At 42.4% G+C, this 288,358-nt stretch overlaps 1 protein-coding gene and 1 pseudogene across 2 annotated transcripts; both read left to right on the plus strand.

The window, feature by feature from the left end:
* Positions 1-3,359: 3,359 nt before the first annotated feature.
* On the plus strand, positions 3,360-191,440 carry Bckdhb (branched chain keto acid dehydrogenase E1 subunit beta). 2 transcript variants are annotated; one of them, XM_032909458.1, is made up of 12 exons: positions 3,360-3,578; positions 4,167-4,208; positions 14,212-14,289; positions 15,607-15,675; positions 49,264-49,397; positions 49,620-49,775; positions 52,171-52,279; positions 70,722-70,819; positions 73,005-73,115; positions 134,596-134,682; positions 189,563-189,711; positions 191,160-191,440. In XM_032909458.1, the coding sequence occupies exons 1-11, from the start codon at positions 3,389-3,391 to the stop codon at positions 189,701-189,703; spliced, it is 1,215 nt and encodes a 404-aa protein (XP_032765349.1). In that variant the 5' UTR covers positions 3,360-3,388; the 3' UTR covers positions 189,704-189,711; positions 191,160-191,440. The 2 variants fall into 2 exon arrangements, with proteins under 2 accessions (XP_032765349.1, XP_032765350.1); XM_032909459.1 differs by lacking the exon at positions 4,167-4,208.
* A 56,233-nt stretch (positions 191,441-247,673) lies between these two features.
* Positions 247,674-247,824, plus strand: LOC116908428 (annotated as a pseudogene).
* The last annotated feature ends 40,534 nt before the right edge of the window (positions 247,825-288,358 follow it).

Below are 288,358 nucleotides of genomic sequence, written 5' to 3' on the forward strand. Positions count from 1 at the left end.
ACTCTCTCTCTATATATATATATAGTGTGTGTGTGTGCATGTGTGTGTGTGCCTGTGTGCGTGTGTGCGTGTGTGCCTGTGTAAGAAGGCTCTAATATTAGCAAGGAATGGACTTGCTAGTGAGGACAAGAAGGGAAGGCAGAGTGAAGCTCCCTTCTTTCATGCCCTTTATATGGGATTCCTACAGAAGGTGTGGCCCAGATTAGAGGTGGATTTTCCTGCCTCAAAAATGTCTGGATTAAAGGTCTGTCTTCTCACCTCAAAGATCTGGTTTAGAAGTGTATCTTTCCATTCAGTGAGTTTTTGTTTGTTTTTCTTTTTCTTTTTTTCCCCTGAGGCAGGGTTTCTCTGTGTGGCCCTGGCTGTCCTGGGAACTTGCTCTGTAGACCAGGTTGGCCTTGAACTCACATAAGCAAAAATCACTCACTTTTGGTGACCCCAGCCACCTTCGGTTTTTCATTAATCCCAGATGTAGTCAGGTTGACGACCGAGCCGCCATAGCCTGTCTCGTCTTCTGTTTGTGCTCAGCTTGCTTTGGTTGCTGAGTAGGATTCTATCGCCCGAAAGCACCAGTTTACTAAATCCTCACCGACTGATGCTCATGTTGCTTGCTTCCGAGATCGGCAAGCACGAACAAAGCTGGTATAGTATTTTGCGCGAAGCCTGGCATAGTGCCCAGGCCTATAAGAACTCGAGAGTCAGAGGCTGAAGAACCTGAATTCAATCTTTGGCTACCTGCTGAATTCCGGGCCAGCCTGGGCTACAGAAGTTCCTGTCTACAAAAGAAAACGAAAGAAATATTGGTGTGTGACCACAGATTACACTGTAAGAGCACACGCAATTCTATAAGAATCTACAGAACTGTCTCCCGGGGTGGCTGTGCTACTTTGCTTCTCGATGAGCCATATCTTTGTGTTAGTTTGGTTTCTATCACTGTCACAAAACGCCATTACCAAAAGCACCTTGTGGAAGAAAGTGCGTACTGTAGCGTAATAGCTTGTACCCCATCATCCAGGAAGTAGCTGGCTCCTACTGGCTTTCTTAGCCTGCCTTCTTACAGAGCAGGACCCCTCACCCAAGGGTAGCACAGCCCACGGTGTTCTGGGCCCAGTGACACCAATCATTAATCAAGAAAAAGTCCCACAGACATGTGTACAGTCTAATATAAGAGAAACATTTTTCTCAGTTGAAGTTACCTTTTCCCACAAGACCCTGATTGCTTGTGTCAAACTCACAAAAGGTCTAATCAGGACAAGCAATTGTCTGCCCATTAAAGTTTTCTTTTTGTTGCATTTTATTTATTTAATTTGTGTGTGTGTGTGTGTGTGTGTGTGTGTGTGTGTGTGTTCACCTGTGCATATATACAAGCCATGGCATCCTGTGGAGGTCAGAGGGCAACTTTCAGGAGTCAGTTCTAGTCTACCATGTCATCTTTAGGTATTGAACCCAGGTTATCGGAGTTAGCAGCAAGCTCCTTTATCCTTTCAGCCATACCCTCGTCCTTTCTGCTCAGTTTTCATCGACTAATTTGTATTTTTAAAACATTGAGTTTAAAGAGAGTGTGTATATACACAATAAATCCTGTTGCAAATCCATTATTAACCGCCAAATGTCTCCGAGTTTCTCAGTTCTGGATGTCACACTTGCATGCTTCCTGGCCACACGACAGCAACATTTTACTGTTCTGTATGGCATGTTAGTGTGAGGGTAGTGATACTCCTTTCAGTCAATCTGCAAAGAAAGTATTACCTTTCTCCGTATGGTTGCTGGGGCCCAAGAGGGACGACTCTCAGCAGGAGGAGACTGAACAGGAAGTGATGCTTCTCGAGAGGAAACGGTGCAAGAATCTGAAGAAAACAGCGACTCTGACGTCTGCTGGCTCCGTCTTCACAGGGGTTAGTCAGACCCCCACGTTGAAATGGCTCAGACAAAGAGGATAACACATCTGCAGCATGCTAAGGTGTCTTGCAGAACCCAGGACTGTGCCATCAGAAATTCCAAATGTAGTCAGTTTCATCTTTTTTTTTTTTTTTAAATAAAGATTATAAAATTATGGAAAAATTCCAATTTTTGCACTTCCCAGAGGTATTTAAAGATAGCCTGACTCCCTGAATAGAGTCTTCGGTTTCCCAAGATGAAGTTCAATGCAATGTGACTGGGGATGCGGACAGGCTCTCAGCCTAGGAACTAGGAACATTTCTTTCCTCGCCTCGGAAGGTACTTCAGTTTTTCATGCTATCCCATGAGCCTTTGTACCCATCTCATCTGTTTTGGAAGACTATGGTTCTCTGTATGTTCTTGGTGACTTCTAATCCTCTGGGTGCAGGTCAGCCGTACCTCTGGAAGCATTTTTGACCTTCAAGAGCTTGTTTCTCTTCAGGCTGTTCTAAGTCTCTTATCACGTTTGACCGTGTCACTGTCTAAGCTGTCTCCTTCGTGTGCCTTTTTGAACATTTAAAATTCCATTTCTACTCTTTCCCGGGGCTTCTTAGCTAAACCAAAACTGTAAGAGGTCACACATGCTACAGGAGGAAAGCTCCTCCCTGTCTCCTTCCCCTCCATTCTCTCAGTCTGTCACATACTTCCTCCACTCTGGTATCCTTCCTTCCCCTAGAATCTAGACACACTTTCTTTTTTTGTCTCCGTTGTGTTCTATTTTGAGGGCTATCTTTCAACTCACGGCTAAGGAGGATATATACTTTTAAACACTTAAATACTTTAAAATAAAACATTTAAAGTTGATTACTTTAAATCTAAATCAGTCATTTAACTTTTGCATGTTTCTAAGTTACACAGAGTAAGACCATCAGGTAATTTTTGCTGCACCACAAGAATTCCTAGTGGGTTTGAAGGCTAAAATCTCTACTTACCATTTTATTTTATATGATCTAAATCAGGAAAAACAAAACCAATTTAAAAATATAAATATATTAATTATTTCAAAATAAGAGTGAAGGCTTTTCCAGGATTGTAGGGTCCACCCCCCCCCATCAATGCTTGTCATTTTAATTGTTAACCATTACCATACTGCACTCACAGACTATGAGAAACATAGGAAGTATAGTTTTAAAACAAAAACGCTACTGAAAAGGACACCGCAAAAATGACATAGATAAGAACACAGTCAGTCGCGCTGTGAAACCGCAAGTCGTGCAGCAGATTTTGGGGTGTATTCACACCCAGGAACCTCATTTGAGACTGCAGGGTCCTTGGTATGGCTTCCGTCTGCGCCGGCCGCCAGGTCCTAGCGTCTCCGTCCCCGCACCACCTTCCACCTCCGATTGGTCTTTTTCACGGACCCGCCCCTCCAGACCGCCCAATGGGGAGGCCGCGTCTCAGCTCCGCCCTCCCTGCCGGCAGCGTGGGCTGCGGTGCCTGAGAACCCGGGATGGCGGCGGTGGCTGCGCGCGCCGGTGGGCTGCTGCGGCTCGGGGCTGCAGGAGCGGAGCGGCGGCGGCGCGGATTGCGCTGCGCTGCGCTGGTGCAAGGCTTCTTGCAACCCGCTGGCGATGACGCGTCCCAGAAGCGGCGGGTGGCCCACTTCACTTTCCAGCCGGACCCAGAGTCCCTTCAGTATGGTGAGATTTGGCGATCTTGCCGCATCCCTGTCTTGTCCTAGACTCTAGACTATAATCTAGAACCTCTCTGGTTCAGGTCGGTTTGTGGTCCTGTTACTCTTCCTTGGTGACTCTTCCCTTCAGCTGCAGCCCCTGGGAACTTCAAGATAGGTGAGAGGGCACTGTCTTCTGCGAGGGCCTGAGGGTATAGAAGAGTTGTCCGAAGAGTGCCCCTCTTTCCCCTGAGTGCTCTCCCTGCTCTCCCTGCTCTCCCTTATCAGATCTTAGGTGTTAGCTTGTCCTAGACTGAGTCACTAACTTGAGGCAGATGTCTGTAAAATCCTTGCCTTTTTATTTTCATCTGGGCAGAAAGTGTAAACCTAGGGAGTAAATACTAGAATCTGATTTTCTCAAGGTCACGAAACAGGTTCTGCCTAAAGATGGGAAAGAATCCAGACTTCTAATTGAGCCCAGTACAGAGTTCCTGCTGGGCCCTGTTGTCACTTGGCCAAGCTGGACTCCATAGAGGTGGTAGGAAAGAGTGGAAGGGCAAGGGGCAGTGTGTCACCTTTGCTACTCTCTGTTCCTCCTGCAAGTTTTTTTTTGCAGTCGCCTGCCATCCTAGGTCTATCTGCAGAATATCAGGAGAAAGTAAGGACAATCTATTCTGTTTTCCTGTCTAATAAATTCTCCTTCGCCGGGGCTGGCATTTTCTTTGGAAGCCCGTCTTTACCTGTGAACAATAATTGAATATTTATGGAAAGCTTGCTACTGGCGAAATTTACACTCCTCATCTCATTTAGTTCATAGGACAAGATTTAATTTCATGTGAGGTAGGTCGTGTTTTAATGTTTGCTTTGCAGTTAGATAACCTGAAGCCTCGGAGCAGATTTTTCAACAGTACACAGGACCTAAGTTCATGACACATAGCTACAAGGGTTAGAATCTAGTAAGCCGCCGGACTTCAGACTTGCCACTCCATGCAAGGCAATGAGAGGCCTTTAGAAATAACTTAAATACGGGGGTTCCCCAGTTTTGTGAAATAGTCCTATTAGAAAGACAAACAACAGTTCATTTTTCCCTCCCAGCCTTCAAGACTGTTTTCACAGCAAGGAAACTGTGGCCTAGTCACGGAGAAATAGAGCGTAGGTCTTCCCACAGTTGTGAAATTACTGAAATCCGAGTGATGTCATGGCTCTAGGTTGTTACTATAGAAACGGTACAAGCATAGTACAGATAAAAGGCGGAGTTTAGAAAAAGTAAAAACGTGATTGTGCCACTCACTCTGGTGAGTGCTGCTAAACCTTTCGAGGTTTGTCCTTCCAGCTCACTGTATTTTCCGCAATTGTGGTTTTAACACAAGTCCAATTTGCATCATTTAGAGAAAAAATGTGGGGGCAGGAGAGATGGCTCAGTGGTTAAGAGCACCGACTGCTCTTCCTGAGGTCCTGAGTTCAATTCCCAGTAACCACATGGTGGCTCACAACCATCTGTAATGGGATCTGATGCCCTCTTCTGGTGTGTCTGAAGACAGCTACAGTGTACTCACATATAATAAATAAATAAAATATTTAAAAAAAAAAGAAAAAAATGTAATGCTGTAGAGTTTTGACAACCTGTAGAATTCAGTAGTGAGAGTCAGGGTTGAGTTTGGTCTTGTCCCCATCCCCTGAAACTTAGAAGTCCTCACTTCTGCAAGCCTCACTCAGGCTCAGGGAGTAGCACTATTAGGAGGTACGACCCTGTTAGATGAAGAAGACTCTTAGCAACAAAATCTTCCATATTTCTACTAAGGTAGCCCATGAAGCCCCACTCAAAGGGTAGCACTCAAAGTTCCAAGATCCACATTCTGCCAAAAAAAAGCTTGGTCAGATCTATCACAGTAATACCTTTGGTCCTTGGTACCAACTTCTCTCTTAGTTAGACACCATGACCAAGGCAACTCTTAATAAGGACAACATTTAATTGGGGCTGGCTTACAGGTTCAGAGGTTCAGTCCATTATCAAGGTGGGAACATGGCAGCATCCAAGAAGGCACGGTGCAGGAGGTCCTGAGAGTTCTACATCTTCATCTGAAGGCTATTAGCAGAATACTGGCTTCCTGGTACTTCCTGATGGGGTTATTAAAGCCCATGCCCACAAAGACACACCTACTCCAACAAGGCCACACCTCCATATAGTGCCATTCCCTGGGCCAAGCGTATGTAAACCGTCACAGGGACTAAAGGTATGTACTGTGGGCATGACTGCATCCCAGCCATATCATGTTGTAATCCAGAGCATGTCTGCATTCTAACAGGATCACATAGACCCAGAAGGTCTTTGGATGTGATCCCATGCCAGAACAGCCATGTTGCTGGATTAAAATTCCTCTACACCTTCCCATTTATGTTACAGTCCCATAAACAACAGTTTGAATATCCTTGTGAGGGTCCGTTGATGCAATCATCCTTCATAACTACAATCCCGATCATCTGCCCTTCAGCAAATTTTTTTTTTTCATCCGTTCTTTCCAGTCTGCCTGTCTGATGAACATCTGTCCTTTTTCAGCTACTCTGTTGAGCTGTCCCCATGGGGTTTGGGGGAGGTCGCGTCAACTTTCTGTATGCTTGCATTGCTGTCTTTCTGCCTCTCCTCCTTCCATGAGTCCTGCCTTTTTTTTTTTTTTTTTTTTTTTTTTGGTTCTTTTTTCGGAGCTGGGGACTGAACCCAGGGCCTTGCTTTGAGTCCTGCCTTTTGTGTAGAAGTTTCTCTTACTCAGATAGGACCTTTGTCAATCTTGATGGAGCCCATCGTCTTTCATCACCCATGGGAATATAGACAAAACCTCTTTCCCAGTACAACACATTTCCTGAATTCCATTCTGATGTCAAAACATCTTTAAAGTATACAGGTTGATCTAATTCAGTAGTTCTATAATCTAGTGTCTTCCAGCAGATGTTGTTCCTGTCTCATTGGCATTCAAAAAATTTAAAGTTAATAAAGCATTATCCAGTATACTTCTGGGAGTTCTTACTCCCCGTCTCTGTTTATTAAGCATCTCCTGTAAGGTATGATTAGATTGTTCTATAACTGCTTGACCTATTGAATTGTGTGGTATACCTGTAATATGTTTTATGCTTTAATATGTAAATGATCATTTTAATGGAAGTATATGTGGAGGCTTTTCAGCCTTAATTCCTAAGGGTATCTGCATAATAGCCATCATTTCCAACAAGTGTACAGTTACAGAATCGGCCTTTTCAGAACTCAAAGCAGAAGCCCATTGAAATGTACGTACCAATGGTATAATGTACAGATTTTAGTTTCCCGAATTCTACAAAGTGGAAGACATCCATATGTCAAATTTCATTTCTTTGGGTATGCATAGGGTAACTTCCAGCAGGTACTGGAACTTGGCTATGCAAAGAACAAGTAGGACTCCTTTTTCTTTTTCGTTTAATAAAGAATTTCTTTGGCTTGCTGCTCTTTAGCACATTTTTCTTATTAATAATTGGTCAGTCTCGTCATTTCTCTGTGTCAGTGGAACAGGCGATCCATATGAGGTTGAATATGGGTGGCATGTAATAGATTATTTCTGTCTCGAGTTGTCTGTTTCAGCCGTGTGAATAATAATGTTAACTAAATTATTAGGAATAAGTTCAGCTCTATGCAGTACAACTCTCTCTGCATATTATAAGACTGCAATTATATTGATAGGTTCAGAAAAATCCAATAATACCCTAAGAATTGTATATAGCTCTGATATTTGAACCAGAGCATATGGGCTTTGAATTACTTATATTTCCCAACTTATAGCCTACCATTTTTCATTTATTTCCGTCAGTATAAAATGTAGGAACTTCAGAAACGGGCGTCCCTTTTACTGTAAGGGGGAGAATACATGTTCATTCTTTTTATGACTTGGAGTTGCTTGGTTTTCAGAAATTGTTGTTAATTCCTCCCAATAATTGCTATAAGCTCTTGGCCAATCTTCATTAATTACCCGTAACGAGGCGATTTCCAGCATGAGTATAATGTGCTATTGTTTATTGTGGGTCTGTTCCTGATACTTGACAAAGTCTTGTTCTAACTTTCAAGGTTAGACCAGAAACCTTTTCAATATGTTTTTAGCTTTTTACTCTGTTTATGTGCTAAGGAGAACCATTCTAAAATATTGTCTTCTCTCTGCATCATGAGTCCATAATGAGAATACTTGAAGGCAAGTTTGGGATCCAGGCAGTCCACATGTGTGTCCTGCACTTTTGCTCTGCCTGAGTCAACTCTTTCTCTACTTCTGGTGTTAATTGTCTAGGAATGTTTAAGTTTGAATCAGACTTGTAACGTTTGAAACAAATTACTCAGCTCTTGAGTACTTAGTCCTGTAGTAGGCTATGACCAGTTAATATTGCCCAATAGTTTTTGCAAGCCATTAATAGTTTAGTTTGTAGCCGATCTCTTCTGAGCTGTATCTGTTGTGGTTGAATCTTTCGTTGGCTTAATTTAAATCCTGGGTCGTTGATTGAGTCTCCTCTATATATTTTTTTTTTTTTTTTAGGAGCAATCTGTAAACCCCAAATAGGTAAAATATTTTTTGTTCTATTAAACATTCGTTCTAGAGAGAATGAATTTGCACCAGAATTGGCCAACGAGATATCATTTATAATAGTGATTATAGATTGAGGAAATTGTTTATGAATTATTTCTGTGGCTGTTGTACAAAATAGAGTTGGATTATTCAACATTCCTTGAGGAAGAACTTTCTGTTGGTATGTTTTCAAAGGTGGAGGATAGTTTTAAGTCGGTACTGTAAAGGCAAATTTTTCTCTATCTTGCTCTTGAAAGGGAATGAAGGAGTTTTTAAAACTGGTTCTTCCTCTTCCTCCCCCTCCCCCCTCCCCTCCCCCTCCCCCTACTCCTCCTCTTCCTCCTCCTCCATCTTTTTGGTAATAGAGAAGATAAGGGGATTCCAGTCTGTAATGGACTCATAGGTTTGATCACTTTATTCCCAGCCCTTAGGTCAGTCAACGTCTTTGAATGTCCAGATTTATTTTAAATGACAAACAGAAAGATTCCAAGGACTTATAGACTGTTTTATGTGTTAAGCTTCCAGCTGCTATTGTACCTGCTGCTCAAGTGCCTGTATTTTTTTCCCCCATTCAAAGTCCATTGCTCTAACTGACATATTCTTGTCAGCTAACCATTTTAAAGGTAGGGCCGTTAGTTTCCCAGTACCTCCAGAACGTCTCGTGAGATCAACTGGAGCTTCTCTGCCCTTTTGTGCCTGGCTCCTTGTGGTTATTGCCAGAGTAGTGTTGCCTTCTGTAGCACGTATCAGATACCCAATACCTAGCTGAGTTTTCTCTAGTTGTTCTGTGGATTGCTGACAGGAGTTATCTGGTTCATGTTGTTGGTTATCTGAGTATGAGTGAATCTCCTTGGGAGTTTCCCATTGGCAAGGGATTACCTCACATATCTTTTGCTGATTTGCATTAGTTAGTCCAATTAGACCCTTACCACACCTTCTACAAATCCTGGAAGGCTGAGGCCTTCTGGGGCAGTCTCTAGGAATGCCTTGTCTACAGTTCCTTTTCAGAAGTCCTTTTCTCTCCTATGGTCAGAACAACAGACATTTTGAAGTTTAGGATTATTGGCCATTGCTTTTTCAATTACATAATCATTAGGGTCAGGATGAGCAATAGTTCTAATCCATTATCCATGGGTGCTGATCAAACTTTTAAAGGTGTAAGAACTTTTTTACACTCTGCATTTGCATTTCAGACGTTAAAGTTTCAAGTCATACCCATCTTGCATCTGGATCTGATATTGCTCTGTTTATAGCAGACATTAATCTATGTAAGAAATCAGTAGAAGTCTTTCTAGGCCTTTTCGTAATCTTTGTGAATGACACAGACCTTTCCCCTTGTTCCTCCACTTTATCACAGCCTCTTAACTAAAGTACATTGTGTAACTATAGACTCATCAAATTGCATCTGCTTTTGTAAGTCAGCGTGTGACGTTCACCTAACAATTGATCTTTCATGATATTAACACCTTTAGCCCAATTACGGTTTTCCATAATTGCAGCTTCTTTTTTGGGTCACCATGTCAGCCATTGTAATTGAGAACTAGCTCCTAGTATAGCCATTGCTAAATTTTTCCAGACTGGTTGTTAATTTTGTGAATTTTCAGCATTTTCTGGCCTTATGTGTGCACTGCCTACATTACAGAGAGTTACACATTACACCCCGGCCTCTTTTTGTTCCAAGGTCTTGTAATTGTGCACATGTGTGAGCTTGTTAACTAATCCATTCCACACATTCTTACTTCTTTCTGGATCACAGACTGCTCGATGCTCTGGATATGGACATGGCCCTGTCCTCCTGGAATTTGAAGTCTGGACAGAAAATAGCAACCACGAGTATAATTAAGCCAACACTTACTGCAGCAAATGACCCTCGAGTAATGTTCCACTGCTAAGAAAGGATAAGACAGATAGATCAGTCACAGCTCTAAGATGTTTAGCCAAGGTTTTAGAAAAGTGCCCAGAGGTGTGAGAGGGACCTTCTGGCTGGAGGGGTTTATGTGTATAGGTTCTGCTTACATAATGGAACTAAGAGATGACTCAGTGGTGAATTTTCAGGCCAGTGATGTAATGGGACAGTTCAGGTGGGCAGAGATGGGACTTAGCAGGGCCTTGTGGGTGTGCATGGAGTGGGGATTATTCCAGTATGATCTGTGTAGGACTTTCTCTAAGGAGTCATGATGTGGTTTGCTTTGTAGGACCCTGGCAGCTCTGGAACTCTGTTGACCAGCTGGCACTGAACTCAGAGATCTACCTGCTTCTGCCTACCCAGTGCTGGGATTAAAGAGCTGGCTGTGGCAGGGGATTGCCTATACTCCCTGCCTTAGTGAGGGTTTTCCTGCTGTGAACAGATACTATGACCAATGCAAGTCTGATAAAGGATAACATTTAATTGGGGCTGGCTTACAAATTCAGTCCATTATCCTCAAGGTGGGAGCATGGCAGTGCCAGGCAGGCATGGTGCAAGAGGAGCCAAGAGTTCTACCTCTTCGTCTGAAAGCTGCTAGTGGAAGACTGACTTCCAGGCAGCTAAGGTGGGGGGCTCAAGCCCACGCCCACAGTGACACACCTGCTCAAACAAGGCCACACCTCCCTAATAGTGCCACTCCCTGGGGCAAGCATATACAAGTCATCACACTCCCATTTCTGGAGGTTGGAACAAGAAGACTATGCAGCTAGTCAGTCTAGCCAATAAGCTCTCAGTTCAGTGAAGGACCCTAAAAAACAAGGTGGATTTGGGTCTGTTCGCACATGCCTTCATTTCTAGCACTTGAAGGCCGAGTAAGGTGGATCACTGTGAGTTCGAGGCCATGTGGTGAATTCCAGACCAGCCCGGGCCACATGGTGTCAAAAAGACAAATGAAAACAAAACAAACAAAACCAAAGACAAACAAACAAACAAACAAAAAAAGCAATAAAGGAAGACATCAGATTTTTTTAATTTCTTTTTTTTTAAATTGCAATTTTTATTTACATTTTAAATGTTATCCCATTTTTTTCAGGTTCCTCTTCCCCTCCAGAAATCTGTCTCCCTTTCCTCCTCCCTGCCTTCTATGAGGGTGCTCCCTCACCCACCCACCTACCCCCTGCCCCCCCCCCCCCCGCCCTGATATCCCCCTGCCCTGGGACTTCTGGCTTTTATAGCCAGGCACACTTGGATTTATAGAGTCTTTTTTTTTTTTTTTTTTTCTATTTTTCGGAGCTGGGGGACCGAACCCAGGGCCTTTCGCTCACTAGGCAAGCGCTCTACCGCTGAGCTAAATCCCCAACCCCTAGAGTCTTTTACTTTATTTTGTTCTTGTTGTTTTTTTTGCTGGTGATTGAGGTCAAGCAGGCATGCTGGACATGCTGTCTGTCACTGAGCTGTAAGCAAGCCCTTTCATTTATGTTATAGTACAAACCGTGTGTGTATACATGTGTGCTTGTATGTGAGTCCTATCGTCCCCCCCACCCCCCATGTGTGTCTGGTTTTGGATTCTCAAATCTTAAGTTGTGGGTAGTTATTTAGCGCATGTTTTAATGGGAATCAGAGAAGGCCAAGAGTACATAGCAGGCAAATAGAGGGCGAATCTGGAAGAACAGAGTGTTTGGAGACCGAGGCAGGGCCATCTTAAGTTCAAGGCTAGCTACATACTGAGACTATAACATAAAGTTGTGACTGCGAGTAAAATGTTTTCTTCTATACCATCTGCATAGGCTCCAGCTTTAAAAAGAATTGAAGGGAGATGTCACTGTATAAGAATTGTCATTTATAAACTTGGGATAGTACTAAAGAGTACTCCAGCCCTAAACTTTGCAATGTTTGGCAAAGATATCCACTAGTGAGAATATAATTTGTGAGCTGACGCAGAAACATAAGTAACTCGTAAATTGTTTTCCATAAGGCGAGGCAATTTTTTACAGTGTCAAGAAGACATTCTCGGGAGCTCCTTATACAGCCTAGGATGGCCTTGCACTCACAGTCCTCCTGCCTCAGTGTTGGACGATTTTACTCCTTTTCTGTAAAGGCTTGCTGAGCAGCAGGGGGATGCTATCAACCAGAGAGCTGGAGGCGGAGCTCAGAGGTGGAGCAGTAGGGTAGCATATGGGTTTGGTCCCTAGTTCTGGGAAAAGAAAAGGTCTTGTGGGGACATTGGCTATTAAATGGTCAGCAAAACTGAAATGAAAACGAGATTAGCTCTTAAGGTGTTCTTGTTCTCCCTAGGCTCTTAACTATAAAAACCCTAATAAGCAGAAATATTATTTTATTACATGTATGAAGTAGGAGAGAACATGTTATTCTTGTTAGGAAAAATGTTTATCCTAAACGGTTATGTTTTGTCAGCCGTCAACTTGACACAGCCTAGGGGAATTGCTTCAATCAGATTGGCCTGAGGGCAGCCTGAGGGGGTATTTTCTTGATTGTTAACTGTGGAAGGTTGACTAGGAGGACCTGGCTTGTATAAGGAAGTCAGAGAGCAAGCTATTAAGCAGCTTCGACATGCTGAGAGAATGATACTGAATGAATGAGTTCCTTTGTTCAAATCTAACTTATTTATTTTTATGTGCATTGATGGTCCTTCTGAACATGTGTCTGTGTAGGGGTGTCAGATCCCCTGGAATAGGAGTTCCAGACAGTTGTGAGCCACCATGTGGGTGCTGGGAATTGAACCTGAGTCCTCTGGAAGAACAGCAGTGCTTTTAACCGCTGAGTCATCTCCCCAGCCCCTGAATGAGTTCTTATTGTCTCCAGAAACAAGAGTATAAACAGGGCATTATTCTGGATGCAGAGGGAAGGAAGCAGGGTGTTCTGACAGGGCACTGTCAAGGCCTGAAGCTTGGGCACGCATCAGTAGTGAAGCAATCAGAGATACCTGAGGTCAAGCAGAATGCCAGAGGTCAGGCTGAGAGAGCAGTGGAAGGTTTGAAGATGGTGGAGTCTGGTGGGGTAACAAAGAAGAGGAAAAGGTGAGTGACCAGCACCTCGTGGTCAGGTTCGAAGCCAACAGCAGGAGCTGTTAGGACCCATGCTGGCTGTTAGACCTTGACTGTGCCTTGCATTAGTTCACATTAAAGAGCATGGAAGTTAGAGGGACAGTGGCTAGAGTGGGAGCAGGAGTTGGCAGTAGATAATGTGCCAAGGTAAGGCCTGGACTGTTTACCAGAAGTTTCATGTGAAGCCTGTCTGTGCTCTGAATGCTGCTGGAGAGGAGTTGGCCTAAAGTTCTGGTGACTGTGGGCCTGGGCCAGCCTGAGTTTGTTCAAAGCTCCAAAATCATACATATTCTTAATTTGCTACATGAGGAGTTCTGTCCAAAAAAGCTTTTGATGAACTTGAGAGGGTCATGAACAAACCTGGATCTAACCGTAGACAGCTAGTTTTCCCTCTGCATTTAGGGATTGCAAATATATTCTTTGAACATCATTTTTCGGTAATATTTGGTGAGAATGTTGCCTTTGGCAGAGTCTTCCAGTACACCGTTGGTTTATGAGACACCATCTTAAGTTCTTTCTCTGTATTGCCTCATATATTCCTTCCCAAAGACTTTACAGAGACAGGCATTGACATTTTAAGCAGTAGGAGAATAGGAAGGACTGACTTGATATGTTTACGGAAGAGACCGTATTATTCTCCCAGCACCAATGGTTGGTCCTGCACACCAGAGTTTATCTTTGGCCTTCCTTACTGCTTCATGGGCTATGGTCTTTCGGTACTGTCACCGGTTCAAACATAGGCACTGGCCATGTGTGTTCTTTATGCCTTTGGTTCATAACACCTGTCTAGGGTGCTCTCTTCCAACACTGCCTGGCTCCCCTCACTCCTTTTCTACCGGAAGTTGTAGCTTTTGTCTACAGACCCTTCACCATTTGGTTGTTTCTCTCTATTTGCTTACTTTTCTAGACGTTGTTTAGCAACTTAGGGCTTACTTCATCCACCCCCCTCTGGAGGCTTCCTGCATGTGCATCTTTTATAGATCTGGGATCTCTGCAAATCATTTGGTAAATTCCTGTGATTTCATTTTGTTTTGAAAACCCTGTTATAACAACTGTTAAGGAATTGGTCATTTTTTCCGCACAGGTTTTGATACAATATAACTTTACTTTTCACAGGGCAAACTCAGAAAATGAACCTCTTCCAGTCAATAACAAGTGCCTTGGATAACTCATTGGCCAAAGACCCTACTGCAGGTAAACTTAATGCATGTGTGTGGCCTTGTTCCTTCCAGAACTGGACACCTGAGCAGATCATCAAAGCAAAAGGATCCTCTTGCAGTATTAACACACGCTTATCGGACTCATTTCTGATCATCGTGTATATCTTTGCTAACTTGCCCTTCACATTACATGTGGCCCCTTATTATATGTTGCTTTCTCACTGACACCGACTGGCTACTCCCATTAGCTTAGCGTATAGGAAAGACCAGGAAATACTGCTTTGCGTAGATATTTAAATACAGCATAAAGATTAGATTTGTATATGTTTTGGTTGTTTTTACACTGAACTTGTTAATATTTTCTAAAATAATAATTTTAGTATTTCTGTTTTTAAAATCATCTTTTAAGGTGCCATCAGAGCAGTGGAATTTACTATGGCACTGTCACACATAGGTGTCATAGTTTGTAATGATGCGTTTCCCTTGCTTACTTAGCTTGTCCCCATTCTTCTTTCAATGTCAAATTTTATTCCTCTCTTTCTCCTCCTGTTCCTTCCCTTAAGGTCTGTTTCAGTCCTCTCATGATCACAGCTCTGGTTGCACAAGCACACATGTGTTCTATATATGAGAGAAAGCAGGCGGTATTTATTTTATCTTTCTGAGTCTGGTTTATTTTAACCAATGTAATGATTTCTGGTCCCACCCATTTTCCGGCCAGTGTCATAATTTCATTTTTCCCTGTGGCTGAAAAAAAATTTGCTAGTGTATGCATAGCACATCTTTGGAACAATGTCATAAGTAATTTAATTTTTAGAATTCATTTTGTTTTTAGTTATGTATATGTTATACGTGGGTATGTGCATTTGAGTGCAGGTACCCATGGAGGCTAGGGGTGCTTGAGCTGTCAGATTGCTCTGGAGCTAGAGTTCCAGGACGTCGTTAGCCACTTTCCGTGAGTGCTGGGAATCTAACGTGGTTCCTTTGCAAGTTACACTCTTAGCCTAACTGCTGAATGTCTTGGTCTTGCTGAGTTCTTAAAGCTTGTTTGGCTTTGTATACACATACATAATTACGTGTGTGTGTGTGTGTGTGTGTGTGTGTATACACACACACACATATATATATATATTATACATACACAAGATTATATGTATATATTTACCCATATGTATGATTTATGCAAACAGGTGTATATATGTATATGTGTATATGTGTATGCCACTTTTGTATTACACAGATATGAGTATGTATGTGTATGCATAATTTCGAATCTAAGTGTTTAAGTTCCTTATTTCTCATGACTTACTATTTGGGGATTACTAAATATATTCTTTGAACAATCATTTTTCAGTAATATTTGGTGAGGACGTTGCCTTTGGTGGAGTCTTCCGATGTACTGTTGGCTTACGAGACAAATATGGTAAGTTATTAGCTATGTAAACAGCATTTAGTAGAATATTTACTCAAGGGTCTTGAAAATACAAGATACGTCTGTGCCATTGCTGTATTATTGTTTGTTTGGGTTCCTTTTATTTTGGCAACATCCTGCCGAGTTCTATGGCCCAGGTTTCTCCAAACCTGTTCTAGCTGGAATCTTCTAACGTAGTGTACTCTACATGTATCACAAATTGCAAAACGCCAGAATAGTTCACAACATACAACATGGATCTACCCAGGGACCTCTTCCTCTTGTCACTCGCTATAGTCAAGCTGAGTTCTGTTGTCTCTGACTCAAGATTCTGCCCATCGGTCTGTGTTAGTAAGAGTGGATATTTTGTTGCTGTTGGTGGTTGTGGTGGTTTGACTAGGCTTGGCCCAGGGAGTGGCACTGTTAGGAGGTGTGACCTTGTTGGAGGGAGTGTGCCACTGTAGGGGTGGGCTCTGAGACCTTCCTGATGCCTGGGAGACAGTCAGTCCTCTCCTGGCTGCAGTTATATCAAGATGTAGAGCTCTCTTCTCCAGCACATGTCTGCCTGGATGCCGCTGTGCTTCCCATCTGATGATAATGGACTGAACCAATGAACCTGTTAAGCCAACCCTAATTAAATATTGTCCTTTGTAAGAGTTGCCTTGGTCATGGTGTCTCTTTATGGCAATGAAAACCTTAATTAAGACATTGGTTTTAATTACTTTCTATTAACAGCATACACGGTTGTGGAGATCTGGCCAGTCCGTAGGGAAGCTCAGGCAAGAGTCCTATGGTTCAGTCTTGAAGCCACACTTAGTTTCCTTTGGGAAACCTCAGACTTAAAACCTGGGGATGACCAGAAAAAGCCTACTGTGTGCTGTGAAGTGTTCTCTGCTTAGAGGACTTAGAGCCTGTAGCCCCTCCTACGAGTCTTTGCTCACAGCTAACCCGTGTCTCTTGCAAGGCACAGACCTCCTTTCTACATGCCGATTGCATTGTCCTTTCACTCAGAGGTAGAGCCATCCGAGCTTGCGTTGGTTCTGACGAAGCTCACCCCTCTGACTTGCTAATGAATGTGTTTCTACCCTTCCTGTTACTGGTGCCTTTTCAGTGCCCCATGCTTCATTTCTTCATTCCCTCTTGCCTAATCTCAGAGAGAGCAAGGCAGGTACATTCAGGCTTAGGAGAAGGATGTTCTCAGTCATCTGCCAGTGGCCTCTGCCCCAGAATGCTCAGGTATGTTCTGAATGGGCAGCAGGGGCGGTTAAGAGCTTTAACAAAATTACTGTTTCCCTATTGCACCATCCCTGAGGTTCGGGGTATGGAGTTCCATGTGGTGTACCGAGAACAATCAGCATGTTCTTCCTGATAAGAGGATTCCAACGCTCCTGGCTATGTGTTCTGTCAGCCTTTGAGAGGCGGAGGAAGTTGGTTAAAGCTGTCTTCTGTACTCTTAGAAACTCTTAGACTGACTCTTAGAAACTTTAAATCTTTAGGAAAAAAAAACCTTTTATATGTTTGATTTTAGGGAGATGAGTGTACATTGTATACCTATTTCAGGAAGCTAGGAAAACAGAGGAGAGAGAAAACACTGCTCAGGTATCCAGAGATAATCACCGGGCACATCTGAATATTTCACCTCTGGAGCATGTCTGAATAGGTTTATACATATTAATATTTAAAGGGCAGAGTCATGCTTTTTACAACTTGGTATTTTCTCTGTGTGGTGCAGCTGCACGCTGAGGGCAGTCCCTTTCCCACTGATTCAGTGATGTATTTAAGCTGGGGAGAGTTTTCCTGGTTCTTCTCACAAGGTTACACGGGTGATTCTTTACCGAATCTTTTCTGCCTGGGGCGTTTTATTCATATTTTCTCCTGTTGACGTCCTAGCAACTTGTGACTTTCTTCCTCTAATTAATACCTCTACCCTGAGCTCGAGAGCCATAGATTCACTCTTCTACCCCAAATCGTCACCTCAGAGTCCCACAGTTGTTGACTGTCAGCTTTTACCGACCTATGAAGATCTGTCTGCGAGATTTGCGATTTGAGGACCTTAAAGAACAGGGCAGACTACAGTCTAATGCCATAGACGATTTTACTTCGGTTGCAGTGTACTTTTATACATGAATGTAACGAAGAAAGCAATGATCTAAGGAAGGATGTGTGAGGTCAGAAAATCATGATCAGAAAACGTGTAAACAAACACCAGTAAGCACATAACTAGATATTAAGGGAGCAGCCATTCCCCAGAACTTTCTCAGGACAGACATTGAATCACAGTTGCCTGGTGCGTACTATAGATTATGCGTGGGAAGCATGAAAGTGTGGCAGAGTCCACACCCAGAGTCAGGGTCTTTCATCTGCACATCTTTAGCTTGAGCTTCGTGTCAGACTAACCCATAGCACCAGGGTGAAAAGGCGCTGTGGGGGTCTGCGCTCGAATCTCAAAAGATCTGAATCCGATGGAGATGGAAAGTTAAGTTACTGCTCTGTGACCACGTTCTGTTTTCAGAACTGAAGGGTAATGTGGATGCTGGAGAGAATATGTATGAAAATAGGTTTTCCTTACACTTACAGAAATATTTCTGGTTCATGGCACGAAAAAGAAAAAAGAAAGGGCAGAAACAAAACCATAAAGCTCAAATAAATACTCTGCTCTTCTGAGTGTACTCCAGGAATTTTTTGGTTTCACATAAACATTTATTACCATTATTTTAAAGTTAAAATAATTTATATAAACTAAAAATATTGTAATACTCTAGTTGAAGACGATGTTTTTTTATGATGAGCTGACTGTTAGTTCTCAACAGCTGGACACAAGCTAGAGTCATCTGAGAAGAGTCAGCCTTGACTGAGAAATGCCCCTGTCATTTCCTCCACGGTCTGTGCCTCAGTTCCTGCCTCCTGGTTCTCGCCTTGAGTCCCTGCCCTGACTTCCCTTTATGCAGACATTCAGCTATAAGGTGAAACAACCCGGTCGCTACTTTTGGTCACAGTGTTTTATCATAGCAATAGAAAGCAGACCAAGATACCCAGGCTTCCTGTTCTGGGAAGCCTTGTGTGTATGGTGCAGGAAGGCTCATGGCCAGTAGGTGGCAGCCTGTGCTTTTCGATGAGAGCTGAGCCTTGTACTGGTGTGGAGCTGTGGCCAAGCGTTTTGCATCAGTCAGGAGGTAAAGACAGAAGTTTTGCAGGTTTACTGAAGTTGTATTGGAAAGCTGCACACTGCTTCGTAATACTGTGAAAGGGCCGTGTGATTAGAGGCCACGCCGAACCGTAAGCTACAGGGTTGTTTTGATGATGGTCAGGATGAATGGAAATTTAAAAGCATCAAACTGTTTCTCTTTGCCTTCCCTGTCCTTTGATAGAACAAACTGAGTGCCTTGGAAATGAAAAGCAATAGAATGATATGTCCCTAGCAACTCGTTGTGTACTAAATGGCAGCTTTAAATGCGGTGGGCGCTGAGGTCTGTCAGAGCAGCATCGGATGGAGTTAGCACACCTCCAGGGAAGCAGGAGTGGAGAGAGTGGTCTACGTCCCTTGGTTTGAGGGAAGGTGTACTCCTCTGTTGACGGTCACTTGTGTATTCGACAGTCTCCCTTGACCCTGTGCGCAAGGTGTGCATCTTCCATGTGACTGCCGTATCTATTCATAATTTTTTTCCTTTAAAAATCTGTTTGTTAAGGTGGCACACAAAATAACAGGTTTCTTATTGGCAGCATTTTCACACACACCTAGTTTTGGAGGATGCTGTCCCCACCTTGGCTGGCCTCCCATTTCCCTGTCCTTGTTCCTGCTTGAACCTTCCCCCACCAGAATCCTCACTTCTGCTTTTATACCCATGTCTTCTATTACACTCCCCACCCATCCAGAACCCCCCCCACCCCCCCATGGCCCACTTTCCAGTTCTCTGGCCTCTACCCAAAGCCCCTCCTACATAAACACAAACAACTCCTAAAGCTACAATCTGCACAGTACTCTGCACTGCTATAAACATTGCTGGGCTGTGCTTCTGCGCTTTGGCCCACTCATTGCAGGAAACTTAGGTGAGAAAGAGAACTTGAAGCAGTCTCTTGCCCGGCCGGACATCTGCCTTTTCTCAGGCACCGGGGATTTTCCATTACTGCATTCATTCCTTTGTACATGTGTGGCTGCCATGGCCGCTCGGGAGAGCTAATATAACCACTTAGCTGCTCTCTTCTTTAAACACCATTGGAACCGTATACCCAGACACTTTAGGACGTAGAAGTTGGGAGGGAGAAGGAGGACAATCATGAGGAGAGAGAGAAAGTTCATCTGCGTGCGATGTGCCTGTTTGTGAGTTGACTTTTGGCCTCTGTCCTCACTGGTAGGGTGGAGACGGAAGGCCAGGAGACCCCACGGACTATTCTCCACACTTTCAAGCAATCCTTTCTGCTTTCTTCTGGTCCCCCTCATGCATTGCTCCCTGAATGACCTTAGGCACTGTTGGATATTATTTTAAGAAGCGACTTTTTCGGATTAGTTTCAAACCTGAGGGGCATATGCATAGTTTTTTGACAGGTCTCACATGTTTTTCTGAATAATGACATTAATATTGTCTGTCAACGTAGCAAATGGCCCCCTGCGCTCCATTCCTGCTGCCGAAAGGCTCGTCTGACTGATAGCTTTGCTTTTGGACTTAGTTAGTGTCAGCCCTGCACTAGGACATCGGTTGGTGAGATGAGGGTTTGGTGTCTAGAAAACTGAAGCTTGTTTTTTGCTAAGGAAAACACCTTATAAAAATACAAATTCTCTGGAGAAATGGAATATATGATTTGTTTGTCCTATTGAGCTGTGCGTGTGTTTTATTAATTTCTTACCTTTTTGGTTCATTTGGTGGAATTACCCTCAGAAATGAGATGAAATCTTGCTAATCTATGCTTCATTTATATTGACTTTCTTATTTGCTTTGTTGATTTTTTTAAAAATCAATTTTTATTACAAATGATCACGTTAGAATCTACTAAAATTCAAGTTGTCAGAAGTGGCCACCGTATTTTAATTTCTCAAAGGTTAAGTGAGTATTCTCTTAACGGTACTTCTGAACAATGGTTCAACAGACAGCATTTAATAAGATGAGCTAGTTAATGTTTTATAAGGTATCAGAGTTGGAGAGAAAAGGCTGTGTGTATCCCAGAGATTCTTGGCTCAGCAGTACTGAGGCTGAGAAGCCTTGATCTGTCTGTTCATCTCTCACAGAAAGCCACAGAAATGGAAGTTCTGAGAGGCGAGCCATCCTGAGTGCCCAGCGGCAAGCAGACCAGCAGTTCCTTTCTGTCTTTTTTTTTTTTTTGGTTCTTTTTTTTTTTCGGAGCTGGGGACCGAACCCAGGGCCTTGTGCTTCCTAGGCAAGCGCTCTACCGCTGAGCTAAATCCCCAACCCCCAGCAGTTCCTTTCTATAAAGAAGTTAAAAATGTAAAGAGTTTTTAGCCCAGGGTAATGAGTGTTACATGCCTTTAATCCTAGAAGGCAGAGTTGAGGCAGGCAGATCTTTATGAGTTTGAGGCCAGCCTGGTATACATCATAAGTTTGAGGTCAGCCAAGGCTGTACAGTGAGATACCCCCGCCCCCACCCCTAGCTCATGGGTAAGAGAGAAAAACATATAAAGAGTACTGAAGCTAGAGGACTTATATGTATGGATGTCAGCGTAGTTGACAGAGTGCTTGCCTAACATGCAGGAAGCCCTGTATTCAATCCCCAGAATTTGACAAACCCACCCTGGCACAGGAGACAGAGGCAGTAGGGTCAAGAGTTTAAAGCCACTCGATGAATATGAGGCCAACCTGGTATAGATGGGCTCATGAGTTCCTGTCTCAAAACAAACCCAAAGAGAACGGAAAGAAGAAAGAAAGAGAGAAAGGAAGAAAGAGTAAGAAAAGAAAGGAATTCTAATTTAGCAAAGCTTAAAGTTTTTGAATTGTCTGTGGCGTGAGGGACAGCTAACAGAAGTTCATCTTAAAACGTCTGAGAACTCTGTGCTTTTCTCCCAAACAGGTTCTCCTGGTGCATTAAGCCATTTTGCTGGCAGCTGGTATTTTCACTGTTTTTCCCTCCTAATTGATTAAACACCAAATGTTAGAGCCGCAGACAGGTGTTCCTTTTGACATTTTAAGCATCACTCAGAATATGATGCCCTTAAGCCAGTTTTCCTCAGCCTTGTTTGACGGTGGCAGGGTTTCAAACCTTTGCAGTGTGAGTGAACAGGAGCTCGGGAGCGACACTGAGATCCGCATGACCAGGTAGAGGTTGCCCATAGCACAACACTGACTCAGATCTTGGCCATTTAGGAGTAGAAGAGCGAGGCTTTGCATTTTATGGAAAGACGGATGTTAAATGGTAAAGGTCTCTTACATTTTCAGGTATGACATGCCTTGGCTGTGACGTTGTCACAGGTTCCTTGAGGGATGGGTTTGCGATACTAAGCTCCCAGACCTGGACCCCGGGCCTCCGCATGTCTTTCTTGATGATGATACCGTTAGTGGATGGGAGTATTGTTTGCTACTTTGTATGCTCTACGTATTTTTGATTCTTTCACTTTTTAAAAAACTTTATGTATTCAGAGTTGTTTAACTCAAGTACAGTCTTTGGTGTAAAACCTTTCTAATTTACTGTCCGCTTTAGTCGTAGATCCCTGGGGAGCATGTGTGTTTCCTTCAGCGAACAGTAAATACAAGGCTTTAAACCTTAGATAAAGCTGCGGGTAGAGCTTAGTGTTAGCGTTCACCTGGGAAGAGTGAGGTCCTGGGATAAAATCTCAGCACCACAGACAAACAGGAACGAACGAATACAGACAGCACAAATACATTGGTTTCTTTCCCTCCTTTTCTCTTCGGTTTTTAAAACGGGGTCTCAAACTCACGCTCCTGACTCTGCCTCCTGAGTGCTGGGATTAAAGACTTGCCCCTCCGTGCCTGGCGATATTTTAAGAGAGATTTAACATAAAGTAACACTCACCAAAAGGACAAATTCTATTCATCTTAGAAAGAGTTTAGAGCCACCAGGTTGAATGCCCCATGACTGCCTGCAATTCCTGGGTATGGCTGACCTGTGAGTGAGGAGCGGAGAGTGGTGGTCTTAACTGCTCTTCCGTATTTTGCACTTTATTTCAGCTGCAGTAATTCTATAGCTACAGCCACAACCGCCCTTCTGGAAGGAACTCCCATTTAGAAATGGGAATAGGATCATTTTAAGATACTTGTAGTTTGTGAATTTAACACATTAAAACAAAACAAGACAAAACGAAACGAAACAAAACAGCAGTGAGGAGGTCAGAGGTGGCCCAGTGGGTAAGGGCACTTGCTGCTCTCTTTCCCAGGACCCAAGTTTGGTTGCCAGCGCCGATGTTGGATGGCTCACAACTGCTTGTAACTCAAGCTCCAGGGAATCTGATGTCCTCTTCTGGCCTGTGAGGATACTCACGCACATCTGGAAACACACATTTAAGATCTTTTTAAGTACATTTTTGGTTTATTCTTCCCCCTTTTGATGTTCACGCCATGATCCTGGCCACGCTCGGGAGAGAGTTCCACACTCACTTTCTGTGCCTCCCCCATTTAACCGTTCACAGTTGTTTTCGTGTATCCTGTCGTCATCATCTTCCTCCTTTTCAAAGAAAAACCATGGGTGTTGAGGAATTAAAAACAGACTTGTGGTTGCTGCCGACTTGGAGATTCAGAGACCAGCTTAGAAGGGGTCAGGCTAATTACAAAAATAGACTCTCCCTCCCCCACCAAGATAGCATTGTGGACTCCTCAGCTTTAATTACTCAGGTTTCTTTGGGGATTACCAATTTAATGATTTATTAAATTTCTTAAAATTTAGACTTTTGGATGATGAGGGTGAGGAGGCTGGATACAACTATTTTCCCTGTGGAATGGTTCAGATCTATGAATGCCTGGATTCTCCCATCCCCTTTTGTTCAACTTGAAACAAACTGCATCTGATGAGTTCTTGAAAGGATTTTTTTTTTCCCTGTAGAAGCCATATGCACGACAACTGCAGCCACCTTGGGGCAGCTTGACACGAAGCTGATATTGTCACTTCCCAAGTCACTTCAGGAATCGTAATGTACAGGCTGCTATAGTCTACAGGGAGGCATGTTCTCTGCCTCTAATCCTAACTTGGAATTTCATTGCTTGGTGCGTGTAATACAGCTCTAAGATCACATAGTAATAGTTATTAAATTCACTAGGAAAAAGTCGTTCTCTACCCAGACTAGGCGTAGCCAGTAAAAACAAGTCTTGCATGGAGGGGACAGACAGCGTGGATGTCATTTGCCAGGTATTTGCTGAGTGAGACTCCTTTGTGAGAGCCATAGAACTTTGGAGAGCATTGGCTTTGTTTTCTGTTCCCGTTTAAATAGATGGGGTTTCTCTCTTGCTTTGATTGGCAGGGTTGATGAAGATCAGTTAGGTAAAGGTTGGCAAATGTCACGAGCTGAGAAGTCACTTGGGAAGCTTGCTGGACCGAGAGTTTTCAGTTTCCTGGTGAGCAGCTACACCCAAAGGCTGCATTAGCCATGCAGTGCGTGACCTTCTCTGTGGCACCCGGCCACCCCTTCCCACAGGTCCTCTGGCCCCCAGCCAGAAGCAGTGGCGTCCGGCCAGCCATAAATTAGCCAAAGGATTCTTATTCTGTAGTTTGGCTCCTGGAAGCACAAGTGTCTTTAGTAATAAGGAATTTCTGTTCATTTTTCTGGGCAGGCTGCTCACTTAACCCACCTCCTCCTTTCTGGTCTTTGTTAGTGGGGAGTCCAGTAGAAACAAAGGAGAAACTTGTTTCTCAGCCAGAAGGGAAGACACCCCCGCACCACCAGGACTGGACTCCACATTGGACAAGGTCTCTTCTATATTGAATTTTAGCGTTTGTTTTAGAAGAAGTGGGAGTTCATCAAGTTCAGGAGGAAACTTTAAATCACCGTAGGAACATCTTAGTTCTCTAATTAAAACAAGAAAGGGAGCATGGGGCATGCCACCAATCCCCCGTGCTTACTCAAATCGAAATTGAACAATAGGATGGCTTGTCTGTTTCTGTCTTCCTCTTTTCTTTGTCTCTTTGTCTCCCTCCCTTTCTTCCTCCTCCTTTTTCCCCCTTCCTTTCACAGGGTCCCAGGTGGTCTCAATCTTGTAATCCTCCTGCCTCAGTCTCCTCAGTGTTGGGATTACAGGTGTGCACATTTTATTGGTATACTTTGCTTGTGTTCAATAAATATTCAGTGGAGTTTCTGCCTAAGGAGTACTTTAATCATTCTGTCCATATATAACAATGAATATCATAGTCCTTTGCGTCCTTGATGGCTATAGGGTGTGACTATGTAAAAAGAGAACCGCTTGCTATTACTGTCTTAGCTGTGTTCTCTTTAATGGCGTCCTTCACCACACAGGATGCTGAAGGTAAATTCAGAGGGATCCCATCTGTTGGCAGACTCTGACCTACATATCCTGTCCTGATTGCTCCCAGAGACTCCTCGGCAAATCTAGAACCGAATAATTTCAATGCTTGGTTGCTCTTCCGTTCTCACCGGTTATCTTGATTGGCTGTGTGGGCAGCAGATGTTTCTTCTTAGAGCGGGGAGTAGAAGGAGGAGGCGGCTCACTACACAGCGCTAGCCACCATTGGAGTTAAAGATGCTAGCAAAGTCAAACCCGTCCCCAGGTCTTCCAGCCTAAGGATGCTTACTTCCCAGTCTTCGTCTACAAAGGAACAAAGAGCCAAGTCAGACTGCACGGCTCCCTCTTTGAAATTGCCTTCAGAACACAGTGCCACGGTGCTGGTTATGGTGTCTACCTTCCGTTGTACCTGAAAGGTCCAGGGAAGCATGGATCACAGGACAGAATTCTTGGCACTGGGGTCTGTTTCCCATGTGGCTTCCATAGGGTGGACGGTTTGATGCAGCACGATTTACCTGCTCAGTTTTATTTGCAGATCTCCTTCTGGTTTAGTGGTGTCTCTTTAGGCAGTTAATTTCTGCTGAACTGCGAAGGGATGAGGCTCAATAGTTAGGACGCGATGTGATCTCTTCTTTCCAGACCACAGGGAGTCCCCCCTTCTCTGTTGAGTCTCTCTTATGAAGGCTTTAGCAGTTGCCTGGTGTCTTGCCTTGCCTCCCTCTTCTTGACTTTCACCAGACTACTGTCCATTTTCTAGGAAAGAAGGGAGAAGAGAAGATGTTTTTGATAGGGTAATGACACAGGCAACCAAGGTCCCTGCCTTGGATAAAATTGAATTTTCAGGAATGCTTGAGGGGGATTTGTGGCTTCCATAATTCTCCTGTATCACCTTTTGCGTAGTCAGATCTCAGGGAAAACAACAGGCCCGCTGTGGACTTGCAAGTTCAATGCACGACCTCTTTTGTTTCTGGCAGGAGCTAGCTTCCCGAGCCTCTGCTATATAGCTATTTTGGAACCCTTGCTGCCTGGCAACTCTGTCTTTTGTTTATTTGGGTCTGTTTTATAGTATCTGAAGAACTGGAAGGTTGCCACTCAAAATATCTTTGGTTTCCTTCACGCGTGTGATATGATCGTTGAGCTGTTGACCAGAAGTTATGAAGAAATAACAAGGCAGAGATGGGTAACACTTGCAGTAGAGAAGGGCTGTCATGCATTGGTCCCATTGGTGCCTTGATTAGCGGTCATGAGACATAGACAGTTGACCGTGCAGGGTTTTCTAACAGGCAGGGATAATATGGCCGAACTAGGTCTAGGCTAACACAGTGGAGTTGCCTTCCTGGTTTAAGGATCGGTTCATGAGGATCTAGAGTTTGTTGGTGGTGCCATCCAAGGAAAGTCAACGCCTTATGCTTGCAGTGTTCATAAGTGGCTAAATGTCCAGGACAGATCCTCACAGAAGCTCCAGTCTTGCTGAGTGCTGCTCCCTACTTTTGCCCACATTCAGCATCACTGACGCCTAGCATCACTCAGAGATGCTCAGTTCCTTGAAGGAGTAGGATGTGGTATTGCAGTTTTAAGGGGTCCTTAGGTAATTCACATAGGTAGCCAAGACTGAGAACTGATGCCCTAGAAGGCACCAAAATGTTAAGACGTTATTTCTTCATTTAAGCAAATCAGAGTGTACTGAATAAACCAACACTATGCTACATAGGGAGTAAAGTTTTTAAGTATGAAGTAACAATATAAAACCACACAGGAAATGCCAAGAAACTTCGTTTCCTTTCTTTAGGACAGAATTTAAACAAAAGAGGGTGAGTGAAGTTATGTGAAGTTTAAACTGTGCACCAAGAGTCTTGATAGCAAATGGCACTGGAGACCTTTGTAGAAAGACACTACTAATATGAAATCGGTTTTCTCACTCCCTCTAAAGGCCACTAAAATGTAATGGTCTTCCTTTGCAAAGGAGTTATGGTGGATATGAATGGTGGGACCAGGGACAGCCTTGGCAAAACTGTTAGAAGTTCAAAAGTAAAAGGCCTTGTAGAATGGGAAAATGGGATCTACAGTGGCTAGCCAGTTCATACAATTACCAAAATTCTGGACATGGCAGTACCAGAGACGTTTGGAAACAGGGCAAAGGGGAGGCAATGGAATAAGGTGGATAGGTGGAAAGTCTTTTGAGGAAGCTCTCAGACGTCAGCTTGCCTGTACCATCTGGTAGAATCTATACATACAATTCCATCTTGGGCTGGAGAGATGGCTCAGTGGTTAAGAGCACTGACTGCTCTTCCAGAGGTCCTGAGTTCAATTCCCAGCAACCATATGGTGGCTCACAACCATCTGTAATGGGACCCAATGCCCTCTGCTGGTGTGTCTGAAGACAGCGACAGTGTACTACTCATATATGTAAAATCAATACTTCTTTAAAAAAAAAAAAGGGAAGGAAATGTGCACAGAGACAAAGGGTTGACTATGGAAGATGTCCTGTGTGTTTTGTGGTTAGATGGGCAGCCAGGGGTTCAGAGTTCTGGCATGTAGAGGTACAGGAGAGAGAATATTGGAGGCAGCTAGACATTATGCTCCTATGCTCAAGTACTTGCTACCTTAATATGAGAATATGGACCCTATGGGGACAAGATAAGGACAGTGTCTTAATATGAGAATATGAGAAGCCCATGTTTAATCCATAGCCTTCTTCAGGGAAGAGCATACCAGTTGGTTATCCAGTATTGAGAGGTCAGCCCTGAAAACATGCATACAAGTCTGAGTTAGTGTCTGACTTTGGCTACAGCATGGGGCGGGAGGGGGTGCGGCGGGGGGCACTGAGAAGAGAGGCAGGGCAGCCAGGGGTGAGGGGACTTGAACTTGGGCCAGGGATTTGAACTCGGAAGGTTTTTGAGGACCCAGATTGTAGGAACCTAGTCTCCAGGACATCTAACTTGTAGATCTGAGGTGATATGGAGAATTTTTATTTCTGGAAAGTGCAGCTGTTGTGACTCCTGTTTGAGAAGTGTGAGTCTTTGGCCCTGTTGGGAAGACAGCAGGGAAGGATGAAGATGGAGTCGGTCAGGGTAAACTGATAGGAATTGTGAGTTCAGGGAAATGGGGAGGATGAGGCTGGGAAAATAGTGAGGGGTGAAATAATAAATGGAGGGTAGGCTGAGACATTTCCGTTGAGCCCACCAGAGGTCACTGATGACTGGCTGACCCAAATGAAGGCAGTTTTTAATGGAAAAGTATGGTCAGAAATAGGCTAGAGTACTAAGGCTTCAAGACGCTATGACTAAGTCCTCTCATGTCATGGAAGATGAATGGAGCTTTCTTTAATCTCAGAACACTGGGTCAGAGTCTGTATCCTGGTTTGCTTTAGCTGTGTGTCGGATTTGGAACTGACTGGGCTCATGCTTAAACAACAGTCTTCCTCAGGGATGAGCCTATCAATTATCAATATCTAATAGCAAGTAGTCAGCCCTGAAAACATACATACAAGTAACATGTTATAGACCGAGAGCTGTGTGTATGTATTTAGGGGGGGAAAAAGTAACCACACACGCACACATGTGTACATACAGTTACCAAAGGAAGAGTTCATGAGTTACAAGAGATCATGGAAGGGTATAAGGGTTTGGAGAGAAGAAAGGGGAAGGGTTTGTGTGATGGAATTATATTATTATTTTATATTATTATCCCAAAAAGAAAAAAACCTAAAGTCCACACTCCCCAAATGTCTCTGACACTTAAAGAAATGTCTCTATTCTCTTCTTCAAGTGACATCCCTTTTTTTCTATTGCTGGCTGTCTGGGGACCAACATGGAAGCCTTTCTGCTGTGTTTAATTCTAGATAGTGACCTCTAAGATCTACCTGACTCTCAGAGCCTGCATAGATCTTCAGAATGATTCCAGGCCTCGGACCATGAGAAATCTTATTTTCACCTTCCTAATTTAGTTCATCAGTGAGGTTAATTTTCCCCAAGTACAGCTTTGGTCAACATTTCCTTCTTTAAAATTTCCCCCTGCCCAATCCCCACCCCGAGTCTATCAATGATGTGTTCTTAGCTAACATTAGAGTCTAAAGCAATATGGCTTCAGCTTCAAGCTTTAGACTTTCATTCCACTCCAACCCTCAAGGCCTTAATTGCATCCAGTCTTCCTGTCTGCTTTCTCGGAGCCTCTGCCTCAGATCCAACCTGTTTCAAGACCCTGCCCCATGGCCTTTGACACCTCTAAATAACCCTCCCAAACGGTCTCTTCTAGCTGTATCTAACATGGTTTTTATGAGTCAGTCTGCCTGTTTCTTACCCATACCGTTTGCCTTCACGTCCCACAGTGCCCACAACAGTCAGACACAAGCAGTGATTGAATGAATGGCAGAATGGAAAGCCAGTTGTCGTGACTTAGTGCAGATAAAGGAAATAAAGTCCCGATCTAGCAGATAGAGCATGTTCTGTGTTGGGAGTAACTTCTGATGGACGGGGGGTGGGGGTGGGGGGTTGGCGGACCTCTGAGTACATGCAGTGAATCGGCTTTGCCATTTCTCTCCATTGCTTAGGACTATTTTCAAACCCAGGTCCTAGGTTTTGATTGTGCCCTGGATAATTACTTGAGCCGATGGCCATCATTAACATTAACAAGGCCTCACTGTGTTATTCTGTTTTTGACAAGCTTCAGCATTGCTTGGATGTGTGAATATATGAATATGTGGGCAAAGCTAACACACAGTAACATACATGTTATCTGAAATAAAAACGGGGAAAATATGTTTCCCACCCAGTGGAGTAAAGCATTTGCTAGTTTGATTAATGACTTCTCTTGCCCAGTTTCTGCTTTTTTTTTTTGATAACATCTATGGGTTCTTTTCTTTCGACTGTTATTTTAATTTTATATATATGAATGTTTTGTCTCTGTGTATGTCTGTGTACTCCACATGTATCTGGTGACCTTGGAGGTCAGAAGAAGGCATCAGATCCTCTGAGACTGGAGTTACAGATAGCTGTGAACTTCCATGTGGTCACTGGGAGTTGAACCTGGGTCCTCAGGAAGGATGTCCAGTGCTCTGAACCTCTGAGTCATCTGTCCAGCCCCTGTCGATGTTTTTCTGATTCTATAGTTATCTGCTCACTGGAATATAAAACAGAAAAGTGCTCTCTGCAAGCAATTAGGCTGTAGGAATGGGCTGTAGGATTTGTTGGCTGTAATTGATTTTAGGGGAAAAAAATATCTGGAGCTAGCTTAGGAAATGATGATGTGCTAAGCTATAAAAATTAGAAAACACTTCAGATTTGGAGAAAGAATAATTTATATTGTTTAAAACTATTTTTTTTCCCCTCTTTGGCCAAACATCAGTTCTTCGGGGACATTTTTACACTGTGCTGTCTTGGGGCTATATTAAAGATCATAATTATGGAATAAATTGTGTTTAATTTTGCTCACATGTTTGCCTTGAGTTTGTCCCCATCAGTGAAACCGACAGATCTTTTTTAAAAAATGGCCAATGATATTTGAAGAGCATTGTTTATTTTCTGTTTAAAATGGATTCTTCATTTTCTTGTGCTTTATTTTATTAATAGCTCTTCAGTTTGGATGTAGAATTGGTTTGCTGTCAACCTTCTCCTGTTTACAAAGGGGGAAAAGCTCATTTATTTTTTATACTTCCGTGTCCTGTTCCCTTCGCTTCGGAGAAAAGGGCAGCATCCTATTTAGATAGGGAAGTTTAGGCTATTTTTAAAGCAAGGCAGGTTAATGGAAATTGACAGCTTGGTAATGTCCTTCTTGGTGAATGACGCACACGGGTTTCAGATGCTGCTGCCTGGCTGTTTTCCCTTAACAGTCAAGAATCAGCTGGAGGAATTTGTGTGCGTGGAGCTTTGCTGTTGACGTAGGTACTGGGTACAGATACATTTTCGGAAACATCTCATTTCCATATAAATGAAGGGAGAGTAAAAAGAAAAATGAAGTTGGTTTGCCCTTACATTCCAGCTGCTATCACAGGGATGATACAAATCTGTCTTTGGTGTTTATGGAAAGATGGGTTTGGTTTAGTTAGCCACCGTGAAACAGCCACAGTTCATTCAGAAATACCTTCCCATCCTTTCCTGGAACCTATTTATCAGAATCGGCTATGCGTACATTTATTTGAAAAATTAACGTTTCCAGGGTGAATTTCTCTAATTTCCAATGTTAGCCCCAACCCCCACAGTCCTTACGCTAGGGATAGGACCCAGGGCCTTGTGTAAGGGAGGGGAGATAGAACATTACCAGTGAGATACTTCCCTAGGCCTTGTGAATACATTTGAGTTAAGTGCACCGGGGAAGTTCACATTATCCCACCATTAAACGTATCCATTTGGTCTTAGTAAAAGACACAGTAGCCAAGCTTGAGCCGTGTCTTAGTGGTAGAATGTGTGTTTAGCAGGCTCTAGTCTTGTCTCCACTTCAGCAAAAAGACAAAAGAGCTCTCTCCAGTTTCCTCTTCCTGTCTCTTTCCATTGGTTTGACTGAAGCAAGTCATCTTGACTGAAATGAAATTTTGTGTTTTTTCTTTTCAAGTTTCTGAAGCTTAAAAGGTTGTAATAGTCTGAATTCTCTGAAACCCAGGCCATTACATTAGCCTGAAGTTTTTCTCCTCAGAGTCATTCACAATGCTACGATCTCATCAAAAAACGAGAACGTCACCTCCTTTCGTCACAATCAGTTCATGCACAGAAGCAAAGTTCCAGCCTACAACGCAGTCGGAGTGAGCCCTAGCAGTTGATGGAGCCTCTGTGGGATCACAGGCTGCATCAGAACCATTGCTGGAGAATTCCTGAAGTTGATCAGGGCCCTGGCATGCCAGCCTCGCCTTCATGCTGTTCCCATGTGGACCACCTCAGCATAATGTTTTTACTCAAGTGTGTGGCAAGCAGCGTGTCGCTCAGCCATTAGACATTAGGTTGCTCAAGTGCCTTGAGGCACAGAAAGGGACCTAGCCTAACGGGACCTGCCTGTCTGCCAGGATCTCTGCTCTTTCTCCTGTGCTCAGGGGGCTCTGTGTACCTCTCTTTCAGCTCTTGGCTTGTGTGGTGCCCAGGTTTTTGCAGACACACGGTAGCGGCATCAATCACTGATCGTCTTTAATTCTGAGTTGCTTTTCACTCCTCATGCTTGTCCTCCATCTTGCTTTTACACACATTCATTCATGGCTGAGCCTCTCGCTTACAGCCCCACTCTGACAGTGCTTGCCCACATGATATCCGGACGAAGGTGACAGGCAGCCTCCTTATAACCCAGTCCTATCAATGGGACAATGTTAGATTCTGCTCCTGTGACTCAGCCTTCGGGAAATGAGCTTGAAAGGAGGGGAGGCTCATTTTGGCCTTGTTTATGGTGCCTTTGGGCCTACGGTGGTATGAGGACATGGAGCCAAGGAGAAACGGTCATCTCAATGTCACGGTGTCTGGGAAGTAAAGTGTGAGAGAAAAGGGCTAGCCCAGTGCTTCTCTACCTTCCTAATGCTGTGACCCTTTAATACAGTTCCTCATGTTGTGGTGCTCCCCAAGTCTAAAATTATTTTTGTTGCTACTCCATAACTAGAATTACGTGATTTGTGTTACATAATGGAAATATCTGTGCTTTTCCCACGACAGGGTTGTTTGACCTTCAAAGGGGTTGTGACCCACAGGTTGAAAAACCGTGGGCTAGAGTCTTAAGGTTCCTCCCTTGCAGGGTATACCCCTAGTCACCCAGCCTCCTTCTAACAGGCCCCACCTCCTAAAGACTCTAGTGCACCAGTGTTAGTGTCAGAGTCTTCCGGAGGCGGCTTCTCGGCTAAGCAGGATTTGTGACTCTAGGTTTAGATGCTTTTCCGTGTTGTTGTGGGTTTCCTTTGAGCGCGTCTCATTGATGCCTCCGGTGCCACAGACATGAGGTTGAACTTTGTCACAGCTGGGGACAGGCAGCATGTAGTCAGTGCTGATTGGCCTTTTCCAGCCGAGGTCTGGGGCCCTTCAGGACTGTGTGCCCCAATACTTCTCAGTGTCAGAGAAGCCTCAGCTCCACACGCCTCTTCACTAGGCTACCCCACAGTTCTACATCGTTTCTCACATTTTCTCTCCCCAGTGCCTAGATGACAGTGCTCCACTTGCTGTGGCTTGCTTTTTTTCCCCTTAGATCACCCCATCCATTCTTCTTTATCCTAACTTATGGATGGGAAAATTGAAGCATGGTGCAAGATCACTTGGCCGAGAAGTTGTTAGAGCCATATTTAAACCCCCGCCACATTCTGACTCTGAAGGTCCCCGTAACTGTATGCGCTTTTTTTGTCCCATCTGAGTTCTGAATAATGATATGGAGACTTAATTTTACTTAAAATGGTTTTGGCCTTAGCCTTGGCTTGTTCCCAACTCGCTTGAAACTCATTTATCCTGTTTATACTAATCTAAGTTCTGCTTCATGGCTGGTTACCTCTCCTCAGTTTTATGTCCACGTCTGACTTCCTCCCTGCCTGACTCCTTCTCAGAGTTCCTCTCTCTGCCAGGTGTCCCACCTTGCTATCCTGCCTTTTGCTTTGGCCATGGGCCTTTTATTTTATTATAGAAAGTGCCTCATCTAGGTAAGGAAGGACAGAGACACATCTTCACACAGGTACAAAACATCACTCAGCATGTTCCGCTTTGAACTGCTGTACTAAGCCTGATTTTAGGCAGGAAATGTTGAATGCAGCTCAACTTTCTCCGATTATCACTGCATTATAATTTCTGTTATTTGCTAAATTATGCACGTGTTAGGGTGGGTGGAGATTTCAGAGACTCTGAACCTGAAGTTGTTTCTGTACCAGTCTGTCTTCTCCCCAACCCCTTTGTTTTCTGGTTTTGAGAAAGGAAACTAAGTCCTTCCAAGTGCTAGGCAAGCACTGTACCATTAAGCTGTATCCCCAACCCTACCATTTTGTATTCTGAGTTAGGGTCTCACAACGTTGCCCAGGTTGGCCCTGAACTTCCTCAGTAGCTTAGGCAGGCCCTGAACTCTCTATCCTCCTGTCTCAGCCCAAGGTCTTAGATGTGATCTACTATGCCCAGCCCACCTTTGCCCCCATGAAAGCAGGTTGTATAAAAATATCCTGATACTTTACAACCATGGCATCTTAATTCTGGCCAAAGGAGAGGTAGGTGTGTGTCCATCTCTGGAACACAGCTGCTAACATTTCTGCAGGATTACCAGCACTGCAGTCTTGTGCACTCACTATTAAATCAAGCCTTTTTGGAAAGGTTGTTTAAAACATGCTCTCATTAAGGGTTTCCTTGACCATTTTAAACATTGTTTTGTGTTTGAAGACTCTTTGTGTTTTATTTTATTGTTGGTAACTAGGCCACATACTGTAAAAGTTTAAATGAACTGTCTGTTTGCTTGAACTTTTTGGAGAGACATCTGAGAGAGTTTTAGGACATTGCTCACAGAGACCTATGACATTTGGAGTCAGTGTTTAAAAACTATTTTGTATCTGTAGCTGTAGCCAGATAATTAGGGTCTAATTTGATAGGTTTTAAGCACTTATGAGTTGAGTAGCTTGCAACAGGAAATTTAGGGACAGCATTTTTGTGGTTGAGGGGATCAGGCACGGGGTGGACTCTGGGCAAGTGATATGTCAGTGAATTTGTTTGTACCTGAAGAACCTGGGACTGGTAGGTAGGCCGACTTAGATCTAGGATTCTGTAACTTGTTCTTTTGCTCCCTTTGCATGCCCAGTTGTAACATTTACAGCTCATTGCATCGTTTCACTGATCCTCTACCTGCCTTCTTTCTTGCGACAACACATTTGAATCTTCAGGAATCCTCGTAAGTGTAATCATGAATTTTTAATCTTTTTTTTTTTCCTCCCTTACTGTGATTAACGTAAATAGACAAAACCCCAAACAAACCAGAGAGACTAACTGTGGAATTAGACCTGAATCTACATTGTTGCCAAGTGTAATTTGTACACATTTTACTACTGATTTGAGTATGTGGCATGTAAGCACATTGTGGGCATGTAAGTATCCTCTTTTGCACTCCATTTGTCCTAAATACCGTTCTATGTACTAGAAAAAGGTTGGGTAAGTTTTTAACTATATGCTTCAGTGACTGTGTGGTCTTTGTTGTTCTTGGAATGTTTTGTTTTTCCAGGGAGGGTTTCTCTGTGCAGGCTTGGCTGCCCTAGAACTCACTTTGTAGACCACGCTGACCTCAAACTCACTGAGTTCTGCCTGCCTCTGTCTCCTGAACGCTAAGAGTAAAGGCGAGAGCCACCAACACCTAGCAACTGTGGTCTTTTTGTTGTCCCATCTCCCATAATTTAAATTAAATATTTCATGTGTGTATTACTCCCTTAATTTCCCACTTAGGCATTCAGCTGAACTCCTGTCTGCCTTGTTGCCATATCTGTTTGTTTTAGGACTTGGTGGGATGTGGGCATCTATTATGTGAGTTCCACAGACACGGTTGTCTTAATCTCCAGTACCTGGTGTACAGAAGCCTGTTGTTCATTTACCCAGTATCAGATAACTGCTAAGCTTAAGGCGTTGTACTCCATTCCATTTCCAAAGGTTGACGGGATGGAGTCTGTGTTGTCAGTAGAAAAGCTTATGGCTTTCTTTCCTTGTCATTCATTGGAATTGATTTGAATTGATTTGGGCCTTTCTGGTTTACAGCGCTGTTGTGTGCACAGCTAGAATTACAGACTTCTTTATCTCAAAGGGACATTTGTGTTTTTGTACATGTCCTGAGCATATACATTTGCCCCTGTTTGACTGAATTTCCCCTTACAGTGGCAGACTTGTCCGAGTGGTGTGGATAAGATGTGGACTCTCCAGCACAAGGCTCACAGTCATTTGCAGCGATGGCTTCCCGGAAGTTTGTGTTTTGAAGGCTTGTGATCTTAGCATAAATACAAGTGAACTTCCTACACTTTGAGCCATGGAACTTGGCACGTTCTAGGTTGGCAAAAACAATGTTGTCACCCGTTGAAAGCAGAGTGGGGCAGTGGGAGATGGCCAGGCACGGTGTAGGACCCATGGCATCCACAGCCAGCTCCATGAGATGTGCAGTCCGAGTGACTTCTGAGTTGACCCCAACTGTCCCCTGATAAGATTCCGCAGTGTGTGTGGGTTGCCACCCATGGCCTCAGGCTGGACGAGTTGCTGTTGCTGGAACAGTCCTCAGAGGAAGGGCTGACAATTGATGCTTCCCACTTAGCAGCCAAAGGAACACAGCGGGAGAGCTTCATCTGGGAGTCCTAGTGAGCACCCTGGTACCGACTACGGAACCTCCATGGTTGCTTGTTCCTCTTCTCTTCTTCATTTCTAGGACTGGGTAATGAGCAGCTCTCGGAGAAAGCCAACACCCCATTCCCCCTTATTAGTTTTCATGGGTGTTGCTGTCACTGACGTTTAATAATGAAGAGGCTGGGAGTCTTTGTTACCTGGGGCTTTTTGTCTAGAGCAGCTTTTGAAGATAATTAATATCTTTTTTCTTTTTCCTTAAATAATACCCAGCACCCTGAGAAGTGTTCCAGTTGGAAGATAAATTATATGGTCACATCCCATTTATTTTAGAATGAAAAAAAATTCTTTAAGAATATTGCATTTTCTGTTTTTAATATTAGGAAAAAGAACATTTAATTCATGGTTGCAGAATGATCTAGATTAGTTTTGCATTGGCCTTAGGCCACCCTGAGAAATGCTTTTCCTCCTTATCAAAGCTTTGGAGGACAAATGTAAAACCAAGAAAAAATCAAGTCACAACATATTCCAGAAAGTCTGTGACAAAGATGATAAAGATACCACATTCCTTTTCTTATTGTTAAGATTGTGCCTATGTGGGAGCTGGAGAGATGGCTTCGTAGTTCTCAGTGCTTACTGCTCTTGCAGAGGACCTTAGTTTGGGTCCCAGTAACCATGTCAGGTGGGCGGCTCACAATCACCAATAACTTCAGCTCCAATTATCTGTCAGCCTCTTCTGGCTTTTTCAGGTGACTACATTCCTGTGCACCACCCCCTTTCAACACCAACACCACATTCTGTACATAATTAAAAATAAATCAAGCATTTAAAAAATTGTATCTGTAATGACTCCTAGTTCTCCGATTTGTTTTATGCCTTAGTCACATATATTCAGGTCTTCCCTCCCACAAGTGCCCTGGAACAGATGGTGCTTAAGTTGTCTGTTGTGGTGGTTTGAATGAAAATGATTCCTGGAGGCCCACAGGCAGTCTTAGATGGTGTGGCATTGATGGAAGAAGTGTGTCCCTAAGGTGGGTTTTGGGGTCTCAGATGTTCAAGCCAGGCCCAGTGTCTCACTTTCTTCCTGCTGCCTTCTAATCTCTGATCCTTCTCTAGCACCATGCCTGCCTGGATGCTGCCATGCTCCTGCCATGGTGGTAATGGACTGAACCTCTGAACTTGTAAGCCAGTCCCAATTAAACGTTGTCCTTATAACAGTTGTCATGGTCGTGGTGTCTCTTCACAGCATTGGAAACCATAACTAAGCTCTTCTTTGAAAGGATGTTTTGGTCTACTGAAATCTGGATACTGAGGATAGAGAAGCTGCTTAGAGAGGGCTAGTTCTAGTTCTGCATTTTCAGAAAATTTTATGGGAAAAGACAATTTTAATTTTATCTCAGGTGGCTTCAAGAACTCACAGGGGCACTTTGTTTCAAAGTAAACTCTAAAATTAAGGGCGGGTTCTGAAAACTGAGTAGGAACAGAGGAGAGTGAGGGTTCACTGAGTTCTGATTCCCCGGAGGTGATTGACCAGCGGTCATCATGGTCCTTTTCTTTCTCTAGCTGTTTCTTCTTTGCGCAGTGTTTTGTGTGTTGGGTTGAGGACAGGGTTCACTGTGGAACTCAGCTTTGACCCTCTCTACCCTTCAGCAGCAGACATCAACTGCTGGTTTTATTTTGATGTTTGGCATTGGATAGATTGATGTCTTTATGACAGTGCCCTACTGGGAAGGCAGAGCTTCCGAGTCCTGTGTCTCTTACAAAGGAATACTATCAGGAAGGGGTGCTGTGACCTGATGTATGGTTTTCCATGAATGTGAAGTCAATGGGACAGTGGGGAGCTGATATTCCATGTGATTTATTTTCCTTCTTTCTTCCTTCCTTCCATTCTTCCTTCCTTCCTTTCTTTCTTTCTTTCTTTCCTTCTTTCTTTCTTTCTTTCTTTCTTTCTTTCCTTCTTTCTTTCTTTCTTTCTTTCTTTCTTTCCTTCCTTCCTTCCTTCCTTCCTTCCTTCCTTCCTTCCTTCCTTTCTTCTTTCTTTCTGAGACTGTGAAGTTATACAAGGATGTAGTCTGAAATGTAAGGAGACATGGCCAAATGTAAATCATGTGGCATTGTGATGGTTTGTATATGCTTGGGCCAGAGAGTGGCACTAGTAGAGGGTGTAGCCTTGTTGGAGTAAGTGTGTCATTGTGGGCATGGGCTATAAGACCCTCATTCTAGCTGCCTGGAGGTGAGTCTTCCACTAGCAGCCTTCAGATGAAGATGTAGAACTCTCAGCTCTGTCTACACTATGCTTGCCGTGCTCCCACCTTGATGATAATAGACTGAACTTCTGAACCTGTAAGCCAGTCCCAAATATATGTTGTCCTTTATAAGACTTGCCATGGTCATGGTGTCTGTTCACAGCAGTAAAACCCTACCTAAGACAGGCATGGACATTTCCCTCTTTTACTCTAGTTTTCTGTAGCTATGTTTTTATCTGAAATGTCAATTGCTTTTTTTTTTTTTTTAACTGTATTTTAAGTTTTTGGTTTTGGAGATCAAACATCATAGATGGGTGTCCTCCACTTGAGCTACCCTACCCCAATTGCCCTAAGTGTTAATTTGATTTACATGTGAAGAAGTACGTGTAATGTTTCCTTTTTTTTCCTGACCCAGTTAAAGATGGTGAGTGCTGGGGCTGTTTCAGGGGAGGTATGGTTTTCCTTCATCTGAAGTAACATATCTAAAGTAAATAATTATATCCATGACAATGTGGTATATAGGACTATCATGTGACTCTCCCTGAGCCTCAGAGGCTTGGAAAGATAACGGTTTCAACTCATCCCACATACTAGCTATCAGTCAGATGAATAGATCCCACGTTTCAGAGATCAGCAGTTCTGGTGCTTGCTAAGCCACACAGAGGACAGCTGTGTGAGACTTTTACATTACCACATGTACACTGCCTAGGAGTAACGAACTCAAAGGAACTTGGTTCTAGGTTTCAAAAGGCTGAAGTAAGTTGTTGTTGCAGAACCTAGGGCAGGCTTATGAGGCGGTTCAGCAGTTAAGAACACTGATCAGGGCTTGGTTCCTAGCCACCCACATCGGGCACTCAGAATTGATTTTAATTCCCATTCCAGAGGGCCCGATGCCCTCTTCAGGTCTCTGAGGGCACCTGCACTCACTTGTGCAGACACACACAGACATACACAAAATATACAAACAAGAAAAATGATAAATCTTAAAAAAATGGGATAAGCTAATAAAGTGTACTTCTAAAGGCAAGTGTAGCCCCTGTTACCTAATTTATCTTTTAAAAACAAACATCTATTAACTGGTTGCCATGTGTGTTGAACAATAAGCATGTGTGGTGAACCCTTGTCATTTGCTGGCCCTGACCAGTCCTTGCTGAGGGCGACTTCTACTGTCACTCTCCATCGTCTCTCCCCAACATCCCGGTCTCTTCATTTCTTATTTGTTTTCCTTCTGGCTCCCCTGCTCGTCACGTTCAGATGACGCTCATTCTTCTTCCCACTGGTGGCAGTATATTCTCTCTAAAATCTCATTTTGAAGCATCCCCAAATCTTGAACTTCTCCAGCTCCCTGATCCTAGGACTGCCACTCCAGCAATCTTTTGATTTTCTTTTAATTATTATTTCTTTTGAAATAAGTAATACTTTCTTCATCATTTCAGAATTTCATGCACTGTATTTTGATCATATCCATTCCCTCCCCTGCCATCTTCTCTCCACTCATCCGACTTTGTATTTTCTTTTTCTTTTCTTTTTTTTTTTTATGTCCATGGAGTCTGATATATGCTCCCCAAATATCCTTGAGTGTGAAGCCTGGCTTGGACATGGGTGACCTCTTAGAGGCCACACCCTTAAAGAAAACAGACTCACCCTTTCACAGAAGCCATCGCTTGCCAGTGGTTCCTCCGCCAGGGGTGGGACTTTTTTGCCCTCTCCGTGCTGAGACTTCATCGGCTCTTGTAGATTGTAAACATCTTCTGTTACAGGCTGGAAAGATGGCTTGGTGGTCAAGCGGACTGACTGCTTTCCCAGAGAACACAGACTTGATTTCCAGTACCCACAAGGCAGCTTATAACCATTGCGCCTCTAATTCCCAATGATCTGATACCTTCTCTGGCCTTTGAAAGCACCAGGCATGCACATAGCGCACAGACATATATGCAGGCAAAATGCCCATACATATAATAAACGTAAATATTTAAAAAATGGTGTGTGGGTGTTTCACGAGCATCTGTGTACATCACATGTGAGCCTGGTCCCAGTGGGAACCAGAAGAGGGAGTTGAATTACCTGCAATTAGTGTTATAGACAGTTGTGAGCCAGCATGTGGGTGCTGGGAATTGGACTTGGGTCATCTGGGAGAATTCTTACCACTGAGCCACCTACCAAGTCCTGCATAACTGGTTCTTAAAGCCACAAGTCTCCCCTCTCTTGTTTCTGTCTTCTCTGATGTTCTGTCTTCTTTTTTATCCTCATCTTGAATTCTATACAATTCTGCTTGTTGGGATCCAGTTCTAGCTAAATCTACCTTGCTGTCTAAATCCTAAGGTCATGGAGCTGGGTGCCACTGTTGAAAAACAAGCCATTACATCCAGTTTGGGCTCAAGGCTGGTGGTGATCTTCAAGGACCACCCTTGCTGCCTAACTCCGGGTGTGTTCTATTCTGTTTCATTCTTTCTTCTCCTCAATACTGCCTTCCTCCTCTTCCCTCGGCTAATAATCTGTTTTGTGGGTGTGAGAACACTTGTTTAGTATACATGAGGCCCTTAGTTTGATTCTTAGTACCAAAAAAGAGAGCCGGGTCTAGTTTAGGATTTTACTTAGAAGATAAGGAGGTGCCACTTATCTTCTTGATAAGAGAACTTGGGCAGGCCCTTCTCTCCTTGCTGATTGCGTCCCTGTGTGGGCCTCAGTGCTTGTGTGCTTCCTTTCATTCTGGCTTGAGGGATGCCAGGGTACCGTTGAGCCTTCCCTGTCACCTGAGTCATGGTCCAAGTTATTCTCTATGTCTTTCATTTTTCCTTGGACCACTGTCCCTTTCTCTGCCGATCATTTCTGTTAACCCGAAAATTTGTTATTTCTTCTACCTTAAGTTGTTTTGGAGACAGGCTCTCATGTTGTGGCTCTGGCTGGCCTGGAGCTCCCTGTGTAGACTAGGCTGGGTGTTAAGAGTCAGTCTGTGAGTAGTTCCTGTCTCCAGGCTCCTGTCCTGACCTCCTACAGTGATGAACTGTTACCTGGAATCAGTCAGAGGAGATAAGCCCTTTCCTCCCATGGTTTTGATCACGGTGCTGCTTTGGTTATCCTGTTTCATCACAGCAATACAAACCCTAACTAAGACACCAGCCACTGCTTCTGTCCATTTCTTTACTCACTTTGCCCCCTACACTCACTCAGTAATTATATCCCATCTTATGTCTTTAATATGTAAGGTTACTTATGCCAAATACTTCTAACTTCTATTCGACAGTCCTATGATACTCTACCTGAGTGCCCAACGCACGGCATTCATTTTCGAAACAAACCTTTGTGTTTCATCTCCAGAAGCCTTTATGTAGCGTTGTATCTATTTTTCCTTCCTCGGCCTCACTTATTGGCTGTGGTGTCTCTAATGTTACTCAGGCCCAAGGCTCTGAGTATCCTTTGTGTGTCTTTGACTCAGACTGCGGATCCTTTCATCAGTGAATCCTTTGACTCAAGTTTTAGAACTCATCCAGGCCTTCCTGTTCTGCCCACCTTCTTTCTCTGCTGTTCCCAGTCTTGCCTCTCACTTTAGTGTCACGGTATGCTGCAGTCCATCTTGCAGTGACTTCCTTTGCTGTTTACAGACTACTCACTGAATGCCAACCAGAAAGATAGCTATGAAATGACACTCAGGGTGGCCCGGCTTTGCTCTGTCATTTCCTGTTTATCCCACTGCCTTCTGACTCATCCTCAGGAAAAGGGTTCACGAGGCCGTGCTGGATGGTTAGTGCTGGGAACCAGACCTGTACTCACCTTGGGGATGGGCCTCAGGGCTTGCCTGTGGGGATTATCTTGATTGTGGTAATGAATTAATGTGGGCAAATGGTATTCATTTTGGATGGGACACTGTAAGTCCTCAGAACCCTGGCCTCTGTAAGTTGAGAGTGAGCCCAACGTTACCATGTAGTTCTCATTCTCTGCTTCTTAATCATGAGTAGAATGTGACCCATTCCATTCCCTCAGGTTCCTTCTGCTGTGACTTCCCGCCGTGATGGACTATAGCCTGGGATTGTGAGCAATAATAAACCGTCTCCCTCTTATGTTGCATTTGTTAGAGTATTTGATTACACCAATAGGGAAAGAAACCAAGACGGAGGGCCTCGGAGGCCCTGCCTGCTCCACGCTGCTCTGCAGCCTCTCCCTTATGTTGTGGCTTTAACTCTGCCACAGTTTTGTGTTCAGATCCCTGGTTCTTCCTCGTACCCTTTCTCTGATAGGCAGAAGCGATTTCTTCAAGGTCTTTCCTCTCTCAGCCCCTGTGTTAGTTCATCTTGCACTAGCATGACCTAGACAGAGAGATGCGCTGTCGCTCATGGTTCCAGAGGGCTCGGCCTGTGATTGCTTGGGCTCAGGTGAGTCAGAGATTGTCATGGCGGGAGCTGGTGGAGGAGCATGGCGCTTCACATCTTAGCAGATGGGAAGCAGAGAGAAGGGTCAGGCCACTATTAAGCTTCCTCTTTTCATCCCTTCTGTCTGAGACCCCAGCCCTTGGGATGCTCCCATGCCGTGGTTAGTGCATCTAGAAGTTTGCCTCTGTCTACTTGATGCTGGTAATGCAGTCGGGTTGACAGTGAAGATTAACTATGGCTGTCAACGTTAGTTCCAACTCCCTATTATCCGCTCCCTTCTTGGCTGTCCCGCACAACACTCAGGGCTATAAACAGACCGCATATCTACTTAATTGTTCTTTATTGTAGTTTCTATTGTCTGTATAAGCCTCACCCATGAGGCAGGGACATGAGTTTTTTGTTTACCTAGTACTAGTTAGGTTTGGTCTCTAGAATCATAGGAAGAGGAAACCTTAGTTGAGAAAATGCCTCCATGAGATTGGCCTGATGGTAATTGTGTGCGTGTGCGTGTCTGTGTCCGTGTGTCTGGGTCCTTGAGTAATGTGTTGGGAAAGTCTGGGCAAGTGCTGTTAAGTTGCTTAAAAACAGCAGACAGAGCAAGCCAGAGAGAACATCCCAGTAAACAGAGTTCCTTATTGGCCTTTGCTTCAGTTCCTGCCTTGAGCTCCCTTCCTGACTTCCCTTCAAGGTGGACTGTGATCCGGGCATGTAAACCAAGTAAATCCTTTCCTCCCCAGGATGCTTTTGGTCATGGTGTTTTTAATTAGAGCATAAAAACCAAGCTATGACAACCCTAACGTGTAGAAAAGTGTTAATGTAATGTTCAGTGTTTTGTGATCAGCAGTGGAATAAATGTGTGAATGAGTTTAGCCTGCTTTGTCGTGGTTCTTCTGTTGCAGATAAGAATAGAGCCTTATGTAATTCAGTCCTTTAGGAAGACAGCAGCTATCTTGGTCTGTCTGCTTCACAGCGCCCTTGCTGCGTGCAATGGTTCATCTCTGGATATTACATCCATGGGCTTTGCATTGGGTTAACTGCACTGTAGGGGAGAGGAAGTCATCAATATTGTGTATCTTATTAGTGCCTACACCACCAGTCAAGATTAGGCAGAATACTGAAAGATTTTTAACCTTTCGATTACATGGAGGCTCTTTCTCTTGGAGCATTTTAAAGCGTCCTTTGTTAAACTGCTTCCTCTAAAGTAAGAATTCTGGGAAATTCACCTTTCTACCTTCTAGTGGCTAAGAAAGCTGTACTTTCTTTACCAGATGAAAAACACCTACCTGTATCCTAGGAACTTGAAGCTGCAAGGAGCAAATTGGTGCCGCTGCCTGGGTGGTTAAGAAGGCTCCGACTTGCTGGATTTGGCTTCTACTTCAGGCAGCTGGGATTTGTGTTCGCTACCACTCAAGCAATAGAGTCTTTTTTTCCCCCCCAAATTATCCAGGTATTTTCAGTGGAGTAGGGCATTGATAAGATGTAGAGGTTACGCGCTCAGAAGACAGTCGCAGATTATGATGACTGTGAATCACTCTTTTAAATTTCTGCAGCTGCCTTTAAGAGTTACAAAGTACAGGATGTGTCTAGTCGGCATTTCCAGCACCTGCCCTGTTTGTGGCTCATAATCAGAGGGAATGACTGAGCCGAAAGTGCATTCTGCATACCAAGATGAACTGATATCCTGGGTTATAGGAACAGAGTCTGAATACCAACCAGGTCTGTGCCTGAATGTTTGGGTTCCTGATCAGATTTCTGAAATTGGATTTTTGTCATAAAATGTTGTCAGTAGCTGAGAAGCAGTGGAATTTTAACTGAGAGTTGAGTAGTGTGTTAATGAAATGTGCGCTGTGGTTTGAAGGCAGAGGCTGCATGGGGGAGGGGTGTCTATCAAGCTCCTCCTGCCCCCGATACTCCCATTTTTGCCTATTCCATTTCGGTCCACATCCTTGACAGGACTTTTCATTGTCTTATTTGTTTGGTTTACAAATACTATATTAAGAATTTTTGCACCTGTTTATTCACTGAGGATATTGAACTATAATTTTATCTTCTTTTTTCTTTTTTTGAACCTTTATCTGGGAGTGGTAGCAAGGTGATACAGAGTTTCCTAGCATTCCTTTCTTTTCTATTTTATGTAGTCATTTAAGAGGGACTGCTGTTGATTCTTCTTTAAAGATGTGGTAGAATTGTGCAGTGAATCTGGTTGGCCCTGGACCAGTTTCAGTTAGGAAGTTTGTGTGTGTGCACATGTGTGTTTGCAGGTGTATATGTATGGAGGCCAGAGGACAGCCTTGCATGCCAGTTCTTAGGCCTTGTTCACCTTGCTTTAATGATCTCATTGAAGTGTGTATTCATATCCTCTTCTAGGTCCTTGAACATACTCATAATTGGTGTTCTGAAGTTCTTGTTTTGTGCTTCCGCTAAGTTGCTTTTCTCAGGGCCTATTGCAATAGGATTTCTGGTTTCTGGGGGAGACATATTGTCTTGGTTGTGCATGTTGTGTTTTTGAGCTGAGATCGAGAATCTGGAGTTATGATGGTTGTGGTATTTCTTAGTATAGAAGTCTGGTCTTGCCTATGTTGGGTGGGTGTTTAATTCTTTGGTTGTTATTGCCCCAGTCTGGTCCTAACCGAATGTGGCAGCTGTGGGTTCTTGGTAGAGTACAGTTAGTGTGGAGGTTGGTTAGAAGGAGTGACTGTATCCTAGTTAAGTGTGGTGGCTGTGGGCTCCCTGGTAGGGAGTGGTGCTGAATCTCACAGCTAAGCATGCAGTTATGGGTCCCTAGTAGAGAGACCTTGTTCTGTGGATTGATGGGGAGTCACAAAGGCCTAGAGATGGCCTGGAAGGAATGACTGAAAAGGAAGGCAGTTAAAAGGAGAGCAACCCTAATTCTGCAGCAGGAGAGTAAGTCTCAGGGGATGGAGGTTTGCTGAGAAGAGGGGAAGGAGGGCACGTGTAGCATACCTGAGCCCCATCTTAGTGTGGCAGCTGTGGGTTTCCTGGTAGAGAACTGTCTTGTAGATCAGAAGGACTCGTAAAGAAATGGAGGTAGGCTAGAAGAAATGGATGAAAAGGGGTGAGGTAAAGGTCTAGGGGACCCTAGATCCACACCAAGAGACCAAGTCGCAGAGGGATGGAGGTCCATGGTTTGCTCTTTAAAAAATGTAGGTTTTGGGGCTTCGACTCAGGTTCTCGCATTCGTTTCAGTCTTGCTGCTTGTCATAGATACATTAGATGCATTTAAACGATGCCATCATTTATAGGTGTATTAGATGTATTTAAACGATGCCACCTTGGTAGGTCATATGCTTTTAGAGATTCATTCATTTCTTTTATATTTTCCAATTTAAGGAGATATGATTTTTGTTTGTTTGTTTTGTTTTCAGACAGGGTCTCAATTCATAACTCTAGCTGGCCTGAGACTTGCTGTGTAGGCCATATTGGCCTTGAGCTCACAAAGATCTGCTCCACCTCCTTTATGCTGGCATCAAAGCTTTCTGTGACCATGCCTAGCCAATGGGCTGTGTTAAGGTTGGTCAGACTTTTCTGAATTTCCTTGGCATGTGCCATAGTTTCTACCCTTTTTTGGGTTGGTTTATTTAAGGATATGGCTACTTTATTTACATTATCCAAGAACCAACTCTTGGTTCTTTGATTCCTCTTTTTTCTCTTTCTTTCATTTTATTAATTTCTGTCTTTCTACTGATTTTTTTCTTGTTTTTGGTTTCTCAGGGACATCATTTAGTTATCTGAGATTTCTCTGATTTTTTTTTTTTTTTTTGGTAGACACTTGTAGCTAGAAGGTTCTACCCTTGGAACTGATTTCTTGATTTAATTGTATCCCATAGGTTTGATCTGTTGTGTTTTCCATTTTATTAACTTCTAGGGAGTTTTGGATTTCCCTCTTACTTCCTTTGGTGACCTACTCATCATTCAATAGTGTTCCTTAAACTCCATGAAGTTGCCCTAACTTAAAGAGACTAGGATTCCATACTCTTGATTTCTCTTTAGTGGGTACAGGAGAAATTTCTGCTGAGCTCTTTAACTCCCAGAGGTTATTTTCTAATGAGTGTTTAGTAGAGGGCTGTACAGGCCCAGGCGTCAGTGATAACATGCTGGTCTGTGCCAGAATGGGACATACTTTCTTGTTAAGGGACACATCCGCCTCAGGTTCTGCTCTTTGACACCCATTAGTTAAGTCTGTCTGCATTCTGGTGGTCTCTGAATGAGAGTGGAGAGTCCCTTGGGGTAAGCCTCCTGACTGTGATCATTTGCTCCGTGTCTCTTTCAAGGTTCAGGTGTTCAGTCAATGCCCACTTTTAGCTTTCCAGTGCCTCTAAACCTGATCACTTCTCGTCTGGAATTTTAAGTAGAGGAGGGTTAGTTTGTAAGAAGCAACTGCAGTCTACTTCAGTAGTTCAACAAGTGCAGACACAGAGTTCAGTTACTCAATTCAAACACTTTTCTCATTTCTAGTTTTTTTCACTTTTGAGCTATGTATTGTAGAGATGCATTTAGTAAGCCATCTAACAGTCATCTAGCACAAACTTTACCTCTCCGTTTTCTCCTCTCCTCCTTCCTTTTCCTTTCCTTCTGTGGCTGTGATTGAACCACGTGAGGCAGAAAGGTTTTGCTTTGGCTCACAGCTCAGCGGACTGTCTGGTGTAGTGGGGAAGACATGGCGGTAGGCGGAGAAGGTGCCGTGCCAGGAGTTGGGGTGTGGGCGGAGGAGGAGGTGACTGGTCAGGTTGCATCGAAACTCAAGTAGAGAGAAACTAGGAAGTGGGGACGGACTTCACAGCCTTAAAGCTTGTCATCAGTAACCTGTTTCCTTCAGAAAGGCTCCGCCTCCTAAAGGTTTCACATTCTTCACTAGCTCCGGTGGGAGTGGGGTCGGGTGATGGTGTTTAAACATATGAGCCTATACTGGATATTTTACAATAAACAACAATAAAATAATCAGCTTGCTTTCTCAGTCCCTCCCCCCCAACCCCCTCACCCTCCCCGACCCTCCCCCCTCCCCCTCCCCCCCCCTCTTTTCCCCTCCCTCCCCTCCCTTCCACTGAGCTACCACTGAGCTCTACAGGTCCAAATATAGATTTCCTTGTTGTTACTAATTCCTAGTATAATCCCACCATGGCCAGAAAACAAACTCAGAATGGTTCTTATAAATAATTTTTGTTATTGGATATATTTCTTTATTTACATTTCAAATGTTATTCCCTTTCCTGGTTTCCTGTCCATAAGTCCCCTATCCCCTCCCCCTCCCCCATAAGGATGTTCCCCTCCATCCATCCCCCTCCCCGACATTCCCCTGCACTGGGGGTCCAACCTTGGCAGGACCAAGGGCCTGCCACTGGTGCCCTTACTAGACTATTCATTGCTATCTATGAGGTTGGAGCCCTGGGTCAGTCCATGTATAGTCTTTGGGTAGTGGCTTAGTCCCTGGAAGCTCTGGTTGGTTGGCATTGTAAAATAATTTTAATGAGTTTGTAATTTGACCATTTCAGATATATGTGCATAGTGCATTCTACTTACTCTCCCCTCGCCTTTCTCTCGGCTTCCTCCCACCACTTCTCCCAACAAGTCTCTTTCCCACATTCAAGTCTTCTGTTTTGAGGCATGCTGGATTCGATTTTACTCTCTACACAGTCGCTGAGATAGGTCGATAGCCCAGCCTATGGTTGGCCCATCCCTGTTAGTATTAGTATTCCTGGAGTGAGTGCTGTAGGTGACATACTGTGTGTGTCAGTTAAGTCACATATTTATTGTGTTATATGAATATTTTTAAAGCCCCTTTCTTTTGGGGATGGTAGTTTTTTCTGTTGCTGCCCAGATAGTATCTCAAAAGATCCCGTGCTGACTTATGCACTCGCCTGTGTTCTAACTTAGTTACGGCAGTCATTCCGTTCTGCTGGGCACTCATTGGCGCATGCATGTCTTCTGAAGTCTTTGTGAGGCCCACCCTTTGACAGTACGAATGGTGCCTTACCGTCTCTGGCAGTGTCTTCCTCTTGATGTCTGCTGTTGGTCGAGTGATGTCAACTTCCTTCTGTGTAGTTTACGCTTTACACTTTTCCCTTCAGATACCTGGGTTTTGCCTTTCAGACAGTCTCAGTGTGGCAGTCTTTCTTCACTTGGTTTGTGTAGGTTTCTTATGTTTAATTATTTAATATAGTTATGTACTGAAAGCAGCTGTTTTGCTGTTTACTATTTCCTCTACCTGTCCCATTTTTCTTCATCACACTTATTTTCAGACGCATATTGCATCGCTTTAATTTGCGGCATTTCTTTCGTTTGGTATTTATATTCCTATTTTATTTATTTAATCTTTTTTTTAAAGGAAAAGACAGAGTATTTAACACCCCGTTGTGTGAACAAGGAATTGTTGGGTTTGGCATTGGAATCGCGGTCACTGGTGCTACAGCTATTGCGGAAATCCAGTTTGCCGACTATATTTTCCCTGCCTTTGATCAGGTAGGTTGCCTGATGCTTTGCTGGGAAGGGTATCTCTTCCGGTCAGCCCCCAGTGTTCAGACGCCGGCCCCTCCCACTCAGCCCCGCCCCGCCTTATCAATCATTGTCTGTGCTCTGCAGTTTGCATTTTATAGTGGGAATGCATTTGAAGACCCAGGTCATGCTTTTGGGGCATGCATTAGGCAGGAAAGAGTCACGGTGGCATGTCCCTTTTCTCTGCAGATTGTCAACGAAGCCGCCAAGTATCGCTACCGTTCTGGCGATCTTTTCAACTGTGGGAGCCTCACCATCCGGGCCCCTTGGGGTTGTGTGGGCCATGGGGCTCTTTACCATTCTCAGAGTCCTGAAGCCTTTTTTGCCCATTGCCCAGGAATCAAGGTACCCTTGTTTACTTTCTTTATTTGATCATTATTAGTTGTGTCCACCGTTGCTCATGCTGTCAGTATTAACCAACAGGGGGACTTTGGAATTGATATCAACTTAACTATATTTGAGACAGGGAGGTTAGCATTTCTTTTTAAATTAACTTGCTGATGCCCAGTTTTCTAGAATGTTCCTCCTGAAGCAGCACTGGCGTGATGTTGGCATTAATTAACTGCATAGGTGCTGAAGAGTATGCCATTCTCCCAGAGTTCTAGTTTCTTCTTTCAAATGGGTTTTCCTCGTTTAGGTGATTTTGAGGTACCTTTAATAAAACTTGTTTTATTACTTCAAAGTCGTGTTTGCTTTTAGAGCAGTTTTCAGTTTCTGAGCAACTGGAGAGAAGGCTGTTATCTAGATATGAATCTTCTGTTCTAGAATAAAGTAGCATTGCTCAGTCCATTTGCAAGAGTCTCCTGTTTGAAACTGGCACTTGTAATAGCTTTTAAGTTTTTTTGGATGTCACAAACATTTTGAGTGTTTTGTCTCTTGATAGTCACCAAACAGCTTTCCAGGGAATCACAGAAACGCACAGATGTTTAGCAGAGAGGCATGCTTGCTTTTGACAACACACAGACCAGTTGTAAAAATGTTTACATTTTTTCCCTTTTTTTTTCTCTGCTGGATCAGAAGAATAAGGGTTGTCTCAGTGGAACGGAGTCTGTATGCTTTTCTGATACAAGCCAGCAGGGGTAGTTTGGGACAAGAGCCGCTTTGAGGCAACACTTGTTTTTGAGTTTGGGCTGGATGTTAATCATATTTAGCGTTTGTACCATATCCTAGAGTTTTAAACAACAGAACTTTTCGTCTTCTGTTGTATTTTCTATTTTTTATTTTTAAACTTGAAACACACACACATGCACGCATGCACGCACACACACACATACTTACTCTAAAAGGGTAATAAAAATAACTCTTATGAAGAAAGCAAGGGCTGGAGATCTGGCTTAGTGGTTAAGAAGATTGGAGTTGGACCCCAGCACCCATGGGGTGACTTACAACCGTTTGTGTAACTCAAATTCTAGGGTGTCTGATACCTCCTGGCCTCTGTAGACACTGCACACTGTGGTATAAAGACATATATACAAGCACAACACTCATGTACAGAAAATGAAAATAAATTTTATGGCAGGGCAGTGGTGGTACACACCTTTAGTCCCAGTGCTTGGGAGGCAGAGGCAGGTGGATCTCCATGAGTTTGAGACCAGCCTGGCCTACAGGGAGACTTCCAAGTTCTAGGACAGCCAAGGCTACATAGAGAAACCCTGTTGGGAAAAACAAAAACAACAACAACAAAACAAAAACAGAAAGAAAGGAAGAAAGACAGACACACTAACGAATAGAAGCATGAAGGCATTGTGTTAGATATGGTTAGTAGAGAGATTTATGCTTTTTTATTTTTAAACAAAATTCTTTTAATACAAATAACACAATTCCTTCAAGGCAGTAAGATTAAAAGTGTGAGGTCAGCCTGGTCTACCTAGTATGGCTTTCTCTGAAGCAGATCAAGGGCTGGGGGTGTCGCTCAGTGTAGAGCCCGTGCCTAGTATGTGCAAGCTAAGGACTTCCAGATCCACAAACCAAACCAAACATAAACAAAAACCACAATAATGTGTTTGAAATCCAAAGGTAGTTTGCTTCAAGGAGTCTTCTGTGATCTTCGTAGGAGGTTCATGCTTATTCTAATAATCCTTCCAATCTCAAGTTTGTTCTTATTTATTTTACAATCATGAGAATTTAGATGCGAGTTTGTGATTTGACGGCCAAGAGTGTAGTCTCCAGTTTGTATCTGGAGAGAGTAAGAATCTCTGTCCTAGCTGGCTGTGTGACCCTGGGCAGTGCCTTTACCTCTCTGTATGCTCCAGTCTCTATCTCTAAGTGGACCAAGAGTAGTAGCTGCTTCCTGAGGTCCCTGTGAAGGAGAAATGAAGTGACCCACACAGTGCTTCGACAAGTTATCTCATGCACTCCCCCTGTCAACCGTCCTCCTCCTCGTTCCTAGAGGTCTTGGAGCCCTTTCCTATCCACCGGAGATGTGGAATGGCCATGCTTCTCTCTACTCTGTGCAATGGGATGCTGCAATTCGTAGGACACAGAGTTCAGTGTGTTGCTTTTTCACTTAGGAATGCAGGTTGCGTTTGCCCGTTAGCACGAAGGGATTGCAGCACTGTACATTGGTGAGCGGTAGCTGCCTGTCAGTTTAGAAATGCTTATCTGAGGGGCAAGGTGTACATTTTATATTAAATACAAATACCCATTCTCTAGTTGAATTAGTTACACCCGACTGCTTAACTATCAACCTTAGGAGTGGATTTAATGGGATGTGTTTTATTAAAATTGTTTGTTTTTACAGGTGGTTATACCCAGAAGCCCTTTCCAGGCCAAGGGACTTCTGTTGTCATGCATAGAAGATAAAAATCCATGTATATTTTTTGAACCTAAGATACTTTACCGGGCAGCAGGTAAAGATTCCTTGTATTTTCTCTTTGTGATTATCCTTACATTCTTTTACATAGTTATTTTTTTAAAAACCTTTCTCCCCTAACCTTGAATTCCATTTTCCTTATAGATTGAGTTCTGTGATACTTCATTTTGTCCTCAGATGTAAACATTAGGGAAAAACCCATCTAGTTAGATTTTGACTGCAGGATGTAAAATGTTAACGAGAATACATGGTCATGCTTAGCTCTGTCTGGTTCTGTGGGTTGGAGGAGAAAGCGAAGTTCTTGTTGGACTTCATGGCATTGAAAGTCTGCTTTAGGTAAGTGACCCCAGGCCCTCTAGGCTGGGCTCTGGTGAGGCAGGTACTGTTAACGGTGTGCTGTGGTACCGGGCTCCCCTGGGGGTCTGTCGGCACTACACCAAGACGCCTGGTTGCCTTTTCTTTAGCTCACAATCCCAAGTCCATAAACACACATCTGTGACTGCTTATTGCTCAGCTGTAATGGAAAATTTAAATATCAAATGATTTATTCTATCTAAAGTGTATCCTCCCACACCCTGAATTCAAGAACATTACTCTGGCAAATCACTTTTGAACATTTAAATCTGAAGCCACATGTTTTTGTTATGATGTAATTTCTATACAGGAAAACACACAACTATTGGGTTCAGTTTGATGGGTTTCTGACAGCCACATACATCCACGTAGCCACTGCACAAAACGAGGTGCAGGACATTTCTTCGCTCCTGCAAGCCTTCCCCCCTTCTTTTCTTCCTGCCCTTCTCTTCTCTCAGCTCTAAGCCTAGTTGCTTTCCGATTGCGATTAGGTTAGCTGCTCCTGTTTATTTTAGATTAGCTGGGCTTTGTGGGAATGGAGTCTCCCGTTTATTGTTCGTCTTCCTTTGCCCAATCTAGTGTCACAGAGATTCATCCGTGTTGTCACCTGCGTCTAGTTTATCTGTATTGCTGTGTCACAGCCTGTTGTGGGAAGACTCACTGCTCATTATTATTGCAGTCGTGATAATTCTGCACAGTCGTGCACAATGTTAGGGCATTACTCAGAGCGAACATGCCTGTCAGTCGTTGGAGTAGTTGTTCGTCATTGTTACCGAGTATTTCCGTTATTGTAAGAAAAACTGTTTCTACTAAGGAAAGGAGGTTACTTCTCTCTTCGGCAAACTTCTGACCTTTAAATATTATAAATATATCACACTTCCACTTCTAGTACCTGACTGCTAGGGGTTAAATAGGAAGTACATCTCGGTTATAAAGAAAAAAGTACTTAAAAATCTAAGGCATGTATAGTTCTGTGGTGTAAGTGTTACCTTAAGTTTGTGTGCGCTCACTACATTGGTGGGAGGCTCACGCACCGGGCTTCTCTGTCACTTTATCCACTGAGGTTTTGAAAACCGACTTGTACTGCTAGCAGAGAGAGATTTCCCCAGATCTGAAGTAGTATTGCCTCCATAGCTCTTGGATAGTATTTTTTTGAATTAAAATTATAGATTTTATTTTTTATAGATGTGTTCTTTTTTTTCTTTATTAACTTGAGTATTTCTTATTTACATTTCGAATGTTATTCCCTTTCCCAGTTTCCGGGCCAACATCCCCCTAACCCCCCCTCCCCTTCTATATGGGTTTTCCTCCCCATCCTCCCCCATTACCGCCGCCCCCCCCAACAATCACGTTCACTGGGGGTTCAGTCTTAGCAGGACCCAGGGCTTCCCCTTCCACTGGTGCTCTTACTAGGATATTCATTGCTACCTATGAGGTTGGAGCCCAGGGTCAGTCCATGTATAGTCTTTGGGTAGCGGCTTAGTCCCTGGAAGCTCTGGTTGGTTGGCATTGTTGTTCATATAGGGTCTCGAGCCCCTTTAAGCTCTTCCAGTCCTTTCTCTGATTTCTTGGATAGTATTTTAAGGATTTCTTTAGGAACTTAAAATGTCAGTAACCTAAAAAAAAAAAAAATTACCCGTTATCCTTCAATGTATATTGCATGTGTGTGTGTTTGTGTATAATCAGAATATATACTTTCAGTCTATGTGTGAGTGTCTACACTGTATCATCTCAGTCTGTACTGTGTATCTTTGGAAGCATATGTTTCCTGACAGTGAAGCTGTCATTTATTTGATTACATTGGTTTACTTTGTATGTCTGTTCTCTTATGCGGTGTTCAGAGATCTCTGTCTTAGCCCTGTAAGAGAGCTTGTGTTGTATCTAACACAAGTGGAACCGCAGTGAACAGGACATAATTTTATTACTGCAGAGAGTTGTGGATAAAGTGTTGAGAATTGAGGAGAATCAGAGGTTTTCGGTGAACTTGAGGTGCACAGTTGTAGAGGGCTGCGGGGTCCTGCGCCCCGGGGATGGTGCCGGTTTCCGCCTTCCGCTCCTTGTGAGGGCAGGTCCGGTTTCCGTCTTCCGCTCAATGAGCAAAACAAGTCATTGAGAAAAACAAGCCCTTATTTGGCTGTTCCTGCTTGGCCTGGTCGCTTCCGTGTAGTACAACCTATCCGCTGTCCCACGTGGCTTGCTAGGATTGGCTAGTGCTAGCTACTTAAGTGTGGTGCAGGGATTTTCCGGGTCAGAAGATTGTATCAAGGTTCCTGAGTAAAGCTGTTTGAAGAAGATCTTCGCTGGTCGGTCGTGTCTTCCTTGCCGGTCGAGGTTGGGCGCGACAAAGTGGTGGCAGCCGTGACGGGGAAGGAGATCAGAACCGTGGGGAAGAAGATCAGAACTTCTCACAGTCAGGGCAGCGCTGGAAAAGTTCCCAAGGTAAGTTGGGACGATGAGGACCGGAAACTATGCTATAAAGTTTCAGGGTAGGAAGCAAGAAAGTTCGCAGTAGTAGCGAACCGAAGGTAAAGTTCAAGGTAGTATCGAACTGAAGGTAAAGTTCAGGTAGTAGTGAACCGAAGGTAGAAATAGGCAGCCTTGTAGTTGATGGACTTTTTCATCTTCCTTATTTTGTGGCTGCTTCTAAACCTCTTTTTTAATTTGGGAATCATTTTTGCCTATTGCTGTGATGGGAAATTCACAATCCCACCCGATTTTTCTGGCTCTTCAGGAGCTGTTTGAATCAAGAAGGTTAAAGATAAAAAGGAGCACCATAGAGAGGTTTCTGAGTGAATGTAAAGCCATTGCACCCTGGTTCACAGTCTCAGGTAATCTTTCTGTTGCTTGTTGGGACAAGCTAGGTGAAGACTTAGACTTTGCACGGTCCCAAGGAACCTTAAAACCAGGAGTTCGCCAAGTTTGGCATGCCTAGTGCGTTGTTGCTTGGAGGATCAGAGGTGCTGTCAGGAAGTGTTAGAAAAGGGACGGCAGCTCTTGAAATGCTCCAGGAAGGAAGATGGGGAAAAGCAAGGAAGTACGGAAGAAACAGATACGGAAAGATCAGATACAGACAGAGAGACGGAGGGACGGATACTGAGGATGAGTTACAGGAATTAATAGGACAAGTGAAAAGACAGACTTTAAAGGCAAAGCATAGGGGATGGGGAAGTAAGTGTAAAATGGAGGGTGAACCCCCTGGACGACACCCATCTGCTCCTCCTCCATTTAATCCTGTAGAAGGAGGGAGTAGAAGCCAGGGGCATACCTTCTGCCCAGAAGTGTGGAAGGCAGTCCGCACAGAACTACATATGGCCTATCCTGTTTATGTGGATGCTAATCAACAAAGGTATCATGAGCCTTTAGACTTTAAGGTGATCAAGTCCCTGGCGGAATCAGTTAGGACATATGGTATTAGGGCCTCATTTACCGTAGCTCAGGTTGAGACCTTACACAGATTTTGCATGACTCCTAGTGATTGGACTAACCTTGCTCAGGCCTGTCTTAGTCCGGGACAGTATTTGGACTGGAAAGCTTTTCTTATAGAGTTTGCTAATGAACAGGCTGCCGCTAACTTGGCAGCAGGGGGAGGCCAGGCTGCCTGGGATAGAGATATGCTGCTGGGTCAGGGACGCTTTGCCAATGCTCAGACAGGGTATCCAGGACAGGTTTACCAGCAGATTAATGAAGTTGCAACAAAGGCATGGAAATCCTTACCTAATAAGGGAGAAGTGAGTGGAAACCTCACCAAGATCCTTCAGGGACCTATGGAGCCATTCTCTGACTTTGTAGCCCGATTAGTGGAAGCAGCGGGGAGAGTCTTTGGAAACCCCGATACTGCTATGCCCCTGATTAAACAGTTGGTCTATGAACAGTGCACAAAGGAATGTCGAGCCGCTATCACTCCTTACAAGAACAAGGGACTTGAGGCTTGGATGAAGGTCTGTAGAGAAATAGGGGGACCTTTGACTAATGCTGGACTTGCAGCTGCGGTTCTGCAGATGACGCAGAGAAAAGAAAGAAGCTCAGGAGTGTGTTTTAAGTGTGGTAAACCGGGTCACCTAAAAAGGCAATGTCCAGAAAGGAGAAATCTAGTCAGTACAGGAAGTGGCCAACGCCCAAGGCAACCAGGGCTGTGCCCCAAGTGCAAAAGGGGAACCATTGGGCTAATGAGTGCTCGGCAAAAAGACATCAATGGGCAGCCTCTTAGCTCAGGTTTTGGTGGAGCATGTCCAAAAAAACGGACAGCGGGGCCCAAGACCCCAGGGCCCACAAATATATGGGGCAGTCGAGAATCAGGATGTAGAACAGAGTCACAGAGATGGCCGTCTCTTCGCCATCCGAGGGGCCAAGGAGAGCCACTAAGGGCTCTGCAGGACTGGATCTCCGCTCCACCACCAGACTCGTACTAACTCCTCGGATGGGGGTCCAGTTGATAGAAACTGATTTTAAAGGACCTCTTGAGCCTGGCACAGTAGGATTACTTATAGGAGATCATCTACAGCTTTAAAAAGGACTGCATGTCCATCCAGGAGTTATTGACCCAGATTATACGGGGTAGTCAAGATCATGGTAGAATCACCAAAAGGGATTACTGCCATTTCCCTGGGGACAGAGTAGCCCAACTATTACTTTTACCTAGCCTTCATGAAGGGTTTGCAGCCCAGTCTAGAGAGGGAGAGAAGGGTTTAGGTTCTACAGGCTCCGACCTTACATTTTTAGCCTTGGTCTAGACCAACGCCCAGTAATGGAGCTAAGGGTAGATGGAAAAAAAGATCCTAGGATTGTTGGATACAGGGGCCGATAGAAGTATAATAGCTCAAAAAGAGTGGCCCTCTGGATGGCCAGTACAGGCCTCATCTCAAACATTGCAAGGTCTCGGTTATGCAAGAGCTCCTGATATGAGTGCAAGACACCTGAGTTGGAGAGATCAGGAAGGGCATTCAGGAGTTATGCAACCCTATGTGTTGGATCTACCCATTTCCCTTTGGGGGAGAGATTTGCTGAAAGAAATGGGTTTCAAATTGACCAATGAATATTCTGATACTTCACAAAAGATTATGAAAATATGGGTTATTTTCCTGGTAAAGGAATAGGGAAAGGATTAGCCCTGCAGGGTAGGATTAGCCCTATAACTGCCCAACAGAGAGAAAGGAATCAGAACCTGGGTTTTCCTAGGGGGCTGAGGAAGGCATTCCCATTACCTGGAAGACAGAGGATCCGGTGTGGATTCCTCAGTGGCCACTTTCCTCTGAGAAGCTTGCATGAGTTAAAGCCCTGGTAGATGAACAGCTGGCTATGAAGCATATAAAACCATCAGTGTCACCTTGGAATACCCCAATATTTGTGGTTAAAAAGAAGTCAGGAAAATGGAGACTGTTGCATGATTTACGAGTTATTAATCAGCAGATGCAAATTATGGGCCCAGTGCAACGCGGGCTTCCTCTTTTATCCTCTCTGCCAGCCTGTTGGCCTGTTGTAGTGATTGATATAAAAGATTGCTTTTTCTCCATACCTCTTTGTCCAAGGGATAGTGAAAGATTTGCTTTTACTGTTCCATCATGCAATCATGAAGGACCTGATCAAAGATATGAGTGGGTGGTTTTACCACAGGGTATGGCCAATAGCCCTACTATGTGTCAACTGTTTGTGGGCAACGCCATCGCCCCATTAAGACAAAAGTTTCCCGCACTGAGATGCGTCCATTTTATGGATGATATCCTTTTAACTGCAAAGAATGAAGAGATTTTAGATTTAGCATATGGAAATTTAATTAAATTACTAGAAGGTAAAAGGATTGATTATTGCCCTGAAAAGGTACAAAAGGGTGATCTTATAAATTATTTAGGAGCAAAAAGTAAGCCCTTATATCATTATCCCCAAAAAGGTTGAATTAAGGAAAGATGATCTTAAGACTCTTAATGATTTTCAAAAATTATTGGGAGATATTAATTGGGTTAGATGTTATTTAAAATTACCAAATTATGAATTAAAACCATTGTATAATACCTTAGTTGGGAATTCGGCCTTGGATTCTCCTAGACAATTGACAGATGAAGCAAGGGAGGCTTTAAAGAAGGTTGAAAAAGGATTACAAGGTGCAATGTTGCATCGACGGGAGGAAGGTGCAGACATTGTGCTATGCATTCTAGCCACCTACATGCAGCCCACAGGATTGTTGTGGCAGGATGGCCCTTTGCTTTGGGTTTATCCCAGAGCTTCTCCAGCTAGATCAGTAGAGTATTATCCTACAGCAGTTGCACGATTAGCCCTGAATGGGATCCAACAGTGCATACAATATTTTGGTGTTTCCCCAACCTCGATCATAGTGCCCTATACAGGTCAGCAGATGAAGATCTTGTGTGGCACTGTGGATGATTGGGCTATATTACGCTGTGGATTCCATGGAGAGATAGATAATCATTATCCAAAACACCCTTTGCTATCCTTCTTTAAGGAACATCCTGTGATCTTTCCTAAGGTTACCTCCAGTGTTCCTATACAGGGGGCGCCAAACATTTTTACAGATGGATCCAAAAATGGCTGTGGAGCCTATATGATCGACCATCAAGAGCCAATTTTGTGTCAATATCAACCCGGCTCTCCACAAGTTATTGAACTCAAGATTGTGCTAGAAGTGTTTAAAAATTGTTCTTTTGCCTTTAATTTGCTCTCTGATTCGTCATATGTTGTTAATGCAGTTAAGATGTTAGAAGTGGCTGGCCCTATTAAAATTAGCAGCACGGTATGCCAGCTGCTGAGGGAACTTCAGGAATTGATTTGGGAAAGAGGTTATAAGTTTTTTGTCCAACATATTAGAGCTCATACAGGTTTGCCTGGTCCTCTCAGTGAGGGAAATGATCTTGTGGATAGATGTACCCGAATGGAGTTTATCTTCTTAAACTCATCATTGGATCAAGCCCGACAATTTCATCAACAATTTCATGTGCCTACCAAAACCTTACAGCAGAAGTTTCATCTTTCTCGAGCAGATGCTCGACAGATAGTTTTAGGATGTCAACAGTGTATCACTTTTCACCATCCCCCTAGTGTAGGAGTTAATCCTAGGGGCCTACTACCCCTAAAGATTTGGCAAATGGATGTAACTCACATATCTGGATTTGGGACTCTAAAATACATTCATGTTTCTGTGGATACTTGTTCAGGTGCCATTCATGCTACTCCTATGAGTGGGGAAAAGGCACGCAATGTTATTGGACACTGCCTAGAAGCCTGGGCTGCTTGGGGAAAGCCTCAACACTTAAAAACTGATAATGGTCCAGCATACACTGCCCAATCTTTCAAATCCTTTTGTAAACAGATGGATGTACAGTTGAGCCATGGCCTGCCTTATAATCCCCAAGGACAAGGTATTGTTGAGCGAGCTCATCGTACATTAAAGGAATGCCTAATTAAACAAAAAGGGGGAATAGGCCATGGTAGAACCCCCAAGGAACAGATATCCTTGGCCCTTTTTACTCTCAATTTTTTAATTTTGGATGATGATGGCCTTTCTGCCGCTGACCGACATCAACGTCGGGCAGGCACGTTGAAAGGCTATGCGAAATGGAAAGATGTGATCACTGGCTTATGGCATGGGCCAGATCCCGTTCTGGCGTGGGCGAGAGGGTCTGTTTGTGTGTTTCCTCAGGACCGGCAAGATCCGTTGTGGGTCCCTGAAAGATTGACCAGGAGGTGCAACAAGAATGAAGATCCTGCTGTTGCTGACACTTCTTGGTGTGACCCAAGTGCTGGTCCAAGCGGAGCCCTGGTGGGGGATACTATCGGTGTTCCCGAGACCCATGCCGATACGTCATGACCATTAAGCCCACTCCGTTAATTTGTCTAAACAGTTGTTAAGTTATCTTTTGGGTAATTGGACTGGAGAATTCGAATTTTTAAAGCATCAGCTACGTGTAGCCATCGTGACCGTGAATTCCACACGTGCGGATGCTGGACTGGCTTCGGGATTGTCATCTTGGATTGCTGCTGCTGTGAATCATCTAGGGAGTGGGCGGGTATGGGAGCCCTAGCTGGACTCTTGCTGCTGGTCTCCCTAGTGAGCCTGTGGTGTTTGTGCAGGATGAGGTTCGTACAGAGGCGGCATGCGGCCATGGTCGTGCAGGCATTTGCAGTCATTGAGGCAGGACAGTCCCCCCCAGGCGTGGCTCACAGTCATATAAGATATATAGCCACCCTTACTTTACTGGGCCCCTGTTTCCCCTGGCATATTCCATCGTCCCTGAGCATATCGAGTGACCCTACTCAGTGACGGGCAACTTCCCTTCTCACCTAAGACATGGAGCCTTGAGGACGACAAGGTAATCCTATGACGGGTACACAAAGGGACGATCCTAAGACAGGGGGGGGTCGCCGCGCTCAGTATATGCCAGTGTCGCCTGGGTGCCAATAAAACAAAAAGGGGGAACTGTAGAGGGCTGCGGGGTCCTGCGCCCCGGGGATGGTGCCGGTTTCCGCCTTCCGCTCCTTGTGAGGGCAGGTCCGGTTTCCGTCTTCCGCTCAATGAGCAAAACAAGTCATTGAGAAAAACAAGCCCTTATTTGGCTGTTCCTGCTTGGCCTGGTCGCTTCCGTGTAGTACAACCTATCCGCTGTCCCCACGTGGCTTGCTAGGATTGGCTAGTGCTAGCTACTTAAGTGTGGTGCAGGGATTTTCCGGGGTCAGAAGATTGTATCAAGGTTCCTGAGTAAAGCTGTTTGAAGAAGATCTTCGCTGGTCGGTCGTGTCTTCCTTGCCGGTCGAGGTTGGGCGCGACACACAGTTGCCTTTGAATTTGTTGGCATGTTTTCTGTGATGGATAAGCTGTGCTGTTCACGACACTGGGCCCAGAAGAGTTTTCTGATTTCCTTTCCAGATTGAATTTGAACATTGAACGTATATGTGTCCTTACTGCCCGTAAGTTATCTTCTTGACCAGTTATGCCCCGTGATAGGGTGGTGCTTTCTGCCTCTGCGTAAAGTCTAGGATCGTGAGCCACTGCACCTTGTACCAAGTTTGCCTATTACAGCTCCGTAGCCATCTATAGTTTATATACAGAATAAACATAGCAAAAGTTCCCCTTCCACCCCCTTTACTCTCCTCTCCCCCTTAGCCCAACTTCTGTGGATTTTTATTTGTATAGGTGACTAGGTGGACTATATTTGCTGACATATAAAACATAAAAAACGATTTCCTATACTTGCTTTGTGAAACATTTTTCTATAAGTGTACAAAAATCTATAAATACATATCTGTATACTCAAATAATAAATAAACTGCAAGTTTTCTATAAGTAACTGTTCCTTAAAATGTATTTCTATTAATTCTTTGGGAATTTCATATACTGTATTTTGTTCACATTCACCCCCATTCCTACCCACCCCCAACTTTGTGACCCTCTTCCCCTTAAATACTCATCGGGTCCAATTGGCAATGCTTCTATATTCCTGGGTGTGGCGATACGTACTGTACTGTGGTGGGCATACCTTGGACCACACCCTTAAGGAAAATGGAATCTTCTTCACTAGAAGCCACCAACCACAACTAATTCTTCAGTTAAGGGCGGGGCCTCTTGACACATGCCCCCATCTTGCCACATATTTGGATATATTTTTGTCAGTTAACATAGATGAAGCTGATTTTTACTTCATAAAATATATATCCAGCTTAACATTGAATTACTTCTAAATTCTGACTGTTTTAAACAGTATTGAAGAAAACATCTGTTTATGCACATTTAAATATGTAGGAGAAGGAAATGTTTGTATTAAAATGTATCTGTACAAAAATCAAGTAATACTCTGTATACTTAAGTACTAAAGATCAAGCTATAAATATTCTACAAATAGCTTTTAAAATAGGTCTATTAATTATAAATGAATTGATACATTAATAAAAATTATTCTGTATATTAGAAGCTCACAAAACTGGTATTAAGTCCTGTACCGCTTTCTCTAATCCCCATGTAGCTTTTGGTTGTACTGTGGTAATACATGGAGCTCGAAGTCAAGATCATCTTTTCGATTTTTCCAGGGGCCAGTACCTATTGCCTGCTCATGTACGAATATACAAACTGATCCTGGTCCCTACCTAATAGGCAGCCACAATCGAGAAAGCTTGAGACAGCTGGTGTGGTGGCTCTCGCCTGCAATCCCAACATTTGGGAAACTGAGGAAGGAGGGTTGCTGTGAGTTCAAGGCCAGCCAGGGATATAGGGATACATAGGAAGACCTTCAACAAAACAAAACAAAACAAAACAACCTAATTAACAAGCCAAACAAAAGCTCTAGAAACACCAGAAAACTACTCTTGAAGATGAGGTCTAAATGGTTGAGGTGATGTGAAAATGTCCAGAAATGCAGGAGTCAAACCTGCTGTACCTCATGATGGAGATAACCCGAGTCTCTAGCGGCAACTGTTTAATTCCTTCTTGCATGCATTCACAAGTGATGTTCCACTCATCAAACCTGTGCTTTGTGGGGCAGCATGGATAGCCATGGCTGTAACTGTAAGTGACTGGGAACTGTGCTGTGAATGTGGAAGAGTTTTAGGGATAGCCTAACCCAGTTTATTATGCCCGTGTTTTGTTTTTGTATGTGTGTGTGCGTGCATGAGCTTGTGTGTGCCCTGAGCTTGCAGAGGCCAGCCGAAGGTCTCCTGGAAGTGGAGTTACAGACAGTTATCAGCTGCTGATGTGTGTGGAGAGACACAGTCAAGTCCACTGAGAGCGTCTGGTCACTGAGCCATCCCTCTAGCTCCTATTTTTTTTTTTTAAATAAAACCATAATTGCTTAAAATGAAAAATTCTGAAAAGATGCATCAAATTATTGGTGCTTTTTTGCTTATTAGCTTAACAAAACAGTGACCCATTTTAAGTTGGGAATAACAATTTTTTATTGTTTGCTCCTCAATTCTTGTGCTAAGTGATATTTTCCTCTTCCCAGTTCTCTACTGCTGGTGTGTAGTGACTGTGACTTAATGTTTAATTATTTTCCTCATGTGACATTCATATGTTATTTAGCTATAGAAAAATGTATTTGAGAATACAATTCACTTTTAAATATTTTATTATCCCTTTGAGAATTTCATATGTTGTATTTTGATCATATTCATCCCTCCCCCAGCCTCTCCCCATTTCATATTCAATCAACTTTGTGTCTTTTGTTTTTAAATCCTCAAGCCTCATGGGTGTTGCCTCTACATTGTTAGGGTGGGACCATCCACTGGAGCGTGTGAGACCTGCTGGAGCCACACCCTTAAAGATAACTCTCTTGTTGAGCATCTCTAAATTATCAGTAGAGCCTCAGCTGTGGGTGGGGCTCCAGACCCTTTTCTCCTCTCCGTACTGGGATTTTCACTGATTTGAGCTTGCATAGGTCACAACCATTGTGAGTTCATTTTGCAGCTCTTCTACTGTGTCTGGAAAACATGGTTTCCTTTCAGCCTCCACCTCTGGAGGCTCTTAGTTTTTCAGCACCCCGAGACTTGGCGGTAAGGGAGTGTGATAGAGGGGTCCAATTTAGGCCTGAGCCCTCTGCATTTAGTTATTCTTTGCATCTTGATTAGTTGTGAAATTATTTTAATCACCGCCTGTAGGCTTATATTTTTCAAAACCAACTTTAATAAGGGTTCTCAAATGCTTCAACCTTCCTTGTAGCCCACTGACCAAAGATAAGGGGGGAGACGGCTAATCGGACAAGGGGCACACGGACCTGTTTAGAAGTGGTTCTGTAGGGGAAATTCCAGTCTTCCTTGTCAGCAGTCTAGTCCACTAGCAAAACACCAAACATGAGTCAGCAGCAGTGGCTTGATCCAGAAGAAACTACAAGACTGAGCATCGGCACAAGCACCCGGAAGCAACAAGAAGCAACCAGAACACCACCGGAAGTTCTTTGGTACACTTCTCTCTTCGGAGTCACAATAAACGAAGATTGGTGAAGAAAGCAAGGAGAACCAACGTCAGAGCGTCGTCAGCAAAGACCAGCAAGGTGAAACCCAAGGAATACCAGCAAGACAAACCAATGCCCAGTGTTGTCTACTGTCTGTCGGGTTATATCTATACTCTTTCTGAATGTCACCATTGTGTCCTCCCAAGCGTCTGTTCCAGCAAAATATCACATGCCATTTCACCAGGCAGCTTCCAGAAAAACACCATCGCGTCTGTTCTCAGCCAAACATCCTCTCCTGCTCTACTTCAGCCAAACATCCTCTCATAAGATAACTTCCAGAGAAACATCACATGACACACCTGAGTCTTCAATGAAACCAGAAATTCACACTTCAACCATTGATTGCAAAAAGAAGCTTCTTTCATGAGGTTTGAGAGATGCTATAACAAGACATCCTTAGGAGTTGGTTTAATACTGTAATCATAGTAATCATATTAATCAGAGTAGGTCCTCCTCTAGGGTCTATGTCTTGCCCAGCAACTGGTTCTTGGCTCTGATAACAGTGCCACATATGGGTTCCATCTTGGGGAACAGGCCTTATTTCTAATGAGAAAGTGGTTGGTTACTCCCGGGCCACTTGTGCCACTGCTGCACCAGTCAGCCTGTCTGGATGAGTTACTTTCTCCAGTAGCACGCATAGCAACTTCCTTGTGAAAACTAGCCAGTGAGGATTAAACTTCCAGGTCAGTACCTGCTTGGTTTCTCCATGTTTTATGGCACAAATATGTGATCTACTCAGCAATAGGGTCTTGCCCTCAGTTCAGGAGGGTAACTCAGAACCAGTGGGAATGACCTGTAAAACTTGAGAGTCTGTAGGACCTAATTGGCCAACGACTCTGATAGAGTTAACCCATTCCTGATGTTGGGTTTTGATTAGTTAGCTTGTGGTGTCTAGTAGAAAGATAGTTGTCCTAGAAAAGTGTAACTACATTTAAACTGTTTTTATATATGAAATGTTTATATTTTAGGAGCTTCTGCAATAGTTTAATGTCCTCTCAGAAAGTCTTTAGCGTTAGTCATCTATCTCTTTTTCTTTAGTTTTCTCTTCCAAACCCCATTCCATTTAACTCTTCTTGTTCCTTTATTTACCCTTACCTGTTATATTGCTGTATTCCTCCCCCCTCCTTCCCAATGACCCCTTACTGCTCTCTATGTGGTACATTTACACAAGGGAATATTATCCAACCATTAAGAAAACTGGAATTCATAAGTAAATGGATGCGAACAACCATTCCATGGGAGGTAACCCGGATGCAGAACTATAAACCTCATGTGTTTTCTCTCACTTGTGGATGGTAGCTTTGAATCTTCATGTGTGTGTCTCATTTGGAATATCCACAGAATTCCACGGTTTTAAAGAAGGACAGTCGTTAGTACAATTGGTTTGGTAACACGGTTGCCAACCTAGAAATGTAACGTACTGCTGATTACATGGGAAAATTACTCTGAGAGAAACTGAGACGGTGAAAGAGGCTGTGGACGTGGTTAAAGTTCGTACACCCTGTATCAGTCCCCTGAAAGCTTTTCTTCGTCATGTCAAACAAGACTGCAGGATGTAACGAGGTTAATTGCAAGTCTTGCAAAAAGTAGGTAGATGTTCTGTTGTGCCACTACTGCCTTTGCCATGCATGCTTGGCGGCCATCTTAGGAAGCTTTCTAATTTGTCTCATGCAGAAAAGCTGGAGATGTAGGGGTGATTATTCAATTAAGTGATTATTAAAAGTGATTTCAGTAGCTCCTCCTCCTCCTTCTCCTCCTTCCTCCCTCTCTCTCTCAGTGTGTGTGTATACATGTGACTCAGTTAAATACTTGTGTTAGAACAAGTAGGAACTGAGTTCAATCACCCGAACCCATGTAAAAATGCTGTGCATGAATGGTGTTTGCTTGTTTTTCCAATCATGGGGAGTCAGGGACAGGAGGAATCCTGGGGCCCACTGGCCAGTCAAGTGTACTTGGTGAGCTCCAGACCAATGAGAGACCCTGACTCAAAGGAGGTGTATCATGTTTTGGAAGATGACTCCTCAGGGTTGTGTTCTGTCTTCCACATACGTATTCACACATGCACATGTGTCCATACTACACACATGAATACACGTGCACAAGTGATAGCAGGTGCATTTAAGTTGAAAAAGGTGTAGATTTTTCCAGAGTAACATTGCCATTGAATTAGAAACAGTAGGTTCTTTAGTGACAATGGTAAGAATACATGGCCTTCTGATGATGATCATGCTTAAAGATGCTTACTACCTTAAAATGATTATATGAAAAAGTATCTGCATGAGAAGTCTTCTGGTCACATGCAGGATACTCATGGATTCTGTACTTGTAGTATTTGTTCAGATGGCTTTTAATTTCTAGGCAGGTCTCAAGGGAATTATTGTCTGGCGTGCTTAGATGTGAGCTTTGTATCTTCCTGTCTTTGCAGTTAAGTTTGTCCAGGATACAAAGAGATCACACAGTATTGAGTTGGCTCTGCTCCACCAACAGGTGCCTTGCTTACCAATAGCTTTACTTGCATTATTTGTACTAACATTTTAAAAAGGGAATATTAATCCCTAGCACCTCTATGAGATATAGAACATACAACAAATGGCCCTGTGGGTAAGAGTAATTCTTCTTAGAAGGGGAATGTCCTGTGTAGCCTTAAGGATGGGGCCAGTGAAGTTTTGTAGATTGTAATGCTGTCTTCTTCCACAGAACAAAAAAGGTGTCTGTTGTGATTAAGATAATGTGTCCTCGTGTCCCTGTGATAGTTCCATAGTCCCAGGTGGGATCCTGGGACACAGAAGTAATATAATACTTTATTTGAGACTACCAAACTAGATGCAGAGATAATGCTGGACCCCAGCTTCTGTTTGTCCCTCCCCCTTTCCCATGGGACTGACAGGCAAGACAGGCTGTTTTCAGGATGCAATGCAGACATTAAATATATTTAATAGACACCATAGGCTAACATTCCAGAAAATGCACAGTACTTTAAGTACAGGGACATTTATGTCTTGTCAGAGCATCAGGTATAATAAAGCTCTACCCATGTTTCAGATTTGTGGGGAAACTCATTCTTGGAGTTCCATGTGTGGGGAAGGGTCGATGATCCTTATTTATCTGTAATGGTCATTGTGTACCTCAAGGGGAATTTGCAGCATGAAGATGGTTAATTACTTGCACACGATTAATTAATATAGGAAATCAGAAGGCATTGGCAAGTTCTTTCAAGGGATGGGGGATGATAACTTACAGGTTTCAGTATTTGTCTCATCTGAAGTATCGTAAGTCTGGTTTCTTAGATGCTGTGTACACTTGCGACACACTTCCATGCTTTCTGTTTCCTCTCGGGTTTCTCTCTCTCTCTCTCTCTCTCTCTCTCTCTCTCTCTCTCTCTCTCTTCTTCTTCTTCTTCTTCTTCTTCTTCTTCTTCTTCTTCTTCTCCTCCTCCTCCTCCTCCTCCTCCTCCTCCTCCTCCCCCCCTTCCCTATCTCCTCCCCCCCCTTTCTTCTTCTTCAATATAGGTTTTCTTTGTGTAGTCCTGGCTGTCCTGGGGCTAGCTCTCTAGACCAGAATCTTTCTTTATTGTCTCCCATGCCAACCACCTCTGTCTCCAAGACTTCCCCCACTTGTGCCATACTTGGTGAGACCTCTTTGATTTCCAAAAGTAGGCTGTTACCTCCTAGATCCCCAGATGCCTGGTGATACGTTTTACTTGTGGCTTAGATATATTGGATTCTTAGTCACTGTTCACTGGCTATATTATACATAGTGTATATATTATTTTTGCATTTTGTTTCATGCAAATAGCCGTTTAAGATGGCTTATTAGAAAATTTGGAGAAGAGTATGGGAAATGAAATGAGCTACTTGGAAATGAAGTATATCCATGCCGTGAGTCTGTAAGGGAACACGTGCTAGACATGCAGATGTGTTCTCATGTGCAAGCAAGTGCCGAGCTCAGAGGTTTACAATATTTGTTTATAAGACCCCTCCTGCCCAGTATCCGTGTCCCCATTAGGCTCACTCAGTTGTAGCGCCATCGCCGTGGATCTGGTGCTGAGGATTTCCCTGTGCACCGCTCACTAGGATGTGAGTGTGACCAGCCTGGAGGAGAGGGGAGCGGATACACCTGGTGTGCATTCTCCGAGCATATGTGACGCTCCGCAGCTCCTGCTGCCGGCGACCCTACTCCTGCTGCTGCCGGCGTCCCTACTCCTGCTGCCTGCTCCTTTTCAGGAAGCACATAGCACACAGGCGCTTGCAAATTGGAAATAACCTTCTGGAATATGTTATCACTTAAGCCAGTGTAACTGCAGAGTACCTGTGGATTTTCACTGGCTCGGCCGGCTTGGCTCATTGACAGATGAGCATCTTCAAGTTGCACTCTTACTTTCAAGTGCTAAGATTAAGCCGATGCAAAGCGGAGAAGAACCCTGAAGAGATCTGTGGCCTTCAGCATGGCTCTGGGGACTGACCTGACTGGGCAGAATGAAGAACTGTCTCACACACAGACACAAAGTACAAGAAGACTGGGATCGGGTGGTTGGAGATCTTGAATGGAGAAACTGCAGCACCCTGAAGCAAAGCCTATTTAGTGTACACAGGTGAACGGGAAGCCAGGGTTTTTATGTATGGCTGAATAAGGAGTCAGGTTTAGCTAATTTTGGTCGGATTAGTCTACACACGGGAGTAGTCTTCAGGCTGTAAACATGGGGGCAGGGGCTAGAAAATAGAAAGTGGACATTTTCTGTGTGGACTGTCAGCATTCACACTTGGACTACTGGAAGGCTTTGCCATCTCTCAGCCTTACCTGGGGAAGGCTCAACACTCCCCTGTGGCTGAGACCTTGGGTCTTGACCTTTACCCAGGACTTCACTTGCCCTCTAGAGAGGGGTTTATGGCCCCCCAGTTTGGTCTTAATATCCCTTTTCCTGAATCACATTTTCTGTATGATGTAAAAAAAAAAAAAAAAAAAGGGAGAAGAAGAGAGAATAAAGCATTGTTTGCCATGCTGTTCCTTAATTGCTAAAATAATGAGGCCGTTTTGTTCTGGGTAATTTATTTAAGACAATAAGGCAGTCATTGCTGGTAATTTTTCAAAGAAGATGTGCCAAGATGCCAAGCCATCATGCTAGTGTGCCAACCTCAGAGTCCTTATTCCAGGGCTGTGCTAGTCACCAGCTGACAATTGATTTACAAGACAGGAAGACAGGGTTCTTGCCTGTCCCTCGCTGACTCACAAGCAGAATAGAATGTGTGCTGGTTTCCTGTCCTTTCTTCTGGCCTGTGAGCTTGCAGCTAGAGCATGAAGTCATGGCAGGGGGCCAGGGTGCTATCTTGGCCAGGTGTCCTCAGTTTGGTCCTGACGATGGTTAAAGCCTAGTAGAATTTAGTCCCTTGGTCAAAGTGTCTCTGTGTCTGTCCATTTTTCCATCTGTCGGTCACTATGCTTCATCGATGCAAAGTACAAAAATGAAACACAATAAACTTAATCTTACTATGTGTTTCCCCTGTGTTTCAAATGTTCACGTATTTCCTATTTGAAAGAAAATGGTCTGAGAACTTAAGAACTTTGAACAGTAACATAGGGTTTTGGCAAATTTGTTAGTAATTTTTGAGCTTCCTTTAAAATGAACTTTGAAATGATTTTGTCACAGTGTATGTTCACGGAGTGGGAGGACAACATTATCCAGTGGCTTTTCTTCTTCCCCCTCCTTTATGTGGGTTCTTGGAATTGAACTCAGGTCTCCCAGCTTGTGCTGCAAGAACTTTCACATGCTGAACCGTTTCCCTGGGCCCGAATTTATAAACACTTTAACAATAACAGTTTTAAATCTGTGCAGTGCAGAGAATTCCACCCACTATGGTCCATTTCCCTTGGCCATCATCTTGCCATTGAACGCTCAGTTCTTAGGCTTCGCCAATTCTGATGAGTTCGGTTGGACTAAAACATGCACCATTAAGATTTATTCAGTTTCTGACTGTGGTGTTTCATGTTTCAGATGATATATTTCAAATGCTGCATATATTTATCTGGGCCGTGATGTCCTGGAGCTATATAATAAAATTTATATTTTTGCATGAAGCGTTCAACAATGAGACCCTGTCACAGTGAGATTTCTTACATTCGTTAAGACACAAGTGTCATTCGAGAACATTGATTAACTTTTGTTTTTCTCTCTCATGTGTTTAGTGGAACAGGTCCCAGTAGAACCCTACAAGATCCCCTTGTCTCAGGCAGAAGTCATCCAGGAGGGCAGCGATGTGACTCTGGTTGCCTGGGGCACTCAGGTCTGTAACCTGCTGAGGCCACACTGCCTGGGAAACTCTTGTTTGTCTTTCTGCTGTGTTCTTTATGTCTCAGACGGTCTCTTTGTGTTAATGATATTCATCCTCACCACCAACTTTGTTAAGGCGAACTGACAGATTAGAAATGATTTGAGGTGGATAGCGTGATGATTTCATATATATATATGTGTGTGTATATATCTATATATATATATAGATATATATGTATATATCTATACATACACACACACACACATATATATATATATATATAATTAAATGATGACCCCAATCAAGCTCATCAATACTTTACCATTGCAGTGCACATGTGCATGTGTGTATGCAGAGTGAGGAGATATATGGTCTTCTCTGAGCAAATTTTAAGTAAGTGATTCAACTTCTTTTTAAAAACAGGGTTTTATTTATCTTTAGTTTTGATTAATTTTCTGCTTTGACATTTATTCTCTCTCTCTCTCTCTCTCTCTCACACACACACACACACACACACACACACATACACACACACACACACACACACTGTACTCTGGTTACTTTCATCTCTAACCCTCTCTCCCTCTCTCTTCTCTTTTATCTTTATCTGCCCCTCCTTTATGCTCGTCAGTCTGTTCCTAGCTTTATGACTTGTGACCCAGTTAGTTTAACCACAGGGATATCTGTGTGAGCAGTGGAACTATCCATTGGAGCCTAGTTGGGGTGACTAATCTGAAGGCAGTGAATCCCCCTCCTTCCTGCAAACCTTTCAGTAGTAATATTTCCACAGTGTGTGTGATGCCACGTCCCTAAACTCTTCCTCCATTCATGGCAGACCACTGCTAGGCCCATTCATGTGAAGACCAAGTGCAGCCATTCATAGCTGTTCTAAGTTCTTCGTTTCAATGTGAGTGTCTTGCCAAGAAGATGGTGATTTTACAGTCTTCTCCCATCTTCCAGCTCTTTCTGACAATTTCTACGTTGCCCCTGAGCCTCAGGTGGAATGTTTTACTTCAGGCCGAGGACGCATCTGTTACTTATCCTCTGCACCGTGTTCAGCCGGGACTACCATTAGAGTCTTATTGATGCTCGGGTCAGGTCTTGAACTTGCTAAGCAGCTGATGAAGCTGATGATGCCATAGAACTTCTGTTCCTCCTGCCTGGACCTCCCAAGTGCTGGAATTACAGGCTTTTGCCACTGTGCCCGGTTTACAAACAACACAGTTTTATTAGTTTGTTCCCTGTGCTGCACTCTCCTCCCTTGGCACTTACTCATTTTGTGACTGGAGGTACCTGTTTAGTCCTACTGAGTGTTAAGTGGGGATACACAGCTGTGTCCATTAGGAACAACTTTGTAGCTCATATTGCACATCTGTGTTACATGCTACACTGAATCGTTCTCATCCTACCCTTTGCTCTCTCACAAGTGCTTTGCTGCCCGTGTGGACCATCTGTCCTATGATCCTGTGACAGAATTAAGTATCTTAAGTGATCCATCTCTTTTCTAGGGATAGTTTCATCGGATTTCCCTCGGCACTAACAACAGGGCTTGGTGTCATAGTGTTCTCTCTCTCTCTCTCTCCCTCTCTCTCTGTGTGTGTCTGTCTGTCTGTCTGCCTCTGAGCTGGCTGTCAGCCATCATGTATGATGCTAAGGATTGAATCCAGGTCATCTGCAAGAGCGGCACGTTTTCTTAACCACTGAGCCATCTCTCCACTTCCTCTCCTAGTTATTAGACACAGCACTTAATTCTTACTTGGGTGTGGGTTCTTGCTACTTTGTCTATGAAACCTTTTGGTCTTTAGCCTTTGGGATTACTGACTTTTTCTTTCTTTTTAGTTTCTTTAGCTGTTTCATGTTTAGAACTTGTTCAGCCCCTCCCCCTTTTCTTTAAGTGTTGGTGGTGAGTGGGTTCTCTCTCTGTGTATGCTCTGTAGTCATCCTGCCTTTTTCTCTGCCCCTGTTTGCCTTCTGAGCTTTTGGAATGAATATTTCTCCTGGCATTTTTTTTTCTATCAGATTTCTAGACTTTTGTCTTTGATTGTTTTTGTGACTTCTTGATCGACACTAATGCCCTCTCCCTGCCGATCAGTTCTCCAACTGCAGACAGTATCCTTATGAATGATGCTGACATTCAACTGGTCTTTCCGCTCCAAACTGCTCTAGTCATTCTCTCTGTATTTCCTCTCATTTTCAGGTTCATGTCATCCGGGAGGTGGCTTCCATGGCTCAAGAAAAGCTTGGAGTGTCTTGTGAAGTCATTGATCTGCGGACCATTGTGCCTTGGGATGTGGATACAGTTTGTAAGGTATAAGTCTGTAACTGATGCATCACTGTTTCCCTAAGGCCTTCTGTCACCTTTCTTGGATATTTGAAAAGAACCATTTTGAAATTGTGAGTTGCATGAGCATTTCACACTGATTTAAAGTTTTAAATCTGTGATGTGAGTGATGTAGGTGCTGTAGCTTGATGGTCAAACAACCAGATCCCTTTAGACTGTTTTTGCCCTCACATGGTTTTCTCAGCTTAAAACATCCCAGTGTTGTCCTTGCAGGCAACTCACATTGGCTTCTGAGGGAAGCAGTGGTATAAAGAGAGGGGGTCAGGACCACTGAAGTCTCCCGTGCAGCTAACTTCTCACTGGTTACATTCAGCTAACTTGGTTTGATTTATTGAGGTAAATGGTTTGGCTGCGGTTTTGAAAGTCATTTTCTCTGTAATCAACCACATTATTATTTAGGAAATTACTCTAGTTATATCAGATTGATCCTGTGGAGCCCAGACTGAATGTTTTGCTGTGGGAATCTGGCTACTCTGAATTATAGTTTCTGACCTGATATTTAGATTGGATTGCCGATGCCTTTATTACTGAGTAAATCCACGGAGTTGTCTTTGAAGAATAGAGCTGAGTTTATAACCCATCTTACACATTGACTTCTGCGTAGTTTATAGAGTGTCAGTTCTTACATCAGTTCCCAAGGGAAAGTCAGATCTTCTGTTGTGTGATGATCTCATCTACTAAAATCTAGATAATAATTACAGGTATTTCTGTCTCTCTCTTTTCTTTATTTGTTGCTAATAGCAAGTAAATCCTAAGATTTGGAGTATTTTATGATTACTATTTTTAAAATTTAAAAATATTATTAGTTCTTTTGAGAATTTCATTTAATGTCTCTTGATCCTATTCACCCCCAACCCTTCCTAGATTCAGTCCCTTTCTGTACCCACCCAACCTGTGTCCTTTCTTTGTAATTGCTTTTTAGATTCTTTGTTATTATAATGTAATTGCATCATTTCCCCTCTCTCATTCTTCCCTTCCAATCTTTATAACCCTCCTTTCTTTCAAATTTATGACCTCTTTTTCATTAATTATTGTTACATACATATACATATGTATATCCATATGTAGTCCTACATATATAAATACGACCTCCTCAGTCTGTATAATGGACGTATATGTATGTTTCAATTTATATGCTCTTCCCCGGGGAAGATGATTTCTACTGCTCTTGGCATTACTTGCTTGCCTATACTTCTCTGCCGTAGGTTGAAGCCTCTGGCCCTCCCCACCATCCTCACCAGGATGTCTGCTGTCCTTGTGCGGCTCATATTTGGTCATTTGGACCGTCATGTTGGTGAGATTTATAGGTGTAGCTTCTGACGCTCCTGCGAGCTTTTCCAGCCTTCTGTACACACTTCTACAGCCTGCCCGAGTCTTAGGTGTGGGGGCTGTTTTTTAGCTGCCTCCACTGAAACTCGGCTCCACAACTCTGCATTTTGATTGGCTGTGGTTTTCTGTTATGCTCCCCAGCTGTTGCAAAGAGAAACTTTCTTCATGATGAGTAAGGACTCCATTTATCTCTATGTGTAAGAACAGTGTTTATAACATGGTTAGGGATTGTGCTGACTCAGTGAGGTGGTGGTTGCCGGTTCTCCTCCAAGATCATGACTTTACGAGTCCTGGGCTGTTGGTGAGGTTTCCAGTTCCAGCCGTGACTTTCTTCATGGTGAGTGGCCTTAAGTCTAGTTAGAATTGCTGGTGGTTATTGCCAAGATCTGGGAGCCCGTCCTGCACCGTTAGGGTCATTGCTCTAAGCCTGTTGTCGTGGTGCACGGACATCACAACTGTGCAAATCGTTGGTTGCTTCCCTGCATTGGAAGATCGAGTGGTGCCTCCTGGTACCATCAAAGCTAGCCTTCATGGAGGAGGCATCATCTCCAGCTTGGGCCTCTGGACCCTGTTCCTGAAGTTCATGGTGTCTTAGCAATAGAGACTTATCTTCCACCTTTGTGGGGCCACTAAAGGCAACTGGAATGCTCTGCAATGCGTTAGGAGTCTCTTGGGCAATCACTGACTCAGAAGAGGGCTTCTCGTGTCTGGTACTGGTCTTTGTTAGAGGGTTTGGATCTTGGAAGGAGTATTGTCCGCACAGATGAGAAATTTCATTTAAGCTCCATCTGTATTTATACATAGACTTATCTGTATGCAGTTTATTTTATTTTATTTTTTGGTTGTTAATAGTATGATCCCGTATGATTTTTTCTGGCTTCACTTCTCCTATGAAGACCTCACAGCAAAGCCGTGTGGGCCTAGGGTTTTCTTTACATATGGAAATGCACAGATCATGACAGTGAAGGTTTTCTAAGTCCTTATTTATTCATTTTAAACAATTTTTGTTCTTATAGAAATTTTATCCAGATTTTATTCATAAAACTGTTAGGCTGTTTATATTTAATCTGTTTATATTTACTTAATTGCCTCTATGTGGATGTGCATCCATCATCTACTGTCTGTTTTCTGCGGACCCCAGCTGTCTTTTGTACATACTTCATTCATTCTTTTGGGTTGACCAGCTATTTGTAATTTACAGTTTTTACTAGCTTGCTAGAGCTTCAGCCTTTTCTATTATTTCACTCACTACACTAGAGGTTATAACACACACCCTGGTCATTGTCACAAACATGTCATAATTCACTTATAATCTCAAAAGTAGACAGTAGAGTTGTCATAAATTAAAACTCTCCCTTAGTCATACGGGTTTATTTGATGCACTCCAGTGTTGTGATTCCCTAGGCAACATGCAAAACTCTGCTGTGCACCCAGACGACATTCACTCCTGCACATACATATCCATGTATGCACGCACGCACGCACGCACACACTTACGTTCACACACATACTCTAACTCATACACACACACACACACACACACACACACACACACACACTCTTTATATTCTTTCCCTTGCATATATATTTAACTCACATGCATGCACATATGCTCAGGCAAATACATGTACATTCTATCTCACACATGCATGTGTATACTAATAGATACATTCATATATATAGTCACACACACACACTACTACACTAATACATACAGTCACATATATAGTCATACACATGCACACAGATATAGTCACACACATATACACACACAAATACACACACATACACTCATTCAAATATACACACATACATGCATATAAACACATCACTTATAAAAACAGAACATACTCATTCACATATATAAACACAATCATTCATATAATACATTCAGAAACTTATCTATATATACATTCACACATACATTTTCTTACACACACACACACACACACACACACACACACACACACACACACACACACACACAATCTGCAGGACTTAGGAAAAAATAAATAGAAATCTTCAACTCTCCCAGAGTCACTTTCCTATGCACTCTGCTGAGGAGTGCCTTGCATGTAGCATTTGCCCTTCTAATGATATTTTCTGATTAAGAATTCCAAAAGGTGCATATGTGTGTTAAGCCATAGTGAATGAAACTGAGCAATCCAATTTTGTCCTCTGACAAAGCACAGCTACTAAAATGACTACCTTTGGATATCTATAAAAATTCATAATGATGAGGAAAAGCTTAACCTGAATTAAGCAAAACAAAACAAAACAAAAAGAAGGCTTTTATTTTTAGTATGCTTATACTATGGTTATAGGGCAGTTTTTTTTTTTTTTTCTTCAAATCATTTCTAGGATCCTGAGTGATTGTCTCTCAGGGTAAGAAGATCACTTGCTGTTCTTACAGAGGACCCAAGTTTGGTTTGCAGCACCTAATGGTCACTCAAAATCTGACGGTGACTCCAATTACAGTGGATTGGATTCCCTCTTCTGGCCTCAGTGGATAACAGGCACACGCATACACACACACACACACACACACACACACACACACAACACTCACAAAATAAAAATAAGTAAGTCATCTCTAATTTCCCAGGGGAAAAGGTTAAGTATCAAAACGTTTCCCTTTTGGTATCATGAAAGGAAAACAAGAATTGTACCAAGATAAGCAATGAAGAGAGTCACAAAGAGACCCAGAGCCATCCAGGAGTGCAAAGCTGGCTTCCACTGTCCAGCTGAGGACCATCGGCCAGAGTCCGCAAGATGAAGGAAGTAGCCAAAACAGAACCAACTCGAGGAGGCCAACAAGCCAGAGGCCTCGATCAGTAGAAAACTCTGGCCTTGTCTTTTATCTTCCTGAGGTGAATGGAACTTTCAGCACAGCGGCTCAACAATCTAGGATCACACACAGATGCAGCTAGTACATCCAATAAAGGAAGGAAAACCCAAGTTGATGGAAATACCAATATTCCTCCTTTCTTCCTCTGGCTGTCTCTTTGATCTCATGATACTAATTTGGTACGTTATTATATTTGTGTTTTGCCCTAAGGGGCTACAATGTAGATGGCATAAATACAGTTAAGTAAAATTCTAAAAATAATATACCTGATTACATATCGGAACACAGGCCACTCCTCCCACCACATCAGGACTACACCTCGTATCTCTAAGCTGAAATACCACCATCCACACTGAAAATACAAGTGGGAAAGCAAGGGTAGATGTGGTTTAGCTAGGTTTTGACCAGCTATACAAGGATCTAAGATCCTGTTAAAAGTACTTATAACCAAGTCAAGTGTTTAACTGACATCGGCCAGGCCCACAAAGCCCTTACTAGTCTCAGATCTGCTAAATCGTAACGCAGTTTTCTTCCGAGAGTACCTTATCCCACCCTTTTATGGCAGTATATTTGCAGATTATTTTCATGTGACTTGCCTAAGAAGTAGTCTGTAAAAGCTATGGGAACACCAGCTTTGGGAGAACCTACAATTATTCTGTTATTGGACACAGTACTAAGGTGACCCATAGTGACTTATTATTGTACTTATAGATTAATGCATTTCTCAAGCCTCGTAGAGAAGTTTTTATTTACAGTAGGAACAATGAACACAGGGGGTCATCATTGGCCAAGATTTAGAGAGTAAGAGATGACAGGATGCTCAGCACTAAATGGAAGATAGATATGCACTCCCTGCTCCCCATTGCAGAAAGGAGGGCAGAAATAGTGTAAGGGCCAGAGAGTGCCTACAAAGAAACAGTGTCTGGACACAGCAGGCCAGTTGTACGTAGGTTTGTTTCCAAGGGTTGTGACAGACTGCACAAGACCTGTGCAAGACCAAGCCAGTACAAATCCAAAATGGAGAGGGGAGTTGAACGTGAAGTTCCTGCTAGGGTTGCTGGCAGGTGTTAGAGAGAGGGAGGGAGAGTCCCTTTTCTCTAACAGTGTGGCTCCTGGTAAGTTGACTGTGCTCCAGTGGAAGGCCACACAACCAAGCATATTTGGGTAGCGCAAACTGGTTCTGACGGGTTTAAAAAAATTCCTTTCTGTGCTTAGTTTTTAGGTTTTCATTTTAATTTTAATTTTCATGTCGACCTCACTGTGCGTTTTTGCTTAGATATGCTTGAGAACCCAATGGTCATACTTTGTAACCGAGACACGTGCGTTGGTCAAAGAAGACTGGTCTATGGTATTTCCTCGTAAGTCAGAAGCCCATGTTTTACCATTCAGACCTTGTTCTAGCAGGCTGCGCCTTGGCTGCGTTTTCTCCTCTCATTTCCTGGTCTGCACTGCTGGTGTGCCACTGCCATGGGATTGTTTTAGCTGGAGCATATCCTAGTAGTTGTTTCCCTTTCATAGGCTTGCCTTCCCATGCCCGAGAGGATTGGCTTCTATTCTTCATAAGCTCCTTGTGTGTTGAATCAGTGCTTTTCTCCTTGGAGAACTGTCTAGTACAAAATAGTGTCACAGCTCCCTTTGCTACCCCATCCCCACCCCAAAGCAATGTGTCCTGGCTGGTTTTGTGTGTCAACTCAACACAGGCATTAGTCGTCATGGAGAAAGGAACCTCAGTTGAGGAAATGCCTCCATGTGATCCAGATATAAGGTGTTTATTCAATTAGTGGTCAAGGTGGGGAGGGCCCTGCCCATTGTGGGTGGTGCCATCTCTGGGCCTGTGGACCTGGGTTCTGTAACAAGTCAGGCCGAGCAGGCCAGCAGAAGAGAGCTGGTAAGCAGCACCCTTCCATGGCCTCTGTATCAGCTCCTGCCTCCAGGTCGTAGTCCTGCTTGAGTTCCTTCCCTGACTTCCTCTAATGATGGACTGTGAGCTGGCAGGGTAACCCAGATAAACCCTTACCTCCCCAGCGTGCCTTCTCGTCATGGTGTTTTGTCATAGTAATAGGAACCCTGTCTAAGACACAATGTTTTATTTTTTCTTAAGATTTTTTAAAAAAATTAACAAAATTGCAAAAGAATATAGATTTTATTTTCTCCGTTCTGCCTCCCTTTCTTTAGCACCCTCTTTCCCTGCCCATGTTGTTAAGTATCGTTGCGAGGCTGCCTCTTGCTTTCTGCATGTGGGCGTGGTTGGTCGGTGGCTTCAGGTCAGGGGCTTCTGCAGCTGTGTGTGTCTTGGAGCTTGGTGATCACAGGAGTCGAGCCACGTGAAGTAATTCATCTGTGGCAGAGAGCATAACTTAAATCAGTCGTCCCTGGTTTCATACCATTTCCCCCTCATTTCTAGACAGCGATTTCTTTTCTTTCCGTAAAATACTCTACCTGGACATTGCCTAAAGGCCAGACAGGTGATGGCTGCCAGGGTAGGGTAGGGAAGGGAGAGTTTGGGAGCGGAGAGATCTTAGTAAGACAAAGGGAGGCTGCGGGTCGCTGTGCACACATCGCAAAGGACCAAGGTTGCTGAGCCTTCCCGTTTCTACCTAGGTCGGTAGAGGGAAACAAAGCTTGTGAAGGCTTGTCAACTTAACCTTGACTCTGCTACCTTTAAAAACATCGTTTTCACTGGGCTGGTTTAGATCACCTTTGATGCCATTTTCAAAATTAAGGTTGATGCCAAGAGCAGATTTGTAGTTGAATTTTGGGGCTTTGTACCTCATAGCTGTGCTCTGTATTCACGGGAAACTGAAGGCTTTCCTCCCAAGAGTCCCTGGAGACAAGCCCTGCTCATTGGTTTTTATGCATTAAAAGAAATGGCATTTTGGACTGGAGTAGTTCAGTGACCGAAGGCTGCATACTTTGCTTGAGGCCATGGGTGTGCACCAGAGGGAATAAGGTATCGAGAGACAGGGAGAGAGTGGGGCAGAGAAAGGGTAAAAGCTAGAGAGGGTGCAGAGAGAGAAGAAGGGAAGATGGTAGCATTGAGAATGACCATGGTCACAGAATCTTCCTGAGGTGGAAGGGGGTTGATTAGTAACTGACCATAGCCACTAGAGGCCTCTCTCAGGCAGGGTTTCCTGTTGAAGATTATGAGGTTTCCATAGTGGTAGCTGGCTTTGTCATCGCAAATTACGTACATTTTACATCACAGTTCTGAGTAAATGCTCTGTCAATAGGCGTAGTCTAGGGTATGTGTTATGCTTGCAGCCTAAGTGATTTATTAATGTGTAGATTAGTGGATAGATACTCAGTTAGATCGAAGTCAGCTACTTGGAAATCTCGTCTCTAAAAGTCCTCGAGTAAAAGTTGTAGTCAAAGAGTTACTGGGTGAAATGCTGTGTCTTCAAACACAAAGATATTTAGTTTTACAGTTATAATTGACTCAAGGTGTTCTCTTTAACTTGTGAGTGGTTTATTCTCATCATCAACCTCAAGGCAAGCCATTTTAGACTGTTGAAAAAAAATGTAATAGAAAAGCTACTGTGGAAGCGAATATGGAAAAGCTAATTGAATACATGATTTTAGACTTATCTGTCTGGAAGGAATTTGATGTTTTTCTCTAGGAGCAGGGAGACTGAATCTCATGTTTATTTGAAGCTGCTTGTTTGACTTTGCAGAGCGGTTGATCAGGGCTGCCTGGCCCTGTGTGACAGAGAGTATTTTCCGGTCTGGAACAGGAAAGAGATGGTAGACTGGGGCTTATTTTCAGGTTATCTTTCCTGTGTTGTTTGCTTGTTTTTGCCATGGTTCTGTCCAGTTCATTGAGGTACTGAAGGGAGCAGGGTTCACCTTCTTGTCTGCTATCTTGTAGTATGGCTGCTTCACTCAGTGCTCTACCGTGGCCCTGTGGCCAGCCATGTATTCTTAGGGCCCTAGAGGCAGGGACTTTGTTCATTTGCTAGATTGCACTAGCCACGAAGAGTGTCTAAAAATGATTTTATTTCTCTGTCTATTTAGTGTGTGCATGTGTATGAGAGTATATCTGTGTGAGTGCATGAGAGTACAATTTGTGTCTGGTACTAGGAGTTGAACTCAGGCCATTAGGCTTGACTGCAAGTGACTTTATGCAGAGCCATCTTACGGGCCTCTGTGAAGTGCATAGCATAGTAGTTAACTACTGATCTCACTGAATTTAAACTAGCTGGTGGTATTTGCTCTTTCAATGAAAGAAAGTACAGGAACTCATACTTCCTAGAGGGAATTGAATGTTGCTTCTGCCACTCGGTCTGTTTTGGTCTTTTGGTCTGGATTTAGAGGTATTTAAGATAAAAACTCTAGGCTTCAAACGAATTTTGTGTAATATATTCTGTATCGTAGGATGTAGCAGCCCAGTTCGTGGTGAGAGATAAGTGGAAATGGTTAAAAGTCCACATACCTTCCCCTAATCCTCCTGCTTATTCTCAGCAGTTCTAAGTTGACACCAGTGTCTATTTTACAGGGAGGAAATTGAGTTTGGAGACGGTGGGGTGGGAGGTGAGATGGGATGGCTGATGGCTCAGGAGGGGCCAGCTGCCTCTCTGACAGCTGGATTTTGACTCTAGCCCTCACTTTCCTCACCCAGCATACAGCTTCCCAAGTAAAGAGTGAGCAGATGTTTGACATAGTTCTGAGACGCAGTGAGTGAGTGATCTGTGTGCACCTGGAGCCTATAGCAGCCATTGGCAGAAGAAGTAGATCAATGCAGAGCCCAGAGCTTTTCCTTGGTGTCCGTTTCATGCTGGGCTCTCCCCCACTTCTGATTTAACCCTTTCTGTTATGGTGGCTGCTGAGAATTCGCATTAGTTGTTTTAGGGAGAAGGAAATTGAGTCTCCGGAAGACTAGGGACTTCTGAGTCACTCAGTTAGGAAATGTTTCCCTTGTAACCCATCCCCAGGCCTGGCGCTCTCCTAGAGTGCGGATGCTCATGTCAGAATACGTTTACAATGAAAGTGTTTTATGCTTTGGAAGTTATCACTTGAGAGTTTTCCTGATGCTGCTGACTTTCAGCTTAGAGCATATTTTGTAAGATGTCTAGGCGTTTCCCCTATATTTACACACTTGCATTCTTCTAAAATATGTGACAGAAATACTGCATCTACGCAGTTAACTCAAACTAACATTCTCTTTTATTTGATTTATTTTATTTCTTTTTACATGGGCCTGCAGAGAGGAAAATTATACAACTCAACTTTTCTGTTTCTAATCTTTAGTATATTTTGCCAGTGCTCATTTACATATTTAAATTGTGTGAGTTTGACTCAGGAGTTTCATTTTGTTGTTGCCATTCTGAGTAGCAACAGAAAGAAAGGGATTCACCACCTCATCTTATGTGTTCTTGGAAAGAAATCTACTACTTCATGCGATAGTGATGGGAGGTTGCCTCCCTGTGTTCTTGAAAAGAGACCTGTCACTCCATAGTGACAGGTGGTGACAGAAGGGAATCGGCCTGTGTTCTTAGTAAGGGATCTACCATGGCTGTGACAGTGATAGCTGGTGGGCTCCCGTGTCTTTCATTTGACATTTTAGGTGTAATGAAAGACACCCAAATAAAAAAAATAAATAATTATGGTGTGTGTGTGTGTGTGTGTGTGTGTGTGTGTGTGTGTGTGTGTATGAAAAAGCACATTCCATGGTCAGAGGTCAGCCTTGTGGAATTGGTTTTCTCCTGCATTTATGCAAGTTCTGGCACTAACTCAGGTCTCTAGGCTTGCAGAGCAAGTGCCTTTTTGAGGTGGAGGCATCTGCTGGGCCCAAGAAATCTAAATGTGAGCTCTCGTTCTTACCTTAGATGGCCATTTAGCTGGACCTGCACTTACATGCAGTAAGTAGCACTTCAGCTGCTACGGGGAAGGCTTTTCTCACCCTTTCCTGTTATAATGTGACCCCACCTTTTCAGCATCTGTGACGATTTAACTTGGATAGTTATGAAACTGTCCGAAAAGGCTTTTTAAAAATTTACATTCATTCATTTACTTATTTCTCAAATACCTTGTCATCAGGTGACCATCGTCAGGCACAGATAGTCAGCCTTTCCAGGCACATGCACCCCTCTGCACATTTGTTCCCAGACATTTCTTTCTGAAACTTGGCTTCTCTCAGTTTTTTATTCTTTTAATGTATTGCTTTTTAATGTTTTATGTATTTTTGATGATATATTACGCCCTGGTTGGATATTTTTGTTAGCCTCACGTAAGCTAGAGTTATCTGGGAAGAGGAGCCTCAGTTGAGAAAGTCTCCATCAGAGTAGCTCCTAGGGAAGCCTGGGTTGCTTTTGGTCATGATGTTTATCACTGCATTAGAAACCCTACCTAGGACATCATAACTGGATCATTGTTGTTCCTTGTTCCTTTCTTCAGTGTGGCTGAGGAAGTGAATAGAAAAATGAAAGCTATACACTGGCACAAAATATACTCAACAGTGGAGGTTTTAATGCAAGGCCCTGTTTTCTGTCCCTGTCCTGGCTCTCTGAACACAGCCACCTTTAACCTGATCTCTTTTTGCTCTTCTCATGGCTATGTCAGATATGCTGGGTACCTCTTCCTAGTGTGACATAATGAAGGATTCCTGAAAACTCCTGGATTTCCTATGTTCACTAGAAATAACGTGTGTGTGTGTGTGTGTGTGTGTGTGTGTGTGTGTGTGTGTGTTGGGACAACAGCAAAGCAAAGCTAGGTTGGGCGAGCCCAGTTGTGGCCTGTTGTTATGCAGGGGTAAATCGCATTGGATTGGGGAAGCTGTGTAATAAATAAACAGTTCTCAAATGGAGCTGAGTGGTTTCAGATAGGTGGGCTGGAGCCAAGCAGCAGGGTGGATGGCACTGCTGCTGGGGCCCTGAGTCAGCACTCTGGCTCTGTGTGGCTTTTGACTCTGCTTCACAGTGGCGCAACCTTAATGTGTTGGGGCGAACCCTGGGGCCAACATGGCCTTTGTTAGTTGTTGCCCCTCCGAGCCTCTGAAAAGCACTTTAGATGAGCATTCCTCCTGCAGAGCCCTTCACCCCTGTGGCTCATGCTGAGGAAGGCTAGATGGTCAGAGCATGGGCGATGTCTTCATCTTGACTGGGATGGAGACTGGGACACGTAGTTTCCTTTAGAGCTCTTTAGCTTTGAAGGTGTTTGATTAATAATCAGGGAGCTGGTAAAAGTTGGAAAGAGTGTGAAGTTTCTCAAGGGTACTTGAGCATGTTTGCTCCTAGAAACATACACTGACATATGATGTGTGTTTGCCCAGGCCTGTGCCATGTCTTGATTTGTCCGATTTTAAACTTTTATTCCCCTCCATGGTATATAGTTGCCTTTTTGTTGTTGTTGCTGCCGTGAGCAGATTTCTGATGGAAACAACTCATTCCTTCATGGTTTGAAGGGATGCAGCCCGTCATGAGGAGGAAAGCGTGGCAATAGGTTGCTCCGTGGCAGTGAAAGCCAGAGGCAGTGAAAGCCAGAGGCCACTTGCTCACATCTCAGTGGATCAGAGAGCAGTGGGAAGGAGCACAGAGAGCAATAGGAGGGAACACAGAGCAATAGGAGGGAACACAGAGCAATAGGAGGGAACACAGAGCAATAGGAGGGAACACAGAGCAATAGGAGGGAACACAGAGCAATACAAAGAGAGCAATGGGGAGGGAGCACAGAGAGCAATGGGAGGGAGCACAGAGAGCAATGGGGAGGGAGCACAGAGAGCAATGGGAGGGAGCACAGAGAGCAATGGGAGGGAGCACAGAGAGCAATGGGAGGGAGCACAGAGAGCAATGGGAGGGAGCACAGAGAGCAATGGGAGGGAGCACAGAGAGCAGTGGGAGGGAGCACAGAGAGCAATGGGAGGGAGCACAGAGAGCAATGGGAGGGAGCACAGAGAGCAATGGGGAGGGAGCACAGAGAGCAGTGGGAGGGAGCACAGAGAGCAGTGGGAGGGAGCACAGAGAGCAGTGGGAGGGAGCACAGAGAGCAAATGGGAGGGAGCAGTGGGAGGGAGCACAGAGGGCAATGGGGGGCACAGAGAGCAATGGGAGGGGAGCACAGAGGCAGTGGGAGGGAGCACAGAGGCAATGGGAGGGAGCACAGAGAGCAATGGGAGGGAGCACAGAGAGCAGTGGGAGGGAGCACAGAGAGCAATGAAGGGAGCACAGAGAGCAATGGAAGGGAGCACAGAGAGCAATGGGAGGGGACAGTGGGAGGAGCAATGGGAGGGGCACAGAGCAATGGGAGGGAGCACAGAGGCAGTGGGAGGGGCACAGAGAGCAGTGGGAGGGAGCACAGAGAGCAATGGGAGGGAGCACAGAGAGCAATGGGAGGGAGCACAGAGAGCAATGGAGGGAGCATAGAGAGCAGTGGGAGGGAGCACAGAGAGCAATGAAGGGAGCACAGAGAGCAATGGGGGGGGGCACAGAGAGCAGTGGGAGGGAGCACAGAGAGCATGGGAGGGAGCACAGAGAGCAGTGGGAGGGAGCACAGAGAGCAATGGGAGGGAGCACAGAGAGCAATGGGAGGGAGCACAGAGAGCAGTGGGAGGGAGCACAGAGAGCAATGGGAGGGGAGCACAGAGAGCAGGGGGAGGGAGCACAGAGAGCAATGGGAGGGAGCACAGAGAGCAGTGGGAGGGAGCACAGAGAGCAATGGGAGGGAGCACAGAGAGCAATGGAGGGGAGCACAGAGGAGCAGTGGGAGGGGAGGGGCACAGAGCAGTGGGAGGGGCACAGAGAGCAATGGAGGGAGCACAGAGAGCAATGGGAGGGAGCACAGAGGGCAATGGAGGGAGCACAGATAGCAGTTGGAGGGAGCACAGAGAGCAATGGGAGGGAGCACAGAGAGCAATGAAGGGGAGCACAGAGAGCAATGGGAGGGGGAGCACAGAGAGCAATGGGAGGGAGCACAGAGGCAGTGGGAGGGGAGCACAGCAATGGGAGAGCAATGGGAGGGAGCACAGAGAGCAGTGGGAGGGAGCACAGAGAGCAATGGGAGGGAGCACAGAGTGGGAGGGAGCATAGACAGTGGGAGGGAGCACAGTGGGAGGGAGCACAGAGAGCAATGGGAGGGAGCACAGAGAGCAATGGAGGGAGCACAGAGAGCAATGGGAGGGAGCACAGAGAGCAATGGGAGGGAGCACAGAGAGCAATGGGAGGGAGCACAGAGAGCAATGGGAGGGAGCACAGAGAGCAATGGGAGGGAGCACAGAGAGCAAGGGAGGGAGCATAGAGAGCAATGGGAGGGAGCACAGAGGCAATGGGAGGGAGCACAGAGGCAGTGGGAGGGAGCACAGAGAGCAATGGGAGGGAGCACAGAGAGCAATGGAGGGAGCATAGAGAGCAGTGGGAGGGAGCACAGAGCAGTGGGAGGGAGCACAGAGAGCAATGAAGGGAGCACAGAGAGCAATGGGAGGGAGCACAGAGAGCAATGCGGAGGGAGCACAGGGGCGCAACTTGCTTTCCCCTTTCATTCAGTCTGGACTCTGGTTATGGGATGGTGTCTCAAGCCTCTGACATTCGTAGCAGATCTTCCATTCACTTAATTCTCTCTAGAAAAACACTGGAAGGTTTACCTCTGCAGTCCCCTACTGTGTTTCTCAGTCCTGCCAAGCTGAAGTGGACCACAGTGCCAGTTCAACATGCCGCAGTCCCTGCTGACATCACAGTCTTTCCTGAGCATGTTCTTCTACTGAATACCTTTTGGTTTTAAATTCTTTGTTTCAGATGATATGTCCTGTATCACTAGATTTCAGTAGTCCCCCCCACCATCCCCATGCCCTTACCCTTTTCTGCTTGTGACAGAGTCTTAGTCCGAGGCCTAGGCTAGCCCAGAACGCAGGGCTTCCCGAGTGCAGAGATGGCATTCTCAACATCTCTTGGTCTCTCATTATGTCAGAAGATGGTGCCAGTGCTCTGCTGGACTCCATCTCTCTTCACTCCCTCTTCCTGTTTTCTGCCCACTGTTTGCTTTTGCACTGAGAGACTGGTAACACTGTGTCCTGTTTCCTAATCCCAGGGATTGCCTCTCCTATGCTTTATGTACGTATGGTTTATAAGCTGGAGACCCAGGAGCTGCTTAGATACCGTGATAATGTAAATAGTCTTCACCACTGAGATGGACCCTGTGGTGCCAGAGGCCAATAGAGAATGTTACTGTTAGGAGGCGGGGCACTGTTGGAGGAAGTGCGTCACTGAGGGTGGCTTTGACATTTCAAGTGCTTAAGCCAACCCCAGTGTTATTCTCTCTTCCTGCTGCCTGCCAATCCACATGCAGAGCTCTGAGCTACCTCTCCAGCACCGTGTCTGCTTGGTGCGGCCATAATCCTCTGAAGTGCGGGCCAGCCCCAGTTCAGTGCTTCCCTTTATACAAGTTGCCATGGTCATGGTCTCTGCACAGCTAAGGAGACCCTCACTGTGGCAGGCCCCTAAAAGATGCTCTTGCCTAACCAGTCACATGGCTAGCGTTGCATAGAGCATGCTGAATGTCCGTTCTTACCATTCAGCTGATACTTCATATGTGAGCCATTGTATTCATTTAGCTCCTTTGGGTTTTAGGAGAGTGTTTGAGTATTTGACGGGGTGAATGTGGGTATATATGGACTTTGGAGAGTGGGAAGGCATTTTCAGGGTAAATGAAAATTATTCCTAGTTCTGTCAATGCCTCATTTATATGGAGAGGCATTCCAGGAATCTCAGGTACTTGCTGGGTTCGTTGCTGGTTGGGTGGGGAGAAGAGGAAGTTTGTAGGTCTGCCAAGGACTATTCGACCTTCCCCAGGTAGAGGGTGTGGAGAGTTGGGATCTGCAGACAAGGTCAGAGAAGGGAAGCCCTGCTGGTAAAGGGAGTCTTTCATTTAGCTCAGAGAAGCTGTCCTGTCATGGTAGACAGTGACCTTAACTAGTAGGGTTTCCCCAGATTCAGCAACCAAATCCTTCACTGTGTTCTCTTCCTAGGGCATCGGATGATTATGAAATTTAACTTTTCATAAAGGCATGCTTTAAAAATTACATGTTCTCTTCTTGTTTTTTGTTTTGGTTGGCGTTGGTTTTCCTGGGTAGCTTACTGATGTGTTTTCCATGGTCTTTCCCCTAGGGGAAAATGTTCTGGTTTGTGCTTGGGGGAGCCAGTGCTTAGGGGTGATAGATGAAAAGTTCTTCCTCACTCAGGAGGGTCTGCCTGATATGCAGATGGAATGGTCTTCATTTAGCAGGGTAACGTTACCTTTGTCAACAATCTGAGTCTCCATCAGAAATTGGCTTCTTTGGGTTATCTCTGGAGTCAGGCCTTTAGTAGGGAAGAGTGGAGCAATTGATACAACTGTTCTCTTAAGTCTTGTTATTTTCATTCTCAGCTAAACTTTCTCTTTCTTTGGTGGGGGGAAGGTTTCTGGCTGTGTGGTCCCAGCTGGTCTTGTGCTGTCCTCCTGTCTTAGGCTCTCAACTTTTGGAATTCAGGCCACCCTACTTGGTTCCAAGTCTTTTTAAAATTAAATATAACTTTGACCGACCCATCAAACATAACATCTGTCCAGATGAATGAGGTAATATTCTCAGTTTTTGTACCTACCTTCTACATCTGCAGATGAGCTTGCCCCCAGCAACATGAGCTTCCTCTACTCCAGCTTCTCCCTGTCTGGGGAACTGAGTTTCCTCTGCTCCTGTTTATGGTTTCATGATTGCCTCAGTCTCTCGGAGTGTGAGGGTCACCCCTCCCCCCCACTGTCAAGGTTCCACCTGGCCTGTTCCCTCCTTTCCTGTCAAAGGCATGCACGTTGTCACCCTGAGCTGGGAGGGAGGCCTGTATGTTTTCTCATTTCTTAGCCTGAAACTTGACGGTTTGTGTAGTTTGGTCTGTGTCTGTTCTTCCCAGCATCTGATTCATCCGAGTCTTTTTGTCCCAGACATTTTATCTTGGTATTGCACTCTTCGAGTAAGTCAGACTTTGTACCCTCTAATATTAAGCTTATATTATTGTCTTACATATCTGGAACTGGAAAGCTCAGGCTTCAATTAATAGAATTCTTATAGAAAATGAAAAAATTAACTTTTTACATAAGCTTATTGAAAAAAATCAGAAATTCCTAACGCAGTTTTTTTTTTTTTTTTAAAGCAGAGAATTTGCTGTAACGCTGACTTACAACAAACACTCTATTGTATTCTTTATAAATACCTACAATTTGGAGTTAATGATAGGTAACAAGGGAAAGGTATTTGTCTCAAGCACTGAGTCCTTTGCTGGGAGCGTTTCAAGTTTAGGGAGCAGGGTCTTAGAACACCAGTCACCTGCAAGCTTATTTAGTATTGTGTCAGCAGTATTGTGTAGAAGTTGAGTGCTTGTTTTTCTTTGGTCTTTTAAAAGGCTCCTTAAGAACTGCATTGCAGATCTTTTAAATTTCTTTTCTTTAAAATTAATATTTATTTACTTATTTCTAGTTTGGGTTTACTTTCTCCCTTGATTTCCTTGACTCCTGCCCCTCCCCCACCTTACATAGTCATGTAAGCCTATCCACTCCCCTCCATTTCCTGTCACATGCGTCCTACTAACCTCCTTCCTCCTGAAGCCTCATTTCTGCTTCTCATGGCCTCCAGAGGCAGACTCTTAATGTAAAACTCCAGACTACATAGAATTCGGAAATACTTCATAGAAGTTTTGAAAGAGCGAACCCCAAAACGGGGAGCCGCGTCTCTCGCTCCGATCACGGGGTGGGGTGCCCCCAGGAATCACCAGTAGCCATTCTTGATGTAAAAGCATGAGGTACCTTTATTAACGAGATCCCAGGTCTTAGCGGGATCCCGGGTCGACACGTATCTCACACAGGAGACAGAGGTATCGACCCCGAGCCTCCAAACTCGGGGGTTTATATAGGGGAGGTTAGGGGCATTCGCGCGGTTACACATGATTGGTCAATTTAAAAGGTGCACAGTTACTTTCGGTGTGAAATGACATCAGCAAGGAGTACGTGCTCTCTAGCAGCTCGGCAGGCAGGTAGGGTGGCTCATCGCACTCAGGGGGGTGAAGGAAGGGGAGGGGGTGGCTACAGATGATCAATGTCCTTGGGGCTGATAGCTGGTTTGGCAAGTCCTATCTCTGGCTCTCCCTCAGGCATGTCCGGCCCTGCACATCCGGACTCTGACAATGAGCAACCTTTATGAAACTCTAGTTCTGCACATCCGGACTCTGACAAAGAGTAACCTTTTTAAAACTCTAGTTCTACATTCCCCACTTCTTTTTTTTTTGTTAATAGTTCTAATCTTAGAACGTCAACTCAGCTTCATCTAGCATAACAGCTTGGTATTGTTGTCTTAACATGAGGATTCTAATCTGGACACCATCTAAACCTACACACCAAGGTCATGACTAGCTTTTAGAACTTCTAAACTTATACAGACTGTGATCCCTGAGGCACAGTCCCAAGAAGTGTTAAGAGTACTAACATATGCAATGTTACATCATTTGTAATGGAAATCAAGCCTATCCCACACCTATCTTGATAGAACCCAGGACAAACATGACTGAATTTCCCTCTAGGTCCCAGCTCTCAGCCCCAACAGCTAGTACATGGCTGGTGAGGGCTGAGAATTGACAGCTGTCAGGGTGGTCAGCAGCACCAGGTACAGTCCTTTCCAGGCTCGAATGTCTGGGCTCAGTGTAGCTGTAATCTCCGACCTGGAACTGATGGGATGTCTCAGGGGTCTCCGGGGCATAGGCTGCTGTCAGCTGTGAGCAGATTTGTTTCTGTATCACCTGTAGGTCTTTTAGCCTGGCACACAAATCATTATTACTATGACATGTTGGTTCAGTAACATCATCTAATACAGTCAGGGGGGCTGAGTCCCCATATAAGATCTCAAAGGGGGTAAGGCTGAATCTGGAAGGGGTATTTCTTGCTCTGAAGAGAGCAAGAGGGAAGGAGTGTCACCCAGTCTGCGCCAGTCTCCATGGTCAATTTAATTTGGTCAGGGTCTCTTTTAGAGTTTTATTTACTCTACCTGTCCTGAACTTTGAGGTCTGTAAACACAATGTAATTTCCAATCGACCTCTAAATACTTGGCCACACCCTGGCTTACCTTGGCAACAAAAGTAGGGCCGTTGTCTGACCAGATTACCTTGGGCATTCCAGACCTGGGGAAGATTTCTTCCAGTATCTTCTTGATGATTGCAGAGGCTGTCTCTCGTTTGGTGAGGAAAGCTTCTATCTGTTCCTGGAAAGGTATCTACAAGCACTAGGAAATACTTGATCATATTTTTCTGGTTTTATCTCAGTGAAGTTCACTTCGACTTTTCACTAAACTCTCTAGGTCTCTTTGCCCTGTTTGCTTGCTAAGCATTCACTTATTGACATACCTTTTACTTTCTATGTCTCTCTGGCTAAAATCTTTTTTTTTTTTTTTTTTTTTTTTTTTTTTTTTTTGGAGCTGGGGACCCGAACCCAGGGCCTGCGCTTCCCTAGATAAGCGCTCTACCGCTGAGCTAAATCCCCAGCCCTAACTGGCTAAAATCTTGAAGTCTACTACATACACCTTAACTATTTGGACAAACTTTTTATCTAAGTGTGTCCATATCTGTATTTGGCAAAGTGAGTCTTTTCTTTGTTCTCTGGGGAGTATAGCTTTCCCCTCAAGTGTGCCATTGTCCTTTATCTTTTAAGCAATTTGGGCCTTTTCTAAGTGAGGCCATCCCTTAGTCTGATCCTAGTTCTCAGTGGCTGTCTCTTGCAGGCCTGCAACCAGGATAGGCTCCTGCATAGCCATTTCCCGAGCCACTTTATCTGCTTTGTTACTGTCCAATGCCACTGAATCTCTTCCCTCCTGATATCCTGAGCAATGAATAGTACTCACAGTTGTTGGCTTCACCAGGGCATCCAAGAGATGGTAAAGGCATCTGCAGTGCTGATGTGCTGGGAGGGTAGAAGTTCAGCCATCCCAGATGACGTCGTGTTGTCCACCATGGCAGCACCCACTTGTCTCTGACCTTCATTCATGAAGAGAACTGTTCCCGTCTGTGACAAGGTCCTCGGCTTTCAGCAGTGGTCAATCAGCCAGTCGCAGAGGTCTTTCCTCCACCCATGGGCTTCTGCCAGTGCTTGACACTCGTGCTGTGGTGGCTCCAGGTCCGGACTGGGCAGCAAGGTGACCAGATTGTCCCCACCCGGTGGAGAATCTAGTCCATGGCAGCTGACCAGTGGTCCCATCTTTTGGGACACTCTATTCAAAGGCAAACATCAGCCACTCTATCACAGTTTAAGTCCTGGATTGGGTGATAATTGTTAGTGCCCGGCTGGCAGGAGTGATATGTTCCAAGCAGAACAGCGCTAAGCCATTCATCTCCCAGCATCAGGTACTGGTGCACTGAGACAGGTCTTAAGCTCCACATACACAGTCTGTAGATATGTATACACGTGGCCTCACCCAGCCATTTTAGCCCACGCAAGCCAATTTGGAGAGCAATTTTCTCATGAGCAAGGGATAGGGGCAGTCAGGGATGACCATGAACTAGTGGGTGGGTTACCCGGCCCACGCCAAGGTCCACTGTTCTTCGGGTAGTCCATAAGTATTGTTCGTTGCCAGTAGCCCCTTGCACTCAAGGTCTTTGGATATTGGCCCACTGGGGGGCATAGGAGCACAGAGCATTGGGTCCCTGTATCCACACTTCCCTTCTATCTCTGTACATAGCCAGCACTCTAGGACCAAGAAGCTCTCCAGTGGCCCCTCTTGTTCTTTCTTGGGCAGTCACTGACCCGGTGTCCTTTTTCTTTGCATTAGGCACACTGATCTTTAGCCAGGAATTCTCTTCTGTTGCCAGGTACTATCTTCCTAGGTTCTCTAACTACTGTGGCCAGTATATGTTCCTCTCTCATCTTTTATCTCTCTTTAGCTCTCTAACTTCTTCTTCTTTTTGTCTCTTTTCTTCCCTAGCTTTCTGCTCTTTTTACCTTCTTTCTCTTTTAACCTTACTTTCTCTGTAACTTATACTAACTCTCAGCAACTTAACTTAACCCTTCAAGTTTCTGTAACATTCTCTTCATATCCTTTCCTTATCTTGGCCAGATTGGTGGGGCACTTTCCAGCCCCTCAGAGACCCACCCTTGGAGCCTGGCGGCAGACCTGGAGCACTCCCTACCTTCAGGCGTCTGAAGAGAGCAGGCAGAAGTGAGGGCCTTCTATCCGTGTCTGGAACATTTTTTCTAGCCTCTAGTAGGATTCCGTCTTTCCTCCGTGGTAAAGAAGACCTGTAACAGTTACTAACAAGCATCTCAAGAGAATCTTGAGAATAGAAGAGGGCAAACAGCATTTAGTCGCACAGCTAGACCAGGAGGCCTTCTTGGACAAAAAGTCATTGTACAAATAAGCACAAGCTTTGTCTATGAAACGGAAAGGTGAGCAGAGAGGCAGCAGATCTGTTATCGACTATTTCTCTAGACTTAGATTTTTCCCTCACGGAGTATCAGCTCCATGGCTTTGCCTCTCAAGAGAACCAGCCTCCAAATGACACTAGGCTTCTAGTAACAGCTAATAACAAAAGGATGGAGAGATGGTTAGAACCTGGGTGCTTGATGCCAGGTGGCTGATAAAAACCAGTTCACCTGGGGCTATCAGGACCTCAGTAGCAGCCCTTTTACCAAACTGTCTCACTGGGTTTAAAGGCCCATGGAAAAGAAAACATTAATCCTGACCTTGGCCACCGCCTGATAAGGCAGGCTCCCTTAAGGAACTTCTCTAAATGAGCGCTCTCCTGCTGTGAGCAAATGTCAGAAATTCCTTTCTTGTTCTTGTTTTCCTTATAGCCCCACCTAGCTCTCAGCCTTTTCAGATAGTTCCTCCTGTAACATTTCTAACACAGCCTATCCCTTTTTTTTTTTTTTTTTTTTATATCCTGTTGACAGCATTTCTGATCTTTTAGGCAGCTACGCACTAAGTTGTCAAACCGGCTGAAACTCCGCCTTTAAGATTCCTGACCCCCAAGCAAAATTTAAAACTTCCCCAACTCATCACCGCTGGCTGCGAGCACAAGCACAGATAAAACACTGTTTTAAAGATTAACTTTGGCTATCAACCAACACACCGCCACTAGAGCGGGGTCCATAAGATTAAGTTTCTTACTCACAAAGCATTAAGGGGACCAAGTAAAACTCTTCGACGAACAAAGCAAACAGTTTCATGATTTCAAACACAGTCGTCGGTTCAAGATTTTAAACACGGTCGTCAGTCCAAATTCAAACACGAAACAAAAGTCAAAAAGACACTGGACAATAAACAGAAAACAATCCAGACAACCAAGACCAAGACAAAGCATCCTATAACCAATTTCCACAGATGCCTGGTACCTTCAGTACCTGGCCCAAACTGCAGCTTAACCTTAGCTGCTTCTGGGATACCAAACACAGAAACAGAATACAGACAACAGACACTAACACATCTAAGCACACTTGTCCGTGCCTATACTTAAATAGGCAGCCGAACGCGACCTCCAAAGTCAAGTCACAGTCAGATCTTTTTGACTGCTAGTTGCCGGGTCCTCCCGACAAAGGCTGGCTCGCTGGAACGCCTCTCACTCGTCCCCAGAGCCTGCGCGATTGGGGCGCCCCCCAAGCGCTTTCTAAAAAGGAAAAAGAAAGAAAAAGACTATCGGAGTAGGAATCCTTCATCTACTCACAGGCGCCTTTTCGGGGTGGGGAACCTCTTCCACCCGTGCACAGGGCAGGAATCCTTCTTCTGCCCAGACAGTGCACTCTCAAGCTAGCTTTCTACGGGGTGGGAATCTTTCTTCCACCCGTGCACAGGGCAGGAATCCTTCTTCTGCCCAGACAGTGCACTAAGACTCTCGTGCACAGGGCAGGAATCCTTCATCTGCCCAGACAGTGCACTAAGACCTTAAACCGGTACCAAAAAACACAGACTACAGGACTTAATTCACACACACTCACACACAGCGGCCGCTTTCCAGCACTCACACTAACGTACCTCCGTTTCAGGGAAGTGTTTTCTTTTTTTATTTCTCAGTGTAAATCAGTTTCATCCAAAAAGAGACATTAGATCATTTGGAGCTGTAAGAAAGCAAAAAAAAACAAACAAACAAACAAACAAACAAACAAAAAAAACCCCAAAACAAACAAACAAACAAACAAAAAAACCAAAGAAAAAATGAAATAAAACCAATTGTCTTTTGTAGTCGTGTGACCTCTTTATTAACGGGAGGAAGTTGCTGGTAGATTCTTCAACTATTAGGAATAGTGACCCAATAAGTCTTTTTTCTTTCTAAAATTATGTGAAGTAAGGAAAAACTTATTAGCTTCTAAAAACAGAAGTGCTATGGTTCAATATTATATAGAAAAATAAAAAGTACAGATAATATATGAAGCCCTCCATTTACGTTTTATTTTACATAGTTTCTCTATATTTGTAGTTTAATGCTTACTTAACTTTTTTTTTTGTTTACTTGTATGTTTTATTATTCCCTAAACACAATCAGTAACGAGTTATTTTTCCAGTCTTGTAGGTAGATCCCCCCACTAGCCATGTGGCACAGAACTTTTTCAGGGACACCTCTGTCATCTGTTCATTTAGTTTTCCTCTTTTCTGTCAGCCTCCCTAGTTGAAAGCAGTGCCACCTCTGGGACCAATGACTCTTTTTTTTCTCACTTGAGCTGGTGTGGTGTGGTTTCTCTTGCCTCCCTGTCTGTCCTCTTGCTCTTTTGAAGACGGTCCTGCTCCCCAGGGGTAAGCAACTGAATGATCTCGTGTGCCCCACACATGTTAAATTCTCACACAGAGTGATTATAGGCAGGGCCTAGTTAAGTCATAAGGGTGGACTTCTCATGGTGGATTAGCACCTTTATTAAAGGGCCCCAGGGAGCTCCCTGTTTTTCTACCATGTCAAGCTAGGAAATGACAGTGTGGAACCAGAATAGGGCTCTCCCCCACACCTTGAAGCAGCTCTCCAAACTATGGGTAATAAATTACTTGTGCTTTTAAATTATTTTCATTATTTTATAGGCCCGGTCTTAGTATGTAGTCCTGGCTGTCCTGGAACTCCCAGAGATCTGTTTGCCTCTGCTTCGTGATGGCTATAGTTAGCAAGGTGTGCCACCATGCCCACCTGAACTGACTAATTAGTTGCATTTTTCCTGTAGTTCCAATCTGTTCAGTGTTTGGGGTGAATGTCAGGAGAGAATGTAAAATCTATGATGTGCTTGCCCTTCTGTTGTCTGATGTCTCTTGTCATTGTCTGTCTTTTCTCTATGCACAGGGAAGAGTTCAGCTCTGTCAGCCCGCCTCCCCCCATCCCCAGGGCAGCATTCTTTCTTATAAAAATGTCTAGTCACAGCTGTGGTCAGAGCCAAGGCTGCAGATAACCGGCTTGTTTTATGCAGGTGTCCTCTCTCTCTTTGCAGTTCCCTGCCTTGCGTCCTTAGCCGTCTCCTTGCTAGCTGTTACTCATTCCTCAATCTAAAGCGCACCTTGCTGTTTTTTTTCTGTGTGGTAGATAGAGCTTAACCACATTTAAAAAAAAAAAAAAAAGGTTCCCATTCTTTCTGGACGGAGCTGAGATCAGGCGAGTCTTGGAAACCGCAGCTGACAGGTTTTCCCCTCTGGGGACCTTCTCCTGAGTGGCTTCTCATTGCCTTCCAGCCTGCATTCAGCCTGACAGCCCACGGTTCCTCCAGGGTCCTTGCATCCAGCTCTCTGGGAGCAGGTTTCAGTGTGTCATGGTATCTGATCTCCTCCATTTCGTTTCTCCTACCCTGTGCCTCGTCTCCGTGACCGTCACACCTAGCATGGGCAGCAGTGTGCCGTGCATGTGAGTACGCGTGTTTGTTGGGTTTTTGAGACAGGCTCGCTGTGTGTCGTTCCGGCTGGTCTGGAGCCAACCACATAGACTAGGATGACTTGAATTAAGGTGATTCTTCTGCCTCTGTACCTGAGTGCTGGGATTGTAAGGAGTGTGACACCACAGCCAGCTCAAAACTTGGTTTCTTCTCCCTCGATGTTTAAACTTTCTGTTTATCCAGAGATCAGGTTTCTTGGGGTCTCTGTGTTCTAGCAGTTGTAAAGAATCATGAAGAAAGTAGGAAACAAGCTTTGTAGGCACTTTGAAGAAGTTGTGGTTAAAGCCCTTGTGTAAGAGCACACACTCCTGTAGGAGGGAGGCATCCCCACCCCTTTCCACCAGCGCTTGCTGTCTGTGGTATCTTAGCCGACTTCTGTGCTTGGTGCCCACCTTTGATGAAAGCTACGTATAAGGAGATGAGGGAACATTCTGCTGACAACAGGAGGGTGTTGTAACGACCCAGAGCTGATGTATTGATGGCTGATGATGTTAGGTGATGGAGTGAGACTCTGGGGAAAGACCATGTATGAAAAGGATGTCAACATCTTTAATTGTTTTAAAACCACAGCAGTTTATCTTCATTTAACGTAGAACCAAAGCAGACACCTACTGTGCTCCCATGGCTATACTTGCTCGCCTTGAAGAGGTTCAATTCCCTCCTGTGAGGTGGGCATGAGTCCTTAATGGTATGGGAGGGGTGAAGGGTCAAGTTGTATAATTCAGCCCCCCACAGTGTTACATGAATAGGTTTTTCTGGATTCCTGTCGGGTACTAGTTGCTTCTAATCATTACTTTCCCTTTGGTTACAACAGTCTTAATGATGTCATTAACTGATAACTGTTTGGGTATTTCTTATTAGTTTCTAATTTCTTGCATCAGATTTAGAAAGTAATAAAATTACTCTTTCCCTTGGCTCTTTGGCCCCCACCATTTGATGTTTGAGAATTTCGTACTTACATATAATATAATGTCTTGATCAAATCTACCTGCATTCCTTCTTTATTTCCTCCCTTTTCAGCCCTGCCCTTTCCTCCTAACTAAATGTGCTGTGATTTTAAAGCCACTTAGTGACATGGCTATGTGTACGAGCAGAGCACAGGGCTATCCCTGGGGCATGAGTAGCCACTCAGGACATAACCATGAGGAAAATAGATTTCCCCCAGTAGCCAACAATTGACAGTAGTTCTTTGGCATTATATATTTTTCTTTCCTTTCCTTTCCTTTCCTTTCCTTTCCTTTCCTTTCCTTTCCTTTCCTTTCCTTTCCTTTCCTTTCCCCTTCCTTCCTTCCTTCCTTCCTTCCTTCCTTCCTTCCTTCCTTCCTTCCTTCCTTCCTTTCTGTATTTTTTTCTTTTAGTTACAGAGTTGCTGAAGTTTTAGCTGGACCAGCGCTCTGTGTGTTGTTATTTCTCATACAATTTTATATTAATCCCTCTTAGCATGTTCCAAACTTTTCTTTCGTTACACTGCTGGGGAGGGACGAGAGGGAGGTTAGCCCTTCACTCTGTGCCGATTGAGATATTGAGGTGTGACAGATGGGCTGTCTCAGTCTCGGGCCTTACAAGTTCCTGTGCTGGGCCATGGGATGGAGTTTCTTGGTGTGAATCACTGGAGACACACTTCTGTGTCTCAGTTAACTTCTTCCAGGGGAGCTTGGCTTGTAGAACCGAAGGGCGGAGGGCGATTGACTAATCTGCTAAATAGCCTTTTATCTTCACGTCTAGTTTCTCATTAGTATTTCTGAGCAGAAGGGTGGCTGGTTGGGAATGCGGGTTTGTGTTTTTAATTAGTCTCTCTAGGGATGATGAGAGGCTTATTTTGAAGAACGGAATTTTAAGGAAGCCTGACAACCCTACTTTCCATGTGACTGAAAAATGTTGGCAGCCGAGGAAGGTTTCACAACTGCAATTTCAAGCCAGCCTTTCCCATGGCTTTGCTCATGTTGGGGCTGAGATGCATGAGTGACCTGCACTTCTGCCTCCAGGCCCCAGCAGTCTGGAGCCTCTGTAGAGGGCCTGGCGTTCATGGGCTCTCGTGCTTCCTCCTCTTTAGTAGTTCAAAGGGCTCTCGTGGGGTTTGCTCTCCTATCCTGTGTACTAGAACGCTGGCTCAACTCTTTCCTTTGTCTGTGCATTTAATCAGGCTGCAGACATGGGGTTGTATGACACCTTATTATCTGTATAAGAAATACTTGTTTTTCGTGCTGTACACCACCATAAAAATCAGAATGCTACCTTATTACCACGGAGAGTCAGGGAGATAGGCTGTTTGGCTCAGGATTGTTTTGGAGAATAAGGAACTGTAGCTACAGTGCCCTGAAGTATGATATCCTGACAAATGGCCTTTGAGCTGTGCATCTTGCCTGTTCCCATAAAACGAGGCAGCCAGTTCCTTTTCCTGCAGTTACGGCTGTTAGAGGGTTTTTTTTCTTTCAAATATGTGTGTGTGTGTGTGTGTGTGTGTGTGTGTGTGTGTGTGTGTGTGAGAGAGAGAGAGAGAGAGAGAGAGAGAGAGAGAGAGAGAGAGAGAGAGTTTCATTTTGTTGTTGTTGAGTTGAAAGGTGTCTTCTCACCTCTTTCTTCTTAGAAGGCTTTGTTTCTATGCGGCTTCCACGCAAATATGTACACCACTTCCAGACCCCCTAGTTATTGTCTTTGTGTCCTTTGCGTAGCCACCAACCCCCATTATCTGCATTTTTACTTTCCTTTCTGTGGCTTCAGTTACTCATAGTCTGAAATTATTAAGTGGAAAATTCCAGAAATTATCCATCTAAATTGTGCACCATTCTGAGTAACATGGAGAAATTGTACACTGTCCCTCTTCTGTCCCACCTGGGACGTGACTCCCACTCTCCCCAGCTTATTTATGCCAGAGGTGCCATACCCACCTTTTGGTCCCTCCGTAGTGGTCCTGATGATTAGCTGTGCTCACTAGGCCATCTTGCAGTGCTTAACCTAAGGGAGGGAAGGGGGGTGAGAGTGCAGATGAGGTGCTGGTGCTCACAACATGCAGGATGGGGATAACTGAGTGCTGTGCAGCGGCGTGTTGGGCGGCATGTTGGAAAAATGACAGTGTGTGTAGAATTCACGTTTAGAGTCTTTCCGGGGCTCTATATGCCCTATCTCCTGAAGGTGGGCCGTCTCCTGAGTGAGGCAGTCCACCGTAGTGGCCATTCCGTTCCGCTGTTAGGTATGTGTCTGTTCCCAGAACACCCTCTCAGTGTCCACTGGCTCTTTTCAGTGGAGGTGACTTTGAAAGCGATGTGACCTGACTAGCTGAAGGCTTCTCAGGACAGTGTGTGTATCTGGTGACCTGAGCTCTATCTTGACCTGGAAGGAGATTGGTACTTTGTATACTGTTACTTTGGAGTACCCTGAAAAGGCAGTGAGTTTCTTTGATGGTGGCTGCATTAAAACCCTTGCGCTGAGGTTTATGGGTATTATTGACACAGAGCAGTAAAAATGTGTTATTTTTTTGCAAAAACACCTCAAATGGTATTAGTTTTAATATATATTTTGAGTGTGGTTTGTATGATTCTTGGGGTGGGCGGGTAGGTGGGTATGGCATTGTGTGCCTTGGTTGTATGCAGAGATTGAAGGACAACTTTATAGAGTTCTTTTTCTCCTCTCATATGGGTTCCAGGATCAAATTTGGGTGACCAGGCTTGCTCAACAAGCACTTTCCCCCTGAGCTATCTTACAGGTTTTATTTTAGCTACTTATGTAGTACTAGTCATAAGATATGGGGTAAATGACAGCATCCACCTCTACGATACACCCGAGGAAATCTCCTTCTAGAAGGGTACTTTTGTTTTCTGGTCAATCAGTAAATAAACATATTTTGTATCTGTGGAAAACAGTCTTTTATCAAAAATTTTATTTCTCTCCCCCACCCACCATATCAAATAGCAGCTGTCATTTCTTTTACGTTGGTCCGCATTATTCACTTCTACATATGGCCAGCATTTGGGGCAACACACCTGTGTGGCTACAGACTTTGAAGGGGTTCTTACGTAGTGTTGCATCTGTGACCTCCTTTCACTCCTCGTTATTGGGTAATCAGCCAAGCTTCGTTAGATGTTCTCAGATACGCACCCATAGCCCTCCTGGGAAAAGACTGTTCTTTCAATCCTAAAATCTAGCTTTCGGAATGTATCTTTACTTCACTGTCAGCTTGGTGCCGTGTACAGGACAGCCTTCCTTAAAGTGCAGCCATAAGAATTTTTGTGTTGTCTGTTTTAGGACAAAGGTATCTGTTAGAACAGTGTATGTAATATATAGAGTGCGACTCTACTGAGATGTTTAGTCCAATAGTATATGGCTTAGAAAGATAATTTGATGAGAAGTTTCTTGTGTTATGAGGCAAGTATGTTAGAAAACCAGAATCGCTCAAGTAAATTGTGGTCTGTAACGGCTTCACCCTTGGGGAAGGGAGACTATTTGGAACTTCCATGGCTATTAATCTTGATAGAGCACACTCATGGTGCCCTTGGAAGCCTCTCCTTGTCTTATTAAGGGAAGGCTCCCTAAGTGGGGTCAATCTGCATTCCTTTTGGCCCCACTAATCAGAATAAAGATGGAGGATTGGCTGTACAGTGGATTGGGTCTTTTGACAAGTAAGTCTGGGATGTGAGTCATGACTGTTCCCCATTTCTTCATTTTTACTGCTTGTCTTCCCAAACTTCCTCACCAGAAATACACAGTGAGACCTTGAGTTTGCTTGGATCGCTGAAAGTGTTTGGAGAAGGGGTGAGAAAGGTTTCCAGCTGGAGCTGCCATTTTCCCCTGCCTGCAACAGACTCCTGCCAAACCGGAGGATAACCTGATATGTTCCTTCTCTCATCTGCTACCCCAAGCACCCTCCTCCGGCTTTTGTAGGCCCCCGGGATACAAGGCAGGCTTTGGTGAGCACATGTAGCTTTGGGGCATGGAGAGCAATAGGACCGCTGGCCTTGCCATTTCCTCTGGTTGCTGGATGACCTTGAGCTAGTGAATCATCCTCTTCCCCATTTTCTTTTCCACGTTCTAACTAAGACTTTCTCCTCTCTCTAATATTAGCAAGTGAAAATTCATGACCGTTAGGACAACATAAAAGACTTTCTTCAGTGAGTTAACAGCTCTTATGATACATCAGTTACTATAGGAGTCTTTCTCTTATCAATGGGATGTATTCCATTCCTCCAGGGGATGCTTTTTTGATGCCTCAGAGATGACTGAAGCCAATAGTTACCATGCTTTTTCCTGTACAACATAATTGTGAAAAAGCAAATTTATAGATTAGGAGTCATAAGAAATTAAAAACAGTAACTAATAAATAGAATACTTGCAACGATATCTTATGATGAAGGCTAGAGCTGAATGGTTTCTCCTGAAGGAACCGATTGTTGTGTCTTCTCCCTGGTCCTGATGGGAGGTGAGAGGATGTCTTTGTGCTAAGAGGGAGTGGGGAGAATGGCCGCGCTGTTGTGAAATGGCATTAGGGTACCTTTGACCTTCTGACTTGTCCATTAACCACGGATAAATGAAACTGTCGCAAGCAGAAACACGGAGAAGGGGGTGGATTGCTATATAGATAGAACGACTTTTTGGATTACTAAAGTAAATTAAAGAAAATGTGCCAAATGCATTCAATATGTATTCCAGATGGTCTATGTTAAATAAAAGATGTAAGTCGCGTTGGATTTGTATAAATCATTTCAGTCTCTTTTGGGGGAAAGCAGTTATTATGTTGTCCATGTAAGTTGTATTGTAGTCTTTGAGAACTTCAGAGGACACCGAACGATTGTTTAGTCGCTTGAACCCTTAAACTCCCTTTGGGAGGTCTGGTTCATTCATGTGGACTCTCCAAAATAATCTAATTAACCACATTTTTAAATTGCATCACAATTATTTCATCTTCTTTTTACTTAACGTTGCAATTTTTTTCAAAGAAAGTGGCAGATAAATTATGGTTGCCCAGGAAAGTGTTTGGGTTCCAGTTCATGCAAATCCAACTTCAGTTTTGTATTTCAGAAGTCTTCAGTGTCCCTCAGCTCCAGGAAGCTTGGCATTCCCATTCTACTTGGGCCCCACGGAAGTGTGGAGTTTACTCACCTGTGCTGTGATCTGAAGTTTTACAAGTCGTTCTCAGTTGTGTGACCACCTTACAAGGAACACCTTACATAAACACCTTACAAGGAACCTTTTCTTTGTGGATCTGTAAGCGTTAATGCTGGTGGTAACCGCAGAGCTGGAACCTAATGGGAGAAATTTTGGGAATTGCTTGGCATCTATTGATGGTGGAACTGAATCCTTTCTAGGAGGGAGTCCTGCAAGGAACTCACTGGAGTTCCCTTTTATTCATGTGCAAAAGAAATCCACTGAGGGAGTCAGCAGCATCCCTGTGTTGTGGGATGAGAGAGCAGAGGCTTTTTCCAACCACCATATGTGGTGACTAGATTCTTTGGAATGACATTGGGGTACTCTCTGAGCAAACAGCAAAAGCCTTCCAAATAACATATAATAAATAAAGTATGTAAGACATTTCCCCAGCCAGATGTAATGTTCAATAGTAGAGAAATAAATTTACAGTGCCCTCCCACAGGAAACTTTGTAAATGCTAGCTGGACCAAGAAGGCAGTCATGCTGTTAGAACTGCAGGCTCCTTTTCCTGCTTCCAGGTGAGGATACACCCCATTGAAATTCTGCCTGTGTGATCTGTGGGATTTCTTAGAAGATGCGTGGACGAAACCTCAGAACTTCAGTGAACTCGGTTTGAACTGGTACTGGATTTTCGTTTCCAATATTCAAAAGGCAGAGTGTGTAAGTAGGTGTGGCTCATTTCCCCGAATGTTAGTAACCGATGTGATTTCTTTTTGCTGTAACTGATCTAATTTTGGTATATTAGATTATCATTTACATGGTGTAGAGAGAAATCCACTCCTGGCAGGATTCTCGAAGGTGGCAGTCTAACCATATCCCTTAGGGCCTTCCCAGGCACCAAAAACAAGTTCAGAATTTCCAGGAGGAGAGCTTTTGGGGCAGGCATAGGGCAGTGGGAGGACGTATTTCATTCTTGTTTCGTACAGTGCTGTCAGGTTGGCTTTAGTTTACCCGAGCCTCCAGCTCTGCAGCTTTTGTGTCTCAGCTGTGGGCAAGCCTCCACTGCCCTCTCCAACACGCCGAGCTGTGTGCCCAGGTGAGCGTGCATAGAAACCTGAGGGTGACTCCTGGCTCGCCTGTGGCCACCCTGAGCACTCTGAAGGTTTCAGAACGTTGTTTCTCTTTCTCCTACGTGGAAGTAAACAAAACAAATCCAGCTAAACAAACAACAACAACAACACCAGAGACTTAGAGTGTGAGGGCCGTACATCAATCTCCAAGTTCCTAGATGGAACTAGCCTGGAAGTCTGTCTCCAGGGAATCCTGGTACCTGCACAGGTACAGAATGGAAAATACCCTTCCACTGCCCTAGCCTGCCCCAAAAGCTCTCCTCCTGGAAATTCTGAACTTGTTTTTGGTGCCTGGGAAGGCCCTAAGGGACATGGTTAGACTGCCACCTTCGAGAATCCTGCCAGGAGTGGATTTCTCTCTACACCATGTAAATGATAATCTAATATACCAAAATTAGATCAGTTACAGCCAGGCTGGGTACCAGAGTTTATAGACAACATCCTATCATAATAGGATGCCTTGAAGGCATTCTTGTTAAAACTGCGTTTTCTTTATGCTTATTCCCGTGATAGGTATTCAATGAGAACCTTCTCAGACAGGTGCTTCAGAAATCCAGGGCTCAGCAGGGAACAGAGAGTATTTTGCACTCCTGGTTCTTAGATTGTATTTGGGGAGACAATAAGTAGGTATAATGATGTTTGTAGTCAGGTAATGCTGTGAAGCGAAAGGAAGAGCTTGAAGAGCAGGCGGAGTGCTAGCGGCTGATCGGGAATGCTGCCCTCAGATGGTGTTTTGCAGTGAGCTTTTGACTTGAGAAGGAAGCCGTGTAAATAAACATGAGCAGCGTGAGCAGCATGCCCAGGACCAGAAGCAGGACTGTGCCCAGCTTATGGGGGAATGCACGAAGTTGGTTTTGTTGTACTAGAGTGAACAAAGACTGTTGACCTTTGGGGTCATGGAAGAAATCTGTATGTCAGCTCTCACTGCTATAATTTAATTAATTTTAGCAGCACTATTGTTTAGGGATAAAATGCTAGTTAATGATTTGGAATGAATATGGAATGAAAAACAGGATTATTCATGTATTAAAGGGTGAGATTATGTTCTTGCGGAAACCTAGGAGTCTTTCACTACTGTTTGAGCTGTGGGGTGGTAGGGATTTGTCCACCACCTACTGAGGTAGCTGATATGGGGGAATTCTTTGATTCTAGGAGTTGGAGACCAGCCTGCTCCACATGGCAAAAACTCTCTGAGAAACACACATGAAAAAAAAAAAAAACAGCAAGTTTTTCTATATCATGGTATGTACAAAATCAATAGCTTTTTTTTTTTTTTTTTTTTTTTAATACTAGTGATAAGTAGCCAGGAAGGGAAAATGCCCCCCCCCAAGCCTAATTCATTATGGGAAGAAATAAAAATATTTCAGAATAAATTTTATGAGAATAGTAGTAGATATATGAAAAACTGAATAAAGTCCCATGGGAGGCCATCAAATTAGGCTCAAATATTCTTTGTTCTGGATGGGAAAGCAGCGTCACATAAACACCATTTCCTGCAACCCCATAGTGAACCCTCAAGGAGCTTTTAATTTTTTTTAGCTGCCTAAGCTTTGAAACTTTGCATAAAAGAAGAAATAAAGGAAATAAGAAAAGAAGTAGCCAAGGTAGAAAGATTTCCTATTAAATGAAATTGAAATTCAGTGTAATGCCTTATAAACCGTCTGTGGTTAGAAACTGATTTGCATATTGGGGGATTAGCAAGTTTGGCTCTAAGGGCACGATACAGACACTGCAGCCACGCGTGTAGACATGTGGTCTTTGTCTGACGACTCAACTCTGCCTTTCCAGCTCAACAGCAGTGATCGAGTGTTTGTGAATAGAAGGTCCACAACTGTTTCTGGTAGTTCCTGGTGGAGATGTTAAGACAGTGCTGAGAAGGGGCCCGTGCTTCACATGTCAGAGGTGATATTTTAAATCGTTTGGGTAGATAATTTATTTAATAAATGGTGCTGGAAAACATACATTAATCTGAAGACAAAACAATTTCCCCTTCACTCCATGTGACAGCATCCCCAGTTCACATAAACACCATCAAACAACAAAGTAATAGAAGAATTAAGGAACAGTTTTTCTAACCCAGAGCCTGAGAGATTTTTTAAAAACAAGGCTGAGATCGTAAAAGCTATAAAGACAGACAGAAGTATTCGACTATGTAAAAAGTGAAAGTTTTCTTATGGCAAGTTACTCTAAACAAAGAAATAAAATGGCAGGCAGTAAAAAAGTCTTTACTGGACATAGGACAGGGAAAAAGGGGGTAGGCTCCCCAGCATTGGCTGTGTATCTTCTTCGTCTGAGTCAGTAGAAGCAGAGCAAAGTTACTGACAAAGAAAGCAAGTGGGCGATTAGTTCAGATTATGCGCAGTATCACTGGAAACTGTATCCTTTAAGGGAGGTGGGTCATTGGTACCCCCTCATGGGGTATTTAGGGTGGGGCTGGTTATATAATGCAAATGAAGAATAAGGATGTGCTCGGCTCTCAGTATCTATTCAGTAAAATGGTACGTTTTCTTTTAGCCTGTAGAACATAAAAGTGTTAGTGTAAGATTGCCATGGAACGTAGTTTTGTAAATAACTGGAAACAAAGGGAATGAGCTGTCAGTGGGGAGATGGTATCCTCTAAGGAATTTCATGCAGTTATTAAAATAATGAGCTTAAGTTATTACGTGCATGTACAGTGCTAGGCATAGAACTCAGGGCCTCACATCTGTCAGTCAAATGACATACCACTGACCCACAGCCTGAGACCCAGTGAGTGACTTATATCCAGAGGTTTAAAACAGTGCCATTGATAGCTGACTAGAAGAAAAATAAACTTTAGGAAAGTGAAGGTATTATTTTTAGTTTTATAAAATGTCAGGAATTTTTAGAAATGTTTGTACTTACTGCTAAGATACTTGATCCATCCCACTCAGAAACACTGTCTTGATAAAACAGTACAAAGACTAGCTCACTGCCTTCTCCCCATACACCTTGGCATATCAACCTCTCTCCCTCTCCTCTCTTTCTTTGTGTCTATCTGTGTGTCTGTCTGCCTGCCTGCGTCTGTGTCATTTATATCCATTCTCCTTTAGCTCGGTCTCATCATGGTATCCGACCTTTTTACCCCGGTTAATCTGTCAAATGCTGTGTGGGAACTACAGAGAGATTTGCTGTGGACACGCTGTTACTGGTGTCTCTATTTTCTCTTGCACCTTTGCTCTGGTCCCATCACCGCTCTAGTCCCATCACTTCCTTGTGCCTTCATATCTAACACACGGAATCTCCCCCCCCCCTTCTTTCTATCTCTGCTTCTAATTAGGACAGCAGGAACGGTAACCATCCTGTGAACACATAAAGATAAGTTGGGTCCCTCCACCGGTCATGGTGATGTCATAGTTCTACTGAGCAACCAGCCAGGATTAAAACACTCGTTTCTCATAGCTAGGAAACACATAGTGGTTCTGTAGTAGACCCACCTACATATTGATCCTGGATGTTTGGTCAGCAGTAACTTTGCAGAGGTCTATTAGTGCATCAAGGAATTTACTCTAAGTTTGGTTTCAGCAGTAAGGCTTTCATTTTCTCTCACAGAAATCCATTTTTCTATATTTGTAATATAGTTATATTGTTTTGTTTATGCATGTGTCTTTGCATTTCTTTGCTGTTGCAAAAATAATGGAGGTGGGAAAAATACTTGTTTTTGCACGTGGAGAGGTCACTGTGCCCATGGTGGTGGAGTATCTGTGGTGGGAGGGTGTGGAATATACAGCTCGTCTCAGAGACGAGATAGGATCGTAAGAGAATGAACGTAGATGGAGATAAGTCCAAACGCCCAGAGACACTATGATCTCAGATCCGCAGAGGACACTGAGACACGCTCTGTAATAGAACACACAGGACAGTGTGAACTGCTGGGAGAACAGTAAGGGGGCACCGGAGGAGGGGTTATCTGAGCTGTGTGATGCTTGCTGGGTCTCCATGGAAAAGAGTGGAGAACTGAGCAACTGATAACAACACCAGAGTCACTGGCAAATTTAAATGGAAATTTACAGGTCCAAACCCAGGGTGTGTAAGAAAAAATGAGAGGAGAGAAATAATTGAAACCACAAATAGAAAATTACCAAAGAGTTTTGTAGCAGAGAGAAGTCAGGAGGATGTGGTAGGGTCTAGAAATAGGGGGCAGAGAATGGTGGGGTTCGTTTCCTATGAAAAGGCACACTGCAGCATGATCCGAATGGAGTGAGAGGACAGTTGTGATTAATTTGCACATCTGCACTCCTAATTCATCCTGCTAATATAACATTAAATGAATATTCCAAAATGTGTGATTTCCCCATTAACGTAAGTTAAGATGCTTTTCATATTTCTGCATTTTGCACAGTGTTTCTGGGACTGTCCTTGCACGGGCTTCTCTATGCAGTAACTGCCTGGGAAATGCCTTGGGCAAGCAGCCTCCGCGTTGCGTTCTGCTCTGTGGCCGTGCCTGTGCGTCTGCCTCATGTGTGAAATGACATGGCATCCTATCGGGTTCAGATATGCCCTCCTGTAATTGTTAATGAGCTTGCACATCTTTTCTAACCATACAGAGCATTCTTGTGCTGCTTCTGGAAATTTCTTTCCTTCTTCCAAATGGGGGGAAATAAACAAATTCTTATCATGATTGTAGTATAATATTGTATCGTCTGGATAACAATATATGAGTTATGTGTAGTGATAGTATTACATTCTTAGCTTAAGTCTGTATTTTTATTCTTTTAGTGACATCTTTAGATACATAGTACTTTTAAATTTTGCTATGACCAGATTTACTCATTTTTTTTCACTTAAAAATATTTTCTTTATTTTGAAATTTTGCTTATCACAAGATTATAGAGATAGTCTTGTATTTTGGGGACCGTTTTAAAGTTTTGCTATTCAGACCAAGTCTTTAATTACTTCTAATCTTTTTATTTTATGTATGAGTTCAAAGGTTAGTTTGACAAGCTTTTTCTATCTCACTCATACACATACACACAGGGTTGGGGGGGTGAGAGAGAGAGAGAGGAGACAGAGACAGACAGACAGACAGACAGACAGACAGACAGGCCACACACACACACACACACAGAGAGAGAGAGAGAGAGAGAGAGAGAGAGAGAGAGAGAGAGAGAGAGAGATGATAGAGCATGAACCCAGCTATTTTATTTACTCGATTGTCCAGGGAACATGAAGCCTTGGCAATGTTAGCTCTTCATTGTTATAAATGCTGTATCCCTTCAGTTTGTCAAACCTTGTATTCTTCTCTTCTGTATAAAATTTCACTACAAACCTTTTGCTCATGGTTGGCTAGATTTATTCCCAGATACCTTAGAGATTTAATTGCTCTGATGAACGTAATTTTTCCCCTCGGTTATTCTTTCTTTTCCTATTGCTGATCCAGAGGAACATTATTTATCATTAAATCCCGAGCTATCTGAAGCTGGGTGGATTAGTAATGGAAAAGGCAGTTTGCCCTAGCATAGTCCTAGATGGAGAGACCACGGTGAGGGCTGCAGAGCGCTTTGGTCAAACCAAACTCAGGCTGCTTCACACTACTGAGGCTGCTCCTCCAACTTGGTGACTGAGTGACCCGAGGAAAACAGAAAGAAGGCATCAAGTGGATGGAAATCTCTTGTTCCTCGCATAAGAGGAAGGGTTGAAGTAGGTGACTGAAGTTCATCGGGGGACTAGTTTTCTAGCTAATTGGTTTTAAGAACTGCAGTTCTTGGAGCTAGCTCAGGGATATATACAAAGCAGGGCTCGTTATAGTGAATAGAATTGGAAGAGGCATGTAGCCTGCATGGTAGGACAGCCAGATCTCAGCTCTTTTCCAGCCTGGCTTCAGCCAGCTCTCAGGTCTTCATCAGACCAGCTTTCATGAATGTGCACTTTTGTTCTATTCCCTATCTGCTATTGACTAGCATCATGATTGATTACCCTGTCATAAGCTCTGGTCTGTGTCTGTGCCACATGACCTATCTCCAGTGGGCAGTTCCCCTTATATCGGAGCATTGGGGCCTGAGAGCCACCTCTCAGCTACAGACTACTTGGCTAGTGTGGCTGGAATCATGTTTCTAAGTTTGGACAACTGGAGAAAATTGGGTCAAATGGACAAAGCAATAGGTCTGGTACTCTGAGACCCAGCTAGAGGTGCAAGGACAGGAGGGGAATAGTACTGCGCATGCTCACTCCCAGGGAGGGGGCTCATACTGAGCATGCTCACTCCCAGGGAGGGGGGATCATACTGAGCATGCTTACTCCCAGGTAAAGTATTTTAGGCTTTATTTCATCACCAACACAAAGGCTGAAATATCAGTGGACATAAACCCAAAAGGGGTCTGTCTCAGTCAGGGAAGCAGGGCAAAAGCAGGGAGCCTTGTGCTTCCTTACAGTCTTCGTTCTTTGATGAGGCAAAAGCAAACTAGAGTATAAGCTGACTCAGGGTGGCTAGAACATGTTACATGAACGGGCAGAAGAGGGCTGAATTAGGTGTTTGACAATAGTGCAGAAGTAATGAAAAAAGTTTTCAAGTACCTGTATATTTTAAGAGGCTCGCTTTAAGTGTGCTTTGATATAAGAATTACGTTAATGTTTGCTTCTTTCAAGAAAGAATTCATATGAAGAGAAATGAATAGCTCCTTTTGAGGGAGGGGCATCTTTGACACTAAGAAGCTGTAAGCCTAATTATGAGCAAAGTATCTAAGAAAATACCCTATGATGCCTGCTTTATAAACCCAAGTCTATAAAAGTTTGATAGCAGAAGCTACTGGCTTGTTATGTTTGGGAAACTCTGACTGGGAAGCATGTGTTATGTATTAATGTGTGGGAAGGGCTGAGGGGTCTGATGACAGATGGAAGTGGAGGGCTGGAGGGGACAGGAGATGGATGGGCACAGGCAGGCTGTGTGTGCGCTTGTGCGTGTGCGTGTGCGTGTGCGTGTGCGTGTGTGTGTGTGTGTGCGCGCGCGCGCGCGCGCGAGCTTGTGCTTGTGTGTGTGTGTGTGTCCTGAATCACAAAACAGCATAGCTAGATGTATGTGTAGTAGAAATAATAACTAGGCAATGAAGGGTTTCAAAAACATTCATTATAAAATTAAATTTCTTTTTGATGTAATATCCCATAGAGATTCTTCGACGGGCTGCTCATAAATCAAATCTTGAAGGGCTCCAGTGTAACAATAAGAAGGAAAATAGCCTTGTTAAAATTACTGTTAAAGGACTTCGGCATAAGATTGTTTTCATTTTGGTTATTTCATTATTACATAAACAGGGAACAGAATTGTCTTTGTTCTAGGATGAATGGGTAACAGGCGTTTGCATGCTTTGTACTGTGAATGCACGCATGCACTGTAATTGTAGCAGATAAGGCCCTTTAACAGCTTATGGAAAGAATTAGTTTCTTCTCTATCAAAAGCTAGCCTACGGAATCTGACAAAGGTCATTATATTGTAATGATTTTTTGGCCTGAGAAAATAATGATATCTTGGAATAAGCAAAGCAATGTGACAGCAGAAGAAAGATACCCCCAACACAATAGACAAATTATTTAAACAAAAGATGTAGTGTTCCTTTAATTGGATTCCCATGGCATACTGGTTGAAAATGTCCTGACCAAACACTGTATCTATGAGAAAGGAATTTTGGGTTTCTGGGTCATGCATTTTATGGTGTGGATTCCGTTTGATTCGGAAAACTTCTATCGGCCATCTTAGTCTTAGCTCTTCTGTTCTACTGTTTTAATGTATATTGAGTGTTTAGGACATTGTTTGCCAGTTTGGCTTAGAAAATCCCCTGGGTTAGAACTAGGGGTGAAAGCTACTCATGATCCCGGTGGAGCAAACAGTAACTTTATCATTTTCTGATGATGCCAGGAAAATATTTATTCTGAGAAGAATGGGGAAAGAGAAAGCTTGAACAAACAGCCACCCTAGTTTTCTGGAGTAACCCCCCTCTTTTGTAGGGACATTAAAAGGAATTCTTTCCAAGTTCAGGAAGCAGGAAGTGAGCAAAGCCATGGGCGGGACACATTCACTGGGGGCTCACAGAGCTTCCTTTATCCTGGTCCTGACCTTGCATGTGTCCAGAGCCTGTTAGACTGTAACCTGGGGAACTGTGGGCTGGTAGGTAGTGTAAGGTATCTGGAGTTTCAGATGTGTGCAAATACGGCTTTGTCAGTGCAGTGGGTGTATAGAAAGAAGTGGTCTACCCAGTCTGCGCCCACTGGGCCTGTGTGGCTTTGCATGCCAGCCCATCTGGGCCTCGGCTTCCCTCTTTGTGTCCTTCCATGTTGCTCTGCCGATAGCTGGGGTCTCCGGGTGAGACAAAACCATAACAGGGCCTTGTGTTACAATGGCCCAGTGCTGTCCATGCAGCAGCTCCCCCTCTCATCACCGCAGCAGCAACAAAAGCCTCATAGGCCTCCCTTGAGGTGGGGATTGGGGTGGAAGCTGTTTTTGGATCTCACTGATGTCCATGGAGCCTGCAAGACGAGGAAGAGTTCTTTAGTCATGTAGCCCTGGTATTTCCGTTCCTCAACTGCTGTTGTATTCTGTCTGCTCAGACAGGCTCCCAGTCATTTCAGAAGCTGGCTACAAGCCTCCAACATTTGTAGAGAACCCCTCATTGTGTTACCACCTTACCTCTGTCCACCCCGTCCTCTGCTGGGATACACGAATGTATGCCTCAGAGGCCACCTTACCTCTGTCCACCCCATCCACCCCGTCCTCTGCTGGGATACACGAGTGTATGCCTCAGAGGCCACCTTACCTCTCTCCACCCCTCCTCTGTGGGATACACGTGTGTAGGCCTCAGAGGCCACCTTACCTCTGTCCACCCCGTCCTCTGCTGGGATACACGTGTGTACACCTCAGAGGCCACCTGTCACCCCGTCCTCTGTCCACCCCCGTCCTCTGTGGGGATACGTGGTATGCAGGGGCCTCAGAGGCCACCCACCTCTGTCCACCCCTCCTCTGTGGGATACATGTGTGTAGGCCTCAGAGGCCACCTTCCCTCTGTCCCCCCCCCCTCTGTGGGATACACGTGTGTAGGCCTCAGAGGCCACCTTACCTCTGTCCACCCCTCCTCTGTGGGATACACGTGTGTACGCCTCATAGGCCACCTTACCTCTGTCCACCCCTCTTCTGTGGGGTACACGTGTGTAGGACTCATAGGACACCTTCCACCCCTCCTCTGTGGGATACACGTGTGTACGCCTCAGAGGACACCTTACCTCTGTCCACCCCGTCCTCTGTGGGATACACGTGTGTACGCCTCAGAGGCCACCTTACCTCTGTCCACCCCGTCCTCTGTGGGATACACGTGTGTACGCCTCAGAGGACACCTTACCTCTGTCCACCCCTCCTCTGTGGGATACACGTGTGTACGCCTCAGAGGCCACCTTACCTCTGTCCACCCCGTCCTCTGTGGGATACACGTGTGTAGGCCTCAGAGGCCACCTTACCTCTGTCCACCCCGTCCTCTGTGGGATACATGTGTGTACGCCTCAGAGGCCACCTTACCTCTGTCCACCCCGTCCTCTGTGGGATACACGTGTGTAGGCCTCAGAGGCCACCTTACCTCTGTCCACCCCGTCCTCTGTGGGATACACGTGTGTACACCTCAGAGGACACCTTACCTCTGTCCACCCCTCCTCTGTGGGATACACGTGTGTACACCTCAGAGGCCACCTTCCTCTGTCCACCCCTCCTCTGTGGGATGCGTGTGTAGGCCCTCAGAGGACACCCCCTCTGTCACCCCTCCTCTGTGGGATGGGGTGTGTGCAGAGGCCTCAGAGCCCCTTTACCTCTGTCCACCCCTCCTCTGTGGGATACACGTGTGTACGCCTCAGAGGACACCTTACCTCTGTCCACCCCGTCCTCTGTGGGATACACGTGTGTAGGCCTCAGAGGCCACCTTACCTCTGTCCACCCCCTCCTCTGTGGGATACACGTGTGTAGGCCTCAGAGGACACAGGCTCAGCAAGTTTAACCATTTGATTCTCAGACTTTTCTACCAGGCAGCCCAACTTATCTCTCGGAGCCAGGGGAATGACTCGACTATTATGTTCTTGTCCTACTTTATGATAAGTGGCCGTTTAAACATTCAACTCTGTGTGTTCTGAACCACCAGCCTTTGGGCTATTGAAGCAAAACCATTTCTCTATTTTTGAGATAAAGTATTGGGTTCAAGACCTTGTTCCTGCTGATCCCACGCTTTAAGTCTTACTTGAAAAGAGAGAACTGAACAGGGGCAGCGAGCTTAGCAGTCTCTGCCTCCTTCTGAAGTTGCCTGGACTTTGGTGGATAATGATTAGGCTAGCAAGAAAGAAAAGTCAACACATAACTAATAGTTTACAAACTGGAGCTTGTTCAGTCCTGTATCCTGCACTTGTTCCACGCCTGAACACTGTGGTGATGAGTCAAGCTGACTTCTGCCCTTATTTATGAATAGAATTAGCAGTTTTTCAAAGATATATTACAGGTAAGCAAATGATGGATTCGATGACTAAACTCTTCTAGGTTCTGCTTCTTCCGAGTCATCTGAATGTCTTTAAATTGATTTAAATTCTGCACTCTTATCTTTAAGACGGGCCTAGGAACCCATGATACAATGTCTTGTCTGTACCTTTGGAAACTCAACAGCACAGTGTCACGGTGTCATCAGCCAGCCACATTCTGTTATCAGAGACTCGTGGTGACATGAGATGGCTCTTGTACTGGCCCACATTCAGTCCTGAAGTAGCTTCTTTTTGGGGCAGCACCACATGCCTAGCTGGGTGATGGCCGTATTGGTGGGAGTCTTGTTGGGTGAGGAGAAGAGAAACACTTTTTGTCAGGGCCTTTCCAAGCTCTCTGCTATCTACTATTTGGGGGGATAGCTGGCACTCAGTTGCTATGGAAACCCTCTTATCTCTTATGAGTGAGTGCCGGTGTCATTCCTCAGAAGTGAGAAGACCTGCTTCCTAGAGGTGAAGGATGCCTCAAATGAAGCTGTGACCTGCGGCTCACTGCAGTGAGGCCTGCACACACTGTGACCTGCAGCTCACTGCGGCGAGGCCTGCACACACTGTGACCTGTGGCTCACTGCAGTGAGGCCTGCACACACTGTGACCTGAGGCTCACTGCGGTGAGGCCTGCACACACTGTGACCTGTGGCTCACTGCAGTGAGGCCTGCACACACTGTGACCTGCGGCTCTGTTGCAGTGAGGCCTGCACACACTGTGACCTGCGGCTCACTGCAGCGAGGCCTGCACACACTGTGACCTGCGGCTCACTGCAGCGAGGCCTGCACACACTGTGACCTGCGGCTCACTGCAGCGAGGCCTGCACACACTGTGACCTGCGGCTCACTGCAGCGAGGCCTGCACACACTGTGACCTGCGGCTCACTGCAGCGAGGCCTGCACACACTGTGACCTGCGGCTCACTGCAGCGAGGCCTGCACACACTGTGACCTGCAGCTCACTGCAGCGAGGCCTGCACACACTGTGACCTGCAGCTCACTGCAGTGAGGCCTGCACACACTGTGACCTGCACACACTGTGACCTGCAGCTCACTGCAGCGAGGCCTGCACACACTGTGACCTGCAGCTCACTGCAGTGAGGCCTGCACACACTGTGACCTGCGGCTCACTGCAGCGAGGCCTGCACACTCTGTGACCTGCGGCTCACTGCGGCGAGGCCTGCACACACTGTGACCTGCGGCTCACTGCGGCGAGGCCTGGACACACTGTGACCTGCAGCTCACTGCGGTGAGGCCTGCACACACTGTGACCTGTGGCTCTGTTGCTTAGAATTTGTTCTTCTTTATAAATTGGCCTGAAAAAAATTAATTTTCTCAATATTGAATGTTTCACTCGAGTGTCAACTATAAGCAAAATGTGTCATTGCTGGATCTGTCCGGACTGAGTAGAGATGCCCAGGTTGAGCACAGCGAGGACAGGTACAAGAACGGAAGAGAAGGAAGAGGACGTCTCTGTTGAGTCATCTCTGACTTGTCCGAGCTGTCCTGTAAAAGGCTGTCCTGTTTGGATGCAGGAGTTAATGTTTAAAAGTGCTCTGATGGCTTTGAGGTATTCGTGTGTTTAATATATCTGTGAGCTGTGCAGAAATTATACTTTTTAAAATTAATGAGGACCATGGCGCTCTCTGCACGTTTAGCCAGGCAGTGCTTTTCTATGGGGGGGGGGTGCCCTGTGCATCGAGGGATGTTTAGGTAAACCCCGTTTCTGTTCTCTGAGGCCGTTGCCACCCCAGTGTGTGAGCTTCCCTTTGCAGTTGCCTCACTCTCCTCCCCCAAATGGCGGCCACTCCAAAGGTCTCAAAACATTTCCAAGTGTCCTGTGGGCTTACCACATGCACCACTGGAACGTGTTCTTCTCTGTTAGCAGTTTTGTTGCAGAAACATGCAGTTATGTCTGTGATTAGCCCAGTGTGCATTTAGGGAGCAGCTTGGTCATCCTGGAGGATGAGTTGAACAAGTTGGGAAGGCTTCATTTTGGTTACCCACTGTGGCACAATAGCCCTGATAAACGGCAGTGAGCGCTTCTTGCTTTTCTATATATCTATCTCGGGTATGAATAGAATGAGGAGAGTGGGAGATGGTGTTCCAAATAGTGAAATAGCATGTGGTCAGGACTCAGCCAGTTCAAAGGAATTGCTGTCAGTTCTTTACATGTCAAATCTACTACGGGAGCCCATCCAGAAGTTACCTGATAGGACTCTTGGGGTATAAGTAGGAGGGCGTGTTTCAAGTGACATTCACATGAACCCTGAAGTAGGAGTGGGGAGGCCCAAAGTTTGAACCCTAAGAGCTAGTGCTGTATATTTTTAAACCCGCCTTCTTGGTTACGGTTCATGGAGAAACGGAATATAAGAAGGTAGCCTAACTAGCCCCCTGCTGTGAAAGCTAAATTAGCTTAGTGCTCTAACCTCCTTAAGCTCTCATGGATTATTTATAAGTTGTGGTACCCAGTGTGCTCATTGTTCTGAAGTGCTACTGACATCACTTTGTCAGTGGCTCAGTCCTGTCAGTTCTGATCCATGACCCACACCTGAGGTACTCCATGGTGCCGAGTGGGCTCTCAGGGGGAGTCCAGATCTCGTTTCAGCCTGACTATAGCTCCTTCTGTCACTGTCTTTCTCCTCACCCTTCCTCTGCCTGTATTCTCAACACTGCCTTCAAGAACTCCAGCCAGGGACTGAGGCGGTGGTTTGCACCCCTTCTCGTGGATGGATCTTTAAATCCAACAGTTATCCCCAAAGCTCATAAAGCGGCGATGCCGACGTTTTATATGCCCAATAACACTGTGGCTGCAGTCGCAGCTCCAGTTTCAGTCTGAGTCACATGGGGGAAAGAATGAGGCAAATTTGAGCCTTTGCTGTGTGTATTCAGTTGCCACAGAGATGGCCGTGCTCATGTGCTCAAATCTGGATCGTGGCTTGATTGTTAGACATGGCATGGGGAAAGGAGAAAAGAAAGAACAATGGAGTTTTTTTATTTTTATTTTTTTTAAATCCCAAAGACAGGCAGGATCTTGACTGGAGACTGGGGGAGATGGAGGCCTCTGTGAATTTTCACTGTGGTGCTTTGATCGGAATGACTAAGGTCCCACTGGAACCGGAATCCCCATTTTCTTCACTTAATGCAGAACTAAGTTTGGGTTCCTGTAGACTTAGACAGCACAGAGGCAATGGACCAAGCATGGCGTGCCTTGTGTGAATTAGTCCCACAAGGATCTGTGTGGGGCGGGAGCTTGAGCATGTCCAGCTGGACCTACTGACTCCATGACGGTTCTGTGGTGGTTCCTTACTCTCTCTAGTCCCCATGCCTGGCTGTAAAGCCCACTCAGTAAGAAAGACTACTTAATACTATAACCACGGAAAGCCGTTCTTAACAGTTTAAATGCCGAGTCTGTATTACTGTTTTCTTATTTGCTCTAGAATTATGTAAGACTTATTCTTCTGGCTGTTCTGGGTGTGTGTGTGTGTATGTAATTTAGGATTCCTTTCTTGTTTTCATTGCTAAATAGTGTCCTTACTTGAATCAATTAACTCTGTAGACTCTGGAATTTGTGTATTAAAAACTTTTGAACTGGAAGATCTTTTATATTAGTTATTTTAAAATCTCTGTGATGAAGTATCTGTCATTACTGACGTGGGGAGGGGGCTTTTCGTTGGCTCACACTTTCAGAGGGCTCAGCATTCCTAGCATCAGGAATGTGAGCAGAGGCCCCTCTGATCATCACAGAACAGAAAGCAGAATAGCTGGACCAGGGTTCTGTGTGTAAGCTTCAAAGCCCTGCTTGGCAGTGACACTTACAACTGCCAGCCAGGCCCCACCTCTAAAAGCTCCTACAGCCTTTCAAAACAGTGCCACCGGCTGAGAAAGGAGTCTTCAAAACATAGCCTCTGGGGATATTTCGGATTTCAGCCCTAACATCTTCTATTTTCAAAGCTATAGGCATTGCGTTTCATTTTCCTATTTGGGAACTTTGTGTCTTTTTGTGAAAAATGAGTACTTGAAGAGAAGCTTGAATCCGGGCTTGCTGAACAGTGTTGGGAACGCAAACCTTTCCACAAGTCTTAGGGTTTTTCTCATGAGCACTTGTACATGGAGGGACTAAGTTAACTGAGGGCTTCCAATTCAGTTCTGTCTTAGAGACTCCTGATTGAGTTTAGGAGAGAGTATAGGCTAATGTAAGCTTATGTACAGGGGTGTGTGAGAAAGTTAAAACTCTGTTAAGATATGATTTTTAACCAGTGTGCTCTTTTTGCCAAATAATCTTTTCTCAAAAGGAGTATGAATGCCATGTTCTTTCTGTGCTTAGATTTTCCTTCTCTCGCCATATACGTTCATTGTGTCAAGCAAGAGTATTATACATAATTAAGAGAGAACAACGTTTCCTCCAGGCCAGGAGTTTCAGTTCTCATTATATTCTCTGATCTCATGAGGAACTGGCCTTATTCTTTGAAAGATCACCCCATTCTTGCTTGTATTTCTGTTTGTGTATGAGTAAAACAGTTACTGTACATGTGTGTGTGTGTGTGTGTGTGTGTGTGTGTGTGTGTGTGTGTACAGGGTGGTGCATGCTGCAGCGAGCATGTGTAGGTCAGAGGAGGAACTGCAGGAGTTTATTCTCCCTTTCCCCATATGGGCCCTGAGGATTGAACTCAGGTCATCAGGCTTGGTGGCAAGTGCTTTTGCCTTTAAAGCCATCTTTGTGGCTGTATGTATAAGATAATGTTTTCACTATACTTCATTCATTTGTGTGTGTGTGTGTGTGTGTGTGTGTGTGTGTGTGTGTGTGCGCGCGCGCACGTGGGGATAGGGGGGTGTCAGGGAGCACATTTAAAAAAAAGATTTATTTGAATATTTTTAATTGTGTATACCTGAGTGTGAGTAGAGTCCAGGTGCCCGCAGAGGCCAGGAGAGGTCATTGGATACCCTGATCCTGAAGTTTCAGGTTTGGGTTACCGACTTGGGTTCTGGGACCGGGACTTGTGTCCTGTGTAAGAGCGCACTTGCTCTTAACCACTGAGCGTCCCTCCAGCTTCGGCACACATTTAAAAGTCAGTTGTCACAGAGCATTATTAAACCTCAATGTCGCAAGCAAAACATACTTTTAACAAGCTATTTACAACACTGTGGTTGAGTTAGTATCTTGTTAGAATACTGTCGTTGGAAAAGGCAGTGGGGATTTTATCTTTCAAATATTTAAAACCTAAAAGGAAACAGAATACAAATTAACATGGCATAAAAAATTCAGCTTTATGCTAATATTAAAGCAAGCATCATAGAGTGTTCACTGTAGGCACCAAGGTAGGAGCTGCGTGCAGTACCTCAGAGTTAAACACCCGTCAGAACTAGTAGGTGACGGCGCCCTCTATCCGTTGATAAAATACTGCAGCTTGGAAAAGTTAAGTTCACATGACCGCTCAATTGAGGACAGAAGTTAGGCTTGAACCCAGGCTGCCCAATTCCATGCTGAAGCTGCACTTTGAGTAACCAGAATTTCTGTATTATAGCCCTGGCATTTATTGCTTCTTGGAAATTTAAGCACAGTTACTGCTGAGGTCACTTAGATTATTTTTATGATTATTCATTTGATGATTAAGCCTGTACCATAACCTGAACAAGACTAAGGAAGGTTCTGAAAAGTATCTTAATTCTCCACTCTGTGGTGAGTCTCTCGTAATACCACATCATCATCATCATCATCATCATCATCATCATCATCATCATCATCATCATTGTAGCTGTTTTAAACACATTTTTTCTAAACTTAAGTTTTTAGATTAATTAGAAAGCTAGAAAAATGTAAGCTTGTGTTTAAAAGCATCAGATGAACTAAAGAGAAAGCCGTGTTCTTGCATCAAAGGAGGACAATGGATGCAGTACTGAATGAAGGTGATTACTTATTTTTCACAAGAGTATTTAAGTATCTTTTTCGTTTGTTTGTTTCCTATTGGACTTACTTGGGTGTTTGTATGTGTGCATGGATGTGTGCATGAGAGGAACACTTATGGGAGTCAGTTCTCTCCTTCCTCTATGTGGGTCCGGGGGATCAAACTCAGGCAGGTTTGGTGGTGGGCACCTTTACCCTCTAAGCATCTCTCTGGTCAGTATTTTAAATAATCTGTGTATAATGTTTCAATGTAGAAACGTTATGAATTATTCACTAGGTGTAAAACTGGAGTAAGAATAAATACTCTTTTAAAAATTTAATAAGACTTTTAAATGGTATTTTCACGCTTAAACTACAGTCAGTTAGGCAGGCTGATGCGTGACACCCCTCATAGCCTATTACACTTGCTCCTTCCTTTTACCAGCATCATCATTGTCATGGCAACCATCACCCTCACCATCCTTTCCCTTAGGACATCTGCATGAGAAATCTAATTGTAAGCAGCAGAAGCGGCCAAGTTAAGCATAGAACCAGTCTCTTTGGGAGAATATTTGTGGGTTTTACTTGGAGAAGCGCATCGGAGGGCTTGTACGGGTTAGGTTTTTATATTCATTTCTGCCACTATTATGTATTACAGGCACTTACTTGGGCACCAACTCTTCTAATGCCCTCAAACATACTGTCAAACATGTTCCCACTGACTTTGTGCCTTACTGGATTTTGCTAATAGTGCATTGTACTGTCACAGTCTACAGTATGGGAAAGAAATAAGGGCAGTAATTTTCCGTGGAGACCATAGCATACTCATCGATGATTTTTCTAGCACACTCTTAAAGGTAGGCTTAGTGACTCTTCCATGGAAGTTGTTTCCTTTGTTTCCATTGGTACTGTCTTTCCTGTTTTTCAGTTTTTCTGTTAAAAACAAACCAAACAACAAAACTATTTTGGGATTAAGTCCTCAAGTATTCTTATTTCTAAAAATATAAAGGATGAAATTTGAGTCACCACTGACCCATTAGCACCAGCAGTCCCAATATCATAATGTCATTGCACAGCATGGGGCCCTCTGAAAACACAAGCAGTGTACATGCTACAGGATCACAAAAACAGAAGTTTTGTATGTGTCTCATGCGGGGCTTCAGGAGCACAACGTGGTCCAGTTCCCAAGTTGGATGTGGTGTGTGGTCTCCGGTGGATTAGATCTTCGTTCAGCTCCTGAAGAAACAGTGTGACTGGCGTGCTGTTTAATGCTTGGTCACCACAGACCACGCGCATGCCCAGTCCTGCAGTTGCTCATCGACAGCTGAAAGGACAGTGAGTCAGGGCGAGGCTTTGAGGATGGCTGTCTGGTGGCATGAGGCGCATAAGCAAGAGGCATTCCCTCCGCGTGCCCTGCCGTTGTTATTTCAGATTTCAGCTTTAAGCCTGTGAGTTCACTCTTGAACTTGTCTTCTAGAAATTATTCATCTCCCTGTAGATTGTGACTGGCAGCAAATAAATTTGAGCCAATAAAATTCAACGTTAATAAAAGTGTCTCACACTATTGAATTTCTTCTTTAAATCTGTCTGTCAGTCTGTCTCTCTGTCTCTATCTCTCTCTCTTTTACACACACACACACACACACACACACACACACACACACACACACACACACACACAAATTGCAAATGTACTGATTGGAATCCGAAGTCACACTTCGGAAAGAGTGGTCTCAGGGCAACGGCTCTTCCTGGGCTCAGCTGAATAGTTTCTGTCCCCGTGCTGATGAAACTATGTTTCTTTACTGTGGGCTTCAGTCCTACTTTCTAAGCAAGCTACTGTATCTGGCTTCTGCATAGATCTTCAGAAAGGATACAGTTGTTAATAATATTTATTCGTAATAAAGGTAGGTGTCTGAGTACAGTTTTAAAAATAGCAAAAGTTTAAAACAGAGGCTTCTGATTAAATAATTGTTGGTAACAGGAATGGATGTTTTCAGATTTGTGGACACAGTGGTGGATGGTTTTGCTCTAGAGCGGTGGCTCCTGACCTTCCCGATGCTGTGATCCTTTAATACAGTTCCTCACGTTGTGGTGATCCCCAACCAGAAAATTATTTCATTGCTATTTCATAGCTGTAATCTTGCTACTGTTATGAATCATAATGTAAACATCTGTGTTTTCCAATGGTCTCAGGCTACCCCTGGGAAATAGTCATTCATCTCCAAAAGGGTTTGTGACACACAGGTCTCTAGTTTCCTGATGTGACTTTTTAGTTTCCGTAACTACTTACAAATGTGAATACACAGAGTTTTGGGAATACCTTCTTCCAGCTGGAGTTATAATTTCTTTAGAATTAAGTCTGGGAGACAGTTTTTATAAAGGAAAATTAGCTGGTGTTTACCCCTTTGACTATGAGTTGAGTGTCTGCTGTTTGCGGAGAGCCTGGGAACAGCTGTTCTTCTGGGCTAATGCTAAAATGGTTCATTGCTCTGTGTTAAAAAAATCTTAGTTTTCTTTTGTCTCACATTCCCTTCCCACACTCTGCAAAACTATGTAAAAACGTCTACTCACATAAATATATGTGTATATATACACATACTATCTATGTATTGTGTCAAGTGTCTTGTGTAGGGTAAAACATACAAACACAGATACATGCATTCACTTTTGCACTGTATCTTATAAGCCAATGAATTAATTCATCCTGCATAGGAATATCACATACTTTAAGAATTGCAATACTGCCACACACACTCTATTATTCCAAGCTTTTCATTTAAACCTTTGGCTGTGCGTGCCTGTCTTCTATATTAACTTTTTAAATAAAATCTGTACTGAGCCCCATTCCGCATATTAACTTGTTCCCTCCCCTCGTGGGCGCCCTCCTCTCTCATGTGTGAAACAGAACATAATGAGTAACTGCTTACAACTGTAAGTGCGGAAGTGTCAAAGAATAGTGCTTTGCCTCCTCTTTTATCCTGGCGGCCTCTGGTAGGTGGATATCTAGGAATAGGAGGTCAGGAATCTGAGCCGAAGCTTCAGGTGCTGAGGAATTGAAGGGTTTTATTGTTTGTTCAGGGTTATGCACTGTGAAGGCTATCAAAAATTAGAGTTTGATTTCAAGTAGAGCTCGTTGATTTTTGTGAAAATGCATGGGGATGGGGTAGAGTAAAAACCTTACTTTTTTCTTAAAAAAGTCAGCTTGTAGACACCTATTCATCATCTCCTGCATGTAGTTCTGTTGAGTAAAGTAGCAAAGGATGGATCTGGAGTCTCCAGGCTAGAGCTAAGGCCTGGGGCTCAGCGGCAGGATTGTTAGGTGGTGTTGAGCCTTAGCAGAGCCAGGGCAGCAGGGGCATTCCTGGTTTGGTGGCTGTTTCTTACATAGTGATAGTCTCTCAGTGAGGAGAGCAGACAGGCTACTGTGGATATATTTACTCCGTGAGGTGTTGCTTGACGAGAGTTCGTACAAAGAGAGTTCAGCAACACTCATACTTTCTTGTCTCTGATGCCCATGGACACACGGATCAGTTTTTACCTGTATCTTCTTAACATTTTATGTTCTGACTCTTCCCCAAAGACCTTACTTATTCTTCCTCCAGTGGTCATGACTCTTAGCTTGTGTACGTGTATTCTCTCAATCCAACACCATTGTCACAAGAGGTCCCAAGGTAGGGGAGTGTCATGGTGTCAGGGTGACTAGGAATAGAGAGTGCCAGGTACCAGCAAGACCTTCACCTGCCCATGCTCTTGGCAGCCTTTCCATTTTAACCCCTGAGCATAGCGAATGCATCTACTCCGTGTACTGAATGGAAACCTGCTCAGAGGAAACTGTTACACAGTACCAGTGAAAATGTATTACATTATAATTATAAGTACTTATATTATAAGTAGTACTCATCTACTTATAATTATATCGTTTCTCCCCTCCCTTCCCTCCAAACCTTCCCATGTACCCACTCCCACTTGCTTTCTTTCAAATTGTGGCCTTTTTATTGTTACATATAGGTGTGCAAGTGTGTGTGTGTGTGTGTGTGTGTGTGTGTGTGTGTGTGTGTGCGTGTGTGCGCGCGTGTGGAGCGTGTTTGTATTTCAGCTCATGTGATGTAACTTGTGTGCATATGTTTCCAGGACCAATCATTTAGTATTGGGTAACAAACTGCTTTTTATTCCTGGGGAAGACTATTCTCTCCATCAGTTACCATCACTTCTTTTCCTAGGGTTGAGGCCTCATGAGCTTTCTTCTTTCCATGTTATTTCCATGTTAGCACGTCTATGGTTGCATCCTGGTTTAAATCATCTTTAGGCAACCATGCTGGCAGAGCTTCAGGGCGTAGCTTCTGACGCAGACGACGCAGTCTCATAGAAACCTCCCCTGGCTCTTAGAATCTTACAGCCTATGTCCCTCTTCTTCAGTGTTCCCTGGGCTTCCAGTGCAGGAGTTTGGTTGTAGATGTATGGGTTGGGACTGGGATCCACACATCAGCATTTTGATTGGTTGGTTGTGGGTTTTTGTAATGGTTTCCATCTGTTGCAAAGAGAGATTTTCTTGATGAGAGCCACACTCATCTGTGGCTGTAAGGACAAATATTTAGAGTGTAGTTAGGGATTGCGTTGATTAATAAAGGGGCTGTTGTAGGTGCTCCTCCAAGAGCCACGGTTTCACTAGCCCTGGGTCGTTGGCTAGGTGTCCAGTAATAGGCCTGGTTTCCCCCTTTCTTCTTGCTTCTTATGGAATCTGAGAAGAAGGATGGTCAGTTTTTTTTTGAACGTTTCTACCAGTCCATGCCCATAAAGACATTATGATTAGAGAATTAGAAATCAGTCAGGAAAATATTAACATTGCAGGAAGTAATATTTCTTGAAAAAACTTATAATTTGATTAAAAATATGAATCATCCTTATAACTATCATCCCCTCTTGCTAATATACTAAATCATCCTGATAACTATTATAGTGTGGGGCTACTATCCCAATGACATTGAGTTTTGAGGCTATAATTCTTGTCCTCGAGATGTTCACCCCTCTGTGTTTTTAACTTTACTTACCAGGCAGCGGACATGTGTTCTGTGGGTACTTGTTACTCTCTCTGATGAAGGGATTCTTTTCCCAAGTCCACTTGTCATACTAACAGTTTATTCCTATGATCTTGGTTTTAATGAAAATATGAAGGTTTGAAGTTTAACTTCTATTCCGGCTTTCTTATACATATGCTCAGTCTGTAATTTTTCTGAAACATTCTTGAAGTTTTCCTATAACACCGTTTGCATCCAAGAAAGACCCAAAAGATTTTTAACCTTGACCATGGATTATGAAGTACACATGATTTCGTTTCATAATGTACTAAAAATCCATTTGTTCTAACAGAGTTGGACCGAGTTTTAGGAAATGAAACCCTTTATCCATGGTGATACAGAAGTGTAGCTGTGTTTATACTTTTGATCATTCCGTGGAACAGGATTACCTTGGTAGGCAACCAGCTGGCGGCAGGGAGAATTGTACCCTTGATACACGCTTCGAACAACCATGTAAAACGTAACTGGCTGACACCTTGATTTGGGTTCGGGTCGCTTTCTTAGTTTTCGTGTTATACTGGGAGTAGGGTGGATGGCGTCAGTCTCTACCAGTTATCACTCTCGACGACGGTCAGATGTAGTATTTCTCTCTCTTGTCAACACTTGAGAACAGTTTGCCAAATGTTGTTTCAAGAAGAGAAAAGTACAGGTTTCCTCCCCCCTCCCTGTTATTTTAGAAAAGGAATAAAGTGTCAAAATTTAAAGTTCTTCGATGAATTTCTGAACTTAATTTTAACAGCAGTATTCTTTCTTTCTCTTTTATCTATTATTTCTTGAAACAGTTTTTTTTTTTTTTTTTTTTTTTTTTTTTTTGGGAGGGAATTTTTTCCCCAGAAACTTGTGTCAGTTGAAGTTGTAATTCTTTGGGACTTGAGTTACTTTTCCCCAGGACTAGCCCATGGCTTGGGATGTTGTTTTTGATATGAACTAGTGACCCTTGGAATTTGTACAACATTGAAAGTTTATTGAGAAGTTACATGGATACTTAAAATGGTGAAGAAAGTGGTTTATACTACTGCTCCAGGCTTTCTTGATTGGCACCCAGTATTTAGTTGTCGGTGCGGTGAGGAACAGACCCAAGGCTCAGAGGGTTCTGTGCTGTGGGACCAGCTGACACTGTTTATTTGTTCTGACTGAGATCTTGAGTTGCTGACTTTCCAGTGTGACTGTCAGGAGGGGAGTGCTGTCGTGGATAGCCAATCTAGGTAAAGATGAATATTGGAGACAGTAGGGAAAATTTTGTTTGTGTTTGTTTCAAAATGGTGAGAAACCAGAGTAGATGGTGGGTATTTAAAGATAGGGGCATGGTAAGCAGTTGGGAATTCCCTGTCACAAGGTCATCCTCTGAAGCAGTTTACTTACAGTCCCCAAAGGGACCAGTTTTAAAAAATCAGATGTGAAGTGATCTTTACAGCATATTCAGTGGGAAAAAAAAATCAATCCTGGTGATTAAAAAAGAGGCAAAGGAGTTAATTTAAACACACTCCCCTCACCCCCAAGCAAGGTATACAAATGTCCAGCAAGCCTATGCAAGATGCCCAACACCTTTAATTTTTAGGTAAATGAATTTTTTTTGCATTTAAAAAATATTTATTAGATATATTTTTTTACTTACATTTCAAATGTTATTCCCCTTCCTGGTTTCCTGTTCATAACCCCCCATCCTCTCCCCTCCCCCTCCCCCATACAGGTATTCCCCCTATACATCCCCTTATTCCCCCCCCCCATATTCCCCTGCACTGGGGTTCCAACCTTGGCAGGACCAAGGGCTTCCCCTTCCACTGGTGCCCCAACAAGGCTATTCTCCGCTACCTATGCAGTTGGAGTCCTGGGTCAGCCCATGTATAGTCTTTAGGTAGTGGTTTAGTCCCTGGAAGCTCTGGTTGGTTGGCGTTGTTATTTTTATCGGGTTGAAAGCTCCTTCAACTCTTTCAATCCTTCCTCTAATTCCCCCCAAGGGGGTCCTATTCTCAGTTCGGTAGTTTAGGCAAATGAAAATTAAACCTTAAGTAGTTATGAACTTACCATCTTTTGGAGGATTGCAGTCAGAAACAGAGATGAACACAAGTATTGAATTTGGAACTCGTGTCATTCTCAATGGCTATGTGATATGGTGCGACATAGTTTTAAATATAGGATTATGGTACAATCCATCCGTCCTACTTTTGCAGGGCAGAGGTGGGGGCAGGGGTGGGACAGGGCTGGGGGGCAGGGCAGGCAGGTCTCTTGAGTTCAAGGCCAGCCTGTTTTTAAATCCTACTCCAAGAACGGTGGGGACGTGATAGGAATGAAGGTTGGGGAGGACACAAGCAGTTGTTGCTTCAGTCTTTGAAGAGTTTTCCTGGCAGAAAGAAAGAAAACGTTCCTTGGATTTGCTTAATATTCACATGATGCTTAAGCAAGCAGGGCAGATGCAACACAATAAAACTCTCTAAAGCCACAGTTAGTCCTTCCCAACACTTAGTTAAATCTAAAAATGTCCATGAGTCTAGTACTGTGCCTCTGCCTCATAGTGAGCTTTTGTCGACTGGGAAAACTTGAGTTTAGTGCCAGCCCTGTGTTTGTTTTCGGCTAACATTGTGCATTTCTAAAAAGGTGCACAACACGAGAAGTGTATTCTTGCTCTGGAATAGGGACAATAAGTGGGTTGTGGCTATGAGTCTGTGAGGGTTAGGCCATAGGCGGTTTCTCTTCAGGATCCCCTTGCACTGTTTTTATAGCAGCAGGGGTCCTTCCTGAGAGATCACATGTCAGAGTACTGGACTCTGTTCTTACATTTAAAGTCAACACAATACAATTTGCCAAACATCCACAAACTTAGCTGCAACTACGTGTTACACATTGAGGTTAGGGGCAGAATGTCGCAGTGAATTTCCAAGTGTTGAACGGGTTAATATTTGTTGGAGGAGATAGAATACAACACCCCCCCCTTGATGAAAAGGATTATTTCTCTAAAAAGATAAATAAATGAAACCACTTAAACACATTTTCAAACTGCCATACTTTAATAATATGTATTCCAGAACAATAGAAAAATGAGTGTAATCAGTCTGGTTGGATACATAGTGTGCCGTGCCTTATATTCTGTGTTAGATACAAAGAGTAAGACAACCTCAGACTGTGTTTAGAGCATGGCTTCCGGAGTAGGACAGCTGCAGGGGGTTGAGAGGTAAATCCCTGTAAGACTGATGTAGCAAGAGTGCCACCTGGATGGCGTTCACCGAGGCTTGCACCGGTACCCTGGCTTTAGGTTTTATAAAAGGTCCTATCATTGTCAGCTTCCTCTACTTCTGTGAGAATCTGGTAAGAAACTGAGAAAATAGTATCAGGGCATTTAAAGCTACAGGAAATCCAGCTCGTTGTGGGGACCAGGCAGGAGGGGTTGGAGAGATGGGTCTTCGAGGGGGCAGGATGTCTGGTAGTTTAGGGAAAGGCAGAGGAAATGGCTCATGTTCTCAAACTAGCCAGTAGCTCACATGCTTTGGCCTTCGAGGGCAGCGTAAAAGCAAGCTGCAGAGGTAACGGCTGGCCGGCACCAGCAGGCCTATCCAGCGTTGTGAAGTAGCTTTTAGAATCATGGACACTCGTAATTTTGTCAGGATTTCCACAATGATTTTCAAAATAATGGTGGAAAATGTGAACCATGGAGAAGTGTCATAGCAGTGTGTGGAAGCTGGGGTACAGTGGCGGCCTCCCCTTCTGGATGTGTTTGGTTGTCTGTCCTTGCTTTCTGCTTGTTCCTTCACCTCCTTTCCCACATGGGTGACAAACCCGCAGGGATTCGGTTTTTCTCGGTTTACACCACTTTCCTACAATATTAAATATTTGTAACCCTGCCAGCACTCTCTTTGCCAAAATGGACTTTTCAGAACTCTCTCTGGAGCTCTGGACGGCCCTTTTTAGTGTTGGTATTTCTCCAGTGGAACCCTGGCCAGTGGTCCAGTCATGTGCAGCAGGCACGCTGATAAATGCTGGTTTCCAGGCATCCAGTGGTACGCTTGTCAGCCTGTGACTAATTGTGCTTTTTCTTTTGTTTTTCTAGTTAGCCTGAGAGATGCATTTGGCTACTACACATAAAAATGTGTCAAAAGTACTTATCTAATTCATTGCCATTGATGTTTGAAGCTCATTGATACCATGTCCTTGACCAATTCTAGACTGTAATTACTGAGTAGCATGTATTCCATAAGGGAAACGTATTGTGACTCTTGTCAGTCATTGTGATTACTGGTAAAGGCAGGCTTTGGCGTTTCATTTCCTATCTTTATCTTTATATTCTGATGGAAATTGCTAGGTTGACTGTCTAGAAATTATATTCTTATTGTATCTTGCCAGCACTTGAATGTGTTGCTGCTCAACTTGGTGCTGGTAAGAGTAAATCATAGGGAGAAGTTTTTGCTATAGATTTTGAGTAAGAAATCACACACACACACACACACACACACACACACACACACACACACACATGAGCACACGCGCACACGCCCCTGGCCTTACACTTACACACCACACTGAATGCTGGTGTTGTACTTCCAAGTGTATGCAAGCTTAATGGTCTGCCTGTCTGTATCATATTCTCCCGAATGACAGCTTAATGGTTTTCCTGGTTGGATTGTGTTAAAATCCTTAAAGGCTACATTCACTAAAACATATGTCTAGCATTTGGGCAGCCAACCTCTGCGTGACCATTTTTGCAGAGTGGCTTAGCTCTGCGGAGACCACAATCTTGTTGCTAAAGTGACATTAGCCTGCATGTATGAGACCTCACAGGGGACCCATATATAGGTATGAATTTTATGTTTTATTTTAACAGCTAAAAACTGCTTTAAATTAACAGATAAAAGCTATGCTAAAACTCCATTAATTTCAAGTTTTACTTCAGACCATTGCAGGATAGGCTGAGGTGTATTTTTAGGTTACCTTAATGTGGATTTTGTAACGTGAGATGCGTTTGTGTAAATGTGCAAAGGTGGCATGTGCATTCCCTTTAAACATGTTTTCATGGTGTGGCCTGGCTTGCCTGGAGAATCCCGTATTCAGAACATTGTTCTAGCCGTCCTGGATAGATAGAAAGGCAATCCTTGTTAAAGATGCCTGGGCTGAGCACAGCTGTGGGGAGAAGTCACGGATCCCAAACCTGGGTTCCATTAAAACAGGGCATCTTGCTTGCCTGTGCTCTTCCACATCTCCGTTTGCTGCCTCTCCTGGGACAGGAGGCTGCTGGTGTCTCAGAAGATCTCTAAATGGTAACTAGCTTTCGAGAGGCAGCCTTTGAGGTTTGACAGGCAGGGAAGAGACTCTTGTTTTGGGAATATGGAGAGAAATGGAGATGCTTTTCACAGTCCTAATCTTTAATCATCTTAGCCCTTGCTGGTGCCCCATGTGCCACAGACCTTAATCCAGGGGCGGATTGTAGTGGTGAGAAGTTGAAGAAGCCAGAACTGGAAAATCCTGCCTATGTGGTCTTTCCTGGCTTAGCTATTATATTGAAAAGTTGCTTAAAGACTTCAGGTTTTTCAAATAGAGAAGTACGTACGTATCTCAGATGGGAACTTGACAACTTAAAACTTTAAGCTTCCCTTTCCTTAGATGGAAAATATTAGCATTTATATCTGTCATTTTGTTGCTTAAGCTAAGGGCAACCACCTTTAAAAAAACACCATACTAATTTTAAGAGAGTTCAAGAAAGCGCTTTGTAAAGAAATTTCCAGGCAGTTGTATGTTTTAAATTTTGCCTAGGTGTATGATCATTGAAAACTAAACTTGATTTTACTAGATAGTTAATTGAGCCACAAATGATAGGATTCTGTTTTATAAATTTGGAGTGATCTCAATATTAATAACGTGAAAATAATAAAGTGGAATAGACAAAACGATCTTTAGGAGTCCTAGAAATTAAAAATGTGAATGTGAATAATGAAAGGCATGCGCCACACTGAGTTTCTGCTCTGCCTCATGAAATAGTGAACTGTCTTTAGACAATTAGTATATGTTCATTCTTAGAATGGCTGAAAATAGCAGTGTTTCTCCTTTATTTTATGCATGTAAATGCTTTCCAGGGATCAGAGATACTTTTAAGCTTGAGAAATGAAACTTGAGTACTTTCCAAATTAAATGAAATAGTGGGCACCAAATCCTTGGCTCAGAGCGGAGGCCATGGTGGTGTCTAAGACACTTGTGATTCTAATAATCGCTTCTCTAAGCCTCTTCTTCCCTGGCTCTCTTTTTCTTGTATGAGTGTGGCGGCCATCTCCACACATCCAAAGTGAGGTTAGGTTGTGTTTCATCCCTTCTGCCCTCTAGATCTTAGGGTTTCAGAAGCTTCTGGAATTGTGTCTACAGCTCTAACAGCAACGCGCTTAATCTGAGGATGACAACAGGTTTTCCTGTTAGGCACAGACAGACAGATTGGACTTGACCCTCTTGTGCCAAGGGTTTATTTGTCTTTATGTCTGGGATCTGTTGTCTTGAAGTCTCAGTGAGGAGCTTCCTATAGTTCTGTAGGTGCAGATGTCAAAGAAGGTGGCAGGAGGAGGCTGGATCACAGTGGTTTTTTTTTTTTTTTTTTTTTTCTTTTCTTTTCTATTTTTCGGATCTGGGGACTGAACCCAGGACCTTGTGCTTGCTAAGCAAGCGCTCTACCACTGAGCTAAATCCCCAACCCCGATCACAGTGGTTTTTAATGTGACATTTTGTATTTGTAGCCTGGGATAAAAAGATTCCTCTGTTTTTTGAAGGGAATCTTAAGATAGTATTAAAACCAGTTCTATTTCTTGAGGAGAGTATGCCCAAACTGTAGGTCAATTTAGCATCACTTCATGGGCTTCTGCTTTATTTTTGCTTGTTTAGATTCACCGACGATAATTTCAGTAACCTTCATGATGCAAGAGAAAGTTTAAAATCCCTTCCATGTGCCTCCTTAACTACCGTTTCCCAGGAGAAGCCAGTTCTGACCATGTGGAAGGAGTGTTTCTGATAACGTACATACTCAAAAGGGTCTTTATGTCTCATAACTTTTCACAGAGTGAGCTGTTGCTTACTTTTAGAACTGACTTACTTTGGACATCTTTCCACATTGCCTTTCTTCTCTGTGGCTCTGCAGTGTTCTCTAGTGTGGAGGTGCGCTTCTGTAGCCATTTCCTCCTGACGCACGCTCAGGTCTCGATTCTCTGTACTTGCACATCATGCTGCTTGAGCCGTCAGAGTTGGGATCTAGTCTTTCCCTAGAGTTTCCACTCTATAGCTTGCTGGAAGCATGACTCTTTGCCCCAAATGCTTGCTGGATTTCCAGGTTCGTTCTAAACCTTGTCATTTGATCTTGAGAAAGCCCAGATCTGGATTATAAAGGACTAATACGTCATTTGCAGTTTTAGGATAAGAGCAGCTGTTGAGAGCATTTCTACCTGTTACTCATGAACGACACCATCTAGCTTGGGCGGTGTTAGCTTCATTGGTAATCTCATACGGCCGGGCTCTGCCTTACAGAGCTTTCAGAGATCCGACCGGCAAAAAAAAAAAAAAAAAAAAAAAAAAAAGGATTGTTCGAGCTGATTAACCAAGGCAGAATTACAGTATATTTTGAAAACATATATGTGCTTTTTTTCTTGATTATAGAATGTTTTTATTCCATCATTTCCAGCCCGGTACATTGAAGTTTAATTATGATTTAAAAATAAAAGTGTCAAGTTACTTCAGCCATAGAAAAACAAATGCCAGTTCCTCAGGTTGTCAGAGCGGTAGGGGTCCTTATGGTGTTCCTGTCCTTCCTGTGATCTCCAGTCACTATTTAGTAACTACAGTGACCTATTTTTGTTGTGAGTCCTGCCCATACCTTGGGGCTTAGCATCTGGTTGAAGCTGCTACCATTGTTTCTGAGTTCTAAGCTAGAATTGCCTAGCTGAGTAAAATCTTTCCTTTTAGACATGTATCTCTTGTTTGAGGATTTCATTTTAAATTGATAAAGCAGTAAATTTTTAAAAGAAGGGTGATAACCTTGATAGCAATTTGGAGAAGAATTTACCTTTTCTCCACTAATATGGTTTCATGTATTTTAAGTAATAACTCGTTGATTTTGGTATCCTGCTGTGATACCATAGCCATGATTTTTGATTTGCTTTTGTTAATAACCTCTCATGCCCGTCATGAGCAACTGTTTGAGCCACTATACATGACTGCCACCTTTCATGTTGAAGTGGCACTGTGATCGGTAACGAGATTTCAGTGCACATTAGTGAAGATGGTCATAACCCTTCATCTTCAGAGTGACTTGTTACCGGCAAGTCTCTCAAGAACACACCGCCTTTTCCTTCACCGTGGTGTTTTTGTACTGTTTCTGTGTTTGCCTGTTCTGCACCCGGTATTTTTCAAGACTGTTGCTGTATATACTCACATGTCATGTGCCCACATCCAAAAAACATTTGGATCTTAAAAGTAAAAAGATGGGAAAATCAGGCCAAGATACAGACAGATGAAACAGTAATTCACTTATGACAAAAAATGTCCTATAAAATAGGCATGCGCTTTGAATTATATACTACACGGAGTTATAAATCTCATTTTTCTTTCATGCTAAGATTATAAGCTATGTGAAAGTTTCTTGACAGTATAAAAAATGTACCCAGTTGAAAGACATTTGTAATAACTTACTAAACATAAAATCAGTTTTCTGATATTTTTATTTATGGAATTTAAGCAGTTTGTTTTTATTAGTGAATTAAAATGCCATCATATGCTTAAAATATATATTCTTTTCAACACCTGGTTCCCCTCTTCTCTTTCAGTCTGTGATCAAAACGGGGCGACTGTTGATCAGCCACGAGGCGCCCTTGACAGGCGGCTTTGCCTCGGAGATCAGCTCCACGGTCCAGGTAGAGTAATGCCCGCTGATTTTTACGTTTGTGTGGTTGTGCATATCTGTTCCAGAGGAATGACTGCTTATCGAAGAATGCCACAGTATGAACTGTTGGAAAGTCTCATTTCCCAGTGAGACTGTACTAGCTTTCTGTTAATGGTGTAATTATATCCTGAAAGAAGAAAATTCAAATTAATCAAAGTGGAAAAATCCTTTATGAAAGAAGAAAAACTGCAGATGAATTTAATAAAATAAGTTGCATTTGCTGCATTATCAGGAAAAGAAAATTATTTTTCATATCGACCTAATCATCCCCTTGTAATAAAACCTAATATTGTTATGCATTAGATTGGTTATGAAATTCATCTTAAAAATGAATAGTACCCTTAAATCTGTCAAAAGTATCTAATTTCAAAAACTATTTATCAGCTTAATTAGAAATAAAAGGGTGGGATGTTATTGGAAGTACTTGAGAAGTGAATTAAACACTTTCATTTTTAAAATGTTCACTTCAGATACTGCGTAACAGGGGGAAAAGCCCCACACACTTCATTTTAGGAGAAGATTTTATTTGAAATTGTTTATTCACATGTGTACAATACATATGTACAATATGAAGGAATTATATTTTTCCTTATTTTTAAATTTAAAAAGTAAGTTATCAAAATATAAACTATGTGCATTTTAAACTCAGAATATCAATACAGTTTATAAATGTTTTTCTTCTCTTTTCTGACATCAGGGTTCTTTAATTATTAAGAAACATCTTTGCAGACAGGGCGTAAGTCTGGGGTTAACAGTTTCATAGAAGTTACAGTAAAACAATAATGCTGTGAGCTGAGTTTTACATTTTTAACCAGCAAATGAATTTTTCTAATAAAATAGTTTATGTTAGTTAGTAAAATTACATAGTCTTTTTTTATAATACTGTGGAAACATATTTAAACAAAATATTTAAAAACCAAATCCAAGTAATAATTATATCCAATGAAAATTAAGCTGTCCTGTCATCTCGAGGTACTGACACAGTTGAGAAAAGTGAATTTTTGTCAATGTTTTGCATTCCTTTTACTTACTATCGTTTGTGTCTTGAGTCCTTGTTCGCATTATGCTGCATGCTAATTATTGAATAGCATAATGTACCAACTCTTTTTAAAATGAGGCTGTAGGAATAATCACTGTAATGCTAAGATGTTATTTCAAGCCAGAGGCGGAATTGGCAAAGGACATTGGATTTTCTGACTCCTGATAACTGGGGAGTGTAATGAAGCCTATGGGAGGGAATGATTGCTGCTGATAGGAGCTTTGACAGCTCTGGCCTGTTTAGGCCACTGCTTGGTTAATAAGCTCACTGCCTATATCAAGTATCATTTGCATGTAATTATACAAGGGACTCTAGCAGAAGGAAGTTGAACTTGGGATTGTGTCTTTTTGTAAACATTTCTTCCCCTGAGTCTGCTCTAAAATGTGGTCTCTGTTGGTACGCTGCTGACTGAGTGTAATGCAGTTTTCAGACTGGAATGGACTTCGAAAGATGATCTAATCTGCTGTCTCTTGATTTTGAATACTATGTGGACTCATGTTTATGGAAAAATGACTCTCCAGCCGCAGGAATACATTAGTAAACCCTCATCTCAGAAACACTGGGTTAAGAGTTTAAACACCGCCGTTGCAGCTTGCCAGCACCAGAAATCACGTGAGGGCGTCACAGTTCGGTCCTGAAGCTGTGAGATGATTTATGGCGGTAAAAGTTGACAGGGAGATTACCCACTGTGTAATCATATTTGTACCATAACTCGGATGCACCAAAGCGAGGCCGCTTGCGCCACGCCCCGACTCTCCCAGCTTGACTGTATGTAGCTCCCTCTGTGTTCACAGGCACCTGAAACTTAGAGCCTCTTTTTACCAGATGTGCATTTGCCACTAAACTGCTGTGACCGATAGGCTTATAAAGACGGGAAAGGTCTTGAAACTAGTCCAGGGATTTTGGATCAGTGATCAGAGAATACATACCCCATCATTTCTGAGCGGCCAACAGCGCCAAGAGGAACATAAGAAATTTTGAATTCATTATAGAATTGTCTGTTTCTAGAAAGAAATCGTTCAATGAGTGAACTCCAAGGTGAATTAGGTAATGCTGTAACATTTGTAGTGGATTTGCATCTAACTAGAATTTTTTTTTATCTTAATTCGTTTTATTTGTCTAAACACAGAATGCAGAAAATGAATTTATGCAGATCTTATGAGTGTGTTTGCCTTTTATTGCCTTTCCCTATTGATAAAGAAGGAAGCGAGAGACGTGGGCTTTTTCCTTTTTTTAGTAGTAATGGTTGAGAATAAGCTGAAGTCGTTTCAGCAGTTGTTTTTCGTGTGTGTGCAGCTACAGCATGGGTGCTCACAGTGTCCTGTCAGTGAAATCTGGATTAGGTTACTGGTGCCAAGGGTTCTTGTTTTAAATGGAGTCACTGAAGTGACTTACAGCTGCTTTCGCCACTCGCAGTGATCCATACTTCTACATTTCTTTTCGATGCTTGGACCTTGTAAGGTTAGCAAGAATTATACCGGGTTATGGTATTGAAAGTCGGCCTTCTGGGCAGAAGAGGAAAAAGTTTTTATTCTCTTTGGGGGAGGAAGCTTGAAACTGTAAATGAGTGTGGACCCTGAATTTTATCACTCCTTGCTAAAATATCTGGTTCTCGATGTATCAAACAATCTTAAATTTTCTATGGAATTTTAAGTAAAAATGTTGCACCCCACACATTATTATGTGGAACATACGTGGTAGGGTTTTTAGAAACCCATGGTTAATTCTTTAAAGTGCTTAGGAAAATAATTATCATATAGTAAAACTACTGTTTTTAAATACAAAAAAAAATTGACAATGTTTGAAAGCCTAAAAATGTTTTATTTATATTTCAACCTATTATCCATAGTCAAAATTAAAAAAAAAAAACTGAAAAATTTTCCCCCTCTCAAGTAGCTTTTGAAGTTTTATAATTGATATTATTAGCTGGAAGCATCAGGCTTTACTAAAAAAATTTAATCTCTGACAGAAGAACACCTTGACAACATGGTATTGTTAGCATTGCTATAGAAAGTTTGTTTTTACTTATAGAAATAAAATATAGAAGAATGAATACAAAATATAGTTGTAATTTATTTGTTTAACTTTAATTTCCTGCAGATGCCCCTTCTCATCAGACAAGACGTTTACAGCCCATATCTGCAATCTCTCATAGCTGGTGCTTCTTTCTCATAAAGCCCCACTTATTATTATTACTATTAACATGATTATAAATAGTCTTACTGTGAACTAATGCTAAATTCACCAGAGAAATGACTACTTTATGATCAGGATATAGAAATCATTCAGATTTATTAGTAGTGTCTTCTAAGATTTCCGTGTTTTAAAGAATGCCGATAAGAGTAGCGGAAAACATTTAATCAAACATTTAATCAAATCAATGTTGGGTTTATTTTAGAAGTTAAGTGGGAGGCAGAGCAAGCTGAGGCCTGGGACCCTTGGGAGAGATGTTGTGTTCTTCCTCCAAAGCGCTGCCGTCTCCCCTCATCTAACTTTACGTTCCCATCTGCTCTTACTTTGGGGTGTGCGAACTTGTTTGCCCTGTCCTCTCATTTGACACGTGATGAATCTTGAAGTCCTTGAGGACTTAAAGGGATAAATTTGAACTCTGCTGTGTGGAAAAAAATATGCAAAGACGATAGTTTTCAGGGAATTCAGTGGCCTTTTCTTTGGGTTCCTGGGCCAGGATTTCACTGTTTTCAGAAAAAGAGTTTTGTATGGTGTTTGCGTTCCTCGGCACCGTACTCACAGATTTTCAAAAACAGTATGCTCACTGTGCAGCACCCATTAGCTTCCTCCGTGTTAACCTCTCCCAGATTAATTTGTGCTGTATATTTGAGGATCCGGTCTCCAAGTCAGTAATTACGTATTTAAATGTTAAGACCGACCAGCAGAGGCATTTTCACAGCTCTAGATACGTAGCGTGATTCCCGCGAACATTTTCGAAACCAACCTTCATTATTAGCTACCCGCACAGTCTCGTAATGACAAGTCTCCGACTCTGATATAATGGTGTGATAATAAAAAAATAGGGTTTTCTTTTTCTTTTTTAAATCCCCCTTCTGGATTCAATACTCAATAAGAGCGCCAAAAGTTTCAGGGATTGTGGTTGGCTTAAAGGTTTCCTTCTTCTTTTTTTTTTTTTCTTTCTTTCCTTTTTCAACACATGGAAGCAATAACTCTGAACTAGAGAGGCCAGTTGGAGACGATGGTAACTTTCCATACCATTGTTGTATCCTCTCTGTGCGGTCTTCGAGCTGAGGATAGGAATCGAGAAGTCGCTCATACATACGCAGAGTTTCTAAGGGGATTGGGTCCTGATAGTTTGAGAAAATTTTAATAGAGCCTGTGTGAATCATTGTGCAAAAGGAGGGTCTCATGGTGTTTAACAGAAGGAAGTTTGCTTTTCTTACTGTTCTGTGTTCCAAAGACTGATTTGCTTTTTCTGTATAAACCCATTGCTACCAAGTTATAAATATTGTATTTTAGTGTGCAGGTTATGAGACGAGGACAAATCCTAAATAATTTTGAGATTTTTGCCTATAGTATCTATCTATCTATCTATCTATCTATCTATCTATCTATCTATCTATCTGTCATCTATCATCTATCTATATGAGTTATATATATAATATAATATATATTATATATAGTAGTAAATATATCTATCATGTTGATCAATTAAGAGGCATCAGGATACTAATGTGATGAATAATTTCCTACAACTTTGTTATCTTAATTTAAAGAAGTTTTTATTAGCGATATATAATTTGCTAGCTACAGATGAAGCAGGCAGTCATGGGAAATGTGCCTTTTTGCTAAAACATGGGAGCTGGGGCCTCCTGAGAGCTGGTCAGCAGGAGTGTCTGACTGGAGCCGGGCGTTGTAAAGAGCAGTTTTGCCCAGAAGCCTGTTGCGTATTTCTTGTGAGCAGCTTCTGTGGCCACAGACAGTGGTCATATCCTAGTGGTCTCAGCTTGTGCCACGGATGGGAGTGCCCATGGGCATCTGGGGTGAAGGCTTTTGTTCTCCCTCCGTGTTCCGTGTACTCTGTCTCCACCACCTGCCTTCTCTCTGCTCACTCTGTCTTTTCAGGGAGGTGGAGGTTAGTAGTTTGCATGGCTGTTCTGGAAACCTTTACTTCTTTAACCTTTGCCCAGCTGCTGTGCTGTAGACAGAAAGTTCCTTTTTCTTGCCAACTTTTGAGATGATACGAATAATAAATGATAATAAATGATTTATGTGTAAACAAGGAACAGTGAGAATAGAGAGTAATGATCACCGGGCATCTGTCAGCTTATGGAAATGAGCATTCCCAGGTGTGAACAGGAAGCGTTCACACCCGAAGCTTTTTGGGGATGTTTTACTTCTTTGGCTCTAAACTCTCACCCCTTATCACATTCAAGTCTTTAATTTCCAAAACATCACTTTGTCCACCCTTTGCTTGAAAACCTCCAAGGATGCTCTTTTAATGCAGCAGCAAATTGCTTATGCAAGACCTTGGTTGCCTAAAACAGTGGTCCAGTTAGGGTTGTTGCACTTTTGCGTGAAGCCCGTGTGCTGGTCACACTGACCATTTCTTCAGCCGTAGTTCATCCCTGTGTTTTTTTGTTTGTTTGTTTGTTTGTTTGTTTTTCACTCAGTATTTTAGGCAATGTCTTATACGAACATTTGGTATGAGGAGTGGAGTCCTTGCTTTAGGCACTTTGAGTTTATTAAAAGGAATGGATGATAAACTGTGACCTAATATGGAATATAATACAACACAGTCAAACAGAGCACTGTGGGATTGTAAAATCTTTGACAAAGGAATTGATATGTAGCCAGAGGATGAACATGAGCCTAGAATGAAAATGAATTCAAGCTGGGTAGAAAGGGGTATAGTTCTAGGCATAAGCATGGTTTTGACATGGTTAGAATACTGCATAAAAGGCTGTAGTCTGAGGTCAAGATTGACAAGTAGGGATTAGAACCCAAAGAATCTTGAATGAAATATTACAGAATTTACCTTTGTATGGAAGAAATTCCATAGCCGAGCTGGCTTCCCTCAGTATAACTTCTAAGTTTCCAATAAATATGCATAAAATAGACTTTATAGGACTCTTGACAAATAAGTTGTAAGTAATCCTTGCTGTTACCATTTCAATAATTAAAATCATATAATTAAAGGATTTTAAGCAGAGGACTAACAGATGGATCTTCTTGTTAGAAAGAGTAGGCTAAGAGGTTTATTAAAATACTATCTCCATAATTTAATTGAGGGATTTGAAGATCTTCAACAACTAAGAAGTAGGGTTGGCAAGCAATGTGGCTTTTAGAGAATAGGAGAATGAATTTGAGAGAAAGACTTGATTCATGAGAAAGGTATGAGGCAAGGACTGAAGTGGTTGATGGAGTGTCTGGGAGGCAAAAGAAAACACACACTAGGCTTATTAATGTACACATGGCTTCATGGAGATAAGAATGTCATTGGGAGAAGTGAGCATTGTGAATGAAGTCTTAAAAACATGGACAGATTACTGTTTCAATGTCGAGAGACATGAAGCACATCACTCCCTCTTGTCTATGGTTTCTACCATTCTGCTTACATTTAAGCCATGTTTCTTAAATATATAAATATAATAATCATAACAATACCTTCAAAGCTCAGTAGTATCATATTGAGGATTTTATTACAGGATACAGCCATAATTATTTCACTTTAGGATTAAAATGTATTGTAAATCTCATTGCAGTCTTTGAGTCAAGCTTTGTCAAAGGTATTCACATAGGGGGAAGATCGCATATTATGACTAGGTACAGTTTGTGATTTTAGGCATTCTCTGGAAGACTAGAGCATTCTGTGTGGATAAGGAGGGGTTACTGGGGCTAGAAATGGGTTTAATCATTACTATGAGGGTGTTTGCTTAGCAGAGAACACCTTTTTCTTGGTTTGAATGCTCCCCGGCAGCCTCCCTGACTTCTCTGCCTTCTCCCCTTTCTTGCCAGCTCATGGAGTCAAACTTCTAATATCCCTCAGATCTGTCTTCCTCTTGTATTCCCCCAATAAATTCAAAATGAGCCCAGAGACTGCAAAGTTTAAAAGAAAAACGTGGAAAATAGCAGTCAGCAAGGTGAACATTTTCTAAGAAAATGCAAATAACTTAACGTGTTTCTCCTGTTCAGTATACTGTTAACTGTAGTTCTATCCTAAGGAGCCTTTATTATGGTGGGGCCTACCCCTTTTAGTCCTAGTATCTACCGGGCTTTATGTTAAGGGCGTGTTGTGTTTTGTCAAAGGCTATTTTTTTTCTGCATCAGTTGTGACAGTATTGTGACGCATGTGCTTGGTTCCATGTGTGTTGTATATTATTTTGACCAGTTTGGATATGTGGAACCATCTGTCCATCCTTGGACTGAAGTCAATTTGATCCTAGTTTGTGATATTTGTAATATGCTGTTGAGTTGAGTTTATAGGAGTCAAGCTTCCTGAGTTCAAGAGAGGACCTCTTGTTCCCCTTGGAAGCCAGGTCCCAGAGCCCTGTAGGTCATTAAGCAAAAACTCAGTGTTGTTTAAATGAGTTGTTTGTGTCCTAGTATCACTCTTGATTTATTTGAGGGCGAGCACAATTCTTGCTGTTCTTGTTGTTGGAAGGGTCGATAGGCAAACTGCTTGCTTATTTTCACATCACCACTCCATAGAACAACAAAAAAACAATCATTGTAGTTTGTATTTGTAAACCGGGAAGTAGGGGAGTAGCTGTGACCTTCTGTGTTGTGTGCTTCACCTGTGCCCTTGTCACAGAGGGGTTTTGTTTGTTTTTGTTTTAAAATAAACCAGAGGTACTTTTCTTCTCTTTCCCTATTGAGTCTATGAAAGAGATTTGTATTCACATGTTGACCAGTGAAGTTTCATAGGCTAGTAAAATCAGTTATCTGAAGGAAGCCAGTCTTCTGTTTCATTCCATATGATAGCTTGTGTGAATTAGTTTTTGTAAATAGTTCCTTTAACACCCAGAGTTATGTTTTTCACTTAGTGCTATAATCCTTAAAAATCTACTTGTATCCTTGAAGAACATGACAAATGGTGTAAAAGATTTCTGTGTGGGCTAGCTTCTTTGCTGTCGTGAACGAAATAATGAAGAGAAGTAAGGTCGAATAGAAGCAGCGGAGAGCTTTACTCTGGCCCATGGCTCTAGAGCAGTGGTCCTCAACCTTTCCAGTGCTGCTGCCGCTTTATACGGTTCCTCATGTTGTGCTGACCCCTGCCATAAAATCATTTTGTTGCAGCTTCCTATCATTTTGCTACTGTTATGAATCATAATGTAACTGTGTGACCACGAAGGGGTTGCATCTCACAAGTTGAGAGCCAGTGTTTTAGAGCATTTGGCTTATGGCTTACTTGGTCCCAAGTAGTTGGGTAGGACATCATGGCGGCAGGAAGGAATGAGGGAGACCCTCCATGTGACGTAGGCCAGAACACTGAGCGGGGAAAAGGGAAAAGCTGATGCTATGGTTTTTTGGTTGTTTTTTTTTTTTTTTTTTCCTTTCTCATTTTACTTTGTCCAAGCTCCAGTCATGTAGACAGTGTGGCTCACCATTGACCTTCCAAGCACAGTGAACCTGTGTGTGCTCCCTCAGATATGCGTGGGTGTGTCTCGATATCTCTCGGTTGATTCTCAACCAAATCTAATTGGCACTTGGCATTCACCAGCATAATTTTACCTCCTTATTTGGTATGGAATAATATCTTACGTTTTTCTATTAATATATATTATATTATCATTATAATATAATTATACTATATGTAATGTACATGTATATATTATATATTAAGTATAAAATATCACTTACAATATTTCCAAATAAGCAAAGGAGTTGGCTTAGCACTTGTTGCTCTTACAGAAGCCTGGGGTTTGGTTCCAAGCACTCATATGATGCCTCATAACCATCTATTACTCTAATTCCAGGATGCCTTCGTCTGACCTCTGTTGACACCAGGCATGTATGCCATGTAATACATGTAGGTAGATAACACGCTCATTTATATAAAACAAAATTTAAAAAATTTCAACCATAGTAAGTTCATGTAAAATTTTATAACTGTTAAACATCAGAAGGTGTTTTATGTGTGGCCACCTTGCACATCTTGTTAGGCTAAATGAGGCAGCATGGTAAATTCTCCAAGATAGGCTAGGCACGGGTTATCAGCCTGACAGGCATACTTCTTGTTTAGACTCACTATGCTTTCTGAGGAAACAGCTAATTGTCTCAGTTTGTCATGCCTCTTAAGTAGGTAGCAATATTTGTAATTTTGGAAGATCATTTAGCTTGGTTCTTTAGTATAATTCAATTTAAAGCTCAAATTAGTCCATGTATGTTTACAAGGGCCATCCTCTCCTTTCATGAGTGAGTTCATGGTCACAAGAAATATGGTTATGTTTAGAGATTAATTACTGCTAATGAATTCCCTGCTAAACTGTGAACAGTTAAATTAGTGCTTATTGCAAAGAACCCAAACAAACAAAAAAACAGACAGCAGTTGAAAATGAAGACTATAAACAGAAATCAAATGGTTTATTATTGTTTTGGTTTTCAGGATTAATGCCAATCTTCCAAGTGCTATTTTAATTTGCAGAGATGTCTGGAAAATTTCATTTGATTAAGAAGTGTTGAATGTTTTGATTATTCTTTTTCAAAATAGGAAGATTTGGTTCTATTTCATTATCCATTTTGGAGAGTCCTGCCTTTCTGACTCAAGTCCTTTGGGGAAATCAGGTACCAATATTAACTATTTAAAGGAGTTTTGTGTCCTAGATGGCATAAGATACCTATTTGTTTTCATCAAAATTGCTAGCTGAAAGTTGTAATGACATGGCTCAGTAGGCAAAGGCACTTGCCATGCACATCTGGTGACCTGATCATGATCTGAGAACCTGCCAAGGGAAAGAGAGAACTGACGTCATAGAGCTTGTCTCTCACCTCTACATGGTAGCTGTGATACACACATATCCCTTCCCCCACACATGGTAATACATTTAATTTTTTTTAAAGAAAAATGAAGTTAAAATATCTAATTAAAATATCAACAGTTTTTGAAGGCTGTAGATATCTTTATGTGTGACTCACATGTTCAAACCCATGTCTGAAGCATCCCTAGCTGTAACTGGGCCACTCTTTGAAATAGGCCATGGCTACTCATGAGTTTGATAGGGTGGGATTGCCCTCAGCCCGGCATTTCTTTCCTGAATCAATTTTAAATCCCCAGCCGATGGTTTTGATAGTACAAAACACATACTTTGAAACAGGCCCATGGTGTTTTGGTCCTTCCTGAGCTGGCTTCAACTTTCCTATTGTCCTTAAATCATTTTTTCTCCTTTGTTCTCATACTCTTTACTTTTGATATGAATACCTTTAGTCAGCAGTCAGAGAAACTGAAATGAAGCTTTGTCTTTCATCTCATCTCATCTCATTTCTTGACAATCTCCTGCCTCAGCACTTGACCTCTAAATTTATACTCCATATATTTTTACCCATGTACTTTCCTGGGCATAGGTTCCTAACTTAAGTATATATAGCAGACCATCTTGAATGTATTTGTGACTAATAATTCTAATATCACATAATCCTATATATTTTTATTAAAACCACCTTTCATGCAGTAGATTCAAAATCAGTTGAAATACAGTAAAATAGGTACTACACATACGTTGATAAAATACTGTGGAATGTTGAATGTGATGGAGTATTTAATTACGTGGGTAGCTAATAACTTAAAGCAGTGTTTGTTTCAGACCTGAATCGTTCAGTAAAATAGGACCCACATTGACCAGTGTTTAAACTGGGTCTTGGGAGCCGCAACAACACAGCTGTTGGCTGCATTCTGCCATTGAAAGATGCCACATGGCCATCTCCTGGGCTGTTCAGAGAGCCCCATCTTTTCTCTTGGTTTTCCTTCCTCTTTTCCTATCTTCTTGCCTCTGCAGAGCCCTCTTTTGCTTCTGCCTTTCATGACAGTTTCTCCATCCTTAGCAAACATGCAGATCTTTGTAGAAAACACATAGTTCCTCCGTCGCCATAAGCAGACTCGGCGTTCTCGAGGAGTAAATTCTTAACGAGAACTTTCTGTGCCCCAGTAGGTGAGAGATAGAAGTCCCTGTGGCACTGGATCGAAGTTGGGGTGGATTCAGGCAAGCCCTTCTCTTGATCCAAGGTGGTATTTACATAAAATAGTATGAGAACGCCATTTGAAGAGCACTTTAAAAAGCTAATGTTCTGTCAGTAATTGCACTGTATATGTTAAGGTAGGGTGATTCTCCCTACATCACATCTCACCATAAAGAATGTAAAGAGCCAGCTCTTTGTTGGCGATTTTTTTTTCCAAAAGGCATTCTTGAGAAGGGGGATACATGACTGCTTGTCTGTGCTGTTAATTTTCTGTGAGGAGGTCATGGCTAGTAGTAGATTAGTTGTTAGAGAATGATTCTCTAAAGCTAAACACATAATGAAGAGAGACATTATACCCAAACTATGAAATGGGGATGGGGGATTCAGGATAGGAGGCCATAAATACTTTAAAATAAGTTCTCATAAGAACAAGCTAAATAAAAACATGCTCTTTGGTACACTGCCCTTTAAGAAAAGCGCTCAATTTGAAATGCTGGTTGTGCATGCCTGGGTGCATTCATGGGTTAAAACCCTCATGGTCGGGCTGGAGAGATGGCTCAGTGGTTAAGAGCATTGACTGCTCTTCCAGAGATCCTGAGTTCAATCCCCAGCAACCACATGGTGGCTCATGACCATCTGTAATGGGATCTGATGCCCTCTTCTGGTGTGCCTGAGGACAGCTACAGTGTACTCATATACATAAAATAAATAAATATTAAAAAAAAAAAATCCTCATGGTCTAATTGCATCTAGAGACACCATCACAGATACACTTTGAGCTGTGCTTTTCTATCAAACAGTTCTTAATTCCTGGGGAGTTGAATATGAAAATTAACTCAGGAGGCAGAGGAAGGCGGATCTCTAGGTTTGTGACCAGGCCAGCCTGATTTATGGCGTTCCAGAGTAGTTAGAACTATACAAAGAAGCCTTGTCTCAAAAAAAAAATCAGAAGGAGGAGGACAAGGGGGAAAAAAGGAGGAGGAGGAGAAGAGGAGAAAAGGAGAAGGAGGAAGCAGAAGAGGAGGAGGAGGAGGGGGAGGAGGAGGAGGAGGGGGAAGAGGAAGAGGAGGAGGAGGAGGAGGCTTAACTACCACATTTATCTTTTTGAGATTTGCAGTACTTCAAGCATGGTTTTTCAATTTTTGTGTTGGTTTTCATGACCCTTTAGTTTTGGTGTGCCGGACAGCAGCTGCTTTGTGTCCTAGAGTCCCTGTATGTGAAGGAGACACACTTACTCAGATGCACAGTGACAGTGCAGTTCTTGCGTCTGTATCAGGGAGGTGAGCTGGAGGCAGTGGAGAATCTGATCCTGCTGTTTCCCTCGTGGTCCCGGCACTGAAAATGCTGTTAACTCTTCAGGAAGCTCCTGGATTCTTATGTATCTGCCTGACCAGAAGTGGGGACACAGAGGACCTGATCGGTTATAATAATGGTGTAATAATGTGATTGGTTATAATAAGGGAACAAGGGTGATCCTTCATTTTCCAGCCTGGAACAGAAACACAAACCAGGATTCACCTCTGCATAGGGTTGTACTTATCCCCTTAATGGGGGCTAAAACCACTTGATGGAAGATGCTGCCAGGTAGCACTAAGTAGCGATGCCTGTAAATTACATTTCGGTCTCTTAGTGCCCTAGAACCCGAGGCACGTGACCAATAACATAAATGCTAGGTTCGGTCTCAGTGGCTGCTTCTTTTAAATGTGACGTAGAAAAAAATTGCAGCAAATTCTGATCCTGGAAAGGAGCCCTCTGCTCTTCCAGGTCCGTATGCTTAGCACAGACTCTTCGGGAGTCACCGAGTGACTCGTCTGTTGTAATGGAAGCTAAGTGAGCCTTCACAGTTTCAGAACGTCAGTACTCCCCACGCGTTTAAATCAAAATGTACTTTTCTCCCAGATTATGTGCATAGTGGCTAATATTTATGCACAGAATGGGGATAAATCCATATTCATGTGATTTAGTATGCCTTTAACTTTTTAATAACCTTACAAATCAGTGCTTGCAAAAAAATAATAAACCTATTAGTAGCTACGTTCTCTTTTTATGAGGCTGGGTTTTTAAAATAATTGCTGAAAGGGCAGACCGCATCGTTCTCTCATGGCAAATCAAAGCTGTGTGCAAGGTCATTCACTATTTCAGTGCGTTTATTCTTTCAGCAAACCTCCTTTCCGTCGCATGTAATCCTGATGCCAAGACCGGAAATCATTCTATAGACACTTGTTTAGTAGCACATAGTCTCAGAGAAAGAAAACAGTGGGAAAATCAAGATCATATGGAAAATAGTGGCTTATGAATAAATGAGTATGATAAAATATCAATTATATGTGTGTATATGTGAATGTATATATATATATGTACATACACACACATATATTATAGATGTATTATAGGAATATTACTCCTACAAAAAAGTATTATCTTGGGTGTTTGCATACAGCTTAAGTTCCCCTTCCTGAAGTAACTTGGAGTTTATAAAACACTGTTGTAGCTCTGCTTGCCTAAGACCGAGTCTTTCAAGAGTATGCCTAATGCAGACTGCACTTTATCGTATGGTTTTAAGCCAACTTTCACTTTAATACAAGCTGTTACAGATTTTTTTTTTCCCCACTTAAATACTTCTGAAACTGCCCAGACGTTTTGGAGATTACTCCAGGGCTTGCAGTTGAGTCCCACAGACTGGCATTTGTTTCTATATTAATTAAGTAACTGAAGTCATAATGGTGTTGGGACACCTAAGGGCAGGGGAGGGGGATGGACAAGTTAGTGGCCAGGTGTCCTGTTTTAGTGTCATATCCTACCTTTGTCTATAGAAACATACCCCACATTTGATAATTCTAGTTAACAATTGCAGTTATACTTCGTCTTTGAAAACATGTAAATTCTCTCCCCCTTCTCTGTGTATGTGTATGTGTGTGTGAGTGTGTGTGTGTGTGTGTATGTGTGTGTATATGTGTGTGAGTGTGTGTGTGTGAGTGTGTGTGAGTGTGTGTGTGTGTGTGTGTGTGTGTGTATGTGATTGAACCCTGGACCTTGCACACATTATTCTTCCATTGAGTTTTGCTTTAAGATAGTTACAGAGCAGATTAAAAAAAAATGATCCATAAAGATGTCCTAGGCATGTGACTTATATTTCTTAAACTGTCCTGTTATTGCTTTCCTTTTCAGGATACCATATTTTGAATAAGTTTTATAATATGAATATGGGTCATACAGAATGAAGTGTTTATCAGAGTTAACTATAGAAAAATCAATTCACCTTTAGCCTGCAGACAAATAAATGATAGCTGGCTTCCTTTCAGAGACAATGGAGGTCAGAAGGCAGAGACAGCTTTCAAACACAAGAAGAAAAATGAATACTCTGCCTTCAAATCGATATATGTTGAACGCTCTTTGAAAATACAAGGAAAAATAATAGCATTTCACATATAGTGTTTATCCTTTGAGAATTAGGTTTCGATGTGGAATTTTCATGAGACCCAGTCTGTACTTTACATGAACATGAATGTAACTTTAATTTTTTTTTAATGCCTAATTTTAATGATGGTTCCTAAATGCTTTAACTTCCTTTTTGGCTCACCACCCACCAGAGGTGGTGGGAAAGAAAGGATACTGGGGTGGTGAGCGGTGGATGTGGTGGTGGACCTGTTTAGAAAGGTTCTTTGGAGCAACTCCCATCTGTGTTGTCAGGAAATTAGCAGTTCAGTTCACAGGTCAGCAGTGGCAGCTTGATCCACTCAGAAACACTTCACAGATACACCAGCAGTCCAGTTCAGTAGAGACAGGACTGCAAACACGAATCAGCAGAGGTGGCACTACCTAGCAGAGACAGCCAGGACCCAGTCTTGGCCTGAGTCAGCAGGAGGGACCAAGAGGAATGCCAGAAGTCCCCAGCCGTGCCTCTCTATCGAAGCGAAGATCAGTGAAGACCAGAGATCCACAGCATTGCACAGAAAGCTCGATAGGTCTAGCTCAGCCTCCTCCACGGTCTGTCGAGTCCTTTTTATGCCCTCCAGACATCACATATACTCCACGGTGTCTGTCTCCGCTGAAATCACCTGCCAATCATCCCAAGACTGGAAGCTGCAAGAAACTGCAGCACAGCACCAGAAGTTTTTTGGTGTGTTTCTCTCTATGGAGTCCCAACAAGTGAAACTCAATGGTGCAATAAAAGGCGGACCAATACATGCATGAATCCTTCATCACGTGTCCTTTCACGTGCTTGCTTTAGCAGAACATCCTTTTGCCTGTGTCTGCTTCAGATAAATGTTTCTTCATGAATCTGTCTTAGTCTGTCACCTGTGTCCACTTCAGCTAAACGTTCCTTCACGTGCTTGCCCTAGCAAAACACCATCCAACCGGTTTTCCAAAGAACCTTTACGTTTCTACTTCATTTCTCCCTTTCTGTTTAAGAATTGTCATTTTTCTCTAACATTAACAATAGAAATAAGTATAAAAACCATCACATTTTCAATAAATGGCTTGTGTACAATATAGTCAAACAATATGTGTAACAAAACAACTTAAATTTCTATCAATATAAGTAATTAAACAAAAACGCTCATTTTATTAATAATTAAACAAAAACCTTAAATTTCTATTCATATACAATAATTACACAAAAATTCTTACATTTCTATCAATATGGAATACAGTAACTGAACAAAGCAGCCTACCACCCTAGATGATAACAAATCAAGCAATCAAAATTACCCACCCCAATTTAAGGTATTGAGATGATGGTCATCTCATATAAGTATTTGTTTCCTGATGAATCGGGGTGAAAAATTCCTGTTTTGGGCCCCAAGAAAAATGGAGCCCAAATCTGAAATGGGACTGTATTTTCATGTTTAGTATTCTCAAACCCATTTTCTTCATTTTACTGTGAAGTCCATGTAAATTATGAAATCTGAAAGTATGCTATGAGATCTTTAGAGTAAAAGCCTGGTCTTGAGAAGCCTTCAAATGCCAGGCCAAGCCACGATTCGATCCTCACTTTGCCCATTAAAGAGACAAGAAAAGGTGAACAGTAGAGAATGGAAATATAGTCCTTGTGGCCGCATCAGGAAGAATAGATAAAGAGGACCAGTGTCCTCCACGTTTATCTTTAGTCTGCTGATGTGAGGGTTGGGTTTAAAGAGGACCCAGGCAGGTGTATCTAAGCAGTCTTGCCCAGTCAGGATACAGTCCACTCCGTCACTGGCCCATCCTTGTCTCAGCTCTAGTCTGTCCTGAAAAGTAGTTCCGAGTTGTCTGAACTGGGAAATCTCTTCCTGAAAGGCAGGCTCCTCCTCTGGCTGATGACAGCCCTCAGCCTTTTTCTTATCCCAGAGTAGCATTTCCTGGTGTAATTCCAGTTATTTGGGGACCATTCTGTCAGTAGTTTTGATAGCCAGTCTAAGACGGGATGGGAACAAGCATGCCTCTTTGGGATATCTTCTGTCTTGCTAGGATGCTCACTGAGTCCCTTGTGCTTTGACACAGCCAGCGTTTTAGTGACCCAGTAGCCCTTTCTCAGACGGCAGGCCTGTAATAGTTTCTGAAAAGATTTGCTTTGTATCTTTCTCACACATCAGTTAAGATGTATGCATTTTCCCTTCTGATAGTGTAAGTAAAGGAGATTTGTTTACCCTCAAATGGGCAAGCAATATCCCTTTGTATCTATAAGTCGACAATACCCAGAAGAGGGATTTCTCAGCTGCGTGTGGGAGCACACACCTGTAATCCCAGGGCTGTGAGGATTACTAGGTCATCTTCTACTGCATGGTGAGTGGGAGGTCAGCAGGGCTCCATGAGACCCATCAGAAAAAGGGGAATAGAATTCTCTGCCTGATGTGTGGTGCACGCTTTTAATCTCTTAATTTTAGCACTTAGGAGAACCAAAGAGTTCTATGTTAGCCTTGGCTACAGAGAGACCTTGTCCAAAAAGAAAAAAAAAAAGATGTAAAACAGCATGCATTTTTGTATTTTTTACAGTATAATTCGTCTTATACTATTAAACTGTTTGTGTTATTAATATTAGATAGTGAGCTGGGTGTAATAGCACGTACCCTTAACCCCTTGGGAGACAGAGGTTGATGGGTTAGTACTGAGGACAGCCTGTGCTGCACAGCAAGTTCTTGTCTCAGAGCAGGAAGACAGGAGAGAGATAAGTTACTGTGTCTGTGGCACCTCAGTGCTACATTCCAGAGCTGTGTTACAAGGTCATGTTGAAAATCACCAGGAAAGAATCTTGCATGGATGGAAGTATTTATTTCCATCCATGCTACGATTAAGATATCGCATTACATCATTTTTAAAGCAAATCATAGATGCTTTGTAATTTTGGTGAATGATAACTTCCGAATGCTAAAAGTTCATCACACACTCTTTTGTTTTGTAAAAGAGTTCTGTAATCACGATATTAACATGTTCACCTTGAAACATGTTGGCAGACTGGGCATTTAAAGAGCTGAGTTTCTGGCCAAAGCTATGTTGTCAAAGAGAGGATAAAAATATTTTCTAGGTTGCAATCCCACCAGCAATGGAGGAGTGGTCCTCTTTCTCCACAGCCTCACCAGCACCTGCTCTCGCCTGGGTTTTTGATCTTAGCCACTCTGACTGGTGTGAGGTGGGATCTCAGGGTTGTTTTGATTTGCATCTCCCGGATGACTAAGGGTGCCGAGCATTTCTCTAGGTGCTTCTTGGCCATTGGAGATTCCTCATTTGACCACCAACCAAAGAGTACGCATGGGTAGGTCTATGGCTCCTGCTCCATACACAGCAGAGGATGGCATTATCTGGTATCAGTGGGAGGGGAGGCACTTGGTCCTGTGGAGGCTTGATGCCCCAGAGAAGAGGGATGCTGGAGGGGTGAGCGGGAGTGGGTGAGTGGGTAAGAGCACCCTCTTAGAGGCAGTGGGGAGGGAGAGAGAGTGAGGGGTTCGTGGAGGGGAGACCAGGAAGGGGGGATGACATTTGAAATGTAAACAAATAAAATGATTAATAAATAAATAAATAAATAACCTAAGTTTCCTGGAAAAAGGGAACCATGGAGTGTTTGTGAGTGGCAGTTCCTATGAAACATACAGGCTCCCTGGCTGGCCAGACTTGAAGCCCGCAGCCAACTCGTTCCCTAACTGTGTTTTTACGTTTGTTTAACTTCAGACTTGAAATTGGGTTTGTTTGGTTACACCGTTCAAAGAAAAATAGTACGTGAAGGTTTGCTGAAACACAATCACGGAATAAGACCAAGTATGAGCTCTGTTGGGAACAGACATGAAGTATGGCTGAGTGGAGAGATGTGGCATTTATCAGAAATTTAGAGTCTGTAGGTTAGCAGCTCCACTTTGTTGATTCTCGAGGGCTGGTGTTAGCGTGCGTGACACAGTGCCAGTGTGCACAGGCAGAGAAGCCTGCCAGACATCTGTGAGACAGATAGCGGCAGATAGAGAAACGTGCTCCCTCCCTATCCCCGACCTCTGACTCTGTTCCTTTCCATGGTTACGCTGCCTGAGTTCCGTAATCTACACCAGAATCCACCAGTGGAGAGCCAGTGCCACTTGTAGTAGCATGCGCTAGTGATGCCTTTTCAAACCTGGTTAAATGCCCTTCCCCATCGAACTCCACACGCCTCTGAAATAGATGATAAGCAAATGGCTTCCCTGAGACGCTCAACCATTTAGTCTGACTTCTGTTCATCTTAGTTTTGTTGGCACGGCTTCTGCTATCGTACCTTCTAGTGCCCATCTACAGCCCAGTGGTCATCGCCAGCTCGATTGTGTTCAGGACCTGTTCTTGATGGCCCCATACAAAAGCGTTTTCATTGCCATGCAGAAGCTTAGGTCCTTAGGGCCTCTCAGTTTTTATTATTGCTGTTTCTCGCTAGACAACAAGACCCACTGAGATGCTTGTCCCAGCAAGCACAGGAACGCGCTGCCCTGAGAAGAGGGCCTGAGAACGCTTAGCTACTTGATCTCGCAAAAGTTCACGTTTTAAAAACCCTAAGGCAAAGAGTACAGTTTTTAATTTTTCTTAAAAAACTTGGCTTCTTTCTTTCTTAAACCACGAGTTACTGATTTGCCAGTATTCTGTTTAAGGAAGGTGGAGAGCATATGAGTTTAAGTGTACAGGAGGACACGGACACGTAGCCAACACTTTCACTGATTAGACTCTAAGCTCTGTACCCCCATAATGTCATTGTCAGAATTGTTAAGGCTACCGTCCAAAACCATACTGTGAAATAGGGACTACTGTCACCTCCACAGGTGACATGGTTGAGTACAGAAAGGGTTTACTCTTGACTAAAATTCACACTGCAATTACAAAGCAATAGTGATAAAAACTGCATGGTATTGGTACAGAGACAGACAGATAGACCAGTGGAATAGAATTGAAGACCCAGAAATGAACCCACACGCCTATGGTCACTTGATTTTTGACAAAGGAGCCCAAACCATCCAATGGAAAAAAAATAGCATTTTCAGCAAATGGTGCTGGTTCAACTGGAGGTCAACATGTAGAAGAATGCAGATCGATCCATGCTTATCACCCTGTACAAAGCTTAAGTCCAAGTGGATCAAGGACTCCACATCTTAACCAGACACACTCAAACTAATAGAAGAAAAAGTGGGGAAGCATCTCAAACACATGGGCACTGGAGAAAATTTCCTGAACAAAAACACCAATGGCTTATGCTCTAAGATCAAGAATCGACAAATGGGATCTCATAAAACTGCAAAGCTTCTGTAAGGCAAAGGACACTGTGGTTAGGACAAAACGGCAACCAACAGATTGGGAAAAGATCTTTACCAATCCTACAACAGATAGAGGCCTTATATCCAAAATATACAAAGAACTCAAGAAGTTAGACCGCAGGGAGAAATATAACCCTATTAAAAAATGGAGTTCAGGGGTTGGGGATTTGGCTCAGTGGTAGAGCGCTTGCCTAGGAAGCACAAGGCCCTGGGTTTGGTCCCCAGCTCAGAAAAAAAAGAATTAAAAAAAAAAATGGAGTTCAGAGCTAAACAAAGAATTCACAGCTGAGGAATCCCAAATGGCTGAGAAACACCTAAAGAAATGTTCAACATCTTTAGTCATAAGGGAAATTCAAATCAAAACAACCCTGAGATTTCACCTCACACCAGTGAGAATGGCTAAGATCAAAAACTCAGGTGACAGCAAATGCTGGCGAGGATGTGGAGAAAGAGGAACACTCCTCCATTGTTGGTGGGATTGCAGACTGGTACAACCATTCTGGAAATCAGTCTGGAGGTTTCTCAGAAAATTGGACATTGAACTACCTGAGGACCCAGCTATACCTCTTTTGGGCATATACCCAAAAGATGCCCCAACATATAACAAAGACACATGTTCCACTATGTTCATAGCAGCCTTATTTATAATAGCCAGGAGCTGGAAAGAACCCAGATGCCTTTCAACAGAGGAATGGATACAGAAAATGTGGTACATCTACACAATGGAATACTATTCAGCTATCAAAAACAATGACTTTATGAAATTCATAGGCAAATGGAGGGAACTGGAAAATATCATCCTGAGTGAGGTAACTCAATCACAGAAAAACACACATGGTATGCACTCATTGATAAGTGGCTATTAGCCCAAATGCTTGAATTGCCCTAGATGCACAGAACACATGAAACTCAAGAGGGATGACCAAAATGCGAATGCTTCACTCCTTCTTTAAAAGGGGAACAAGAATACCCTTGACAGGGAATAGGGAGGCAAAGTTTAAAACAGAGGCAGAAGGAACACCCATTCAGAGCCTGCCCCACATGTGGCCCATACATATACAGCCACCCAATTAGACAAGATGGATGAAGCAAAGAAGTGCAGGCCGACAGGAACCGGATGTAGATTTCTCCTGAGAGACACATCCAGAATACAGCAAATACATAGGTGAATGCCAGCAGCAAACCACTGAACTGAGATTGGGACCCCCATTGAAGGAATCAGAGAAAGGACTGGAAGAGCTTGAAGGGGCTCGAGACCCCATATGAACAACAATGCCAACCAACCAGAGCTTCCAGGGACTAAGCCACTACCAAAAAACTATACATGGACTGACCCTGGGCTCTAACCTCATAGGTAGCAATGAATATCCTAGTAAGAGCACCAGTGGAAGGGGAAGCCCTTGGTCCTGCCAAGACTGAGCCTCCAGTGAACGTGATTGTTGGGGGGAGAGCGGTAATGGGGGGAGGATGGGGAGGGGAACACCCATACAGAAGGGGAGGGGAAGGGGTTAGGGGGATGTTGGCCCAGAAACCGGGAAAGGGAATAACAATCGAAATGTAAATAAGAAATACTCAATTTAGTAAAGATAAAAAATATATATATACATAAAAAAATTCACACTGCAAGTAGCAGAATTCAACTATGACCATGTAATTCTAGATAGCCAAATTGCTCTAAAATCTGTCTTTTATAAAAAGAAAAGATATGATAGCTTCCTTTAATGTTGAAAAATATTTCTATTAAATATTTTTAGCATGTGTATTATGTTCAGAGCACTGGAATTGATCTTGTTGGCTTTTCAGTCATTTAAGTTTATCTAAGTTTTATTGACAAGACCAGCATTTTACATAATCTTTAACTGAATAATCTTTGCTTTTGTTTTAAGCAGCAAAGTAACTTTTTAAGGATTACAAAATGATCAAATAGTATAAAGGGCGTCTTATAATACTTGGTCTGTTTTAATAAGCATATGTGTGAAGGACTTTTGGTGTCATTTGGTGCGACTTAGTATGAAAGGGAACAAGTGTCCACCCTGCCGGCAGGAGACACTTGAGATCTTGTCCTCTTAGCGCTCAGTTCTTAAAACTGTAGCTCTGACGTCTGACCTGAGGCCCTGTATGTGTGTGGTGAGTTCTGGGTGTGAGGGTTTGGTCTTGAATTTACTGTTCAGCTGGTGTTTCCTAGCGCTCACACACGCCCTGGCTGAAGAGACAGAGGCATAGCACAGGGACCCCCAACAGTAGTTTATTGTCCTTCAAAGCTTTTGCTTCTTATGTTCTGGAGGAATGCAAAAATCATTCAAAATAAACATCAAATATGAGACAGGAGTGTATAGCACAAGATAATGCCATGTTTTCTCTTAAATTTTCTTCTATCGAGAAATAGAGGCAGAAGTCTCCCAGAGATGGGGCTTTATTGGGGCGATGTTACGTCTGTGTTTGTTTCTCAGTTGGGTGACTTTGCTGGAGCAGAACGGGAAGTGCAGCTGGTCTTCTGTATCAACCTCTCCTTTCTCCGTGACAGCCTCCCACTCATGTGTGATGGTTTTTAGTTTCAGTCGATGTTTTATTTGCATTAATTGTGAGTAGAGTTGAGGGATTGTCAGTTGAGGGAGCTGCTATTTGGGTATCGAACTGGCAAAGCCTGTGGCTGTAGCCGGAAGCAGTGGGAAACGCCTCACATATGACTCTGTATTCTCGGGGTTGTATTCTCTTTCCCGCTCCCCAACATTGCTTGTTTTGTGTAACTTTTATTTTATTTTTTTCATCAGTTGCTCTTGCATTAATGGAAGCAGAGTGGGATGTATCTGTTCTTAGATGACGCTCCGTGCCTCAGCTGGTATTTCAGGGGAGTCGGCTCCTCCTCTCTTCACCCTAAACTGTCATGAACGAAGTGGCTTGGACTTCTTAGATGGCAAAGGGAAAATTGTACATGGCCTCTTGACAGCTCAAGAAAATTGGATACAGCCTAAAGCCACATGTGAATGCCTCCGAGACTCCATGCTGTAACTCTTTCATTGCTCTTACTGCTCCTAATCAAAGAAGGAAGCGTCCCTTCCCTGTACCCCTGCCCACACAGCCTTACATAGGGGCTTCTAGAATTCTGTTCTTACATGCCTTTAACATGTACTTATCTGAGAGGCCATTTGCATTGTTCTGGGCTTAGAAGTCACCTTGAAGTCCAGGCCTTTGCTGAACCCTGGCAGCACCATATGGCCATAGCTGGGGTTGGTCTTGGCCGTGAGGATAACAGATGCCGTTTACTTAAAGATAGCTGGTGTCTGAGGTCAGCTTCATCTCAGGAGGTCTATAGAAAGCTCAAGTTTGGTTTTGTACATTCTTCATGGTGTTTTAAGAAAAACAGCAAGGAGTGAATTTCTTCTAGGACTTTAAATGACTGTTTAAGGTAAATGATCACTTCTCTAGCATACAACTTTGACTGTGGGGAATGATGCAGGGGCTCTGTGCACACAGTCTTGAGTCAGGCTCCCCAGGGATGCTTTCTCTGCCCCACATCTCCTTCAGAAACTGTTTTCAGGGGAAGAGATGAGCTGTTGAATGGGGCGGGGGGAAGGGTGTGTGTGTGTGTGTGTGTGTGTGTGATTCTCAGTGATAGTGAATGTATACAGTGATACCTGCATTTAGCATCATAGCTTTAGACAGTTTGACTAATGTCACCCTGAAGTTACAGTTGTAATTTAACGGGAAAAAAAGAAGCAGAATTAAAGATTGTTTTAAATTAACAAAAGGAATATTAGAGAGAACCAAGTGTTAGAAATAGTTTACACTTTTCTGAAAATTAGAAAGTCTATGGGAGACTGATTCAAAAGTAGTTACTATCCTAAATGATATACATATACCTCTGAATCATGCCAACAGAATATGAGGAAATCTTCATGCTAAGAGAATATCAGTATTTTCCTAAATTCTCTTCAGACATTTTTATGAAAGGTGCTTGCTACATATATCTTGTTATCTTTGCTAGAATGAGGGGGAGGCAAAGTTGGTTAACATCTTTCTCACCATTGATTTATTTATTAGTTGGATTTTTGGACTTGATTTAGTTAACATGAAGTATATGTTTTCTCTTTTAATGTACTTTAGAACTTAGGATTTTAATTTCATAAATGGTAATTGTGAAGGTTTGACTTTTTTTTGCAAAGTAGAAATTATCAAAATTGACTCAGTGAGAAACAAAACAAAAATCCCAAATCTTCATGTAGCATCCATGATCTTGGGCTGGTCGCTCGTCTTTCCTGGAAGGTAGAGATAGACCCAACTGGCTGTTCGTGTCACGTTCCACTGGCTGCCAAAACTGTCTAAAAGAGAATTGAGAACGTGAGTCATCTCATTTAACCAAGTTTAAATTAAATTATGGAGTGAGTATAACTTCAAACCCCGACAAAGCCCATTTAAGAACACTCAAGGGTAGATGAGTCTTCTCCACAAACGTGAATAGTTAACAAACTGGATCTTGGGTTGTTCAAGGTCAAGCTGCACCGATCTAGGAACGACAGGTTGGTTTACGTTAAGTAGATCCATTCTGCGATTAGAAGATGTTAGAGAAGCTGGCTAAGAGGATAGTCTCACAGTGTGAACGCAGGAAGATTTTCTCTGTGATCCTAAGGAGCTAACAGTGTTAGAACGATGCCATTCCTAGCAGATTAGCAACTTGGTTGGTACATGTTATCTACCAAAAACCTACGACAAAAACGTAAGTAATGGCAAAATGTTGAAAGGTTTGGCTTGTAAAATTAGAGCTTGTTTAATTATATGCATTGCCATGGTAGGTGCCCTCCCCAGCACACAAACTCGAGTCAAAAACCTAGAAGGACAGGAGAAATGAAAAATAAAAAAGCGTTATTTGTTGACAAAGCAATTTAGCCAGAGACTGATGATGTTCTGAGTACCAAAAGTAACTTGAAGATACAACTCGCCAAACCACAAGTCCTATTTGTAGTAGCAACGATAAGAGATGGGTTTAAAAATGCATTTGAGATGTTTAAGAAAAACACTAAAAAACAATTTTTAAATGATTTACAAGGAAGTTCATAGGTTGGAGACTCATCAGGATGATAAGCTATTTATCGTCTGTCTAATCTTTAGACTACCCATTCCCACTGCAAACAGATCTTAGCCCATGTATCTTGCAGTTTGTTTGTTTATTTACTTTCATTTTCCACGTGTATTTATGTGTGTACCACATGAACCGTGGTCAAAGACCAGCTTGCAGTTCTCTCTCCTTCCACCATGTGGGTTTCTGTGGGGGGTCTCACACTCAGGTCATCTAGCCTAGTGGCAAGTTCCTTTAGTCACTGAGCCATCCTGCCGTCCCTTTCTTGAGATTATCGAGTTGATTCTAATGCTATAGAAGTAAGGGCCCTAAATAGTCAAGCTACACCAAAGGAATTTTCTGTTACACGACGAAGTAGAAGGAACAGCCTGGGAGGACTCTCTGTGTTCCCCATGTGGCTCTGCCCCTATTGCAGCCATGACCACATCTGTTCAGCCCCTTACCCAGAGCCGGGACACCCAGCTGACTTTTATCATCTTCCTCCTGCCATCTTGGACCACTTTCCTCAGGGATTGTGAGAAGGTGAATATAATGAGTAATGCAGATGGGCTTTGCTTCAGGTGTTAGAGCTGGCTTGCTGGTTTCAAGCCTGTCTGTCCCGTGGCTACTGATGACTGGAGGCTATTTAATCTCGGCTTCAGTTTCCTCATCAGAAGATCAGAAAAACCATAGTGACCCCTCGTGTGAAGTTACTAAGATTAAACGAATCAACCTGCTTAAAGCGTTCAGAGCATCGCCTGGCATTCGTTACACAGGAAATATTAGATGTTATTGTTGTTATTTCTTTGCATTGTTTTATTGCTCAAAACATTTTTCTTCTTGTGTTACTTTCTCATAATACTTTGCATTGGCTTTAATTGTCCCTTTAAGTGTTAAAAATAAATGGCAGGTTTATTTAACCGCTGAAGACTGAACGCCAGGAATAGCTGGGGTTTAAAGTGCCGCGAGCTTGCCTTTGCAGACAACTGACAGTTTAGTCTAGAGATTCTTTAAACACAATTACCAATGCTCGATATACCGGCTCAAAGTTTGTCAAGTGTGCAGTCTAAGTAGACGGGAGTGCCTGAAGGTTCCATTGAGAATATAGAATTCTCTCTACAATTGGAGGGATGAATAAAAATGGACAGGTAAACCAGTGGCTCTAGAAAAGCGAGCCTCTCATAGAATATGCAATTATTTAATAAACGTCATGACCATGCGTATGTGGGTGGGGTACAGCCATCAGCACATATAAAGAATCTTTTCATGGTGAATGACCTGGAAATTTCGAGAAAAGGATACGTTAGGCAGAGGAGGTTCAGCTTTAAGGCTGACAGCAGTCACATGCTATGGATTGGAATAAGCTGTCACTGACGGCTCCCATGCCTTTATCCTGACCCGGACTCCTTCCTGCGGGTTGGCTTCATGCCCAACTCTTTGGGATGCTGGGTATGAGGCTTACTGAGAATTGATGAGCAACTGGCATAAGTAAGCCACAGCCTGTTCCTGGGAGGCGCAGGCCAGTTTCCAGAGCCTTCGTGCAGCCAGGCTCCAGCCCCGCTCAGACCAGTGCCGAAACCACTTTTCTGGACTTGCTGCAGAGGCCTGATCTTCCCAGCCTCTCCTGCCAGTTAAATTACATAACTCCAGTGCAGTCGGAGATGTGCTCTCCATCTGAGAAGTAGTTTTTACATCCAGCTTTTCTTTCTCAGAAATGTAGAGGCATTGGGGAAATCAGTTTTATTCGATTGGACTAGGGTTAGAAGCTTTTACTTAACACGGGGTCTTCTTTTGAGGTATTTCATATTACATTGTGGTTTCTTTTTCTCTGAGACAGAGATGGTCATACCTAATAGACCGTGTGATAATATTTGCAGAATCCCCAGCACACTGATGAATAATAGCGATGTAGTGAGCTTATAGCTCCTTTACTATAGGAGCTCCTACTCCAAAGCTGAGCTCACCCAGTCTCTCAGCCAGTGATTTTAGGGCTAAAGATTCTCTGTTACCTATTTTTCATATATATATATTCTCCCCTTGAAAAAGCTTAAGTTTTCAGTTCAATAAGTTGAAACTTAATGATCTTCAGGTGCCTTCTTTGTTGGCTTAAAAACCATCTCGTGGAGCATAGCAAGAACATCTTTGAAAGACAGCAGAATTACAGAATGTATCTAGCAGTTATCAAGAACATAGTAAGTATAGTACTTACTTAAGGCATATTTGTTCTTTTATGAAATGTGCTGTACATGTCCAAGCTGACATGTTAAATGTTGTTTTCTCATTCTTTTTAGCAGAATATGAAGCATGAATTGCATATTGGAGGGAAATTTTTATTCATATGTAAATCACTTAAACAGAAAAGTTAAAAAATTAAAAATAATTTTCATCCATGGAGCTATGTCTAGATATGTTTTGAATTCTTGATGAGTTAAAATAAAAGCAATTAAATACAAAAGATATCCCCTAAATAATTTTACAAGCCACTTAAAAATTTGATCAATCTAGCTACGATTTTTCAAATCGAGAATACTTCAGAAGATTCAAGCTGAAGGATGGACCTTGACCTTAATGAATTATTTTTAATAATAATTTCAAAAAAGCAAATGCACGAGTTACTTATGAGAGATGCACAAAGCACCACAAGATTAATTTTCCACCTTCTCTGTATGTGCTGTATGTGTTTCCTACGTATTATGAACATAATTACACATGCTACTTTTGTCCAAAAATGTTCAGCGGGTGTAACATTCCATTGTTGGAAGGTAGCGTTGACACTGCTCCTGTGTAGTTAACTATTTCAGGACTTTAAGCCTCAGCAGAGATGAAATTAACAGTCCCTAAACGTCCACTGTTAGTTATGGCACACGCTTCTCTCATGTCACATAAAAGTGACACCAGCCATTGCATCACACTGCTTTGTCTTTTACATCCACATGTTAAATATTATTCCTCAGGCTAAAGGGGGGAAGTCCTCTGTCGGTAGAGTTTCTTATTTCATGATTTTTATTGTTATAAGCATACATGCATAGTTTAACCCAAATGAAATAGCATACTTTATCCCACCCATTATTTTATAATGCCTGTATTTCTTTATGATAAAACTCTTACCTATTATTAATAGCATAGACTATTGAGAATCAATTTGAATATTGGAGCTATTCAGAGTATAATTTATCTACTATTTGTCTCATGATTTCATGCCTCATCTTTGATTTTATTAAAGTATTGTCTCTAAATACTGTATAATAATGAACTTGGGTAATTGTACTTGAAGCGTAAATAGTGGTATCCTGTTTATAGTTCTTTACTGGGACAATGTAAAGGATAAATTGTTTAAATAAATATAGAGGACCTACCATATCTTGCCTTATAGAAGGCATAGATTGAATGAAGCATTATTTTCCTTCCTGATAACACTGTAAGTTAGAGCATGAACTGGTCTGCAAAAAAACAAAAACAAAAACAAAACAAACAAACAAAAAAAAACCAAAAAAAACAAAAAAAACCTAGAGCGTTTTAAAAAGTGAAAGTACCCGTGTGGGCCATCTCTGCCGTCAAGTGTGCTGTCAGATTCGGGTAGTTTCTAAGATTTCCTTCATGCGCTGTGAGTTCCAGACTCTGGAAGAGTAGAGATAGTTGGCGGGTTTCCATAGGTAGTGTAATTTCAAGTTTAGCATAATTTAGTTTGACAGTTAAATCATGAAACAGATGTTAAAGCGTTTGCGAAGCCCAGTGAGTTCCTTTTTAATTGGCAGCCTGATCACCTTCATAATTTAAGCTACACTTATACTCTTATCTTAGATTTTCCTTAAACTGTAATGATTTAGTATGTATGTGAGAATCAGCCGCCGTTCCACATCACGAGACAGCGCAGCCAGCACACTTCAGTGTGGTCTGCTGGTTTCCTCCGTTTGCATTTCGCATCCGTCTTTCCTCCCTTTGCCTGGATTTTACCCCAGTTCTTCACAAGATTAAAGAATACACTCTTTCCTATCAGAAGGTTGCTTCCTCATAGCCGGGAAGGTTGTGCCAAGAGAGTACTTGACTGAGAACAATGCGTGTTAATGCCACTCATTAACGACACTCTAGTTAATGGAAAAGTCATGAATGCAAGGTGCATCCCATCGGGTTCTTAGAGGGCACGCACATGACCTTCCGTCTTGATTTTTGCTTCTGCGGCATTCAGGGAGAGAGAAAGCGCATCATTTTTTGGTTTCCCTCTCCTGGTGGCTAGCGGCTGTTTTTCCTTGCTGACTGTGTATGGGCTCAGGAGTTGGCTAATGGTTTTTGAGGGTGACCTGGTTTAGTGCACAGATTCTGTGAACCTTGGGTAGCAGTTGAGAGGAGGTGTCATCAAGGAGCACTCAGCTGTGTCACTCTTACTCTGCCTGTCCTTAGATGCTCCCAGTTGGCTCTTTGTCTTCTCAGGACAGAATCTCAGGGTGGGGTTTAGAACTGGAGTGTTGTTTCTCCAGAGACAAAAGGGCTGGCCCTATCAGCCTCATCCATCGCTGTTTTCCTTGGATGTGCTCATTGGGGTCAAATGTGGTCTTCTCTCCTGATGACTCTCGCTTAGGGCCTCTGTAGTTCCTCTCCTTCACCTTTAAGGGGTAGCCTTGCTCAAGGATACAGATGTCGGCACAAGTTTCCGACTGCTGCCTGGACACGCTGTGACTAATTTAGTAGCCTAATAAAACACAAATTTAGTAGCTCCTTCCAGTACAAATTTATTTCCTTATAAGTCTGCAAGACTGGAGTCTAATGCATGCTTCTGTAGGCTAAAGGCACAGTATTGACAGAAGAGGGTTCCTATTGCCTGTGGTTCATGACTCCTTGTTCATCTTAAAAACCAGTGAGGTTGTGTTCTTGAACCTTCTGCTGTAGTCAGACCTCCTGCTCCCTGCTCACAGCTGGGGAAACTGTTTTCAGTTTTAAGGTCTTAAGATCACATTAAACCTAGCCACATGACCCGAGCTGCTGTGCACATGTCATAGCCCTTATTCTTGGTTAAGCCTTCACAGTCACTTTTTGTCATGGAAGGCAGTACTCTGAGGGGAAGAAATACACATGTCTGTTTTCAGGAAGATACCCGGCCTGCAGTGTTCTTTCCTCAGTCTTTTCCCCCTCAGGCCATGTGAGTCTAGAGACTTGAAGATGAGTTATTCTTCCTCACGGCAATGTGCTCAGGGTCAATTATTTTCAAGGCATAAAACCCAGTACAGCGATGTCTAGAGCTGGGTTTGCTGCCTAACTGCAGCATGATTTACTGCCTCCTAGGTTCTTCCCACTATGGTCCTCCATGGACCAGTGGGGTTTTCCCCTCTCAATCCTCACTTCCTCAAATCCCCATGTGTATTGTATGAGCGCTGTAGATATGGCTGTGGAGCCCAGACTAAATTGTTTTCAGTTTCTCATTTATGTCTATAAGATGTAACAATTTGTAGTTTTAAAAAAAAGTTTCTAGCCATCCACCCAGGAGACAGACATGTAACTAATCGTTACTATGTGCATGAACAAGTATTTGAACAAGTGCACGCGTGCTTGGTGTGTGTTTTAGTGGAAACACACCAAAGCTTAAGTCCGCAGGTTTCTTGGCAGGGACTCAGAGCATTAATAAGCTGAAGAACCACTTTCAACTTTCGGAGAATCTTCATGAATTATACTTTCTTGGTGGAGTTTTTGATATGTAAAAGGACGTGACAGAACTTGTAGGCTGCTTCCCACTTGTTAGTTTCGGAAGGAACTGATAAACAATTAGAATTCTGCTTGATTCTCACTAGGTGTGTGGCCGTGTGCAGCATTCTTAACTCAGTCCTCAGTTATCCGTTGATCGTTTCTTCCTCGGTGAACTGCTGTGAGCTTTGAAGAGTCCGAGAACCCTGTACAGAGGGCATTCAGCCATCAGACCACTATTTCTCCACCATTGAATACCATGTGCTTTCTCCAGTTGTTCACCACGTTTCCACTGTGATTCTATAAAACAGCTTTCTTGGTCCAAGGCAGCTCTTTTAGGCCTGAGGAGTTGCCTTTAGATGCCCAGGGGACCGTGCAGCTCATCTGGCCACATAGCAGAAGTGGATGTGCCAGGGAAATCAGGGGCTGCAACTTCTAGATGTGAGAGTGTGAGAAATCAGTTTCCTATCAAGATCAGTTTTAGTGTTTATAGAACATAGATCTCATGTTGTCCTTTCCCTTATGTGTTTATTGTTTGTAAATCTGATGAGATAATTTAGAGAAAGATCAATTAAAAAAAAACTTCTACTCTAATTAAAATGGCGGAAAGGGATTCTTTTAAAAATGTTTTCGAACAAAACAAACCATCTGCCATTTTCAAGGTTGACTTATCAGCCACATGCTGTATCTGCTTCTAAATCTTCAATGAGCTAGGAAGCATTTTTATATAGGCATCACCATGTGCAAATAATATTAAATGTTAAATGCACCGGATATGAGCATTAACACATTGGTCTCAAATGAACAAAGGACATTTTATCAGATTAAATATTTTCATAGAACAAGAATAAATTGAACGTTTATGAAATCATTAAGAGTAAGATTACCCCCCTCTTTCTACCAAGTTTGATAGGATATTTGCTATTTAGAGTCTAGTTTTGTTGACAACAGGGGATGATGGGGCATGGGTTCTTATTTCCTTCCTGCTTTCTAATGTTAACGGATATCTTTTTATGTTCGTACATGTGACATTGTCTCTGTAATGTATCCCATGGTCCTAGTTTTATTTCTTTGGCTATGATAAACACCTTGGCCCAAAAAGGTTAGTTAGGAAGGGAAAAGATGTGTTTGTCTTACAGTTTAAAATTATATCCTCTTTGAGAAGTCAAGGCAGGAATTCAAGTGGCAAGTCACCGGCATCCACTCAGGAACAAAGACGATAAACACGTCACTGTTTCTGTATTCTCTCTTGCCTAGCTTTTCCCTCTCAGATACTGTTCAGGACTCCCTGCCTAAAAAATGGTGGCATCTAGAATGGTCTCGATCTTCCTCCACCAGTTAAAAGTCAAGACTTGGCTCATAGGCTAGTCTGAGTCTAGATGATTTCTCGTTGTGACTTTTCTCCCAACAACTTCTAGTTATGTCATGGTGACAATTAAAATTAGCCAGCATGTCCATCCGTGAGAAATTGATGCACAAACACACATCACTTGAAGCCATAATTTTCACCCCTGTTCATATCATCATATAAATTACAGTCCAGTTCCGAAAGCCTCCAAAATCATAAATTCTATTATTTCAAAAGTCCAGAGTCTCTTTAAAAGGACAAAATTTCCTATGAAATTAAAAACTAAAAATACTTATGTATTTCATTAAATATTTTTTTATTTCAAAAAGAAGTGCAGAGAAAATGGTTACTCTAAAGCAAATCCCAAATCCAGTGTTGTAAATTTGAGAGCTGTGCCTCCGTGTTCAATCGTCTGTGACTCTCTCACTCACAGACAATGCAGTCTTTTGGTTTGCAAAGGGCTTGAGCAGCCCCACCTCCCCAGCTCTCCACACTGACAGTGTTCTTTGGTGGACACCTCATGGTCCTGTCATCTCCAGTATCTTGGGGTCTCCACTGTAACTGAGGCTTCACTTTCACCAGTGGCTTCTCAGTGCCTCTTCTTGGGGACTCTTAACTGTGGGGTGTGGCCTTGGTTGCTTGCTGTGGCCCTCTCGTGCCTTCAAAGCCAGTACTGTATAGTAGACTATTACATTGCCAAGTTCTTCTGTAGGGTTGAGGTATAACCTGGCCCTCTTGGACCACAGCTGCATCGGTTTCTGCGTGCCAGCTTTGAGAAAACACTTTCCCATGGACTTGAGGAAGCACAATGAGGCTTTGCCTCGGTGGTGCTAAACCAGTCATAGCTAGTTCTTCAGCCCCAGTCTCATGAGCATCCTGTTTCCCCAGCGAAGCAGGGAAAGATGGCTTCATGTACACTCACTCAGCATACCCATTACAGGAAATAGGAAAGCAGTGTCTAATGACCTCCCCAGACATACGTCAGAACCAAAACCACGAAAGCCTGTTTGCTGATTTTCCCTAACCCCTGTTAGGTCCCAGGAACCATGAACCCTTGACACCTGATGTTCTGTCAGGGAGAGCGACACAAGTCAGGTGTGCTTTCTCCCCTCATGTGGACTGTGGCGCTGGATTAACGCCACCTGCTAGCTAAGGGCAGTTGGTACTCTGCTGGCGCTTGCTCATGTGTGGAATGTAGAAGAGACTCCAGGTTAGGGAGAGGAGAAGGCTGGTGTGCCGTGTGCTTCACCTGCCTTTGAACTACGTGCTGCTGAGCAGTGACGCTCCTCTCTGGATCTTCACACCCACTGTGTATGTGGACACGAGTCAGAAGCCAAGAGGACGCCTCAGTGCAGAACACTGCCATGATTGCTCTCCTTTAGAAAAACAAAACAACAAAATTACCGTCCATGATGGAAGCTTGCCTGCGATGCCTTCTGAACTGAAGGGTGTTCATTCAAGATTGGTACCTGCTCCATCTTCAGCATCAGGAACTTCTGTGAAGTTGCTTGTGCGTAAACGAAAGGCAGTTGTCTGGGCATATGTCTTTGCCTAGTGAGGACTTGAAAATTGCACAAAAGCGTGTGTCAAGAACAATATAGAATTCTAATTTCTCTCTCATCGTTGTCCCACGTCTGTGGAGAAAGTAAGTGACTGGCTCTAGACACGACCTGCTAGGCTAAACTTGCCTTTTCATTTATGTCCTGGATATCCTTTAATCAAACAAAATTAAGGGTCTTGGGTCATTCATTTAGTGATTTTTATTTGTTTTCCTTTGAAATTTTAATTCTGATATATTTTTTAGTGGGGGAACAGGGTAGAAATGGATCATGTATGTTCTCTGTGGCCAATGCCATTCAAATCATTCCTTCTATCAAGTGGGGCAGGATCTTGCCTTGCCCTTCATCAGGCAGTTTGCCTTGCCCCTCTGGGTACGTGTGACCTGTGTGACTTACACCAGTCTCCTGCCCCTCTGAGCGTCACTGTACTCTTTTTAAGATGGGGAAAGTGAATGAAGCCCCCTTCCCCCCATCGCTCAGACACAGTGAAGTGTGCACCCCTACTGCGCCTTGTATGAGCTCAGGGGTGTGAGAGGGACTGTTACTTGCTTATTTGGAGTGATAATCCTAGTGCTGCTTTAGTTACACAAACTCACTTTCTTGCTAGCATCGCTTTTTGGATCACCATGTTGCTTATGGACACTAGTTTTAACCACATACAGGCTACCTCCCAATATACACGAGTCTTGAGACATAAGAATCTGGAACTTTTTTTAATCAGTGACTATGTTTATACTGTGCCGTGTGGACACCGTCCAGTTGTTCTATAGTGGAGAGATGTCTGTGTCTTGGTCAGTTTTGCTTTTGGAAGTTTCTCTCAACTCTTCCCCTGGCATTTGCCTTATCCAATATTTCTTTTTCCTTAGCATTCCCACGTCAGTCATAATCACCTTTTTATTTCTAGGACTGCTTTCTGCGTACTGGCTTTCTGTCTCTTCTTCTTCCAGCGGTGTGGTATGGAACTTGATGAGAAAACCATCCCCCATGTGGCTTGCCCCTCCCATTCCTGCTTGAGATACACCCAGCTGACAAGGTTACTACAAAGGTTCAGAGGTCATTTACTACTGCCCTTGAAAATCTCAAACATCCTTTGAAATCCTATGCCCTGATTGTACCCCAGAGTATACATTATATTAGTGCTTGTGTTGGGGACCCCAGAATCTGTTTCCAGAGCTCTGAGGGCAGCCATAATCTACATCCCAGTGTGAGAGCTGCTTTAGTGCAGTGCTGCAGAACCCCAGGTAGAATCGTAAGGGGTGAGGTGGGCAGGCCAGGGAACGCCTGGGAAGTGCAGACCACAGTTCCAACAGGTTTCAGTGGTGAACACCAGTGAGGGAGATGGGGCTGTTACTTGTGGATTGGTAGGAGGAATGTAATGTATTCGTGCCAATAAGGATATACTAATGAGTGTACACACACGCACACACACACACGTACACACACTTACACACACAAACACACACACATACATGCATACGTTTGTGAGTCTGAGTATAGGTTTACAAACATGTTTGAAGTGTGCAGAAGATCCTGGGTATTTTGGTACCTTTTTTTTTTTTTTTTTTTTGGCCTATCCTTTAGTTTTCACATTTCCCTCCACTCCCACCCACCTTAATTTTGGTCTCCAACCTCTCCCTGCCAGTGGTATATCATTCTTTCCCTGTCTAATTCAGTTAGATTTTTTAAATGGTGTTTAGAGTTTATTATCCCTCTCCATATTCCCTCCTCTACCCTGCTGTCCCATCCTCCACTTGGATCATCCTACTCTAATCACTCCCCCTTTCCCTTCATAACACCGTATTTATTTCCCCTTCCTCGGAAGAGCCTGCTCCTCCTCTCCCCTCCACACACCCTGTTCCCTTGCTAACTACCTAACCTGTGTGGAGACTTTAAATGAAACACACATTTCTGGAGCTTCAAAGCTGACAGCCAAACATAGAAAATGTGCAGCTTGTCTTTCTGGGTCTGTGTTACCTCACTCGAGATGATTGTTTCTCACTTCACCCATTGACCTGAAAATTTCATAATTTTATTTCCCTTAACAGCTGAATACTATTCCATTATATAAGCATACCACATTTTCCTTCTTCATTTATCAGTTGATGGATACCTAAGCTGTGCCCAGTTTCTGGCTATTATTAATAGAACAGTGATGAACATGTATGGGCAAGAGTCTCTGTAGTAAGATGCAGAGTCCTCTGGGTGTATGCCCAGGAGCGCTATACTGCATCCCGTGCTGGATTGACTTTGCACTATCTCAGGACCGCCACACTCGTTTCTGTCACGGCCTGTACCAGTTTGCACCTCCACCAGCAATGAATAAGTGTTCCCCTTTCCCACTTCCTCCACAGCATGGGCTATCATTTCTTTTATTGATCTTGGCCATTCTGCCTGGAATAAGACGAATCTCACAGTAGTTTTAATTTCCATTTCCCTGATGGCCCAGAATGCTTCCTTAACTGTTTCTCAGTCATTTGTATTTCATTGTTTTGAGAACTCTGGTTAGTTCTATATCTCATGTTTAAATTGTATATTTTTTTTATGTTCAGTTGGATTTTGGTGGGAGGGGCAGTTCTTTGTATGTTCTCGATGCTAGCCCTCTGTTGATGTGTGATTGGTGAAGATGTTTTCCCATCCTATTGGCCACTGCTTGGCTGGAATGATGGTGTCCTCTTCTATAGGGAAGCCTAGCCACATGGTGTTATCAGTTCTGAGCCTGAGTTTTATATTCATCCTGATTTGACCATGACGGTGACTATCTGGGCCACAGCTGAAAGCTGAAGATGCTGATTTGCTAACCCACCCTTGGGTTGAGGGAATTTTCCTTCCTTCAGAATCCATGGGTGATGATTATGGTTTCTCTGTGGCAGCCAGCACTGCCCACTACATATTTATACTAATGCACTTTCAGTATAGTGAGTTATTGGTGCTTTTTAACAAGGGGAAGGTTTGAAGGACATACAGAAAAATCCTGTGTGTGTTGGTATTAGACAGAGGCTTTTCAAATGCGTTTTGAATCTAACATGCATATGAAATTTGAATTTACTGTATCAGAAATAGCATTGGGTGCTATATCTTAGGAATCCATCTTGTGGAGTTCATTGCCTTACAAAGTTCCAATGGCTGCAGCACCTGGAACCTTTGCTGAGGACACATCTGTTTTCTGCTGCCTTAGTTCCTATATAGAAAAACTTAAAATATATAGATATAGATATAGATATATAGATATAGATATATAGATATAGATATATAGATATAGATATATATAGATATATAGATATAGATATATATCTTGTTATTGTTTTTGTGTGTGTGTGTGGGGGGGGGTGTTTTGCCTGAATGTATGTCTGTGCACCATTTGCATGGGTAATGTCCGTGTAGGCCAGAAGAGGGCATCAGATCTCCTAGACTGTAGTTAAAGACAGTTTTGAGCCACTGTTTTGGTGCTGGGAATTGAACTTGGGGCCTTTGGAGAGCAATCAATGTTTTTACCACTGAACCATCTCTAGATAGAGTCTATAAGCTCTTTATCGCAGTAGAGAAACCTAGTTTATGAAGAATTTCAAAGGACTGTCGAAGCTGCCTGTTGACATTAGCAGTTGAAATGAAACAAGGTAGCTTGTGAGCTGTGTGAGACAAAGCTCATGTTTTCCAGTTGTGGCTGCATCACGCACAGTGGATTGACATCTACACGCGTGTAGAGTTCATCTGTCTGATGGTAGAAGATCTTACTCTGAGGAGTAGTTTGGTGTGTGGAGTGGTTCTTCAAAGCATAGTAAGCCTTGTTTCTAGAAACTTAAATGGTTAAACTTCAATTATTTCTGTCCCATTTGGGATTAAACATTTAAGTAGAAACAGTATAAGCCTGGTCCTACTATGAGAGAAACATTAGACAAGTCCCACTGGGCGACATTAAACAGAATGATTGATGTGCCTCAGAACCATCAATATCATCAAAATGAGGAAACTCTAAGATGTGAGGACAGCCCCGGGCATCCTAAAGAAGGGAAGGTGGAACTTAGTGGTTTGTTGGATGGACCAGGAGTGGAAGAAGAAACTACAACAGGATGCAGAAGCCTGGATGGAGGTTGGGCTTCAGTTAATGGTGAGGTACAGGACTGGTCCATCCATCACAACAGATGCATCTCACTGGTAGACAGGGACAGTGACAGTAAAAGCTGTCCTTTACAGGAACACTGTGGACCATTAGAATTATCTGCATATGTAAAACTATCCTAAGACAAAGGTTATGTTAAAGAACGAGACTCTGCCAGAGGTCTGCTATAGTGGAGTCCTCGTGTCAGTACAGCAAGAAGCCCCACAGTTTTCGGGAATTCCTTTAGATAGTAAGAGTAGAACAAATAGTCAATCCTTTAGATTGATATTTTTTTTAACCTTAACTGTGGGTTTACGGCCCACTGTTGATTTGTCTGTCCACCTGCTTCACCATGGGGTAAAGAAATAGACTTGTATTTTTAGCGTCTACTTTATACCAACTGTGTACTGCGCACCATTGAAATCAGTGCACCAGGTTTTCGAAGCCTGTGGGGTAGGCTTACTGTTGCTACAAAGAGGAGCATGGAGACAGGGAAGACTGAGTGTTATGTGTGGTCTTGTAGAGGCCACTGACAGAACCTCCTGAGACCCAGGGGTCCCCTGCCCCACTTCCCATTCTGTCTGCTTCAACAAAGGATTTCTTTAAAAAAAATGCATACATTTTTAAAAGTCCATAAGAGGTTTTGAAATAATTATAGGCATTCGGAAAGTTAAAAGATTATAGTGGGTATGGTCCTGAGTGCCCTTCTCCCAATTCACTCAGTCATATTATTTTGCATAATGGTAGAACCTTAGCAAAATTGGGGAGCTATCATTTGGCATGGATATAAAAGTACGAAGTGTCATTTGACAGAATGTAAAAGAATGAACCAGACTATAGGCCTCACTCTGTTTCCACCCATTTGCTGAACATACGTTTCCATGCATGTGCTTGTACGCATGTAACTTCATGCACTTTTATCCCTTGTGTAGGTTTGAGTAGCCTTTACTGCCACTAGATCCTATTTCAGCACAGGAAACCGCTTTCCTCTACACAGGCGTCTTTGGGCCCCGCTCCCCAGTCTGTTAGTAACTGCTCGTCTTTTCTCCATGTCTTCAGTTTTGTCTGTTTATGCTTGTGTGTATAGATGGAATCATATGGCCCCTTATTTGGACTTCTCCCACTGAGCTTACCGTCTGGACTCACCAGGTTTGTCAGTAGATGTCTTTCCTGCTGATTAGCTTGTAATGGTGTGACCGCACCGTAGTCCTTCCACAGTTCACCCCTTTGAAGGGCATTTGGGTCACTTTCAGTTTTTGCTGTTATGGAAAGGCTGTCATGAATATTTGTGTACAGATTATTTGTGTGAACAAAACTTTTCATTTCTCTGGGATAACTGCCCGAGAGTTGTACTGCAGAGTCATGGGAATACGTACATAGTTGTATAAGAAAGTGCCAGAATGTTTGCAAGAGTGGTTTCCATTCACATTCTTATTAATCTCCCTCTCCTCCCTCTCTCTCCCCCCCCCCCCCCCTCACACACACACACACACACACTCCTCCACACACACACACACACACACACGCACGCACATGGGTGAGCACGCTCGCTCACAGATAAACATTCACACACACTAATGTCTCACTGTGTAGAGCATCTTTTCATGTGACCGTTGTCTGTCTGTATTTCTCTTTGGAGAAAGGTCTGTTCCTGACATTTTTCTATTTTCTAATTGTTTTTATGTATTTTGTTTTTGTTGTTTTGTTTTACAACCAGGTTCTGAGAGTTTTGTAATGTAAGAACTTTGTCAGATTTGTGGTTTATAAATGTTTGCTCCAAGTATGTTCTGTGACTGCTTTTTTACTAAATACACATCTTCCATCACCTTCCCAGAGTTTCTCACCAACCCACAAAAGAGGGGATCCTGCCTTAGCACCCAGACATTATATTTTCCTTCCTTTCACTATGGAAGATTTTGTTAAACTTTATGGGTTTTTCTCATAAAAAGAGACTGCTTTCTCCACCATCTCTGTACGTTCAATACAGTTTCCCCACGGGTGTGCCTTTCCCCTCCCGTTTAGCTATGGTACTAAGATTATTTTCCCAATACGGATAGTTTTTATTTGCACTGTGATCTGGGTACGATATAGACTTTACTCTGTAGTCATTCATATTTCCCTCCTCCTCCCCTCCCTTCCCCCACCACTTTAATGTTGGAACCTTGAAAAACTTTTGCCAGGAATTCAGGGCTGGAGTGCTTTCTGTTTTGCTCCTGCTGGCTTTCCTTACCCATATGGATGGGCTGAAGACTCTTAGGTCTCTGTTCGCTCAGCCCGAGCCGTGTGAAGATAAGTGAGAATTTGGAGTTCCCTGGCGAGGCTTTATTTACTGCTGCGTGCCTGCTGGCTGCCAGACCTCAGGTACTGGTGTGCCTTCTGCTGATGAGACCCAGCACTAATGTGTGTGAGGTAATGCTAGGGCATTTACTTTTTCCACCCCCGCAGTGTGAATACCATTGCTGTCCTGTTGGTCTTAGTGGGCCCACAGTATAGAGGACTGAGTGGGTGAGGGACAGCCATACTGTCACTTACATAGTTGTTTCCTGTTTCCCAGTACAGTGCTAGCCGTACAGTATAGTCCAAGATGCTGTGACAGTTGTCAGTCTTCTACACAAAGACACGTAGTTTCACAACATGAATGGAAAGCTACTTGTAAACTACTTAAATGGTCTCAGAGACCAAATAATATAATTTCCAAACACCAGAATTTTCATAAATCAGAATTTCTAAATGCTGAAGAAAACAAGCATGCCCTTCTGAACTTTGTGTAATTGGGCACATAGAAAATGTTCTGCTTCAAGCTTGCCTTCATTTTTGGATCACTTCATAATTCCCTTGAATTTTTTTTTTTTTAGGTAGCAAAATTCTGAGGAGCTCAGTTCACAATTTGCTACATTGTAGCCAGCCTTGGCAGCTGATGCTGAGGGTATCCAGTGAGAGAGAGTGAATTTCCTCCCATACCACTCAGTAAAGCACATGAATGTCAGTGTGGATGCATGGTAGAACCTTCCACAAGAGCAGCAGGGGGCATTAGACATTCGATCTCTGTGCGTGTTGCTAGGTTACTTGGTTTTGAGTGTTTTTCTTTACGATAGAGAATCATTAAAAACTCAGCACCGAGAGAGCGTCAGGAAAGGAAAGAGTAAATGGGAGAGTAACATTGTCATTAGGACACTGGCTATGACAGTAAATATAATAGATTACTGGCAGAGGAGGAATATTCCAATGCTAGCCAAGAAAAGATTCCACCTGGCCGCAGAGCATGGGGTAGTATTTTTAATTGTAGAGCCTCACTTTTGTTTTTTCAACTTTCTCAAGTAGATCTTCATTCTTCTATGTCTAACAACCAAATGGAGTGAGTGCCTCCAAATTCCAAACGTACGTGATCGGCTCATTTCCACTGTGCCCCCTCACTTCCTCTTGTCATCTTTGTTGCAGTTTGAATTATCAGCAGGGCCATGATTCATCTCTGATGATACCTTTAGATTCCTCACTCAGGAGCCCTGAGAGCAGTGTGCAGTGTCATAGCCACATGAATGGATTCTGTAAGATATAGATGTGTAAAATATGAAAACCACTTGTAGCTGACTTCCGGTTGCGGCTGGTCTGGTGGCCATCTGGTTGCTCCCCGTTTCCTTCTGCACCCCTCCTTTGGAATTTGCTTCCTTTTCCGTGCTCCCTAAATGTGTTTCCTGTGCATACAGGGAGGGACACAGTGGGGTCTTATAGTGCGGGCTTGTTGTCTTTGAGTAATAATAGTTGAGAAAAATGGATGTATTCTTTCTAAAAAATCGATATCAAGTTACTGGATGGCTTCTTGGAAAAGGGCATTTCTGCTGAATTTGGAAGGTGCACCAGATGACCATAGCGGGATAGAGGAAAGCAAGAGACACATTTAGATGAAAAAGGCTTTTAAGAAAGCAGTGACTTGGTCCCTTTCCTCTTCCTTCCCCAGCCCCGTGCCCTCCCCTCCCCTCCTCTCCCCTCCTCTCTCTTCTCCTCTCCCCTCCCTTTCCCTTTCCTTACTTTGTTTTAAAGGCCTGCGTAGATCTGCTTGTGGCTTGGGGGAACTAGGAAAGTTATGCAGAGGGTAGGATTGCTGTTGTAACAGTGTAGCATCTATTGCAGGAAGGAGAGGGTGTTTAGGCATTAGTAAATCTCCTCGGACTACTTTATAAACTCTGTGTGTGTGTGTGTGTGTGTGTGACTCGTGCTTGCAGTAGCTAAGTCCTTCAATGTCTCAAGGTGAAGCAGTTGTAGTTGAGCTGAATATCTCTAGTACAAAGGCTTGTGATACAGTGCATGATATTCTGCACTGTTGGGTCTTCACACTTAAACTGAGCCAACACTGAGACAGTTAACAACTGATAGCCAAGCCAGAAAAAACAAGAGCAAACAAGCAAAACCTAAACTGAGATACTTAACTCACAAATCTGTAACACCGCACATCAAGAAAGAGATGGCTCAACAGCAACTTGTAGCTCATGTAACCACTGAAATGTGTGCCCCCTTTGAGAAACTGCAAGAGCTGTGGGGAAGCATATGGGTTTTCCCCTGGCCAGCTTTCGTCCCGATAAGCCCTTTGCTCTCTCAGGGCCAGTTTTCTTCAGCCTGGGCCTATGCTCTTAGCTACTCCAGCTGTAACATCCTCAGTAACTTAAGTCACAAACTTTGCTTTGTTTAGACATTAGCACAATGGCTAATCTCAGTATTTTTGCATTCAGTAAGGAAGCTATATTCTATGGTGGTGATTCAGTCAGTGAACATGTTGTTTGCTTTGCACAAAACCAGGTAGATTTTGTCCCTAAAACTAGGTCATATTGTTACCACCACAGAAGGACAAGCATGTTTCCAGAACACTGGTTCTTGCGTATCTTGGGGAAGACTAGTTGCCATGGTGATCTCATAATCTCTGGAGGGAATTCGATCATGGCCTTAAACAACCCGCAAACCCACTGAACTTGGAGCACCCCTCTGCAAAGGATTTCCTTCTGCAGAAATTATTCGCCTTACTGAAATATAGTTTAATTTCCGCAGTGCTGGTTTGTCATGGCTTTGGTTAGTGTTCTAACCAATTTTAATTGCAATTAAAAGCAATTAGTTTGTGTTGACGACTTTCTGGGATTTTCAAGAATAAGGTTAGCTACATTCCATGCTAGCTGTTCTGCAAATATACTCTCAAATGCACAGAATGCTCTACGCTCTTATTCCTACAAGCACGTTGAACTTAAGCAAACCAGTCTAGCAAAGGTGCGTTTCAGCGTTTGAGGTTTGAGGCTTTCAGACTTTCGGTGTATGTTTCCTAAGAGCAGGGAGCCCTCCTGTCTGTGCAAGGCTCCTGGAGAAATGACGGACGGGCAGGGCTGCACGGGCCTTCTGTGCAGTACTGTATGTGCAGTCGGTAGTTCTGAACCAGCAATTGCCTGGCGAGCAGATTGATGTGTGAACACCGTATTTACAGCACCGAGACCGCACATTTGCTCTGCAGCTGTGTTTAATGGTTATCAGTTTGGCGCACAGCGTGATTATTTTGGCGGGAGAACACACACTTCGGACCCCTTTTGGCAGTGCCGAAGTAACTGAAGTACCTGCTGTTGAGATGAGTCATGTGCACTTAATTAGATTTGCTACGTAATTAGCCTTGGAGGAAACCTAGGGAAAATCCTTGTGGGCTGGCGATTTGTTAAGTCAAATGTAAGCATGTTCATTTTGGAGAGTGGGGATTGAAAATGATGAGATTCAAGTGCTTCGGAAACTCTGATTCATGTATGCACATACTCGCACATATACACATTTGATTATGTGTGCACATATATATGTATGCACAGACGCAGAGAGACAGACAGGCAGGCAGGCAGGCAGGCAGACAGACAGACAGAGACAGACACATGCGCTTTTAAAAGTGAAACTTTTCCAGGGGCGGCTGGAATGTTTACCTCAGACAGCTAGGATTTGTTTGCTCCATGCAGCTCCATCTGTGCACGTCAGTGTCCACTTGATGGAACTTACATACGTGTTCAGCTCGCTCTCCACTGCTGCTGGGAGCCCACAGCTCCTTAGTAAGCACCCAGTGTCAGCTGCGGGGGCCGTTCGACTAAGCACGAGCTGAGGCTGGTGTCTGTGCTCTGAGACAGGGACCCGGTACTGCACTAAGTTTACACTGACTCTGCACTTGTGTCATCTCAGTGGCTTGCTCTGTTGCCTGTTGTTTGGTTGTTTAAAAAAAAGAATTTAATTTAATTCTCAAAAAACATTTATTTAAATACTTTGGAGATCTTATTCTCTAGTGGTAGAGTCCTAAAAAAAATTCAGTTAAGTGTAGAGAACAACTATAAAATATTTACTGTGAGGAGATTAAATTTTATTCCCCAATTTAAGGCAAAGCCAGACTAAGACTTGCAAACTCTGTGCATTTAAAGTATTTCTACAGTCTCTCAAAAGGTGGTGATATTTTAATCAAAAAAACCTAGTTCCATAAATTCATCTAGACTATCTCATAAATAAAGAAATAAATAAACGGGGGCTGGTTTCCTTTCCTTCTGAAGTGCTTTTGTGATTTGAAACTCACTATAGAAACCATCAAACTTATGTGGACAGCCACGAGCTGGAATCAAGTTGTGATCCCACACTCACGTACTTCGCACTAAAGTTAACTAGGAACAAATTCCTTCCAGGCACACCATACACATCTTCTCAGAAAGCATCTTCAAAAAAAAAATGTCTTCAAGCCTGCAAACCCACTTGCTGTGATTCTAATTAAAGAAGGCTGTCCAGTTCCCACTGTCTGAGCCCTCCTCCTCACTACTCTTCTGCTGCTTATGAGAGTTAAAAAGAAAAAACCAGATCTCACTTCCACTTGAAAAGAAACACAGGGCTCCTGTTCACAGGTGCAGGAGTAACAAACCACGGAATCACCTTGGATCCAAGCAAGAGTCTTTGAATACTAGAGACTGTGGCCTTTCACGGTGCACCTGAATCGGGTGAGCCCCACGGGTTTAAGTCCATAACAATGTGTGCGTACCTGTGTGAGGTTGGCTCTTTACCCTCCCAAACTGTCTCACTTGTCATCCCCACAGGGACGTTAGGAGGATTAAGCCAGACTATATAGACCGTTAACTCTAATGTATTATCAAATAGGAGTATCTGTTTAGTTACTGTTTAGGCTGGGTTAGTACTTAAGCAGCTTCTCTCTGTATATATGCATGGTCCTTCCTGGAACTCAAACGGACAGCTTCATTCTTTCCCCCTCTGTATTTCTCCATATTGTTTTTCTGGCTGTTCCTTGCATGTGTTGAGTACACGTGAGACTGTTTGAGACCATTCTCGCTTAGACACATCATTAGCTATGACATAATGACCAGTACTTGAACCCCTGTGGCCTTAGGGGTGGGGGTTTAGTACTTTCTGCCTTAGCTACAGATTCTTCATTGGAGGTCCTGATTTAATTTATGGAAGTCAGCCCCTAGCAAGTAGGATTTAAAAAGGATAAAATGGTAGTAATTAAATGTTCTGATCCATCTAAACGAAACACGCGAATGTTACCTTTATATTGCTACCGTTTCTTTAGCTCACCTCAAGTTCCTTGCTAACGGTGCCTTTCGTCAGACCTTTCTACACTTAACTATAAAAGTATTAGGAGCCAGATGTCAGCCGCCAGCCACCCCTCTGTTAAAGCTGTGGTTTTATCCTCTTGGTTGGAAGTTTATCTGTTCTGAGCACGCAGCTCGGCTGTGCTAAGGCTGCGTGCAGAGCTGAAATCGTCTTATCAGCACCTATTTTCTCAATTACGAAGAGTACAGAAAAGGCCATGGATTCGAGCCATCCCGGGACTCCTGAAGCACTAACAGGAAACTGCAAATTCATAAACATTCAATGTGAAGCGCGTTTTTGTAAGAAATAGCCAATTTTAAGACAGAAACGTCACTAGAGAGCAAAATGTACTTTGGATCATGCGTTTCATTTGAATGAGATGCTAGCAGTCGCTGCAAGGGCTGCATTTGTTTTCACAAACAGGCCACACATAGCAGGATGCTGAAGTCATATGCATCTGAATGACGAGAGTCTCCACCTGCCCCTTTGCAGCTTCTGTCACATGTCCCTAACACAGACTTCATTTACTCAATGACTGAACTTTATGAGTAGCAGCAGACAGCAACATCAGGTTTCTGACCAGATATCCGCCAAGTGATTGATGACAATATGTAACATTTATTTCTGCTGGGTTTTATGGTTAAAATTGAAGTCATTTACCTACTGGCCAGAGTCACACTACTGCCTAATGTAGCCACTAAGGTCAAACTTGAAAAGTTAGGTTTCTGTGGCCACAGAATTAACTTTTTAGAAAAGCGTTCCACTTCATAAAGCATTGACGTTGTCTGTTGGCATCATGCATATGTAGTAAAATGATCACTCTCTCCTGCGTTGCTTTTGTTAAATGTGTGTGTGTGTGTGTGTGTGTGAGTGTGTGTGTGTGTGTAGCAAGCTCTTTTGACATTCTTTTTAAGCATAAACAACAACAGATAAGTTTAACATGTTTAAAGAGAAGGAAAATATTTTTTTACAAACCTTGATTTTTTTTCCCAAGACTAATTTTTGAAATAACAAATGCTTTAGCTACCTTTAAAAAAAAAAATCAGTTTCTTGTTTTTGTTTTCGTTTCTTATTAGAAAGACAGGGACAGTTCATGAGGACTCCGTTGGTCTGGTCTTTTTAGTTTCAGTTTACGGTTAGGTTTGAAACTTAAGAACAGGTTGCAAAAGTCGGCGAGTGCCAGCCACTCGGTAACCCGGCAGCTCAGAGATGGAGCAGTGCATCTCCCTGTCAGGAGACAAGGGTCGTCTTGCTGGGAGGATGCCGACATCTGACTTTTGAACATCTGGTGGTGGTAGACTGAGACCCTAGGAATTTTATAGAAAAACATGCAGAAACACAGCTTTTTTTGCGATCACCCGAAGTCACTTTTCAGGAGAATTTTCATTTGTCGGCGCGACAAGCACACCGGAAATCCTACCTTATAGAGAACAGAGCTGTTTGCTCCCGAGGGGACCCCGAGCTGTTGCTGGCTTATGTTTATCATTATGTGTCCGCATCCTAAGGAAATTTCGCCTTCCCGTGCCGCCGCCGCCTTGGTCCGTGCTCCTTTCTATAGGAAGAATTTGAACTGTAAAATTTGAGAAGCCTCGGCGTCTGTGGAAATTTGAGATCCTTGCCTTCCCCCCCTTCCCTTCATATAACATATTTTAACAAAAGCATTGCGTCCCAGTGTGTTCTACATGTCGAATTACACATATTTTATCTCAGAGGAGTCTCAGCCTCGGACTGCAAAATTGTGAAGCCCCAAAGCCCCTTCAGAGGCCGGTTGTCATCAGTCAGTGCACTGCAGGAAGATTTAATGAGGAAATTAATTTTAAGTCATTGTTTCTTTACCATTTATTGAAAGTGGTAGGCATCGCAGATCACAGTTCACGAGTAAGGGGGCAAGTCTGAAGTAGGACAAAAATCTTTGCAGCTTTTACCTGGGAAACCAAAGTGATATTGATGAGTGCTAGGTCCTATGCTTGTGATGCCTAATTTAGAATTCATGAAAATCGAAATGAACTAATTTAAAATCTATGCATCCCTAGATCATCACAGTATAATGTCTTGTTCTTACAAAAATACTTTTAGCTATATTCTAAATGAAAGAGTTATCCTGACTCACTTAGCTGATATTATGAAGTAGTAAACTTTAGAAAGCTAGCTTTGGAAATCAGGAATCTAACCTCTAACTTAACAACAATTTTGGACTAGTAGGGGGCACTGATTTAACACTAAATCTTGGTTTTAAGATTTGTGCTACTTCAGTTTCTACAGGCAATACGTCAAGAGCCGGCGAGGTGTTCATATTAAGATGATACTATTGTGGCATGTTGTGACTCTGAACTGTGAGGTGTTTGTCTATTTAATGTCATCTCCAACTGGCTGTTAGGTAGCTTGGCTGTATCCTATTTATTCTATTTTAAAAATAGAGTTGGAATTTAAGTAAATGTATGTACTCAGAATTTAAATTAAAAAACCCCACTAATTTGGGCTTCGGTTCATTCTTTAAGTAGCTGAGAGAAATGTTAAAATTTTTCCTATCAACTTGCCAGGGACTTGCATCAGAGATAAAGAAATGGGGTCTTTACAACGGGCATTGAAGATGTGTCTGAGAAGTTGTATAACAGAGACCTCAGATTTGAATTTAGTTAAGGCTGATTTTACACTTCGAAATTTGATGGAATAGTTTGGCTTAACAGTAATAATTTTCAGCTTTTTAAAAAATAAACCTGGGTAAGATTATATCATTCATGTACTGTCTTGTTACATTGATGTCTGTGGTCTGCATCTTGTGTGCATACTATTGACAGTGAATATACATGTAGGTTTGGAGGGTATCCTTTTGGCTTGGGGCTTTGGGTGGGGACCTGACTACTGAGAATGACTTACATATCCAATCCCTTGGAAAACCGGCACATAGTAATCTGCATGCAGTTTAAGCCCTGTTTTTCAGCCGTGATACACAGTGTTTAAAGCATTAGCTGAAGTGAGCGTCACTGCATACATTGGTGAAGTTGTATTTATTTAGTTCAGTAATTTGCAGTTGCTGGCGCGTGGCCCTCTGTAGGTCTCCATGACTCATGTGCTGACGAAGTGTGATTCAAGAGATCCGAGTCACTCTTTCTCATTTGCAGAAACTCGTGTTTTGACTGTGGGCAAACTTTCATGGCAGATTTAAAACAAATATTCTGTGATAATATTTGGAAGCAGGGTGATGTCTAACCTTACATAAGTGGGATTAATATAAGGTTCATGGACTTTCAAGCTCTCCACTACATGACAGTTTGGAAAACCAGTGTAGTCTTTCTTGTAGTTTCAGTGTTTAACTCTTGTGCTTCCACTCTGGACCACTCTCTGTGTTTAGAAGGAAATCTGCTGTTTTGCTCATTAGTAAATTAATGACGACTAAATTATATTAGGATGTAAGTGTAAATGCGAGTACACTCGAAAACCTCGCCACGCTGTGTCAGAATATGCTCTCTTAGAAACGGATGATAACTTTTTAGTCTGCCTTATTCCCTGCTGTGACTTAAATCCCACCCATCCTCACCTGAGATACAGTCTACAGTCCAAATGGTTACAGTGGAATGGGTACCATCAAAGGGCTATCAATACCAGACTGTTTCGTTAGCAAAGCCAGTTAGAATGAAATCTTTCACCTTAGAATTAGGTTGTCGATTTTTCTCCTTGTTAGAACCCCAAAACTTGATTTATTAGATCCTATAATGGACGCTTGTCTGTTTGACTTAGAAGGTTTTCTTATTGTTTCTGCTTTACTCAAATACTACTCAGTGCCCAGAAATATTAGTTAGGAATTAGTTATTTAGCATATTTTCTAGTCAGGACCAGCATACCAGGTATAAAAAAGCATAGGAAAGACTTATGGTTTTCTACTCGGACTTTGAACTTGACCTCACAGCTTTTCAGCTCGTGGTGTCATGGAGTCTTGCACAATGGGCCACATCCAAATGTCTGTCGCTAGAAGAACTGACTACACGTTATTCCAGAATTTCTCTTAGAAAGAAATATGAGCCAGGAATGTCCTTGAAGTAAAAAATAAAAAACAGACGAAAACCAAATAGTTGTTTTAACGACATACCAAATGGTATTGTATGGTCTTCTTAACCAGTTTTCCAAGCATGCCGCCCCCATGGCCTTCTCCAACCCACGGGACTCGACTCAGTCTTCTGTGTGCTGACACGTCACTTTTCCACGGGCTCACCATGTGGAAAAGACATTCTTTTGATGTGTTAGACATTTTAACCATTTCTCGAGCCTTTGATTTACCTGTCTCCCTGTATTTTCATTTGTCAGTAGATCCAGGGCTGAGCCCAGGATTTGTGCTCCCCACCAGGGGGCAACACTGGACTCTGACATGCTTTATGGGCTGAGTGGAGCATGCTCAGTGGTCCAGCATGGCTTCCTCCACCCTCCTTCATGGAGCAACTGATGTATTTGGGGTGATTTCTTATGTGTTTAAGGCTTTGTAAGGAGCTGCTGGGCTGTGCACTATTACGGATGCCATATCTCAGGCTTGACAGTTTGCATAGCTGAATCTTTCTTCAATGAGTTGGCTGCTGCTTCAAATACCTGCTTTGCTGTAGATAAGCGACTCCTTTAACTTGGAAAATCTCAAGGGGAAAACAGAAACCCTGTGCTTTTTAAACATTCTGATGAATCAGGCATGAAAGCCAGTAACTTACCATATGTAACTGTGCGTCTAGAGCCTTAGTTAGACAAAAGCTACAGAATGGTAGAAAATGACAATAATGTGAAACAGCGATTTCAATTTTGTTGTTGCATATGGAGATTTGGCAAGATTAAATCATACTAAAGATTTTCTTCAGATACAATTCCACGGTCCATGCTGTGCCAATTATATTCTGCAACTTTACCATAAAAACAACATAAAGATTTGGTGGGGGCTGCTGGAGCCACAGTGTTCTGAAATGGCGAGCTAATCTTTGCAGTGATAGACCACTGTCACACCCGGACAGGGAGAGGTGTGCCTGATGAACTTAATTTTTTAGTGGGGTAAAATGATGTTATGCATCGTAAGGCCTTAAAGGATTCCATGAAGGCCCTAACATGCATTTATACAAACATATAACATATAAACTATATATGTATATATAAGTATATATGTATATATATGTGTATATATATAACATATATACTAATACCAGTATATTTTACTCTCTTGACTATTTTCCATTTCTGTAACAAAATCCCTGAAACTGGTTAATTTATAGAGAACAAAGTGGCTCTTGTTTCTAGAGACTGCATTCAATTTCTCCTCTTTTTTGAAAGCCACTGCTGCTCTCACATGGGCCAAGATGGGGTCATCTTTATGACCTCATCTAGCCCTCGTCTGCTTCCCAAATCCCCATGTCCAAGTAACACTGACCTAGGAACTAAGAAAGTTTCCACTATGTGACCTTTAAGGGACACACTTAAGCAATTGAAGTTGCATCTAGTGAAACAGAGATGCAAATGCAGGATAGCTACAATCTCAGTAATATTTCATTTATCTTAAACCGAAAGAGGTCCGATTCCATGCATTTATAATTATTTTTCTTTTCGCCGCATAAAAAGTCTGCCTCTTCGGAGCTTATGGCCTTTGCCACAAGGAAATTGAAGTGAATTTTATACTATAAAAATCAGGCAAATGAAGATGTATTTTGCCTGCACCCGTGGTTTTAGTGATTTGGAACCATTGTATACCGAGTGCTTCCCTTGCTGGCTGGGTGCTCAGAGCAGTCCAGATGGCTAATGTACAAACAACTTGAACTAAACTTGCACAAATCTCTTAGGATAGCTCAGAGGCTCCTGGTCCTGGGACATCTGTTCCCTGGCCTTGTGCATTACCTGCTGTCATCTTCCTGCGTGTGTTTCATGGCCTCTGCACTTCTCAGGATATTGGAAGAGACTTGCAAACCTGCTCCCAACCCCCTGCACTGCTCAGTGCTCCTTTATAAAACTCTGAAAGCCCAGTCTGCCTTCCATTTCATTTTTAAATAAAAGCTCCTAATTCATTTTCCCCTTACTATTGCTGTTCTCAACATTCACACATAATGGGGCTGCCGGGGTGGCTCAGAGGGCGAAGGCACTGGCCATACAAACCAGATTGACTTGAGGTCAACACCCAGAACCCATGTTTATTCCCAAAAGTTGTTCGCAGAACTCTAGGTGCACTCTGTGGCCTGAAGACGCCCCTCCGTGCCTGCCTTTCTCTCCCCCTCCCCACCACATCATAAACTCTTAATAAAAATTTAAAAGTAATAAATCTGAGTTTGAGGGCGAGGCTGAAACCACGGGCTTAGCAGGGATGCTTGGATCTTCCCTGCCGGTGCGAGTAAGTTTTTTACCTCAGACAATTTCCACAGTCTCTGTCTCCTCCCTCGTGAAATGAAATAAAAGTGAGAAAAAAACCCACATAACTCATTGAGCACAGCACTGGCACCATGTGAATATTGTCACTGTTACTATTAACACATTTTAGGGGGACCTCATAGTTGCAAAAGCACATTCAGAAGCAAAAGCACATGCCATTTTGAGGGCTTTCTGGAGGGACTGTGACACCGTGAGCAATCTGTATGCAGCCGACACCGTAAGGACATCAGGGTTCCCGTTCATGGACCCCACATGTCTGGAGGGAAGCCTCTCTCGGCTCCCATGCAGATTGTTTATTGAACCCGGTTATGGTGATGTCTCGATCCTGCTGGATCACATTGGAGCTGGACTCAGTCAGTCCAAGCACCCTGCTCTCTCTGTGGAGAAAGACGCTGTCTGGACTCTGCCCTAGACACCACATATAACCTTCCACACAGCTCTGTGGACTAGGCCTTTGTTTAATCCTCATTCTATGCACTGGCTAGTTCTGAACTAAATGTCAGCAAATATAATTTTTAAATATGTATGTGCTTAAGCTGGGTATGTGTCTCATACCTGTAATCTCAGCACTTGGGGGGTGGGAGTGGGAGTGGGGGTCTGAAATAGAATTGCCAAGAGTTCAAGGTTAGCCTAGTCTATACAGTGAATGCAAGGCTGCCCCGTGAGACCCCCTTCTCAAACAAAGCAAAAACCAAAATAAGTAAAATAAAGCTAAACATACGATTGTACTTCAGAGGGCAGCAGAGAGGATAAACATAGTTTAGATTGTCCTGACAGTTCAGCACACATGGTGGCATCTGTCTTGCAGTGGAGAGAGACGTTCTGAGGGATCAGTTTTATATATTAGTCTGTACATCTGAAAAAGAGATGCGGGCATCTTTTCCAAAGTGTGTATGTGTGTGTGAGCATGCACATGTCTGTCTGTCTGTCTGTCTCTGATTTCATTTCTTGATACATGTATATAGCTTCCTTATGAACAACCTGATGTTGTGCTATTTGGGTGGAGTTCAAAAGAGTGGAGCGGTGTGGATAATTAGCATATAAACCAGTTCTTTGAGCACGGCTGCCTGGTTGATCCAGACGCCTTATTTCCAATTGCTGTACAATATGGTCCACTCCATATCCGTGGAAGAAATAACTAATGGTTTGGGGGTAATGTCTTTGATTTAGCAAAAAGTTAGAATTTCAAATCGGATCACCACCTTGGGGCACGTGCTAATTACACGGAAAGCTCCTTCCATGGTCTTCTGTCCAGTGACCTTGAACTCTCACCCCCTGAAGTGTAGAAGACATTTTTGTGCATATAATCATTTGATTCTCTCCTATTTAATTTTCAGTCTTGGCTTCTGAGAGAAGAAAAAGCTACACACAAAACCATCAATTTCTATAACCTAAAATGAGGACTTTTTACTCAGACAAAGCTTGATGCTTTAATCTTTTTTTTTTCCATTGTCATTTGATGACAGAATCAGTGTTGTCTCTTAAAGCCTGAAATAAATCTTAAAAAGTATAAACTGAAACCTTTGCCCTTTTTGTTGTTCCCAACCATGGAGGGCGATGCTGTTTATAGTTCAAGTGTGGTCTGGGTGCTAGATGTTTTTTCTCTGCTGGTGCAAACATGTGGATGACTTCTGGGAAAAAGTAAAGCTCACATCGGTGAGTTAGGAGCAGAACTGTTTGACAGTGATCAAGTTGGCTGTTGTCTACACTTAAGAGACTGAGGATAATGAGGAAGACTGGCTTTCCAAGTCAGTGGTTACAAGGGTAAAATCAAAGTCACTTAGTGAAATGGTTTGTCTTCCATTTTCTGTACATTGCTATGTCCACAGCTAATTTGCTTTCAAAGAAAAGTGGTATTCAAGGAAGATGGGAAGACAGCCGAGTTCTCTAACATACAATTGAGTTTATCCCAGATTGACAATCTAAACCTCTTTAAACTTTCCTGTTGCACTGAAGACAGGAGGACCCGCCACCCTGTCTTTCTTCCAGTTTGATTGGTAGAGGTGGGATGCTTCCATGGCTCTGTAAGCTTGAATGGTGAAGTTCTGTGGTTGTTCATGGAAATTTCTGTTGCTGGGAAGTGTAACACTGGTTTGGCATTTGATTCTGTAAGTCATTGTGGCTAATGGGACCAAGAAGGGGGCTATACGTGGTCAAATGGTTCTCTCTGAAGTTTACTTATCTGATCGACATGGCTTGTACTGATTGACACTTGTACTGATGAAAATGGTTTGCCACATGGATACAGATTGAATATTGTTTCATGATCTCTTCGTAAAAAATATTAATTCAAATGATAATTTAGAAAGACTATGGGGTAGAAGAATATGTAGACTTCACCTAATCCTTGGGAAGCAAGACAGGATGTGAATAGTTGAATTTAAATCCAAGGGTTTTTACTTCAGATAATAGCCAATAGTAAAAAAAATTAATGCTATTTTCTTCAGAGTCATTTTGTTATATCTTCTATCAGTTTATCTTTAACACTTTATTCAGATTTAATTTAAAAATCTTATGTAGCAATTTTCCATAAAAAAAAATGTTGTGCGTTGTCTGTTTTACCAAAATTTAGATTTTCTGTTTTTGAACCAGATGTCTCCCCATACGGAGCTTATGGTCTGCCTTGGGGAGACCAAGAATCTGACTACTGCCTTGCGCCCTCTGTAGGTCATCAACATGGGTGCTCCCTCAGGGCAAACGTTCCGTCTGTCATCTGAGTGTGCAGTTGAGAAATGACAGTGAAAAGAGGTGGCCTCGTCTCAGGTTAACACCTGAGAGGTCAGCACACACCGGACAGGCAGTGGACTTGGGATGTGCGTAGCCACGAGCCGGCAGCCTCTTCAGGAAAGCAACAATTCGCTTTACAAACAAGAGGAAGCATCCATCATCACTGATTTCAGGCTGTAGAGTTCAGCGCTAGGAGCATTGCTCTGTTGTCTTGTTCTACGTTTACACCTGCAGAAGTGTGGTTGACACGATTCTACACTGGCGTCAGTAGTAGATGAAAGTGGCCGCAGAGGCATGCACATATATTCTAAAGGCTTTCAGAGAAAGTTGGGATCCACCTACAAGCGGCTCATACCTGCTTTTAAATATCAATATACCCAGACATTGTGTTGTCCATAGATGTAATTGTGCCTTAAATATTTGGGTGTTTTTTTTAAAGTGGAAATGTTTTATTTCTGTGAATGAAAACATGTTAAAGTCACCCATTTTGATCCTTCCCTGTAGGAAGAATGTTTCTTGAACCTAGAGGCTCCAATATCTAGAGTGTGTGGATATGACACCCCGTTTCCTCACATTTTTGAGCCCTTTTATATCCCAGACAAATGGAAGTGCTATGATGCCCTTCGCAAGATGATCAACTACTGACGACTGAGGTAGGTGTTACCCACTCGTTGATGTGTGCAGGTGCCCTTTGTGTCCTGTTACTCAGGATCAACAGTGCCACCAACCAGTGCCTTATGCTCTGGTAACAGTAACTTTCAGAGCAGTGTTTACTTCATGTAATGCTTAAACTTCTGCTAGCATATATACACCCAATAGAAATGCGTCGACAGTATTAAGATTTATATGTAAGATGCAGTGTGCTAGCATTAAATAATCAAATACATTTTCTCCCCCTCTAGTCTCTGCTGCCCCCTTCATTTCTATACATTGCTGGACTATTTTAAATGCTTCGGTAGAAGCATGATTTCCTTTGCTTGAAAGCGGTTTCTCACACATCCCTGACTTAGGCACTAGATGTTTATATGATACGTGGCATTCAGAAGTTTGTCTTCAGGTTATCATATTTCTAGGATCTTTTATGACAGGTGAATATTTTAATTGCGTGTGTGTGGGGGTTGTTTTGTTTTGAAGCAAGCTCAGGCCGGCTTAAGCCAACTATTGTCCTGCTTCTGCCTCTCAAGTGCTGGATCCACAGGCGTGTCCCACCCCGCCCACTGGTGAATGTTTTCTAAATATTGGATGAGAAATTCTATTTATTCATAGTGTTTCCTAAGTTGGGCTTATCAAGCCTGTCAGCATTGCCCTTCTAGGAATTAAAAAATAAAAAGGCGTATCATGAAGATATTCTTGGCTTCATTTGGTTTTCAAGTTTTTAATATAGAAGTTACCCATACTGACACCCTGCTTTTAAAACCTTCCAAGATGATGAGATGGGATTGGAAGCTTTATATTTTAATATCTGAGTTGTCCAAAAAAGTAATAATAATGCATTGTGAGGAACCAAGATTTCATCAGAAGACAAAAGGGAATAAACTCAGCATGGTGGCATCGGCCTCTACCTGTTCCAGTGCAGAAAGTGTAATTCTTAAATACCGTAAGTGGGTTACAGAGCCTGTAGATCAGAGGACGCATTTATGCAAATCATGGCCCCTTCTGTCACTATGCTGCTGCAGTTTGATGGCTGTGTTTTGAGAATATTGTTACAGGCCTCGATTAGGGTGTTGGCCCGCACTCCCTGCGGGTACAGAGACTGCCTCTTTAAATGCCTGTGAAAACAGTGGGTTACCCTAGTCAGGCCCTTAGGGCTCATTGGAGATCTTCCTCAGGGAGTCTCTTCATGGGCCGGGTGCTGGCCAGTCAAGGAAATATGGCCACATGCCTTGCTGCTAATGTTAAAATACTTTAAAAAAATTGTTTTTATGTCTCTAAATTTAGGTCATGCATTTATTTTAAATGTAAGCAGGGTGCATAAACTCATGCCAACAATGTGATAAAAGAATAAGACGGTTTTCCGAGGTGGAAATTAAATATGTTATTAAAGAAAGTAAGCAGGTACGGAACTAAGAATGCTCATAATTGTCACTGATTTCTTTTACAGAAAACCAGGAAGATCATGACCAGATATGGAAATATTTTTTCTGAACCCTTTTTATATTTCCTTATACTTCTTTCTTCTCACACGTGGTTTTGTGAGATGAACTATGGCGGATACTGGCTGACAAGCTGCGAATTACTTATCATGGCAGTGTAAGTGGATTCCTGGATCCAGTGCATGAGGGTAACGCTTTAGAAGGCACATGGCGGTGATCTTACGATTGTTTCATGACTACAAATATCAGGTGGTGTTGTGTTCAATAAAGCAAAATGGCATCGCCCTCAGACCGTGTGTGTCCCCTTCTTCAGTTCGTAAAGAGGGTTTTCACTGCAGAGTAATGGGTTGGTGGCCTGCTAACTGAATTTGAGTTAAAATGAAATATTTATTCTAGAAATGCTGACTTTTCCACTCTGTTGTATTTGGTTTAATTCTTTATGGTCAAGATGGTTTTGTGTTGGCATAACTTTTGGAACGTTTTTCTCTATCTCTCCCTCTCGGTTCAGCAGGGTTCCTGGTGGACCTGGCTCCTCCAGGCTAGCAGGCTGCTGCTGCCCTCTCACTAGAGAGATGGATGGCACGATCCTGTTAATTACAGCATTGCTGAGCTCTACCTGCAATTGTAGGGCTTTTTATTTAAAAAAAAAAAAAGACTTTGCGAAACAAATTTAATTTGTATTTATATTCTTACGTGGACATGAAGAGAAAAATATTATCTAGCAGCAATTGCTTCTACCAGGTGGAGCCTCCCTAGGGCTCCTGGCAGGGGACACTCTGCCTTCTTTGCCCCTCATCGAAGTTCCAGGAGACCTGAGAACAGCCTAAGGAATCCCCCACAGAGCCATGCCCTGGCCTGCTCTTGGAAATTGAGCAGTTTGACTCTCTTCCCCTCCCATGGTCCCCGAAGAACTCTCTTGTTCAGATTCTGACAGAAGGGTCCGAGCAGTGGCTGGAAACTAGAGTCTCCTGTCTCCCACTGCCCCTGAACACTTAGGAAACTGCACATTTCCTTATAATTACCCATATGTATTTTTCTCTGGAACTGTAATTGTAAAGGCTGCATAAAGGCTGCACCCGAGTTATTTTTGCCAACAGTTGGAGAAGGCTGCAGAAGGTAACCGGCGGATGGTCAGTGACTTGGAGGCAGAGTAAGGCACTTTACCGCAGGCTCTGGTGCAGTGGGCTGGCAGTTTGCTAGGGGGGAAAGCAGAGCCCTGTCTGTGGGTTAAAAATAGAAGAAAGTCCTGTGCAGATAGGATGGGAAAAGTTGCAGGTTGTCAACCACAGTTTGGAAAAGAGCAAGTCCAGTTGGCTTGCCGAACAGGACGCTCTGGGTTTAAGATGCCAAAACTCTGTCTGGGCCTTGCCCTTGCTCTGAGTCCCCTAGCAGGCTCAGGAGCAGGGTTCACCTGCTCGGCCGGTCCAGCAGAAGAGGATGTGTGCCACAGTCGGCCCCATCTTGCCTATGTTCATCCTACAAGAACATGATGTCTCTGGTTGAAATTATTTCTTCAGTTGATGCTACTATGTGAACCTCTTAGTTATGTTGCTACTGGGTCTTTACTAATTTTTCCATTCATTGGTCTTTTGAGAACTTTTCCTAAGCTACTTAAGACTTAACTTCTTTAACTTTCTTTTAGAAACAGAAGGTACAGGACAAGTCTGGGGGCAATCTGTACACTAAGTATAGATTCTAAGAACGTCATCTCGGTTCTCATTGGCCCTGCAGGCCCTAGCACTAAATAGACCCTTCCTAAGACAAACATTTAATAGTTAATAATTAATCTGTAGTTCAGAACAAAAACATCTCTATAACTGCAGTTTTTTAATAAAACAAATGTTATGTGTTGTACAAATTAGGAAAATAGTGTCTAGATGGCACTTGGGATGTCAAATCCAAATCTAATCTCCCACTCCTGTAGACTAATCTTATAAGTCTGTCTCCCTGTAACAGCATGAATATATATGATAATTTAATTTCCCATAGTTCCAACTGCTCTAGTCTCTTTACAAATATGTCCTATTGCTGAAGATACCATGCATTTCAGACACTGTGCCCAGATGCCTCTCAGCTGGAACATGAAAGTCTCTTGCCGGAGGACTAGCTTTCATGGAACTAGAAGGTACCATGCAGGCAAACAACTGTCCTACCCAACAGTGATGCCTATGATCCGTCATGAAACAATAGCCTAAGGCTGCAGTAGTGGCACACACGCCTTGGTGGTAACCAGCAGCTCTCTAATTGGACTTGAGACCCACTCAGCAAGGGGGAAATCGTGCCTGGAAACCTAGGCAACGACTGAGGGATCGTGAAGCCATGGGTGTTGGAGGGGAACCTACAACTGCTCTTTATTAAACCTGTATACTGTCTAAGTACATTCTAAATGTTCTAAGTATTTGTCCAGTTACCCAGTGATACGGATAGGCCTCACCCCTCATCAAAGAAACTTCTGTTTGCAACAGATGAAGACTATTACGAAATAAAACTGCCTGCAGTCGAAATGTGGAGTTGTGGAGTGGAAGCCAGTCCTAACTTACACACACACACACACACACACACACACACACACACACACACACACACACACACACACACACAATTAAGGAAAAGAAAGGTCATGATTTGAAAGAGAGCAATGAGGCATAGTGTATGGGAGGGTTTGGGAGGAAAAGGGGAAAATTATGTAATTATAATCTGAAAAACTAAAGATAAATAATAGAAATACTTGAAGCAACTTGCGTGAACAGACCAGTGTATATAAGGCTGGGGGCCCAGGGGAAAACCAAATACCACTGTTCTACTAAAGGAACATAGCAATAAAATGACTCTTAATGACTTCCTGCTATAATCATACGTCAGTGCTTTGCCCAGCTTCATCAGAGAGGCTTCCTCCTGCAGCAGATAGGGCTAAACACAAAGATTCACAGCAGACACTATGCAGTGTGAGAGACCTTGAAAGCCTCCACCCTAAACTGGATGTTTCCGTCAAATCTCTTTCCTCGGGCTCAGGAAATCCTGTGGAAGAGGTGGCTGAAAAAAACGGAAGAGCTGGAGGAATGGAGGGCAGCAGAGAAACAAGGCCTTCTAAACACAGCAGAGTCCGTGCACACGTGAACTCACAGAGCCGGGGCAGCAAGCTCAGGCCTGGGAGAGAGCTGCACCCGAGTGGGTCCTAGGACTGAAAGAAGTGAACACAGGCCCCATTCCTAACCCAGAAGCTAACTCCAACTGATAACCACTTGCAAATGAAACAATTAACATTCCACAAGGAAGACTCATTGGGGAAACCAGCTACTCTTAAGCGGAGGGCTAAGCCTCATGCCCAGCAGGAAGTGGCCAGCAGGGAACTAATCACACCTTTGGAGGGTCTTTGTTGTGTCAGGGCTTTTCTTTTTCTCTTTTTTAACTTTATAGGTTCTTTGTATATTATGGCTCCTAATTTTGTGTTTTTATGGCATTCCTACGTATGCAGATGTGGAGATGTGGGGTTTGTTTTGGTTTGTTTGTTTCCATAGGTTTTGTTTCGTTTCCTTTTATATTGTTATCACTCAGATGCCCGTGTTTTCTGATGAGAGACAAAGGGAGTAGGTCTGGATGGGTGAGTGGTGGTATGGAGGGACTGGGAGGAGTAACAGGAGGGAACATTAAAACTAGAATATACTGTATGAAAATAAAAATCCATTTTTGATAAAATAAAAACCATTAACCACAAATAAAACTGAAATCCGTATGTGTAGTTTCCACATCACTACATACTTTATACTTTATTAATTTTCCATAAATTTAGAGTGGGGACTAATTTAAATTATGTGGGCCAGTGTCGGGTGGCAGCTTCCTTGACAGTGAAACCCTCTGTGTTGATGGGAAGCTTGTTAAGACGTAGGATGTACAAAGGAGGTGAGACATTCTTTCCTTCAGGGATGCTCCTTAAGACATAGGGCATTCCACATGGAGGGAAAACATTCTCCTGCAAGGAAGCCTGGGAAGCTTAGGTCATAAATGACTCAAAGGCTTCAGAAGTCTGAAAGTGACCAGATAGATGCACGAGGCTTCTTCCTCCCAAGGACACATGGACGGCAAGAACTACTAGGAGACACTCTCAGACTATCCAAGCTACCAAGAAGAAACTCAAATCCTCAAAGGTACTCAAGCCAACTGAATTACTTGGAAACGCACTCTCTAACTTGTACAGATGTCTGCAGGTTGCACGGTATGCTCTGGGTTTCTAGCTTTCAAGAGCTGTCACCCATGCTCCAGTAACTGGTAAGGTCTCTGTTCTTTCTGCTCCTGTTAAGCAACCCCAATAAAGCTTGTTTCACTAAACTGGACCTTTGCGGTACCCTTACTTTGTTCTGTTGGTTCCCTATCTGGGGTGAGTAGGTATTTCTAACTGTCTTAGGAATAGTGTTGAACACCAGCCAGGCACTGGGTTATAGTTTAAAATGAAAAGTTAACAGAGCAACTATCTCTGTAAGAAAACACAATCAGGATTAAAAACAACACAAAACACAGTGGGAAGAAGAGGGTGGGGAGAGGGATAAAGAAAGGCCGAGGAAAATAAGCAGACAGTGCCTGGACTGGGATAGACCCCCAGTTAATCAAGAAAACTTAGGTGAGGTACAGAAGCAAAACCCATTTAAAGGCTGTTCAAGAAAGTTGATGGAGAAAAGTTAAAACTTTGACATTGACTGCTAGGGAGCTGGTTCAGCTGGTAATGAGCTTTCCAGCAAGCCTGAGAACCTGAACTTGATCCCTGTACCTTTATAAAGATCTGGGCATGCTGGCATTTGCCCATAAATACCAGCCCTGAGGAGGCAGACAGAGGAGACTGCCTGAGGCTGCCTGGCCAGGCAATCTAACTGGATCTCAGAGAGCCCCAGGTTTAGTGAGAGACTGTCTCAAAACAAAAGGTGGGGCAGCGGTGGAGTGTGGGACTGCCCCATGTTGGCCTCTGACACCCATGTGCATGCACACAAAGGAATATGCACATACATGCACAAATTTAAGCATGGGAAACATCAATGCTAGTAAGGCAACCCAATTCATATTAATTGAAATTGTAGAGAAAGACAAATATATTTTGAGTATTTATACAAGGAACATAGCACAGCGGAGGTGTGCTAGTTAAATCCTTTATATTCCAAAAGAGTGACAATAAGAAAATCAGGAACGACATGGATGCTGAAGATCTGGACAAAGGGAAGGCAGAAGAGAACGCTATACACCAGTTTCAGTTCGTTAGATCAGTAAGTCTGTATATTGAAGTGTATGTGTCTTCACATAGAATTCACAGCCTTTAAAGTGGGCGCGGCAGCCCAAGCATTTAACCGCATCCCAAGGCACAAAGAAAAATAACAGTATGCTTCCCAAAGGAAAACATAGGAAAAAGTACCACATTTTCTCACCATGTCCCGAATTAATAGCAAATATTCCAGCTCCTTGGAAATCATAAAGCACCCAGCTTAGTAACTGCGAAACCAAAACGGAACTGTGAAGCAGTTACCAAATCTTTAGAGTGCGAGCTCACAGATGTCGGTCAGCTGAGGTTTTGTAGCAATGAATTTATAGACTTGAAGTTTTTCGAATGGAAAACTGGAATTATAAGACTGCAGAAATGAAGAACAAAGAGAAGGAAAACTAAAAAAAAAATCCCAACGAGAAATTTAAAGTTAATGTTTTTCTTCTTTTCATTTTACCTTATTTTATGGGATTTTAGTGGTGTAATCATGACTTGTGTATCTAAAGGCTCTGTGGTGGCTATGAGTACTTACACTGCCTGGGTTCTTTGTTTAGGGGTTAGAGAATACTTTTGCAAAAATGAATAGGTTTAGCTCCTAGTATTGCCAGACAGAGGTCTTCATTCTTGGTGTATCTTGTCCCACTGCTTTAATTAAATGACCTACCAGGGCCTTGGTTTGCTGAAAGTACCTTAATAGAGGTCTTAATAGAGGTCTGTTTGCACTAAACACTCTCATTAGAGTCAGGAGCTATCCAGAGAATAGTTATTTCAAAACTGTTTTCCTGGGGCCAAGGAGCAGGGGACACCTTAGCCTATACAGTCCTTGGTGTGCAAGCATGAAGGTCTAGATTCAGTCCTCAGAATCTGTAAAACCAAAGTCTGGCCTGGTGGCACAAGGTCGGAATTCCAGAAGGTGGATCGCCAGGGTTCACTAGCCTACCGAACTAGCCTACTGACCACATGTCAAACTCCTGAGGGATAAAACCCAAGTTTGACCTCTGACCTCTACAAACAAGCACACACACAATGCTTTATGGATTGTTGGATCTATCCTGCTCCTCTAGACCCAGGGGTTTTATGGGTTCCAGAAGGGCTGGTGGTTCCACAGAGCCTAGCCCACAATCATGCCACGTTCTCCGTCCGTGTGTTACTGGCTGACCAGGAGTGGGAATGTAAGCCTGTACCCAAGGAGCACTTTGCTCCCTGTGCTTAATGTGTGATGTTCCGACACCATTCCAGTTTCCACAGTACTTGCTAGTAATTCCATGAGAGTAATAGGACCCTTACTCCCTCGTCTGAAATGCTGAGACCCCACGTGTTTCAAATTTCAAAATGTTTAGAGGTTGAAATATTTACATAGAAAGATATCTTCAGGCAGGGAACACAAGATGAAACACACAGTTCATTTGCATTACACGTGCACCTCATACACAGAGACCGAACGTCATTTACACAGTATTTTTAGTGATGTAGTGAATGAAGTCCACTGACCCCTGAAAAGTAAAGGCACGAGGACTCTAGTCACCCAGGATGGCAACCTGTGCCCCTATGGCCTCATCCTCTTTGCGGACTCTGAATCATAAGTACAGTGAGCCATGACTTCTTACTGAAACAGAAACGACAGACAATCAATGTGCCTCCAGCACAGTGGATAGCGCGTGCTGAGGCTAACCCCTCAGTGCTGCTCCAGTGCATCCATCCTCCAGTCTCCACTGTGACGCCACACTGAAAATCCCCAGGAGGCGGGCACTCTTTCCCTCTGTTTCCGGTCCACTTTGTCAGATAGATTTGGAATTATATTTGTTAAACAGCCCCAAGGCAGCACTGTGTGTCAAAGTGCATGTGTATGTGGACAAAGAAAATGTAGTGCTTATTCAAAACTGTTCTGGTAAGAGGCTTATGGTGGCTCAATTAATATGTCCCCCATAGTCTTAGGCATTTGAACTCTTGGTCCCTAACTGGCAATGTTGTTTGCAGAAGATTAGGAGGTGTGGGCTTGTGGGAGAGAGCATGGTACTGGGGGGCAGAAGGGGTTTGCAACCCCATAGGAAGAACAACAATATCAACCAACCAGACCCCCAGCCCAGAGCTCCCAAGAACTAAACCACTAACCAAAGAGTACACATGGGGGACCCATGGCTCCAGTCGAGTGTGTAGCAGAGGATGGCACTGTGCGGCATCAATGAGATGGGAAGCCCTTGGTCCTGTGAAGGTTCAATGGCCCAGCGTAGGGGAATGCCAGGGCCGTGAAGTAGAATTGGGTAGGTGGGTGGGGAAACACCCTCATAGAAGCAGGGGGAGGGGATGGGGGTTTGTGGAGGGAAACTGGGAAGGGGGATAACATTTGAAATGTAAATAAATAAATATCCAATAAATAAAAGACTCATGCCATTTCTCTGCTTCCTCGTGGTTCAAGATGGGACCCACAGCTTTCTGCTCCTGCCCTTGTGCCTCTACTCCATCATCATGGGCTAATTCCTCTGGAACTACAAGCCAAATAAACTGTTCTGTAAGTTGCTTTGGGGTAAAACGTGTACTGTAGTGAACTAAACAGGCAGGGCACAGCGCCAACTATCACCCTCAGGCTCCACTTCTGCCAGTGTTCCCTTCTTACTTTCTCTGAGGTGTCATTCCAGGGTCTTTATAATAAGTCATCACTACCTTCATTTAAATTGAGCTTCTGTAGCTCGCAACTGAATGCATCATAATTCTGCCATCCCAGTAATTACACACACACACACACACACACACACACACACACACACACGCATTAAAGCTAAAGAAGGAAGCCCACATGTTTCCAATAATGTACATTTGGAGCAAACCTTCCACTGCTGGGATTAGTTTTGTCTTGTGCTTGACTTTTCTTTTCATATCTGTGACACATCAATTAGCTGCAGATACTTGTTAACGGTAAGAGTCTTAGCCATCAAATAAGTACAGACTTTGAGCTTGAATACTGCATACGGTCATATCCTCTCAGGGAAGTGAGCAGCCTTACACCAGCTGTCCTCGGGAGACCCTGTTGATTGGTGACTTGTTCCTTAAAGTCCTTCACTGCAGTCACGAGGCCTTAGCACTGTCACTAACCTTAACTAGAGATCTAGGAAATTTTATTTTACTAAGAATTTTAATGTTGCCAGTATGATTTTTTTTTTAAAAAATATAGTTTGAATATACTCAGATGTATCCTTCCACGGAACTGAATTTTTATTCTCACCCTGATTCCTTTATTTTTAAATGAAGACTTCAAAAAGTTAGAGAACAATGAAGTGTCTGTGTTTGTAGCACCTAGTGTAAAAATTAAAAAGCATGATTTATGTCCCCAGCCTTCCTAAACCCAGAGAGAAGTTAAGATACCATCAATAGTAAGTAGTACTTTAAAGATATCTTGCCTCAACAGCTAGCTATCCTCACAAAGGTTCTCCCCAGTGAGATCTGTCCCCCAAGCTGGTGTCTTAGGTAGGGTTTTACTGCTGTGAACAGTCACCATGACCAAGGCAAGTCTTATCAAGGACAACATTATGTGGGCTGGCTTACAGGTTCAGAGGTTCAGTCTGTCATCATCAAGATGGGAGCAGGCAGCATCTAAGCAGGGGTGATGCAGGCAGAGCTCAGAGTTCTACATCTTCATCTGAAGGCAGATAGTGGAAGACTGACTTCCAGGAAGCAGGGGTGGGGCCTTATAGCCCATGCCCACAGTGACACATCTACTCCAACAGAGACACACCTAATCAAGCCACTCCCTGGGCCGAGCATATACAAACCATCACAGCTGTCTACCTCCTCAGGTTTTTTCCCCATGGTTGGGGGAATTTCATTTGAGCACATGCATAGAGTTCATGCTTCCCTCTGGCTCTGACTCTCTATGGATATGGTCACTGTCTGCTGTGACAGAGGACAGACAGACACCTCGTGTCACTCCTGCCACAAAGACCACTGTAATTGACACTTGCTGCCTTGAAGCAGCCCTCTGACCTGCTTAAAGGGTGAGCTTGATAGACACTAGTTTGCTCTCATTGGGTCTTGTGGAACTCTCCAGAACAAAAGAATCCCATGGAGGCCAGTGGCTCCCAAATAGTGTACTATTGTTCCCCCAAAATCTCACTGGTATTTGCTCATAGAGTTATTTATCATGGTTATGTAATTTGTCAATTATATTGTATTGACTCCCCTCTCCCCGGAACATAGGGACTGTTACCATACTGAGCATGAGTTCCAGCTCCCCTTTCTCTGAGAAGTGACTTCTCCTTGGGACTCCTTTGGTTTAGAGGCCAACTTGTTCCCGAAGCAAACTAAGACCCAACTTATCATACTCCCGGAAGGACAGCACTCTCGCCTATTCAGTTATTTCATGTTATTTTATGCACAGTAAAATTTCATATAGATTATGGAAAAACGCCTGGGGGAAAGTGGAACAGCAGTGGTCTGTGATTCATGGTGCAGTCACATGGTCACATACAGTGCAGAATTTGCAAGTAATGATTATGAAAATTATGTGGAAACATGGGAACCATGGTCATTGTGTATCTTTAAGTGGAAAAATCAGGACTCAAAATTATATGTACATCACGATTATAACTACTATTCCTTGTGATTACAATGATTATTACTTATGATTTTCCCTGTGAAGGAATCATCAGATCACAGCTGTGCTCTGGACATACCATGAGCAATGTCATAGTAAGAGATAATTCATTTGTTAGCACGTATGTTACCCATATAATGAAGCACCTACTAATGTATACTTTACCAATAATCCCAAATATTAGCTTTCCTATTCCTCAAAGAAGCCATCAGTGAACATCAGGCCTAGGGAATCTTTTCCATGTGATGACTTTGGAGGCAGGAAATAAGACACAACAGTTTTCTCACTCTCCAACTCTTTCTCATGGGCTCAACTGCATCCACAAGAACTCTGCTAGTTAAACTCAGAAGGGAGAATTCAAGAAAAGAATTCACCTTCCACAAATATTAAATTAACGGCTCTGTAAGTTTAAGCTGTTCTATTCAGATGCAAACGTTTATTATTTGGGGTCACTGCATAAAGGGGGTTCACATTCATAGTTTTTAATCGAATGGCAGTTAATAAAGGGACTTTGGTAAGGATATAAACAGGTTAAAGGTACCGGAATGGAAACGTGGGGGCACCAAGGAATGAGCATCTTAGCCTGAAGCCAGGAGTGGGCGGGGTTTCTGGACCTTGGAAGAGGGGAGGGCTGGCAGTCGAGATGTGAGCAGAGGGACTGGGTACAGCTGTTCATGAGCGGCCTGGGCAGAGAAGGCGCTCGTCGATGCTCTTCCTTCCTGATTCCTCAAGGCTGCAGGTGCTTCCCATTGGCCTAACCTGCCTGCACATGGAAGCCATGAACCTGGTGATTCTGTCCCTAGATGCACAGGGCTGGTCAGGATAGAGAGAGATTTGAAGGGTAAATGGAGAATAAGCAGCCCTGGCATATATCAGCACCTGTTCAATCACAGGCTAACTGTTCTCAGTTTGCTGGATATCATGGACTTTTAAAAATTATATTTAAATTGGTGGTTGGGGGATCATGCGGCTCAATGCACCTGTGGAAAGAGAAGGACGACTCCTGGGAGTCAGTCTTTTCCTTCCATTAAGTGGGATAGAATCAGGTGGTCAGGCTTTATTAGCAGAACCACTTCACTGGCTTGTGGATCCTTCTTGGAGTTGTCTGTCCCGGGCAGGTCTGTTCTAGAGGATGTTGCCAGTGTGGTCTTTGTACATTGGTTCTCAGAAAGTCCTCTTTCTTGATGCAAAAGCAAACAAATAAAACCTGCCTGGCTGTGCCATCAGCAGGGCTCAGCAGCTCCACAAGAGCTTGAGGCTGCCTACCGCCTCCACTTACTGTGTCCCTCTGTTGGGCCACACAGATTCCTTAGTGTCTTTCCAGGAAGCTCATTCTCTTAGTTCATGTCAGGAAGCCCAGACTGTAGTCCTTGGCCAGTAGTTCAGCCAAGACGCATATAGTTTTGGTCTTGGGATTCTTGGGGCATTGCTCCCCATACCACATCCTTTACTTGTCTAAGTCTCAACAAATATTTTGCAGCCAGTCTTGCCCTTTAAGATAGCTTCAGTAGTGAGAGGACTCCCTCTGGTCCTGATGCAGGAGAAGATAGATATGCTCATCTCCCTCGTCCCCCTTGTCTCCCTAGTGGGCAGCTAAGTCATTAAGCCCTGTACAGCTATGGCACTTGGCAGGATTTGGGGCTATGTCTGAACCTGGATTTCCTGACCCTGTGGTTCTATTCTCTCCTCTGAAGAGAGTCAGCATCTGGCCTCCCACAGGGCAGGTAGACACCTTCTTTGCTTCACCTTTAATTCCTTCCCTCAGTGAGCAAGTCAGCCCTCAGAGGGTTTGGCAGAACTGTCCCCACCACAACCTCCTCCAGGTCCCCCTCACCTGCCCCAGTCCATCTCCCGGTTTCCCCACCTCCCTTTCTGTCACAGACCGGGGCTTCCTCCCCTAAAACTTTCTCTAATTTCTTAACTTACGGCACATACCATTCTCTGCTTGTCCATTGTGTCATTGAGTTAGTACTTAAAAGCAACCTTCTCAATTGTCATCTTCATGCCTCCTGAGGAAGAGGACATAAATCTGCTTCCATAGTCTTGTTAAAGGACTGCACTAATTACTTTAAAACAATTCTTGTCAGTGAAAACTTCACCCCAGAGCAAAAAACTGCTGCCCACAGGTCAGTCTTGACCACCTGTGTTCTTAGCCAGATTGATAAACTGCCCAGTCTTCCTATAGCCCTGTTTTTAAACTGTCTAGGGAAGACAAATGGGAGATGGCAGTAGATAGCAGGACTCTGACAGGAGGACTCACCCCTGATTATGTATCGAATGAGTGATCTTTATGCTCTCAGCCTTCAATTCTGAATTACAGAATTTAAGCTTAGGTTCACCTGAAGGGTGTGGTTGTTTTTACCAGCTAATAATTATAACTGTTTTTGAATTAAGTGAAATTGAAGCAGGACTATACCTCCTGGGACATCCGTTAGAGAGCCTGTGCCTCTGTAAAAAGCTTCTCATATGATGTTGTTATCATTGTTTGCGTCATCCATCCCCAGCCGGAAGAGATCTTGATCCACTCATCACCGTGGGCGGGGTGTGCAATGATTTGGATGACACAAAACAAGCTGTTAAATCAAGCTTAGAGCTGAGGGTCAGCTGTGACTAAAGCTAACGTCCTGATGATCACACCTTGCTGCTTACTCATAGCCTTTTTTATTCAAAGAAATCCACTCATGTTGGTTTAAGGAAGGTAGAATTTGTCCTAAAGAATCCAATTTTATGAGGAACTTTAAGCTTAGTAATGAAAAAGTTTCCACGAAGCCTTTCTGCTCTCTCAGCCTCTGGTCTTCCCTCCTGCCCTTGGGCCCCTCCGTGGCTCTTCCACTCTTCGACCACCTTCCTTCTTGCCCCTCTGCTGACTGCTTCTCAAGTAACTCATCGCCTTGCACTCCGCTCACCAAAGAAAGGCTTTGCTTCACATCACAGACAAACTCAGTGTTTGTCTATCTAATTTCAAGTTTCCCAGAGTGAGAATAATGGGCCTAGCTTAGGTCAGGCAACCTGTCCTGTCCATGGCTGGCACCAGATTTAGCTGTGTGGCATATGGAAGACTGGGGAGAGATGGCGTCACCACACAGTGTGCCTGCAATGTCACTTCCTCTGAAAGGTCATTCTTAAGGAGGCGTTTTATCTAGACTTATCAATGAAGTATGGCTGATGTCTTCTCCTTAGAAGACTCCATGCAGAAGAAAAATAATTGCTTCTGGCAAAAGGAGTCCATTTCAGTTCCTTTGGTATTGCCTTTTCTGTCACCAAACAGTGTCCCTCATACCCACTAGACAGGTGCTTATCCCTTGCTTCAGTAAAATTTCTCAAATGATCATCAATGTAAGGGCAGCTAACAAAGCCATTGCAGAGCAAGTCTAGAAAATGGAGCCTCCATTACACCAACCCTTGGGAGGTAAACTTGTGCTGTGTTGGACAAGCTTGTATCTCTGTGATTCTCTCCTTTGGCACACACATGGATACAAATGGGAAGGGGCCTGACTTGTATAAAACATCAAGCCCCTGGCTTGTCAGGACGCTAGAGTGGTCCCAAAGAACAAACCCACACAGTGTGTAGAGGGGCCTTGGATGGTGCACAATTAAAGTAGTCATTTAATAATTTACTGTAAATTTAGTTATTGTAAAATTATTGTTATTTAGTTTGTTTTTAGTTATCATATGTAGGCTGGGCCTTTTCTGGATTCCTTAAATGTGACTCTGGATCATGGAGAAGTTATGGGTGATTGCAAAGTCAGACATAGACATCAGTGAAACCTCCTTGGACAGGGCACTGGGAAAGCAGCAATGCTCTATGCACAACTTAACATTTTCATGTTTCTTAAGTTATCTATTATTTTAATCCCTAGAGAAGAGATTCTAAATCACATTTGACTCAGAATGATCCTAAGACCCCAGTCCCTGGTTTAATCATTGTCCCGTTGGCAGCAGACCAAAGCTCACTTCATGGAAAGCATGCTCATCCTTTCTCCGAAAGGGGCCATAGGAACTGATGTGCTATGATGCTCACGGAGTTGTGCAGTTGATGTCATCGATGTTTCCATCCTGCAGCTTTGCACTCATAGAGAGCAGCTGTCCTGATAATAATAATACTGGATCAATATTGACCCTTTCCTGGTATGATCCAGCAATCCAGGATGCCGAGAGAAATTTCAGGGACTTCTGATACCTCCTATGGAGGGACACCTTCTCCTAAGATGTCCCCAGAAGTGAAAGTTTTGAGTAGATATTGGAACCCAAGTCTGGACATTTATTCTGCAGAAAAGAATGGTAAGTCCTCCACAGGCTGGGAAACATGCAGTGTTGGATGCAAGGAAATGATATCAGCTGGCCTGTAGTTTTAAACATGATTCTCACAAAGGTCAAGGGTGACCCTACAACTTTGAAAAAGTGACAAGCATTGCAAACTGTCCTGTAAATTTGTAAAGTCAAGAAATCCGGTTCCATCACATCAACTTCCTCACTAGCAAGGAAAGTAACATTAACCAAAAGACGTGCCTTTAGATGTAAGTTTAAATAAAGCACCTCTACAAAAGATGAAAATTCTATGTAATTTCACATAATTAAATGGAGCTATTTTGTCACGCTACAATTTTCTGCTCTGCTCCTTATGTCTACAATTTTGATGTTCGTCATGGACTTGGATGGCTTATTTCCGTGCAGGCTTACTCACATTTGTGGGGTGCGGATGGTAATTACTCTCCTACCCAAAACCAAACAAAATGCCCCCAGTTCTCAGTCTGAGGACACTTAAAAAAAATTTGTAGCACAGAAAGCAGGGAATGTTCTTTGAATTTGAGCACAAACAGTGACAGCTTTTCAAAGGTCACTGTTTTTTCTGTCTGTTCTCCCCTTTCTTCATCGTCCTTCTTTTGGTGAGAATTTGATTGAGCATCTTGACATGAGCCTTTCTGGAAGGCTGCACTTGGCACCCCATTCCGAAGGTTACTATTTCTTACTACAAGGAACAGTGTTTTCAAGAGTGTTTCATTAGAAAACATTCATTTCCTTGTCTCTTCAAATAGGGTATTATAAGAACTGTCAAAGGCAGAAGTCACATGTTTCGTTTATTTTTTTCTCTTCTCATCTTTGTGTTCTTTCATACACATAAAAGTTTGAAGTGTACAGGCTTCCTGTGTAGACAGAGTTCATGTACTAAGTAAGATCTGTAAAGTCAGAAGACGGAGCCTACTTGATGAACCTTGTCATGTAAGAATTGTTCTGGACCAAGAAGATTATAGAAATCTAGACAAGGTCAAGTTGATGCTTCCCAAGACCCAGCCCAGTGAGATAGAAGCAACATGGCATCTTAAAGTTTTCCTTTAAAATGGTCTTGACTCTCTTATGTCTGAAGTGGTCCACACTTAAGATGTGAAGTGATTAGCAAAATAAAGTCTATGTTAATATGGAAAACTGCATAGGTGGCTTATGATTGGCACACTTGTAAAACCCCATACTTGCTGAAGACTTTGTGGTTTGACATCGCATGCTCCCAAGGACAATTTCATTGATATTCTTTTTTTTTTTTTTTTTGAGAGGAACCTGACTGGCCTACAATTTGATATGTGGACCTCAAGCTCACAGAGATCCACATGCCTCTGCCTTCCAATTGTTGGGTATAAAGGCATGTACCACCATGCCTGGCTACTGATGTTCTTTATTCCATGGGTAAAGAGACACGGGGGTGAGCTAGACATCCGCAACAGTTCACACAGTTCATTTGGACTTGCCCACAACACTCTTCTTTAGGAAATTTGGAATGACTAATGAAAACTCTAAGATGTTGTTCTACAACCAACCAACCTCCCTCCCCCCACCATGTGCTCTCTTCCTTCTCCCTACATTCCTTTCTCTCTTCCTCTCTGTTACTGTGATTTTCTATATCATGTGCAATAGGATTTGAACAGTGTTTGTTAACTTGCATACTTATATAATGACTATAATGGAATAGGTAATTATCCTAAATTTGAAATGAATAAGACCAAGTGTGGAAAGAAAAACATCTAGCTCCTGAAGACACATGGCAAATGGCAATGGTCTGGAACAGACTGTTGATATCCAAGAGGTCTGTAGAGTTGGCCAGATCACCGACTCTGGCTTTGCTATTGACTTGGGAAAGGGAACTGAGAGGTGTGGACAGGCCAGAGATCTGATTCTTCCTTAAATCAGATTATTGAGCAAGAGATGTTGCTGGAAGGATAGCTCTCCTGATCTCTGATTGGTTTTTGTTTGTTGTTTGTTTGTTTTTTGTTTTTGTTCTTTTGTGTTTTTGTTTTGTTTTCGAGATAGGGTCTCCATAGTCCCAGCTGGTTCCAAATTTCCTATGTTGCCAAAGGTGACATTCAACTTCTGATCCCTCTGCCTCTACATGCTAAGTGCTCGTGCTCCCATTCCAGGTGTGAACAACCACATGCGACTGTCTGATTTTTCAGGTAGTTTCAAGCCAAGTATTATTGTGCATGTTAAATGAGTTTACCACTCTATCTCAGATGTAAGAATAATCATCTTCCCGTCGCTATTCTTTTCCTTCAAATCTTTTGGCTTGAACCACTTACACCAGAGCGAACAAACGAATTCATTTGTCAAGGGTGTCCAAGCGGCTGTCAGCTGAGATGAAACCCCAGCTTCTTCACGCTGAAGAAATAGACTCCTGATCGTGAGAGCCAGCGCTGGAAATCCATAGGAACAAGTCTGCTCCCGCTCTGGCTGTCCCTGTGTGATCAGTAAACCTGTTGAAAGGCAAAGCCTCATCCAGGAATTAGTTCCGAGTAGGAGGCTATAATATGACATGCTGGGAAACATTTGAAAACCTAACGAACTCCATACAAGCGGTATTAGCTCTTAGGTATAATGGCTCAAAGATGTCTCGTGGTATGGGCTGTTGGTGTTTTCCCTTAACCTCGAACCTTGGATCATAAAGGCAGGAGTTTCCCTTTCTCTGGCCCTCAGCTTTGTACTCATTAGCTGCTAATGAAGCAACCATCCTAGAGCTGGGTCTCACGGGGCCAGTTGGCCTTGGATTAAGAGAAAAATTTCTCAAAGACACAGATGGAATTCCCATTTCTAGGCAGCTACAGGCATAAGTCTATCATGGGATACGGTCTGCTCTTGAGAGGAGACTCAGGGTGTTTAGTGCATTGCAGTCTACAGCTACACTTGGACAAAAGGAGACCAAAGATGCCAAGTGCCAAGAACAACCTGCTGTGCTGGGCACTGACATATTTGCCAGCGTTTTTCCTTAATGATAAAGGAAATTCTAAACAACAATTTTTTTAAAAAAGGAGAAAATTCAAAAGGTCTTGCTCAAGTGTACTCTCTACCCTAAAAAGGATTTTTTTTCTTGAATAGACTGCATTGCACAAGATTTTAAGTATTGGTCTTGGTTTCCGTAGGTCTTTTTGTTTTGTGGTCATGGAACATAAACCCAGGGTCTTGTGTATGCTAGGCATGTGCTCTACCACCGAACCCCAGCCTCCTGAAATCTGGCTTCCCACTAGTGACTTGTATATTACTTTCCTAAAAATAGGGTCCACTCCACCTCCACATCTGTCTCGAGTCCTCAGCCTCTGGACAGACATCAAGAAGGACAGACTTGGGAAGTGAGCAATGTCCCTTGGAGTCCCGGCCCTCTGCCAGCTGAGAGAGCAAACATGGAAACTCCTGCCCTCACACCTCGGGAACAGAACTGTATTTGCACAATATGTGCTAATAACCCTCCCCAGACTGGCTCCATGACTGGGAGCCCAGAGTAAACTCGAAATGCAAGTAATTTTGCTCAAAATGCATTTAAAAGTTAACCACTAAAAGTCATGGGCATATAAAATCTTTTTCTTCTTTCTCTCTTCATTCGTCTTGGCACCTTTAAATTTGCCATTTAATGTCTTTCTAAGAAAGAAAACAATTAAAATCACAAATTATTAGCATGGGTTTTGGATTATATTGTTATATTACAATGTCACCTTTAAGTTCAAATTCTAAAGTATTCCATTCAGAAACCTATTACTGTGTACCTCACAGAGTCTGTGTACTCTGTCCTTACCAGAATGCTGGGGACACCGGAAATACTTGCTCCGTTGTGCTGCTTATTTGTATATATCACGCATTCATGAGTTGATGTGCACGCACACGACTAACACTGTGTCTGGCTTACTGATGAGCAAGGAAGAAGTAGGAAGAGAAGAAACTGTGGCTGCCCAGGTCTCTCTCCCATCACTGCCCCCCTCCAAGCGTTTAGTGGCCACAAAGAAGCAGCCTGACTTAGAAAAAGAGTCTGGCTTTCTTGTCATTCTCTTAGAAATGATTTTGTACTAGTTGGCGTGTGCAGACTGAGCACGGCCCCTCACGGCTTTCAGTCTGCTTCTTTCTCTTCTCTTATTCAGTCTAAAATAGAACACATTCCTATTGTATTACATCCTTGCCATCGCTCCATAAAGTGAACTCACTAGAAGGTTAAGTGTGAGACATTATGCACGTGACACCCAAACAGGGAAGGAAGAATGGCAGACGTGGGGCAGTCTCTGGATGGCCTTTCCTTCAGTCTCTGCTCCACTCATTGTCCCTGTATTTTCTCTTGATAGGAACAATTCTGGATTAATATTTTTGAGATGGGTGGATTGTCCCATCCCTCAACTGGGGGCCATGCCTATCCACTGGATATGGTGTCTACACGTTCTGTCTCTCCTTTGTCGGTTGTTTTGGGTAATGTCATCCCTGTTGGGTCCTGGGGACCTCTTGGGTCCTGAAGGGAACACCATCCAGAGACTGCCCCATGTAGGGATCCATCCCATTTGTAGACACCAAACATAGACACTATTGTTGATGCCAAGAAGTGCTTGCTGACAGGAGCCTGGTATAGCTGTCCCCCGAGAGGCTCTGCCAGAGTCTGACCAATACAGATGCAGCCAACCATTGGACTGAGTGTGGGGACCCCAATGGAGGAGGTAGGAAGGACTGAAGGAGCTGAAGGGGTTTGCAACACCATAGGAAGAACAAAAATATCAACCAGCCAGAGTCCCCAGAACTCCCAAGGGACTAAACCACCAACCAAAGAGTACACATGGAGGGACCCATGGCTCCAGCAGCATATGTAGCAGAGGATGGCCTTATCTGGCATCAGTGTGAGTGGAGGCCCTTGGTCCCGTGGAGGCTTGAGGACCCAGCATAGGGGAATGCTAGGGCTGTGAGGTGGGAGTGGGTAGGTGGGGGAGCACCATCATAGAGGCAGGGGAGAGAAAGGGGATTGTGGGGGTTTAGAAGGGAAAACTGGGAAGGGGGATAATATTTAAAATTCAATAAATAAAATAACAAATAAAAATGGCAGATATACATATATGAGGTTCTTTTCCACACATGCATAGCCCATCGTACCATGCAACTTTACCTACAAGGCACAAACTCAAAGATAAAGTTATTAATAATTTCTAGACTTAGAACCATCACTATAGCTAGCTTCCCATCAGTATAACAAAACACGCAAGATGCTTAACTGATGAAAAGGAAACCAGAAATCTGAAGGTTCCAAGTTTATGATCAAAAGGCTTTGCTTTTGTCCTCTTGCAAGACAGCAGATCTTTGATGGAGTGGTGGGCAAGGAAAAACTGCTTACCTCATCAAGTAGGCAGCAAAATCCACCATGAATAGGGTCCGGAGAAATGTAGTGCCTTCTGGAAGCATGCCTCCAGTGAGTTAGGGACCTAAAGGGAGGTCTTACCTCTCGGAGGTTTTACTCTGCCCTCATAGTGCCACTTTGGGTACCAAGCCTTTAACATATGAAAACCAAGGCTCTCTCACAGTGTTCTCCACCGGCCCCAGACGTCCGTGTCCGTATTATAATGTAAAGTGCGTTCATCATATCTCAACTATTAAGTGCTCTGGGTGCGCTCACCAGTCTGACTGCCATCTATCTGAGCTTCAAGGGGGAACGCTGTGGAGACTCTTGTGAAGGTAGAATAGAAACCCGCAGCTGTATAAGGGTCAGTGACAGCACGGTGCAAACAGGGAGAATGTCATCTTCTAAGAGCAATACTGAAATGGAGCAAGACGGATATCTGCATATCAGATATGTACATGACAATTCATAACAGTGAAATTATGAAGTAGCAATGAAGACATTTTATGGTTGGGTTCACCACATGTGATGAACTGTATCCCAGAATTAGGAAGGATGAGAACCACTGCCTTAGAGAAACGGTCTTGGACGTGAGGTGCCCTGAGACTGTTTTTATAAAAATCCAACCACGTAAATTTTCTGGCACAGGTTTGCATTTCTGTTCTCAGATGCCGATGATGGACTTTAGGGCTGGAAAGATTTCTAAGATGACATCCAGGAATCTTTCCTAATGGTTTCTATCTGAAGCAGTTGGCTTCTTAAAATTGGTACTAACAGCTGCACTCCCCATGGCTGCAACCTTGTAAGATCTGGAGATTCTGCGAAACTTTCTACTCTGTACATTGCCTTCGGTGGTCACAGGTAAACTTGTCCGAAGCGCCCAGTAATAGCCATGCAGCAGTGGGATGTTTACTGCCTGGACAGTTTTGCTAGCAGATAGAAACTAGCCATGGCCAAATGAACAAGATGCTGCCAATGTTGCTATGGCACAGCCAGAGTGAGCTTCCAGTCTCAGTCCTAGTAGACTCCCCATTTCATCAGAAACTTCATGAGTACAGCCCTTATTCACATTCTTTTTCTCTTCTCTTTTATTGGATATCTTTTTACATTTTACATTTACATTTACATTTCAAATGTTATCCCTTTCCCGGTTCCCCTCCAGAAACTCCCTATCCCCTCCCCTCCCCCTGCTTCTAAGAGGGTGCTCCCCCACCCACCCACCCACCCACCCACTCCCTCCTGCCTCCCCACCCTTGAGTTCCCCTACACTGGGGCATTGAGCCTTCACAGGACCAAGGACCTCGCCTCCCTCTGATGCCCGACAAGGCCATCCTCTGCTACATATACGGCTGGAGCCATTCTTTTTTTTTTCTTTTTATTAACTTGAGTATTTCTTATTTACATTTTGAGTGTTATTCCCTTTCCCGGTTTAGCAATTTTAATAGCATTTTGATCTCTGCCCCAAACAGCATCACCCATTCATCTTAAATCACTATATTTTAGGCTTTTTCTAGTATTGAATTACATAACCTCTTAATGACCAATTCTAAAGACCCCTCCATAGCACCATTGATCACAGTTACAGCAGTGGTCCCACTATGTGCTACCTCCTTTCTGTATTAGTCAACTTTCTGTTACTATAACAAAGTACTTAGAATTATAAACTTGCAAAGAAAAAAAGCCATTTCAGATCATGATTCTGTAAGTTCAAATCTCTGTGGTCAAGCAATCTCATTGCTTTTGTCTTCTCAAACAGCAACATGTGGAAGAAGTGCATGGTGGGGGTTAAAAACCACTCACCAGCCAGAAAGCAAAAAGAAAAAGAATTGGGGGAAGGCTTCTCATAGTCCTATTTAACTAATTAAGAACGTGGTCCTATTGCCCTACGGTCTTTTTATAGGCCCCACCTCTCACTGCCAAATGCCATTGCTGTAAAGGCCGAGTCTTTAGCACATATATTGTTGGAGGACATCCAAAGTCGAGCAGAAGAGCACAGGCTGCTTTGCGGCAACAGTCCACACGCTCACGCGGCTGGCTCTGGACATACTCTGGCTGTTAGTTTCACCTCATCTACTTAACAAATGCCATGTGTAGCTCTATCAGTATTTCTTCTCCCCAGATTTCATTTACCTTTATAGAGTAAATTAACACCTATATTGCTCCCTGGGTTCCCCCTGGCTCTGAAGATCATATTGAATCTTGAACGCATTTTAATACAAAACAGGTCTGAAATAAAATTCACCATTTTCCTTCTAAATCTGTTCTTCTTGCTTTAGTTGCTGGAACCAAAATTCTCTACTCTGGGGTCATAGACAACAGGGTACTGATGGTACAATAGTTCCTCAGTGGACACTCGTTTACTGACTCTGTTGGAAATCTGCCTTTAATGTTATACATTTATAGGATTAACCTGGGCTGGAGAGATGGCTCAGTGGTTAAGAGCACGGACTGCTCTTCCAGAGGTCCTGAGTTCAATTCCCAGCAACCACATGGTGGCTCACAACCATCTGTAATGAGATCTGATGCCCTCTTTTGGTGTGTCTGAGGACAGCTACAGTGTACTCATATACATAAAATAAATATAGGATTAACCCATAGTCAGTCTAAAATTGATCTTGGTTGTAGACTTTCCATATTCTATTCAATTGATAATAACTTTTAAAAAATATTTTAAAGATTATTTTTAAGAAAGAGAGAGAGAGAGAGAGAGAGAGAGAGAGAGAGAGAGAGAGAGAGAGAGAGAGAAAACGGGGCATCAGACATCCTGGAGCTGGATAGGGGCATGTGCATGCTATGCTGGTTCTAGAACTTGGGTCCTCATGAAGATCCACAAGTGCTCCCGCTGAGCTATCTCTCTAGCTCCTGACCATACATACATTTTGAGATTATTTTTTATCATAATCTTTAAGACACTAGGTAGAGGCAGGAGATGCCTTTATGCAACACTGACCAAAAATCTTTAAAATAATAAACACTGGTAATAGTAGCTAGTGGAGTCCTTCCAATTGTCCCCAAATATGCAACTGTTTCCTCTCCCCCTTCCCTGCTTCCTTCCTCCCCTCTCCATAAATATGTACTTTTCCAAAACCTTAACCAAGGGCCATACTCTTAGTCCATTTCAAGGCCATGTTGGATACTGCCTCCTCTGCATCTTGCAGGGATTGTAATTTGACAAGACTTTAATTATGGTGTCTTGATATTTCCACTGCTTACCTCTTCTGGCTAAACCATAAGCATGGTGGCAGTATTCGTGGTGTTTTTCCTGGCACTTTTGATTTAAACTAGGAAATAGGAAAGCCCAAAGGGTATTAAAAACAAACTGATTAAAAAAAATACAGAGTAACAAAGAAAGACAGGGCCTTAGAGAATTTTACACCTCAGGGTGCTAGTTGGCTTGCATTCAAACGAGATTGGAGTTGGTTAATTTTTGGGCAGGACCTTGCACTTCAGGTTCTCAAACCTTTGTTTTCGGTGTGGTATTGTGGAAACATCAACATTGCTTTCTTGGCTGGTTAGACCCATCCAGTCACCAACTGCCTCAATGCTGAAGGAGACTTTCCCTTATTTAAGATGGCCCAGGCACTGAAAACAGTGGACTGCTTGTAATATAAATCCAAAGGCATACCAAAATAGCATGGCACGTCTGAGTGGCCCAGAAAGTGTTACATCCAAGAAATAGGAAGCCAGCTTAGAGTCCATGATGATGTTCTCTATCCAACTGCTCCTTGGTAAAGCAAAAGTACTACTCTCTTAAATACAACTTGATCCTAAAGCGGTGGTTCTCAACCTTCCTAACACTACAACCCTGTAATCCAGTTCCTCATGTTGTGGTAACCCCCCACCCCAACCATAAAATTATTTCATTGCTACTTCATAACTAATTTTGCTACTGTTATGAATCATAATGTAAATATATGATATGCAGGATACCTGGTATGTGACCCCTATGAAAGGGTCATTCAACTCTGAAAGAGGTCATGACCCACAAGTTAAGAACCATTGTTCTAGACTTTAAGTTTTTTTTTAATGATAATGACAGTAATCATGTAATTCAAAAGTGTTCTCTTTAATAGTACTATTTCAAATATTATTAACAATTCAGTGACATCACACTGGACAACGTCAAAGACAAACATGTAGAATATTGATTGATCATAAATAACTGATTTTTTTGTTTGATGCACTTGACATGAGTTTAAAGCAGAGGTAAAATGAGCAATTCCTACCTTTAAAAGTAAATCAATTGGAGGCATCAAGAATATATGCACCTGAGTGATTAAAGGAAGACAGTGGATAATAAGTAGCCTTGCAAAAGAGAGCAATCAGAGGAGGAAGAAACTAGAGCCCTGTGGAGAGAGGTGGGTAGGGGTTAGGGAGACTTGAAGGTTTGCATGGAATTTTTGTTGTTGTTGTTGTTATTGTTGCTGTTGTTGTTTTGTTTTGTTTTGTTCAGAACCACATTTATTCCAAGGACATTGGCAAGGTACAATATGAATGAAGCTTCAGATATTGTTGGTTCTGAACATTATTTCACATTTGTTTAGCTTTGAAAGCATATGACGATCTCAAAGATGAGGCCATGAGAAGCAATACAGACTTGGAGCACACTCAGTCATGGAAGGGTTTACATACTTTGAAGAGTAGCTCATCCTTAAGAAATTACTTCTTAAATGGAAGGAGATGTTGAAGGGATAAGAGAAATCCGTATGACCTTCTATGTCTTAGCTGTTTGTTTTCCAGTATTGAGCAATAGAAGCTCACGGTAGATAGAAGTCTCCAATACTGTATATTATTTCCAGTTATTTTCTTTTTAGCATGTTAATGGATTTATCTTATTGTTTTACAGTTTCATACACACAGTGTGTGTGTACATATACACATGTGTATATGTATATATATGTATATGTAATTTATTTTGATCACTCTTACCTCCACACCCTCTTTGTTTCCCATCTCTATCAACTCTATCAACTCCACTCTTACCTCTATCAGTCCCTTTGCCAGATTCATGACTTAGGGTTTGGTTTTATGATATATTGAGTGTAACCAGGGCCATCTATATGGACTATTGGATTGAGATTATAGGCCCCTTTCCCATCCATGGCTGATTGTCGACAGGCCCATTCTCATGATATTCTCTGAAGTATAAACATTTTTTAAATTGAATTTAAATGTTCTTATCTTGTTACTTATGTTTTTGACGTCATAAGAATCTCTTGCCAAACTGAGGTCACCGAATTTTAGAAGAGGCTTATTTATTTATTTATTTATTTATTTATTTATTTATTTATTATAGCTCTAAACCTTTTGGAGTTCTGGATTTGAACTATATAGCATGTATATAGTTGGGAGATGTTTTCTTCCATTCTGCTGGTCATCCCTTTGCTTTGATTCTCGCTTCCTTTTTGGTTTAATATATTCTTCTGTTCCTTTTCACCTTCATTTCCTGCCCTTGCCATTTTTTAAATGCCCCACAGCATTTTCCATATGCATTCTTCCAGGAGGTTTATAGGTTCAAGCCTTGCATTTAGGTGTTTGATCTGTTCAGATTTGAGTATTGCATCTGAGTAAAGTTAGGGGCATATCTCATTGTTCTGAATGAAGATGTCCCCTTTGTGTCTCACTCAGAAGTCTGTTTCTTCTTTACATTGTGTACTTTGTTGAAAATTAGTTGACTGTATAGAAATGGTGGCTTATTTCTAGGCCTCTCCGTGTTCCTTGGCTCTGCTATCTTCCTTTGTACGCCAGTACCATGCTGTTTCAATTACCGGAGCAAACACATTACTGAAAGTCCAGATGTGAGACACATTGAGTGATATCAGGAGAGTTCATGCTTTTTGGGTTGGATTCGAAGCTCTTCTAGAAGCCGTTACATAAATAGCAATTACATAAATGCTTCAAGGATTCTCCACATGCCTATGGTACAGATGCTATTGTTCATAGTGAAGTCTGTCAGCTCCCCCATCATTTCCAAATGTTTCATAGCTTAAACTTTTATGCTTGTAGATTCACTACATTTAAGCTTTTTGTTTGTGAAATGATGTATAAATCTACTGCTTTCTTCCCCTCAAAATATTTGCTTTCATAGTCTCTCTTTTGACAAGAATCTAAATCATTTGACCAGTTTGTACACTCATATGTACACTTCAAAAATCAAAAGGTAGAAAATTCTGGTATTTTTCCTCCTGTGGCTCTCATCACATACTAAGGGGAGAGTAACCTCATGGGGAACATAGCTTATCCTCTTTCTAAGTGCACCACCCCACAGATAGCCTCTCCAAGCTGAAGTGAATGTACTACAGTCTTTTTTTTTTTCAATAAAAAGCGTGCAAAATTTAAGTTGCAAGGTAATTGCATAATTAATGGGTCTTTTCTTAAAACGGTTATATTCTTTGGGTGTGGTGGCACATATTATTTTCTTTTTCTTTTCTCTTGTCATTTTCTTTAAATTGGATTTTTTCCTCCATCTTTATTAACTTGGGTATTTCTTATTTACATTTCAAATGTTATTCCCTTTCCTGGTTTCCCGGCCAACATCCGCCTAACTCCTCCCCCTCCCCTTCCCCCCATTACCGCCCTCCCCCCAATGTTCACTAGAGTTTTTTAAATTACATTTCAAATGTTATTCCCTTTCCTGGTTTCCCAGACATAAGCTGCCTATTACATCCTCCTCCCCTTCTTCTATAAGGGTGTCCCCCTCCCCAGACCCCCTCTCTCGCTCCCCTACATTTCCCTATATTGGGGGTCCACCCTTGGCAGGACCAAGGGCTTCTCCTTCCATTGGTGTCCAACAAGGCCATCCTCTGCTACATATGCAGTTGGAGCCATGGGTCAGTTCATGTATAGTCTTTGGGTAGTGGTTTGGTCCTGGGAGCTCTGGTTGGTTGATATTGTTGTTCTCATTGGGTTGCAAGCCCCTTCAGCTCATTCAGTCCTTTCTCTAATTCCTCCAACAGCAGTCCCATTCTCACTTCAGAGGTTCGCTGCTAGCATTCGCCTCTGTATTTGACATGCTCTGGCTGTGTCTCTCAGGAGACATCTATATCTGGTTCCTGTCAGCATGCACTTCTTAACATCATCAATCTTATAGTTTTGGTGGATACATATATATATCACCATATCACTTATCAGTGAGTGCATACCAAGTGTGTTTTTCTGTGATTGGGTAACCTCACTCAGGATGATATTTTCTAGTTCAATTCATTTGCCTATGAATCTCATGAAGTCATTGTTTTTGATAACTGAGTAGTACTCCATTGTGTAGATGTACCACATTTTCTGTATTCATTCCTCTGTTGAAAGACATCTGGGTTCTTTCCGGCTTCTGGCTATTATAAATAAGGCTGCTATGAACATAGTGGAACATGTATCTTTGTTGTATGTCGGAGAATCTTTTAGGGAATATGCCCAGGAGAGGTATAGCTGAGCCCTCAGGTAGTGGAATGTCCAATTTTCTGAGGAACCTCCAGACTGATTTCCAGAATGGTTGTACCATTTCGAAATCCCACCAACAATGGAGGAATGTTCTTCTTTCTCCACATCCTCACTAGCATCTGTTGTCACCTGTTTTTTATCTTCTAACTGGTATGAGGTGGAATCTCAGGGTTGTTTTGATTTCTTTAAGTACTTATCAGCCATTCGATATTCCTCAGCTGAGAATTCTTCGTTTAGCTCTGTACCCCATTTTTTAAATAGGGTTATTTGGCTCTCTGGAGTCTAACTTCTTGAGTTCTTTGTATATATTGGATATTAGCCCTCTATCAGATTTAGGATTGGTAAAGATCTTTTCCCAATCTGTTGGTTGCCATTTTGTCCTAATGACAGTGTCCTTTGCCTTACAGAAGCTTTGCAGTTTTATGAGGTCCCATTTATTGATTCTTGATCTTAGAACACAAGCCATTGGTGTTTAGTTCAGAAAAATTTCCCCAGTGCCCCTGTGTTCAAAACTCTTCCCCACTTTTTCTTCTATTAGTTTGAGTGTATCTGGTTGAGTGTGGAGGTCCTTGATCCACTTGGACTTAAGCTTTGTACAGGGAGATAATAACGGATCAATTTGCATTCTTCTACATGCTGACCTCCAGTTGAATCATCACCATTGGTTGAAAATGCTATCTTTTTTTTCATTTGATGGTTTTAGCTTCATTGTCAAAGATCAAGTGACCCTTGGTGTGTGGGTTCATTTCTGGGTCTTCAATTCTATTCCACTGATCTATCTGCCTGTCTCTGTACCAGTACCATACAGGGTTTTTTTGTTTTTTGTTTTTTTTTTTGTTTTTTTGTTTTGTTTTGTTTTGTTTTGTTTTGTTTTTTATCACTATTGCTCTGTAATACTACTTGAGGTCAGGGATGGTGATTCCCCATAAGTTCTTTTATTGTTGAGAATAGTTTTCACTAACCTGGGTTTTTTGTTATTCCAATTGAATTTGCAAATTGCTCTTTCTAACTCTATAAAGAATTGAGTTGGAATTTTGATGGGGATTGCATTGAATCTGTAGATTGCTTTTGGCAAGATGGTGATTTTTACTATATTAATCCTACCAATCAATGAGCATGGGAGGTCTTTCCATATTCCAAGAGCTTTGATTTCTTTCTTCAGAGACTTGACGTTCTTGTCAGAGAGATCTTTTACTTGCTTGGTTAAAGTCACACTGAGGTATTTTATATTATTTGGGACTATTGTGAAGGGTGTCATTTCCCTAATTTCTTTTTCAGCTTGTTTATCCTTTAAGTAGAGGAAGGCTACTGATTTATTTGAGTTAATTTTATACCCCTACACTTTGCTGAAGTTGTTTATGAGGGTTAGTAGTTTTCTGGTGGAACTTTTGAGGTCACTTAAGTATATTATAATGTCATCTGTAAATAGTGATATTTTGACTTCTTCCTTTCCAATTTGTATCCCTTTGACATCCTTTTGTTGTCTGATTGCTCTGTTTAGGACTTTGAGAAATATACTGAATAAGTAGGGAGAGAGTGGGCAGCCTTGTCTAGTCCCTGATTTTAGTGGGATTGCTTCAAGTTTTTCTCCATTTAGTTTAATGTTAGCAACTGGTTTGCTGTATATGGCTTTTACTATGTTTAGGTATGGGCCTTGAATTCCTATTCTTTCCAGGACTTTTATCATGAAGGGGTGTTGAATTTTGTCAAATGCTTTCTCAGCATCTAATGAAATGATCATGTAGTTTTTTTTTCTTTGAGTTTATTTATATAGTGGATTATGTTGATGGATTTCCATATATTGAACCATCCCTGCATCCCTGAGATGATGCCTACTTGATCATGATGGATGATCATTTTGATGTGTTCTTGGATTCAGTTTGTGAGAATTTTATTGAGTATTTTTGCATCTATATTTGTAAAGGAAATCGGCCTGAAATTCTCTTTCTTTGTTGGGTCTTTGTGTGGTTTAGGTATAAGAGTAATTGTGGCTTCATAGAAGGAATTCAGTAGCGCTCCATTTGTTTCAATTTTGTGGAATAGTTTGGACAGTATTGGTATGAGGTCTTCTATGAAGGTCTGATAGAATTCTGCACTAAACCCGTCTGGTCCTGAGCTCTTTTTGGTTGGAGACTTTTAATAACTGCTTCTATTTCTTTAGGAGTTATGGGGTTGTTTAGATGTTATCTCTGTTCTTGATTTAACTTTGGTACCTGTTATTTGTCTAGAAAATTGTCCATTTCTTCCAGATTTTCCAGTTTTGTTGAATATAGGCTTTTGTAGTAGGAGCTGATGACTTTTTGAATTTCCTCAGATTCTGTAGTTATGTCTCCCTTTTCATTTCTGATTTTGTTAATTTGGATATACTCACTGTGCCCTCTGGTTATTCTAGCTAAGGGTTTATCTATCTTGTCAATTTTCTCAAAGAACCAGCTCCTGGTTTTTGTTGATTCTTTGTATAGTTCTTTTTGTTTCTACTTGGTTGATTTCAGCTCTGAGTTTGATTATTTCCTCCTCTGGAGTATATTTGCTTCTTTCTGTTCTAGAGCTTTTAGGTGTGCTGTCAAGCTGCTGTTGTATGCTGTCTCCTGTTTCTTTTTGCAAGCACTCAGAGCTATGAGTTTTCCTCTTAGCACTGCTTTCACGGTGTCCCATAAGTTTGGGTATGTTGTGCCTTCATTTTCATTAAATTCTAAAAAGTCTTTAATTTCTTTCTTTATTTCTTCCTTGACCAAGTTATCATTGAGTAGAGCATTGTTCAACTTTTATGTATATGTGGGCTTTTTGTTGTTGTTGTTATTAAAGACCAGTCTTAGCCCATGGTGATCTGATAGGATGCGTGGGATTATTTCAATTCTCTTGTATCTGTTGAGCCCCGTTTTGTGACCAATTATATGGTCAGTTTTGGAGAAGGTACCATGGGTTGCTGAGAAGAAAATATATCTTTTTGTTTCAGGATGAAATGTTCTATAAATATCTGTTAAGTCCATTTGCTTCATAACTTCTGTTAGTTTCTCCATGTCTCTGTTTAATTTCTGTTTCCATGATCTGTTTATTGATGAGAGTGGGGTTGTTGAAATCACCTACTATTACTGTGTGAGGTGCAATATTTGATTTGAGCTTTAGTAAGTTTTTTTATGAATGTAGGTGCCCTTGCATTTGGAGCATAGATATTGAGGATTGAGAGTTCATCTTGATGAATTTTTGATGAATATGAAGTGTCCTTTCTTATCTTTTTTGATGACTTTTGGTTGAAAGTAGATTTTATTCGATAATAGAATCTTTACTCCAGCTTGTTTCTTTGGATCATTTGCTTGGAAAGTTGTTTTTCAGCCTTTTACTCTGTGGTAGTGCCTGTCTTTGTCTCTGAGGTGTGCTTTCTGTATGCAGCGTACTGCTGGGTCCTCTTTATGTATCCAGTCTGTTAGTCTATGTCTTTTTATTAGGGAATTGAGTCCATTGATGTTAATAGATATTAAGGGATAGTAATTGTTGCTTCCTGTTATTTGCTTTGTTAAAAGTGGTATTATGTTTGTGTGTCTCTCTTCTTTTAGTTTCGTTGCAAGGAGATTACTTTCTTGCTTTTTCTAGGGTGTAGTTTCCATTTTTGTGTTGGAGTTTTCCATCTATTATTCTTTGTAGGGCTGGATTTGTAGAAAGATATTGTGTAAATTTGGTTTTGTCATGGGATATCTTGGTTTCTCCATCTATGTTAATTGAGAGTTTTTCTGGATATAGTAGCCTGTTGGCATTTGTGTTCTCTTAAGGTCTGTATGACATCTGCCCAGGATCTTCTGGCTTTCATAGTCTCTGGTGAGAAGTCTGGTGTAATCCTTATAGACCTGCCTTCATATGTTACTTGTCCTTTGTTCCTTACTGCTTTTAGTATTCTTTGTTTTGTGCATTTGGTATTTTGACTATTATGTGATGGGAGGAGTTTCTTTTCTGGTCCAATCTATTTGGAGTTCTGTATGTTTATGGGCATCTTGTATATTTATGGGCATCTCTTTCTTTAGGGTATGGAAGTTTTCTTCTATAATTTTGTTGAAGATATTTATTGGCCCTTTAAGTTGGGAGTCTTTACTCTCTTCTATACTTACTATCCTTGGGTTTGATCTTCTCATTGTGTCCTGTATTTTCTGGATGTTTTGGGCTAGAAGCTTTTTGCATTTTACATTATCTTTGATGGTTGTGCCGTTGTTTTCTAAGGTATCTTCTGCCCCTGAGATTCTCCTTTCTATCTCTTGTATTCTGTTGGTGATGCTTGTATTTTTGACTACTGATCTCTTCCCTGGGTTTTCTATCTCCAGGGTTGTCTCCCTTTTTGTTTTCCTTATTGTTTTTATTTCCATTTTTAAATTCTGAATGGTTTTGTTCAATTCCTTCACCTGTTTGGTTTTGTTTTCCTATAATTCTTTAAGGGATTTTTGTGTTTCCTCCTTAAGGGCTTCTACTTGTTTACTTGTGTTGTCCTGTATTTCTTTAAGGGAGCTATTTTGTCCTTCTTAAAGTCTTCCATCATCATCATAAAATGTGATTGTATATCTAAATCTTGCTTTTCTGGTGTATTTGGATATCTAGTATTTGCTTTGGTGGGAGAACTGGGCTCTGATGAGGCCAAGTAGTCTTGGTTTCTGTTGCTTAGGTTCCTGCACTTGCCTTTTGCCATCAGATTGTCTCTGGTGTTAGCTTGTCTTGGCTTGACCCTCCTGTAGGCTTGTGTGTCAGCACTCCTGTAGACCTGTTTTCTTTCAGCCAGATCTAGGAGCAGACAGCTCTGCTCTCAGGTGTGTAGGCGCTCTTGTTGACTGGCTTTCAGGACCAAAGGGTCCTGTCCCTGACTGCTCCTAGATCCCTGTGTCCAGGAGGCACAAATAACACTAGGCAATTTCCTCTTGGGTCGGGAATGTGGGCAGAGGGTAGTCTCCTTTGAGTTCTCAGGAGTGTCCACACTTCTGAGGGTCCAGCTCTTCCCAACATGGGATTAGGGTACAGGGAACTGTGTGACTGGTTCAGTTCAGTTCCGGGCACAGGCTGGACCCAGCATGTCCCTGCTGCTGTCTGCTCCTGTATTCCTGTATCCAGAGGCCCTATGAAGTTTCCTCTTGGGCTAGGGATGAGGGCAGAGGTGGGCAGAAGTGGCGGTCTGTCCTGCGGTCTCAGGATTGTCCGAACATCTAGATGTTCAACTCTCTCTCCCGTGGGATTTGGGTGCTGCAGTTTTTATTTTTTGAAATCCTATATTGGGAACTAGTATTCTGTATTCAATTGAAAAAGAAGGTATTTTGTAAATTCTTAGAAAACATTATGTTTGCCAATACTTGAACAAATACTTTTTTTTTAATCTTTTTTTTTTCATTCAAGAATTCCTTGTTTAACATCTGGAAGTCAGGTTTTCATTCCTTCTTTGAATTTTGTCTTCTTTTTATGGTAACAAAATCTGTGCAATGGGTGAATAGTAGCATAAAGGATATGTCCACAAAACAGTCTCTGGAACAGTCATATTCCAGTTAAGTGGGAAAGCATGTGAACCCGAGATTTTGTTAAGAATCCATAGAGAAAGAGGTTACCTAGATTTCCTAGATGTGTTCTTAGAACAGCAGGGGAAGGGTTCATATACATTAAGCTAAGGGTGGGATACTTTCAGTTTGGAGGCTATAGCCACTAACCTACACAGGGTTGCAGGCAGCCACCATCAGTGAGCAAGAGGCCAAGAAATGGATTCCTCCACTGGGATACAATTCCCTGGAGACCTTAACGTTGGACGCATCCTGAAAGAGAAGATACCCATGGTTCTAAGCCACCAAGATTGTGCTAGTTACAGATGCTCTAAGATCTCAGCAAGAAGAATAACAGCTTCTGAGCCTTAGAGTCTGAACTGCAGTTCTAAAGCTGTAGAAGCTCAGAGTTCACTCATTCATGTCCAGTATTCTGACAGTCTTATTCCCTCTCTTCACTTTTTTTTAAAAAAAAAAATACAGACTTTCCCCCTGCTATTGGATCTTTTGTTAAAATTTTCTCAAAGTGTGCCCTCTGTGTTGATTGCTTTCTGTCATCCAGTGAGCCATGTTAGCGTGCACGCACACACACAGATACACACACACACACACACACACACACTCACACACATACACACCTATATACACATACACATACATACATGCACACACATGCATATTCACACACATACACACATATATACAAGCATATACACACACACACACACATTTCTCTCACACCTTATTTTTCCAAGATTACCTATTTTTTTGGGGGGTTATAATCCCCTGCCCCCAATTACTAGTAAGACCAGTGTGGAAAAAAGTCTTCCCTGTTTTTTTATAGAGGGGTTTATGTTTTCTGGATTTACATTTAAAACTTAGTCCATTTTAACGTGAGTTTTTGCGTGGTATAAATGTCCATATTTTTTCTTTTTTTTTTTTTCTCTTTTCTTTTTTTTTGTAGCTGGGGACTGAACCCAGGGCCTTGCGCTTGCTAGTCAAGCGCTCTCCCACTGAGCTAAATCCCCAACCCCATCATATTTTTTCTTATTGGCACATGGATACCCAGGTATGCCAACGTCATTTTGTCAGTTCCTTGTATGAGTTAGCTAACCATATATGCATTGCTTTATTTCAGGGCTCCTTTTCAATTCCATTGGCCCATGTGTCTTTTCTAAAGTAGAATACCAGACTGCCTTGGTTGTTTGTAGTATAATTCATTAAAAAGTGAGACATCTGTAGAGATTTTTTTCTTATGCAACCTGATCTTGTTTATTTGAGATCTTCCTGTGATTTCATATACATCTTAGAATTGCTTTTTTCCCCTATTTTGATAGAAATTAAAGTGAATTTGCAAATAGCCTTGAGTAGCATTGACATTTTAACAATATTAATTATTTTAACACATGAGCATAGTGTATCAATCCACTTTTTTGTCACTTTAATTGTTTTCATTTGTGTTTAATAGTTTTTCAATTTAAAAATCATTTACCTCCTTAAGTTTATACCCAATATTTAATTTTGGGATGCTATTGTAAGTGGGACTGTTTTCTTAATTTATTTTAAAATATGGAATATTTGATTAATTTAGTGTGTGTGTGTGTGTACGCATGCGCGCGCACGTGTACAGACATGCATGCATGCACACCTACCCAAGTACTTATGGTGTAAGGTTGTAGATACCTCATGCATCGCTACAATTGTTACAGGAGTGAATATCTCTTCTGGAATCCTTAAATTTTTGAGATTTGTTGCTCTGTAGGGATGCTTAATTTGGTCATATTCCTCATATGCATTATTCAAGATGACTGTTTGGTATTTTTTGTCCTCCAATATGTTAATATTCTCTGCTATGTTTATTGATTTATGTTACTTAGTAGTGCTGTAAATGGATTCAGAACCTTGTACATGACAGGCAAGTAGTCAATTTCTGTACCCTGACTCAGCCTACATGATTGCTCTATGTGTATATTGAGTCTTCCTTTTACCCACGGGATAAATTACACTTGCTTATGGTTTATGATATTATAAATATATTGTTGAGTTTGGCTTACTCATGTTTTCTTGGGAATACTTACACTGCATTCATTTTGTGTGTGTGTGTGTGTGTGTGTGTGTGTGTGTGTGTGTGTGTGTGTGTGTGGTGGGGGTACATGGGAGTGGGATACCAGGATACAAGTGATATGAAGTAAATGGAAGGACCTAGAGAGAGATTATATTGAATGAGAAAACTCAAGACCCAGAATGACAAACACTGCATATTCTCTAGCATTTGTTGTTTTTAGCTTCAAATCCTCAGATGCAACATGGAGTAGAACCCAGGCAAATATAAAGAGACTGTAGAGGTGTGTGTGTGTGTGTGTGTGTGTGTGTGTGTGTGTCTGTGGTGGGAATACATGGGAGTGGAATACCAGGATACAAGTGATATGAAGTAGGAAATGAAGTAACAGGGAGGAGGGAGACCCAACTGGATGGCAGGACAGAGGCCAGTACAGAAGGAAAATAAGGGCCAAGGGACAAATAATACCAATGCTGTTTGGTAAAGCCTCAAAGCCTCATATTATCAAAGACTCATATTATTTTATATTTACCTAAATTATATACAATAAATATAAATGTATACACACACACACACACATAACTATTATTTATATGCATGCTATTCGGGCTAGCAATGTTCCCCACAAGAATCATAAACCAGCAAAAGCCCAGTATCAGGCACATTAAAATCCTTTCGGATGGTTGATCAGGGTAGACCAAGTGACTCCTAAAACAATATAGCTTCTAGATGTAGCCTTTGGTAGCCTCTCAAGCGTCAAGGGCGGGCTTCTGTTGCTGATGACAATGTATACTTAGGAAAGGACTCAGAGGACTCAAGCTCTATCTGAGCCAAAAGTGACTTTCCTGTGCTCTAGGTTCCATGGTTCCACTAAACACAACGAAGCTGCCAATTGAAGGAAGGAATTAGATTGTTTGATCCAGCTGCAACACCTATGAGCCAGGACAGTGACCAACATGGCAAGGTATGTACAAAAGTGCAATTAGTGGCACTCACATGTGAGTGGTAACCAACAGCTGTCTAATTGGACTTGATAGAAGGTAAGTTATGTCTGATACTAGAAACCTAGCCAGTTCCCCGGGATTAGTGAGGTCATGGACCTTAGGAAAAAAAATCTATCAGGATAATTCTAAATCTTAAACTTACCACCCACAGATAAGTGTAGCTACTAACCTCATCAAAGATGCTTTTCCTTACAGCAAGTGGAGACCAGCACAGGAGAATCACAATCGGACACGATGCAGATATCAGTGGGTTGTAGGGAGCCCAGCCCCAACAGATTAATCTACATCACAGCTCCTACATCTATGACTCGGGAGCTATCTCGGGAGGAGAGATGGAAAGAGCGAACCATCACACCAGAACTCTGCCGTGAAACAGTCTCTCCCATAAATGGCTGCATAACAAGGCCAGAACAATTGCGGTATCAGTGTGGATGTGGGAATGTGGATATAACAATTGCAGTGCTAATGAGAAATTTTTCATAGGGACCCACCCTAGACAAAAAATTACAGGCAACTCAGCTGCTAAGAGGGAAAAAAAATTGCCTCTCCCAGAGATGAGTCCTTGTATTTGTTGTTCAATGCAGAGTGGTCAGCCATGAAACCGTACATATACGGACAATGAAAATAGACTCAGCAGGATGTATTTATGCATACACATACATACGTATGTATGCAATAATAATAAATAAAAAGAGGCTAGAGGGAGCAGACAGAGGAGAGGAGAGAAATTAATATAATTCTCTCAATTTAAAAATCTATTTTAAAAATAGACTTGTAAAATAGTATGTTTTCTTGAGATTTAACCCACTTATATTTAAAGTAGTTACTGATAGAGATATAGTGCCAGTTTTTAGTTCCTGTCTTTATGGATTCTCTTCCTTCCTTCCTTCTTTCTTTCTTTCTTTCTTTCTTTCTTTCTTTCTTTCTTTCTTTCCTTCCTTCCTTCCTTCCTTCTTCCTTCCTTCTTCCTTCCTTCCTTCCTCCCTTCCTTCCTCTTCTGTAATGGTATGCTTTGATTTCCAGTCTCTTCAGTTTTTAGTCTCAGTGACTTCCATGACTTTTCTATAAAATATTTCTTAGCAACAAAAGCTCATCTGAAGTCAATTTAATTTTGTTTGCAGATTGAAAAAGAACTCTAGAATTTTACACCTTATTGTCTCCCTCATATTATGCTACTGTTTTCATAATTTACATTTTATACTTTCATGCCTTAATGAACCTTCATTTTCTAGGTGCGCCCTTATATAATTAGATGATTTCTACACTACCAATTCAGTGTTAATGCACTTTGAATGTGACGATAGCATTACCTTGTCAATGACTTTTATGTGTTAAAATGTTAAGCAAAATGTGCCTCTGAAACACCTAACAGCATAAGGTGCTTTGCCTTAGAATTTTTCTATTTTATGTATAACTTGGTTAAGTCAAATAGATCACAAAGTCATCCCTCTGTCTTCTCATTGTTTGAAGGCAGGCTAGTCCCCAGTGGATAACTGTTCCATAGTGTTCGCTATCTGGATCACTTGGGTATTCTATTCTTGTTGGTTTTCTGTCTAAGCTCCACCCCCACAGCTACCTGGCAGCAGCCAGGTATGCTGCATCCCACAGTTGCCTAGCAACAGCCAGCTGTGCCTGACTATAAAGGGGCTCCTTGCCCCCTCCTCTTCCTCTTGCTCTTTGTTCTTCCCTGCTCTTCCCCTCTTCCTTGTCCCTTCCCTGCCCTTCCCCCCAACCCCTTCCACCCACGTGCTCATGACCCGACTTTCCTCTCCTCAACTCTTCTCTCATTAAACCTCTCCATGTGGAACCATGTTGGTTTGTTGTGCTTTGTCCAGGCATGGGCTGAGATTTAAACCCTAACAATTCTGTCCTGGGTTTTCTTCTTCTTCGTCATACTAATTCCCTTCTTGCTCATATGAACTTACAGTAATAGATACTGATTCATGGTTCTTCTGTTTTTCCCTACCAAATGCTTCACTTAGGAATTCTGAGCCTGAGCCCTCAAAGATGTTCTGTGCCCAGGAATTGACTTTTGCTTTGTGCCTAGCTGTCTCTCAGGAGTGTGCAGTATTTAGAGTTAGGCAAAGTATACTCAGATTTAGAAATAATTTTGCTATAGGAGAGGCAGATACTTTAGTTTCCTGGTTATTATTAATTCTGATGTTTTTTCTACTCATTGTTAGCAATTTTGTTTCATGAAGCAAAGCTAGCATAGGCCATAAACTACCTTAGTTAGTGCTAATTCTTCTTAAATTTTGGATTTTGTCCCGTCTTTGCTATTTTATTGAGAATTTTCATTTTTCTCCTGTAGATGTTAGTGAGAGGCTAAACTAAGATGGTGGGGAATTGCCATCTGGATTCCCTTAGAGCCTAAATTCATGTCTCATTAGAAAATATTCTTGTGGTTAGCTTTAAACTTCAACCAGACACTGTGGTAAACTGGCTAGAGGAACGCTAGGAGAACTTGGTCAATAGATAACAATGTGCCATTAGTTAGGCTGAGTGAGGTCTGGTGTATAGCACAATAGGGTGAACATAATTAAAATAATAATGCGCTGAGAATCTTGTAGAAGAGAGGATTGTGAATGTAGTCACTGTAAGAAAAACAGCAGGTTTGAGGGTGTCAGATGGTTTGATCATGGCCTAGTAGACACATGAGTCAGAACAAGACATTGTGTTTCATAAGATTACACTGGTTTCAACCATAAAATGTTAATTTAATAAAGACTTCTCTTAGCCTGTAATTCTCTAATGTGTTTCCTAATGTCAAGACCAAACATACTTACTTGTATCTCAACTTATTTCTTATTCCTGTGACCATCTTCTACTCCTAAAGGTTGATAATTATTTTTTCACATTTACATTCAGTAAACATTTAAAGTTCTTTTATGGTTCATGTGTTAATGGTCATTTTTAAGCATCATTTTTATCCACAAGACTCTTGCTCCTGAGAGCCTTGACCTATTCTCTTTTATGTAGAGTATGGTGTGAGGTAGAAATTTTGGAGGTTTCTTTTTGTTCAAAGCGTCATAGCATTAACATATGACTAGCATACCAAAATCTGTACATTTTTATTGTATGTAATATGGTAAGTTTGGATCTAACTACTTATTTCTGAAAGTGTTACTGTAATGTTCATCACCTCTAAAAACTTCTCTTACCCTTTATGATGATGATGATGGTGTTGGCAATGGTAGTTGTGATGGTGATGATGATGGTGGTAATGGTGGTGGTGATGATGATGGTAGTGGTAATGGTGGTGGTGGTGATGATGATGGTGGTGGTGATGATGATGGTGGTGGTGATGATGATGGTGGTGGTGATGATGATGGTCATGATAATTACCAAGGCTAGTTAACTATGATAACAACCTTTTAGCAAGCTCTGGCATCTTGGCAAATCATTAAGCTATATAATACATAGAGAAATTTTATTTTTGATCTTCATTTCCTCTTGTGAGGTTCTACTTAAAATATTTCTGAATTTTGACATATCCAAGGATTTCATTCTGCTGATTAATATGAGTAATATGCTGGTTCTTTTAGAAGTCATTTAATTTTTATTTTATGATTACATATGTCTGCCTCAGTATAAGTATGTACACCATATGCTTGCAGATGCTGTAGAGACCAGAAGAGGACATTAGATCCTGGAATTAGAGTTACAGTTGGTTGTGAACTATTGTGAGTATAGGAACCAAATCAGGATTTTTTGGAAGAACAGCAAATGCTCTTAACCTCTGAGCCATTCCCACCACATAACTAGATTCTTTATGAAAATTTTTTCTTCAATCCCCCCACAACAGATAAAATGTTACCACAATAAAGTTTTGCTATAATATCTGTTTCCATATCAAGGTGTAAAGGGAAACATGTTTGTTAGAATGACAGTCTTGCTTTGCTTAAAATCCACTGTTCATTTATCTGCTGGAATGAATGCTTGAAGACCTTATTTATATTTTTCCTTCAAATTCCAAAATAATTCTACAACATGTTAGGCATAGATTTTTTTTTAAACTAGATCTACTTTTGACTATGTTTGTCTACTTACTTTTTCTTTAATTTAGTTATGCACTGCTGTCTTTCATATTTGCTTGGGTTTCTACATTTGAAGCGTTTTTCAAGCAACAGATAGAAATATTCTTCAAAGATCACTGGACTTGCTGCTGGCCACTGCAGGTTCAACACAACTCTACTTTGAAGTGAAGAGCTGAAGTGTTGTAGAGTAGGACACACAATGTCCTCCACAGGCAGACATGGACTCCCATACCTGTACACACTTGTCCATACACTCGCTATACCTTACCACATCATACTTAGACCACGCTATACCACACTCACAAACATGCACATGCACATGCACATGTGCACGTACACACACACACACACACACACACACACACTCAGAAAGAGAGAGAGAGAGAGAGAGAGAGAGAGAGAGAGAGAGAGAGAGAGAGAGATTTGGTAGCTACCCTGAAATATGTAGGGTTTATTTGTCATAGAGTGGTACCATAATTAACATTCATGTCCTAATTAGTCCTTATGCTTCTGAGTATAAAGCCCATGGCTTTGACATCCCTTTGAGATGGTCAGTTTTCTCTAATTGTATTTGAGGACCATCTTAGTCTCTCCTATGACAATCCATTCTCCTTGTGTTGTGTGAAATTCTACGGTAAATTTTTCTCTGCTTATCTTTTAAGAATACATGTTTTTAAAACCAGAGAGGTTTACCAACACACAGCCTTGGTGATTACTTTTAATTGCTTTTCTGATTCTATTATGCTCAAAATCTTTCCAGAGGCATTGAGTAGCAATTCTAGTGCTAGCATTACTTGGGCCTTTAGTAACATAAATGAACATATAAAGTGCTGTGAAGCCATGTTGTCCTAGCATGTTTCCTTAGTCCCCTGTCAGCTCCAATGCTTCAGAACCACTCACCCACTTTCTTCACACATGCCCCTTCTTCATACCCCGGTTCGTTCTTTATGATGTAATTCCCCATGCTCAAGCACATATTGGTGTTCAGTGCTCAGGACTTAGCTCATCTAGCAAGCAGTCAAACTGAAGGACAGCAATATGTGTTAGCATGGACTTAGGCCACTGGTGAGTGGGTCGGAGGAAGTCCTGGGGAAGTGAAGTCCTGAGGAAATGTGCCCATTAGAGAACACCAGAGGCTCAGACCTATGGAGAAAATGGCGAAGTCTTCTCCCCAGGGTAAGACTAAGAGGGAAAGGACAGAGCCTTTCCTCTGGTCCATGTTTGGATGTTGACGCTGTGTGCAGAATCTTTCTCCTCTGCATGTTTATAGCCTGAAGACCACTTCCTGACAGAGACTGCTCCTTCCAAGACTAGCTCAACCTGTCTCCTTGAGCTACATGAACACTGTAAGAACTGCCTACTTGTTTATCTGTAGCCTCACCTCATGGTGAAGTTGTATATAATAACTCCCCCTCCTCCTCCTCCTCCTCCTTCTCCTTCTCCTCCTCCTCCTCCTCCTTCTGCTCCCCTCCCCTCCCCTCTCCCCCTCCTCCTCCTCTTCCTCCTCCTCCTCCTCCTCCTTCTGCTCCCCTCCCCTCTCCCTCTCCTCCTCCTCCTCCTCCTCTTTCTCCTCCTCCTCCTCCTCCTCCTCCTCCTCCTCCCTTCCTCCTCCCTCCTCCTCCCTGTTCAACTCTAAACAACAAACATGCTGTGGTTCTGGAGTGCTGGGGTTCCTCCAGCAGAGAGCCCAGGCCACCGCTTCCACATTTTCTGTCTCTGTGTCTTTTCTTCTTTCTCTCGCCACCCCAGGCAGGCTCAATCCTTTGGAAGCCATGAGAGGACACGGCACACTGGTTTTCTGAAAGAACAGATGGTTGACTCTGTCTAATATGTGAAGAGCTATTGAGTGGTTCTAGCTTTGAGTGTAGCACTTCACATTTTTAAAAGTTGTCGGTTAATTTTATTGTATAGCAAATAACTTCTTACTTGGAACTCTATCAACAGTAAGATAATTAAAAGATTAAAATTTCTTACAACTCGTTATCACTGATGAATACACAAACCAAAAAAAAAAAAGCATGCTGTATAAAAATGTTATTCATCTTTAAAAAATAATTAGAATCATGGCACCTGGTGCAATCTGGATGAAAATTTACATGATGCTAAAAGGCATCAGCATGTCCAAAAACAAAACAAAACAAAAAGACAAAGGTTGCATTATTCTACCTACGTGGAATATCTAGAAGAGTCAAATTCATAAGGAAAAGGAAACTTTGTATTCTATGAATATTTTACTACAATTTAAAAACAATGAATTTTATTCATATTCTTACCAGCTGAAATTTTATTCATTAGACTAGAGTTTTAGACAAGACGGAGGTGTAAAGTTCTGAAAGAACTTCGTTATTGTGCCGACAAGGAACACGACAAGCTACTGGGAATATTTCTTGCGTTGAACAGAATGTCACATTTTAAGACTGGATGTCACCTTTTTCTTTTTTGCTAGTATGGAAGGTTTGTTCTGGAGGAGGCGCCATGATTTCCATCACTGTCCTATTTAAAATAGGGAGTTGTTGTTGGTTAGAAGTAGGGCCAACATCCTTTGCAGTAAGTTCAATAAACGTATGCAGATCTTGAAAGCTATTAGGTTACTCAGCAAAGGATATGTGGTTAAGAGAACTTCATAACCGTGGAGTTAAATGCTGAGTCCTTCAAATGGCTCTGTGGGGTCTGGAGTCGACAGCAAGTCAACAGAAGCTCAGGGTTCTCTTCCTTTGTTTGCTGAGTGTGGATGCACCCCTGTGGTGTTTATTACTAATTAGGTTATATTTGTGCAAAGAAAAAGAATAGCCAAAATCACAGATGGCTGTCTGAAAAAGAATTTTCCCAGACAGGCGAAGCGGGACAACTCACTGATACAGAATGTAATGAAGGACAGCTCGGAGGAAGCCAGACAAGGATGAGCTTACCAACTCGCCACACACGAAAACATTCTCCAAAGACATGGGGACATAATGAGCAAACCCCGTGTAAGGGGATCAAGTGGGCCGTATGTATCCCACAGATTTGGAAAAACAGACAGCTAACATTCCTTCCGCCACACTGGAATCCAAGACCAAAATGCTCAGCTTACTCCATGGTTAAGTATAAACTGTGCAACCACCAAGCTGCGTGAGTTTCCCCTGGTTATGACTTGGTACCGTTGCAGCTGCCTCACATCACTGAGAAAATCATAACAACTCAGTCCTGTCGACCGAAGAAATATAGATCCAAGGAATTCGCTCCTGACAGCATTTTTCAGAGCGAACCGCTCTGTGGTCAGTGGAGGCTTCCAGCTGGAGTGTCTGAAAATAAAAACATTTCACAAGCATACACGGAGGATGCTTAAAATAGTGTGCGTGGGGACAGGCTCTTTTGTTCTCAAGGAGGAGCCAGCAGCTTTGGGGGCTCAGTCATTTAGCAGCTGACAAGAGCGAAACTTAAGAAAACCGACCATCTCCCTATGCATCCATGAAGGCTGTATTCACCACAGGTGTTTGGGGTGCAGTCTATGCTTCCTTTTCTTTCTTTTTAAATACATGAATGATGCAGTGATTTTTTTTAAAGTGGAAAAACGGTCCATCCAAACAATTATGCTTTAGTTACACACATGAAAACTGAGAGAAAACGTTGCTTTCAGAGGGAAGGCAAAACCAGTCTTCTGCTTAATTTCAGACTTTACCGGGCAGAGACATTACCTACGTGTTCCCAAAGGACTCAGCCTTCTCCTGCCAAGCCATATTTAGCTCAGTGGTATCCCACAGAGAGCTCCTGTTTGCAGAGCCTGCTCCCTTTCAGTTGGATCAGGGGGATACAGGCTTCTTTGTTTGTGCTGGCTTTTCTTTTAAGCAAGAAGAAAAAAAAATGTTATTCTCTCTTAGAAATAAGGACAAACCAACCGGGAGAACATTTTTAAGAGTACCACTCTGTAATTAAAGATAGTGCTGCATAAAGCTGATTGATACGCATCAGTAGAATGCATTGATTTTGCTGTCTGAGCTGGACCTGGTCATATCCGAAACCGAGGGCTCAGCTTCCTTTACTGTCTATGTGTTTCTGTTTCTGGCTCCTTCGACATTTATTACTGCACCTTCCTACTTGATTTCGGATTACTCTATTATTCTCTTTTAAGATTATTAAGATATAACCTTAGACAATGGATTTGAAAACTCCTCTTGAATACAGGTATGTGGACGTGAGTATAATGCTATGAATTTCCCTCTCATAATTGCGTTAGCTGCATCCCACAAAGGTCACTATGCTGTGTTTTAATGTAATTAAATCAAATGTTTTAAAATCCCCTTTGTGGTTTCTCCTTTGGTCCTTTAGCTATTTAGAGGCATGCTTTATACATTTCCCAATATTTGAGGACTTTAAAAAATTAACCTTGTTATTAACATTAAGCTTTGTTACCTTGAGGTCAAGGAACATATTTTATATCAATTTAATCTTTTAACATTTATTGGTACCATATGGCCTCTATATTATATTTATAATATAAGAATATTATAAAAGTATCTTTTTGCCTTCTACCTCCTATCATATCATGTTCAGACATTTTACTCCTATTACAACCCCCATACATGATTATTGATTTTGTATTTAAAATGTCTTTTAAAGAGCTTCATCAGTGAGAAAAATATTATCAGTTTACCAATTTACCTTTTCCCATGAATTGCTATTATTTCCAACATCTAGTTATTTCCTAAAGATTACATTTCTGGCCCCATTTTCTTCTTGCTAGAGCTTTTAGAGCCTTTCCTTGGGGGAATATATATTATATATAATATATTATTATATTAATTATAATAATACATTACAAGAATTATATATCATACAATATGTTATTGTGCTATTATACATTATCTTATCATGAAATTATATATAATATTGCTATATTATTTTAATTAATATAAAATATATTAATTATATTAATATATAGTGTATATTTTCCCTGTTAACATGCCTACTGATATTGTCATTATTAAGGTCTTCTTTAATCATCCATTTCCAAGGCACAGCAGACCCCTTGGTATTTTGGCTCTTAACCTTTCTGCCCCCTCTATCACATTGCCTGGGCCATAGATACAGGAGCTGTGCTGCCGATAAATTCACTGGGACAGGGCTTCCCAAGATCCATTGGTCTCTGCATTGTACCCAGTCATGGTTCTCTGTGAACTTCTCCATCCACTGTAAAGGGAAGCTTCTTTGATAGGGAATGAGGGCCACATTGATCTGTGGGAATAAGGATAAGGTGTAGGATGCAGTAAGGAAATACGCAGGCCTAGAATGGTGCTGGTTCTAGATTCTCTCCTAAGACCTGCGCCCTCACTAGCCCTGCATAGTTGGCTGTTTTAAAATACTAGGCAGGTTTGCCCTGTGTTAAGGAGGCCTTTAAGTCCACTCAGCAGCTGTTGGTTCCCACCATGTGAGTGCTGGTGGGAGCATGGACTCTGCCCCACTTCTGCCCTACTATGTGGACACTCTACTATTTTTATGTGATTATTGCTCTGGTCTTGGGTGGATTTTTTAAAATGTACTGCCAGATATGTTTACCTAAAACACAAAGGTGTGTTTTATATAGATATTCAGAGATTTCTTTCTGTACATTTTGGTGTTTATTTATATTGAATTTGCCTTCCTCCTGCCTCTGCCTCCACGTGTGCTCAGTTCTATACAAATTTTCCTCCTCAGAATTTTTGACTAAAAAAATGTAGCCATCTTGGATTTTTTCTGTACTCTAACACTAACCTAGGAGAACTGCAAATATTTCCTCAGCACTGTAGGATGGAAACTATTTCTAGGCCATCAGCTGGAGATACTTTTACACATGTGGTAAAACCGTGTTTGCATGATTTGTAGATCTATGAAGGCCAGCAATGGAAGCTAGTTATGCACACTCAGATCCTACTAACAGTGATCTGGTATTCCTCAACTTCTATTTTCTGTTTGGGCTTATATTTAGGAGCTGGTAACCTAATAGGAAAGCATTTCTTCACACATACAGACAATTTGGGCCCAAATCAAAGCTCCATCTAAATGTACAGTAATTGTTCAGTCTATGACTTTATTGTCTTATTTTTATAACCTTGATTGGATTTCTGCTCTGTGCCCAACACTCTGTGCTATTTTTCAGTCTTGGTTTGCCATTCGTAAAATAGGAATTAGTCATATTACTTCTTCATGATATCTTGTGAATAATGACGGTGGTTTCTTTTACTTTTCTAATGATATTGAAATGTGACCTCAAAGACTCTCTCATCACAAGGACACAATTCCATTTCTCACCAAACCCAGACTCCAATCTGTGATTGGCTCATATGTTTGTATTGTGGTAAGAGTGGGGTCCTGTGTCCTTAGCTGGTGGATGTACTCTGGTAGAAGCATGGAGGGCAGTGGGTAGGGGGTATAAAGCATGAGTGGTATGTTGTTCTGAGCTAGTCTTTCTGGTTTTCTATTCACTTTCTGGAATCTGTTTTGTCTGTCTTGTGAGTAGACTTGAAATTGTTACCCTAAAGAGTGAGAGAGAAGGTGGAAGGAGACACTGGGGATGTGTGCACCTGATATCAGCTGAGATCAGCCTCACTGTATGCAGAAATGCAGAACCTTGTTAACATCATATACTGTTCTCAGTTTATATGGCTGAGATCTACTGAGACAGGCTGAGACCAGAACTTCTCAGTTGAAGCCAGCCTTTATGGTTATCCTGCCAAATAAAGCATGTCTGTTGTTACAATTCACTGCACTCTTTTAGGGTGATTCATTAATAACACATTTGCCCATATTGTTACAGAGATTGTAAAATAGGTGGTTAGAGTCATAGCATTGTGACTGATATGTAGTAGGCACTCACGGATGCTTAGAATTGTTATTTTTGCATATCATTGTCATTATCACATAATATATACACATGTCTTTTGTCATACTGGAGAGCAAAAATTATTTAACACTCTTGAATGCTTTCTAACTTTTGAGTTCTTCATATATGGTATTTCAACTAACATATACATACGTATGTGTATATTTGTACACGTATATCTCACATTTACACAGGTAGACATGCTCATGTCAACACTCCTCTTAAGGATGCGACAGTGATATAAGAGTTTAGTATACTATTTACACAGTGAGGAGAAGGAACGGCCTAGTAGTAGTATATAATAGTCTTGTGAACGCAGGAAATCCTTTCTTCCAAGTTGTGCCACAGGTGCCCCAAAACACAGATAGTATAAAACCCTTTATAAAATCTGTTTTCCCCCTATAACCCTAAATTATAAGACAATGCACTCATGTTGGCTATAGGACTCACTGAAGAGGCAGCATAGAAAATTTTCATGTGAATATTGCAATAAAACAACTAAAATTGGATGAAGATTGATCTTTCAGGTCCCGGATGCTCACTTCCTTTCTCTCATGACACACAGGACACATTGCCTGGACATAGATCCCATGTCTTTGAAAGGCAATTTTATTACTTGAAGTTTCCGTTTTAATCATCATATTTTACAGTGTTCGATTTATAAAGAGGTATGGTAAAAGATTAACAATAATACGTATAAAATGGAACAGTTATAACAATTCACTGGCACAACTGTTATTTTGAGCTTAGGAGTTGTTCATTTCTGGAAATTTCTACTTGACGTATTTAGACCAAAGTTGATGTCTGGGTACCTGAAAGTGCAAAAGGCAAAGCTGCGGGGGTTGGGGTGGGGTCAGTCGTGTCAGAGAGCCCACCTGTGGACTGTCAGATGTGCTATGAGTTAGAATGCAGAAGGCGTTAAAGCTGTGCTACTCAAATATTAACTTCTGTGAACCAGAAGTGCCTGGGCCTCTTTTCTCATCCAGGCTTATTATTGTAAAGGTCAGTTGTCAGGCCAGTGAGATGACTCCGTTGTTTAAGACACTTGCCACCAAGCCTGATGACCCGAGTTCAATCCCTGAGACTCACACGGTAGAAATAGAAACCAATTCCTTCAAGCTGTCTCCGACTTCCACATGTGCGCTGTGGCATGAATGTGCCCCCCCCTCCACACACACACACACACACACACACACACACACTAAATAATCAAAATGCAATGAAAAGTTTAAATACTAACTTCACTGTAGGCGATATCTGTGACAAACTGGTTAATTCATGTTTTTGATTGATTGAATGAAAGATAAGTTACCTACATTGTTGTATATAATCATATTTTTAGTAAATAAGCATGACTTAAACATTAAACTTGAAATAATTTTCTTCGAGAAAGGTACCGACATCTTCAACAAAATTACATTTCCAACTTTGGTGTTCATTGTGGACTACATTTCTTCTTTGTAGCATTTAGTTGTGACTTTGTAGCATTAGTGTTCTAAATGCTTCTTTGTAGCATTTAGAAAAGAATTATTTCTGTGTTTCACATTAACTCACCTATTCAATGTCATCTCCACTAGTTTGGGGACTTGGGATTTCCCAGTGTTTGTTCTGGCTTCTAGCATAGCCTGATACTTTGTAGATAGAGGTCTAATATGTTAGACACTGAAAAATGCCCCTTGGATAGCGAAGACTGGATGAATGTGAGGACTTTGGGCTCCATGTGCTCATAGGAAAAGATCTAATCTCAGATGGTGACAATTGTGAAAGGCAAGGAGAAGACAAGAAAGCTACCTACTGTATTTCAAAGTGACCAATTCCTTTTATGTTTTATTCTTTCTCTCTTTTAAACTGGGAGTGGGGGAGGCTGTTTAAATCTGAAGTATTGGGTGAGTAATTAAAAAATTATTTTATTAATTTTATCACTAACGTGCATCTCTGAGGACCAGTGAGTGGAGCACGTTTGTAAGGGACAAGTTTCCTTTCAGTGTTGTATACCCACTTCTTTGGAGCTCTTCAGAGTGTTCGCAGCCCAAGTGATACATACACAATACAGTGGTAAAACAGTGTATTCAGGAGGACTATGTGGAGTCATTGACAAGCCTGCATAATCTCTGCCATGTGAATATATAAATAAAACATTTAAAATTGAATCTTCATTGATATTTTGGATTTCCAGAAAAGGGAGTTTCTCATGACACACAGCACACATGCATGAATATTAATACTGTGCCTTTAAGCTACTTCATTATTGGATGTGTCTGTTTTAATCATTAAAGACAGGAGCTGGGTAACCTTCAGTTTCCATGCCATAAATATTTCTAAGGAAACAGAACTTTCGCACTCAGGAAAGGGAGGGCCGGATGGACAGGTGTCTGCAGAATCATGAACTTCCTTCCAAATCCGCTGGGACTAGAGCATGTATTGAGTCCCATATGCATACGGGATTGTCCATTTGAATGCCACTTCTCAGCACCAACTACCTATTAGCATCCCCAAAGCACTATTCTGTGGTGAACTATGAAGGGTCTAAAGAGTTGGGTGATATGACAAGAAGATTAAGCCAGGCCCTACGACAGACACTTGACCTAGGCATAGTTTTCTTCTTACACAGTTCTTCTCAGTAACTAACTAACGAGTCCTTGGTGACAGGTACGTGATGGTCAACCTAAGTGCAAGGACGTTCTAGAGACAAACCTCAGCAAGGAAAATATAAAAAGCTAACAGCAGCAGTAAGTAACTTCCTGTAGGTAAGAATTCTAGGTATGCGTCTTTTTGGTAGGCATGAAAGAGCAGTGTTTTTTTTTTTTTTTCCATCTTTATTAACTTGAGTATTTCTTATTTACATTTCAACTGTTATTCCCTTCCCGGTTTCCGGGCCAACATTCCCCCCCCTCCCCTTCTATATGGGTGTTCCCCTCCCCATCCTCCCCCATTACCACCCTCCCCCCAACAATCACATTCACTGGGGGTTCAGTCTTGGCAGGACCAAGGGCTTCCCCTTCCACTGGTGCTCTTACTAGGCTATTCATTGTTACCTATGAAGTTGGAGCCCAGGGTCAGTCCATGGATAGTCTTTGGGTAGTGGCTTAGTCCCTGGAAGCTCTGGTTGGTTGGCATTGTTGTTCATATGGGGTCTCGAGGCCCTTCAAGCTCTTCCAGTCCTTTCTCTGATTCCTTCAACGGGGATCCCGATCTCAGTTCAGTGGTTTGCTAAAAGCAGTGTTTTTCAACCAGTGGGTCTACACCCTTTTGGAGGGTCAAGTGACCCTTTCACGGGTCAGAAATCCTGCCTAGCAGATGATTATATTATGATTCATAACAGTAGCAAAATTACGGTTATGAAGCAATGAAAATAATGGGGGATCGCCGAAGCATGAGGAACTGTATTAAAGGGACATAACGTTAGGAAGATCGAGAAGCACTGCCTTGCCCAGTCAGATCAGTACAGAGCAGAAGGGTTACTGGGGGAGGGGGGCAACCATCTCCGGGAAAGCAAGCAAAGTTGCTGTGAACCATCAAACTCTGAGGAGCCCATGCTCGCGAGCCTGTCTACTCATCCCCATCCTTTGGTTCTCTATTCAGTTATTACTTGTGACTGTGCTTAGAGAAGGCAGCTGTAGAGTTGAACTACCTGCACCCCGTGTTTCATGTTGAGTATTTGGTCATCGTATCACCTTTTATACAGTCCTTGGCTCATGCCTGCATTCCACAGACTGTTGTGTTTAAAAGGGCAGAACAAAGTAGGCTGCAGGCTGACATGCTGACGTCACCTTTATTGGCATCTAAGAGTGGGCACTCTGCTCATCTGACCGTATGGTCTCTGCCTCAGGAGAGAGGGACAGCAGGTCTAAAGCTATGGTAAATCTCCAGCCATGAATCTTTATCTCATTTATATTTTGCATTTCTGTCATTACTATATTTCTAGAGGGCCTGTTCCACATGACCATTTTATTACTTCCCTTGACTTGCCAATGGTCCATCTCCCAGTGCCAGAAAAGGCATTAAACTATTCAGCTGGTCTTATCATCTTCCAGAAAACAATAAAGGCCCTTTTGTACGCCTTTAGTTAAATGCGTTCATTGTGCCAACAAGACAGGAGTTAGGCAAGTCTTATAGTCCAGGCTGACATCCAACTAGAGAGGATTACGGCTTTCTCTATTCTCCATCCCAGGTTTTGGAATTGACTTCCCTCCTTTGCAGAGCACATATTTGGTTAATTTTATTTATAGATGCCAGACTCCTCTTAAGCTTATGTGTTCTTGATTCAAACTCTGAGGCAATCACAAATTTGTTTTTGTTTAGCCCTTTTTGAAAAGATGACCTAAAGTTGAAAAAAAAAACACAAGATGAAGCCGATACAAATTGGAGAAAGAGATCTAATCATTAGGCTGTCACGACAACGTTGTTCTAAGTCATTGTCATATTCACAGGGCATTTATACATTTTAGGAGAATTGACTAGTTCTTTATATAGTCAGGGGTGCATACAGTAGTAGTAAACACAATTGGAAGAGCTCTATGTGATTTATGTAAACGCCTTTTAAGATTTTATTTCACCATGTGTGAGTGTGTGTATATAGATATCTGATACGTAACCCCATGTAGGTTGTGACCTACAGGTTGGGAACCGGCGCTTTTAACTCTTGCACCATATTTCCAGCTCATTAAAAACTTGTTAAAAAGCAATTTTATCTTCTTGATTTGACTTTAAGAAATGCCGTCTTCTTAGTTTTATCTGATAGTCTGAATCACACCATGGTATTTGGGGGTTTAGTTAGTGAGACTGGTAGATTTACCCAATTTCCTCCTAGAAACAGACATGAATCTGTGAACTAGACTCAACCTTCCAGCCTCCCTTGCAGCTAACTGACCAAGTCCTTATTCATAGAATGGATACAGAAGTGAAAGATCTGGGTCTGAATATTAAATTCAGGTAAAAGTCCTCAGGTTTCCTTCCACACCTTTGTTTGTGTTTCAGAATATAAGAAGGCAGTGAGGCTGAAGGCCTCTGAATCTCTGAGTTACTACCCGTCACAGATCTGCCTTATCCCTTCAGACCATGCAGTTACACATAGTTCTTTTATGTGAGAAAAGATCAAATCCAAAGGTTCAGCCAGGAGTGGTGGTGCTTAGCTTAGATTCAAGCCTTTGGGCGGGCAAGGCAGGAGGATTGTGAGTTTAAGGCCATTTGCGCTGCTTAGCAAGAATTTGTCTTAAAACAGACAAACAAAGAGAAAATTAATCAACCCATTGGAATTTTAGTTTCTCTCTGTTAGAGGAATTTGTCCACCAATATAAGGAACAGAAGTATTATCCTGACCAGCCTTTGATGTATGCTGATTATATTTAAGATTTTGTAGTTTAAAATTTATAACAGGAGGTAGAATTTGAAATGTGACTTCACTCATTGGAGATAGAAAAACACCAGTGCATATTTAACATGCATGTTTTCTTCTTATGTAGTCTTCACTGCTGATGAGACTGAAGATTCTTAGAGTCTTTTATATTAGGATGGCAATAACTGTTAAGGTCTTCATAAAAGTTATTTGGTTGCTATCATTTGAAAGCAAAAATATATGACTTTTATCTCCCATTTTTGACATCACTCATATATATATATATATACTTATGTAGAAAATACATAACTTGTAAATACTTTTATCAATATGAGCTATTGTAAAAGAAGCTGAGCATTGATTAACATAGGAATGGCTTCATAAATTATAGAAGCAGCCATGCTGTGACATTCCCACTGAGGATAAGGTGGTGGAATGTTCAGACATAGGACAACATTTGGGATGTAATAAGAAAAGAAAGTTACAGAACAATGTGTAATTGTTCTGTATTGGGTTCCACTTCAGAGAACAATCCTTATGCATTCCCCTGGGATACGCTTAACTGTGTGATCAGAGGACAAGAGAGCATGGATGAGATTAGAGTGCAATTTCATCCTTGAATTTCTTTATTTGCTACAGCATCCAACATATAATGGAAGCCAGATGTTGACCCAGATATAATGAGTTTCACCCCTCTATCATCCGTCGTGCAATCAGCAGTGAATGCATCCACATGAGTGTAAGTATGTACATCTGTGAGTGATGCAGGACAAGCATAGGAGATCACACTCCACGGCTGCTTCTGGGAGCCACTTAGAACAAGCAGAGGACAGGATGATCATTTTTCAATTCTGTGAACTTCCCGCCTTTCTGACTCCTTAAATATGTCCCATACTCAACTCAAACAAGACATTATGTTGAGAATCAAAAAGTCATTAGAATGTTTGCTATAAGTCTATCCACCATGGGCGTTTTCAAGATTCGAAAGAAGCTGTGGGATTTACCACTTTGAAACCCGCCTGATCTAGAAGGAAAGCACCAGGTCAGAAAGAAATCCCAATCCAAGTGTAAAATGTGACTTATCACAGAGCACTTCGAGAACGTGTGGGGCTTCTGTATGCGGCTACTGCAGCCTTTTTACTGGTAAACTTGGGAATTATGAAGAAGCCTTGGGCTTCAGTCTCTGGGATGCAATCGATGTCTATGACTGTGAGAATGTTCCAGAACAGACCACAAACCAGGTTTGTGCCTGAGAATGTCACCCTTGAGAAACAAAGCTCTGTCTTAGTTACGTTTCTGTTGCCATGCTACTATACCACGATCATAGCAACAGGATGATCAGAACACTTCGCAATTACAAAGGAAACTCTGCAGCTCAATTATAACGCCCTCAATCCTTGCCCTTATTTCATAGGCTGATGTAGATATTTGGTGAACTATTCGTTAGTGAGCTACAGTTGGGATTCTCTAGGGGAGCATTTGTTTAATGATTTTACATCTGCATAGGGTAAAGAATATAGCTAGGATCCCCCTTAACCCTCTCTTCTGTCTTGCCTATAAGCATTCGCCTGAAACATCCACCCTTAATCTCTTACATTAAAAGATGAAGATGAAAAGACAATACGTTGGACTGTATGAGATGGCTCAGCCTACAGGTATTTGCCATGCAGGACTGGCGTTTGGTTCCAGTAAAAGCTTGGTGGGTGTCTGATCACAGCACAGATGAGGTGGAGACAGAGGGAATCCTCCTGCCTCCTTACCCCAGCAGGCAAAACAATGAACTGTGAGCTTAGGGAGAAAGCCTGCCTCAGTACATTAAGACAGAGAGTGACCAAGGAAAACACTCGATGTCAACTTAAGGCCTCCACATATGTACGTATGTGTCTCCCAGAGCATAGACTCACACCACACATACATACATAATAAAGAAATGAGAAAAACAAATATACTGAGACTATGGAGTGAAAACTGAAAGGAACTTTTTATTCATATGATCATTGAATGATTAACAGTAAAACCTGCTGTGCTGGGGAGGTGGTGGTTAACTTGACCCAAACCTAGACATCGTCAGGAAGCAAGAAACTTAACTTAGAAAATGCCTCTAGATGATTGGCCTGCAGACAAGTCTGTAGGGCAAATTCTTGATTAATGATTGATACAGGAGGGCCCATCTCACTGTATGAAATGCTACCCTGGGCAGGTGGTTCTGGATGAATAAGAGAGCAGGTTGAACAAGCCATAAGGAGCAAACCAGTATGCAGCACTCTTCCATAGCTTATGTTTCAGTCCCCACTCCCAGGTTCCTGCCTTGAGTTCCTATTCTGACTTTCTTGGGTGATGAACTGAGATACAGAAACATAAGATGAAATAAACCCTTTCCTTCTTGCATTACTTTTGGTCATGGTTTTTTATCATAGCAATAGAAACCCAAGATACCTGCTTATCTCTGGATTTTTATCATGTAATAACCTCATTTTTTTACATCACATTTAACTATGTTTTCATAACTTTATTTCTGCATCAAAATTCCAATTGCCTATTTGGCACTTCAGTTTACTGACGGCTGATGAAAGGAAATACAAAAGGGGCAAAAGGAAATAGAAAATACTCAGTTTGAAGAGAAATGGAGAACTAAGAAACGTAATGCTGGGGTTTAGCATTAATTTAGCATGGTGCTGAAAGAGATAAGGCAATTGAGGAGGGGCCTAGTCTATAAGAACTAAAGAGAGAGATGACCTTAGAGGAAAGTTCCAGCCATCCAAACTTCCAACTGTTCCAAAAAATAACAACCAAGAAAGCCACTGTAAATATAGTTCAAGGGGACCAGGCTGCATCCCCAGTGGAAAGTGAAACTTGGAAGCATTTTAAACATGGCTCTGGTTTTAAAGTCACAAAGAATACATAAGTAAAGGGATTATGGAATCTTTCTCTTTAGTTAAGAAGAACTTCTGAGTCCAGACAATGTTGTGTGTAATATTAAATAACAATCCACGCTATCACCGGCCACTCTCTGACTCCGGTGGTCTCGCCGCCTCCATGGCTAACCCCAAGTGGTGACTGCCCAACTCATGGTTCATTTGCCATGGAACATGCTCACATTTCCAGCCATCTGTCCCATGTGGTTGGCTGTCACAAACACAGTGAAATCAAAACACTAGAGGCTTGTAATTTATCAGTCAGATTTATATCAGTAAATTCTCAACCCATGAAACACCCACACAACGAACGCAGAGCCAATTGATATTGATACAAGCTGTCCACGTAGATTGGACAAACTGTCCTATATTATTCTATGCCTTCTAAGATAGTCATAGCTTCCCGTGGCTATTCAAAGTCAGATGGATCGGGTTCCTTCCCTTCTTCCTCTATCTTCTCTGTCTGTCTGTCCTCTCTGTCCCTACCTGCCACCTTCATTTTCTACTGCCCAGCCAGGCTCTGGCCTTATCTTGTGCTTGCTCTCACCTGCATATAGACAGAAACCTACAAGACACTGTGTCCCAGAGAGGTCCCTGCATAAAGGCCTTAAGGGGGCAAGAGATCCTCAGATGCCATTGAATGAACTGATACAGTCAGATTGAGTTAGAGGTCCCAAAATGTCAGGCATGCTAGAGCTGTGGAATGTCTACCAAGGAGAACTGTACACCGAGAACAAGATCACCCAAGACAGAGCTGGGTCATTCAGGCCACAGAAGCTAGAAGGGCAGAGATAGCTAAGCCCTTTGACCTTGGACATAGAGCTCCAGGACTTGTAGGTTACTATTTTCGTCTTTCTTCATAAAGCCCACATTTTTCTTTTGGAATGGCAATGTATATTTTGTGCAATTATATGTTGGAAACATGTGATTTGTCCTTTAATTTTTATAGGGGCTACAGTTAAGAGATTGCCTTGAGTCTCAGAAAAGTCTTTGGACTTTCAAAGAGCGTGAGACTATGAAAGACTTTGAAGAAGTTCAAAGTTGGCCTGATTACATATTGATATGTATTGATATGACCATGAGACTATAGGGGGCAGGGAGTACAATGTGATGATTTAGTGTCTCCCATAAATCTCAGGCATTTGAATACTTCATTCTCAGATGGTGACTGTTTGGGAAGGATTAGGAGGTATGGCCTAGTGAGAGGAGATGTGTCTCTGGCAGCAAGCTTAAGGTCTTAAAACATCCCCGGCATTCTTTCTTTGCCCATTACTTGGTGATAAATATGTGACTTCTCGGCTATGATATGCTGCCATGCCTAACATGGCTCCAGAGATGGACCTCAATGGAGCGTGTAAAAGAATGAACACGAGACATACACACACACACACACACACACACACACACACACACACACACATAAAACTGAGACTGCGTCCACTGGACTCTGATGGAGAAGCTCAGTGTATGAATACTTTCAAATAGGAGGTAAGGTGGTTGCAAACACTTGAACAAAGAGGTGGGATTTATGTGATGCAGGTGAATTGATAAGGAGATTTAGCTAGTATCAGTAGGAACAGTCTCTGAATAGGAATAGTTTCAGGCCATTAATATATCAAGGGAAAGAGGGAGAAACCTATGGTTGAATTTTTTGCACACACTATCAATATCTGTACATCGGCCAGAGACAGTCTTTGTTGTCCCTCTGCATCTCACCCCACGGGGAAGGCTTTGTTACTTTCCTGAGTCTGACACTAGCATCAAAGGGCTTCTGTCTACCACACGCATTCACTCAGAACCTCACGTGCCTGGGGCTTCCTGGTTTCCTAGGCCACGCATTTGCTCCACCATCACGGACTCTAACCCTCTGAAACCGTAAGCCCAGTTAAATGCTTCCTTTTGTAAGTTTTCTTGATCATGGTGTTTTAGTACAGCAATAGAAAAGCAGCTAAGATACTTACCAGTCAGGGTAGTTCCATGATCATGAAGGTGATGATTATCCTTTGCATGCCAGATATGTTGAACCCTGTGGTTTTCTCAAATCCGAGGAACTTGACTGCATAATTTGTGACAGCTGGGGGGACTGAGTTAGAGTTCTCCCTTAGCCCTGCCCTCCATCCCCAAAAGAAAGAGAGCAGAAAGAAAAAGGAAAGAAGGAGAAAAAGAAAAGCAACTAAGAGAGTTGGTATTGCAAGAAACACAGGGAGCTATTTAGACAGACCAGCTCATTCTACAGGATCAAAGCCACTTAAAATCTTAATGGTTAGACACAGGCGACTTCCTTTCCTGGTGTGGTTCTGGTATGGTTAAGATGAGAAGAGGCTGTTCTGCTTCTCATCTCTGTCCACTGCTTCTAGCCAGTGAAACACAAGATTTACTGCAGTTGGATGTAGTAAAGTGAAGGCAGGAAAGCACATGTCTACACTGAACATCCCTGCCTAGATTGTGAAGGATGTTTCTCATATTTTAGGACAAAGGTATTCATAAGTGCAACCCAAAGGATGAGATAAAAACAAACAATCCTGCAAAAATTCTAAGACATTGCAGGTCTTGGAAAAAATAGAGATATAACATAACAGTGTTAATGGAGCCACCATCACACCATGGCTTCCTGAAGCGAACAACCTAGTTGGACAGTCTGCTTGGCTCTGAGCAAGAAGCAAGGCTGTGAGGTAAAGGCACACCAGTTTGATCAGCGCCACAGTGCCCGTCTTGCTTCCTACAAAGCAAGACTCTGCCTGAGACTTCTTTTCTTTCCATTACTTGGTGCCTTGTGATGGGGTGAAGAAGTTTCAACTTCTAGAGAAAACTGAGTTTCTGTATTCCTGAAAGAGTCTGCTTCATACAGAATACCCGAGCCACTCTCCCTTCCACTGTTTGGGAGGTAGTTTCGGGTTAAGAAATGAGTGCACAGGATGTCACAGAGGGAGCTAGGCGAGCCTAGGAAAGGAAAGACTAGTCTTGCAAGCACAGAGGAGAATTCAAAAAGCAGGGCCCTTTGGGAAGCTAGAGGCACAGAAATGGCGAAGGTGGATGACACTCTCTGGAGAGCAAACCCGCAGCATCAGCTTCCTCCCTCCCTCCCACAAAGGGTGTTCCTGGGTCATTGTTCTCTCGAATTGCAATTAGTCACACATTGCTTATTTTCTTTTGTTTTCTTTTTCCCCTCTCCTTGGTGGCCTGACAGAAGTGTTGGCCACACACCGTTGAGGCATGGTAACTCATTGATCTGAAAGGCACCATTACTCATATATGTGATTAAATTTGCTCTTGACTGTGCTTCGTGTTTAATGAAGTTGTGGGAATCTTAGGCTTGAAGCATTTTTCCTTTTTCTGGTAAGTGGGCTGAAGCTCAGTAGGTCTGGTAAATAACAGAAGTCAGACTACAGGCCTCATGACCTCTAGTCTTCCACAGAGACCTGGATGGAGCTGAGTATTATTGTTTGCAAGTCTGGATGCTGTAACTAATGTTCCAGATGGGATCTCAGGAGATGACGGCCCAGAGACCCTTGGAATATGTGTATAGATTTGTCTGTAAGACCACACAGAATCAGGAGCCCCACCCTGCAATTTCAGACCAGGTCTTCCAAGGTTGACTCAGACCATCTTTTCAGGGATGTTCGTGGTCCATCTGCAGTTTGTCCTTCAAGTTGTCCTGCTTTATCTGGGCCCAGGTATTTTCTTTTGCTGTCTTTTGTGATCTGAGATTTCCTGCCTTCCTTATACATGCCTTTCAATTTTCATAAATCATTTTGATTTTAGTTGTTTTGTAGGATTGGGCGGGGTGGGGGCTCACAGTGTCCATTTTATCTGATGACTCCTGTTGGGAAAGGCCTTGCCAGTATCTATCTATCTATCTATCTATCTGTCTGTCTGTCTGTCTGTCTGTCTGTCTATCTGTCTATCTGTCTATCTGTCTGTCTATCTATCTATCTGTCTATCTATCCATCCATCATCTTTCCATCTGTTTATCTATCATCTACCTATTTAAGTATCTATCATCTTCTATCATCTAACTTTTCATCCTTCTATTTTTCCTTGCATTTATTTCATGCACATACAGTTATGTTGCTCTTAACTTTAGGAACATACTTCTTGTTCCAATCCTGTCATGAGGAATGGGCTTCAAGACCATGGCTGTATTTGTGGGGGGTGGGAGGGGAAGTGTATAGATGCTAAAATACTTTTATGGATTTCAGTCGTGAGCTAAGGTTATCCCATTTGCCGAAACAGATACAACTGTCTCACATATTTTGGGGATTTCCTGGTCACTACCAGGAGTTCTATAGTCTGGAAGTCTTAGAACTTTATTATAATTATTCACTTCCACTGTCTGTTTTTTCTTTTATTTGATTCTCTCATGTATTATCTCCTAAAGATGAGCTCACTTTCAAACAAAATGACTGAGAAAGTATTTGTTTACTTCAGTTTCTCTCATAGTACTGTTAATCATTCAAGTCATCTGCAGGAGCAGATGAGAGTCACGCCTTAGCAATGCTCAGACCCATTTTGTGAGCACTGCTTATTCATTTCATTCATTCAATAACACAAAATATAACGGCTTCATTGATATTTTCATGCATTCATATAAATACTTTATTGTTTTTATATTGCTTTGTCCTCCCCTATACACTCATCTCTTTTCTCTAACAGTCACATTCTACTTTTATGTTATTTTTTAAAAAAATCTAGATTCGGCTATGAGAGAAACATGCAGTAATTTTTCTATATTTGCTTATTTTGCTTAACATGATGACCTCCAATTCCACCTCTTTTCCTGGAAAACAAAACAAAACAATTTCAATCTTCTTTAGAGTTTACTGCGTTTTCTTTATTCATTCATCTGTTGATGGGCAGCTGGGCTAATGCCATAATTTAGCTGTTATGAATAGTGATGAAATAAACTAAGGACCCCAGGTAGCTCTGCTTTGATTCCTCTGAATATACACCCAGGAGTGGTAAAGCTGGATTGAATGCTGGTGTCTTAGGTTTTATTTACAACCCTTGTGCTGATTTCTAGAGTGGCTACACTAACTTGCACCGCCACCAACTGTACATAAGTATCCAACATTCTCACTGGTACTTGTTGTTATTTTCTTGATAATAATTATTCTGATTGGGGTAAAGTGGAATCTCAGTGTGATTTCTATTTCCATTTCACTGATGACTAAAAATGTTGGACACTTTTTTATGCATTATCAGGCATTTATTCTTGTAAAATGGAATTTATGTCTTTTTGTACTATGTAATATAAGGAAGAGACTTGATCTTAGTTTTCATCATTGTAGTTTTAATGCCTTTAAACCAGGGACTTTCTCACTAGATCACTTTTCTCCATGAGACTTACTCTGATGCCAGTTCTATGAGTAAACCCTTTCCTTTTCTGCATTTCTCTGAGTACATGCACATCTTCTGCCTCAGATTTCCCCTCTTTTAAAAAAATCACTTATCTCTTTTCTTGACAGTGCATTTCAACCATTTACGAGGTGTGTTGTCTTTCTTATTCAAAATAAGTCAGTCAATGTAGCAAATTAAAGAAAAGACCACCTATCCAGTGGTTCTAAACCTGTAGGTAATGACCTCTTTGAGATTTGCATATTGGATATCCTGTATACCAGATATTTATATTATAATTTGTAGTAGCAGCAAAATTACAGTGTTGAATAATTATTAAATAAGCCCGGCAGTGGGTTTGCTACCCACCTCAATGCTTTATGTTCCCGAATGGAAACACACACACACACACACACACACACACACACACACACACACACACACACACACACACACACACACACCCTTTATACTTTGATTTGCCTTAATCAGCACCATAGCTGGGCCTAACCTCCACTACTGACAGAATCTACCTCCGGCCGATAATTCCGAGCTACAACTTACTAAATTCTGCATTCTATCTTGGATGCTCTGGACCCAGAGGGCTGCCCAACTGGGCCATGTTCTTCCAGCTCCTTCACATGACTGCCATATCTCCTCTCTTCCACACTGTCCCCTGAGGACAGATCTCCTTTCCCCTTTCATCTCTCTGGGTCCCAAGACCTTAAATTCTGTCTGCCCTGCCCAGCCATTGGCTGCCAACATCTTTATTTGACAATAAGAATTAACTGTGGGCAGGGTCCCTCACTGTCTTACAAGCAGGACTCTCTTGAGCAAACAATCTTGGGGACCCAAATTAACTTTAGAAAACACACAGCATTAGGCCAACAGCAAAATAGTTTTATGATGGGGGTTCACTGAAACATGAGGAGCTGTATTAAAGGGTCATAGCCTTAGGAAGGTTGAGAACCACTGGTCTATATTGTATAGCACGGACTCTATGTATTTATTCATTGGAAGAACAACTTGCTAGTTGTTTTCCTAAATAGCAAGGTTTCTCTTTATTATCCTGTGGGTGTATGCAACTTAAAAACAATATATTTTGCACAAAGCCCATATTTGTCTCTTTTTTTTTCTGGTAAATTGCTTGCTGTGCAAACGTGAGGACTTGAGTTCAATCTAAAATACCAATGTAAAAAGTCAGATGTGGTAGCTTGTGTTTGTACTCCCCGTATTGGCGGGGCAGAGACAGGTGGATTCCTAGGTTTTTTTTTGGACAGCTAACTTAGGCTACTGTATGAGTCCCAGACCTCAGCAGAGGACCCTGTGCCAAAAGACAAGGTAGACAGTTCCTGATGGCCAACACAGGAGGCTGGCCTCTGGATCTGCACACATAAATAAAAATAAATAAGATACGGATTCTTATTGAGTTATTATCTATGAAGGTTCTTCAAGATTTATTTTTATTTATGTGTATGTGTTTATATGAGCATATGCCATATGTCTGGGGGTTTCCATGGAGACTGGAGGTGGGCTTTAAATTCCTTGGAGCTGGAGGTACGGGTGGCTGTGATCTGCTTGATGTGGGTTCTGGGAACCCAAACTTGGGTCCTCTGGAAGACCAGTAATCGTTCTTACATGTCGGATCATCTTTGCAGCCCTTGTGAAGATTCTTAACTCATTCTTGATAAATTCTAGGAGTTTTTAATGCTTAAATGTGTGAAAGCTGAGTGTAAATGCATTCATTTCCTGTCTGTATTTAGAAAAATATGATCCTTCCTTTCTTGTGAAAACTACATACATCTTCAGTCATGGTCCACTTCCTTTCTTGTGGAGAAACGATGCATTTGTTATACTGTCGTGACATACATACACTTTGCCTCTTGGGGTCTATGTTTGCCATAATAAGTGACTTTGTTGTTCCTAGAGGATGACTCAATTACACTTATCACATGTTGATTGATGGACCCAACCATTTATACAGAAAACCTATTCCCCACACTCCTCCTTGAATTCAATAGTGACCAAGCAAGAATTATATAGATGAATCTTGTGGCATGTTAAGCCACAGGAGAAAGTGGGCCACCACACAATCCCAGCTGAGATGTGATTCGAATGAGGATATAAAAGAACATGTTCTTGGGTTTGGAGCATCCGAGTGGGGCCTTTGATGGTCATCCAGTAACGTGGGACCTCAGACTTGTACTGTTTGGAGGCTAGACCTAGAACCTCAGAACCATGAGAGCGTAGTCCATTGATAACCAGTAGGAGGAATCCTCACCACTCCTCTGCACAGCTGGGTGCAGAATTGACCTCCTATGCAAATCCTGACCCTGCTCTGAGCTGGGGCTCTGGCACACTATGCAGGCAAAACTGGCACCCTCTCCCTTATGTCTGTGGTGTGACTCACGGAGGACTCGGAGCCCATTTCCCCTTTCCTGTCTGCCAGCTATAGCTACTGGCTCACTCACCCTCTCTTTGGAATGGCTTGGCTAACACAGTCATTTAAACTGATGTTTAATTGTGGAGAGTTCTGCAGAGGACTATAAAATGCTAGTTACCATTGGCTGAAGGCTGGGACCTGTCACAGTTGCCAGGACAACTAAACATTGCTACCTACTCTGTCCTTTTCTCCTATTTGTGGCCCATTTCTAACTCTACAAAGACATGCAAATGCTAGTGGACATGGAATCAAAGGTCAATGCCTTCCCTTTCCTCTTGTCTTCAGATGAAAGACACAGTCTTGTCCATCTTGAAATGTGGGCATTTCCTCTCCATCTCTGCTGTTCTTCAGCATTTCCAATTTCTGGGTAGTTTAGACGGTAGTGTATTTAGCTTGAATATGGGCATTGATTTGATTGATAGGTTGATTCCCTTTCCTGATGAGAAACAATCCTTTTAAAGAGCAAAGATACAACCTTCACCTTCTTTCTTATTTTCGCCAAAGCAAGTGTAGGTCCGGTTCTTGGCACCTGGCAAGGCTTGATGAAAGAATGAATGGGGCACGCTCCCATGGAAAAGCCAACTGTGTTGCAGGAAGCACTGATTTGCCAGTCATGTTAATTTGTTCCACACACATTCACAACATCAAAGGAAGTGTCTCTTATTCTTGGATGGGATGGATGCATAATAAGTCCATCTGTGGTAACCTAATTTCGCATCATGGGCTAAGCAAATAGCCAGAATGAAGTTTTGAAGCAAAAGCACTCGTGGCACCTGGCCTCTAACAGAAGCTGGATATCTTATGTGAACTGGTGCATGCTTGTGCACATCTCAATTTGACAGTTAGCATTTAGCGGATAGAAAAGGATCAGATCTTTGTACAGACAGCGGTGTAACATTGGGCCCAGTAGTGTGGCTACATTATTTAAAGGGGATTACCCTTTAAGCCTTGGATATTTCATACATCAAGCGTTTATAATAGAAAGCCCACATAGGAGTTTTGCTGCAAATAAACAAGGTCAACTGATATGTAGTAATTAATAAATAGCATCTACCATTATTGATAGTGTTTGATTAAATCTGGACACCACAAGTGGGAAAATGATTCATACCCATGTGTTCATTTGTTCCAATGTCCTGAATTTCTAAGTATTTCACTAGGAGAGAAAAAGCAGAAAACCACTCACTCCCATGAAAAAACAAAGCTAAGCTAAAATTTGTCTCTTACTCGGTATTCTAGTAGTATGAAGAGACACTATGACCACAGCAACTCTTACAGAAGAAAACATTTAATTGGGGCTTGCTGACAGGTTCAGAGGTTTAGTCCGTTGTCATCACGATGGGAAGCAGAGTGGTGAGCAGGTAGTCATAGGGCTGGAGAAGAGCAGAGAGCCCTAGTTTTGATCCACAGGCAGTAGGAAGAGAGACACTGGGCCTGGCTTAGGCTTCTGAAGCCTCAAAGCCCATCTCCAGTGATGGACTTCCACCAACAAGGGCTACACCTCTTAATCCTATTTATGCCATCACCTAATGACTAAATATTCAAATATATGAGCATGTGGGTGCCATTTCTATTCAAACAGCCACAATTAGTGTCACTAATCATTGGGGAAATGCAAGTAAAAAATTGTACTGTGTTATTATCTCAAACCTTCCAGGATGAATATGATCAAGAAGAGCAGAAGATGGGTGTAGAGGCTTTGAGTAGAGGGGAACTCTGGCACATCACTGCTGGCAATGACAGGTGGTTCAGCTGCTACAGAAGACGGCACAATGATTCCTTGAAAAAGTAAAGGGATTTACACATGATCAAGGCAGCCTTCAACTGAAAGGTTTTCCAAGAGATAGCCACACGCATGTCCTTTTCAGAACCATTTCACTGTAGCCATGGTGTGAAAACACAGAGGATGTCTGCTAGTTACCAATGGGGGGAAAAGTGTGACACAGATAAGCGACAGAATTACTCAGACTTGAAAAGAAATGTTTAAATTTGCAGCAGAATGGATGGACGGTATAAACACTGTGCCAATCACAGAGACTCTAATAACTCATTGTTTCACCTGGGTGGATTTAACAGTCCAATTCATAGACTCAGAGCCTGAAATTGTGTCTGCAAGGGGCTAGGGAGAATAAAGCTTTCTATTCAATGGGTAACGCAGTTCCAGCGGAGCAAGGCAAGCCTTGAGATCCATGGTGCAGCAATCGCTTGCCATAAATGCTGTGTGCTTGAGAGCAAGCTAAGAGGGCAGACATCAGAGAGACACTCTTATTGCAATGATAACTTTAAGCACTGTAAACTGGATTCAACTGAACATACATGATTTATGGACTTTCGGACCACTGAGGATGCTTTTGTGGAAAGCTGGCAGCATGAGGGTTTTGTGGAGACAGAATTATGGCATTGCGTTTGTTCCCAAACGTGTAACCAGCATCCTCACCCTGTTTTGCAAAGGTCGAATCGCAGGCTTATGTAACTGTAAGGAATTCCTTGATGAGTCGAATGACTCCAATTAGTTGTGACAACTTGGATCCGCAAGACGTTTCCTATGCCATCCCAAATAGATAAAGATCATCTACTGTCAGTAGAACTGGAATGTAAGACGAAAAAAATTGGCAGAAGACACGTTTCCCTGTGTGTTCTCATAGCTTTGGAGGGTTATTTCATACTGAATTAGGAGGAGATAATGGCTTACATTAATAGCTTCTGTGTGTGAAAAGTTGAGAATTATACTTCTTTCTTGTCTGCGTTATGTACATTAAGTGCCAAGATACATAAAGTTAAAAAGAAAAAGCTTTGGACTTTCTGGCGAAACCATGTTCTAAATTTTATTAATTTAGTTATCACCAATATTGAATTTGCCTCGCTTAGCTCTGTATCAAAGAACACATATTTTAGCTTATCGTAAAATTGTACATGCATCTTTCAAAAGAAAACTTTGGCAAAGAGTTTTTCTTTATTAAAATGCATACATAAATGCTAATACAATTATTACTGAAGAAGTTCTTGCCTAAATCATAATTCCCAGGGAACTCTGCTTGAACTTCACCGTGAGGACACACAACAAGAGAGACTTCTGGAATACCCCTCCCTAAACAGTAGATGAATTTATTATATCTCTGAGTGAAAAATACCCAAGGATTGGCTTACTATTCAAAAGAGAAGGAAAATGAAAATACCTCAAACTCTTGTTTTTCCAAAAAAAGTCCAGATTTTGGGTCTATCTTCAAAACATTAATGTCAAAGAGACTTTGAGCTGTATGACCTGACAATTTGTCTCAGTTGTGAATAACAAGTGGGCCAGTGCGTTCACCGCTAATGTGGAAAGTTGACAAGCTGTGATCCCAGAGTCTGCTGAGATGATAATTTTGGAACGGGACTTGTCATCTTGGCTCGAGACAACCCTGAGTCAAATGGACACTTTTTAGACCTTATCTCCCTTGACCGCCCTGCAGCATTTGACATCATGGATCGAACTCTCCTTGGTGAAACTCTTGGCTTCTGAGATTTTTTTTTTCTCTCTCGGGTAAATTTTCTAGTCTGACTTTTCGTGATGAATCACTTAAGTGTTGGTCCCTGCATTTTGTTATGAACTTGTTACAGCGCACACATAGACCTAGGAGATTTTACCCAATTATGACATCAACTACCACAGATGAGGTGAAGAATCAATGACATCTATATTTATCAAGGTTTAAAAAAAATCCATGTTTACAACTTCTTACTAGATTTAGAAGTTTTTTGATTGCCTTTTCTCACACCAAATTAGCATGCAAGATAACTTGCCATTTTCTGCTGCCTCTCCTTCTCTTCTTATACCAATGGAAGGCACCCCTTAGCTGCTTAATGAAAAACCCTAGGTCTTCTTCTTGATTCATTTGTGTCCATTGTTCCTTACAAACAACCTTTTTTTTTTTTTTCTTTTTTAAAATATTTATTTGTTATGTATACAACATACATCTTTCTGCCTGCATGTATACATGCAGGCCAGAAGAAGGCATCGGATCTCAATACAGATGGTTGTGAGCCACCATGTGGTTGCTGGGAATTGAACTCAGGACCTCTGGAAGAGCAGACAGTGCTCTTAACCTCTGAGCCATCTCTCCAGTCCTACTAACAATCTTTAAGCCTTCACATTCTAGTCGCTTGTCCTGTTGATGCATCTCTGTCCACACTCATTGTCACTGTCGTAGTTCAGGTACCAATTTGTATTAGTGACTTTTGAATCACTGGGAAAAAATATGATGGCAAACTTAGAGAAGGATTTATTTGGAGTCAGTAACCATTGTGGAGTCCGCAGTCCATGTTCACCTGCCCTTAGGTGCTTTGTCTGGATAGCAGTAGCAGGAACTTGTGGGAGAGAGTTGTTCACTTCCTCATTGACCAAGGATCAAAGGGTATGAAGAAGCAGACAGAGATAAATGTAATTCTGTACTGGTTACTTCTTGTTGCTATGACAACAAGAGTGGCCTAATGAAGGGGGAGGGTGTTTATATTGGCTTACAGTTTGAGGCAGGGAGGCATAGCATGCCAGTCCGAAATACCTAACCATCACAGGCTCTGAAAGACTAGGGTCAGCCACCTCTTCCTCTACTTATGCTCTACTACCCAAAGCTCACCAAACATCCTAAAGTAAAACATGGTAAAACCTGTGTCCCAGATTAAAACCATAACATCATATCATGTCTCTTTTTTTGCTCGATTTTTTTTTTTTGGCTTTTTAAAAATTTTGTTTGTTTGTTTGTTTTTTGTTTATTGCTCCAGGCTTCTAAGAGTTTTTGTCCTGGCTCCTTTCCACGTTCTAGAGTTTTATGAAACATACAGCCTATTGTTCATTTCACCTGATTAAGATCCTTTGAAAGTTTATTATCATCTTTATAACGTTCAAACTAAAATACCCCGGACACTGACTCCTTTGTACTGGTTATTAGTCTCTGCAGCTTCAGGTCTTGCCCTGTTTCTTATGCTTTACCCCAGAAGTTGTACTGACAGGCTTAGTTTCTGAACCGGCCATTCTCTTATTTTTTCCCTTGAGGCATTGCAAGTATTCTTCTGTGTGGAGCAATTTCTCCTTAATCTGCCTGTTCTCTCCCATCCTCTTAGCTGAAAGGGCATTTAATTTGAGAAACTTTTCCTCATCCTCTAAGATCTGACTCACATATACCCCATTTTCTACCAGAATAATATCTGATGCATTTATAGTTCACAGGATGTGTATAAAAATACTTATTCTTCTACATCCCGCCAAGAACTATTTAAGGATAGGAATTATGTATTTTCAACATCTTGCTCCTAGTATCTTCTTAAGCATTTGGTACATGGCCGGCACTCAATAAATCAATATTAGAATAAGGTATTTTGCTGGTTAATTAAAACCTTGAAGGGAAGTCAACGACCTTGTTTTATTTTAGAGCCACTAAGGGCCAGATGAGACTCGTCAGCTCTCTATAGATGAAATGCGTTGATTCCCTCCTATCCTGTTCACAGCTGGAGTTGGCGGGTAGTAGATAATTAACCAGAGATGGTTGAAAAAATCTGTGTCCCAAAGTCTGCAGCTTGTGTTCCAAGAGTCTTCTCTATGTACTTCTAAAGTATAATGGAGAATGTCTCACTATTCTTGGAGACCTTATGTGTCCACGGTATTTGAAGCCCTGGAAATGCTTAATTCCACATTCGTAGCTTTGGGGAAGGCATGTGGAATCCAGAGTGCTGGACCCAATGCTTCTCATTTGTGGGAATCACATCGAGGCTGTCAGTGGCTAGAGATTGCCAAGAGGGCTTCATCATTCCATAAAGCCTTTTCTTCCACATGAACCCTGGGATGGATTTGTCTGTAGTTCTGCCAGGAGGCTGTGAAGATTGTGAAGAGCTAGTAGCACCCCACCAGAAGCATCTCAGGTCTCCATCCTGTAGCCATTGCATGAGAAACAGGATTTGCCGACTGCCTTGGAACTGACCTTCCTGAATCCTACAGGACTCTTAAGTGGGTGAGGAGTGACACCAACCTACAGTTAAAAGAAAGAAGGATGAGTAAGCGAGGGACAACAAATTACATATTTTCACAAATTAGATTTATCTGTAAGCTTTAAATATGTGCAAACATATTTTCAGTAATCTGGTATGAATTATGGTTTGGTCATTAAACAGCCATCTTGTCCCATCCTTATGTGCGAAGTAAAAAGAGACTCGTTTGTCGCATTTTTTTTCTCATTGGAAAATACCGAATTTTGAGGGGACACAAGTTTTTCCAGTAACACTGAAAAACTGCTCAGCATTGAAAGGCTATTCCATCTGAGCTCAAGCTGGGCTGGAGTTTGACAGCATCTTTTCCTTTGGCAACGAAAAGGATGTGTAATTTTTATGAGTTGGTAATCCTCAAACAGACGTATGGTCCTCAGAATGCAGATATGGATGAAGCAGAGATTAGCAGAGCTTCATCTCAAGACAAAGAGGACGAGCAGAATTTAAAGGACATGGATAGCCCGAGCTCAACCAAAAGCCTCGAGAGTTGTTTTGGTGTCTCATCCTCTGATTGTGTTTGTATTTGAAAAATCTGAACGCTATTGAATTGTCCCAAACCCCTCGCTGCTTACCCCACGGTCTTACCCATAAATAGCAGTGAGAACGTGGTTTGGCATTTCCCAAGGCTTAAAGAATAACCATTACCTGGAAATTATATACCACAGCTCTGAGCATGTATCATCTCATTTAATTTTACAACTTTCTTACAGAACAGTATTATTTTCTTCTCTTTATACACGGAGTGATGAAACTCAGATAAAATGATATGTGCAAAAGTATGTAGTTAACGGGCTTTGGTCTCCTTCTAACTGCCATTGTCTGTGCTTAGAATATTTTTCTGGTACTCCCTTGGGCTTCTTTATGGTCAATTCTTGCCTCCCCTACTTTGTCTAGGTAACTTCTATGCCTTCAAATTTCACCCCGCTCATGAGGCTTTCCCTGTTTTTTTTTTTTTTTTTCTATTGGTAGATCAGTTAGGGGCCCTCCCACCTTCCGGGAGTATGCCCCCATCAGATACATATGAATGATCTCTCTAATCTGTCTCATCATCTAGACCATCAGCCCAGGTTCATGGCTGCAGCCCAGTCACCTTTCCATGCACAGTGACTCCACAGTATTTGCTGGATAAAAAGGTAACAAGTCAGTACCCACCTTAGGAGAAGGATGCTTGCTCTCTTGTAAAAAGAAAAACAATATATGCAGTATCCCATAGCAATTATTCTCCCAGTCATGCTGAGCGGAGGCTATTCCGGGATGACTGGCAGGAGACCACTAGCCCTTTCTCTCAGGTTACCTTCATCCTACTTTGCTCACATAATGTCTGAAGAATTTCACCTCAGGATATCCGTTAGACTTTACTATTGCATTCTATCTTGGTTTCATGGTCTAGCTGCCATTAAGAAGATAGTGCTTTGGGCAGAATTAAGTACTAATACGCTACTTGAGTGTTAAATCCTGGGTAGTCAGTCTGAGAGGAACAGGGGCATGATCAGGGATGAAGGGCTGCTGAGAGGCCCTTCCTATTGTTTAGTAGGGGCCTACACTGCAGCACATAGCACAGGCTTAGACTTGTGGGGGGAGGAGGGAAATGACACTTAGACTTGTGGGGGGAGGAGGGAAATGACACTGGTTTCCTTCTCTTCTCCTTCCGTCTCTTGGCCAAGGTGAGACCGAAAGGTGTCAACCACGCCGCATTTCAGCATAGTTCATCTAGTTTGGAGGCTGCTTGCACTATGCGGGGTGACAACTTGCTAGTGTAAAAGAAAAAGGAGACAAGGGTCTGCTACAAAACAATGACCATGTTGCTCTTCATAATCGTTCTGCTGCCTCGGGGAAAGTCTACAGGAGGACAGGTCAAGCAGGTAAAGCTGAGAGACACTGAGTGAACATCCCGGTCCCACAGACACAGTTTTACTTTGTGCCAACACCTCCTTTCTCTTTTCACAGCGTCAATCTCATGGCCTTCCAAATAATGAAGGAACAAATCCAGATACCAGAGTACCAAAAATGCTGGCACACTAAATGCTGTTTGACACGTCTGAGGTCTAATCATTGTAGTACTTTTTTCATCGAGACCTTTCCCTTTTCCAGTTTTCATCATTTCTATTTTCAGACGCATCCATATTTATAGTTCTTCTGGTTGAAATTTTAGAATGCCAGCCCCGTCTCTGAATCTATTCAGATTAATACTGTGGCACAAATGACACATTTACGGGGTGTACAGATATGACAGATAAATCTCTTTACTTTCCTGTTTGCTGCTATGGTTGTGCAGGAAGCGTTAGATTTCCTGATGCATAAGTAGGAGGGAATACACAGGGAACAGTAAGGCAAATGCAGCTTATAGCACACTAGCCAAGCAAGACACAGACGCCTGACCTGGGAGGCTGAGAAGGAAGGATCTCCATTGCTACAGCTGCCGTAACTTTATCACCCTGCCTCTGTGGCTAGGGGAGATTAAAACCATCCAGGAAGATATAAAAGGAGTTTAGAAACATAAACGATTTTAGTTGAAAAATCTCTGCTGCCCTTGTTAGGGGTACTTTGACATACATTTCAGAGTGTACATTTTGTGAAACTTTAGTTAAAGTCTTCAGTAGGATAATTCTGCTGTCTTTTTGAAAAGCACAGGAAGAATTCCAGAAACTGCAATGTGTGGTTCTGTCTGTCTCTCTCATACACACATTCACACACACATCATATATTTACTTTTAATTATACATACACATATATCTACACTACATTAGTTTCTTCTCTATATGTATTGTTTACAATGGAATTTTGGGAAAAAATTTAGGAAAAAGACAAGTAAGTCATTGTTTGGAATTCTATGAGAATGAGCAAGCTAAATTTGGGAGCTTTGAAGTTTTAGACATTCCTAGAAGAGGTGAGTGAAGTCTGACCTATTAACCATAGTTGAGAATCAATGTATCATAAAGCTACATATTACCGTGTATGCCTATGACTCCAGTGTTGAGGCTTTTGGTGCTGCTTCTAGGAATTTGGAATTTTCACTGTGCTCAGACAAGGAAGTAGGCTCGGATAAGAATATTAGAGCAGTGACCATGGGGCTTTGTTTACTACTTAATTATTACCTCCTGTGATCTCTTGGCTTCCTACTTTGCTTATTTACTCTTTTACATGATCTTCTTGTTTACGACTTCACTTGAATACGTTGTCTTTGATCTAAGAACTGACCATATACCTAGAATGATATAAAAGCAGGCTGGAGAGAAATAAACCAGCTTCAGCCTCAGTATGGGCTAGAGTCAGGTTTTAATTCTGCTTTTCTTTTTCAATCCTCACTCCCTCCCTTGAGACCCTGTTGACTGAGATGCCATGGTGACTCCAGGTGTCTGTTGGGCTAGGGCTGGAAGATGACATGATCTCACAAGTTCAAGACCAGCCTGGTGACCCAGTAAGAGACTTCTCAAAAAATTTATCACATACTTTATGAAGCAACTTGATCCCCAGGGTTCTCACCTTACACCTTCACATGAGTGTGACACATGAGGTAATAGATATGTCCATTAGATTGATTGTGATATCACAGAATGTACATTCTCTCAAAATATCATGCTGTATGTCTTGCATATACCCGTTTTGTTTGTCAATAATACCTCAATAAAGCAAAAACAAACAAAAACAAAAAACCCAAGAACTGTGGGAGCTCTATTCCAACTTTCAATATCGACTTTTCAGGAATGCAGTCTAGAGAACTCCCTGGTTCTCTCATACTGCTATTGATTGTCTCTCTACAGGAAAACTGTCTTTGGTGACAAAGGAAATTAGACTCCAGAAGTGATATTTTGCCTGCAATGTATCTAATGGCCTTTTCATTTCCCCACTGAACTCTGTAGCCATGGAAACTTCAATTCCTTCCTTGGCTCAGCTTCAGAGATACATGTGCTGATGCTCCTCAGACTGACTTATCAACTAATGAACCAAGAAATGTTATTTTTTGGACTATGCTTAGAAGTGTTTTGCTCAGATTTTAAAGGTCGGGGCACTTTAGGGTCATGTTTTTTTCCATAATTTTTCTATGTAACATATTCGCTTTCCATTAAAATCTAATTTTCTCTACCAACAAGACGCTAGGCTTCTGATCTCTCATGGAAACTGTACTTTGTATGAATCACCTCATCCAAATGTAGGCTCTCAGTGAACCTGTCATCAAGTGGACTTGATGCCTTAATTTTCCCCTTTTGTAGCGAGATGCTTCACTTGTTACTTAGCAGGCATGCTGGTCATGAAGCTGTGTGGGCGAGGCACAAAAAAGAAAAAGAAAAAGAAAAAAAAGAGAGAGAAAGAAACGTTATGCAGTAAGTATTGTGGCTGAGAGTGACTGTTATGTTCTAATTTCAGGGTAGGCCAAATCATCTCTGTAGACTGACTAGGGCACCAACCTACCCACAAAACTCTTGACCCAAAACTTACCCTGTTTATAAAAAAAGCAGGGACTGGGGATGGAGCAGAGGCTGCCATCCAGCTCTGACATAGCATTACAGTTATGAACACAGAACAGCAAATGGAAACCTACCAGCACTGTGCTTGCAACATTCCCTTATAGAGAGAGGAGGCGCCCCCAGAGCTCCATCACTTCTGGAGAGGCTATGGACTACTAATGGTTGCTAAAGAAAGGGGTGTCATTTTCATGGATGGTGTAGCCTCTGGGTAGTGAGTTAAGTAAAGGGGTTCATAAGGAAAGGAAGGGAATGGCAGAGGGTAATGGAGGATGAATCAGTAAGAACACATTGGACACCTGTATGAATGGATAAACCTGTCAAAATAATTTTTAAGTAAAAGAAAAAAAGACATCTGTCTCAATGAGATATCCTTAGCTCCTTGGGGACATGTCCTTGAAAAAGGTTGTGGGACCTTGCCCATAATCTCTCTCTCTGCTCTTGTTCAAGACTCCACCATTTGCTCCCATGCATGCACCGTGATGCAACATCTTCACCAGAGAACACATAAATTAGGACACCTTTTTAAAAAATTAATTTATGTCTTTACTTCACATTTGATTGTAGTTTCCCCTCTTTTCTCCCAGTCCCTTCCTCTCATCTCCCCTTCTCCCCATCCTCTAGTCCTCCCATTTGCCTCAGAAAAGGGGAGGCCACCCAAGGGCACCTTTCTTAAATTTGAAGCTCCAAAACCCTGAACCAAATAAGTTTTCCTTTCTAGTTTAGTTGCCTCAAGTTTTTCCTTATAATGACACCCAACTGGTCAGTAGTCAGTGATGAGGTTTTCTCTGTTGAACATCATTTTCCTCAGCATTCTCAGATCTCCAGTCTTGCCTACCATTTCTGTCCCAGAGCTAATTCTAACTCAGCTCTTCTTACTTCCCGGCCACATTCAGAGTGGCCACAAGACCTTCTGAACACCTGTTACGGATGAACATCGTCTTCAGTGTCTATTACTGAAATTAGGTCTTGTAGTTAGCACTTGGAAGAATTTGTGTCATATATTGTTGTACCTTCATAGCCTACCTAAGCGTATAAAAGATGCACAGAAAGTGTTTTTAAATGATTATACAAATTATGCATGCCATCTCACCCTTAAGGGAGAAACCTATACCACGATTTCCTTTGTTATCTTGACCTAACTCGTAAAGGAATGAATGGACTCCAGTTCCCTCATCTTTAATCCAGCAGCTGACTCACACAGATACAGACACCCACAGCCAAACATTGGATGGAGCTTGGAGACTCTTATGGACGAAGAGGAGGAAGGATTGGATATTACTAAGGGGATAGGAACTGTACAGGAAGACCAGGGTTCCTTGGAGCTCTTAGAGTCTGAACCACTGATCAAAGAACATGCATGGGCTGGACCTGGGCCTCCCCACACACATGTAGCAGATATGCAGCTTGGTTTTTATGTGGGTCTCGAAAAACTGGAGCAGGGGCCATCCCAAAAGCTGTTGTTTGTAAGTAAAATATATTCTTCTAGCTGGACTGCCGAGGGGTCACCTAATTTTGCAGAAACTTGAAGTGCCAGGGTAGGGGGATACCAAGGGAGGTCCCCACATTCAGAGGAGAAGGGGAGAGAGGATGGGGGGAAGGATTGTGGAAGGGGTGACTGGGAGGTGGCAGTGAGCAGAATGTAATGTGAAGAAGTAAAAAATTAATAATAATAATAATAATAATAATAATAATAATAATAATAATAATAATAATAATGATAATAATAAGAACAGGTGCTATGCTGTAGCCGGGGCTCCTGGGGAATGGACAGAGGCATTAGCCTGCTTTTCACAAAATCCCTAAGAAGTTCGTGCCAGACTTTCTTCACAGTCACTGTGGAGATATTGTCACTGCTCCTTTACAGTGTCCTCTCATTCGACAGAGCAGGACTCCCACTGAAGGGAGGGCAGGGGGTGGGGGTGGGGATCCTTGTTAATCTACATTTTCAAAATGTCCCTGTAAGTTGTGATGGGAACCCAGGAGTACTTGGTCTGAACCTTTCTCTGGTAGAGTGGAAAGGCCATCTGCGTGTATGCATGTGCGTTTCCTTTTCTTACTTAGTCTTGTCGGAATCTTACCAGTTTAATGGCCTGTGTGAAGGGGCAGATTCAAGTATGAGCCATTGATTTCACCGTCTTCCTTCTCCTTCCTTATTTACTACGCCCTGTATTATCTTTGGGGGTATTTTAGGGCTTTTTTTTTTTCATTTTCTAACATTTGAAGACTTAGTTGATTAATTTTCAGGATGCTGCTTCTCCTATTCCTTTCGAGGCCGTATGTTTATTCCTAAAGATGCTTTTGTGCATGTTGTAGTAGTATTGCCCATTCTTCCTTTGAAATAATCTAATTTCCTTGATGTTGACTTCATTTTCTGTCACGGGATATTTACTTATTAGTTACAATAACTTTCAACCTTTTAGTTTATATCATTTTTATCATTAATTTTCAATTTATATATTTTGAAAAAGTATTGAGATATGATTACATTTCCTATCTGTTTTAAATGGGCTTCGAAGGCCTCTCCTTTCTGGCGAGGAGTCTTACATTTGCCCGTTCGTTCAAGTTTTTAAACTGTTACTGTGGAGGTTATGGGAAGCTAAACAGAGAGAGGACCCGGATGTTTCTATGGGATTTTAGTGACCTCTGGTCCTTGGAGACTGTGGTGGGGAACAAGCTTATGTTCTATCGTCCCTGCAGTGGCAAGGTCTGTCTGTGTCTGCACTGCAGCCTCACACAGCCCGATGATGAGTGTGGTGCTCTGTGTCTTCAGTGTTTTATCTGTTTAAGCTAGAAACCACCAAAAAGTCACAATCAAATATTCCACAGTGATAATGACTCTTGCAAATTTCTTCTTGTATTTCTACTACTTTTTTAAATATTAGTTGGTGCATATAAATACGGAGTGGTGTCATTTTCCTGTCAAGTGTTACCTTCTATTGTTATATAGTGGCATTTTATCTCATATAATGCCTCTGCCTTGAGGACATTTTCTTTTATTCAAATGTGATTATTTCCAATTTATTTTGCTTTGTTGAGTACAGTATCTTTTCCTGCACTTTTAATACTCCCACGCTTTGTTCATGTGCCCTGGGGGGATTCTTCTTCAACTGTTAAAGATCTGTTCTACCATTATAGTTGTAGAGGGTTTTTTTAAAAAATAAATTGGAATTTATTTATAACATCTAAATTTTTCTTTTAATATGTTCTTTCACTGCATTTTAAAAGCCTTGTTGCCTTTTAAAACCCTAAAGTATTTTTCTCATTCAATTGTGTTTAATCTCTGTGAGTTTGGAAGGAAAGGCTCTTCCTCTGCTGATAACACATTCTTTACAATGTTCTGCTAAAGACATTGCCTTCCTTTTTCTGTTTACTATTCTTTCCATCTTCATCTTTTAAAACTAAAATCTTATTAGGAGTCGACTCTAGATGGAAGGCTTTGCTTCTAGGAATTTAGATTCGATTGTATAAAATCCATCTTCACTCTGAGAACAAACCACAGAGCTGGGGAAAATATGAAGTGTGCTTGAACGCATTGGCAAGGTACCCAGGCAGCCGAGCTCTGAGACAGAGAGACACTGGGCCGAGGTTAGCCAAACTCCACCCAGTGCTTCCTTTTCAACTCGTTTGGAGGTTCTCAGTGCTGTGGAGTTGAGAAGTTGGGCACTGCACTTGTCAGTTTTCTTGTTTGAAGATATGGAAATTGTAGTTTGTGGGATTTAGTCAAGAAGGAGGAATGACTGCACTACCCACAAGATAACAGAGGAAAGAAAATGAAACATTTTGTTAATCTGAAGGAGAAAAGGACAGAAAAGAGGAGTGCAGGCAGGTGAAACAAATGCAAATAAACAGGAATACAATATAAAAGGAATTATGTTGCCCAGAGAAAGGACTAGAAGCTGGGGATGGGGCAGAGGTGGGGCTGTATTTACCTATACTATAGCAATCAATCAATCAGTCAATCAATCAATCAATCAATCAATCTATTACTCTATCATTTATCTTTCTCTGTATCTAGATATGTGTGCATGTAACTAGCTATGCATCTATCTTGTTATGTATTTATCTATCTAGGGACACATACACACACACACACACACACACACACGCACATGCACACACACACACACACACATGCACATGCATGCACACACACTACTGCCTATGAATGGAAAGTCCAGCATGGGGTTAGATGTCCCAACTGGTCTGGTCTGTCTTAGTATATGCTGGAATTCCAAAGAAGTAGGCTCTAAGGCCAGTGGGAAAAACGTACTTGCTAGCCAGGTGTGATTAAGCAGGCAATGGGCAAATGCTTTCTTTTCTTCTTCTATGCCATTACATAGGTTTCCAGCGGAAGACGTAGCCCAGATTAGAGGTGAGTTTTTCCAGCTCAAAAAATATGGACATAGGTGCATTTTCCTACCTCAAAGTTTCATATTAGAAGTAGATCTTCCCACTTCAAATTAAGCAAAATCTCTCACAGATGTGCCCCCACTTTTGGGCTTTAGTTAATCACAGAGGTAGTCAAGTTGACAACTAAGCATAGCCATCATAGATGATGTCATGCACGGACAACACAAAAGGACAGTATTCTATAAGGACAGACCGAGTCTGGCTACTCTTAGAGGCCACCATGCCAAAGATCACTGAGATACATGGGAAAAACCAGGAGAAAGATAGGGAATAGAACCCTCCAAAAGACCTCCAGGAAGAAGGGTCTGCTGGGTTTTGGACTTCCACGCTTCAGAATTAGGAAAGAACAGGATTCTGTTATTTTGTGTCACCAATTTTATGGCACATTTTTAGAGCAGGCTTTTGCGACTAACATAAACGATATCTATAACTTGAGCTCCTGTTCTAAGAGCTCATGTGAAAACTAAATAAGATCATGTGTATGAACTACTTGTCCTTCTCAATCCAGAGCAAATGCTGGCTAAGGTTATCTGTTTCCATTGGAATCTCATGTGGAGAGGAGGCTTGCGTCTCCTCGCAGCGTTCTTGTGCCCCTTTACACAGCACAATATATCCACATGTCTGTGATACATATCATGCGCATCAACACAAAATTGACTCTAATGGCCCTTCATTCAGATGCCATTTAATCCTATCCATATGATCTCAGTCAAGAACCGGGTAATCTTTTTCTATATTTTACAAATCCGTGCTAATCAGCTGGCAGAATGCCTAAAGCAATCAAGTTAGAGAAGGAAAGATTTCTTTTGGCTCCCAGTCTCAGAGGTTTCATCCATAGTTTCTTGGATGCCTTGCTAACAGAAAAAAACATTGAAGGGGCATACAGTGGATGAGCAATGGATACTATTGCTTACCTCATGGCTGACAGAGAGAGGCAAGGGTGTGTGTGTGTGTGTGTGTGTGTGTGTGTGTGTGTGTATGTGTGTGTGTGTGTGTGTGTGTATTAATAAGATTCCTACAACAAACCCTTCCCCAGAAGTTCATGACTCTCTCTATATAAATGATTAATCCATCCAGGAGGTCAAACTTCTTTCAATTTAATTACCTTCCCAAAGTCCCATCTCTGGACACTGCTGTATTGGGGCACCAAACCTTTCTCACATGCGCTTGGGATTGGAACAGAAAGGAGAGTGGAATAAGACAAGCCAAACCATAACTGGGTTCATCATGTCTGAGAATTTCTGAGTTCTAAACTACATCTCATGGAATGGAACAGCAAAGTTTCCTCTTCAAATAAGAGAAGACCACTGTTCTCATAGAGAACCAGAGTTAGTTGTGCTAAAGGGGGGGAGTCCAGCAACACTGTCTTCTCCCTGGTTTTTATTGCTCAGAAAGATCTTGCCATGAGTATTTTATAGAGGAAAATAAGGAAAACAAAAATAAGAAAAGAAAGGGTAGGTTGGGGATTTAGCTCAGTGGTAGAGTGCTTGCCTAGCAAGCGCAAGGCCCGGGGTTCGGTCCCCAGCTCCAAAAAAAAAGAAAAAAAAATAAGAAAAGAAAGGGTAACGTCATCTGAATAGTTTGGTTGTGGCGGGACTCACTTGGAACACAGCTGAGAGCGACAGCCTTACTTTAAGTCACAGGTTTCACTGGTAAGTTACCTTGGGCATTTGTGGCAAAACCTTGAAGTCCGGGGTGGAGGACCATGAGAACAGTTAAATTTAGTCTTCTGAGTCCTAGCATATTAAAATTCCTGTGAACAAAATAACAGTGTACTTTGAAATAAATTCTAGCATGAATAAAGTGAATGAATGACATTTAGAATGAATGACATTATTTTTGGAAGTAGCTTTTTTTTTTCTTCCTGTTTTCTCATTGTAGACTTGAGTTGGCAAAGCATGAAGAAACAGTGTGTGCTGTCATGCAGCCTAAGGAGTCATGCACGGCCCATCTCTTCCAACATACTATGAGGCTTCAAGGGTAATGCTAGGGTTAGTACATGAACAAAGAATAAGGTTGTAGGCTTGGGCAGTTGCATCTTAATTGAAAGATAGATGGTTGAACTCTGGACAGAAATCAAAAGTAGAAAGCACTAGAACAACGGCCTTTTAAATTACATGCCTTCTCATGTAAGTAGAAATTTTCTCTCCTATAAAGATTTAGTATCATGGTGTGATTATACAGTATGGCTATAAACCAACACTGTACCGAGCGATATCACCATGTAAGAAGGTTAATCTAGAGAAATCCTTCATTGTCACTATAACACACCATTGAATATCCATATCAAACCAATGATTATTAATTAGCAATTTTTTTTTAAGAATGATGGACTAAAAGACTCATGCATGCACCAGATCTTTAAAAAGTCATTTATTCACTGGTTCATTAAAATGTTTGACTTGTACACTCAAATGTTATGATATGTATGGGAAAATAAAATACTGTGCAAATAAGTAGTGTATATAGACTGGTGGATGGTGGTCAGTAAATTTGGGGACAATAAATTTGAAGGAAAAAATGAAGAATGCAGGGTTATAATGCATTTTTTCCTACAATTAGCTTATTTCTTATTTCTTATATGTATGTCTTACTTTTTTTTTATGGATGTGATAAGACACCATGACTAAGGCAACAGCTTCAAAGGGTGAGTCCATAAATCATGGTAGGAAGGAAGGCATGGTCTTGGAGCAGTAGCTGAGAGCTTACATCCTGATCTGTAAGCACAAGTCAGAAAGAGTGAATTTTCAAAGTCTATCCACAGGAACACACCTCCTCTAACAAGGCCACATCTCTGAATCCTTTCCAAACAGTTCCACCAACTGAGGACAGAACATTCAAATATGTGAACAGAACATTCAAACATATAAGCCTATGGATGCCACATTCTACAGCCTAATCCCCATATGCTTGTGGTCATACCATAATGCAAAATGCATTTAGTTCAGCTTCAAAAGTTCCCATATTCTTTCATGCACCCAACACAGTTTAGAAGCCTGATGTCCAAAAATATCTTCTGAGAATCAAACCAGTCTCTTTTTTGTAACTCCCAGTAAAATGAAAAACCAAATTATGTACTTTCAATGTACAATGCCATAGAATATATTGTTTTAGTTAGGGTTTCTATTGCTATGATGAAACACCATGACCAAAAGCAACTCAGAAGAGAGGTTTTATTTGGCTTGCACTTCTACAAAAACGTTCATCACTGAAGGAAGTCAAGACAAATACTTAAACCGGGCAGGAACCTGGAGGCAGGAGCTGTTACAGTGGCCGTGGAAGAGTGCTGCTTACTGGCTTTCTCCTTTTGGCTTGGTCAGCCTGCTCTTATAGGACCTAGGACCACCAGTCCAGGGTTGGTTCCTGACACAACGGCCTGAGAACTCACACATCAATCACTAATGAAGAGAATGCTACGCAGACTTGGCTACAGTCTTATGGGGACATTTTCTGGGTTGATACTTTCTCCTCTCTAATGACTCTATCTTTTGTCAAGTTGACATAAAACTAGCCAACACAATTATCATTGCAAGAGGGGGGAATAGGGCATAATAATGAAATCCAAAGCGAGACCAAAACCAGCAGGGAAATCTCCAAATGTAGTAATTCTGTGTCTCATGTCAAAGGGTTTAGATGGCTCTTCTCTTCCTGCTTCGCTGCCACATACTTCTCCCTCCTGGGCTGTTTCTGCTCCCAGCCTGCACCTCTCCTCGTCAGTCATCCCATGGCTCTATCACCTTCTACATCTTCCAATTCAGAATTCACCTTCACGGCTTTACACAGTGGTCTCTGCGGGCCTCTGTGCAGGAATTCCCCTGCCCCATACCTTACCTCGGTGGCTTTCCTTAACACCAGAAAAAGATTCCACAACTACTTCTGTGTCTTTCATGACTCTAAGACCAGAAGTCTGTGGCTGGCTCCTTGGTACAGAGCCTGGCCCCCTCCTTGGATTACGCTTGTATAAGCTTTGTTTTGTTGATTCTTTTCATGAAGAGATATTTTCTTAAGCTGCTTCTTTTTACAAATGGGAAGCTCAGGTGGTTGGGGCCTTCTGCAGAAGGCACCACTCCCTTTATTCTATTCTATGTCAGCCTCTTCATCTCTTTCAGCACACCCTTGGCTTCAACATTAGATTTTCTGGTGCTAGTTTTCTCCTCAAACTGTACATTTGTATTTCCTTTTTCTCTGCTTGCCCCTTTTCATTGTAGACCTGTTTAAGAGTGCTTACTAATAACTACACCATAGAGTCAATAAGTCAATATTATGCTGTATTGAATCTACTCTGCCAATGAAATTGGTCCAAAATTCTTCAGTTTGGTCTTGGGTAGATTCTCAGAACAAGACAAAAAACAACCACAGCCTTTATTAAAATATTGAAAGATTTGCCTCTAGCCCAGGTATAATATTGTTATCCTCTTAAACCTCTTGAGTTGGGCCTCTATAGTACACATGGCTCTTAGCACTATGTCTTCCAAGCTCCAACTAGGACAACCTGTTAAGTCCCACGTACAGCTTTCAAGAATTTTCCCAGTTCAGTGTCCCAAAGTCTTCCACATTCCTCAAAACAACAAACAATATCATCAGGCATTTCATAGCAATAGCCTTAGTTACTTTCAAATACTGTGAAAAAAAAACATCAAAACAAGGCAACTTATAGGAGAAAGACTATACTTGAGGCTTATTATTGGGCGAGTCTATGACAGTCATAGTGGGAAGCATGGTGGGCAGCAGGCAGCAGGCAGCAGGCAGGCAGCAGGCAGGCAGCAGGCAGGCAGCAGGCAGCAGGCAGGCAGGCAGGCAGCAGGCAGCAGGCAGGCAGGCGGGCAGCAGGCAGGGCAGGCGGCAGGGCAGCAGGGCAGGCGGGCGGGCAGGCAGGCAGGCAGGCAGGCAGGCAGGCAGGCAGGCGGGAGGGCGGGCAGGCGGGCAGGCAGGAAGGCGGGCAGGCAGGCGGGCAGGCGGGCAGGCAGGCAGGCAGGCAGGCAGGCGGGCAGGCGGGCGGGCAGGCAGGCAGGCAGGCAGGCAGGCAGCAGGCAGCAGGCAGGCAGGCAGCAGGCAGGCAGCAGGCAGGCAGCAGGCGGAGGCGGCAGGCAGCAGGCAGCGGGCAGCAGGCAGGCGGACAGGCAGGCGGCAGCGGCGGGCGGGCAGCAGACAGCAGGCAGCAGGCGGGCAGGCAGGCAGGCAGGCAGGCAGGCGGGCGGGCAGGCGGGCAGGCGGGCAGGAAGGCAGGCGGGCAGGCAGGCAGGGGCGGGCAGGCAGGTGGGCAGGCAGGCGGGCAGGCAGGCAGGCAGGCAGGCAGGCAGGCAGGCAGGCAGGCAGGCAGGCAGGCAGGCAGGCAGGCAGGCAGGCAGGCAGGCAGGCAGGCAGGCAGGCGGGCAGGCAGGCAGGCAGGCAGGCAGGCAGGCAGGCAGGGTGTTAGAACACTAGCTCAGAGGTTACATCTGATCCACAAGCACAAAGCAGAAAGAGCAAATAACTGGGAATGACAAACATCCTTCAACAAAGCCACATTTCCCAATATTTCCCAAACAGTTCCATGATCTGTGCAACAAATCATTCAAGTATATGAATCTCCCACTCTCCACCCCTGCCATGGGGGCTAGTCTCATAAACCACTGCAATGCAATGTTAATTTGTCTCAGTGCATGCACATATACTCCATGTGTCTAGTTGCCTGTGGAGGCCAGAAGAGGCTCTTGGTCCCAAGAACTGGAATTGCAATTGTATGTTGCTCCACATGAGTGCTGGGAACTGAACCTAGGCCTTCTACAATGGCAACAAGTGCTCTTGCCACGGAGTTGTCATTCCAGGCCCTTATGTTGCATTGTACAAAATGATAGTTTATTAAAGTAGCTAACACCGAAGGAGGAGAGGATGTGCTCAGAAGTTCTTGAGAGGGTGTTAGCGTTTTAGATTTAAATGACAGGGAGACAGGGCAGCTAGAGATGGCTCACCTATAAGTTGCAACTTACTAGCTTCATCTCTTTATTTACCAAAGGTCCTTAAACTTTAACCCAACCAAGAAAATGTACTGTTTCTTCTGAAAGTCACTCGTTACAATTGCACAGAAACTCTGGAGCTGGTTATAGGGACTTTGCTGAAGTGTCAGATCACAAACCATTTAAATGTTGTGAGTTAAGTATACCCTCAAACATTAAGTGTGTATTTGTGCAATGGTTTGACCAAGCTTACATTTGGTCACCTTGAAGCTGTGTGATGCCCTGCTCCATGACAAGGGCAAGGATCTTAGCAAGATACTTTATCACAAGTGCTCCGTCAGCATCTCTGTCTTCAAAATAAAGATACTTCAAAAAAAAAAATCAGACTCTGGGTTTATAAGTCCCTTTGGCTCTGACATCCAGCTGATCTTACTGCTGTTGTCAGCATTTAAACATCTAAGTACATCACACAGTTCCACAGCCCTCCTTTAAGACATTTTGTTCTTGCTGTGATGGGTCTTCCTGAGTTTTACCCTCAGACATTCTTCCATTCCTCTTTACGTACTGATTTGCCTATGGATTCATAACAGATGCTTCACAAAAGGCTTTGAGGCTCTCAGAAAGTGTTCCTGGGATTTTCTTCCATGATCTTTGTGGTGTTTAAGTCAGAATCAAGGCAAACCTAACTTACTTTTGGACACCAGTTACATTTAGAAAGCTTTTAGGCTTTTGAGGCTTTGAAAATAAATATTATCTTGTGGTTTATTCTGTTTTTTATCGTCGTTACAGCCCTCACCACTTTGTCAAGTCCTTAAATCCCACATGGCAGACTATAATCTGGTCTGTTTTACCTCACCACTTTTACCTCTTCCTGTCACTCAAAAGTAAGGAAGGCTATGCTTGCTCTGCTCCAGAAGAGTACGTTGCTTTCCTTCTTTTTTTAAAAGTACATTTTGATTTATTTTTATCCCATGTGTGGGCACAGATATGCCATTGTGCATGTGGTCAGAGGGCAAGTTGCAGGAGTTAACTCTCTCCTTCCACCGTGTGGGTCCTGGGGACTTAACTCAGGTTGTCAGGCCAGAAAATGCCTTTGTCCACTGAGCCATCTTGCTGGCCCCTGGTTTGTTTTCCTTATTGTCTGTTTCTTCTTTTCTATTGTGCATTATTATCAGCAAGTTAACTGCACGATAGTCTTTCCTTTGACACAAAATGTGTATGATGTATCCTGACAGGAGCAGCATCTGAGAAAACTGAAGGGACTCAGGTTTTTGGTGACCAGCTAAGTGATTTGATTCCATCAAGCAAGACCAAGGAAGAGAGGTCTCTCAAACACTACTGGCATCAGGAATCTCACTCAGCAGCTGGCCCATAGTGAATGCTGAATAAATGTTAGTTGAGTAAAATCAATAGCATGTTGAACGCGTTCTGTGTACTATGATAAGAACGTCAGGGCAAACGCTCGTGTGGGCTAAAGTCCACGACTTACATCTCCACAGAGTACGTTTTGGTAGGAGGGGTTATTTTAATTCACTTGTAACTTTGTGTTAACACAATGACTGTGGCAGTGGTCACAGACCATCTTCCTCAAGAATGGATTCCGTGCTGTGGAATGAATCAGGTCAATTCCCGTTTTACCCTACACTTGGCCGACTGAGATGGTGAGGTAGGCATACTTCAGACAGAGGCTGAAGAGCAGTCTCTTGGGATTCCATAGCTTAAATAAACCTGAGGCAACAAGAATAATAAAATTATTCAAAAATCACTGTGTTGTGCTGTATATTCTTCAGCAGAACTAGAAGGAGAAACCTTTTACCCGGAAGTGTAACATGCGGTTGGCGGTAGCGGTGACAGACCTGCTGATTGGCTATCATGTGCTCGTCATTTCCTTTCCTTCTTACAATAGGCCTGTCGGGGAGTCACTATGTTATCAGTTTTAGTTAAGTGTGAGTGCCAAGTTGTTTTTTTTCTCTCTCATATCTGCACGATGACGTAGTAGCATTAAGCTGTGACTAGAACACATGTGTGATTCTGGAAACACTAGAGAGAAAAGGTCCAGCTTATACCCATTTGAAAAATATTTGATGAGCTGATATTCATTAATACATATTAATGCATCACTAAAATGCATGGAATTGCAGAACGAATGTATAAGCATTTCCCCGTCTGCCTAGAGTTCTTCTGTATAAAATAATACATAATCACCCCTACAGTGGTTGTTACAAAAAACCCTCAAAAATAAGTAAAGAATCCCCATTGGAATATTATGAGAGATCACCGGACAACTTAAATGTTGCAGGAAGATCCACCATGACTTTTGTTTGATCTCACTGAAGTAAAGACAAACGCACTGAGTGAATGCGGATGGAAAAACTTAGCTTTAGTTCTGACGTAGCAGGTTCGGGAGTTACTGCACATGCGTGATTGCTTCCTTTTAGATTTTCCTTTTTTTTTTTTTAAGCAAAGTTTAATGAGCATAGACGGACCATCGCCATGAGAAAGCTAGAGAGGAGTGGGATTGGGACCATCACGGCTTGGAGTTTACTTCAGGAAACCCGCTGCCTATAAATTCACTGGGGTTGACATCACAGCCCATGAGAGGGTGAGACTGCACAGATCACATGCTCACGAAATCTTTGGAGCAAAGCGGGTTCCATCTCCAGAGAAGAACACGTTCCTCCTTTGGAATATATGATATTTTCCTTGCTCCCAGCTTTATTCTTATTTTTCTTCTTCTAACTGAGCTGGAACTTGCATTGAGTTTCCTTTACCCTGGATATTTCTTCAAACCACGGGGAAACAAACATCTCAAATAACAGCGGGATTCTTAATAGTTAACTTCATAGTACATTTTTCAAAGGTGAATGTGCTTTTATTCCCAATTCATCAGAATCAGTCTGCTTTCAGCACGAATATTTCCTTTCAGTGATACTTATATAGCATAAAAATTTGCTGCTTTATGCAGAATAGTTTTCAAACCGACCGATTTATAGCCCCTTTCCTAAAGTACTTATGTAAAAATTTATCTTTTTTTTTTTAAAAACAAAGTATGCCAATGTATCTGTTTTCCCAGAAAAGGGGAAAAGGATTTGTTGAAACGATGGACTGCCCATTCCATCCTTTCCACTGCCCAACTGTTCATAAAACATAATGACTGGGTGGAGGGTGGCTGCGCGGAAACGAACCATTGCTCATTCTTTATGTTGAGCGCAAGGGCTTTGAAGACGCACACGATCAAACATGGTGAATCTGGAACGAAAGGCAACCTGTACTTCCCGAATCCCTTGTAGCCATTTCCCAGATTCTCTCATTTCTGTGAACTCTCTTTTTATATCCCCTCTCTAATACCACCTTCTCAGGAATAGCTTTGTCTCCTTCTTATGCGAGCTGAAGGAAGTATCTGGTTTTGTAATCATTGGTAAATTTCACTTTCTCTTCTGTTGTATTCCTACTGACTTCCCTTCCCTCCCTGGCCAGTGACCCCATGCACTAGCAGGTAACAGAAATACCGAAGTACTGGTGTGGTGCTTTTAATAAAGTCCACTGTCAAATTCTCCTAAGGCAGGTAATTTATGGTACCAAGGAATTTGTTTACACTAAGGCTATGCCAAAACCAAACAAAACACGAAATAAAACTGCAGCCACATACGAGAGCTTTTTGAGAGACCAGAAGTATTTATATCTAAGGGCTTCCTTCATTGTTTACAAAAGTAATAAATTGGTAAAATTGGTATGAGTTGTTTTTGGAGTTTGCACAGAACCATGTGTCACTGTTATTACCAGTTGGGAAAGTCACATGACTTGGAAAACACCGACACAAAGCAGTTTGTTGGCTTTTCTGACACATCGTAGCACAGGGGCTCATTTTGTGGATGCTGGAATCGAATTGCTCAGGCTTTGGGTCTTCTTTGCATGACTCTATAGTTGGGTGAACCTGAGTTATTTACTATTTCATAGTTGTGTCCTCATAACATGAAGGTCATACCGGCAGCATTCGGGTTTTAGTTAATTAATATAAGGTACTTGGAAGAATGCTGGGCATGTGGTGAGCTATCAGTGCTCAACATTAAAAAAAAATTCTAGGCAATCAGGTTTTTCCTAGAATACCTTAAGTAACAAAATTGAATTAAATTAGTCAATGAGGGGTTGGAGAGATGATAGGTCAGTGATTAAGAGCACTGGCTGTTCTTCCAGAGTACCCAGGTTCAATTCCCGGGACCTACATGGCAGTTGTGACCACAACTGTCAGTTACTCCAGTTCCAGGGAATCTGATGCCCTCACAGGATTAAAAAAAGATGGTTAATTTAATCAGTAAAATATGTAAGAGAGTTTGTCGAGAGAGATGAACCAATGCTTCTTCAGACCTTTTAGTAGCCCATTAGGACTTGTTTCTAACAATAATTCTTTGATATAATGCAATATGTAGCACATATATATGTGTGTATATATATATGTATGTATATGTATATTACTTAGAACAGCTCACCTATATTTTCTTTATAAGAATGATGTCAGAGTTCTGATTCTTTTATTTCTAATCCATACTCATCTTGTGATGTCTGCACCACTTTTAAGTCTTTCATATTTTAGAAACCACATTACACTTTAGTCAATAGTATCTGGAAATGGTCAGTAAATATGTCTGTTTCATATTAAAATACTTTATTTTTAGGTCATAATTTGAGACCTGTTCAGCCTACTTTCAAATTACGTCTGTTGCATCTAAAAGACCTAGCAAGGAGTGGGGAAAAGGAGGGAAATTTAGAAAAAGAAATGAAGTGGAAACTTAAAGAAAGTAGCAGAAAATACACTTTCCTTGGTTTCTTTTAATGATCTAAAAATGCTCAAGAGAGGATCTGCAAAATGAGCTTAAGAACAATGTGGGCTATCTCAAGATCATGGAAGGTGTGATTCTTGGTTTAGTATGAGGTGGTTTCTCATGGGACTTTACCATGAAACATTGAGTTCACACTTAAACCAACATGGATTACATAAGTCACTGTGATCTCAATTATCTGAGGTTTTTTTTTTTTTTTTTAACCTTATGGTTCTCTCAGAATAAGTCCTCAGTACCTGTGGTTCCTCTCAGCACTTTTCTCATCCTAAACCTTTTCTCCCTAAGGCTAGGCTACTGCTCCCCCACCTCATCCTTATGTAAGTCAGCCTTTTTGGCACAGGCTATCTCTCTCGGTCCTGTGGCTCCTCTCTCGCTCTTCTTCCCCCTTCTTCTCTCATGGCCTAGTTTAGTCTGCTGGCCAAATTCATTCTGGACTCTTCCCTGGCTTTCTCAGATTTACTATAAAAATCTGCTCCATATTTTAGGAGTAGTCATGCCCTCCTTCTTTTATTTCATCTTATTATTCAGTTATTTATACCAAATCATAGAAAACAGAGAGGCCAAAGTGAGGCAGCCAGTTAGTAGCCTACAAGAGATCAGTGTACCTGACAGCACGGACTGAACACACACCCAGCCTCTCGTTTATTCCTCATTTTCTTATTTACTTATATCTCTCTGATGCTGTCCTACAGGGTTGCTTTTTTTTTTATGAGAAGAACAGTGTTAGGTGCCCAATAGGTTCTTGATAAATTTTCGTTGAATGAATGAGCATTTAATTCTTTAAAGCAACACCAGATCACGTCCACGGTGGTGGTTAAATTACCCATCAGTTTGACTAGGCTAAGAGATGACCTCGGAGCTGACTAAAAGTGGTTTTACAGTGTGTCTGTGAGATGTGTGGGGGGTGGCTGTGTTTGTTGACCCAGGGGTGTGATTGACCTTGATCAATAATATGGACCTTTCTTGGGCTGTTGGACTACAGAAACTGTAACAATGCCATCCCCCGCCTGCTTCCTGTTCCAGCTGACTGTGGCCTGTTCAGCCTCCTTACTTTATGAGCAAATCCCATTGCATATGGTTCTGGTTCTCTGGAGAACCAGTGCAGCCTTCCATTCAGTATTATCTTCTTCCAAGTAGAAGAAAAGAAACAGATGCGAGGGAAGATGACATCCAAGGATCTAGTCAAACTTTGGATTCAAACCTGGATTTCCATTCCGTGACTTGAGCCTTTCTCCATCTACTCTAAGGATGTGTCCTCACAGATACCCTTGTAACTCCATTGGTGTAATGAAGCAGTACTAAAGGGATAAAAATCAAAGGTTTACAAATTAATGCATGTAAGGAGCTGCACGGGACAGATGTGATTTTGAGAAGCATCCCTTTTGTGTGGGGGTGAGACTCATCTCATTCTCCTGTGCTGCTCTCTCTGCAGAGATAGACTCCATCCTGTGATTTATGCCCCTCAGCTATGCCTCCGAGACAAGTGATTATGAAAACCCACAAACCCCACGTTTCTCATCCACATTTGTCGTGACCAGTCCTTTGAACATAATGACAGATTTATGTGCAACTGATTACTTCTTATGCAGTTCATATTTTTGCCTTATATAGAATAAAAGACAAGACATGAGGTATATTTTTTTTGTTATCTCTTCTTTAAACTAAAAAGAAACCCTAAAAAATCTTTTATTATCTATGAGAAGAAATTAGCTTTTAGTACAATTAAGTACTGGCCTTATCCCCTGTGTTTGGCAGGGTCTGGAAACATTGTCATAAAAACTGAAGGGATCCTATAGAAATTTAGAGAGATGGGTATGCTGCCAGATGACCTCGCATGGCCCTCCACAACGAAGGATTAGATGCTTAAACCTGTCAATATTTGATATGTTACAGTGACTCTCAACATACATGCAATTGTACCTCCTTCTCCTCCTCCTCCTTCACCTGCAGAAATCCGAGAGTTCTTTATAAAGCATAGATGTAGAAAGGGTCCCCCCCCTTTTACAGTGTAATATGTTTTCCCCTCCTTGTCTGGTTTTTGAAATTAATTCAATTCTATGTGACATCATTAGTGTGTGATATGAAACTTCAACTCTTCTTGAATTAATGGCCCCTGCGTTACTGTTTTAAAGGTTCTAATACAATTGCTAAATTGTGTTACAAAGAGCCTTTAAAAGGGTTTATAGACTCGTTGAGAAAGACTTGCAAGAAGTCCATAAAAAGGGCTGTAATAAGGAAATGCTCGCACACCATCCAGTGAATTACTTAGTGAGAACTTCCGTTAACGAATGTATAGTATCAAGGAAGTAAATATGCTATTTATTTTACCCGAAGCATTTTTTCAAGTAATATTTAGGTTGGATGAAAAGTTGTCACGATGAATGATCTTTTATAGTTTCTTTCTTTATTGGATTAAAAATGTAAACATAAACATGTGAAACGCTAAGACAAATACCACCTTAAAATGAATACCTTATTAAAATAGCTGCCTGGCCTAAGACACACTCAGATGGCAAAGTGGATTTCTAAGTTACTGAGGGTCATGCCATTAGGGTGTTAAAACAGCAGTCACAGGCTGCTGCATACTTAGCAGGATGGCCAAGCTTCAGAACAGTAAAGCCAAACACTGGGTAGGATATAGGTTAGGAACTCCTGTTAACTCCTGCGGGAGTGCAGTACATGATCACTGTGGAGGACGGACTAGTGGTGTCTTAGGAAACGCTTACATTTCTTAGTGTCTATATAAATAAAAATGTATCTCACAATCGGCTTCATTCATTCTCAGTAACAAATTTGGAGACAACAAAGAATACAACAGTAACCGAATGGTAAAACAAACAATGGTGCATTCAGGCAATGGGATGTTATTCAGCATGAGAAAGACACACACTTTCAGGCTGAGGGAAAGATCTGGAAGAAAGCGTTGTGTTACCGCTCTAAAGAATCCATGGAAAAGGCTGCATCAGAGAATTCCAGCTATGTGACATTTAAGAAAACTGGAAAGACATTTAAAAGACCAGTGGTTGCCAGGGGTTGGGGTTGGGTGGGGCAGACAAGCAGATCACAGTGCAGTGAAGCCACTTTGTGTGACTCTCTGAAGGTGACTTACAGGCTAGTGACAGTGCTGTGCTAATGCAGGGTCATCTGCTCACTTAGAATTAAACATTGTATGTGAAGTTAGTAAAAGGCTTTATAATAGGCACATTATCTGTACAAGATACACAAGAGCCGTGCTTCAGAGAGGGCATGGTGACATTTTTATGCCTATTTTAGACAGTGTCATTTGCCTTTGGCGTCACATGTCTAGTGATCTCTGGGGTTTCTTTCTTGCTCGTGGTGGGGTTGAGTTTCAGAGGCTGGAGAAATTCGGAGGGTGAAAGTGGATTAAGTTGACCCAGGGTCTATTCGACTTTATTCTCAGTGAAATCTTTTATTCTGCTTCCAGCCAGGAGGGGGGAAATTTGGAAGACAAAGGCAGAATATGTATATGCATGCAAATTAAAAAAAATTTTGCAATAAACTTAAGATGCAAATATATGTAATTCTGACTCAAATGACGACCTGGGAGGATGCTTTCTGTAGTGTTACTTTACAAGGCAAATGATGGTGGTTGAGTTTTCGAGTTCATGATTGGGTGTACTATTGTTTGTGCAAGCCTATGGTTTTCAAAGCTATTTAAATTCTATATCCATGTATGAATTCGTCCTAATTTCCAGACGCTCTGCCTACTTCTGTTCTGTTCTTTCCATATTTCTTCCCCCTTTCTCACTGCTGAGTCCAACACAAACGGTTCCCTTTCAACACATAGTTCCTCTCATTATTTAAGATGGAAATAGGGCCGAAGAGGCATTTTCTCATGCTATTTCTAGGAGACCTCAAATTTTGCTTTGCCTCTAGGCCAGTTCCTACGGAAAACCTAACCAAAGGTTTCTGGAAAACCTAACCAGCATCTTCTTCGGCATGGGAGTTTTAGTTCTGTAGTCCGTTCGCCATTCTCTCCTATGAATAACAAATTAGTCGACTGTACGGTCATCCTAAGACTCCAGCAGCTAGGTTTATGGAATAACTCAACCATAATTATAAAGAAAAACCAGCACAGCAGTACAGCAATTTTAGAGAGTTTTTCTCATTTAGCCCCAATTCTCTATTCTCGGAAAATGTTCATCCTAAACCCAAGAAGGGTTAGCACTGGCGGGAGACAGACAACCGGCTAATGATGTATTTCTTGAAGTCACTCTCTGCCCAGGAGGCTTTGATTCTAGGCTACAAAAATGCATCCTAAAATTTCAGGAGAACAAAGGACTCCCCAGGAGGATGAGGCTATAGAATAGACAGACACACTGCAAGTGTCCTTTCCGGGCAAGCATCCCTTTTGCTTTACTGAGGATTGGAGCACAAAACGCTCATTTAAAATGCTCACTCCTACAGCCTGGAGCCGGAGTCTTTGGGTGGCTTACCTTGCCCCGTGTTTGGTGGTGGGCCCAGTGAGTGTGTGGGTAACATTTACTGGTTTGGACAATGCTTGTGACTAATTGTCTAAAAAATATTTCCACCATCCTTGTAGCATTTCAAAATATCTTCCTTTTCATTATTCTGATAGCATTTTTCAAACACCTCCTTTGGGTACGGTTCATTATTAACTGCTTTTTTTTTTTTTTTTTAATCAATATCCCACTGAAGCTCAAGGTTGAATGTTGTGGTTGACACTCCTTTTAAGCTCGTACTGCTTTCTCAATAAAAGTCATTTGCTGCTTTGCCACCTCATCATACATTTGAAAGGTTTTTTTCCAGTACTAGTCTTTAATTTTTTCCTACAGTTTAATAAGGTCTACCACAGAATTAGCAGAGGTGAAATGTGGAGACATGTCATGCTACTATAGTTAAAAAGTACAGTTTGACTTTCTTATATTACTCTTTTAGGGCTTTATACCTACGAACTTGATAAAGAATAAAACCAAAGTTCTGTTTGAGTGTTCTAGTTTTGGAACTTGTATTCCTTTCCTTTGCTCCAAACCTCCTTTGATCTTGAGACTTCCAGGACCAAAGCAAACAAACATACAAACAAACAAAAATGGAAAGGACCTATGTTCAGTGTTGGTGGAACACCATTGTGGAGTATTTCTTCCCTACAGGCTGTGGGAGAATTAGAAGTCTCAGTACATTCCTGAAGCTTACAAGATTCACAGAACCCCGGAGTTATAAATGCAATATATAATTGGTGTGTAGAGGGGATTGCAGACTCAGTAGAGCTGTCTGCAACTTGTGCAGGGGCCTTCTGTGGATACAGACTAATGTCATTGTCACCTATGCTGCTGTGGGCTCTACCTTTGAGTCACCTGTGTTCCTGTTTGTAGCCCCAGTTAACTCATTTGCTCACCATGCTAGACTTAGGTAGAATAATTTCTTTGGTCTATTGTTGGTTTATTTGTGGGGAATAAACATTTGTTGATATTTCCTCATGAAAAGAGACACAATAGATGTGGATCATAGTGTCAACATTAAAGGCACCTTTTCCCTCTTCTAAAATCATACTCACATATTTTTTACCATCTTATTGTACTATTTTTATTAGAAATATTTGACAAATTAAAGTCTTGCTTTGTTCAATATAAAGATGCCTGTGACAAAAGTGGCTAACAAGGACTCATCAACTAAGAGAACAGATAGGACGCTCTGGCAAAAAATATCCAAAACTAATTTCAGTATGAGAGTTTTAATAGGGCTTTCTCTGTTGCTTTCTGCTTGATGTTCTAAACATCCATTTGATGATGTTTTGCTATTAATAAGCTATATCTTTCTACCACTTGCATTCATTCAAATCCAAAAGCTGGACTAAGATTATTGTTCTGATGGTAAAAACATGAAAAAGACTTTTGACTATTTTGTTTTCTATGGGTTTGTCTGGGAACTTACATATCTTCAGAGTTTAACAGTATATATGTGGGTATTTATAATATATATAATATATATAATAATATATATTTATAATATATAATATAATATAATATATATGGATTTAACTTTCATTTTTAAGATGTTAAATTTATGTTAATAATACTCTGTCTCATTATATTAGGAAATAAAATGAAAGAAAAGAAAACTAGAAAACAGAAGAAGGAAATGCTTAAACGACTTAGAAATTAAGAAATTTTTCGTGAGGAAGCATTTCTGGGTGATAAGACTTTATTTTAAGATGGCCGACTATTTCCAAAATGGGAAGGATAAAGGCAAAGCTGGAGAACCCAGATCAGTCATGCAGGCCTGAGGATATCAGGCATGTAAAAGATGAGACTCAGAGATGATATATAACATATATAATATTAAAATTTCGAAGATCATAGCTTACTCAAACCTCTACTTAAATCAATGAATTCTCTTAAGATGTTTGTTGATCTGCCTTGGTAATAATTAATGAGTAATGTTTAAAAGAATAATTATGTATGTCTAATCAAGGTATATCTGAAAGTGTTTTTTTATACATGCTTCATCTCAATATTGCACTAAAGTTAGAAGTCTCAGACTGATGTAACTGATCTTCTGGGATTCGCTAACTATCCTTGAAGGTCTATACAATTGTAGTTGTAGGAATTAAAAAGTATAATTTCTTGACCCCTTTTCTCCAATATCTGCCAGGTCCTTGGGGACTGTGGAACATGTCTTAAAGTGTCCTATAGCTCTGAAGAGTCATCTGTCCTCTTTTTGGGAAAGGTTATAGAGACTCCCCTGGGCAGATTTTAACCAGAATCTGTTCTGCAAAGAGAAGAGGAAAATGTCCTTAATGCTGCCAGGCAAAGGCACAGACAAGCAAGGCCTCTGACTCATTCTCAATAGATGTGGAGCAACTGCTTTAAAATTTAGCTAAGTGATCCAGGGGCTCCTTCTAAGACAAATGATCCTTGAGGACCAGATCTTCAACTGGCCTTGACAGTAAAAACATAAGGTTAATTTGGGCCAACTACATGGTCTTAAACACCCATCAGGAGAGTATAACCAAAGACCAAAATAATTGTTATGTCTTTTTTAATAGTCCATGGGATCACCCTCCCCAGACATTAGACTTAGATACACATGAGACTTATGCTATTTATCACTAATGATGTTTCTCTTAAGAAAGAAAATGCTCTCCAGATACAGGCCATCATGACCTTGGCTCAATTCAAGACTCTAGCAATTACATGAAGAACTTGCAGCCAAGAGCGATGGGCTCACTATTGTTTTAACCTAAAAGTCAAATGACGGTTTAATCTCATCTCCTTATCCCTTTCTAGAAACCGTCTGAGAGGAACCTCACACTATGACACTATGATTCTAACCCCACCAAGTGCTTGCCTAAGAGTGAAGCCTGGACTCATCATCATTATTTTTGAGTTCAGTAGTGAAGACTCCTTTCTACCCACCATATACAAAGCAAAGGTCAGAGAAGAGATGTTCTTGTGGACCCATCAAGAGACTCAACCGGGCTTTAATTTAGACATTTAAAAGTGTTTTTTGTCATGCCTCCTGCCCGGAGGTTGTAACATTAAGCTCTTTTTTCTTTTAGATTTCTTTCTTTATTTACGTGAGTATACTGTGGCTCCTTTCAGACACAGCAGGAGAGAGTGCATTGGATCCCAGTACAGATGGTTGTGAGCCACCATGTGGTTGCTGGAAATTGAGCTCAAAATCTCTAGAAGAGAAATCAGTGCTCTTAACTGCAGAGCCATCTCTCCAGCTCCCCATTAAGCTTTTGTATTAACCTTTCCTTATTTTTTCTCACATCTCTATCCAGTCACCAATCAACCACATTCCTTTTCTTCCCTCACATGGCACATGACAGTTAACATGCTTTTGGGATCCTCTAGAGAGCACCATTGTAATTGAGCATACCACCACAATTAGTATGTGTGGCAGCCCCACCTACCTTGAAGAAGCCAGGTAGAGAGAGTTATGTCTCACTTCTTTAAATACTACTTCAGAGCAGGGAATGATTAGAACAAGAGGGAGAGATTAGTTAATTAATCAAACTGAGGGTAGGGCATCCCCCCCAAAAAGAAATTCCAAGAATATCTATGTTACTATTGCCAAGAGGTCAGAAGGGAGCAAGGGACTCTGGTTTCTTATCTCCTAAATGAGCACCCCTGCCTGTACTATATTTAATGGCAAGAACTACTCCACTCCAGACAATAATCCCTGCCAGTGAGCGTCTTTGGAACAGAGCATCTAGATTTTCATGGTAAAAATGGGTTATATCCATTCCCTAGCTTCAGCCTGTCTCCTAAGTTTTTTTTGCACTATCTCTTCAGGAGGGAATATTATAGAGATATTGAAGGACCACTAAGGGAAAGCTTTATTGTCTCCTACTCAAAATATTGGAATCTGCCTCTGAGTGGAGACAGGTAAATTCTCTTTTCCCTTAAAAGTCAATCCAAGAGTCCAACAATTGGTTGTCCAGTGCTAAATGGTCAGCTCTGAAAACATGCATATGAGCAACATTATACAGACTGAACGGGTTATATTTAGGAATAAATATATATCCATATCTATATATCCAAACAATAATAATTAATGAAAACAGATTATGATTTGAAAGCAAGCAAGAAGCTATAATGTGGGACAGTTTAGAAGGAGGAAAGGGAAGGGGAAAATGTAAATTTATTATACTCTCCAAAATGCCAAAAATTAATATTAAAAAAAAGTTAATCCAGTTGGGCCAGTAAATCACCTGTCCAGAGGACCTCTCAGGAAGATGGATTCACCTTAACCATGCTCTAACGGGTTGGGAAGAGTAACTATCCCTTTGATGAGATGATGCTTCCAGGTAATATCCAGGTGATGATGATATTTATGCTTTCAGGCTTCTGATGCACTTCAGTCATGGCTCAATTTGGTATGTAATAATTTGATCATAGCCAGGGAGGAAGGCTGTTTCTAAGTTTCCTTGGACTTCTTACAGAATTGGTTACCCCTTGCTCTAAAGGGATACTAAAGAGAAGGCTGGGTTTTCACAGAGGAACACAGACATGTCAGGAACTAGATGTATTTTGGAGCATAGGTAGGTCTGTAAATGGCATTTCCTGTTTTCTCAGGCTTAGCACCCACCTATGAAGAAAGCACTGAGAAGTTCTATTTGTGGACCTCTCTAGACTTTGAGAAGAGAACTGCATTGTCTAATTAAAAGGCACTGTTTTCAGACCAGGAAAGAAGTTAAGGACAT

This window comes from Rattus rattus, chromosome 8 (genome assembly GCF_011064425.1).
Source record: "Rattus rattus isolate New Zealand chromosome 8, Rrattus_CSIRO_v1, whole genome shotgun sequence".
NCBI lineage: Eukaryota > Metazoa > Chordata > Mammalia > Rodentia > Muridae > Rattus > Rattus rattus.

Bases quoted from the DNA above. Each gene is read 5' to 3' on its own strand.
- Bckdhb (XM_032909458.1), top strand. From the start codon at position 3,389: ATGGCGGCGGTGGCTGCGCGCGCCGGTGGGCTGCTGCGGCTCGGGGCT. The intron at 4,209-14,211 runs GTAAGGACAATC...TACTTTTCACAG, and splicing joins CTGCAGAATATCAGGAGAAA to GGCAAACTCAGAAAATGAAC. The intron at 70,820-73,004 runs GTCTGTAACCTG...TCTCATTTTCAG, and splicing joins TGGTTGCCTGGGGCACTCAG to GTTCATGTCATCCGGGAGGT.